The sequence below is a fragment of the Gorilla gorilla genome, chromosome 20 (assembly GCF_029281585.2).
Source record: "Gorilla gorilla gorilla isolate KB3781 chromosome 20, NHGRI_mGorGor1-v2.1_pri, whole genome shotgun sequence".
Classification (NCBI taxonomy): Eukaryota; Metazoa; Chordata; class Mammalia; order Primates; family Hominidae; genus Gorilla; species Gorilla gorilla.
This window is the reverse complement of record NC_073244.2, coordinates 64,585,634-64,833,854: the sequence shown is the minus strand read 5'-3', so window position 1 is coordinate 64,833,854 and position 248,221 is coordinate 64,585,634. Positions and strand designations below refer to the sequence as shown.

The window sequence follows — 248,221 nt, the reverse complement described above, 5'->3', positions numbered from 1 at the left end:
CTTCATCTCCTGCCTGTGTCCTCCTCGCTCCCTCTGCTCCAGCCATGCAGCCTTCTTTCCTTTTTCTGGGACTGAGGTTGCTCCTGTCTCAGGGCCTTCACCTGGGCTGTCCCTCTACCTAGGACTCTCTGGCCCCTCAGCTGCAAGTGACAAGCAGCGTTTCTTCCCTACGTCTTTGTTCTGGCATCACTTTTTTCTATGGAAACTTTTGTGATCACCCACAGTCCTCCATTTGACATGACAGCCCCACCTTCACCCCCACCTCTGATCCATGTTGCCTGTTCTGTGTGATTCTTTTTGCTCCTTTGCTGTTCACTGGATCCTGGTGGGAACAAGTCCCCAAGTGGAGAGCAGAGCCAGAAGGTGGGGCTGTGCTGGGCTGGCACCCACTGAGTGGAGCTCAACCCTGACTTCACATTAGGGTTCTTAGGCATTTTGCAAATACATCTTTTATTCTGTTTTATCAGAGATTGCTATTATCATAGATTTAAACCCACCCTCAGTAATATTTACTATGGCACTGGTGATCCTTATCTGTGTCCAGCATTGAACATCAAGGCAGTTTCCTCTGTGTTGAGAGCTGAGATCAGCCTGTGATCCACAGGGAGGTGAGGGGGCTGTGCTCTGCATGGGTTTGGTTAGGGCCAGATCTGTGCCCTGAAGGTCTGTGTCCTGCTGCAGCTTGTGTGTGGACTTTTCCAGGAGGGGAGAAAGATCTGAAAATGGGTCAAAATTACCCTTGTAGGTCTTCCTGTGGCACCTTCTTACCTCCACATAATCTCTGGTGTAGTGGGCAGCAGAGGGCTGTCTTTCTCCCAGGTGAGATCTCCCATGTGTGTGTTTTGCCACAGAAAAGGAGGGAATGATTTCTAAACATTAAATCTCTGATTTTTTTCACATACAGGATTGATTTCCAGAGACTTATGTTACTTGAGGAAGACACCAAGAAGAGCAAAGAAAAGGAGCCAGGGATGGCTCTTCCTCAGGTGAAGTGATATTTCTCATTGGATTCTTCTGTCTCTTTCCTTTCTGAAATGCCAGGTATTGTAGTAGCCAGTCTCCTGTGAGTCTGAAGCATCCTGCCTCACACGTTTGCTCACACTCACCCATGCCTTTTCTCAGTCCTTGTCATCTTCACTTAAATTCCATCTCCTATAACCTAGTGATATGAGCTTGGGAAGAGGCTCCACTGGGCATGGTCCTGGGAAGGGCTCACACCAGGCATGGATGGAAATGGGGTGTGGGCCCCATGGTGTCAGTGATGTTGGGCAGCAGGGTTTGTTCAAGGGCCACATCTGGATGGACGTTTAGCTCTTTGTGGACCAGATCAGAGAAACTGTGTATGAAAGTCATACGTTGTGGGGGAATAAAAGAGAGATCAGACTGTTACTGTGTCTATGTAGAAAAGGAAGACATAAGAAACTCCATTTTGATCTGTACTAAGAAAAATTGTTCTGCTTTGAGATGCTGTTAATCTGTAACCTTAGCCCCAACCCTGTGCTCACAGAAACATGTGCTGTGTTGAATCAAGATTTAATGGATCTCGGGCTGTGCAGGATGTGCTTTGTTTAAAAAGTTCTTGCAGGCAGTATGCTTTGTGAAAGGCATCGCCATTCTCCATTCTTGATTAACAGGGACACAAATGCACCGCAGAAAGCTGCAGGGACCTCTGCCCAAGAAAGCCTGGGTATTGTCCAGGTTTCCCCCCATGGAGACAGCCTGAGATATGGCCTCAGGAAGGGAAACTCCTTACAGTCCCTCAGCCCAACAAGGGTCTGTGCTGAGGATTAGCGAAAGAGAAAGGCCTCTTTGCAGTTGAGATAAGAAGAAGGCATCTGTCTCCTGCTCCTCCCTGGGAATGGAATGTCTTGGTGTAAAACCCAATTGTACATTCTATTTACTGAGATAGGAGAAAACCGCCCTATGGCTGGAGGTGAGACATGCTGACAGCAATACTGCTCTTTACTGCACTGAGATGTTTGTGTAAAGTCAAACATAAACCTGGCCTACATGCACATCCTGGCACAGCACATTTCCTTAAACTTATTTATGACACAGAGTCCTTTGCTCACGTGTTTTCCTGCTGACCCTCTCCTCACCATCACCCTATAGTCCTGCCACATTCCCCTCACCAAGATAGTAGAGACAGTGATCAATAAATACTGAGGGAGGCTGGGCACGGTGGCTCACGCCTGTAATCCCAGCAATTTGGGAGGCCGAGGCAGGCAGATCACGAGGTCAGGAGATTGAGACCATCCTGGTTAACACGGTGAAACCCCGTCTCTACTAAAAATAGAAAAAATTAGCCGGGCCCGGTGGTGGGCACCTGTAGTTCCAGCTACTTGGGAGGCTGAGGCAGGAGAGTGGCGTGAACCCCTGAGGCGGAGGTTTCAGCGAGCCGAAACCATGCCACTGCACTCCACCTGAGTGGCAGAGCAAAACTCTGTCTCAAATAAATAAATAAATAAATAAATAAATAAATACTGAGGGAACTCAGAGGTCGATGCCGGTGCAGGTCCTCACTTGCTGAGCGCCGCTCCCCTGGACCCACTTTTCTCCCTCTATACTTTGTCCCTGTGTCTTATTTCTTTTCTCAGTCTCTTATCTCCACCTTCTGAGGAATACCCACAGGTGTGGAGGGGCAGGCCCCCTTCAGTACATTAATATACACTGGTATCTGGTAAATTCTGGACAAGGAAACAAACTATGGGAGATATTTTGTGTCTGCTTTTGTAATGGATTTGAAGCTACACTAGTGAGTCAATATGTCTATGACTCCAAACTTTCTTTTTTAAGAAAGAGGGTGTCACTTTGGGGCCCTTTCTGGAGTGCAATGGAACAATTCTAGTTTACAGCAGCCTCAAATTCGTGGGCTCCAGTGATACCCACATTAGCCTCTCAAGGAGCCAGGATGACAGGCAGGTGCTACCACACCTGGCTAATCCTAATTTCAGAGAAGGTGAGAATGGGAACTATATACAGAATGAGGAAGGGAAGCAGTAATGAAGACAAAGGGGCACCCTGGATGCAGATGAGCGGTGAGTTGATTGGATGTGATGATGAAGTGATGACGTGTTGCTTCCTCTCTTTGTAACATAATTAATTTAAATCCCTCTGGTCCATAATATTCTCTGCAGATGTTGAAGGATGGGCTGGATTGACTTGGAACCTTGGTTTAGCAGAGCCCATGTGTTCATGAGAAAAGCATTTGCTCAGATCTCATTGCTACAGCTGCCTCTTTTTCGGTGTTTTAAGCACCTAGAGATATGTGTGCACAATTTTTCAGTGTTTTAAACACCTGCAGCTATGTGTTCACAATGTGTACATTTTGAACATATTTCTGTGATTTTCTGGGAGTGAGTAACTACATGTTTGGGATTGATGCCATCAGAACCGTAGACCTGGAAAGAAGTTTCTTTTGCTCAGGAATATACAAGATGGTTTTGGAATTTTTTTTTTTCCCGAAGTGGAGTGTCACTCTGTCACTTAGGGTGGAATGCAGTGGTAAAGTCTTGGATCACTGTAACCTCTGTGTCCCAGGCTCAAGTGATCTTATTGCATCAGCCTCCCAAGTAGCTAGGACCATAGATGTGTGCCAGGATGCCTGGCTAATTTTTTGTATTTTTGGTAGAGATGGGGTTTCACCATGTTGGAGAGAGAGTGGGAGAAAATGTCACTCTGTGGCTTAGTTTTGGAGTACAATGGCACAATTTAGAGTTTACAGCAGCCTGAAACTCCTGGGCTCAGTTAATCCCCACTTTAGCCTCCCAAAGAGCTTGAATGATAGGCATGTGTCACCACAAGCGGCTAATTGTTTTATTTATTTATTTATTTTGAGATGGAGTCTCGCTCTATTGCCCAAGCTGGAGTGCAGTGACAGGCTGTCAGCTGACTGCAACATCTGCTTCCTGGGTTCAAACAATTCTCCTGCCTCAGCCTCCCGAGTAGCTGGGATTACAGGCATGTGCCACCATGCCTGGCTAATTTTTTTGTATTCTTAGTAGAGATGGGATTTCACCATATTGGTCAGGCTGGTCGGGAACTCCTGACCTTGTGTTTTTTCACCTCAGCCTCCCAAAGTGCTGGGATTACAGGCCTGAGCCACCGTGCCCGGCCAATCTCTGCATTTTTAATGACTTGGAATGGAATGGAAAGTGAAGATACACATCAGTGGTGTAGAATGCTTTATCACATCATTGATTGTATTTTATTTTTTTTAGTTGAGTCTCCCTCTGTTGCCCAGGCTGGAGTACAGTAGTGAGATTTAGGCTCACTGTAGCCTCTGCCTCCTGGATTACAGTGATTCTTTTGCCTGAGCACCTCGAGTAGCTGGGACTAGAGGTGTGCACCACCACACGTGTAATGGCATGATGTGATGTGTGTGCATAAATACATGGATGGATAAACCTATGGTTTATGTAGAAAACACAACATTTGCCATAAGTTTTATTTTTTATAATAATTGTAATGATTTTTTTTTTTTTTTTTTGAGACGGAGTCTGGCTCTGTTGCCCAGGCTGGAGTGTAGTGGCCCGATCTTGGCTCACTGCAAGCTCCGCCTCCAGGTTCACACCATTCTCCTGCCTCAGCCTCCTGAGTAGCTGTGACTACAGGTGCCTGCCACCATGCCCAGCTAATTTTTGTATTTTTAGTAGAGACGAGGTTTCACCGTGTTAGCCAGGATGGTCTTGATCTCCTGACCTCGTGATCCATCCACCTCGGCCTCACAAAGTGCTGGGTTTACAGGTGTGAGCCACCGCACCTGGCTATTTTAAGTATTTTTCATTGTCATCAACTATCACAATAATGAGTTCATAGTAAGAAGGGCCTGGGCATGGTGGCTGACGCCTGTAATCCCAGCACTTTGGGAGGCTGAGGCAGGTTCTCAGGAGTTCAAGACCAGCCTGATCAAAATGGTGAAACCCTGTCTCTACTAAAATTACAAAATTTAGGATGGGCGCTGTGGCTGACGCCTGTAATCCCAGCACTTTGGGAGGCTGAGGCGGGTGGATCACGAGGTCAGGAGATCGAGACCATCCTGGCTAACACGGTGAAACCCCATCTCTAATGAAATACAAAAAACATTAGCCAGACGTGGTGGCGGGTGCCTGTAGTCCCAGCTACTCGGGAGGCTGAGGCAGGAGAATGGCGTGAAACCATTAGGCGGAAGTTGCAGTGTGCCGAGATCGCACCATTGCATTCCAGCCTGGGCGAGAGAGGAAGACTCTGTCTCAATAAATACATAAATAAATAAATAGAAAATTTAGCCAGGCCCGGTTGCAGGCACCTGTTATCCCAGCTACTCAGGAGGCTGAGGCAAGAGAATTGCTTGAACCTGGGTGGCAGGGGTTGCAGTGAGCCAAGATCACACCACTACACTCCAGCCTGGGCAAAAGAGTGACACTCCATCTCAAAAAAAGAAAAAAAACCTGTCATTATTATTATTATTGTTATTACAGGCATGAGCCACTGCGCTCAGTCTGTCTCTGTTTTCACAAACACATCTCTACCTACTCAGCCAGGGAATTCTTCACATCCATAGTCTCCTTCGTTGCTGCACTCCTCAGAGACTTTACTCATTTTTGTGTGTGTGTGTATGAAATTCTGGAATCTATACACGGCATATTGTTGTGTATACGCTTAAAACTAGGTATCAGAGGCCATTTAATTTAAGAGATGTAAGACTGCTTTCACCTTAGGTCACCATACTGCTGCTTTTTTGGATCCCATTCATTCTTGTTCCTTGCCCATATTGTAATTTGCATATTTAACCTTGGGTCAATATTTTACCATTTGCTAAATTAGTTCCACTTTCCTCCGAGCTCAAGATTTGGTCTATCCTAGTGGAATTATATTCCCACAGACATGCATGCACGAAGTTCACTCCTACGTGTCCATTACTTCCTGCCCTCCACCCTTGCCCTTCCTTTCCTGGCCTTGCCTCACATAATACATTGATCTGGATGCAAATACCAGCCTAATGACTTTGTAAAAGTGAACACCCCAATTTCCCCGTGAGCCCCTCCCCTCCAACACTACTCTCACTGAGTAAGTCAAGACCTTATTCATCCACTGGCCAAAATTATAGGAGGCTGCCTAAATCAGTGTGTGCAGGGCATGATGACTCAGCACATGATCCATGAGGGATGGCTTTAGAACCACTGTCAGCAGCGCAGCTCAGCCCTTGTGTCCCAGCTCAGCCCTTTTATCCCCCTTGTAGTATTTCATTCTGTTCTCCTTGTATTTTTTGTGACTGGTTGTTTTCTGTACTTTCTTGGTGGACTATTTTGCTTAGAAACATGTCGTGGGATCCTTCAGGCCAAGAATCAAGTTTGTCCCTCACTTACTGTATGTGCAAATTGGAGTCATGTACATGAACACTGGGGGCCTGCTGTACTTATTTGAGAACTTATTTGAGAAATAATGTTAATTTGCCTCCAGATTTTTTTTTTTTTTTTTGACAGAGTTTCGCTCTTCTTGCCCAGGCTGGACTACAATGGCGCAATCTGAGATCACCACAACCTTCGCCCCACGGGTTCAAGCTATTCTCCTGCCTGAGGCTCCCAAGTAGCTGGGATTACAGGCATGTACCACCACACCCAGCTAATTTTGTATTTGAAGTAGAGATGGGGTTTTTCCATGTCAGTCAGACTGCTCTCGAACTCCCGACCTCAGGTGATCCACCCACCGCGGTCTTCCAAAGTGTTGGGATTACAAGCGTGAGCCACCGCGCCTGGATGCCTGCAGGTTTTTAAACAAGTTAGTGCTATTAGATGGCTTCACACATTGCAACTTTTATACTAAAGGCTGTAAACTGCCTTTGTGTAATAAGAGTTGTCAGCCTTCAGTGATGTTGATGATGACATGCTCCTTTTCCTGTCTCCGTCATTTCACTGTCCTGTCAGAAACTGCGTAGACTGGCTGGCCACGGTGGCTCACACCTCTAATCCCAGCACTTTGGGAGGCTGAGGTGGGTAGTTCGCTTGAGGTGAGGAGTTTGAGACCAGTCAGTCCAACATGCTGAACCCTTGAATCTACTGAACAAAAAAAATGGCCAGGTGCGGTGGCTCAAGCCTGTAATCCCAGTACTTTGGGCGGCCGAGACGGGCAGATCACCTGAGGTCAGGAGTTCGAGACCAGCCTGGCCAACATGGTAAAACCTCATCTCTACTACAAATACAAAAATTAGCTGGGTGTGGTGGCACATGCCTGAAATCCCAGCTACAAGGGAGGCTGAGACAGCAGAATCACTTGAACCGAGGAGGCGGATGTTTCTGTGAGCCAAGATCAGGCCACTGCACTCTAGCAGGGGCAACAAGAGTGAAACTCTTTCTCAAAAATAAATAAAGAAAAAAAATAAATAAAAGCACTGGTCCTATTCATGAGTAGTCAACACCCATGAGCAAATTATCTCAAATGCCACATCTGCAGGAACATCCTGTTGGAGAATAAGAAATCCAAACATGGGCTGGGCACGGTGGCTCATGCCTGTAATCCCAGCACTTTGGGAGGCCAAGGCAAGTGGATCATGAGGTCAGGAGTTCAAGACCAGCCTGGCCAACATGGTGAAACCCCGTCTATACTAAAAATACAAATATTAGCCGGGCGTGGTGGCACGTACCGGTAATCCCAGCTACTTGGGAGGCTGAGGCAGGAGAATCGCTTGAACCCAGGAGGCAGAGGTGGCAGTGAGCCGAGACCATGCCACTGCACTCCAGCCTGGCAGCAGAGTGAGACTCCGTCTCAATAAATAAATAAATAAATAAATAAATAAATAAATAAAATAAATCCGAACATGGCTTTTGCCAATATGAACATCCAGACCAGGGAGCCTGCATCTTTTTTTATGTTTTTATTGTACGATTTGTTTTATACTATGTTTTCTCTGATCCCAGTTTATCAATTTTCCCAGTACACATTCTATGTTTTATATCTTACGCATAGTGAACTAGATAACTAAGGGCAATATGTGTATATAGAATTGCTGTATTGCCTGGCTGTTATTTAACTGTAGTCGTGACATCATAATTCAGCCATCTGACACTGTTAGTCATTTCTTTTCTTTTCTTTTTTTTTGTATGTTTTGTGAGACAGGTGTCTCAACCTGTCAACAGGCTGGAACTTACTAGCACATTGCAACCTCTGCTTCATGGGTTCAAATGATTCTCTAGCCTTGGCCAACTGAGTAGCTGCGTTACAGGTATGTGCCATCATGCTTGGCTAATGGTTATATTTTTAGTAGAGACGGAGTTTCTCCATATTGGCCAGGCTGGTCTCAAACTCCTAGCCTCAAGTGATCCTCCCTCCTTGGCCTCCCAAAGTACTGGGATTACATGCGTGAGCCAAAGAGCTCGACATGATAAATGTTTTATTCTGGTATTTTATCCTGCAAGTGTTAAAATATTCCACATTTTCAAGGTAGGAAACAAGATAGTTTGCTGTTTTTCATCCTCTTTGGAGCATTTTCTGAATGAAGATGTGAGAGTCCTTCCCAGTTTTTCACCGTTACCAAGAATGCCACCCTGGCTGCCTCTGAGTGTGTTGACTTCACTACATGTATGTGGAGGGTTCCTGCAGGAGGGGTTTCACAGTTCTGACCTCAGGTGATCTGCCCACCTCGGCCTCCCAGATTGCTGGGATTACAGGCATGAGTCACTGCACCCAGCGCATGAGTTACTACATCCAGTCTTATGATTTTATATATATATATGTATAATCATATATATGTATAATATATAAATATATGTATAATCATATATAAATATATATGTATAATCATATATATGTATAATAATATATATGTATAGTCATACATATAAATATATATGTATAGTCATACATATAAATATATATGTATAGTCATACATAAATATATATGTATAGTCATACATAAATATATATGTATAGTCATACATAAATATATATGTATAGTCATACATAAATATATATGTATAGTCATACATAAATATATATGTATAGTCATACATAAATATATATGTATAGTCATACATAAATATATATGTATAGTCATACATAAATATATATGTATAGTCATACATAAATATATATGTATAGTCATACATAAATATATATGTATAGTCATACATAAATATATATGTATAATCATACATAAATATATATGTATAATCATATATATATTTATATATAAATAAATAAATATATATATATATATATAAAAAGCCTGGACCCTGCACAGAACGCTTTATACAGGGCCGTGATGTGGGAGAACTACAGGAACCTGGAGTCTGAGGGTGAGGAAAATGTCCCTCCAGACATTTTATATATATATATATATATATATATATATATATATTTGAAATGGGGTACCGTTCTTCTCACCCAGTCTGGAGTCCAGTAGCACGATCTCAGCTTGCTGCAACCTCTGCCTTCTGGGTTCAAGCGATTCTCCTGCCTCAGGCTCCCCAGTAGCTGGGATACAGGTGCCCACGACCACACCCAGCTCATTTTTGTATTTTTAGTAGAGACGTTGTTTCATCACTTTGACCAGGCTGGTCTCGAACTCCTGACCTCAGGTGATCTGCCCACCTCGGCCTCCCAAAGTGCAGGGATTGCAGGCATGAGCCACTGTGCCCCACCTTTTTAAAAATTTTATTTTTTATTTTTGAGAAGGAGTCTCGCTCTGTCACCCAGGCTGGCGTGCAGTGGCCCGATCTCGGCTCACTGCAAGCTCTGCCTCCCGGGTTCACGCCATTCTTCTGCCTCGGCCTCCCGAGTAGCTGGGACTACAGGTGCCTGCCACCACGCCTGGCTAATTTTTTGTACTTTTAGTAGAGACGGGATTTCACTGTGTTAGCCAGGATGGTCTCGATCTCCTGACCTCGTGATCTGCCTGCCTCGGCCTCCCAAAGTGCTGAGATTGAAAGCGTGAGCCTCCGCACCTGGCCAATTTTTATTTTTATTTTACTGAGATGGAGTAGTTGCTCCAGCTATAGTGCACTGATGTTATCTTGGCTCACTGCATCCTCTGCCTCCTGGGAGAAGAGGGGTTTTCACCATGTTGTTCAGGCTGATCTCAAACTCTTGACCTTGTGATCTGCCTCCCTCCACTTCTCAACGTGCTGGGATTACACGCTCGAGCCACTATGGCTGGCCCTGACTTTCTTTTCTTTAAGCCGCTGGACTTTGTCATCTCTGAGACTGCACTTGTATTTTAGCTCATCCAGATAATGAATATCATGTGTTAGGCTGAACATAATATCTAACGTATTTATAGAGAAAACACTATATTTAGTTTTTATTTGTAAATTTTTTACTTAGGGGATCTTGAAATCTCTCATGGAAAAGTACAATAAAATGCAACAATAGAGAAAAAATGTTCAAAAATACCTTAATAAGGGTTTGTCAGAACATATTTTTTGGCCCAATCGATACTTAATTTCTCATTTCTCATTTCATGTGAAGGTGATAACTCCTCCATAATGTTTTATTTAAACGTGTTTCTCATTTTAGGGATGCTTGACTTTCAGAGACGTGGCTATAGAGTTCTCTTTGTTGGAGTGGAAAAGCCTGGACCCTGCACAGAACGCTTTATACAGGGCTGTGATGTGGGAGAACTACAGGAACCTGGAGTCTGTGGGTGAGGAAAATGTCCCTCCAGACATGAGGAATCTGTCCTTGTGTATCTTGGCTTTTCCTGGTTTTGTATTCTCTTTTGTGATTTTGCCCCATACGTGCTTTTGATGTACACAGCTGGGATTCCAGGCACGTGCCACCACGCCCGGCATGTTATTTTGTATCTTTAGTGGAGATAGGGTTTTGCCATGTTGGCCAGGCTCATCTCGAACTCCTGACCTCCATACCCACCCGCCTCGGCCTCTAAAGTGCTGGGAATTACAGGCTTGAGCCACCGCACCTGGCATTGTTCATTTTTAACAAGAAAAGCTTTGTTCAGTTTGTTGTGGGATCAACCCTGTAACAGTTACAGTTGTCATCATTCTTATTGAGGGAGCTTGTGAGGTTGAATGAAATTCCCATATTTTAGTTCTTTTTTTTTTTTTTTTTTTTGAGATGGAGTCTTGCTCTGTAGCCCAGGCTGGAGTGCAGTGGCACGAACTCGGCTCACTGCAACCTCTGCCTCCCGGGTCCCAGTTCAAGCAATTCTCCTGCCTCAGTCTCCTGAGTAGCTGGGATTGCAGGCACATGCCACCATGCCCAGCTCATTTTTGTATTTTTAGTAGAGACAGGTTTTCACCATGTTGGCCAGAATGGTCTTGAACTCCTGACCTCGTGGATCCACCCGCCTTGGACTTCCAAAGTGCTGGGATTACAGGTGTGAACCACCGTGCCCGGCCTTCCCATATTTTAGTTCTACTGTCATTTGTTTAAGACACAGTGGCTTTCAACTTGTTCATTTCTATGTGTTATATATTTCATAGAAATACATATACTTCTATGTATTATATATTCATTTTTTTGCAGTAAGGAGTTCAAGACCAGTCTGGCCAGCATCGCAAAACCCTGTCTCTACTAAAAATACAAAACTTAGCCAGGCATGGTGGTGTGCACCTGCAGTCCCAGCTACTCGAAAGGTTGAGGCAGGAGAATCGCTTGAGCCCAGGAGGCAGTTTGCAACGAGCCGAGTCACAGTGGCTTTCAACTTGTTCGAGTCTTTTCAGCAGTGCGATCTCAGCTCACTGCAATCTCTGCCTTGGGTTCAAGCAATTCCCCTGCCTCGGGGTCCAGAACAGCTGAGACTACAGGCGGAATCCACCATACCCGGCTAATTTTTTGTAATTTTGTTCACAAGGCAATTCATACTGGAGAGAAACCTTACAAATGTAAAGAATGTGGCAACGTTTTCAGTTGCAGATCACACCTTGCAATGCATAGGAGAATTCACACTGGAGAAGCCATACAAATGTAAGGTTTGTGAAAAGGTTTTTGGGCTCAATTCACTCCTTGCAGAACATACTGAAATTCACACTGGAGAGAAACCTTACAAGTGTAATGAGTGTGGCAAAGCCTTTAGGGTGAGGGCATCGCCTATTCACCATCAAGCAATCCATGGTATAGTGAAAGCTCACAGATGTAATGACTGCCACAAAGTCTCCAGTAAAACTACAATGCTTGCAAATCATTGGAGAACCTATAATGAAGAGAGATCTTACAAGTGTGATAAATGTGGCCAATTTTATAGTCATCATTTATACCTTGCAATTCATCAGTGAACTCATACTGGAGAGAAACCTGTGACAAAGTTTTCAGTCGCAAATCACAGCTTGAAAGACATAGGTGAATTCATACTGGAGAGAAACCATACAAATGTAAGCTTTGTGACAAGGATTTTGGGTGTGATTCACACCTTGCAGGACATACTAGAATTCACCCTGGAGAGAAACCTTACAAGTGTAATGAGTGTGGCAAAGCCCTTAGTGGGCAATCACCACTTACTCACCATCAGGCAATCCATGGTGTAGGGAAAGTTTACTAATGCAATGATTGTCACAGTGCCTTCGGTAAAGGTAGAACTGTTGCAAATCATTGGAGAATCCGTAATGAAGAGAGATCTTACAAGTGTAATAAATGTGGCAAAGTTTTCAGACATTGTTCATAACTTGCAGTTCATCAGCGAACTCAAACTGGAGAGAAACCTTACAAATGTCATGATTGAGGCAAGGTCTTCAGTCAAGCTTCATCCTATGCAAAACATAGGAGAATTCATACAGGAGAGAAACCTCACAAGTGTGATAATTATGGCAAAGCCTTTACTTCACGTTCACAAGTCATTAGGCATCAGAGAATCCATACTGGACAGAAATCTTACAAATGTCATAAGTGTGACAAGGTTTCAGTCTGAGGTCACTCCTTGCAGAACATCAGAAAATTCATTTTTGAGATAATTGATGCACATGCAATGAGTATAGCAAACCATCAAGCATTAATTGTCATTAGAGTCAATTCAGCATTGACTTGAGTTTGAGTTGATTTAACATTGAGTTCAAGCATTAATTGATGTTAAAGTGTTTATGTTAAGAGGATTGGGCCAGGCATGGTGGCTCATGCCTGTAATCCCAGCACTTTGGGAGGCCAAGGCAGTTAGATCCCTTGAGGTCAGGAGTTTGAGATCAGCCTGGCCAACAGACGTGTGCCACTTTTCGCAGCCAGTTTTTTGTTTCTTTAACACAATCTGATAGGGATTTTTATGGGTACCGTGTTGAATCTAAATCACATTGGGTTATATAATCATTTAGCAATATTAATTTTTCCAAAACATCAATATGGGTTCTATCTCTATTTATATATGTTTTTAATCATTTTGATCAGTGTTTGTGGATTTCAAGGTACAAACATCTCACCTCTTTACATTTATTCCTTAGTATTTCTTACTTAAATTTCTCTAGCAAATGGAACTGTTTTCTTAATTTTCTTTTAAAATTGTTTATTTTTAATGTATGGAAATTCAACTAATTTTTGCTGCTGATATTGTATTCTGCAAATCCACTGAATGTGTTTATTAGTTCCAGTAGTATTTTGGTTGACTCTTTGGATTTTTTCCACAGAAGATCATGTCATCTACAAACAAATACAATTTTTTTTCTTTCTTTCTGATTTGGATGAGTTTTCATTTTTGTTTTGTTTGTTTGTTTGTTTGTTTTTGACAGAATCTCACTCTGTCGCCCAGACTAAAGTGCAGTGACATGTCAGTGCATTACAAAAGAGTGGTGTCTCCATAATTATGCTTAGAAATCTGTGGTGCATGAGTGGAAAAACTGTTGAACAGGATCCTAGGAGAACTAGAATGACAAAGTTTTAGCCTACTAAAACTAGCAAGACGTAGTCCTTACTGCTCACGCATGAGTCATGATCTTAAGATGTTTACAGTTAAGGAAAGCAGCTTAATAGTACCTGCAAGAACAAACTCCTACAGAAAAACAATGTCCAGATGACTCAATATCCCATGACAGTCTATGCTTCTAAAATAATTACAGTCATGCTTTCAAGTACTTGCACACTAAAATACCAAGAATAGCTTTCTTTTCTTTTCTTTTCTTTTTTTTGGATGCCGTTTCACTCTTGTCATCCAGGCTGGAGTGCAATGGCACAATCTTGGCTCACTGCAACCCCCGCCTCCCAAGTTCAAGCGATTCTACTTCCTCAGCATCCTGAGTAGCTAGGATTACAGATATGTGCCCCCAGGCCTGGCTAATTGTTGCATTTTCAGTAAAGACTGGCTTTCACCATGTTGTCCAGACTGGTCTGGAACTCCTTACCTCAGGTGATCCCCCTGGTACAGCCTTTCAAATTGCTAGTATTGCAGGAGTGAGCCACCGGGACCGCCTAAGGATAGCTTTAAATCAACAAAATAATAAGTTTTGTTAGAGTGTCAGCAGACCGGCAGGTAGACATATCTTAGTTTTTACCTAGGCGCCTATGTAAGAAAAACAGGCTGGGTGCAGTGGCTCATGCCTGTAATCCCAGCACTTTGGGAGGCCGAGGCGGGAGCATCACGAGGTCAGGAGATCGAGACCATCCTGGCTAACACGGTGAGACCCCGTCTCTACTAAAAATACCAAAAATTAGCTGGGCGTGGTGGCGGGTGCCTGTAGTCCCAGCTACTCTGGAGGCTGAGACAGGAGAATGGCGTGAACCCAGGAGGCGGAGCTTGCAGTGAGCGGATATTGCGCCACTGCATTCCAGCCTGGGTGACAGAGCGATACGCCGTCTCAAAAAAAAAAAAGAAAGAAAAACTTAAAGAGGAGGAATTTCCTTTGTTTCTGAGGATACCCTACTTTGTAACTGGTAGCGTGTAGTGCAATAAAATGTAGTTTCCTAATATCAATTTAAAAAAAAAACAGTTTACCTGTAAGTAGGAAGACTACCCAGCCCCAGAGATAAGACCTTTTGGCATCATTGTCCCTTCTTACGGAGTGATAATGTAACCTTCGTTGAAGTGTATCAATCCATAACCAATCAAGTTGCTGCAGCCTATGCACTGGTCTTGAATGGAAAATGTGTTGATTCTGCTAAAGCTTCTCTGTTTTTCCTTGTGTGTGAAACCTTAACATCTCTACATGGGAACACGGGCCCCCTTCATTTGGAGTTGACGTTTCCAGGTGGCTATCCTCAAGCTTTGTGTTCCAATAAACTCTATAATTAATCATGTATTCTGGATTTTATTATTTACTGCTGACGTCAGTTTCTGTCGGATTGTAGGAGCCTCAATAGAGAGGGCACCTGTCGCCATGTTGTAAAACTCACACTTGTCAAAAAGACGTGGGTTAATGTATTTCCCCTCCTTCTGCATGAAGCTCGTTAGCTGACACAGATGGTCACCTCCATTACCAAGTAGAGCCAGGATGAACTATGTGCGACCAAAGACTTGTCAAGTCCTCTTCCCTGAGGACTGATTAGTGTTTATCTTGAAAACATGTACTTAATGGGTTGTATAGAACAGTGAAGTTTCTTTCTCTCTTTTCAACCTCTCAGCTCTTTGCCTCTATTTCCCAACACATTCTGGTCTAAGGCTTATTTACTAATAAAATGGTTTTTATTTCTTCCTGTTTTGTCATGAAGATGATTTCTCATTTTGGGGAAGATGTTTTAGTTTTCAATTGTATTTTCTCAACATTTAAAAAGCAAAGTAAAGAGTATTTCTTGGGCCAGGCACAGCGGCTTATGCCTGTAATCCCAGAACTTCGGGAGGCCGAGGCAGGCGGATCACTTGAAGTCAGGAGTTCGAGACCAGCCTGTCCAACATGATGAAACCCCGTCTCTACCCAAAATACAAAAATTAGCCGGGCATGGTGGCGTGTGCCTGTAATGCCAGCTACTCCAGAGGCTGAGGCAGAAGAATCGCTTCAACCCAGAAGGCAGAGGCTGCAGTGAGCCGAGATGTCACCATTGTACTCCAGCCTGGGCGACAGAGAAATACTCAGTCTCAAAAAAAAAAAAAAAGAAAGAAAAGAAAGAAAGAAGAAAAGAAAAGAAAAAATGTAAATAAAAAGGAGAAAGTAACAGATCTCTTTTACAAATGTGCTGGGACAACTAACTGGATATCCATATGGAGAAGAGTAATGTGGTATCCCTATCTCACACAAGCAAATTTAGTTTGTGTATTTATTTTTAGAGACGGAGTCTGGCTCTGTCGCCCAGGCTGGAGTGCAGTGGCTCAGTCTCAGCCCACTGCAAGCTCCACCTCCCATGTTCACCGCATTCTCCTGCCTCAGCCTCCTGAGTAGCTGGGACTACAGGCGCCCGCCACGACGCCCGGCTAATTTTTGTATTTTTAGTAGAGACGGGGTTTCATCGTGTAAGCCAGGATGGTCGCCATCTCCTGACCTCGTGATCCGCCCGCCTCAGCCTCCCAAAGTGCTGGGACTACAGGCGTGAGTCACCGTGCCCGGCCTGATAAAAATTTTATTTTAAAAATTAAAAAAAAAAAGAGAGACTGCGGGAGGGAATGTTACATTGTCGCGCAGGCTGTCCTGGACCCCCAGGCTGAGCGATCCTCCCGCCGCTGCTTCCTGAGTAGCTGGGACCTGAGGCTCCCGTGCCCGCATCCCTGCTGTGTTTAAGCAGCAGGTGGTGACCTCACTCCTCCCTGGCCTGAGCACTCCGTCCCGCATCCCAGGCTGTGGCCCTAGGGATGTCTCTGAAGCTGAGCACTGGGTGGACTCTCCCTCCCGAGTGAATGGAGAATAGAAAGGGAGAAGATTTCTGTTCTGTCCTGTGGGCCATCAGCATGAAATCCTACGTTCCGCCCAGAAAGGGCTTTGCATTTTACATTCTAGTTTGCATCCTCCTTCCAGACTATTCCAGGGCTTCTGAATTATCCGTCTGCCTTCCTGGCTGCTCTCGCCGCCAAAACCCGGAGAACAGGGGTTGGGAGGAGGCTGAGACTCACAGGTCCCGCTCCGGCCCCGCCCTCTGCGGGTTCTAAAGGGCAAGGTCTCGCCGCTGCGCGCCCCGCCCACACCTCACCCAGGCCCCGCTCACCTCCTCGTTGGCTCCACCCAGGCCTGGTTTCTGTCCTGCGCGTGCAGATTCGCGCAGACCAGGAAGCGGATCCCGTGGAATGACGGTCACACCGGGGCGGTGAGTTTTGCTCTGTGTTGTATTAAGTCTGCGCTTCCCAGGTCCCCGGCACTTCTGTACATGGGATGTGGGGTCCCCATAGACCTGGAAGTTCTCGCCTTTCTTCCTTCACTTAGAGCAAATGGAGATGTTCTACTGGGAGTCCGGAAGCCCCTTCTTTTTAGGTTTAAAGTCGCCCTGAGGCTAGTCCCGTCCCCGGTCTTTCTGCCATAGGGCAATGTATACGTTTCCTATCGCGTAGTTTTCCTGCTCAAAACCGTTTTTTGACTCCTTCCGCACGGCTCTTTTTAAAGTCCTCACCCGAGATGTGTATTCCCACCCTGTGCGCCTCCCAGCCTTACTCTCCTGGGTTCCTGGAGCACAGCGCGGCGACCCCAGTCCCGGGAAGGCTGCGTTCTCTGTCTGGTCCTGGGATCCTGCGGATCCCACCCTTGTCCGAAGGCGTCGTCGCCCCCCACCTCCCTCCTCCTCTTGCTGGGCCCTGCTGCTCCCCAGGTCTCCCCTCCGCAGTCACCGCGTCCCCTGAGCCCGCGTTGGAGAGGTGCCTGGGGCTTGTCCTGTGACACGGGGTGTTCTTGTCTGCCCAGCTCCAGCACTTGGAAAATGCGCTTCTCCGAGATGCAGGAGTCTTACTCCAAACCCTCGTGTGATCGTGTGGGCCAAAGGGATCAGGAGACAGAGAGAGGGACTGAGAGAGCAGTGGAAAACCTGAGACAGAGAAAAGAAGAATGAGAAAGACCCATAACAGATGGCAAAGTAGAGGATGGTGAGGGATTTGCCAAGAGACAGCAAAAGTGATAAAAGATAAGAAAGCAGGTGGAGAAAAGCAACTGGAGAAATGTAGAGAAAAGCTAGATGTACAGAGAGATGAAGGACAGACAGCAAGGTAGGGAGAGGGGCAGAAATGTGGAGGCTCATCAGAGTGAGGGAGAGGAGGAGGGATTTGGAGCCAGGGCAGACAGAGCAGAGTGGTGCTGGTGGCAAGGAGAACAGAGGGAGAACCACAGCAGGGAGGACACCTGGGGGTCTGGGGTGCCAGATTGGGTCCAGGGGGTTATAACAGAGAAGAGAGAATTTAACAGGGAGAGCAGAGGAGGCGCATAGATGGGAGAAGAGGCCGAAATCTATGGAGATTGAGGACAATCTAAAGATTGGGGAGAAGGAGCAACAAGAGGTTAAATAAGTTGCAAGGATGGAGCCCAGCTAATTTTTGTATTTCTAGTAGAGATAGGGTTTCACCATGTTGGCCAGGTTGGTCTCAAACTCCTGACCTCAGGTAATCCACCCACCTCCACCTCCCAAAGTGCTGGAATTACAGGTGTGAACCACCGCAGCTGTCCACCCATGTATTCTTGATTGAAAAAATTTGCTTATGTCTTAGTTCTACAGCTGACCCTGTTTCCCTGTTTTCAAGGTCAAGAGCTGTGTGTTTACACTTCTGCATTTTATAAATGTTACTGGGATTTTCTTGTAAGGAAGAATTCAATGTTGGGAGTCAATTTCATCAGAACCTTTCAAAAGAATTTTCTTTAACCCAGGCATGTGAAAAATGCTTCTCTAATTTTAAGAATGGGATGATAAGACCAACCCATCTCATTAGCCCTTCCAGGCCCCCATGTAAGAATTCAGGTACACCTTCTCACTCATCTCAGACCTTCTCAGGGTAACTTCGTGAAAATGTTTCCCACTGTGCGCCCCAGTGAACCTCCCTGCATCTTTGCGACGAAGGGCTAGACCAGAAAAGCTCAACCTGAGTGATCCTGACCCCTGAAATGATTGGCAAAATAGAGGCGGTGTCTGGGTGTGGCTTTTTTTCTGGGAGAGGGGAGTGCCCAGTTGTAATTAGAATTTTCAGTGGAATGCAGTACCCCAAAAATGAAAAAAAAAAGCAGAAGAATGGAAGAAACAGAGCGGTAGACTCAGAAACAGAGAGGATCTTCAGAGGCCTTTGTCTGTATTAGAATATCACAGCTACATCTAAAGCAGGTCATATCGGTGCCTGACAGGGAACCCTCCACCTGCTTCCCGTGTTCCCCAGGACAAAAGCCCAACTCTTCACTTTGGCTCCACAGCCCTGTGTTCAGGGTCCCTGCCAGTGTCCAGCCTCCTCCTGGGAGCTTACCCTCATCTGACTCCCTCTGCCACAGTCACATTTGCTTTTCTCTTTTTTCAAACATCAAAATCCTTCCTGTCTCAGGTTGTTGTCCCTGCTCTTATTCAATGTTTCTAAATGAAGATGGCACTGTCCCTTTCTCCTTCAGGTCTAGGCTCAGAGCTGTCTCCCATGCCCTCCCACTCCCATCTGAAGTTCCCTCTGCCCATCAGTGTCTATCACATTACTCAAGTCTTCTTATCTCTGTGTCAATCCCATCAGAAATGCACTTTTTTTTTTTTTAAAACAGACTCTCACTCTGTCCTCCGGGCTGTGAGTGCAGTCTTGTGATCTTGGCTCACTGTAACCTGTATCTCCTGGGTTCAAGCAATTCTTGTGCCTCAGCCTCCCAAGTAGCTAAGATTACAGGTGTGTGCCACCACAGCCTGCTAATTTTGTATTTGTATTTGTATTTTATTTTATTTTTGAGTCTTACTCTGTCACCTAGGCAGGAGTGCAGTGGCGCGATCTCGGGTCGCGCAGGTTCAAGCAGTTCTCCTACCTCAGCCTCCCGAGTAGCTGGGATTAGAGATACCCACCAAGCTCGGCTACTTTTTGTATTTTTAGTAGAGACAGGGTGTCACCATATTGGCCAGGCTGCTCTTGAACTCCTGACCTCAAGTAATCCACCCACCTTGGCCTTTCAGAGTGCTAGTATTACAGGCATGAGCCACCGTGCCCGGCCCAATTTTTGTATTTTTAGTAGAGACAGGGTTTCACCATGTTGGCCAGGCTAGTCTCAAACTTCTGAGCTCAAGTGATCCTTCCACATCAGCTTCCTAAGTAGCTGGGACCACAGACACACAGATGTGTACCACCATACCTGGCTAAGTTTTTGTATTTTTGGTAGAGATTTCCTGAAGGGGAGCTCATCCCAGCCCAGCTCCCCACTGCTGCAGCGTGTGTGTGGGCTTCTCCAGGAGGAGAGTGGGAGTTTTCCTGTAGGAATTTTTTGTTCATTGTGCAGTGGGCAGCAGAGGGGACCGTATTTCCCAGGGTGAGATCTCCTATGTTTGTGTCATTGTGTTAAGGGAGGGGGTGTGTTGATTCTGAGTGATAAACAACATATTTTTAACATTCAGGATTGACTTCTAAAGACTGTTGGTATGTGAGGAAGAAACCCGGAAGAGGAAGAGGAAAGCAAAGGAGTCAGGGATGGCTCTTCCTCAGGTGAGATGATATCCTCGGTGGATTGTTCTGTCTCCTTCCTTTCAGATACCCTGGGCCTTGGAGTTGGGAATGTCTGAGTCTGAATGACCTGCCTGACATGTTTGCTCACCCTCACTTATGCCTTCCTTCAGTCTCTCTCATCTCACTTAGACTCTGTCTCTCGTGACCCAGTGACATGAACTTGGGAAGAGGCTGCACTGGGCAGGTCCTGGGAAGGGCTCACACCCAGACATGGATGGAGACGGGGTGAGGGTCCCGTGGTGTCAGTGCTGTTGGGCAGCAGGGATTGTTCAGGGGCCACATCTGGATGCACTGTCAGCTCACTGTGGACCAGGATTAGAGCAGCTGCCAATGTGAGTCACGTATTAATATGCACGAAGTACGTGGTAAATTCTAGAAAAGGAGACCAATAAGGGAAAATCTTTTCTCCCTGATTTTATACCACATTTTTAGGTAATGGAGTGAGTTACTGTGTTTCTGACTCCAAAAATCTTACTAATTAGAATAGAAAGTTCATACATAGACATGAATAATTCATGAATGATTCCTTCATTATTATTATTTTTTGATATGGAGTTTCGCTCTGTTACCCAGGCTGGAGTGCAATGGCGTGATCTCAACTCACCGCAACCTCCGCCTCCTGGGTTCAAGCGATTCTCCTGCCTCAGCCTCCTGAGTAGCTGGGATTACAGATATGCGCCACCACGCCCAGCTAATTTTGTATTTTTAGTAGAGACGGGGTTTCTCCATGTTGGTCAGACTGGTCTCAAACTCCAGACCTCACGTGATTTGCCCACCTTGGCCTCCTAAAGTGCTAGGATTACAAGCATCAGTCACCGTGCCTGGCCTATTCCTTCATTATTTTAAGAATATGAAATCAACGTAAATAATAGCAGGAGATTCATTCAACCATTCTTAGCACATTGAGCTCATGGAGACAGTGGTGTTACTGTGGAGAGGCTTGTGAAACAAGTGTTTTTGGTAAAAATGGTTACAATTTTTCTCAAATATGGGAGCAGTACTTCTTTTTTATCCTAGAGGAGAAAGCCGTATTCTCATTCCACCTATTATTATTATTATTATTATTATTATTATTATTTGAAACGGAGTCTTGCTTTGTTGCCCAGGCTGCAGTGCCGTGGCATGATCTCAACTTACTGCAACCTCTGTCTCCCAGGTTGAAGTGATTCTCCTGCCTCAGCCCACCTAGTAGCTGGGATTATAGGTGCGCGCCACCACGCCCAGCTAATTTTTTTGTATTTTTAGTAGAAACAGCGTTTCAGCATGCTGGCCAGGCTGGCCTCGAACTCCTAACCTCAGGTGGTCTGCCCGCCTCGGCCCCCCAGTGTGTTGGGATTACAGGCGCAAGCCACCATGCCCAGCCCCACCAGTTATTATTAAATATAAATGGTTATATTTCACCATCACATGATGTACATATTTGTTTTGTGGTAAAACTCCAAGCAAAGCTGCAGCTTAGACCCTTGGCCATAAGGCATGTCCTTTCCCTGTCACATCCTCCACCCTCCTTCCAGCCTCACTGGGGAGCCGCTACTGTCAGTTCTGTGTTAGCTGTCAGAGCAAGTCTCGTACACGTGTATTTCTGCATCGTTATGAGACTTAAAAAAAAATTCTGAGCTGGGCGCAGTGGCTCACACCTGTAATCCCAGCACTTTGGGAGGCTGAGGCGGGTGGATCACAAGGTCAGGAGATCAAGATCATCCTGGCTAACATGGTGAAACCCTGTCTCTATTAAAAAATACAAAAAATTAGCTGGGTGTGGTGGTGGGCAACTGTAGTCCCAGCTACTTGGGAGGCTGAGGCAGGAGAATGACTTGAACCTCGGAGGCAGAGCTTGCGGTGAGCTGAGATCGCACCACTGCACTCCAGCCTGGGCAACAGAGGAAGACTCCATCTAAAAAAAAAAAAAAAATTCCATTGTAAATTAAAAAAAATTTTATATATTTTTTTACTTTACTTTTGGGGCTACGTGTGAAGGCTTGTTACAGAGGTAAACTCACATCATTGGAGTTTGTTGTACCAATTATTTCATCACTCCGGTATCAAGCCCAGTACCCAATAGTTATTTTTATTTTATTTGCTTTATTTATTTTTTTTGAGACAGAGTCTCACTCTGTCACCCAGGCTAGAGTGCAGTGGTGTGATCTCGGCTCACTGCAACATCCACCTCTTGGGTTCAAGTATTTCTCTGCCTCAGCCTCCTGAATAGCTGGGATTGCAGGCACCTGCCACCATGCCCAGCTAATTTTTTTTGTATTTTTACTAGAGACGGTGTTTCACCATCTTGGCCAGGTTGGTATTGAATGCCTGACCCCGTGATCCACCTGCCTCAACCTCCAAAAGTGTTGAGATTACAGGCGTGAGCCACCATGCCTGGCTGTTATTTTTTTAAAAATTTATTTTTTTGAGACTGAGTTTTGCTCTTGTTGCCCAGGTTGGAGTATAATGGCATGATCTTGGCTCACTGAAACCTCTGCCTCCTGGGTTCAAGCGAGTCTCCTGCCTCAGCCTCTCAAGTAGCTGGGATTACAGGTGCCAGCCACCATGCCTGGCTAATTTTTGTATTTTTAGTAAAGACAGAGTTTCACCATGTTGGCCAGGCTGGTGTTGAATTCCTGTCCTCAGGTGATCCACCTGCCTCAGCCTCCCAAAGTGCTGAGATTACAGGTGTGAGCCACTGTGCCCGGGCCCGATATTTTTTCTGCTCCTCTCTTTCCTCCCACTGCCAAAGTATCCTTTTCACCAAGGCGAGATTCCTTTTCAGTTAAACAAATCTTGCTACTTTTATGTTTTTAAAACCTTTATATATAAATATATATATACATACATACATACACACACATCTATACATATACAGACATATATACAAACACATATATTTTGAAAATCTGGGGAAAATGACAACCCTTTTTCTTAACATCTAATTTCTTGTGAGTCCGTGTAGGTTTTATTATTTTTTGGGCATATATATACAAAATAGATTTTTGTACTTTGAGTAATTCTGTTTTCATATATTTTATTTCATTTTGAGAGAAGGTCTCACTCTGTTGCCCAGGCTAGAGTGCAGTGGCGTGATCTTAGCTCACTGCAACCTCCACCCTCAGGCTCAAGCCATCCTGACCTCTGCCTCTGAGGTAGCAGGGACCACAGGTGGGTGCCACCATGCCTGGTTAATTTTAATTTTTATTTTTTGAGCGAAATCTTGCTCTGCAGCCCAGGCTGGAGTTCAGTGGTGTTCTCGGCTCAGTGCAACCTCTGCCTTCCCAGTCCAAGCGGTTTTCCTGCCTCAGTCTCCGTAGTAGCTGGGAATACAGACGAGTGCCACCACACCTGAATAATTTTTTGGTATTTTCAGTAGCGACAGAGTTTCACCTTTTTAGCCAAGATGGTTTCCATTTCCTAACCTCGTGATATGCCCACCTCAGCCTCCTAAAGTGTTGAAATTACAGGCGTGAGCCACCTCGCCCAGCTTTTTTGTTTGTTTCTTTTTGAGACAAATTCTCGGTTGCCCAGGCTGGAGTGCAGTGGCACGATCTCAGATCACTGCAACCTCTGCCTCCCAAGTTCCAGTGATTCTCCTGTTTTAGCCTTTCAGGTAGCTGGGATTATAGTCATGTGCCGTCACCCGCGGCTAATTTTTTTTGTATTTTTAGAAGAGACAGTGTTTCACCATTTTGGCCATGCTGGTCTTGAACTCCCGACCTCAGGTGATCTGTCTGCTTCAGTGGCACAGAATTCTGGGATTACAGACATGAGTCACCATACCCAGCCCCACCAATTATTATTAAATATATATTGTTATATTTATCATCACATGATGTGTGTGTGTGTATATATATATATTTATTTATTTATTTATTATTATTTTTATTTTCGAGACGGAATCTCGCTCTGTCGCCCAGGCTGGAGTGCAGTGGCACGATCTCGGCTCACTGCAAGCTCCACCTCCCGAGTTCACGCCATTCTTCTGCTTCAGCCTCCTGAGTAGCTGGGACTACAGGCTCCCGCCACCACACCGGGCTAATTTTTTTTATTTTTAGTAGAAATGGGGTTTCACCGTGTTAGCCAGGATGGTCTCGATCTCCTGACCTCGTGATCCGCCCGCCTCGGCCTCCCACAGTGCTGGGATTACAGGTGTGAGCCACTGTGCCCGGCCCATAATAGTTATTTTTTCTGCTCCTCACCTTCCTCCCACTCTCCACCCTCAAGTAGACGCCAGTGTCTGTTGTTTTCTTCTTTGTGTCCCAGTAAATATTTTACTTTGATATTTGATTTTGCTAATTGTAAATTTACATGTTGTCATGTTAGTAAACATGGCTAGCTTGCTTTTTGACATCTGCATTGGAAATTGGCTGAATGACAACATGTGAGTCCTTTGCGATTTTTCCCTGTATAAAGAGTGCCATAGTGGCTGCCTCTGTGCACATCCGCATTACTACAGATATCTGAAGATTCCTCCAGGTCAGGCAGTTGAAAGGGTGATTACTGCTTCTAGGATGGGGCATTTCCATTTTCTTAGATCTGACAAGATTTCCCCTGCCCGCAACTGCCAAAGTATCCTTTTCCAGCAAGATGAGATTCCTCTTTCGTTAAACAAAACTTGCTACTTTTTATATTTTTAAAAACTTTATATATGTACATACACATCCCCACACACATGCACACACATATACATATAAATACATATATACACATATGTATATATTTTGAAAATCTGGGACAAATGACAACCCTTTGTATTCACATCTAGTGTTTTGTGAGTCTCTGTAGGTTTTATTATTTTGTGAACATATATATACACGATTGATTTTTGTACTTTGAGTAATATTGTTTTCATTTATTTTATTTTATTTTGAGACGGGGTCTCGCTTTGTTGCCCAGGCTTGAGTGCCCTGGCGGGATCGCAGCTCACTGCAACCTCCACCCTCAGGGTCAAGCCATCCTACTTCTTTACCCTTCCGAGTAGCTGGGACCACAGGTGCTTGCCATCACACCTGGCTAATTTTTTTTTTTTTTTTTGAGACGGAGTTTCTGTTGCCCAGGCTGGAGTGCAGTGATGCGATCTGGGATCACTGCAACCTGTGCCTCCCAGGATCAAGTGATTCTCCTGCCTCAGCTTCCTGCGTAGCTGGGATTACAGATGTGTGTCACTGTGCCCAGCCTGTCTTTTACTGTGGACGTTGTCATCTTTTAAGATGTCAGTTGTGCTCTTTCTCATCTAGATAATGAATGTCACTTGCTGTGTCTATAAAAGTTTCAAACATTTTTATAACAGGAATCCAACACTGATTTTTTATTTGTTTATTTCTGTTATTTTTCACAAACATAAGAAATTTATACTGAGAGTATGTCTTGATAATACTCAAAAAGTGTAATAAAACACATCTGGGGAGACATCATGTAGTGAGAAATCCCTTATTTGGATTTGTCAGAACATTCTCTACAGTTAAATCCATGCTTTCCCCTCTCTCCTCCTCTCATTTTCTGTAAAGATAAGAACTCCTCCCATAACCATTTGCTTAAAATGTGTTTTCATTTCAGGGTCTATTGACATTCAGGGATGTGGCTATAGAATTCTCTCAGGAGGAGTGGAAATGCCTGGACCCTGCTCAGAGGACTTTATACAGGGACGTGATGCTGGAGAATTATAGGAACCTCATCTCCCTGGGTGAGGATAACTTCCCTCCTGGGGATGTGCCCATGTGTATTTTTGCATTTTCTCTTATTGTCTCTTAGGAGCCCCATTGTTCCTTGACTAAAATGGAAGCCGTATTGATTTTGAAATGAAAAGCTTCATGATGTAGCATCTGGACTTTCACTGTCCCCTTTGTTTAGATGTTCTGCGTTCTTCATGATAGCTCAGTGGGGGTTCCAGAAGTAAAGTAGGCATAAAACCTTATGGCAGCCTGGTCGTGGTGGCTCACTCCTGTCATCCCAGTACCTTGGGAGGCCAAAGCGTGTGGATCACTATGGGTGAGGAGTTCGAGACCAGCATGGTCAACATGGAGAAACCCCTTCTCTACTAAAAATACAAAAATTAGCTGGGCGTGGTAGCACATAGGTGTAATCCCAGCTCCTAGAGAGGCTGAGTGAAGAGAATCACTTGAACCCAGGAGCCCAAGGTTGCAGTGAGTGGAGAACACACCGCTGCACTCCAGCCTGGGTGACAGAGCAAGACTCTATCTCAAAAAACAAAAACAAAACCTTATGGCACACGTTAAAGATATCCAGTTTCCTGTTCGCTTCTCCTATGCTTTTGACTCGGTATTCTTGGAAGAGAGCTCGATGTCCACATATTACATATTACAATGGTCCCTCAGCATTCAGAAGGAGGCAGTAGGTGGAGCAATTTGTGAACTGTTTTCCTAGATCCTTTGGTAATGTCTTCTTTCCTACTGAAACCTAGGGCTGGGACTCTATGAAAGCTCCAGCACTTTATGGTCCTTGCTTTTTATAAGCAGGAGTCTCTTTATGACCTGTTATCTCCATATTGGAGCAAAGGAAAAGCCCTGGACTGTGGAGAGTGAAGTGAAAATAGCAAAAAAAATCCAGATGGGTGGGAATGTATTACAGGTGTAAATGCAGGTAAGAGCTCAGATGGGCAGAGTGGAAGTTCCACCTTCAAATAGTGTGCGAGGAAACTCTGCAAGTGGGAGAATTCTGTGGGAAAAGGAAAGTTTAATTTTTCACATCTCTGAATGGACATCTTTCTGAAGGGGGCCAGCCCCTCCACACCTGTGGGTATTTCTCGTCAGGTGGGATGAGAGACTCAGAAAAGAAATAAGACACAGAGACAAAGTATAGAGAAAGAACAGTGGACCCATGGGGCTAGCACACTCAGCATGCAAGGACCTGCATCGGCGCCAGTCTCTTGAGTTCCCTCAGTATTTATTGATCATTATTTTTACTGTCTTAGCGAGGGGAGTGTAGCAGGGCAACAGGTGGGGAGAAGGTCAGCAGGGAAACATGTGAGCAAAGGAATTTGTATCATGAATAAGTTCAAGGAAAGGTACTGTGGGCTAGATTTATGTTTCTCTTCACACAAACATCTCAGTGTAGAAAAGACAACAGAGCAGTATTGCTGCCAGCATATCTCACCTCCAGCCATGGGGTGTTTTCCTCCTATCTCAGAATAGAATGAATGGTCGGCTTTACACCGAGGCATTCCATTCCCAGGGACGAGCAGGAGACAGAAGCCTTCCTTTTATCTCAACTGCAAAGAGGCCTCCCTCTTTCACTACTCCTCCTCAGCACAGGCTCTTTACAGGTGTCAGGCTGGGGGATATAAGGTCTTTCCTTTTCCACGAGGCCATATCTCAGGCTGTCTCAGTGGGGGGAAACTTGGACAATACCCAGGCTTTCTAGGGCAGAGGTCCCTGCAGCTTTCTGCAGTGCATTGTGTCCCTGGTTAACTGAGAATGGAGAATGGTGATGACTTTTACCAAGCATACTGCCTGCAAACATATTGTTAACACGGCACATCCTGCACAGCCCTAAATCCATTAAATCTTGATTCAATACAGCTCATGTTTCTGTGAGCACAGGGTTGGGGCTAAAGTTACAGATTAACAGCATCTCAAAGCAGAACAATTTTTCTTAATATAGATCAAAATGGAGTTTCTTATGTCTTCCTTTTCTACATAGACACAGTAACAGTCTGATCTCTCTTTTCCCCACAGTTTCTTTGCACCTACTTATCTCTCTGCTCTTACTTTCTTTTCTTTCTTTCTTTCTTTTTTTTATGACAGAGTCTCACTCTGTCACCCAGGCTACAGTGCAGTGATATGATCTTGGCTAACTGCAGCCTCCGCCTCCTGGGCTCAAAGGATTCTTGTTCCCCAGATTCCTGAGTAGCTGGAACTGCAGGCGCACACCACCATGCCCAGCTAATTTTTGTGTTTTTAGTAGAGGGGGGTTTCACCATGTTGGTCAGGCTGGTCTCAAACTCCTCATCTCAAGTGATCCACCTGCCTCGGATTCCCAAAGTGCTGAGATTACAGATGTAAGCTGCCATGCCTAACCATTGTTACTATTTTAAATAGTTTGGTCTTTTAGTTCTTTGTAAACATATAAGTGGTTTAAGCATGATTCCAGTGTGAATATAACAACGTTAGTGTCCATTCCTTTCAGTACGTAGAAGTGAAGTGTGTTGTACAGATATTTGGGCAGAGGTTATTGTTGCAGGTATGTTAAACATCTTAAACTTATAGCATAATAACGAAACTTAAAATTTCCATAACCTGAACGTGTGCAGTGGCTGACACCTGTAATCCCAGCACTTTCGGAGGCCGAGTTGAGCAGATCACCTGAGGTCAGGAGTTCAAAACCAGCCTGGCTAACATGTGAAAACTTCAACTCTACTAAAATACAAAAATTAGCCAGGTGCGGTGGTGGGTGGCTGTAATCCCAGCTACTCAGGAGGCTGAGGCAGGATAGTCACTTGAATCCGGGAGGCGGAGGTTGTGGTGAGCTGATAACACACCATCACACTCCAGGCTGGGAGACAGAAAAAAAAAAAATCCATAACCTGCGAAAACTACTTCTTCTCCACTAGAATTTTTTTATTTATGTCAGAATTATTTCTGTGTATTTTGCATTTCCGTTAACATATATATACAGTGTTTTTCATGCCTTTTATTTTAAATAATATGAAAAGAGTTTAGTTATGAAGAAAAGGTATACGTATGCCAGTTTTTGTATCTGTCCTTTTATTAATTAATTACTTTATGTATTTATGATTTAGAGTTTTGTTCTTGTCACCCAGGCTGAAGTACAATGCTGCGATCTCAGCTCACTCCAAACTCTCCCTCTCGGGTACAACCGATTCTCCTGCCTCAGCCTCCCGAGTAGCTGGGATTACAGGCATGTGCCACCACACCCATCTAATTTTGTGTTTTAGTAGAGACAGGGTTTCTCCTTGTTGGCCAGGCTGATCTCGAACTCCCAACCTCAGGTTATCTGCCTGACTCATCCTCCCAAAGTGCTGGGATTACAGGAATGAACGACCACACCTAGACTGTTTTTTTATTTACCTTTACTGGAGAACTTTATTAATTTATTTAGTTAGTTAGTTTTTTGAGACGGAGTCTCACTCTCTTGCCCAGGCTGGAGTGCAGTGGTGTGATCTCAGCTCACTGTAACCTCCACCTTCTGAGTTCAAGCAATTCTCCTTCCTCAGCCTCTCCAGTAGCTGCGACTACAGGCGTGCACCACTATACCCAGCTAATTTTTGTATTTTTAGTAGAGATGGGGTTTCACCGTGTTGGTTTGCCAGGATGGTCTCGATCTCCTGGCCTGGGGATCCGCCCGCCTCAGCCTGCCAAAGTGCTGGGTTTACAGGCGTGAGCCACCACACCCTGTCTGGAGAACTTTATATAGGCTTGTGGGCTGGAGTTACTCTTTAGCCTTCTTTCATTTCTTTTTTTTTTTTTCTCTGAGACAGAGTTTTGGTCTGTCACCCCGGCTAAAGTACAGTGGTGTCATCTCGGCTCACTGCAACCTCTACTTCCCAGGTTCAAGCAATTCTCCTGCCTCAGCCTTCCAAGTACCTGCGACTACAGGTGAGTGCCAACACGCCAGGCTAATTTTTTGTATGTTTTTAGTAGAGACGGAGTTTCAGCTTGTTAGCCAGGATGGTCTCAATCTCCTGACCTGGTGATCCTCCCGCCTCAGCCTCTCAAAATGCTGGGATTACTGGCATGAGCCACCACACTTTGCCTGTCTCAAGGTTTTTAAAACATGTTAGTGCTAGTAGATGGCTTCAAATATTGCAAGTTTTACAGTACAGACTCTTAACTTCCTTTGTTTAATAAGATTTGTCAGCCTTCAGTGATGTTGATGATGAGATGCTCCTGTTCCTGTCTCTGTCATTTCACTGTCCTGTTAGAAATAGCTTAGACTGGCCGGCCGCGGTGGCTCACCCCTCTAATCCCAGCACTTTGGGAGGCTGCAACAGGTTGATCACTTGAGTTCAGGAGTTCGAGACAAGCGTGGCCAACATGGTGAAACCCCGTCTCTACTAAAAATGCAAAAATTAGCTGTGCCTGGTGGCGTGCACCTGTAATCCCAGCTACTTGGGAGGTTGAAGCAGGAGAATCACTTGAACCCTGGAGGTGGAGGTTGCAGTGAGCCAAGATCATGCCACTGCACTCCAGACTTGGCAACAGAGTGAGACCCTGGGCTGAGGAGGGAGAATCACTTGAGGTAGGAGAATCATGCCACTACACTGCATCCTGGGTGATAGAGCGTGACTCCATCTCAAAAACAAACAAAAAAGGAAGTAGCTTAAACTGGCAGGCTTAAGAGACAGAAATTTATTTCTTACGAATTTGGGAAGTGGGAAATCCAAGAGCAAGGTGCCAGCCAAATTGATTCCTGGTGAGAGCATTCTTCATGGTTTAGCCCAGCCACCTTCCTGCTGTGTCCTAATATGGTGGAAAGAGGAACAGGCAATGACCTCTTTAATGTCCCTTTATAAATGCACTAGTCCTATTCACGAGTAGTCAACACCCATGACTATATTCTCTCAAAGTCTGCATCTGCAGGAACATCCTCTTAGAGAATACCACATCTACCAAAGCTTATTTGAGAAGTAGTTATTTATCTTATTTTATTTTTTTGAGACAAAGTCTCATCCTGTCACTGAGGCTGGAGTGCAGTGGCATGATCTCGTCTCACTGCAACCTCCGCCTCCTGGGTTCAAATGTTTCCTGCCTCAGATTCCCAAGTAGCTGGGATTACAGGCGTCTTCCTCCATGCCTGGCTGATTTTTTTGTAGTTTTAGTAGAGATGGTGTGTCGCCATGTTGTCCAGGCTGGTCTTCAACTCCTGACTTCATGATTCACCCACCTCAGCCTACCAAAATGCTGGGATTACAGACACGTGCCCCTGCACCCGGCCGCTAGTCAATTCTTGTTCCTGATAAAGCTGTGTATTTTCTTGACCTCATATGTCAGAAGGTAGTCATCTTAACATGTATTTCAGTTCTTATACTGTGTGCTGGTGGTAAGTACAAGTTTTGGCTTTTTTCTTAAGAGGGAATTGTTTAGAATTCTTCAGTCTGTATAAATCTACTTATTATTTTCTTGCTTGTTTTATCATGGGTTGCAATATTTGATTAATTGATTTTTATGAATTTATATATGAGTTTTCGGTATGTGGTATGCAATATAACGGACACACTCCCCCCATTAATGTCAGAAAGTGCCACAGGGTGCAGTGGCTCACACCTGTAATCCCAGGACTTTTGGAGGCCAAGACATGTGGATCACCTGAGGTCAGGAGTTCGAGACCAGCCTGGCCAACATGGTGAAACCTGATTTCTACTAAAAATACAAAAATTAGCTGGGCATGGTGGCACATGCCTGTAATCCCAGGTGCTCAGGACCTAAGGCAAGAGACTAGCATGAACCCAGGAGGTGGAGGTTGCAGTGAGCCAAGATCGTGCCATCGCATTCCAGCCTGGGTGACAGAGCGAGACTCTATCTCAAAAAAACAAAAATACAAAAAATTTTTTAAAAAGTCACAACATAACTGTTCCACATGGATATAGGTAATTTTGTAACAGTTATTCAGAAAAATATGGTATTAACATTTTCTTTTTTTTTTTTTTTTTTTTGAGACAGAGTCTCACTCTGTTGTCCAGGGTGGAGTAAAGTGACACAATCTCAACTTACCACAATCTTTGCCTCCCGAGTTCAAGCGATTATCATACCTCAGCCTCCCAAGTAGCTGGGATTACAGGTGCCTGTGACCATACCAGCTACTTTTTGTGTCTTTAGTAGAGATGGGGTTTCACCACATTGGCCAGGCTGGTTGAACTCCTGACCTGAGGTGATCCACCTTCCTCGGCCTCCGGAGTTACTGGGATTAGAGTCACAAGCCACCATGCCATGCCTTTTTTTTTTTTTTTTTTTTTTTTTTTGAGATGGAGTCTCATTTTGCACCAAGGCTGGAGTGGAGTAGTGCAATCTTAGCTAACTGCAACCTTTGCCTTTTAGCTTAATGCAATACTTGTGACTCAGCCTCGGGAGTAGCTGGGAGAGCTGGGAGTACAGGTGCTGGCCACCACACCTGGCTAATTTTTGTAATCTTCTGTTATCTTGTCAGTGCTGTGATTGTTTGACAATAGAGAATTTCCACTAATTTTGGTTATTCTTACAAAAGCTTGTTGTGGGTTATTTACCAATATAGTACATTGTGTGGTTCTTTAGCATTTATTTGTATATCCTAAATACGCTGTAAATATGGAGAATATATATTTTTCTCTGATGTGACAGTGATATGTATTTTGCAGTGTGACACACTTTAGGGTCACAGTGGAAAAACACTCCTTTCTTTAGACTCACACGTGTTTGTGCCCTGTCAGTGTTTTGTCATGATATTGGGAATAGGCTTCCATAGAAATGATTTGAAGCACATGTAATCGCCCTTTATTTATTAAAGAATCTTACTCCTTTTGTGTTCCTAAACTTTGAAGCTCATGTTTGGGAAGTTGAAAATAAGTATTGTTTTTTCTGTGATATTTACACATTTCAGTATTATATACCATCTGTACTTAATTGGAAACCTATTGGTGTTTAAATTTTGTAGATATCTCTTCCAAATGCATGTTGAAGACGTTGTCATCAACAGGGCAAGACAATACAGAAGTGTTCCACACAGGGACATTGCACAGACAAGCAAGTCATCACACTGGAGAATTTTGTTTCCATGAAATTGAGAAAGACATTCGTGGCTTCGAGTTTCAGTGGAAAGAAGATGAAACAAATGGCTATGCGGCACCCATGACAGAAATCAAAGAGTTGGCTGGTAGTACAGGCCAACATGAACAAAGGCATGCCGGAAACAAGCCTATTGAAGATCAGCTTGGATCAAGCTTTCATTCGCATCTGCCTGAACTGCACATATTTCAGTCTGAGGGGAAAATTGGTAATGAAGTTGAGAAGTCTATCAACAACGCTTCCTCAGTTTCAACATCCCAAAGAATTTGTTGTAGGCCCAAAACCCATATTTCTAATAAGTATGGAAATAATTCCCTCCATTCTTCATTACTCACACAAAAATGGGAAGTACACATGAGAGAAAAATCTTTTGAATGTATACAGAGCTTCAAATCCTTTAATTGCAGCTCACTCTTAAAAAAACATCAGATAATTCACTTAGAAGAGAAACAATATAAATGTGATGTATGTGGCAAGGTCTTTAATCAGAAGCGATACCTTGCATGCCATCGTAGATGTCACACTGGTGAGAAACCTTACAAGTGTAATGAGTGTGGCAAGACCTTTGGTCACAATTCATCCCTCTTCATTCACAAAGCGCTTCATACTGGAGAGAAACCTTATGAATGTGAAGAATGTGACAAAGTTTTCAGTCGCAAATCACATCTTGAAAGACATAAGAGGATTCATACTGGAGAGAAACCATACAAATGTAAGGTTTGTGATGAGGCTTTCACATGTAATTCATATCTGGCAAAACATACTATACTTCACACTGGAGAGAAACCTTACACATGTAATGAATGTGGCAAGGTTTTTAATCGACTATCAACCCTTGCACGCCATCGTAGACTTCATACTGGAGAGAAACCTTACAAATGTGAAGAGTGTGACAAAGTTTTCAGTCGCAAATCACACCTTGAAAGACATAGGAGGATTCATAGTGGAGAGAAACCTTACAAATGTGAAGAATGTTGCAAAGTTTTCAGTCGCAAATCAAACCTGGAAAGACACAGGAGGATTCATACTGGAGAGAAACCGTACAAATGTAAGGTTTGTGACAAGGCTTTCCAGAGGGATTCACACCTGGCACAACATCAGAGAGTTCATACTGGAGAGAAACCTTACAAGTGTAATGAGTGTGGCAAGACCTTCCGTCAGACATCATCGCTTATAATCCATCGTAGGCTTCATACTGGAGAGAAACCTTACAAGTGTAATGAGTGTGGCAAGACCTTCAGTCAGATGTCATCCCTTGTATACCATCATAGGCTTCATAGTGGAGAGAAACCTTAATAGTGTAATGAGTGTGGCAAGACCTTCCATCACAATTCAACACTGTAAGTCATAAGGCAATTCATACTGGAGAGAAACCTTATAAGCATAATGAATGTGGCAAGGTTTTTAATCAAAAAGCAACCCTTGCACATCACCATAGACTTCATACTGGAGACAAACCTTACAAATGGGAGGAATGTGACAAAAGTTTTCAGTCGTAAATCAAACCTTAAAACACATAAGAAAATTCACATTGAAGAGAAACCATACAGAGGTAAGGTTTGTGACAAGGTTTTTGCATATAATGCATATCTGGCAAAACATACTAGAATTCACACTGGAGAGAAACTCATTATAAGTGTAATGAGTGTGGCAAGATCTTTGGTCAAAATTCACACCTTGTAATTCATAGTGGAGAGAAACCTTACAAGCGTAACGAATGTGACATGGTTTTTAATCAACAGTCACACCTTGCAAGTCATCATAGACTTCATACTGCATAGAAATCTTACAAACGTGAACAATGTGACAAAGTTTTCATTCACAAATCCAGCTTCAAATACATAGGAGAATTCATACTGGAGAAAAGCCATACAAATGTAAGGTTTGTGACAAGGCTTTCGGGAATGATTCACACGTGGCACACCATACTAGAATTCACACTGGAGAGAAACCTTACAAGTGCAATGAGTGTGGCAAAGCCTTTAGTGGGCAGTCACCACTTATTCACCATCAAGCAATCCATGGTATAGGGAAACTTGACTAATGTAATGATTGTCACAAGGTTTTCAGTAATGCTACAATCATTGCACATCATTGGAGAATCCACAGTGAAGAGAGATCTTACAAGTGTAATAAATGTGACAGATTTTTCAGACATCGTTCATGTCTTGCATTTCACTGGTGAACTCATGCTGGAGAGAAACCTTATAAATGTCATGACTGAGGCAAGGTCTTCAGTCAAGCTTCATCCTATGCAAAACATAGGAGAATTCATACAGGAGAGAAACCTCACAAGTGTGATGATGGTGGCAAAGTGTTTACTTCACATTCACACCTCATTAGACATCAGAGAATCCATGCTGGACAGAAATCTTACAAATGTCATCAGTGTGGAAGGGTCTTCAGTCCAAGGTCACTCCTTGCAGACCATCAGACAATTCCTTTTGGAGACAGTTGTTTCAAATGCAGTGAGTATAGCAAACCATCAAGCATTAATTGACATTAGAGTCAAATCAGCCTTGACCTGAGTTTGTTGATTGAACATTGATTTCAAGCATTAATTGCCATTAAACTGTTTATGTTAAGAGGATTGCACTGGGGGCCATGGCTCATGCCTGTAATTCCAGCACTTTGAGAGGCAAAGACAGGTAGGTCACTAGAGCTCACGAGTCTGAGAACAGCCTAGCCAACAGATGGGAGCCACTTTTCCCAGCCTTTATTTTCTTTTTCTTTTTTTTTTTTTTTTTTTGAGATGGAGTCTTGCTCTGTCGCCCAGGTTGGAGTGCAGTGGCACGATCTCGGCTCACTGCAACCTCCTCCTCCCAGGTTCAAGCAATTCTCCTGCCTCAGTCTCCCAAGTAGCTGACACTACAGTTGTGTGCGACCACACCTGGGTAATTTTTTGTGTTTTTAGTAGAGACTGGGTTTCACCATGTTAGCCAGAATGGTCTCTATCTTCTGACTTTATGATCCACCCGACTCCACCTCCCAAAGTGCTGAGATTACAGGAGTGAGCCACTGTGCCTGGCCTGTTTTTTGTTTCTTTAACAAAAAGTTATAGGGACTTCTATGAGTATTGTACCGAATCTAAATCACAATTGGGTATATAATCATTGAGCGATATTCATTTGTTCCAATCAGTATGGGATTTATATCTATTTATACATGTTTTTAATCATTTTGATCAATGTTTATAGATTTCAAGGTACAAACCTCACTTTTCATGTTTATTCCTAAATATTTCTTACTTTAAGTTCTTTAGCAAATGGAATTGGTTTTTAATTTTCTTTTAAAATTATTTATTGTTAATGTATGGAAATTCAACTAATTTTTGGTGTTGTTATTCTATTCTGCAAATAAACTGAATGTGTGTATTAGTTCCAGTTGCATTTTGGCTGACTCTTTGTGATTTTCTTCACAGAAGGTCATGTCATCTACAAACAAATAAAATTTGACTCCTTTCTTTCTGATTTGGATGAGTTTGATTTCTTTTGCTATTTCATTGTTCTGGCTGGGACAGCCAGTATTGATTGAATAGAACGGGTGAGAGCATTCTTGCATCATGTGAGATCCTACAGGAAAAGCATTCCATTTTCCCTGATTGGTTATTTCTGCTGTGGTCATTTCATGGATGGTCTTTGTATTGCTGAGGTAAATTTTCTTCTGTATCTATTTTGTTTGGGATTTCTTTTTTTTTTTTTTTTTTTTTTTTTTTTTTGAGACGGAGTCTTGCTTTGTCGCCCAGGCTGGAGTGCAGTGGCGCGATCTCGGCTCACTGCAAGGTCCACCTCCCGGGTTCACGCCATTCTCCTGCCTCAGCCTCCCGAGTAGCTGGGACTACAGGCGCCCACTACCACGCCCGGCTAATTTTTTGTATTTTTAGTAGAGATGGGGTTTCACCATGTTAGCCAGGATGGTCTCGATCTCCTGACCTCGTGATCCGCCCGCCTCGGCCTCCCAAAGTGCTGGGATTACAGGCGTGAGCCACCGCGCCCGGCTTTGTTTGGGATTTCTATGATGACTGGATGTTGAATTTTGTGAAATGCTTTTTCTCCATGTATTGAGATGATGTGGTTTTCATCTTTCATTCTGTTCAAGTGGTAAATCACATTGATTTGCTTGACTATGTTGAACCATCCTTGCATCCCAGAAATAAGTGGCACTTGCATATCTACAATCCTTTTAATATCCTCTTGAGTACAGTTTGCTAGTACAAGGGGTCTTCAAGAAGTTCATGAAAAAAATACATATTATGTGAAAATTGCGCATGATGTCACATTTTATGCACCAAAATAAACTGGCACAAATCTGTGACATGTCTGAACAGGGTCTAGTTTGAGGCACTCAAAAGGGGAAGACATGAGTTTGAAAAAAGAATCAAAGCAATGTAAATTTTGCTAAAATTAAACAAGAAGAAACATCAAATTTACGATGAGAGCAGATGCAGTGGCTTAGGCCTGTAATCCAAGCACTTTCAGAGGCCGAGACAGGTGGGTCACGTGAGCCCTGGTATTCAAGACCAGAAACCCCCTTCTCTACAAAAAATACATAAATTAGCTAGGCATGGTGGCACATGCCTGCTGGTTCAGCTTCTGTGGAGTCTGCAGTGGGAGGATGGCTTGAGCCTGGGAGTTTGAGGCTGTAGGGAGCCGTGATCATGCCACTGTACTCCAGCATGGGTGACAGAGACAGATAGTGTCTCAAAAAATGAATATGGTGAAATTTGGGTAGAGGAACAATGAAATCATTAATGCTTTATGAAAAGGTTATGGGGACGATGCCCCAAAGAAATCACTGTTTTGTAAATGCATAAGTCATTTTAAGTTGGGACAAGACAATGTTGACTAAAATGTAGAAATTAGCTTGGTGTGGTGAATGCCTGTAACACAGCTACTCGGGAGGCTGGTAGAAGAATGGCTTTCATTTCAGAAGCAGAGGTTGCAGTGAGCCGAGATCACACAACTGCAGTCCAGCTGGGCCACAGCAAGACTCCGTCTCAAATAAAATAAAAAAAATAAAAATAATAAAATAAAAATAAAATACCGCTTCTCAAAAAAGCTTTGATATAATCTTATGAGGTAATATCATTGTTTTGCAACTATAATATGTGTTCAAAATATTCTTCTATGACCCCACATTTCATTAGATATATTTTTTAACCATTTTAAAACTGTTTTTCTCTGAAATTTATTGTGTTCAGTTTACATTGAGGACTGCATGCTTTCTAGTCTGTATCATACATTGGAAACATTTTCTGGTACCTGATAAATGATTTTAGATTGTTTCTATATGTACTTGATAAAGATATCAAGGAACTTTTTCTTTATGCTAACATTAAAATTTAGTTGAAGTAGCCTATTATTCCATTTTCTTTCTTTATGTCACCTGATAAAATGGTGAGCTGTGAGCTGCTAAGTAAACATTCCCCTCAAGTTCCTCTGATCCATAATATTTTTTGCATATGTTCAAGGGTGGGCAGAATTGACTTGGAACCTTGTTCCAGCAAAGCCTGTGTGTTCATGAAGAAAACATTTGTTCAGATCTCATTTGTAACGCTGCTTCTCTTTCAGTGTTTTAAACACCTATAGCTAGGGGTTCACAATTGTGTTTATTTTGAAGGTATTACTATCATTTTTCTCAGAAAATAATTACATGTTTAGGATTCATGCCATCAGGACCTTAGACATTGAAAGAGACATTTCATTTGCTCAGGTGTATAAAATTGTCCTGGAATGTTTTTTTTCTTTCTTTTTTTGAGACAGAGTGTCACTCAGTCACCCATACTTGCATGCAGTGACACGATCTTGGCTTACTGCAACCTCTGCCTCCCAGGCCCAAATATCCACCCCAGTCAGTTCTTAAATGGCTGAGACCACAGATGCACATCACCACGCCTGGCTAATTTTTTGTACTTTTGGTGAAGTATCTCCTGCTCGAAACAACAGTGACTCAACCTGTAATGTACAGGTGAGGAATAAGACCAGAAAAGCTCAGTCAGAGTGAGTCTGACCCCTGAAATACTTTGTCAAATAGTTCGTGGCATTTCCTTTAGGAGAGGGTGATGCTCAGGTGTAATTTGAATTTTTAATAGATTCCTGTCCTACAAAAATGTAAAAAACAAAAATACCGGAATGGAAAAAACAAGAGATTAGACTCAAATCGTCTTGAACCTATTCTTGTCTCTGTCCACCCCCACTGCTTTTCCTTATCTCATCTCACAGCTTTAACCCACCTACCCATGTCCCCTGCAGGCCTCTCCACTGAGCTCTACAATCCTGTGTCCAGCTGTCTCCTCAGCTCTCTGCTGGGACATCAAACAGGCATCTCCACCTTCATGTGTCCAAAAGTGACTTCCTAAACCCCCAAACACATTCCCTTGCAGCCTGCACATCTCAGATGAGGGTGACTGTGTACGTCCGGAAACTTAGCCGAACTTGACAGCATGTATTTTAAATATGGGAAATAAATTACATTATTTGTAAGTGTTGTAATTTGTAATGTAAAGAGAAATTTGCATGTATACATGAAAGGACTGAGAAGATACATCACTTCTGAAATTCTTTTTTTGTGTGTGTGTTGGAGTTTGGCTCTTCTCGCCCAGGCTGTAGTGCAGGGCTTTATCTCTGTGGGCGGAGGATCACCCAGCTGCTGAGGCAAGAGACTGAAGGCACAAACTGTTTCAGTATAATAGAGAAAATAGTTAGAATAAGAATAGTCATAATACAAATTAGATATAGAGATGATCATGGACAATTATCAATCATTATTATAAACATTAATCATTAGCTTTTAATATTACTCTTTGTTGCATTACTAATATAACCTAGGAATAACCGGCAGGTATAGGGTCAGGTGCTGAAGGGACATGGTGAGAAGCGACCTAGAAGGCAAGAGGTGAGCCCTCTGTCACACGCGCATCAGGGCCGCTTGAGGGCTCCTTGGTCAAGCGGTAACGCCAGTGTCTGGGAAGGCACCCGTTACTTAGCAGACCGCGAAAGGGAGTCTCCTTTCCTTGGAGGAGTCAGGGAACACTCTGCTCCACCAGCTTCTTGTGGAAGGCTGGATAGTATCCAGGCCTGCCCAGTCATCCGGAGGCCTAAACCCCTCCCTGTGGTGCTGTGCTTCAGTGCTCACGCTCCTTGTCCACTTTCATGCTCCTCCCGTACTCCTGGTTCCTCTTTGAAGTTCATAGTAGATAGTGGTAGAAGAAATAGTGAAAGTCTTAAAGTCTTTGATCTTTCTTATAAGTGCATAGAAGAAAATGCTGATGTATGCTGCCTTCTCTCTCTGCTTCGGCTACCTAAGAGGGAAGGGCCACCTGTCCTGTGATCACATGATTTGCTTCACTTTGTCAATCACTTAGAAGAGTCATCCTTACCCTGCCCCCTTGTCTTGTATGCAATAAATATCGGCGCTCCCAGCCATTCGGGGCCACTGCTGGTCTCCACATCTTGATGGTAGTGGTCCCCCGGGCCCAGCTGTTTTCTCTTTATCTCTTTGTCTTCTGTCTTTATTTATTACAATCTCTTGTCTCTGCACATGGGGAGAACACCCACTAAGCCCCAAAGGGCTGGACCCTATAGATCTCAATTCACTGCAACCTCCTTCTCCCAGGTTCAAGCAGGGAGGTGACTTCCAGGTCACAGATAAATGAGGCACAGATGGTTGCAATCTTTTGAGTTTTTTTTTTTTTTGAGATGAAGTCTCGTTTTGTCGCCCAGGCTGGAGTGCAGTGGCACAATCTCAGCTCACTGCATCAGCCTCCCACAGTGCTGGGATTACAGGCATGAGCCACCATGCTGGGCCCTTCTTTTGAGTTTCTGATTAGCCTTTCGGAGGAGGCACTCAGATGTGCATCTATATCAGGGAGCAGAGGGGTGACTTTGAATAGAAGGGGAGTTTGGTTCCCTAAGCAGTTCCCAGCTTGACTTTTCCCTTTTGCTTAATGATTTAGGGGCTCACAGATTTATTTCCTTTCACACAGCCCAACCCTTACCCCACCTCTGGTCCACGTTGCCTGTTCTGTGTGATTATTTTTGCGCCTTTGCCATCCACTGTCTGGATCCTGGTGAGAACAAGGCCCCAAGGGGAGGGCAGAGCCAGAACGTGGGGCTGTGCTGGGCTCGCCCCCTCTGAGTGGAGCTCAACCCTGGCTTCACATTAGAGGCATTTTGCAAATAGAGCTTTTGTGCCGCTTTAGCAGGGATTCTTATTCTGACGGGATGGAACCCACCCTCAGTAATACCTGCAGTGGCGCAGGTGCTTGTCATCTGTGTGCAGCATTGAGCATCGAAGCTCTGAGTCCTCCATTTCTGAGGGCTGAGCTCAGCCTGTGATCCACAGAGAGGTGAGGGGCTGTCCTCTGGATGGGGATTGATCAGGGATGGGTCTGTGCGCTGAAGGGGAGATTAGTCCAGCCCAGCTCCCCACTGCTGCCTCTTGGGGGAGGCTTCTCCAGGAGGGGGGCGAGATCTGAAGACCAGGGTCAAACATACACTTACTTGTAGGTCTTCCTGTGGGACTTTCTTATCTCTGCATGATCTCTGGGGCAGTGGGCAGCAGAGGACCATCTTTCTAGAGGGTGACGTCTCCCTTGTTTGTGTGTTTTTGTCACAGGAAGGGAGTGAGTCATTTCTACATGAAGTTTCATATTTTTTTCACATACAGGATTGATTTCTAAAGACTCATGTTACATGAGGAAGCAGCTCAGAAGAGGAAAGGAAAGGAGCCAGGCATGGCTCTTCCTCAGGTGAAGTGATATTCCTCTGTGGATTAATCTGTGTCTTTCCTTTCTGAAACACCAGGTATTTAGTAGCCAGTCATTTCTGAGTCTGAAGCATTTTGCCTGACACGTTCGCTCGCACTCACCCATGCCTGCCCTCAGTTCCTCTCACCTACTCTGAGATTCCATCTCCTGTGACCCAGTGACATGAACTTGAGAAGAGGCTCCACTGGGCATGGTCCTGGGAAGGGCTCATACCTAGACATGGATGGACACGGGGTGTGGGCCCCATGCTGTCAGTGCTGCTGGGCAGCCTGCATTGTTCAGGGGCCACATCTGGATGTCAGCTCTTCATGGACCAGATCAGAGAAACTACATATGAAATACATACATTAATGTGCACAGATATCTGGTAAATTCTGGAAACGGAGACCAATAAGGGGAGACATTTTGTATCCGATTTCTTAATGCATTTGAAGGCACACTAGTAGATAGGATGTTGGTCTGGGTGTGGTGGCTCACGCCTGTAATCCCAGCACTTTGGGAGCCCAGGCAGGTGGATCACTTGAGGTCAGGAGTTTGAGACCAGCCTGGCCCATGTGGTAAAACCTCATCTCTAATAAAAATACAAAAATTAGCTGGAAGTCATGGCTCATGCCTGTAATCTCAGCCACTCAGGAGGCTGAGGCAGGAGAATCACTTGAATCTGGGAGGTGGAGGTTACAGTAAGCCGAGATTGTGCCACTGCACTCCAGCCTAGGCAACAGGGCAAGACTCCATCTCAAAAGAAAAAAAAGGAGAGAGAGAGAGAAAATGTCGCTCTGTAGTTTAGTTCTGGAGTACAATGGCACAATTTAGAGTTTACAGCAGCCTGAAACTCCTTGGCTCAGGTAATCCCCACTTCAGCCTCCCAAAGAGCTTGAATGATAGGCATGTGTCACCACAAGCGGCTAATTGTTTTATTTATTTATTTATTTTGAGATGGAGTCTCGCTCTGTTGCTCAAGCTGGAGTGCAGTGATGGGATCTTAGCTGACTGCAACATCTGCCTCCCGGGTTCAAGTAATTCTCCTGCCTCAGCCTCCCGAGTGGCTGGGATTACAGGCACGTGCCACCATGCCTGACTAATTTTTTTGTATTCTTAGTAGAGATGGCATTTCACCATATTGGTCAGGCTGGTCGGGAACTCCTGACCTTGTGTTTTTTCACCTTAGCCTCCCAAAGTGCTGGGATTACAAGCCTGAGCCACCGTGCCCGGCCAGTCTCTGCAGTTTTAATGACTCAGAATGGAATGGAAAGTGAAGATACACATCAGTGGTACAGGACGCTTTATCACATCGTTGATTTTACTTATTTTTTTGTTAGTTCAGTTTCAATCTGTCACTCAGGCTGGAGTGCAGTAGTGAGATATTTTCTCACTGTAGCCTCCGCTTCCTGGATTACAGCGATTCTTTTGCCTGAGCCTCTGGAGTAGCTGGGAGTAGAGGTGTGCATCACCATGCGTGTAACACTGTGATGTGATGTGTGTGCATGAATACGTGGATGGGTAAGCCCATGGTTTATGTAGAAAACACAACATTTGCATTAAGTTTTATTTTTTATAATAATTGTAATGATTTTAAGATTTTTCATTGTTGTCAACTATCACAATAATGAGTTAATAGTAAGAAGGGGCTGGGCATGGTGGCTTATGCCTGTAATCCCAGCACTTGGGGAGGCCGAGTCAGGTGCTCAGGAGTTCAAGACCAGCCTGACCAAAATGGTGAAACCCTGTATCTACTAAAAATACAAAATTTAGGATGGGTGCAGTGGCACACGCCTGTAATCCCAGCACTTTGGGAGGCCGAGGTGGGCAGATCATGAGGTCAGGAGATCGAGACCATCCTGGCTAACATGGTGAAACCCCATCTCTAATAAAAATACAAAAAAAAATTAGCTGGGCGTGGTGGCGGGCACCTGTAGTCCCAGCTACTTGGGAGGCTGAGGCAGGAGAGTGGCGTGAATCTGGGAGGTGGAGCTTGCAGTGAGCCGAGATCGCACCACTGCACTCCAGCCTGGGAGACAGACCAAGACTCTGTCTCAAAAAATAAATAAATAAATAAATAAATACAAACTTTTAGCCAGGCCTGGTGGCAGGCGCCTGTTATCCCAGCTACTCGGGAGGCTGAGGCAAGAGAATTGCTTGAACCTGGGTGGCAGGGGTTGCAGTGAGCCGAGATCACACCACTGCACTCCAGCCTGAGCAATAGAGTGACACTCCATCTCAAAAAAAGAGAAAACAGAAAAAGCCTGTCATTATTATTATGATTGTTATTACAGGCATGAGCCACTGCGCTCAGTCTGTCTCTGTTTCCACAGACACGTCTCTACCTACTCAGCCAGGGAATTCTTCACATCCATGGTCTCCTTCGTTGCTGCACTCCTCGTAGACTTTACTCATTTTTTGTGTGTGTATGAAATTCTGGAATCTATACAAGGCATATTGTTGAGTATATGCTTGAAACTAGGTATCAGAGGCCATTTAATTTAAGAGACGTAAAACTGCTTTCACCTCAGGTCACCATACTGCTGCTTTTTTGGATCTCGTTCATTCTTGTCCCTTGCCTGTATTGTAATTTGCATATTTAAGCTTGGGTCAATATTTTACCATTTGCTAAATTAGTTCCACTTTCCTCCAAGCTCAAGATTTGGTCTATCCTAGTGGAATTATATTCCCACAGACGTGCATATACAAAGTTCACTCCTACATGTCCGTTACTTCCTGCCCTCCACCCTTGCCCTTCCTTTCCTGGCCTTGCCTCACATATTACATTGATCTGGATGCAAATACCAGCCTAATGACTTTCTAAAAGTGAACACCCCAATTTCCCCATGAGCCCCTCCCCTCCAACACTACTCTCACTGAGTAAGTCAAGACCTTATTCATCCACTGGACAAAATTTTAGGAGGCTGCTTAAATCATTGTGTGCAGGGCATGATGACTCAGCACATGATCCATGAGGGATGGCTTTAGAACCACTGTCAGCAGCACAGCTCAGCCCTTGTGTCCCAGCTCAGCCCTTGTATCCCCCTTGTAATATTTCATTCTGTTCTCCTTGCAGCATTTTTTGTGACTGGTTGTTTTCTGTACTTTCTTGGTGGACTATTGTGCTTAGAAACATGTCGTGGGATCCTTCAGGCCCAGGATCAAGTTTGTCCCTCACTTACTGTATGTGCAAATTGGAGTCATGTACATGAACACTGGGGGCCTGCTGTACTTATATGAGAACTTATTTGAGAAATAATGTTAATTTTTCTCCAGATTTTTTGTTTGTTTGTTTTTTGAGATGGAGTTTCGCTCTTGTTGCCCAGGCTGGACTGCAGTGGTGCAATCTCAGCTCACTGCAGCCTCCACCCGCAGGTTCAAGCTATTCTCCTGCCTGAGGCTCCAAAGTAGCTGGGATTACAGGCATGTGCCAACACACCCAGCTAATTTTGTATTTGAAGTAGAGATGGGGTTTTTCCATGTCAGTCAGACTGCTCTTGAACTCCCAACTTCAGGTGATCCACCTGCCTAGGTCTTCCAAAGTGTTGGGATTACAAGCGTGAGCCACCGCGCCTGGATGCCTGCAGGTTTTTAAACAAGTTAGTGCTATTAGATGGCCTCACACATTGCAGCTTTTATATGACAGGCTGTAAACTGCCTTTGTGTAATAAGAGTTGTCAGCCTTCAGCGATGTTGATGATGACATGCTCCTTTTCCTGTCTCCGTCATTTCACTGTCCTGTCAGAAACAGCGTAGACTGGCTGGCCACGGTGGCTCACACCTCTAATCCCAGCACTTTGGGAGGCTGAGGTGGGTAGATCGCTTGAGGTGAGGAGTTTGAGACCAGTCAGTCCAACATGGTGAATCCTCGAATCTACTGAACACAAAAAAATGGATGGCTGGGTGTGGTGGCTCAAGCCTGTAATCCCAGTACTTTGAGCGGCCGAGACGGGCAGATCACCTCAGGTCAGGAGTTCGAGACCAGCCTGGCCAACATGGTAAAACCCCATCTCTACTACAAATACAAAAATTAGCTGGGTGTGGTGGCACATGCCTGAAATCCCAGCTACACAGGAGGCTGAGACAGGAGACTCACTTGAACCCAGGAGGCAGAGGTTTCAGTGAGCCAAGATCAGGCCATTGCACTCTAGCCTGGGCAATAAGAGTGAAACTCTTTCTCAAAAATAAAGAAAAAAATAGGGGGGAGGGGGGAGGGATAGCATTGAGAGATATACCTAATGCTAGATGACGAGTTAGTGGGTGCCGCGCACCAGCATGGCACATGTATACATATGTAACTAACCTGCACATTGTGCACATGTACCCTAAAACTTAAAGTATAATAAAATAAAATAAAAGAAAAAAGAAAAAAATAAAAATAAGGCTGAGCGAGGTGGCTCACGCCTGTGATCCCAGCATTTTGGGAGGCCGAGGCGGGTGGATCACAAGGTCAGGAGATGAAGACCATCCTGGCTGGCATGGTGAAACCCCATCTCTACTAAAAATACAGAAACAAAATTAGCCAGGCATGGTGAAACCCCATCTCTACTAAAAATACAGAAACAAAATTAGCCAGGCGTGGTGGCAGGCGCCTGTGTTCCCAGCTACTCGGGAGGCTGAGGCAGGAGAATGGTGTGAACCTGGGAGGTGGAGCTTGCATTCAGCCGAGATCCTGCCACAACACTCCAGCCTGGGTGACAGGGGGAGACCCCGTCTCAAAAAAATAAATAAATAAATAAAAATAAAAATAAAGGCACTGGTCTTATTCATGAGTAGTCAACACCCATGATCAAATTATCTGAAAGGCCCCATCTGCAGGAACATCCTATTGGAGAATAAGAACTCTGAACATGGCTTTTGGCCAAAATGAACATCCAGACCAGGGAGCCTGCATCATTTTTTAAATGTTTTTATTGTACAATTTGTTTTATACAATGTTTTCTCTGATCCCAGTTTATCAATTTTCCCAGTACACATTCTATGTTTTATATCTTATGCATGGTGAACTAGATATCTAAGGGAAATGCGTATATATAGAATTGCTGTATGGCCTGGCTGTTATTTAACTGTAGTTGTGATATCATAATTGAGCCCTCTGACACTGTTAGTCATTTCTTCTTTTCTTTTTTGAGAGAAAGTCTCTCCCTGTTACCCAGGCTGGAGTGCAATTGCATGATCTCGGCTCAGCGCAACTTCTGCCTCCCGGGTTCAAATGGCACTCCACTTGTTAATGTCAAAAAGTGCCACCGGGTGCAGTGCCTCATGCCTGTAATCCTAGGACTTTGGGGGGTTGAGGTGGGTGGATCACTTGAGGTCAGGAGTTCGAGACCAGCCTGGCCTACATGGTGAAACCTTATCTCTACTAAAAATGCAATAATTAGCCATGCATGGTGGAGCATGCCTGTAATCCCAGCTACTCAGGAGGCTGAGGCAGGAGAATTGCTGGAACTCAGGAGGCGGAGGTTGCATTTTGGTGAGATCGCGCCATTTTACTCCAGCCTGGGTGACAGAGCAAGACTTTGTCTCAAAAAAATAAAAATACATAAAATCAAAAAAAATCACAAAGTGCCTGTTTTGCATGGATATACTTGATATTCCTTTGTGGATTATCCTGTCTCCTTTCTTTCTGAAAAGCCAGGTATTACAGTAGCCGGTCTTTTCTGAGTCTGAAGCATCCTGCCTGACATGTTTGTTCGCACTCACCCATGCCTTCTGTCAGTCCCTCTCATCTTCGCTTAAATTCCATCTTCTAGGCCGGGCGCCGGGGCTCACGCCTGTTATCCCAGCACTTTGGGAGGCTGAGGCGGGTGGATCATGAGGTCAGGAGATGGAGACCATCCTGGCTAACATGGTGAAACCCTGTCTCTACTAAAAATACAAAAAAATTAGCCGGGCGTGGTGGCAGGTGCCTGTAGTCCCAGCTACTCGGGAGGCTGAGGCAGAAGAATGGCATGAACCCGGGAGGCGGAACTTGCAGTGAGCAGACACCGCAAGACTCCATCTCAAAAAAAAAAAAAAAATCCCTCTTCTATAACTCAGTGACATGAATTTCCATAGAGGCTGCACTGGGCATGGTCCTGGGAAGGGCTCACACCAGACATGGATGGAGATGGGGTAAGGGTCCCATGGTGTCAGTGCTGCTGGGCAGCTGGGATTGTTCAGGCACCACATTTGGATGCACGTTTAGCTCTTTGTGGACTGGATCCCAGAAACTACATATGAAAGTCATACATTAATGTGCACTGATATCTTGTACATTCTGGAAAGGAGACCAATAAAGGGAGATATTTTGTTTCTGATTTTGTAATGCATTTGAAGTCAATTTTTTTTTTTTTTTTAAAGACAGGGTTTTGCTCTGTGGCCCAGTCTGGGGTGCAATGGTACAATTCTAGTTTATAGCAGCCTCAAACTCCTGGTCTCAAGTGATCCACACATTACCCTCCCAAGGAGCTAGGATGACAGGCATGTGTCACCATATCTGGCTAAGTCTTTCATTTTTTATTATGTGGCTATGGGGTCTTGCTATTTTGTCCAGGCAGGAGTACGGTGGTATAGTCAAAGCTCACTATAGCTTTGAGCTCCTGGCCTCAAGTGATCTTCCCATTTCAGCCTCCCATTTCAGCCTCCCAAATTGCTGAGATAACAGATATGAGACAGCCAGTCCTGGCTGGACTCTGCACTTTTTTTTCTTTTTTAGGTGGGTGAGAATGGAGTCTTGCTCTGTCACCAGGCTGGATTGCAGTGGCACAATATCTGTCGGCTCACTATACCCTCCACCTCCTGGGTTCAAGCAATTCTCCTGGCTCAGCCTCCCAAGTAGCTGGGACTACAGGTGCGCACCACCAGGCCCAGCTGAGTTTTTGTTTGTTTGTTTATTTGTTTGTTTTTTGAGATGGAGTCTCATTCTGTCACCCAGGCTGGAGTGCATTGGCACGGTCTCGGCTCACTGCAACTTCTGCCTCCCGGGTTCAAGCAATTCTCCTACCTCATCCTTCTGAGTAGCTGGGACTACAGGCATGCACCATCACACCCAGCTAATATTTGTATTTTTAGTAAAGATGGGGTTTTGCCTTGTTGGCCAGGCTGCTTTCAAAATCCTGACCTCATGATCTTTCCACCTCATCCTCCCAAAGTGCTGGGATTACAGGTGTGAGCCAGCCCACCCAGAGCTAAGTTTTGTACTTTTAGTAGAAACACGGTTTCACCACATTGGTCAGGCTGGTCTCAGACCTCTGAACTCAGGTGATCCACCCGCCTTGGACTCCCAAAATGCTGGGTTTACAAGCATTTGCCACAATTCCCAGTTTTGACTCTGCACTTTTAATGACTTAGAATGGAATGGAAAGTGGAGGTAACATCAGTGGTAGAGGATAATTTGTTCTATTATTGCTTTTAAAACAGGAAATCGGCCTCCCAAAGTGCTAGGATTACAGGCGTTGAGCAACCACTCCCGGACAAAGAAAGTTCACTTAGGCATCCCCTTTCCTGTCCAGCCTTCCACCAGTTCCCTTGGCTCAATGGGGAATCACTGCTGAGAGTACTGTGGCAAGTCAGCGTAAGTCCTACAGAAATGTATTCAGACACCATTATGAGATTTTAGATAAAATTCTTGGATGAATGTGCCTGTCACCCAGACTGGAGTGCAGTGGTGCAATCTTGCCTCACTGCAGACTCTTTCCTCCAGGTTCAAGTGATTCTTGTGCCTCAGCCTCCTGAATACCTGAGACTAAAGGTGTGTGCCGCTATGCCTGGATAAGTTTTTTGTATTTTTAGTAGAGATGGAGTTTCACCATGTTGGCCAGGGTGGTCTGGCACTCCTGGCCTCTAGTGATCCATCCTCCTCAGCCTCCCAAAGTGCTGGGATTACAGGCATGAGCCACTGTGCCCGGCCAAATGATTTTTTTGTTGTTGTTTTGTTTTTTGTTTTGTATGTTTTGTGAGACAGGTGTCTGACCCTGTCAACAGGCTGGAACTTACTAGCACATTGCAACCTCTGCTTCATGGGTTCAAATGATTCTCTAGCCTCGGCCAACTGAGTAGCTGCATTACAGGTATGTGCCATCATGCTTGGCTAATGGTTATATTTTTAGTAGAGACGGAGTTTCTCCATATTGGCCAGGCTGGTCTTAGACTCCTGGCCTCAAGTGATCCTCCCTCCTCGGCCTCCCAAGTACTGGGATTACATGCGTGAGCCACTGAGCTCAACATGATAAATGTTTTGTTCTGGTATTTTATCCTGCAAGTGTTAAAATATTCCACGTTTTCAAGGTAGGAAACAAGATAGCTTACTGTTTTTCATCCTCCTTGGAGCATTTTCTGAATGAAGACACATGAGTCCTTCCCAGTTTTTCACTGTTACCAAGAATGCCACACTGGCTGCCTGTGAGTGTGCTGACTTTGCTACATGTATCTGGAGGGTTCCTGCAGGAGGGGCTATTGAGAAACTGACTGCTTCTTCTAGGACGTGGCATTTCCTCATTTCTTAGATCTGGGAAGATTCCATCCCCACCCCCAGGTGTAAAAGCGCCCTCTCTGAGAACATGAGAGAGCACCATGTGCCCTGCAGCCTCTGCATTTCAGGCTCAAGCGATCCTCCCATCTCAGCCTCCCAAGTAGCTGGGACTACAGGTGTGCACCACCATGTCCAGCTAATTTTTGTATTTTTGGTAGAAACATGGTTTCAACATGTTGCCCAGGCTTATTTTGAATTTTTAGTCCCGTTATTTCTAAGTCTCTGTTTTATAAATTTGTGTATAATTTCTTGGGATCATCCATGTTATCTCTTTGTATATCTGGTTATGTTCTGTTGGAACTTCAGCAGTTCAGAAATCAGCCAGCTTTCACGGTTTTTGGTGTCTGACTTCAGTGAGGAAGAACACTCTCCAATCAGACTGGCTAGAGATTCCTGAGACCTCTCCAGATTTTTCTTTATTTTCGTCTTTAAAGTTAGTTATTTCTTTTTTTGAGATGGAGTCTCTCTATGTCACCCAGGCTGGAGTGCAGTGGCACAATCTCAGCTCACCGCAACCTCTGCCTCCCAGGTTCAATTGATTCTTCTGTCTCAGCCTCTTGAGTATCCGGGACTACAGGTGAGCACCACCACACCTCGCTAATTTTTGTATCTTTAGTAGAGATGGGGTTTTACCATGTTGGCCAGGCTGGTTTCACAGTCCTGACCTCAGGTGATCAGCCCACCTCGGCCACCCAAAGTGCCGGGATTGCAGGCATGAGCCACCGCGACCAGTCATGGATAGCTTTAAATCAACAAAGTAATAAGTTGTGTTAGACTGTCAGCCAACCGGCAGGTAGACATATCTTTGTTTTTACCTGGATGCCTATGTAAGAAAAACTTAAAGAGGAGGCATTCCCTTTGTTTTTGAGGACACCCTACTGTGTAACTGGTAGTGTGTTTTTTTTTTTGCTTTTTGTTTTGTTTTGTTTTATTTTATTTTGTTTTGAGACAGAGTCTCGCTCAGGCATGAGCCACTGCGCCGGCCATATTTATTATTATTATTAATATTATTTATTTTTTGTTTTTGAGATGGAGTTTCACTCTTGTTGCTTGGGCTGGAGTGCAATGGCGTGATCTTGGCTCACCACAACCTCCATGTCTCCTGGGCTCAAGCGATTCTCCTCCCTGAGCCTCCCGAGTAGCTGGGAATAGAGGCGCATGCCAACAGGCCAGGCTAATTTTTGTATTTATGGGAGAGATGGGGTTTCTCCATATTGGTCAGGCCGGTCTCCAACTTCCGACCTGAGGCCATCTGTCCTCCTCGGCCTTCCAAAACGCTGGGATTACAGGCTTGAGCCACCGCGCCTGGCCTGAAGTGGTATCTTTTAGAAAGTAACTAAACCTTTTTTCAGTTTAATGACCCAAGGATGTATTTCTGAAGGTCTTGAGAGCGATCCTTGTAAGGCAAACTACAAGGGAGATAGTACCTGTATCTCAGTAGGAAGTTAAATAATTCAAACATCAGATATTTCAAATTTAAAGCTACGGACATTTAAATAATTCTGAGCCTTGAGAGGAACATGGTCACGCAACCTGAGTCCAGTGGTGTGCAGGCGCAAGTTCTAAGAGTTTTACTGGCCAGGTGCGGTGGCTCACGCCTGTAGTCTCAGCACTTTGGGAGGCTAAGGTGGGTGGAACACTTGAGGTCAGGAATTAGAAACCAGCCTGGGCAACATGGTGAAACCCCGTCTCTACTGAAAATACAAAAGCATTAGCCAGGCATGGTGGCGTGTGTCTGTAATCCCAGCTACTCAGGAGGCTGAGGCAGGAGAACTGCTTGAACCCGGGAGATGGAGGTCACAGTGAGCCAAGATTGCACCACTGCACTCCAGCCTGGGCAACAGAGCAAGACTGCATACCAAAAAACAAACAAAAAAAAACACAAAACAAAAAAAAAAGTGCGATAAAATTTAGTTTCCTAATATAAATTTAAAAAAAAAAGTTTACCTGTAAATAATTAGGAAGACTAACCTGTTGGCATCATTGTCCCTTCTTACGGAGTGATAAAGTAACCTTCCTTGAAGTGTATCACTCCATCACCAATCAACTTGCTGCAGCCTATGCACTGGTCTTGAATGGAAAATGTGATTCTGCTAAAGCTTCTCTGTCTTTCCCTGTGTGTGAAACCTTAACGTCTCTACTTGGGAACACGGGCCCCCTTCATTTGGAGTTGACGTTTCCAGGTGGCTATCCTCAAGCTTTGCGTTCCAATAAACTCTATAATTAATTATGTATTCTCAATTTTATTATTTACTGTTGACATCAGTTTCTGTCGGACTGTAGGAGCCTCACTAGAGAGGGCACCTGCCGCCATGTTGTAAAACTCACACTTGTCAAAAAGACGTGGGTTAAAGTAATTCCCCTCTCTCTGCATGAAGCTAACTAGCTGACACAGATGGTCACCTCCATTACCAAATACAGCCAGGATGAACTATGTGCGACCAAAGCTGTTGTCAACTAATCTTACCTGAGGACTGATTAGTGTTTATCTTGAAAACATGTACTTAACGGGTTGCATAGAACAATGAAGTTTCTTTCACTCTTTTCAACCTCTTAGCTGTTTGCCTCTATTTCCCAACACATTCTGGTCTAAGGCTTATTTATTAATAAAATGGTTCTTATTTCTTCCTGTTTTGTCATGAAGATGATTTCTCATTTTGGGGAAGATTTTTTAGTTTTCAGTTGTATTTTCTCAACATTTAAAAAGCAAAGTAAAGAGTATTTCCTGGGCCAGGCACAGTGGCTCACGCCTGTAATCCCAGCACTTTGGGAGGCCAAGGCAGGCGGATCACTTGAAGTCAGGAGTTCGAGACCAGCCTGTCCAACATGGCGAAATCCTGTCTCTACACAAAATACAAAAATTAGCCGGGCATGGTGGCGTGTGCCTGTAATGCCAGCTACTCCGGAGGCTGAGGCAGAAGAATCGCTTCAACCCAGGAGGCAGAGGCTGCAGTGAGTCAAGATCTCGCCACTGCACTCCAGCCTGGGCAACAGAGAAATAGCCTCAAACAAAAAAAAAAAAAAAAAAAGGGAAAAAGAAAAGAAAAGAAAAAATGTAAATAAAAAGGAGAAAGTAACAGATCTCTTTTACAAATGTGCTGGGACAACTAACTGGATATCCACATGGAAAAGAGTAATGTTGTATCCCTGTCTCGCACAAGCAAATTTTTTTTTTTTTTTTTTTTTTTTTTTTAGAGACGGAGTCTGGCTCTGTTGCCCAGGTTGGAGTGCAGTAGCTCGATCTCGGCCCACTGCAAGCTGTATCTCCCGGGTTCAAAAGCCTGAGAACATGGCCTGGGAGGAGGCTGAGACTCACAGGTCCCGCTCCGGCCCCGCCCTCTGCGGGTTCTAAAGGGCAAGGTCTCGCCGCTGCGCGCCCCGCCCACACCTCACCCAGGCCCCGCTCACCTCCTCGTTGGCTCCACCCAGGCCTGGTTTCTGTCCTGCGCGCGCAGATTCGCGCAGACCAGGAAGCGGATCCCGTGGAATGACGGTCACGCCGCGGCGGGCGGTGAGTTTTGCTCTGTGTGGTGTTAAGTCTGCGCTTCCCAGGTCCCCAGCACTTCTGTACATGGGATGTGGGGTCCCCATAGACCTGGAAGTTCTCCGCTTTCTTCCTTCACTCAGAGCAAATGGAGATGTTCTACTGGGAGTCCGGAAGCCCCTTCTTTTTAGGTTTAAAGTCGCCCTGAGGCTGGTCCCGTCCTCGGTCTTTCTGCTACAGGGCAATGTATACACTTCCTATCTCGTAGTTTGCCTGCTCAAAACCTTTTTTTGACTCCTTCCGCACTGCTCTTTCTAAAGTCCTCACCCTAGAGGTGTATCTCCACCCTGTGCGCCTCCCAGCCTCATCCTCCTGGGTTCCTGGAGCACAGCGCCGCGACCCCAGTCACAGGGAGGTCGCGTTCTGTGGTCCTGGGATCCTGCGGATCCCACCCTTGTCCGAAGGCGGCGTCGCTCCCCACCTCCCTCCTCCTCTTGCTGGGCCCTGCTGCTCCCCAGATCTCCCCTCCGCAGTCACCGCTTCCCCTGAGCCTGCATTGGAGAGGTGCCCGGGGCCTGTCCTGTGACGCGGGGTGTTCTTGCCCGCCCATCTCCAGCTCTGGGAAAATGTGCTTCTCCGAGATGCAGGAGTCTTACTCCAAACCCTCGTGTGATCGTGTGGGCCAAAGGGATCAGGAGACAGAGAGAGGGACTGAGAGAGCAGTGGAAAACCTGAGACAGAGAAAAGAAGAATGAGAAAGACCCATAACAGATGGCAAAGTAGAGGATGGTGAGGGATTTGCCAAGAGACAGCAAAAGTGATAAAAGATAAGAAAGCAGGTGGAGAAAAGCAACTGGAGAAATGTAGAGAAAAGCTAGATGTACAGAGAGATGAAGGACAGACAGCAAGGTAGGGAGAGGGGCAGAAATGTGGAGGCTCATCAGAGTGAGGGAGAGGAGGAGGGATTTAGAGCCAGGGCAGACAGAGCAGAGTGGTGCTGGTGGCAAGGAGAACAGAGGGAGAAGCACAGCAGGGAGGACACCTGGGGGTCTGGGGTGCCAGATTGGGTCCAGGGGGTTATAACAGAGAAGAGAGAATTTAACAGAGCAGAGGAGGCGCATAGATGGGAGAAGAGGCCGAAATCTATGGAGATTGAGGACGATCTAAAGATTGGGGAGAAGGAGCAACAAGAGGTTAAATAAATTGCAAGGATGGAGCCCAGCTAATTTTTGTATTTTTAGTAGAGATAGGGTTTCACCATGTTGGCCAGGTTGGTCTCAAACTCCTGACCTCAGGTAATCCACCCACCTCCACCTCCCAAAGTGCTGGAATTACAGGTGTGAACCACCGCAGCTGTCCACCCATGTATTCTTGATTGAAAAAATTTGCTTATGTCTTAGTTCTACAGCTGACCCTGTTTCCCTGTTTTCAAGGTCAAGAGCTGTGTGTTTACACTTCTGCATTTTATAAATGTTACTGGGATTTTCTTGTAAGGAAGAATTCAATGTTGGGAGTCAATTTCATCAGAACCTTTCAAAAGAATTTTCTTTAACCCAGGCATGTGAAAGATGCTTCTCTAATTTTAAGGATGGGATGATAAGACCAACCCATCCCATTAGCCCTGCAGGCCCCCATGTAAGAATTCAGGCACACTTTCTCACTCATCTCAGACCTTCTCAGGGTAACTTGGTGAAAATGTTTCCAGCTCTGAGCCCCAGTGAGCCTCCCTGCAACTTGAAGATGAGGGGCTAGACCAGAAAAGCTCAACCTGAGTGATCCTGACCCCTGAAATGATTGGCAAAATAGAGGCGGTGTCTGGGTGTGGCTTTTTTTCTGGGAGAGGGGAGTGCCCAGTTGTAATTAGAATTTTCAGTGGGATGCAGTACCCCAAAAATGAAAAAAAAAAGCAGAAGAATGGAAGAAACAGAGCGGTAGACTCAGAAACAGAGAGGATCTTCAGAGGCCTTTGTCTGTATTAGAATATCACAGCTACATCTAAAGCAGGTCATATCGGTGCCTGACAGGGAACCCTCCACCTGCTTCCCGTGTTCCCCAGGACAAAAGCCCAACTCTTCACTTTGGCTCCACAGCCCTGTGTTCAGGGTCCCTGCCAGTGTCCAGCCTCCTCCTGGGAGCTTACCCTCATCTGACTCCCTCTGCCACAGTCACATTTGCTTTTCTCTTTTTTCAAACATCAAAATCCTTCCTGTCTCAGGTTGTTGTCCCTGCTCTTATTCAATGTTTCTAAATGAAGATGGCACTGTCCCTTTCTCCTTCAGGTCTAGGCTCAGAGCTGTCTCCCATGCCCTCCCACCCCCATCTGAAGTTCCGTCTGCCCATCAGTGTCTATCACATTACTCAAGTCTTCTTATCTCTGTGTCAATCCCATCAGAAATGCACTTTTCCCCCCCCCCAAACAGACTCTCATTCTGTCCTCCAGGCTATGAGTGCAGTCCTGTGACCTTCGCTCACTGCAACCTGTATCTCCTGGGTTCAAGCAATTCTTGTGCCTCAGCCTCCCAAGTAGCTAAGATTACAGGTGTGTGCCACCACAGCCTGCTAATTTTGTATTTGTATTTGTATTTTATTTTATTTTTGAGTCTTACTCTGTCACCCAGGCAGGAGTGCAGTGGCGTGATCTTGGGTCACTGCAACCTCCACCTTCCAGGTTCAAGCAATTCTACCTCAGCCTCCTGAGTAGCTGGGATTACAGATGCCCATCAAGCCCGGCTACTTTTTGTATTTTTAGTAGAGACAGGGTGTCACCATATTGGCCAGGCTGCTCTTGAACTCCTGACCTCAAGTAATCCACCCACCTCGGCCTTTCAGAGTGTTGGTATTACAGGCATGAGCCACTGAGCCTAGCCCAATTTTTGTATTTTTAGTAGAGAGAGGGTTTCTCCATGTTGGCTAGGCTGGTCTCGAACTTCTGAGCTCAAGTGATCCTTCCACCTCAGCTTCCTAAGTAGCTGGGACCACAGACACACAGATGCGTACCACCATATCTGGCTAAGTTTTTGTATTTATGGTAGAGATCTCCTCAAGGAGAGCTCATCCCAGCCCAGCTCCCCACTGCTGCAGTGTGTGTGTGGGCTCCTCCAGGAGGAGAGTGGTAGTTTTCCTGTAGGAATTTTTTGTTCGTGGTGCGGTAGGCAGCATAGGGGACCATATTTCCTCAAGGTGAAGTCTCCTTTGTATGTGTTGTTGTGTTACAGGGAGGGGATGTGTTGATTCTGAGCAATAAACAACATATTTTTAACATTCAGGATTGACTTCTAAAGACTCTTGGAACGTGAGGAAGAAACCCAGAAGAGGAAGAGGAAAGCAAAGGAGTCAGGGATGGCTCTTCCTCAGGTGAGATGATATTCTCGGTAGATTGTTCTGTCTCCTTCCTTTCAGAAACGCTGGGCCTTGGAGTTGGGAGTCTTCTCTGAGTCTGAAGTGTCCTGCCTGATATGTTTACTCACACTCACCCATGCCTTCCGTCAGTTCATCTCATCTCGCTTAGATTCCGTCTCTTGTGACCCAGTGACATGAACTTGGGAAGAGGCTACACTGGGCATGGTCCTGGGAAGGGCTCACACCCAGACATGGATGGAGATGGGGTGAGGGTCCCGTGGTGTCAATGCTGTTGGGCAGCAGGGTTTGTTCAGGGGCCACATCTGGATGCACTGTCAGCTCTGTGTGGGAGCAGCTGCCAATGGGAGTCATGTATTCATGTGCACAAAGTACATGGCAAATTCTAGAAAAGGAGACCAATAAGGGAAAATCTTTTCTCCCTGATTTTATACCACATTTTTAGGTAATTGAGTGAGTTACTGTGTTTCTGACTCCAAAAATCTTACTAATTAGAATGGAAAGTTCATACATAGATGAATAATACATTAATGATTCCTTCATTATTATTATTTTTTTTGAAGCGGAGTTTCACTCTTGTTACCCAGGCTGGAGTGCAATGGCGTGATCTCAGCTCACCGCAACCTCCGCCTCCTGGGTTCAAGCGATTCTCCTGCCTCAGCCTCCCGAGTAGCTGGCATTACAAGCATGCGCCACCATGCTCAGCTAATTTTGTATTTTTAATAGAGACGAGGTTTCTCCATGTTGATCAGGCTGGTCTCAAACTCCCGACCTCAGGCGATCCGCCTACTTTGGCTTCCTAAAGTGCTGGGATTACAAGCGTGAGCCACCGCGCCTGGCTCGCCTGGCTATTTGTTCTGTATTTTTAGTAGAAACAGCGTTTCAGCATGCTGGCCAGGCTGGCCTCGAACTCCTAACCTCAGGTGGTCTGCCCGCCTCGGCCCCCCAGTGTGTTGGGATTACAGGCGCAAGCCACCATGCCCAGCCCCACCAATTATTATTAAATATAAATGGTTATATTTCACCATCACATGATGTACATATTTTGTGGTAAAACTCCAAGCAAAGCTGCAGCTTAGACCCTTGGCCATAAGGCATCTCCTTTCCCTGTCACATCCTCCACCCTCCTTCCAGCCTCACTGGGGAGCTGCTACTATCAGTTCTGTGTTAGCTGTCAGAGCAAGTCTCGTACACGTGTATTTCTGCATCGTTATGAGACTTTAAAAAAAAATCTGTTGTAAATTAAAGAAAAATTTTTATGTTTTTTTTTTTTTTTTTTTACTTTACGTTTGGGGCTACATGTGAAGATTTTTTACAGAGGTAAACTCATGTCATTGGAGTTTGTTGTACCAATTATTTCATCACACCAGTATCAAGGCCAGTACACAATAGTTATTTTATTTTATTTTTTTTGAGATGGAGCCTCACTCTGTCACCCAGGCTGGAGTGCAGTGGTGCAATCTCGGCTCACTGCAACCTCCACCTCCTGGGTTCACACCATTCTCCTGCCTCAGCCTCCCGAGTAGCCGGGACTACAGGCACCCGCCACCACGCCCAGCTAATTTTTTTGTATTTTTAGTAGAGTGGAGTTTCACTGTGTTAGCCAGGATGGTCTCGATCTCCTGACCTCGTGATTCACCTGCCTCGGCCTCCCAAAGTGCTGGGATTACAGGCGTGAGCCACCGCACCCAGACATTTTTTTTTTAATTTTTTTTTTGGAGACTGAGTTATGATCTTGTTGCCCAGACTGGAGTATTATGGCATGATCTCGGCTCACTGCAACCTCCGCCTCCCGGGTTCAAGTGTGTCTCCTGCCTCAGACTCTCGAGTAGCTGGGACTACAGGTGCTTGCCACTATACCTGGCTAATTTTTGTATTTTTAATAGAGACAAGAGTTTCACCATGTTGGCCTGGCTGATGTTGAACTCCTGTCTTCAGGTGATCCACCAGCCTCAGCCTCCCAAAGTGCTGAGATTACAGGTGTGAGCCACTGTGCCCAGGCCCAATAGTTATTTTTTCTGTTCCTCTCCTTCCTCCCACTGCCGAAGTATCCTTTCCACCAAGGCGAGATTCGTCTTCAGTTAAACAAATCTTGCTACTTTTTATATTTTAAAAAACTTTATATATATAAATATATATATACACATACATACACACATATCTATACATAGACATATATACACACGTATACTTTGAAAGTCTGGGGAAAATGACAACTTTGTTATTAACATCTAATTTCTTGTGAGTCTTTGAAGGTTTTATTATTTTTTGGGCATATATATGAAAAAAACATTTTCGTACTTTGAGTAATTCTGTTTTCATATATTTATTTTATTTTGAGACAAGGTCTGGCTCTGTTGCCCAGGCTGGAGCGCAGTGGCGTGATCTTAGCTCACTGCAACCTCCACCCTCAGGCTCAAGCCATCCCCCGGCCTCTGCCTGTCAGGTAGCTGGGACCACAGATGTGTACCACCATGCCTGGTTAATTATTTTTTTTTTTTTTGAGACAGAATCTTGCTCTGCAGCCCAGGCTGTAGTGCAGTGGTGTGATCTTGGCTCACTGCAGCCTCTGCCTTCCCGGTTTAAGCGATTCTCCTGCCTCAGGCTCCTGAGTAGCTGGGAATACAAGCGAGTGCCACCATGCCCAGATAATTTTTTGGTATTTTCAGTAGCGATGGGGTTTCACCTTTTTAGCCAGGATGGTTTCCATTTCCTAACCTCGTGATCTGCCCACCTCAGCCTCCCAAAGTTTTGAAATCACAGGCGTGAGCCACCTCGCCCAGCTTTTTTTTTCTTTTTGAGACAAAGTCTCGGTTGCCCAGGCTGGAATGCAGTGGTGTGGTCTCGGATCACTGCAGCCTCTGCCTCCCAGGTTCAAGTGATTCTCCTGTTTTAGCCTCCCAGGTAGCTGGGATTATAGTCACGTGCCATCACCCGTGGCTAATTATTTTTGTATTTTTAGGAGAGACGGTGTTTCACCATTTTGGCCATGCTGGTCTTGAACTCCTGACCTCAGGTGATCTGCCTGCTTCAGCCTCACAGAATGCTGGGATTACAGACACGAGCCATCATGCCCAGCCCCACCAATTGTTATTAAATATATATTGTTATATTTAAACATCACACGATGTGTATGTTTGTTTAGTGGTAACGCTCCAAGCAAAGCTGCAGCTTAGGCCCTTGTCCATAAAGCATCTCCTTTCCCTGTCACGTCCTCCACCCTCCTTCCAGCCTCCTTGGGGAGCCGCTACTGTCAGTTCTGTGCCAGGTGTCAGAACAAGTCTTGTACACGTGTATTTCTGCATCGTTATGAGGCTTTAGAAGAAATTCTGTAGTAACTTAAAAAGATGTTTTTCTTCTTTTTTAAAGTCCAAACAATTTTTATTTTCAAAAACAACTTTATTCATGACACATATTAAAAAAATTCCTACCCCTGGAAATGAGCTTAAAAAAATAAACAAAGTCCATCTCCCACCTCCCTGTTCCCACTTCCTCCTATTCCCTCCAAATAAAAGGGAAAAAAGGCAAAGGAAAACAAAACAAAACAAAAAACTGAAAAACACAAACACCCCTAAACCCCCCAAAACAAGGTAGTGCATTTCCCCATGGGGAAGGGGAATTTACAGTGGAGCTGCTGGGAGCGGAACGGAGATCTTCTGGCTGCAGAAACCTGCAAACAAAGACACTCAACACAGAAAAAGAAACACAAAAGGAAACAAAATAGACCACCAGGCAATCTGGAGAGGCAGGGAGCCGGAGAAGAGGGGTGGGGTGGGTGGTAGACCTGGAGGGACAGGAGCAGGCAGGAGGGGACTGTGAAAGGCGAGGAGAAGACAGAGGGAAGGTAACAAGCAGAACTGTTTGGTGTCCTTCCAGAGCCCCGGGTAAAAAAAAAAAACCTACCATCCACGCCCACCTACCCTTGAGCAGCCCCTACGGGGGCGAAGTGGGGCAGGGAAACATGGGGAGCAGCTTGCACTGTTGAGACGTGTCCATGGCGAATCCCCAGAGTGAATAAGCCGCCCCCTGCTCCACTCCCTGGGCCTTCCCCTGCTCCCCAAAACAGGTCCCTCCTCAGCAGTTTGTTATGGGATTCTCTGTCTTTCCACAGTATATCTTTTTTAAAATAAATATATATATATTTTTTTCCATCAAGGTCATCTTCTGTTTTTGTTTTTTTTTTATTCTTTTTTTTCCCCCTTCTTTCCTCTTTTTTTCCTCTCTCTCCTAATACACATTTTTTTTTTTTTAGTAAGGGGAATACCGTGATGTCGCTCTAGCCCGGCCCCTGTAGACGCGACCCCAGGGCCTGCTGTTAAAACCACTGTAGAATGGAGAGCGGGAACTGCTGTCGTTGGTGGTCGGGGCGCGGTAGCGGGCTCGTGGAAGACCCCGGTCTGTTGTGCTGATGCCTGGTCTGTTGGTTCGTTTTGGGATCATCTTGATTTGCCTTCCTCTAAATAGGGACTCATCCAAGGCCAGGGAAGTCCTCATTGACTCTTTGAGAACTCTATATATGCAAACCCTTTGGAATGGCCACTAAATTTGTCACAGAGTATGGTAACATGGTTGACTGAACCACAGCCATGAAAGTGAGCTTCCAGCTCTTCTGCTGTTGCACCGCAGTCCACATTGCCAGCATTGATGGAACGGGCATCAGCCTCCATCTTCTCCTCAATGGACGTGATCACTGGGCCAGCATTGCCTGGAGGTAGACTCATATTCATCTGCTTCTCTACGTCGTTCTGTAGCTCCTTTAGCTTCTCAGCTTCTTCCTCCACCTCCCTGACTCCAGCTTTGATAGCTTCCAGCACCGGGTCCTCAATGGCACCGCCCCCCGGGTCACCCTCGACCAGTCCCGGCTCCTCCCCCTCCTCTTGGCTGCCGGTGGCTCCTGAACGAGGCCCAGGTCCTGGAGCTCCCAGGCATGGGGGCGCGGGGCTGGAGCGGCTCCTCATCCGTCTCCGGCTCCAACAGCAGCTCCTCAGGCTCCAGTTCCTCAGATTCCAGGCCGTTCCCATCGTCCTCTGCGCCCCTCGGTGCAACCTCCCCGGCCTCCCCACCGGCCCCGGGCACAAGATGGCGCCGCCGCCCCGGCCCGGAGCCCGGAGCCCGGACCGCCCGCAGGCCCAGTGCTACTGCCACCACTGCTCAGACTGGGCTCCTTTTTTTCGCTCTGTCGCCCAGGCTGCAGTGAAGTGGCATGATCTCAGCTCACTGCAACCTCCTCCTCCCGGGTTAAAGCATTTTGCTGCCTCAGCCTCTCGAGTAGCTGAGATTACAGGCAGCCAACACCACGTCTGGCTATTTTTGTATTTTTGGTAGAGAGGGGCTTTCATTATCTTGGCCATGCTGGTCTTGAACTCTTGACCTGGTTATTCACCCGCCTTGACCTCTTAAAGTGCTGGGATTACAGGCGTGAGCCACCGCGCCAGGCCCATAATAGTTATTTTTTCTGCTCTTCTCCTTCCTCCCACCCTCCACCCTCAAGTAGACGCCAGTGTCTATTGTTTTCTTCTTTGTGTTCCAGTAAATATTTTAGTTTGATATTTCATCCTGCTAGTAGTGAATTTACATGTTGTCATGTTAGTAAACATGGCTAGCTTGCTTTTTGACATCTGCATTGGAAATTGGCTGAATGACAACACGTGTGTCCTTTGCAATTTTTCCCTGTATAAAGAGTGCCATAGTGGCTGCCTCTGTGCACATCCGCATTACTACAGATATCTGAAGATTCCTCCAGGTCAGGCAGTTGAAAGGGTGATTGTTTCTTCTAGGATGGGGCATTTCCATTTTCTTAGATCTGACAAGATTCCCCCTGCACCCAACTGCCCAAGTGTCCTTTTCCAGCAAGATGAGATTCCTCTTTCGTTAAACAAAACTTGCTACTTTTTATATTTTTAAAAACTTCATATATGTACATACATATCCCCACACACATGCACACACATATACATACAGATGCATATATACACACATATGTATATATTTTGAAAATCTTTTATATTTTGAAAATCTGGGACAAATGACAACCCTTTGTATTCACATCTAGTGTTTTGTGAGTCTCTAGGTTTTATTATTTTGTGAAAATATAGAAACACAATTGATTTTTGTACTTTGAGTAATTTTGTTTTCATGTATTTTATTTTATTTTGAGATGGGGTCTCGGTTTGTTGCCCAGGCTTGAGTACCCTCGTGGGATCACAGCTCACTGCAACCTCCACCCTCAGGGTCAAGCCATCCTCCCTCCTTAGCCTTCCAAGTAGCTGGGACCACAGGTGCCTGCCACCAGGTCCAGCTAATGTTTTGTGTTTTTTTTTTATTATTTTTTTTTTTTTTTGAGATGGAGTTTCTGTTGACCAGGCTGGAGTGCAGTGACGCAATCTGGGATCACTGCAACCTCTGCCTCCCAGGATCAAGCAATTCTGCCTCAGCCTCCTGCATAGCTGGGATTACAGACATGTGTCACTGTGCCCAGCCTGTCTCTTACTGTGGACGTTGTCATCTTTTAAGACATCAGTCATGCTCTCTCTCATCTAGATAATGAATGTCACTTGCTGTGTCTATAAAAGTTTCAAACATTTTTATAACAGGAACCCTACACTGATTTTTTATTTGTTTATTTCTTGAATTTTTCACAAACTTAAGAATTTCATACTGAAAGTGTGTCTTGATCTCTTCAAAAAGTATAATAAAAACATCATGTGGTGAAAAATCCCTCACTCGGATTTGTGAGAACACTCACTACAACTAAATCCATGCTTTCCCCTCTCTTGTCATTTTCTGTAAAGATAAGAACTCCTCCCATAACCATTTGCTTAAAATGTGTTTTCATTTCAGGGTCTATTGACATTCAGTGACGTGGCCATAGAATTCTCTCAGGAGGAGTGGAAATGCCTGGACCCTGCTCAGAGGACTCTATACAGGGATGTGATGTTGGAGAATTATAGGAACCTGGTCTCCCTGGGTGAGGATAACTTCCCTCCTGGGGATGTGCCCTCGTGTATCTTTGTATTTTCCCTTGTTGCCTCTTGGGAGCCACATCCTTACTTGACTAAAATGGAAGCCGTACTGATTTTGAAATGAAAAGCTTCATGATGCAGCATCTGGACTTTCACTGTCCCATTGTTTAGAGGTTCTGCATTCTTCATGATAGCTCAGTGGAGCTTCCAGAAGTAAAGTAGGCATAAAACCTTATGGCAGCCTGGTCGTGGTGGCTCACGCCTGTTATCCCAGCACCTTGGGAGGCCAAGGCGTGTGGATCACTATGGGTGAGGAGTTCAAAACCAGCATGGCCAACATGGAGAAACCCTGTCCGTACTAAAAATACAAAAATTAGCCAGGTGTGGTGGTGCATATGTGTAATCCCAGCTCCTAGAGAGGCTGAGGAAAGAGAATTACTTGAACCCAGGAGGCCAAGGTTTGCAGTGAGCTGAGAACACACCACTGCACACAGAGCAAGACTCTGTCTCAAAAAACAAAGACAAAAACAAACCTTATGGCAGACTTTAAAGATATCCAGTTCCCTGTTTCCTTCTCCTGTGCTTTCGATTCTGTAGTTCTTGGAAGAGAGCTCAATGTCCACATACTACATATTACAGTGCTCCCCAAGCATTCAGAATGAGGCAGTCAGTGGAGGAATTCGAGAAATATTGTCCTAGATTCATCTGTAATGTCTTCTTTCCTACAGAAACATAGGGCTGGGAGTCTAGAAAAGCTCCAGCATGTGATGGTCCTTTCTTTTTATAAGCAGGAGTCTCTTTCTGACCTGCTGTCTCCATGTTGGAGCAAGGGAAAGAGCCCTGGACTGTGGAGAGTGAAGTGAAAATAGCAAAAAAATCCGGATGGGTGGGAGTGTATTATAGGTGTAAACGCAGGTAAGAGCTCAGATGGGCAGAGTGGAAGCTCCACCTTCAAATAGTGTGTGGGGAAACTCTCTGCAAGTGGGAGAATTCTGTGGCAAAAGAAAAGTTTCAATCCTCACATCTCTGAAAGGACATCTTTTTTTGCCCCTGCTTATCTCTCTGCTCTTTCTTTCTATTCTTTCTTTCTCTCTTTTTTTATGGCAGAGTCTCACTCTGTTGCCCAGGCTGCAGTGCACTGGTACGATCTTGGCTAACTGCAGCCTCTGCCTCCTGGGCTCAAAGGATTCTTGTGCCCCAGATTCCTGAGTAGCTGGAACTGCAGGCGCACACCACCATGCCCAGCTAATTTTTGTGTTTTTAGTAGAGATGGTGTTTCACCATGTTGGCCAGGCTGGTTTCAAACTTCTGATCTCAAGTGATCCACCTGCCTCAGATTCCCAAAACACTGGGACTGCAGGCATGAGCTGCCATGCCTAACCGTTGTTATTATTTTAAATAGTTTTGTCTTGTAGTTCTTTAGATATTTGGGTAGAGGTTATTGTTGCAGGTATGTTAAACATATTAAAGTTATAGCATAATAAAGAAACTTAAAATTACCATAACCTGGACGTGTGCAGTGGCTGACACCTGTAATCCCAGCACTTTGGGAGGCTGAGGTGGGCAGATCACCTGAAGTCAGGAGTTCAAAACAGCCTGGCTAACATGTTGAAACTTCGTCTCTACTAAAATTACAAAAATTAGCCAGGTGCGGTGGTGGGTGGCTGTAATCCAAGCTACTCAGGAGGCTGAGGCAGGATAGCCACTTGAATCTGGAAGGCAGAGGTTGCAGTGAGCCGAGATCGCACCATTGCACTCCAGCATGGGAGACAGAGTGAAACTCTGTTTCAAAAGAAGAAAAATAAAATACCATAACCTGCAAAAATGACTTCTTCTCCACTAGAACATTTTTTTATTTATGTCGGAATTATTTCTGTGTATGTTGCATTTTTGTTAACATATATGTACAGTATTTTTCATGCCTTTTATTTTAAATAATATGAAAAAAAGTTTAGTTATGAAGAAAAGGTATACATATGCCAGTTTCTGTATCTGTCCTTTTGTTAATTAATTACTTTATGTATTTATGAGACAGAGTTTTGCTCTTGTCACCCAGGCTGAAGTACAATGCTGCGATTTCAGCTCACTGCAACCTCTGCCTCTCGGGTACAACCGACTCTCCTGCCTCAGGCCCCTGAGAAGCTGGGATTACAGATATGTGCCACCACACCCATCTAATTTTGTATTTTTAGTAGAGACTGTTTCTTTTTGTTGGCCAGGCTGGACTCGAACTCCCAACCTCAGGTGATCTGCCTGGCTCGTCCTCCCAAAGTGTTGGGATTACAGGCATGAACCACCATGCCTGGCCTATCTGTTTTTTTATGTACCTTTACTGGAGAACTTTATTTATTTATTTATTTATTTATTTATTTTTATTATTATTATTTTTGAGATGGAGTCTCATTCTGTCACCCAGGCTGGAGTGCAGTGGTGTGATCTCTGCTCACTGCAACCTCCACCTTCTGGGTTCAAGCAGTTCTCCTTCCTCAGCCTCCCGAGTAGCTGCAACTACAAGTGTGCACCACTACACCCAGCTAAGTTTTGTATTTTTAGTAGAGATGGGGTTCCACCATGTTGGTTGGCCAGGATGGTCTCGATCTCCTGACCTGGTGATCTGCCAGCCTCAGCCTCCCAAAGTGCTGGGGATTACTGGTGTGAACCACCACACCCTGTCTGGAGAACTTTATATAGGCTTGTGGGCTGGAGTTACTCTTTAGCCTTCTTTCATTTTTTTTTTTTTTTTCTTTGAGACAGAGTTTCGGTCTGTCACCCAGGCTAAAGTGCAGTGGTGTCACCTCAGCTCACTGCAACCTCCACTTCCCAGGTTCAAGCAATTCTCCTGCCTCAGCCTTCCAAGTAGCTGGGACTACAGGTGAGTGTCAACACCGCAGGCTAATTCTTTGTATTTTTTTTAGTAGAGACAGAATTTCAGCTTGTTAGCCAGGATGGTCTCAATCTCCTGACCTCGTGATCCTCCCATCTCAGCCTCCCAAAATGCTGGGATTACTGGCATACGCCACCGCACCTGGCCTGTCTCAAGTTTTTTAAAACATGTTAGTGCTAGTAGATGGCTTCAAGTATTGCAAGTTTTACAGTACAGACTCTTAACTTCCTTTGTTTAATAAGATTTGTCAGCCCTTGGTGATGTTGATGATGAGATGCTCTTTCTCCTGTCTCTGTCATTTCACTGTCCTGTTAGAAATAGCTTAGACTGGCCAGCTGCGGTGTCTCACTTTTCTAATCCCAGCAATTTCAGAGACCAAGGTGGGTAGATCGCTTGAGGTTAGGAGTTTGAGACCAGTCTGGCCAACATGGTGAAACCTCGAATGTACTAAATGCCAAAAATAGGCCAGGTGCAGTGGCTCACACCTGTAATCCTGGCACTTTGGGAGGCTGTGATGGGTTGATCACTTGAGGTCAGGAGTTTGAGACAAGCCTGGCCAATATGGTGAAACCCCGTCTCTACTAAAAATGCAAAAATTAGCTGTGTATGGTGGTGTGCGCCTGTAATCCCAGATACTTGGGAGGTTGAGGCAGGAGAATCACTGGAACCCAGGAGGTGGAGGTTGCAGTGCGCCAAGATCACGCTACTCTACTCCAGACCGGGAGACAGAGTAAGACTGGGCTGAGGAGGGAGAATCACTTGAGGTAGGAGAATCATGCCACTACACTCCAGCATGGGTGATAGAGCGCGACTCCATCTCAAAAACAAACAAAAAAGGAAATAGCTTAAACTGGGAGGCTTAAGACAAAGACATTGATTTCTCATGAGTTTGGAAAGTGGGAAATCGAAGAGCAAGGTGCCAGCCAAATTGGTTCCTGGTGACAGCCTTCTTCATGGTTTAGCCCAGCCATCTTCCTGCTGTGTCCTAATACAGTGGAAAGAGGAACAGGCAACATGCTCTTTAGTGTCTCTATAAATGCACTAGTCCTATCCATGAGTAGTTGACACCCATGACTAAATTCTCTCAAGGTCTGCATCTGCAGGAACATCCTATTAGAGAATACCACATCTACCAAAGCTTATTTGAGAAGTAGTTATTTATCTTATTTTTTTGAGATGGAATCTCATCCTGTTGCCCAGGCTGGAACGCAGTGGCATGATCTCAGCTCACTGCAACCTTCACCTCCTGGGTTCAAATGTTTTCTGCCTCAGACTACCAAGTACCTGGGATTACAGGCACCCTCCACCACACCTAGCGAATTTTTTTGTATTTTTAGTAAAGATGGGGTTTCACCATATTGTCCAGGCTGGTCTCGAACGCCTGATTTACCTGCCTCAGCCTACCAAAGTGCTGGGATTACAGGCATGTGCCACTGTGCCTGGCTGTTAGTCAATTCTCATTCTTTATAATGCTGTATACTTTCTTGACCTCATATATCAGAAGGTAGTGATCTTAACATCTATTTCAGTTCTTATGTTGTGTGCTGGTGGTAAGTACAAGTTTTGGCTTTTTTCTTAAGAGGGAATTGTTTAGAATTCTTCAGTCTGTATAAATCTACTTGTTATTTTCTTGCTTGTTTTATCATGGGTTGCAATATTTGATTAATTGATTTTTATGACTTTATATGTGAGTTTTCGGTATGTGGTATGCAATATAACTGACACTCCCCTAGATAATGTCACAAAGTGCCACAGGGTGCAGTGGCTCATGCCTGTAATCCCAGGTCTTGGGAGGCTGAGATGTGTGGATCACCTGAGGTCAGGAGTTCGAGACCAGCCTGGCCAACAGGTTTCACCAAACCCCATCTCTACTAAAAATACAAAAATTAGCCGGGCACAGTGGCATGTGCCTGCAGACCCAGGTGCTCAGAACCTAAGGAAGAGACTCACATGAACCCCAAGGCAGAGGTTGCATTGAGCCAAGATTGCACTCCAGCCTGAGTGACAGAGTGAGACTGTATCTCAAAAAAATAAAAATACATAAAATGTTTTTAAAAAGTCAGCTGGGTGTGGTGGCTCATGCCTGTAATCCCAGCACTTTGGGAGGCTGAGACAGGGGGATCACAAGGTCAGGAGATCGAGACCATCCTGGCTAACACAGTGAAACCCTGTCTCTACTAAAAATACAAAAAAGTTAGCTGGACATGGTGGTGTGTGCCTGTAGTCCAAGCTGCTGGGGAAGCTGAGGCAGGAGAATGGCGTGAACCCAGGAGGTGGAGCTTGCAGTGAGCCGAGATCATGCCACTGCACTCCAGCCTGGGCGACAGAGCGAGATTTCGTCGCCAAAAAAAAAAAAAAAAAAGTCACAATGTGCCTGTTGCACATGGATATAGGTAATTTTGTAACAGTTATTCAGAAAAATATGGTATTAACATTTTCTTTTTTTTTGAGATGGAGTCTCACTCTGTCATCCAGGGTGGAGTGCAGTGGTGCAATCTCAACTCACCACAATCTTTGCCTCCCAAGTTCAAGCGATTATCCTGCCTCAGCCTCCCAAGTAGCTGGGATTACAGGCACCTGTGACCATGCCGGCTACTTTTTGTATTTTCAGTACAGATGGGGTTTTGCCACACTGGCCAGGCTGGTCAAACTCCTGACGTGAGGTGATCTGCCTACCTTGCCCTCTAGAAGTACTGGGATTACAGGCATGAGCCACCATGCCCTGCCTTTTTTTTTTTTTTTTTTTTTTTGAGATGGAGGCTCATTTTGTCACCTGGGCTGGAGTGCAGTGGTGTAATATTGGCTTACAGCAACCTTTGCCTTTGGCTTAACGCAATTCTTGTGACACAGCCTTCAGAGTAGCTGTGAGTACAGGCACGGGCCACCATACCTGGCTAATTTTTATAATCTTTTGTTATCTTGTCGGTGCTATGATTGTTTGACAATACAGAATTTCCATTGATTTTGGTTATCCTTACAACAGCTTGTTGTGGATTATTTACCAATATAGTATATTGTGTGGTTCTTTAGCATTTATTTGTATACACTAAATATGCTGTAAATATGAAGAATATATATTTTTCTTTTTTTGATGTGATAGTGATGTGTTTTTTGCAAAGTGTGATACACTTTAGGGTCACAGTGGAAAAACACTCCTTACTTTAGGCTCACACATGTTTGTGCCCTGTCAGTGTTTTGTCATGATATACGAAATAGACTTTCATGGAATTGATTTGAAAGACATATAATCGCCCTTTATTTATTAAAGAATCTTACTCCTTTTGTGTTCCTAAACTTTGAAGATCATGTTTGGGAAGTTTAAAATAAATATTGTTTTTTGTGTCATATTTACACGTTTCAGTATTATACACCATCTGTACTTAATTGGAAACCTATTGGTGTTTATATTTTGTAGATATCTCTTCCAAATGCATGATGAAGACATTCTTCTCAACAGGGCAAGGCAATACAGAAGTGTTCCACACAGGGACATTGCAAAGACAAGCAAGTCATCACATTGGAGATTTTTGCTTCCAGAAAATTGAGAAAGACATTCATGGCTTCCAGTTTCAGTGGAAAGAAGATGAAACAAATGGCCATGCAGCACCCATGACAGAAATCAAAGAGTTGACTGGTAGTACAGACCGACATGATCAAAGGCATGCTGGAAACAAGCGTATTAAAGATCAGCTTGGATCAAGCTTTCATTCGCATCTGCCTGAACTCCACATATTTCAGCCTGAAGGGAAAATTGGTAATCAAGTTGAGAAGTCTATCAACAGTGCTTCCTCAGTTTCAGCATCCCAAAGAATTTGTTGTAGGCCCAAAACCCATATTTCTAATAAGTATGGAAATAATTCCCTGCATTCTTCATTACTCACACAAAAACGGAATGTACACATGAGAGAAAAATCTTTCCAATGTATTGAGAGTGGCAAATCCTTTAATTGTAGCTCACTTTTAAAAAAACATCAGATAACCCACTTAGAAGAGAAACAATGTAAATGTGATGTATATGGCAAGGTATTTAATCAGAAGCGATACCTTGCATGCCATCGTAGATCTCACATTGATGAGAAACCTTACAAGTGTAATGAGTGTGGCAAGATCTTTGGTCACAATACATCCCTCTTCCTTCACAAGGCGCTTCATACTGCAGACAAACCTTATGAATGTGAAGAATGTGACAAAGTTTTCAGTCGCAAATCACACGTTGAAACACATAAGATAATTTATACTGGAGGGAAACCATACAAATGTAAGGTTTGTGACAAAGCTTTCACATGTAATTCATACCTAGCAAAACATACTATAATTCACACTGGAGAGAAACCTTACAAGTGTAATGAATGTGGCAAGGTTTTTAATCGACTGTCAACCCTTGCACGCCATTGTAGGCTTCATACTGGAGAGAAACCTTATGAATGTGAAGAATGTGAAAAAGTTTTCAGTCGCAAATCACATCTTGAAAGACATAAGAGGATTCATACTGGAGAGAAACCATACAAATGTAAGGTTTGTGACAAGGCTTTTGCATATAATTCATACCTGGCAAAACATAGTATAATTCACACTGGAGAGAAACCTTACAAGTGTAATGAGTGTGGCAAGGTTTTTAATCAACAATCAACTCTTGCACGCCATCATAGACTTCATACTGCAGAGAAACCGTACAAATGTGAAGAATGTGACAAAGTTTTCAGGTGCAAATCACACCTTGAAAGACATAGGAGGATTCATACTGGAGAGAAACCATACAAATGTAAGGTTTGTGACAAGGCTTTCCGGAGTGATTCATGCCTTACAGAACATCAGAGAGTTCATACTGGAGAGAAACCATACATGTGTAATGAATGTGGCAAGGTTTTTAGTACAAAAGCAAACCTTGCGTGTCATCATAAACTTCATACTGCAGAGAAACCGTACAAATGTGAAGAATGTGAGAAAGTTTTCAGTCGCAAATCACACATGGAAAGACATAGGAGGATTCATACTGGAGAGAAACCGTACAAATGTAAGGTTTGTGACAAGGCTTTTCGGAGGGATTCACACCTGGCACAACATCAGAGAGTTCATACTGGAGAGAAACCTTACAAGTGTAATGAGTGTGGCAAGACCTTCCGTCAGACATCATCGCTTATAATCCATCGTAGGCTTCACACTGGAGAGAAACCTTACAAGTGTAATGAGTGTGGCAAGACCTTCAGTCAGATGTCATCCCTCGTATACCATCATAGGCTTCATAGTGGAGAGAAACCTTACAAGTGTAATGAATGTGGCAAGGTTTTTAATCAACAAGCACACCTTGCACAGCATCAGAGAGTTCATACTGGAGAGAAACCTTACAAGTGTAATGAGTGTGGCAAGACCTTCAGTCAGATGTCAAACCTTGTATACCATCATAGACTTCATAGTGGAGAGAAACCTTAAAAGTGTAATGAGTGTGGCAACACCTTCCATCACAATTCAACCCTTGTAAGTCATAGAATTCATACTGCAGAGAAACTTTACAAATAGGAAGAATGTGACAAAGTTTTTGGTTGCAAATCAAACCTTGAAACACATAAGAAAATGCATACTGAAGAGAAACCACACAGATATAAGGTTTATGACAAGATTTTTGAATATAATTCATACCTGGCAAAACATATTAGAATTCAAACTGGAGAGAAACCTTACAAATGTGATGAGTGTGGCAACACCTTTGGTCAAAATTCACACCTTGTAATTCAAAAGGCAATTCGTACTGGAGAGAAACCTTACAAGTGTAATGAATGTGGCATAGTTTTTAATCAACAGTCACACCTTGCAAGTCATCATAGTCTTCATACTGCAGAGAAATCTTACAAATGTGAAGACTGTGACAAAGTTGTCAGTCACAAATCACAGCTTGAAAGACTGGAGAATTCGTACTGGAGAAAAACCATACAAACGTAAGGTTTGTAACAAGGCTTTTGGGAGTGATTCACATGTGGCACACCATACTAGAATTCACACTGGAGAGAAACCTTACAAGTGCAATGAGTGTGGCAAAGTCTTTAGTGGGCAGTCACCACTTATTCACTATCAAGCAATCCATAGTATAGGGAAACTTGACTAATGTAATGGTTGTCACAAAGTTTTCAGTAATGCTACAACCATTGCAAATCATTGGAGAATCCATAATGAGAGATCTTACAAATGTAATAAATGTGACAAATTTTTCAGATATCGTTCATATATTGCTATTCATCATCAAACTCATGCTGGAGAGAAACCTTATAAATGTCATGATTGTGGCAAGGTCTTCAGTCAAGTTTCATCCTATGCAAAACATAGGAGGATTCATACAGGAGAGAAACTCACAAGTGTGATGATTGTGGCAAAGCCTTTGCTTCATATTCACACCTCAGTAGACATCAGAGAATCCATGCTGGACAGAAATCTTGCAAATGTCATCAGTGTGGTAAGGTCTTCAGTCTGAGATCACTCCTTGCAGACCATCAGACAATTCCTTTTGGAGACAGTTGTTTCAAATGCCATTAGTATAGCAAGCCATCAAGCATTAATTGACATTACAGTCAAATGAGCACTGACCTGAGTTTGAGTTGACTTAACATTGAGTTTAAGCATTAATTGACATTAAACTGTTTATGTTAAGAGGACTGGGCTGGGCACTGTGGCTCACGCCTGTAATGCCAGCACTTTGAGAGGCCAAGACTGGTAGGTCACTGGAGGTTAAGAGTTTGAGAACAGCCTGGCCAACAGACGGGAGCCACTTTTCCCAGCCTGTGTTTTCATTTCTATTCTTTCTTTCTTTTTTCTTTTTTTTTGTTTTGGTTTTTGAGATGGAGTCTCTTGCTCTGTCATCCAGGTTGGAGTGCAGTGGCATGATCTCGGCTCACTACAACCTCCGCCTCCCAGGTTCAAGCGATCCTCCTGCCTCAGTCTCCCGAGTAGCTGGGACTACAGGTGCGTGCACCACACCTGGATAATTTTTTGTATTTTTAGTAGAGACTGGGTTTCACCGTGTTAGCCTGGATGGTCTCGATTTTCTGATCTTATGATTCACCCACCTCCACCTCCCGAAGTGCTGAGATTATGGGTGTGAGCCACCGCGACTGGCCTGTTTTTTGTTTCTTTAACAAAAAGTTATGGGGATTTCTATGAGTATTGTGTTGAATCTAAATCACATTTGGTTATATAATCGAGCAATACTAATTTTTCCAATCAATATGGATTGTATGTGTATTTATATGTTTTTAATCATTTTGATCAATGTTTGTAGATTTCAAGGTACAAACTTCTCACCTTTATATGTTTATTCCTAAATATTTCTTACTTTAAGCTCTTTAGCAAGTGGAAGTGGTTTTTAATTTTATTTTAAAATTATTTAATGTTAATGTATGGAAATTCAACTAATTTTTGGTGCTATTATTCTATTCTGCAAATACACTGAATATGTTTATTAGTTCCAGTTGTATTTTGGTTGACTGTGATTTTCTTCACAGATCATGTAATCTACAAACAAATAAAATTTGACTTCTTTCTTTCTGATTTGGATGAGTTCGATTTCTTTTGCTATTTCATTTTTCTGGCTGGGACAGCCAGCATTGATTGAATAGAAAGGGTGAGAGCATTCTTGCATCATGTGAGATCCTACAGGAAAAGCATTCCATTTTCCCTGATTGTTTATTTCCACTGTGGTCGTTTCACATTGTCTTTGTATTGTTGAGGTAAATTTCCTTCTCTAACTATTTTGGGTAGGATTTCCATGATGATGTTGAATTTTGTGAAATGCTTTTTCTACATGTATTGAGATGATGTGGTTTTCATCTTTCATTATGTTCAAGTGGTATATCACATTGATTTGCTTGAATATGTTGAACCATCCTTGCATCCCAGAAATAAGTGGCACTTGCATATCTACAATCCTTTTTATATCCTCTTGAATACAGTTTGCTAGTACAAGGGGTCTTCACGAAGTTCATGAAAAAATACATATTATGAGAAAATTGTGCATTATGTCACATTTTTTGCACCAAAATAAAATGGTACAAATCTGTTATGTCTGAACAGGGTCTAGTTTGAGGCACTAAGAAGGGTAAAATCAGTTTGAAAAGAGACTCAATCAAAGCAATGTAAATTCTGCTAAAATCGAAACAAGAAGAAATACCAAATTTACAATGAGACCAGATGCAGTGGCTCAGGCCTGTAATACCAGCACTTTCAGAGGTTGAGACAGCTGGGTCATGTGAGCCCCGGTATTCAAGACCAGCCTGGACAGAATGGTGAAACCCCTGTCTCCCTGTCTCTACAAAAAATACAAAAATTAGCTGGGCATGGTGGCACATGTCTGCTGGTTCAGCTTCTGTGGAGTCTGCAGTGGGAGGATGGCTTGAGCCTGGGAGGTAGATAGAGGCTGCAGGGAGCCGTGATCATGCCACTGTACTCCACTGTCCAAGACGTAAGTGACTATTCCTCCTCCCGCTCTCACATATAAATTGTGCATTTAGTGAAAGGCTGATCAAAGACTCAAAGAATGTGATCATTTGTTATCTACCTGTGACCCGGAAGCCCCCCAGTTCCAGTTATTCCACCTTTCCAGACCGGACCAATGTATATGTTTTATGTATTGATTGCTGTCTCGTATCCATAAAATGTGTAAAAGTAAACTGCAGCCTCAACACCTTGGGCACACGTCGTCAGGACCTCCTGAGGTTCGTGTTAATTGGCCTTAGATTCCCCCTGTCCCCAGACCCAGGACGTATGTGTTTCCTCTTTCGTCATTTTTATTGGAGATGGGTCTCATTCTGTTGCCCAGGCATGAAAGCAGTGACAGCATCAGAGCTCACTGCAGCTTCAACCTCCTGGGTTCAAGGGATCCTCCCACTTCAGCCTCCAAAGTCGCTGGGACCACAGCCGTGCGCCGTTGCACCAGGCAAATTTTTGTGTTCCTAGTAGAGATGGGCTTTCATCATGTTGCCCAAGCTGGTCTCGAACTCCAGGGCTGAGGCGATCCAGCTGCATCGGCCTCCCAAAGTGCTGGGATTACAGTCATGAGCCACCAAGCCCGGCTTGTTTCTTAATTAAAAAAAAAAAAAGCCAGGTGCTGTGGCTCACACCTGTAATCCCAGCACTTTGGGAGGCCACGACAGGCGGATCACCAGAGGTAAGGTATTTGAGAACAGCATGGCTAACATGGTGAATCCTCGTCTTGACTAAAATATAGAAATTAGCTTGGTTTGGTGGCAAGTGCCTGTAATCCCAGCTACTCAGGAGGCTGAGGCAGGAGGATCGCTTGAATCCAGGAGGTGGACATTGCAATGAGCTGAGATGGCGCACCTACACTCCAGCTGGGCTACAGAGTGAGACTCCATCTCAACAAAATAAAATTAAAATAAAATAAATAACCGCTTCTCAAATAAGCTTTGGTATAATCTTACGAAGTCACATCATTGTTTTCCAACTATGATATGTATTGAAAAATTTCTTCTTTGACCCCACATTTTATTATATATATATATTTTTAACCACTGTAAATTGTTTTTCTCTGAAATTTATTGTGTTTAGTTTACATTGAGGACTGCATACTTTCTAGTATATATATAGAAATATTGGAAACATTTTCTGGTACCTGATAAATGATTTTAGTTTGTTTCAATATGTACTTGATAAAGATATCAAGGAACTTTTTCTTTATGCTAACATCAAAATTTAGTTTACGTAGCCTATTATTCCATTTTCTTTATGTCATCTGACTAAATAGTGAGCTGTGAGCTTTTAAGTAAATGTTCCCTTCAAGTTCCTCTGGTCCAAAATATCCTTTGCAGATGTTGAAGGATGGGCTGGATTGACCTGGAACCTTGTTCCAGCAAAGCCCATATGTTCATGAAGAAAACATTTGCTCAGATCTCATTTGTACCGCTGCTTCTTTTTCAATGTTTTAACCACTTACACCTATGTGTTCAAAATTGTGTTTATTTTGAATGTATTACAATCATTTTTCTCAGAAAATAATTATGTTTAGGATTCATGCCATCAAAACCTTAGACATTGAAAGAGACATTTCATTTGCTCAGGTATATAGAATGGTCCTGAAACTTTTTTCTTCCTTTTTTGAGACAAGAGTGTCACTCTGTCACCCATACTTGAGTGCAGGGACACGATCTTGGCTCACTGCAACCTCCATCTCCCAGGCCCAATGATCCACCCCAGTCCGCCTCCCAAATAGCTGAGACCACAGATGCACACCACCAGACTGGCTAATTTTTTATACTTTTGGTAGAGACGCGGTTTCACCACGTCTCCCAGGTTGGTTTCAAATTCCTGGGCTCAATGGTCTACCCACTTCAGCCTCCCAAAGTGCTGGGATTACAGGGTGAGCCGCCATGCCCAGCCCATCCTGGAATTTTCTAGAGAAGGAAGACCAACACAGCCTATTGGCGCTTCCAGACCATCACGTGGGAATCAGCCACACCTCCTTCCGACTCAACTTGGAGCTTCTCAGGATGACTTGGTGAAGTGTCTCCTGCTCGTAACAACAGTGACTCAACCAGTAATGTACAGGTGAGGAATAAGACCAGAAAAGCTCAGTCAGAATGACACTGACCCCTGAAATACTTTGCCAAATAAGTGTGTGGCTTTTCCTGTAGGAGAGGGTGATGCTCAGGTGTGATTTGAATTTTAAATGGATTCCTGTCCTTGAAAAATGTAAAAAAACCCACAAATACCGGAATGGAAAAACAAGGGATTAGACTCAAATCGTCTTGAACCTATTTTTGTCTCTGTCCACACCCACTGCTTTTCCTTATCTCATCTCACAGCTTTAACCCACCTACCCATGTCCCCTGCAGGCCTCTCCACTGAGCTCTACAATCCTGTGTCCAGTTGTCTCCTCAGCTCTCTGCTGGGACATCAAACAGGCATCTCCACCTTCACGTGTCCATAAGTGACTTCCTAAACCCCCAAACACATTCCCTTACAGTTCTACATGTCTCAGATGAGGGTGACAGTGTATTTCTGGAAGCTTAGCCAAACTTGACAGCATGTATTTGAAATATGGGAGATAAATTACTTTATTTGTAAATGTTGTAATTTATAATATAAAGAGAAAGTTGCATGTATACATGAAATGACTGAGAAGATACATCACTTTTGTGTGTGTGTGTGTGTGTGTGTGTGTGTGTGTGTGTGTGTGTGTGGCAGAGTTTGGCTCTTCTCACCCAGGCTGGAGTTCAGTGGCTCAATCTTGATTCACTGCAACCTCCTTCTTCCGGGTTCAAGCGATGCTCCTGCCTCTGCCCCCCGAGTAGCTGGGATCACAGTGGACTTTCAAAATGCTTTTGGGTTGTGGGAGAAAAATGTTTGAAGTCCTTAACCCTATGGATCTCTGTCCCCAGGACCTGTCTGACCTCATCTCCTACCTGTGCCCTTCTCTCTCCCACTGCTCCAGCCACTCGGGCTGCTTTCCTTTGTTGGGAGGGTGATGTTGCTCCTGTCCCAGGGCCTTCACTTGAGCTGTCCCTCTGCCTAGGACTCTCTAGCCCCTCAGCTGCAAGTGATAAGCAGCCTTTCTGTCCCATGTGACATTGCAGCTTTGAACTCAGAAAATCTCAGACAGATCTCAGTTAATTTAGAAAGTGTATTTTGTGAAGGTTGAGGACGCATCTGTGACACAGCCTCTGGAAGTCCTGATGACATGTGCCCAAGGTGGATGGGGCACAGCTTAATTTTATACATTACATGGAGACGTGAGACATCAATCAGTATACATAAGAAGTATGTTTTGAGGTAATAGTTCAAAATGCAATGAGTATAGCAAACCATCAAGGCATACATTACAGTCAAATCAGCATTGACCTGAGGATGAGTTGATTTAACATTGAGTTTGAGCATTAATTGACATTAAAGTGTTTAAGAGGATTGGGCCGGGCCAGGTGCAGTGGCTCACGCCTATAATCCCAGCACTTTGGGAGGCCGAGGTGGGTGGATCACGAGGTCAGGAGATTGAGACCATCCTGGCAAACATGGTGAAACCCTGTCTGTACTAACAATACGAAAAAAAAATTAGTTGGGCATGGTGGTGGGCACCTGTAGTCCCAGCTACTCGGGGAGGCTGAGGCAGGAGAATGGCATGAAGCTGGGAGGCGGAGCTTGCAGTGAGCCGAGATCGTAACACTGCACTCCAGCCTGGGCAACAGTGCGAAACTCCGTCTCAAAAATAAAATAAATAAATAAATAAATAAAAAGAGGATTGAGCCGGGCATGGTGGCTCACATACATTGGTTTGTTCTGGAAAGGCGGGACAACTTTAAACAAAGCCAGAAAGACTTGAAGCAGTGAGGGTGCTACCAGGTCACAGATAAATGAGGCACAAATGGTTGCAATCTTTTGAGTTTCTTTTTTGTATTTTTTGAGATGAAGTCTCATTTTGTCGCCCAGGCTGGAGTGCAGGGGCACGATCTCAGCTCACTGCATCAGCCTCCCACAGTGCTGGGATTACAGGCACGAGCCACTGTGCTGGGTCCTTCTTTTGAGTTTCTGATTAGTCTTTCGGAGGAGGCACTCAGACATGCATCTATGTCAGGGAGCAGAGTGGTGACTTTGAATAGAAGGGGAGTCTGGTTCCCTAAGCAGTTCCCAGCTTGACTTTTCCTTTTTGCTTAGTGATTTGGGGCTCGAAGATTTATTTCCTTTCACACAGCCCAACGCTCACCCTACCTCTGGTCCACGTTGCCTGTTCTGTGTGATTATTTTTGCGCCTTTGCCATCCACTGTCTGGATCCTGGTGAGAACAAGGCCCCAAGGGGAGGGCAGAGCCAGAACGTGGGGCTGTGCTGGGCTCGCCCCCTCTGAGTGGAGCTCAACCCTGGCTTCACATTAGAGTCTAGAGGCATTTTGCAAATAGAGCTTTTGTGCCACTTTAGCAGGGATTCTTATTCTGACGGGATGGAACCCACCCTCAGTAATACCTGCAGTGGCGCAGGTGCTTGTCATCTGTGTGCAGCGTTGAGCATCTTTGTCCTGCATTTCTGAGGGCTGAGCTCAGCCTGTGATCCACAGAGAGGTGAGGGGCTGTCCTCTGGATGGGGATTGATCAGGGATGGGTCTGTGCCCTGAAGGGGAGATCAGTCCAGCCCAGCTCCCCACTGCTGCCTCATGGGGGAGGCTTCTCCAGGAGGGGGGCGAGATCTGAAGACCAGGGTCAAACATACACTTGTAGGTCTTCCTGTGGGACTTTCTTATGTCTGCATGATCTCTGGTGCAGTGGGCAGCAGAGGACCATCTTTCCAGAGGGTGACGTCTCCCTTGTTTGTGTGTTTTTGTCACAGGAAGGGAGTGAGTCATTTCTGACATGAAGTTTCATATCTTTTTCACGTACAGGATTGATTCCTAAAGACTCATGTTGCATGAGGAAGCCGCTCAGAAGAGGAAAGGAAAGGAGCCAGGGCTGGCTCTTCCTCAGGTGAAGTGATATTCCTCTTTGGATTAATCTGTCTCATTTCTGAAATGCTAGGTATTGTAGCAGCGAGTCTTTTCTGAGTCTGAAGCATCTTGTCTGACACATTCACTCACACTCACCCATGCCTGCCCTCAGTTCCTCTCAGCTGCTCTGAGATTCCATCTCCTGTGAGCCAGTGATGTGAACTTGGGAAGAGGCTCCACTGGGCATGGTCCTGGGAAGGGCTCACACCCAGACATGGATGGACATGGGGTGTGGGCCCCATGGTGTCAGTGCTGCTGGGCAGCCTGCATTGTTCAGAGGCCATGTCTGGATGTCAGCTCTTTGTGGATGAGATCAGAGAAACCACATATGAAACATATACTTTAATATGCACAGATATCTGGTAAATTCTGGAAAAGGAGACCTATAAGGGGAGATAGTTTGTATCTGATTTGGTAGTGCATTTGAAGTCACACTAGTAGATCAGCATGTCTCTGACTTCAAACTTTTTTTTTTTAAGAGACAGCATGTTGGTCTGGGCGTGGTGGCTCACACTTGTAATCCCAGCATTTTGGGAGTCCAAGGTGGGTGGATCACTTGAGGCCAGGGGTTTGAGACCAGCCTGGCCCACATGGTGAAACCTCATCTCTACTAAAAATATGAGTTGGGGGTGATGGTGCATGCCTGTAATCTCAGCTACTCAGGAGGCTGAGGCAGGAGAGTCACTTGAATCCGGGAAGTCGAGGTTACAGTAAGCCGAGATTGTGCCACTGCACTCCAGCCTGGGCAACAGAGCAAGACTCCATCTCAAAAAAAAAGGAGAGAGAGAGAGAATGTTGCTCTGTGGCTTAGTTTTAGAGTACAAAGGCACAATTTAGAGTTTACAGCAGCCTGAAACTCCTAGTTTCAAGTAATTCCGACTTTAGACTCCCAAAGAGCTTGAACGATAGGCATGGGTCACTACATGTGGGTAATTGTTTTATTTATTTATTTTGAAATGGAGTCTCACTCTGTTGCCCAAGCTGAAGTGCAGTGATGCAATCTCAACTCACTGCAACCTCTGCCTCCTGGGTTCAAGCGATTCTTCTGCCTCAGCCATCCAAGTAGCTGGGACTAAAGGTGTGCAGCACCACACCTGCAAAATTTTTGTATTTTTAGTAGAGACAGGGTTTCACCATGTTGGCCAGGCTGTTCTCAAACTCCTGACCTCATGATCTGCCCTTCTTGGCCTCCTAAAGTGCTGGAATTAAAGGTGTGGGCCACGTGTATGTCAGGCCTCTGAGCCCAAGCCAAGCCATCGCATCCCCTGTGACTTGCAGGTATACGCCCGGATGGCCTGAAGTAACTGAAGAATCACAAAAGAAGCGAATGTGCCCTGCCCCACCTTAACTGATGACATTCCACCACAAAAGAAGTGTAAATGGCCGGTCCTTGCCTTAAGTGATGACATTACCTTGTGAAATTCCTTCTCCTGGCTCATCCTGGCTCAAAAAGCTCCCCCACTGAGCACCTTGTGACCCCCACTCCTGCCCACCAGAGAACAAACCCCCTTTGACTGTAGTTTTCCTTTACCTACCCAAATCTTATAAAATGGCCCCACCCCTATCTCCCTTCACTGACTCTCTTTTTGGACTCAGCCCGCCTGCACCCAGGTGAAATAAACAGCCATGTTGCTCACACAAACCTGTTTGGTGGTCTCTTTACACGAATGCGCATTAAAGTGTACGGCCGTATTTTTCATATTTTATTTTATTTTGTTGTCCAGGCTGGAGTACAGTGCTGCAATCATACCTCACCATAGCCTTGATCTCCTGGCCTCAAGGGATCCTCCCATGTTGGCCTCCCAAATTGCTGGCATTCCAGGTGTGAGACAGCCTCCCTGGCTGGACTCTGCACTTTTTTGTGATAGAGTCTCGCTCCATCGCCCAGGATGGATTGCATTGGTGAAGAGGTGGGTTGCCCCTGCACACCTGTGGGCATTTCTCATCAGGTGGAACGAGAGACTTTGAAAAGAAAGAGACACAGAGACAAAGTATAGAAGAGAAAGTTACATGTATACATAAAATGAGTGAGAAAATACATTTCCAAAATTCTTTTGAGTTGAGATGTGAGAGAAAAATGTTTCAAGACCTCATCCCTAGATATCTGAGTCCCAGGAGCTCTGTGACATCAACTCCTGCCTGTGTCCTCCTCCCTACCTCTACTGTAGCCATGCAGGCTTCTTTTCTTTTTCTGGGACTCAGGTTGCTCCTTTCTCAGGGCCTTCACCTGGGCTGTCCCTCTGCCTAGGACTCTCTGGCCACTCAGCTGCAAGTGACAAGCAGCCTTTCTTCCCTAAGTCTTTGTTCTGACATCACTTTTCCTATGAAAACTTTCGTGTTCTCCCACAGCCCCCCATTTGACATGACAGCCCCACCTTCACCCCCACCTCTGGTCCATGTTGCCTGTTCTGTGTGATCCTTTTTGCTCCTTCGCTGTTCACTGGATCCTGGTGGGAACAAGTCCCCAAGCGGAGAGCAGAGCCAGAAGGTGGGGCTCTGCTGGCCTGGCGCCCTGAGTGGAGCTCAAACTTGGCTTCACATTAGGGTTTTCAGGCATTTTGCAAATATAGCTTCTATGCTGTTTTATCAGAGATTGCTATTATCACGGTATGGGACCCACCCTCAATAATACCTACAATGGTGCAGGTGATTCTCATCTGTCTCCAGCAGTGAGCATCAAGGCAGTTTCCTCCATGTTGAGAGCTGAGATCAGCCTGTGATCCACAGGGAGGTGAGGGGGCTGTGCTCTGCATGGGGTTTGGTTAGGGCCAGATCTGTGCCCTGAAGATCTGTGTCCTGCTGCAGCGTGTGTGTGGACTTTTCCAGGAGGGAGCAAGACCTCAAAACAGGTCAAAATTGCCCTTGTAGGTCTTCCTGTGGCACCTTCTTATCTCCGCTTAATCTCTGGTGCAGTGGGCAGCAGAGAACCATCTTTCTCCCTGGTGAGGTCTCCCCTGTGTGTGTGTTTTGTCACAGGAAAGGAGGGAGTGATTTCTAAAAATTAAATCTCGTATTTTTTTTTACATACAGGATTGATTTTCCAAAGACTCATGTTACGTGAGGAAGACACCAAGAAGAGCAAAGAAAAGGAGCCAGGGATGGCTCTTCCTCAGGTGGAGTAATATTCCTCGGTGGATTCTTCTGTCTCTTTCCTTTCTGAAATGCCAGGTATTTTAGTAGCCAGTCTCCTGTGAGTCTGAAGCATCCTGCCTCACACGTTTGCTCACACTCACCCATGCCTTTTCTCAGTCCTTGTCATCTTCACTTAAATTCCATCTTCTATAACCTAGTGATATGAGCTTGGGAAGAGGCTCCACTGGGCATGGTCCTGGGAAGGGCTCACACCAGAGATGGATGGAGATGGGGTGTGGACCCCAAGGTGTCAGTGATGCTGGGCAGCAGGGATTGTTCAGGGGCCACATCTGGATGCACATTTAGCTCTTTGTGGATCAGATCAGAGAATCTATATATGAAAGTCATACATTAATGTATGCACTAGTATCTGTGTACTGGTATCTGGTAAATTCTGGAAAAGGAGACAAACTAGGGGAGATATTTCTTTTTCTTTTTCTTTTTTTTTTGAGACGTAGCCTCGCTCTGTCGCCCAGGCTGGAGTGCAGCGGCACGATCTTGGCTCACTGCACGCTCCGCCTCCTGGGTTCACTCCATTCTCCTGTCTCAGCCTCCCTAGTAGCTGGGATTACAGGCACCCACCACCACGCTTGGCTAATTTTTTTGTATTTTTTAGTAGAGATGGGGTTTCACTGTGTTAGCCAGGATGGTCTCGATCTCCTGACCTCATGATCTGCCCGCCTCAGCCTCCCAAAGTGCTGAGATTACAGGTGTAAGCCAGCGCGCCCGGTCTTGTTTTTGTTTGGGTTAGGCGGGCTCCGGTAGTTCCAGTTACTCCAAAGGCTGAGGCAGGAGAAGGGCGTGAACCCAGGAGGCTGAGCTTGCAGTGAGCCAAAATTGTGCCACTGCACTCCAGCCTGGGCGACACAGCGAGACTCCGTCTCAAAAAAAAAAAAAAAAAAAAAAAAAAGGAAAAAGAGCGAGAGAGAGATCAGGAAGAGGACCCTGCAGTTAGGGGGTGTTACTTTGTCGCCCAGGATGGCCTGGACCCCCAGGTTCAGGGATTCTCCCGCCGCTGCTTCCTGAGTAGCTGGGACCTCAGGCTTCCGCCCCGTGCCCGCATTCCTGCTGTGTTTAAGCAGCAGGTGGTGACCTCACTCCTCCCTGGCCTGAGCACTCAGTCCCGCATCCCAGGCGGAGGCCCTAGGGAACTCTTTGAAGCTGAGCACGGGGTGGACTCTCCCTCCTGAGTGAATGGAGAATAGAAAGGGGGAGGATTTCTATTCTGTTCTGTGGGCCGTCAGCATGAAATCGTATGTTCCGCCCTGGCAGGGCTTTGCATTTCACATTCTAGTTTGCATCCCCTTCCAGACAATTCCAAGGCTTTTCAATCATGCCTCAGCCTTCCTCGCCGCTGTCGCCTCCAAAAACTCGAAAAACAGAGGCGCTGAGTGCGAGGCGGAGAAGCACAGGTCCCGCCCCGGCCCCGCCCTCTGCCGGTTCTAAAGGGCAAGGTCTCTCCGCCTTGCGCCCCGCCTCTACCCCACCCAAGTCCAGCCAACCTGCCCGGGCCTGCCTTCTGTCCTGCGCGCACAAACCCGGAAGCGGATTGCGTGGAGTTAAGGTCCTACCACGGCGCGTGAGTTTCGCTCTGCCTTGTATTAAGTCTGCACTTCCCAGGTCCCCGGCGCTTCTGCCCCTGGGACGTGGGATCCCCACGGACCTGGAAATTCTCGCCTGTCTTCCTTCACCCAGAGCAAATTGAGACGTCCTGGTAAGAGTCCGGAAGTTGCTTCCTTTTGGGTTTGAAGTCGCTCGGAGGCTGGTCCAGTCCCCGGTCTTTCTGCTATAGGGCAGATACACTTCTTATCGCGTTATTTTTCCTGCTCAAAACATTTTTCTGACTATTCCCGCCCCGTGCTTTTTAAAGTCCTCACCCGCGAGGTGGATTCCCGCCCTGGGCGCCTCCCAGCCTCGCCCCAGTTGGCACCTGGAGCGCAGCGCCCCGGCCCCAGCCCCGGGGAGGCTGCGTCCTTTGCCTGGTCCTGAGATCCTGCAGGTCCCACCTTTGTCTTAGGGTGCCGTCGCCCACCACGTCCCTCCTGGTGCCGGGCCCTGCTGCTCCCCAAGTCTTCGCTTCCCCTGAGCCAGCGTTGGGGGGGTCGCAGGGGCTTGTCCTATGATACCAGGTGTTCTTTCCTGTCCAGCTCCACCCCCTGGAAAATGCGCTTCTACGGGATGCAGGCGTCTTACTCCAAACCCGCCTGGGCCAAAGGGATCAGGAGATAGAGAGAGGGACTGAGAGAGCAGTAGAAAAGCAGAGACAGAGAAAAGAAGAATGAGAAAGGCCCATAACAGACGGCAAAGTAGAGGATGGGTTAGGGATTTGCCAAGAGACAGCAAAAGTGAAAGAAAAAAAACTAAGAAAGCAGGAGGAGAAAAGCAACTGGAGAAATGTAGAGAAAAGCTAGATGTACAGAGAGATGAAGGACAGCAAGATAGGGAGGGGGGCAGCAAAGAGGGAGGCTCACCAGAGTGAGGGAGAGGAGGAGGGATTTGGAGCCAGGGCAGACAGAGCAGAGTGGCGCTGGTGGCAAGAACAGAGGGAGAAGCACAGCAGGGAGGACACCTGGGGATCTGGGGTGCTGGAGACTGGGGACAGAGGGGTGTAACAGGGAAGAGAGAATTTAATAGGGAGAGCAGAGGAGACGGAGAGATAAGGGGCTGTAATATATAGACATTGAGGACGATTGAAAGATTGGGGAGAAGGAACAACAAGAGGTTAAATAAGGACCGGGCGCTGTGGGTCATGCCTGTAATCCCAGCATTTTGGGAGGCCGAGGCGGGCGGATCACTTGAGGTCCGGAGTTCGAGACCAGCCTGATCAACAGGGAGAAACCCCGTCTCTATTAAAAATATAAAATTAGCTGGGAGCGGTTGCACATGCCTGTAATCCCAGCTACTAGGGAGGCTGAGGCAGGAGAATCCTTTGAACCTGGGAGGCGGAGGTTGCGGTGAGAGCCAAGATCGTACCGGTGCACTCCAGCCTGCGCAACAAGAGCAAAACTCCGTCTCAAAAAAAAAAAAAAAAGAGGTTAAATAAGTTGTGAGGATGGAGCAGAAGAGGTGGAAGAGGAGTAATAGAGGGAAGAAGGGGATAAACAGCAGGAGAGGAGAGGGGCACAAAATGAGGAGCAGAATCCCAGGGAAAAAGACAAGAAAACAAGAGCTAGAGAGAGAAGGGGAGAATGAGAGATATGTACAGATTTAGCGAGGGAAGCACAGTAATGAAGACAGAGGGGCTGGGCGCAGTGGCTCATGCCTGTAATCCCAGCACTTTAGGAGACTGAGGCAGAGGGATTGCTTGAGTCCAGGAGTTCAAGACCAGCCTGGGCAAAATAATGAGGCCACCCATCTCTGTCAAAAAAAGAAAAAAAAAATTTAACCGGGTGTGATAGTGTGCACATGTAGTTTCAGCTTCTCTAGGCCGAAGCGGGAGGATCACTTGAGCCCAGGAGGTCCAGGCTGCTGTGAGCAGAGATCATGCCACTGTACTCCAGCCTGGTCAAAAGAGCAAGACCCTGTCTCAAAAGAAAAAAAGGGTGGGGGACTTTGGGTATAGATAAGTGGGTGAGTTCATTGGATATGATTAGTTGTGACTTGTTGACTTCTGTGTATATCATCTAATACCTTGTTTAAATTATACAGATGAGATTTAGAATTTTAAAACTCCTGTCTATGAGACGTGTACATTCTATAAATCTTGGTGTCAGAGGTTAGCTTCCACTTTGAATCCCAGTTGTTCAGTTGTGAGTCAGTCTCTTCCCTTTTCCCAGGGTGGGGTAGGAAGTGGGACAGTGATGTGGGGAAAAAAAAATCACTTTCTCTTATTACATAATACTTTTAATTTATTAATTAGTTTATATTTTGAGACAGGGTCTGGCTCTGTCACCCAGGCTGGATTACAATAGCGTTATCTACTCTAACTGCAGCCTCCACCTCCTAGGCTCAAGCGATCCTCCTCCCTCAGTCTCTCCAGTAGCTGAGACCACAGGTGTGAGACACCAAGCCCAGCTAGTTGTTTTTTTCTTTGTTTGTTTGTTTTTTTGTAGAAACAGGGTTTCAGTATGTTTCCCAGGCTGGTCTCAAGATCCTGGGCTCAAAGTTTCCTCCTGTCTTGGCCTTGCAAAGTACTGGGATTACAGGGATGAGCCGCCACGCCGGGCCTACATACTAATTATTATTTTTTTTTTTTTTTTGAGGTGGAGTTTTGCTCTTTTTGCACAAGCTGGAGTGCACTGGCACGATCTTGGCTAATGACTATCTCTGCCTTTAGGGTTGAAGCGATTCTCTTGTGATACTTCCCCTGAGTAGCTAGGATTACTGGCATGTGCCACCACACCCTGCTAATTTTGGATTAGGAGGCTGAGGCAGAAGAATCACTTGAACCCGGGAGGCAGAGGTTGTGGTGAGCTGAGATCGCACCATTGTACTTCAGCGTGGGCAACAAGAGCGAAACTCCGTCTAAAAAAACAAACAAACAAACAAAAAACAAAAAAGAATGGAGCAAAACAGGAGAGGGGCATAAAATGAGCAGAAGTCCAGGGGGAAATGCAGAAAAGAAACAGATGGAGAGAGAAGGTGAGAAAGGGCTATGTATAGAATGACGAAGGGAGGCCGGGTGCAGTGGCTCACGCTTGTAATCCCAGCATTTTGGGAGGCCGAGGCAGGCGGATCACTAGGTCAGGAGATTGAGACCGTCCTGGCTAACACGGTGAAACCCTGTCTCTACTAAAAAAACTAAAAATTAGCTGGGCTTGGTGGCGGGCGCCTGTAGTCCCGGCTGCTCCGGAGGCTGAGGCAGGACAATGACATGAACCCGGGAGGCGGAGCTTGCAGTGAGCCGAGATCCTGCCACTGCACTCCAGCCTGGGCGACAGAGCAAGACTCGGTCTCAAAACAAACAAAAAAAGGAATGATGGAGGGGAACAGTAATGAAGACGAAGGGAGACCCTGAGTGCAGATGAGCGGTGGGTTGATTGGATGTGATGATGAAGTGATGACATGTTGCTTTCTCTGTTTATAATGTAACAAATTTAAAATTAGTTTAAATTATACAGATGAGAATGAGAGTTGCCAAACTCCTGTGTCTAAGTGTGGTGCATTTTATAATTATGGCCTCAGAGGCCAGCTTCCCTCTGCAACCCCTCTTCAGCCAGAGGACAGTGACTTGACTCATTCCTTGTGGATCACCCTCTTCCCTTTTCATGGCTGGGGTCGGGAGTGGGGGAGAGAAGTAGGGTAAGAAGTGACTGAGTCTCTGTTACTATATGGAACGTGATAAAAGGAATATTAAAAGTGCTTTTGTTCTCTTTTTGTAATTTTTTTTTCTAGTTCCTCTCTTCATTAGTTTATTTGTTTTTTTGTGTGATTATTTATTTATTTATTTTTTATTTTTGAGATGGAGTCTTTCTCTGTCACTCAGGCTGGAGTGCAGTGGAGCGATCTTTACTCACTGCAACCTCCGACTCTCGGGTTCAAGCAATGCTCTGCCTCAGCCTCCCGAGCAGCTGGGATTACAGCCAGCCGCCACCACACCTGTTGATTTTTGTATTTTTTGGTAGAGACAGGGTTTCACCATCTTGGCCAGGCTGGTCTTGAATTCATGACCTCGTAATCCACCCGCCTCGGCCTCCCAAAGTGTTGGGATTACAGGCGTGAGCCATCACACTGGGCCTCATTAGTTGTTTTTTATTTTTTAATTTTACTTTAAATTTACTTATTTTTGCTGTTGTCGGTTTTTTTTTTTTTTTTTTGGATGCAGTTTTGCTCTTGTTGCCCAGGCTGAAGTGCAATGGCGTGATCTTGGCTCACCACAAACTTCGCCTCTGGGGTTCAAGTGATTCTCCTGCCTCAGCCTCCTGAGTAGTTATGATTACAGGCACGCACCACCATGGCCGGCTAATTTTGTATTTTCAGTAGAAACGGGGTTTCTCCATCTTGGTCAGGCTGGTCTTGAACTCCTGACCTCAGGTGATCCTCCCGCCTCAGCTTCCCAAGGTGCTGGGATTACAGGCATGAGCCGCTGCGTCCGGCCTTTAATTTTTATTTTTTTGAGATACTCTTACTGCTGTCCAGTCTGGAGTGCAGTGGCAGGATCACAGCTCAGTGCAGCGGCAACCTCCTGGGCTGAAGTGATTTTCCCACCTCAGCCTCCGGAGTAGCTGGGACCACAGGCACGCCCCACCAGGCCTGCCTAATGTTTAGATATATATATATTTATTTATTTATTGAGATTCTCATTGTCACCCAGGCTGGAGTGCAGTGGCACGATCTCGTCTCACTGCATCCCCCACCTCCTGGGGTCAAGCGATTCTCCTGCCTCAGCCTCCTGAGTAGCTGGGGTTACAGGTGTGCACCACTATGCCCTGCTAATTTTTGTATTTTTAGTAGAGACATGGTTTCTCCATGTTGGCCAGGCTGGTCTCGAACTCCTAACATTGTGGTCTTCCTGCCCCCGGCCTCCCAAAGTGCTGGGATTATAGGCGTGAGTCACCATGCCTGGCCTTATTGTTTTCAAAGTATGATATATTTTCAAATATTTCTCCTTTGACCCAAGATTTCATTACACCTATATTTTTTCACCATTTTAAAATTGTTTCTCTATGAAATTGTGTTCAGTTTACATTGAGGCCTCTGTGCTTTCTAGTCTTTATCATATATCGAAAACATTTTCTACTACGTCGTATATGACTTTAGGTTGTTTCAGTGTGTACTTGATAATGATATCAAGGACCTTTTTTCTTTATCCTAACATGAAAATTTAGTTGAAGTAGCCTATTCCATTTTCTTTTCTTATGTCATCTGAAAAAATGGTGATCTGTGAGCTTCTAAGTAAGTGTCCCCTCAAGTCCCTCTGGTCCATAATATTCTCTGCAGATGTTGAAGGATGGGCTGGATTGACTTGGAACCTTGGGTTAGCAGAGCCCATGTGTTCATGAGAAAAGCATTTGCTCGGATCTCATTTCTACAGCTGCCTCTTTTTCAGTGTTTTAAACACCTATTGCTATGTGTGCACAGTTGTGTATATTTTGAACATTTTTCTGGGAGTGAGTAATTCTGTGTTTGGGATTGATGCCATCAAAACCTTACAACCTGAATGATGTTTCCTTTGCTCAGGTACATAAAGGACAGTCCTGAAATTTTTTGTTTGTTTGTTTGTTTTTCTTTGAGATGGAGTCTCACTCTGTCGCCCAGGCTGGAGTGCAGTGGCATGATCTCAGCTCACTGCAACCGCCGCCTCGTGGGTTCAAGCAATTATTTTGCATCAGCCTCCTGAGTAGCAGGGACTACAGGCATACACCGCTACGCCTGGCTAATTTGTGTATTTTTAGTAGAGACAGGATGTCGCCATATTGGCCAGGATGGTCTCGAGCTCCTGGCCTTGTGATCCACCCACTTCGGCCTCCCAAAGTGTTGGGATTACAGGTGTGAGCCACCTTGCCTGACCGCTGTTTTTTTTTTTAAGATAGAGTGTCACCCTATCACCTAGGCTGGAATGCAGTGGAACAATCTTGGATCACTGCAACCTCTGCCTCCCAGGCTCAAGTGATCTTGCGTCAGCCTCCCAGGTAGCTGGGACCACAGATGCATGCCGTGATGCCTGGCTAATTTTTTGTGTTTTTGGTAGAGATAGGGTTTATATGTTGCCCATGTTGGTCTCAAACTTCTCGGCTCCAGTGATCGGCCTGCCTCAACTACCCAAAGTGCTGGGATTACAAGGGTGAGTCACCAATCCTGGCTGGTCTTGGAATTTTCTAGAGGAGGAAGACCAAGGCAGCCTATTGGGCCTTCCAGGCCATCACATGGGAATCAGCCACACGTCCTTCCTCCTCACCTCAGAGCATCTCAGGATAACTTGGTGAAATGTCTCCCACTGTGAGCCTCAGTGAGCCCACCTGTAACATAGAGGTGAGGAATAAGATCGGAAAAGCTCAGTCAGTGGCACTGACCCCTGAAATGACTGACAACATACAGTGTGTGGCTTTTCTTCTGGGAGAGGGTAGTGCTCAGTTTTAACTCGAATTTTAAATGAATTCCAGTTCTCCAAATATTAAAAAAAAAAAAAAAAAAGCACAAGATGAGCAAAAACAGGGGATTAGACTCAAGTCACCTTGAACCTTATCATCTCACAGCTTTCACCCACCTACACGACTCCATGTCCCCTGCAGGCCTCGCCCCTGAGCTCTACAATCCTGTGTCCAGTTGTCTCCTCAGCTCTCTCCTGGGACATCAAACAGGCATCCGCACCTTCAGGTGTCCATAAGTGACTTCCTAAATCCCTAAACACATTCTCTTGCAGTCTGCACATCTCAGATGAGAGTGACTGTGTACTTCCGGAAACTTAGCCAAACTTGACAGCATGTATTTTAAATTTGGGAAATAAATTACTTTATTTGTAAGTGTTGTAATTTATAATATAAAGAGAAACTTACACGTATACATGAAAAGAGTGAGAAGATACATCACTTCCAATTTTTGTTTGCTTGTTTGTTTTTTCGAGAGGAATTTTCACTCTTGTGGCCCAGGCTGGAGTGCAATGCCATGATATTAGCTCACTGCAACCTCTGACTCCTGGGATCAAGGGATTCTCCTTCCTCACACTCCCGAGTAGCTGGGATCACAGTCGACTTTCAAAATGCTTTAAGGTTGTGGGAGAAACATGTTTGAAGACCATGTTCCTGTGGGTCTGTGCCCCCGGGACCTCTCTGACCTCATCTCCTACCTGTGCCCTCCTCTCTTCCACTGCTCCAGCCATGCGGGCCGCTTTCCTTTTCCTGGGGCTGAGGTTGCTCCTGTCTCAGCGCCTTCACTTGAGCTGTCCCTCTCTGTAGGATGCTCTTCCCCTCAGCTGCAAGTGACAAGCAGGCTTTCTTTCCTAGGTCCTTGTTCTGATATCATCTTCTCCGGGTTTCCTTTGTGATCTCCCGCAGCCCCCATTTGACACTGCGGCTGTGAAACCAGAAAATCTTACAGAGATCTCAGTTAATTTAGAAAGTTTATTTTGCCCAGGGTGGTCGGCGCAGAGTTTAATTTTATACATTTTATGGAGACATGAGACATCAATCAATATATGTAAGAAGTACATTGGTTTGGTCTGGGAAGATGGGAGAACTTTAAACAAAGGCAGGAAGACTTGAAGCACGGAGCGGGCTTCCAGGTCACAGAGAAATGTGGCACAAATGGTTGCAATCTTTTGAGTTTCCTTTTTTTTGAGATGAAGTCTCCTTTTGTCACCCAGGCTGGAGTGCAGTGGCACAGTCTTGGCTAACCGCAACCTCTGCCTCCTGGGTTCAAGTGATTCTCCTGCCTCAGCTTCCCAAGTAGATGCCCGGATCAGTTTTGTGTTTTTAGTAGAGATGTGGTTTCACCATGTTGGCTGGCTGGTGTCCACCTCTTGACCCCAACTGATCTGCCTGCCTCGGCCTCCCACAGTGCTGGGATTACAGTCCTGAGCCACTGTGCTGGGTCCTTCTTTTGAGTTTCTGATTAGCCTTTCAAAGGAGGCACTCAGATAGGCATCTATGTCAGGGAGCAGAGGGGTGACTTTGAATAGAAGGGGATTCTGGCTCCCTAAGCAGTTCCCAGCTTGACTTTTCCCTTTTGCTTAGTGATTTGGGGCCCCAAATTCATTTTCCTTACACACAGCCCAACCTTCACCCCACACCTGGTCCATATTGACTGTTCTGTGTGATTATTTTTGTGCCTTTGTCATCCACTGTCTGGATCCTGGTGAGAACAAGGCCCCAAGGGGAGGGCAGAGCCAGAACATGGGGCTGTGCTGGGCTCACCCCCTCTGAGTGGAGCTCAACCCCTGCTTCACATTAGAGTCTAGAGGCATTTTGCAAATAGAGCTTTTGTGCCACTTTAGCAGGGATTCTTATTCTGATGGGATGGAACCCACCCTCAGTAATACCTGCAGTGGCGCAGGTGCTTGTCATCTGTGTGCAGCATTGAGCATGGAAGCTCTGAGTCCTCCATTTCTGATGGCTGAGCTCAGCCTGTGATCCACAGAGAGGTGAGGGGCTGTCCTCTGGATGGGGATTGATCAGGGATGGGTCTGTGCCCTGAAGGGGAGATCAGTCCAGCCCAGCTCCCCACTGCTGCCTCGTGTGTGGCGGCTTCTCCAGGAGAGGGGTGAGATCTGAAGACCGTGGTCAAACACACTTATAGGTCTTCCTGTGGGACTTTCTTATCTCTGCATGATCTCTGGTGCAGTGGGCAGTGGGGGACTTCTTTCTACAAGGTGACATCTCCCGGTTCATGTGGTTTTGTCACAGGAAGGGAGTGAGTCATTTCTAACATGAAGTCTTATTTTTTTCACGTACAGGATTGATTCTAAAGACTCATGTTACATGAGGAAGCAACTCAGAAGAGGAAAGGAAAGGAGCCAGGCATGGCTCTTCCTCAGGTGAAGTGATATTCCTCTGTGGATTAATCTGTGTCTTTCGTTTCTGAAATGCCAGGTATTGTAGCAGCCAGTCTTTTCTGAGTCTGAAGCATTTTGCCTGACACGTTCACTCACACTCAGCCATGCCTGCCCTCAGTTCCTCTCAGCTGCTCTGAGATTCCATCTCCTGTGACCCAGTGACGTGAACTTGGGAAGAAGCTCCTCTGGGCATGATCCTGGGAAGGGCTCACACCCAGACATGGATAAACATGGGGTGTGGGCCCATTGATGTCAGTGCTGCTGGGCAGGCTGGATTGTTCAGGGGCCACATCTGGATGTCAGCTCTTTTTGGACCAGATCAGAGAAACTACATATGAAATACACATGTTAGTGTACACAGATATCTAGTAAATTCTGGAAAAGGAGACTAATAAGGGGAGGTATTTTGTATCTGATTTGGTAATGCAATTGAAGCCACACTAGTAGATCCAGATGTCTGTGATGCCAAACTTTTTTTTTTTTTTAAGAGACAGGATGTTGGTCCAGGTGCTCAAACCTGTAATACCAGCAATTTGCGAGGCCGAGGCAGGAAGACTACTTGAGGTCAAGAGTTCGAGACCAGCCTGGCCAACATGGTGAAACCCCACCTCTACTAAAAGTACAGAAATTAGCTTGGGGTGGTGGTGCATGCCTGTAATCTCATCTACTCAGGAGGCTGAGGCAGGAGAATCACTTAAACCCAGGACATGGAGGTTACTGTATGCCGAAATTGTGCCACTGCACTCCAGCCTGGGAGACAGAGTGAGACTCTGTCTCAAAAGAAAAGAGAGAGAGAGAAGGTGTCGCTCTGTGGCTTAGTTCTGGAGTACAATGGTATAATTCAGAGTTTACAGCAGCCTCAAACTCCTGGGCTCAACTAATCCCTGCTTTAGCCTCCCAAAGAGCCTGAATGATAGGCACGGGTCACCGTATGTATGTATATATGTATCTATCTGTCTATTTATTTACTTATTTTAAGATGGAGTCTCGCTCAGTCCCCAAATGTGGAGTGCAATGGAATGAGCTCGGCTCACTGCAACCTCCCTCTCCCAGTTTCAAGCAATTCTTCTGCCTCAGCCTCCTGAGTTGCTGGGACTACAGGACGCACCACCACACCCAGCTAATTTTTGTATTTTTAGTTGAGATGGGGTTTCACCATGTTGGTTAGGCTGGTCTCGAACTCCTGACCTCATGGTCTGCCTGTCTTGGACTCCCAAAGTGCTGGGATTAAAGGTGTGCACCACTGTGTCCAGCCTTATTTTTTATATTGTATTTTTATTTTGTTGTCCAGGCTGGAGTGCAGTGGTGCAATCATAGCTCACTATAGCCTTGATATCCTGGCCTCCAGTGATCCTCCCACCTTGGCCTCCCAAAGTGCTGGCATTCCAGATGGGAGACAGCCAGCCCAGCTGGACTCTGCACTTTTTAGAGATGGAGTCTCGCTCCGTTGCCCAGGTTGGATTGCAGTGGTGGGATCTCAGCTCCCTGCCCCTCTGCCTTCTGGCTTCAAGCAATTCTTTTGCCTCAGCCTCCCGAGTATCTGGGATTACAGGCATTCGCTGTCACGCCTGTTTAATTTTTTGTATTTTTAGTAGAGATGGGGTTTCACCATATTGGTCAGGCTGGTCGAACTCCTGACCTTGTGATTCATCCACCTCAGCCTCCCAAAGTGCTGGGATTACAGGCCTGAGCCACCACGCTTAGCCAAACTCTGCACTTTTAATGACTTGGGATGGAGTGGAAAGTGGAGATAGGCATCAGTGGTACAGGATGCTTTCTTACATCATTGATTTTACTTTATTTTTTAATTTGTTTTGAGTTGAGTCTGTCTTGTCCAGGCAGGAGTGCAGTGGTGCGATTTTGTTTTACTGTAGCCTCTGACTCCCGGATTACAGTGATTCTGTTGCCTCGGCCTCTCCAGTAGCTGGGATTAGAGGTGGGCCACCACGCGTGTAACGGCATGATGTGATGTGTGTGCATGAATACGTGGGTGGATAAGCCCATGGTTTATGTAGAAAACACAACATTTGCAATAAGTTATTTTTTATAATAATTGTAATTATTTTAAGTATTTTTCATTTGCAATAAGTTTTATTTTTTATAATTATTGTAATGATTTTAACTATTTTTCATTTGGAATGCTGAGGCAGGTAGATCACGATGTCAGGAGTTCAAGACCAGCCTGGCTAAGATGGTGAAACCCTGTCTCTGCTAAATATACAAAAATTAGATGGATGCAGTGGCACGTCCCTCAAATCCCAGCTCCTGGGGAGGCTGAGGCAAGAGAATTGCTTGAACCTGGGTGACCGAGGTTGCAGTGAGCTGAGATTGTGCCACTGCACTCCAGCCTGTGCAATAGAGTGAGACTCCATCTCAAAAAAAAAAAAAAGTTAGAAGTATTGGGAAGGATTATATGTATGCCTGTGTGTGTCCATTCAGCGACCTTGTAGGATGCTCCATGTTCTTACCCTTGGACCTTTATCACATTCTCTGCGCTAGATAAACCCGTGTCAGTTTAGTTTAAAGCTGTATCTGTTACTTCAGCATTTATATTCAAATGTGAATCCCAGACATCTGGATTCAGTGCTTGTGTTGACATTTTTTAGGTATTTGATTTGTGGCAAGTTTCCTAGAGTGTGTGATGCACTTGTCTCCAAGTACAGATCTTTCTTCATGGGACAGTATGTTATTTTATGGCATAAGACATGGGAAGCACTTAGAACAGTGTATAGCACATGGGAAGCATTCAAAAATGTTAGTCATGGCTATTGCTGTGATCATGACAGTTTTTGGTTTTTGGTTTTTTTTGGAGACAGAGTATTGCTCTGTCACCCAGGCTGAAGTGCAGTGGCATGATACTGGCACACTGCATCCTCCACCTCCCGGTTTCAAGCAATTCTCCAGCCTCAGCCTCCCAAGTATTGGGGATTACAGGCACCCATCACCACACCCAGCTAATTTTTGTATTTTTAGTAGAGAAGGGGTTTCAGCATGTTCCCAAGCTGGTCTCGAACTCCTGACCTCGTGATCCACCTGCCTCGACCTCTCAAAATGCTGGAATTACAGGCATGAGCCACTGTGCCTGAGCAATCATGACAGTTTTTAGATTCAGACTTTTCATTCAAAGCCGTTGGATTTTGTCCTCTCTGAAACACCACTTGTATCTTAGCTCATCTAGAGACTTAATATCACCTGGTATGTTGAACATAATATCTGACATGTCTGTAGAAAAAACCCTGTGTTTGTTTGTTTGTTTGTTTTTGAGATGGAGTCTTGCTCTGTTGCCAGGCTAAAGTGCAGTGGTGTGATCTTGGCTCACTGCAAGCTCCACCTCTCGGATTCATGCGATCCTCCTGCCTCAGCGTCTTGAGTAGCTGGGAGTACAGGCCTGCACCATGACACCCAGCTAATTTTTGTATTTTTAGTAGAGACGTGGTTTTGCCATGTTGACCAGGATGGTCTCAATCTCTTGACCACATTATCTGCCTGCCTTGGTCTCCCAAAGTGCTGGGATTACAGGTGACAGTCACTGCCCGGCATTGCTTTTTTTGTTTTGTTTTGTTTTGTTTTTTGAGATGGAGTGTCAGTCTGTTGCCCAGGATGGAGTGCAGTGGTGCCGTCTTGGCTCACTGTAGCCTCCATCTCCCAGGTTCAAGTGATTCTCCTGCCTCAGCCTCCTGTGTAGCTGGGATTACAGGTGCCTGCCACCATGCCCGACAAATTTTTATATTTTTAGTAGAGACAGGTTTTCACCATGTTGGCCAGGCTGATCTCGAACTCTTGACATCAAATAATCTGCCCGCCTTGGCCTCCTGAAGTGTTAGGATTACAGGTGTGAACCACCATGCCTGGCCCTGTGTTTCCTTTTTATTTTTATACTTTTTATGTTGTCTATGAAATTGAGACTTCCATAGTGACTTATGGCATCTTAAAATCTTTCAAAGAAAAGTACAATACAATGCAACTATAGGGAAAAAATATTCAAAATACCTTAACATTTTGTCAGAACACAGTCTTTGATCAAATACTTATTTTCTCTTTTCTCATTTCCTGTGAAGGTGATAACTCAATCCTCCATAATGTTTTGTTGAAATGTGTGTTTCATTTTAGGGACGCTTGACTTTCAGGGATGTGGCTATAGAATTCTCATTGGCAGAGTGGAAATGCCTGAACCCTGCGCAGAGGGCTTTGTACAGGGAAGTGATGTTGGAGAACTACAGGAACCTGGAGGCTGTGGGTGAGGAAAATGTCCCTGCAGACATGAGGAGTCTGCTCTTGTCTATCTTGGCTCTTCCTGGTTTTGTGTTCTCTTTTGTGATTTTGCCCCATACGTGGTTTTTTTGTTTTTTTTTTTGGTTGTTTTTTTGTTTTGTTTTTTTGTTTGAGATGGATCTTCGCTCTTGTTGCCCAGGCTGGAGAGCAATGGTATGATCTTGGCTCACCATAACCTCTGCCTCCCAGGTTCAAGCAATTCTCCTGCCTCAGCCTCCTGGGTAGCTGGGATTACAGGCATGTGCCACCACACCCAGCTAATTTTGTATTTTCAGTAGAGATGGGGTTTCTCTATGTTGGTCAGACTCGTCTCTCACTCCTCACCTTACGTGATCCACCCACCTCGGCCTCCCAAATTGCTGGGATTACAGGCATGAGCCACCATGCCCAGCTCATTCTGGTTTTTGAGGAGCATCACAGAAGCATCTCTCACTGGCACTGTGACAATGTTCATCCCATAAACTAATGATCCTCTTCTCTAAGCAGCAGTCAGAGGTGTTGAAATTCCTCCCAGTGAGGATGTCATTCGGGCTCACAGCCTCATATGTATGAGGCTCTTGACTGAACTCTTGTTCATTTCACATTTTTCACACCAATATGTGTCATTGTTCATTTTTAACAGGAAAACTTAATGTTCAGTTTGTTGTAGGATCAACCCTGTAAGAGATATGGTTTTCATCAAAATTATTGAGGGAGCTTGTGAGGTTGAATGAGGTTTCCATTGTTTAGTTCTACTGTCATTTCCTTAAGACAGAGTGGCTTTCAACTTGTTCGTTCCTACGTTCTGTTTTTTGTTTGTTTGTTTGTTTGTTTGTGTGTTTATTTTGAGTCAGAGTCTCACTCTGTTGCCCAGGCTTGAGTGCAGTGGCGTGATCTTGGCTCACTGCAACCTCCACCTTTTGGGTTCAAGTGACTCTCCTGCCTCAGCCTCTTGAGTGGCTGGGATTACAGGCATGTGTCACCACACCTGAGTAATTTTTGGTAGTTCTATTACAGAAGGTGGTTTTGCCATGTTGGCCAGGCTGATTTTGATAGCCTGGCCTGATGTGATTCAGTTGTCTTGGATTCCCAAAGTGCTGGGATTACAGGCATGAGCCACAGCCCCTGGACCCATCCAAGTTTGTTTTTAAGGCTGAATAATATTCCATTGTATGTGTATACCACATTTTGTTCATACATTTATCTGTTGATGGACATCTGGGTTGGTTTCTTCTCTTTACTGTTGTAAATAATACTGCCAGGCTGGGTGCAGTGGCACACGCCTGTAATCCCAGCACTTTGGAAGGCTGAGGTGGGTGAATCACCTGAGGTCAGGAGTTCAAGACCAGCCTGGCCAACATGGTGAAACCACATCTCTATTAAAGTTATAGTTTCTTCTTTTTTTTTTAAGATGGAGTATTGCTCTGTCACCCAGGCTGGAGTGCAGTGGTGCAATCTCAGCTCACTGCAACCTCCACCTCCCAGGTTCAAGCAATCTCCTACCTCAGCCTTCTGAGTAGCTGGGATTACAGACATGCACCACCATGCCGGGCTAATATTTTATATTTTTTCAGTAGAGACAGTGTTTCACCATGCTGGCCTGGCTGGTCTCGAACTCCTGACCTTGTGATCCACCCATCCATCCTCCTAATGAGCTGAGATTACAGACGTGAGCCACTGCACTCAGCCTGGCTCTGTTTTCACAAACACATCTCTACCTACTCAGCCAGGGCATCCTTCTTCACCCCCATGGTCTCCTACATTGCTCTACTGTACTCTTCATAGGGTTTACTTATTTTTTTGTGTGTACACATTTCTGGAATCTACACAGGGGATTATTGTTGAGTATATGCTTGAAACTAGAAATCAGAGGCATTTAATTTAAGAGATGTAAAATTGCTTTCACCTCAGGCCACCATACTGCTGCTTTTTTGGATCTCTTTCATTCTTGTCCCTTGCCCATATTGTAATTTGAATATTTAACCTTGGGTCAATATTTTACCATTTGCTAAATTAGTTCCACTTTCTTCCAAGCTCAAGATTTGGTCTATCCTAGTGGAATTATATTCCCACAGACATGCATGCACAAAATTCACTCCTACATGCCCATTACTTCCTGCTCTCCACCCTTGCCCTTCCTTTCCTGGCCTTGCCTCACATGATGCATTGATCTGCATGCAAATACCAGCCTATTGACTTTGTAATAGTGAACACCTCAATTTCCCCATGAGCCCCTCCCCTCCAACACTACTCTCACTGAGTAAGTCAAGACCTTATTCATCCACTGGACAAAATTACTGGAGGCTGCCTAAGTCAGTGTGTGTAGGGCATGATGACTCAGCACATGATCCATGAGGGATGGCTTTAGAACCACTGTCAGCAGCGCAGCTCAGCCGTTGTGTCCCAGCTCAGCCCTTGTATCCCCCTTGATGTACTTCTTTCTGTTCTCCTTGTATTTTCTGTGTCTGGTCATTTCCTGTCCTGCCTGGGCTGACTATTGTGCCTAAGAACATGTCGTGGGATCCTTCATGCCCAGGATCAAGTCTTGTCCCTCACTTACCGTACGTGCAAACCGGGGTCATGTCCATGAACACCGCGGGCCTGCTTTTGTTATTTGAGAAATAATGTTAATTTGCCTCCAGGGTTGGTTTTTGGTTTTTGTTTGTTTGTTTTTTGAGATGGAGTTTTGCTCCTGTTGCCCAGGCTTAAGTGCAGTGGCACAATCTCAGTTCACCACAACCTCCACCTCCCGGGTTCAAGGGATTCTCCTTCTGCAGCCTCCCAAGTAGCTGGGATTACAGGCATGCACCACCACGCCTGGCTAATTTTGTATTTTTAGTAGAGATGGGGTTTCACCATGTTGGCCAGGCTGGTCTCGAACTCCTGACCTCAAGTGATGTACCTGCCTGAGCCTCCCAAAGAGCTGGGATTATAGGCCTGAGCCACTGTGTCTGGCCTTTTTTTTTTTTTTAATGGAGTTTCTCTCTTCTTGCCCAGGCTGGAGTACATTGGTTCAATCTCAGCTTACCGCAACCTCCACTTCCTGGGTTCAAGTGATTGTCCAGCCTCAGGGTCCCAAGTAGCTGGGATTATGCCTGGTGCAAGTCTGGCTAATTTTTGTAATTTTAGTAGACATGGGGTTTCTCCATATTGGTCAGGCTGGTCTCGAACTCCCAACCTCAGGTGATTCGTCCACCTGCTTTTTAAAACAAGTGAATACTATTAGATGGCTTCATATAAGTTTTATAGTACACACTCAACTTCCTTTGTTTAATAAGATTTGTCAGCCTTCAGTGATGTTGATGATGAGATGCCTCTTTTCCTATCTCACTCTTTTCACTGTTCTGTCAGAAATAGCTTAGACTGGCCAGCTTCAGTGGCTTAGGCCTCTAATTCCAGCACTTTGAAAGGCTGAGGTGGGTAGATGGCTTGAGGTCAGGAGTTTGAGGCCAGTCAGGCAAACATAATGAAACCTTGAATCTACTAAATTAAAAAAAATTGGACAAGCGTGATGGCTCACGCCTATAATCCCAAAAATTTGGGAGGCAAAGACGGGTGGATCACCTGAGGTCAGAATTTCAAGACCAGCCTGGCCAACATGGTGAAACCCCGTCTCTGGTAAAAATACAAAAGTTAGCTGGGTGTGTTGGTATGCACCTGTAATCCCAGCTTCTTGTGAGGCTGAGACCTATAGGAGAATCATTTGAACCTGGGAGATGGATGTTGCAGTGAGCCATGATTGCGCCACTGCACTCCAGCCCGGGTGACAGAGTGAGACTCTGTTTCCAAAAAAAAAATTAGCCAGGCATGGTGGCATGTATCTGTAGTCCCAGCTACTCAAGAGGCTGAGGCATGAGAATCTCTTTAGGTAGGAGAATCATGCCACTGCACTCCAGCCTGGGTGATGAAGCATGACTCGGTCTCAAAAACAGACAAAAAAAAGAAATAGCTGAAACTTGAAAGCTTAAGACATAGAAATGTATTTCTCATGAATCTGGAAAATGGGAAATCCAAGAACAAGATGTCAGCTAGATTGGCTCCTGGTGAGAGCCTTCTTCGTGGTTTAGCCCAGCCACCTTCCTGCAGTGTCCTGACATGGGGGAAAGAGGAGCAGGCAACCAGCTCTTTACTGTCTCTTTTTATAAAAGCAGTAGTCCTGGCCGGTCGTGGTGGCTTATGCCTGTAATCCCAGCAGTTTGGGAGGCTAAGACGGCCAAATCACATGAGGTCGGGAGATTGAAACGAGCCTGACCAACATGGAGAGACCACGTCTCTACTAAAAATACAAAATTAGCCAGGCATGATTGCACATGCCTGTAATCCCAGCTACTCGGGTGGCTGAGGCAGGAGAATCGCTTGAACCTGGGAGGTAGAGACTGTGGTGAACCTAGATCACGCTATTGCACTCCAGCCTGGGCAACAAGAGTGAAACTCTGTCTCAAAAGTAGATAAAGAAAGAAAAAATACAATTAAAAGCCCTAGTCCTATTCACAATTAGTCAACACCCATGACCAAATTCTCTAAAAGGCCCCATCAGCAGGAACATCCTATTAGAGAATAAGAAATCTGATAATGACTTTTAGCCAAGGTGAACATTCGGGCCAGGGAACATACATCATATTTTTTGTTCTTATTGTGCAATTTGTTTTATACAATATTTTCTCTGATCTCAGTTTATAAATTTTCCCAGTACACATTCTATGTTTTATATCTTACGCATAGTGAACTAGATAACTATGGGGAATGCACAAATGTAAAATTGCTGTATTGCCTGGCTGTTACATAAGTGTAGTTGTGACATCATAATTGCACTTTTCTACACTATTAGTCAATTATTTATTTATTTATTTGAGATGGAGTCTTGCCCTGTCACCCAGGCTGGTGTGCAATGGTACAATCTCGGCTCACTATAACCTTTGCCTCCTGGGTTCAAATGATTCTTTTGCTTCAGCCTCCAGAGTAGCTGAGATTACAGGCGTCTGCCACCACACCCAGCTGTTTTTTTTGTATTCTTAGTAGAGATGGGGTTTCCCCATGTTGGCCAGGCTGTTCTCGAACTCCTGACCTCGTGCTCCACATGTCTCCACCTCCCAAAGTACTGGGATTACAGGTGTCAGCCACCGTTACCAGCCATTAGTCAATTCTTATTTCTTAAAATGCTGTGTATTTTCTTGACCTCATACATGAGAAGGTTGTGATCTTAACATGTATTTCAGTTCTTATATTGTGTGCTGGTGGTTAAGTAGATGTTGTGGCTTTTTTCTTAAGAGGGAATTGTTTAGAATTCTGCAGGCTGTATAAATGTACTTATTTGCTTGCTGGTTTTATCATGGGTTACAATATTTTATTAATTAATTTTTATAATTTTGCATATGGCTTTTTGGTATGTGGTATGCAATATAACTGACACACTCCATTCATTAATGTCACAAAGTGCTACCAGGTACAGTGGCTCACACCTGTAATCCCAGAACTTTGGGAGGCTGAGGCGGGAAGATTACTTGAGGTCAGGAGTTTGAGACCAGCCTGGTCAACCTGGTGAAACCCCATCTCTGTAGGGACCAGCCCCACAGGGTCAGTGGGTTTTGCTCTCTGTATGCGGAGACGAGAGACTGTAGAAATAAATACACAAGACAAAGAGATAAAAGAAAAGACAGCTGGGCCCGGGGGACCACTGCCAGCAAGATGCAGAGATGGGTAGTGGCCCTGAATGCCAGGCTGCGCTGATATTTATTGGATACAAGACAAAGGGGCAGGGTAAGGAGTGTGAGCCATCTCCAATGATAGGTAAGGTCACGTGGGTCACCTGTCCACTAGACAGGGGGCCCTTCCCTTCCTGGCAGCTGAGGCAGAGAGAGGGAGAGAGAGAGATAGCTTGCGCCATTTTTTCTGCATATCAGACGCTTTTAGTACTTTCACTTATTTTGCTACTGTTATCTAGAAGGCAGAGCCAGGTGTACAGGACGGAACATGAAGGTGGACTAGGAGCGTGACCACTGAAGCACAGCATCACAGGGAGACGGTTAGGCCTCCGGATAACTGCAGGTGGGTCTGACTGATGTCAGGCCCTCCACAAGAGGTGGTGGAGGAGAGTGTTCTCTAAACTCCCCCCAGGGAAAGGGAGACTCCCTTTCCCGGTCTGCTAAGTAGCGGGTGTTGTTCCTTGGCACTGATGCTACCGCTAGACCATGGTCCGCTTGGCAACGGGCATCTTCCCAGACGCTGGCATCACTGCCAGACCAAGGAGTCCTCTGGTGGCCCTGTCTGGGCATAACAGAAGGCTCGCACTCTTGTCTTCTGGTCACTTCTCACTGTGTCCCCTCAGCTCCTATCTCTGTATGGCCTGGCTTTTCTTAGGTTATGATTATAGAGCAAGGATTATTATAATATTGGAATAAAGAGTAATTGCTACCAACTAATGATTAATGACATTCATATATAATCATGTCTATGATCTAGATCTAGTATAACTCTTGTTATTTTATATATTTTATTATACTGGAACAGCTCGTGCCCTCGAACTCTTGCCTTGGCACCTAGGTGGCTTGCTGCCCACACATCTCTACTAAAAACACAAAAATTACCCAGGCATAGTGGTGCATGCCTGTAACCCCAGGTACCCAGGAGGCTGAGGCAGGAGGATCACTTCAACCCAGGAGGCAGAGGTTGCAGTGAGCTGAGATCATGCCATGGCACTCCAAGCTGGAGTGCAAGACTCCATCTCAAAAAAATAAAAATACAAAAATTTTTTGAAAAGTCATTAAGTGCCTGTCCTGTGTGGATATAGGTAATTTTATGACATTTATTCAGAAAAATATTGTATTAACATTTTTTTTCCTTTTTTTTTTTTGAGGTGGAGTTTCACTTTGTCACCCAGGCTGGAGTGCAGTGGTGCAATCTTGCCTCACCGCAACCTCTGCCTCCCAGGTTCAGGTGATTCTTATGCCTCAGCCTCCCAAGTTGCTGTGACTATCAGGCACGGGCCAGCACACCTGGTTAATTTTTGTAATCTTCTCTTCTCGGTGCTATAGTTGTTTGACAATACAGAATTTCCATTGATTTTGGTTATCCTTACATGAGTTTGTGGATTATTTACCAATATAGTATATTGTGTGGGTTTCTTTGTGTTTTTTTTTTTTAGCATTTGTACACAGTAAATATGGTTTAAATATGAAGAATATATATTTTTCTCTTCATCGATGTGACAGCGATATGTTTTTTGCAAATTGTGATACACTTTAGGGTCACAGTGGAAAAATACTCCTTACTTTAGGCTTACACGTTTGTGCCCTGTCAGTGTTTTGTGATGACATAGGAAATAGACTTTCATAGAATTGATTTGAAGGACGTGAAATTGCCCCTTGTTTATTAAAGAATCTTACTCCTTTTGTGTTCCTAAACTTTGAAGATGATGTTTGGGAAGTTCAAAATAAGTATGGTTTTTTGTGTCATATTTACACACTTCAGTATGATTTACCATCTGTACTTAATTGGAAACCTATTGTTGTTTATATTTTGTAGATATCTCTTCCAAACGCATGATGAAGGAAGTCTTGTCAACAGGGCAAGGCAATACAGAAGTGATCCACACAGGGACATTGCAAAGACATCAAAGTTATCACATTGGAGATTTTTGCTTCCAGGAAATTCAGAAGGAAATTCATGATATTGAGTTTCAGTGTCAAGAAGATGAAAGAAATGGCCATGAAGCACCCATGACAAAAATAAAAAAGTTGACTGGTAGCACAGACCAACATGATCACAGGCATGCTGGAAACAAGCGTATTAAAGATCAGCTTGGATCAAGCTTTTACTCACATCTGCCTGAACTCCGTATAATTCAGATCAAAGGTAAAATTGGTAATCAATTTGAGAAGTCTACCAATGATGCTCCCTCGGTTTCAACATCCCAAAGAATTTCTCGCAGGCCCCAAATCCATATTTCTAATAACTATGGGAATAATTCCCCGAATTCTTCATTACTCCCACAAAAACAGGAAGTACACATGAGAGAAAAATCTTTCCAATGTAATGAGAGTGGCAAAGCCTTTAATTGTAGCTCACGCTTAAGGAAACACCAGATACCCCATTTAGGAGACAAACAATATAAATGTGATGTATGTGGCAAGCTCTTTAATCACAAGCAATACCTTACATGCCATCGTAGATGTCACACTGGAGAGAAACCTTACAAGTGTAATGAGTGTGGAAAGTCCTTCAGTCAGGTATCATCCCTTACATGCCATCGTAGACTTCACACTGGAGTAAAATCTCACAAGTGTAATGAGTGTGGCAAGATCTTTGGTCAAAATTCAGCCCTTGTAATTCATAAGGCAATTCATACTGGAGAAAAACCTTACAAGTGTAATGAATGTGACAAGGCTTTTAATCAGCAATCAAACCTTGCACGTCATCATAGAATTCATACTGGAGAGAAACCTTACAAATGTGAAGAATGTGACAAAGTTTTCAGTCGGAAATCAACCCTTGAGTCACATAAGAGAATTCATACTGGAGAGAAACCATACAGATGTAAGGTTTGTGACACAGCTTTCACGTGGAATTCTCAGCTGGCAAGACATAAAAGAATTCACACTGGAGAGAAAACTTACAAGTGTAATGAGTGTGGCAAGACCTTCAGTCACAAGTCATCCCTTGTATGCCATCATAGGCTTCATGGTGGAGAGAAATCTTACAAATGTAAGGTTTGTGACAAGGCTTTCGCGTGGAATTCACACCTGGTAAGACATACTAGAATTCATAGTGGAGGAAAACCTTACAAGTGTAATGAATGTGGGAAGACCTTTGGTCAAAATTCAGATCTTTTAATTCATAAGTCAATTCATACTGGAGAGCAACCTTACAAATATGAAGAATGTGAAAAGGTTTTCAGTTGTGAATCCAGCCTTGAGACACATAAGATAATTCACACCGGAGAGAAACCATACAAATGTAAGGTTTGTGACAAGGCTTTCGCGTGTCATTCCTATCTGGCAAAACATACTAGAATTCATAGTGGAGAGAAACCTTACAAGTGTAATGAGTGCAGCAAGACCTTCCGTCTGAGGTCATACCTTGCAAGCCATCGCAGAGTTCATAGTGGTGAGAAACCTTACAAGTGTAATGAGTGCAGCAAGACCTTCAGTCAGAGGTCATACCTTCATTGCCATCGTAGACTTCATAGTGGTGAGAAACCTTACAAGTGTAATGAGTGTGGCAAGACCTTCAGTCACAAGCCATCCCTTGTATACCATCGTAGACTTCATACTGGAGAGAAATCTTACAAATGTACGGTTTGTGACAAGGCTTTCGTGCGTAATTCATACCTGGCAAGACATACCAGAATTCACACTGCAGAGAAACCTTACAAGTGTAATGAATGTGGGAAGGCTTTTAATCAACAATCACACCTTTCACTTCATCATAGAATTCATGCTGGAGAGAAACTTTACAAATGTGAAACATGTGACAAAGTTTTCAGTCGCAAATCACACCTTAAAAGACATAGGAGAATTCATCCTGGAAAGAAACCATACAAATGTAAGGTTTGTGACAAGACTTTTGGGAGTGATTCACACCTGAAACAACATACTGGAATTCACACTGGAGAGAAACCTTACAAGTGTAATGAGTGTGGCAAAGCCTTTAGCAAGCAGTCAACACTTATTCACCATCAGGCAGTTCATGGTGTAGGGAAACTTGACTAATGTAATGATTGTCACAAGTCTTCAGTAACGCTACAACCATTGCAAATCATTGGAGACTCTATAATGAATAAAGATCTAACAAGTGTAATATATGTGGCAAATTTTTCAGACATCATTCATACATTGCAGTTCATTGACACACTCATACTGGAGAGAAACGTTACAAATGTCATGACTGAGGCAAGGTCTTCAGTCAAGCTTCATCCTATGCAAAACATAGGAGAATTCATGCAGGAGAGAAACCTCACAAGTGTGATGATTGTGGCAAAGACTTTACTTCATGTTCACACCTCATTAGACATCAGAGAATCCATACTGGACAGAAATCTTACAAATGTCGGAAGTGTGGCAAGGTCTTTAGTCTGAGGTCACTCCTTGCAGAACATCAGAAAATTCATTTTTGAGATAACTGTTCCCAATGCAGTGAGTATAGCAAACCATCAAGCATTAATTGACACTGGAGTCAATCCAGCATTGACTTGAGTTTGTGTTGACTTAACATTGAATTCAACCCTTAATTGACATTCAAGTGTTTATGTTAAGAGGATTGTGCCAGGTGTGGTTTCTCACACCTGTAATCCCAGCACGGTGGGAGGCCAAGGCACATAGGTCACTTGAGGTCAGAAGATTGAAACCAGCATGGCCAACAGATGTCAGCCACTTTTCCCAGCCTGTTTTTTGATTCTTATTTTCTATTTTTCTTTTTTGAGATAGTACTTTTTAAAGAGATAGTACTTTTTTGATATAGTACTTTATAAAAGGGAGATCAGGCCAGGCACGGAGGCTCATGTAAGTAATCCCAGCACTTTGGGAGGCCGAGACGGGCCCATGACAAGGTCAGGAGATGGAGACCGTCCTGGCTAACACGGTGAAACCCCATCTCTACTAAAAATACAAAATATTAGCCAGGCGTGGTGGCAGGTGCCTGTAGTCCTAGCTGCTTGGGAGGCTGAGGCAGGAGAATGGTGTGAATCCTGGAGACGCAGCTTGCAGGGAGCCAACATCGTGCCACTGCACTCCAGCCTGGGCGACAGGGTCTGTCTCAAAAAAAAAAAAAAAGGATATCAAAGCTGGATGGTGGCTCATCCCTGCAATCACAACACTTTGGTAGACTGATGTGAGTGGATCACCTAAGGTCAGAAGTTCAAGAGCACCCTGGCTAACATGGTGAAACCCCATCTCTACTAAAAATACAAAAGTTAGCCGGGGGTGGTGGTGTGCACCTTTAGTTCCAGCTACTTGAGAGGCTGAGGCACAAGAGTCGCTTAAACCTGGGAGGTGGAGGTTGCCGTGAGGCAAAATTGTGCACAGCCCTCAGCCTGGGCAGTAGAGTCAGTCTCCATCTCAGAAAAACCAGCAAACAAAAAATATAAAAAAAAAAAACATTAAAAATGCTTTTGTTCTCATTGTTCAATAGACTTCCTTTTTTTTCCTTTCTGATTCCTCTTCATTTCTCTTTTTTTTTTGCAGTTTGAGTTTGAGATAAATCTTAGTTTTAAAAATTTTATTTCTTTCATAGTATATAATCACATCTGAAAGATGCCTTTGCAGCATCGTATAATCAGCTCACATCATTCATTTCTGTACTTGTATATTTTCCTGTTATTTTCCAGTTGACCCCAGAATTCATTAGATTAAAAAAAATATACAATTTCAAAATAGTTGCTGTTTGAAATTAGTTGCATCCAGTTCAGATCGAAGTCTGCATGCTTTCTAGTCTTTGTTATTAATTGGAAGCGTTTCATACCCAATGCTTAAGTTTGATTGTTTCAGTGTGTACTTGGTATAGATGTCAGTGACCTTTTAACTAAACATCAAAATGTAGTTTAACCAGTTAGTCTGTTTTTCAGTTTTCTTTCCTTATGTCATTTGTTAAAATCTTGAGCTGGGAGCTATTTATTGTGTGTTTCCCTCAAGGCCCTCTGGTCCATTCTGGAAAAATGTTGAAACATGGGCTGGAGTGGCATGGAGCGCTGCTCCAAAAGCACCCATGTATTCTTTTTCTTTTTCCCGAAATGGAGTCTCACTCTGTCACCTTGGATGGAGTGCAGTGGTGCGATCTCAGCTTACTGCAACTTCTGCATCCCGGGATCAAGTGATTCTCCTGCCTCAGTCTCCTGAGTAGCTAGAATTACAGGCACCCACCAACATGCCTGGCTAATTTTTGTATTTTTAGTAGAGACAGGGTTTCACCATGTTTGTCAGGCTGGTCTCTAACTCTTGACCTTGTGATCTGCCCGACTCAGCCTCCCAATGTGCTACCCTGCCTGGCCTCTGTTTTTTTTTTTTTTTTTTTCTTTTTCTTTTTTTTTTTTTGAGATGGAGTTTTGCTCTTGTTGCTCAGGCTGGACTGCAATGGTGTGCGATCTCGTGTCACTACAGCGTCTGCCTCCCGGGTTCAAGCGATTCTCCTGCCTCAGCATACCAAGTAAGTAGTTGGGATTACAGGTGCCCTCCACCACTCCTGGCTAATTTTTTGCATTTTTAGTAGAGACAGGGTTTCATCATGTTGGCCAGGCTGGTCTCGAACTCCTGACTTCAGGTGATCTGCCCACCTCGACCTCCCAAAAGTGCTAGGATTACAGGCGTGAGCCATTGTGCCTGACCACTCATGTATTCTTGATCGAAACAGTTTGCTTATTTCTTAGTTCTACAGTTGACCTTTCCCTGTTTTCAAGGTCAATAGCTGTGTGTTCACACTTCTGCATTTTATAAATGTTCCTGTGATTTTCCCGTAAGGAAGAATTAACTGTCAGGAATCAATGGCATCACAACCTTGCAAAAGAAGTTTCTTTAGCCCAGGTTTGTGAAAGAGGCTTCTCTAATTTTCCAGGATAAGGATGATAAGACCAACCCTTCCTATTAGCCCCTCCAGGCCCCCATGTAAGAATTCAGGCAAACCTTCTCACTCCTCTCAGACATTCTTAGGGTAACTTGGTGAAAATGTCTTGTGATCTGAGCCTCAGTGAGCCTCCCTGCAACTTGGCGATGAGGGGCTAGACCAGAAAAGCTCAACCCGAGTGACCCTGGCCCCTGAAATGATTTGCAAAATGGAATGCGTGTCTGGGTGTGGCTTTTTTTTTTTTTGAGGAATGCCCAGTTGTGATTAGAATTTTCAATGGGATGCAGTGCCCTCAAAATGAAAAACAAAAGCAGAAGAATGGAAGAAACAGAGGTGTAGACTCAGACACAGAGACCATCTTCGGGGCCTTTCTCTGGATGAGGACATCACAGCCAAATCTAAAGCAGGTCATGTCAATCCCTGGCAGGGAACCCTCCACCAGCTTCCTGTGTTCCCCAGGACAAAAGCCCAACTCCTCACTGTGGCTCCACAGCCCTGTGCCCAGGGCCCCTGCCAGTGTCCAGCCTCCTCCTGGGAGCTTGCCCTCATCTCATGAATCCCTCTGCCCCAGTCACATTTGCTTTTCTCTTTTCCCAAACATCAAAACCCTTCCTGTCATTGTCCCTGCTCTTACCCTATGTACGCTGTCCATTTCTCCTCCTTCAGATCTAGGCTCAGAGCTGTCTCCCATGCCCTCCCACCCCCGTCTGAAGTTCCCTCTGCCCGTCAGTCTGTATCATGTTACTCAGGTTTTATTATCTCTGCATCAATCACATCAGAAATGCGGTTTTTTTTTGTTTTTTTTTTTCTGAGACTGAGTCACTCTATCATCCAGGCTGTGAGTGCAGTCTCGTGATCTTGGATCACTGCAACCTCTGTCTCCTAGGTTCAAGCAATTCTTGTGCCTCAGCCTCCCAAGTAGCTGAGATTACAGGTGTCTGCCACCACATCTGGCTAATTTTTGTATTTTTACTTTTATTTTCTTTTATTTTTGAGTCTTAGTCTGTCACCAAGACTGGACTGTAGTGGTGAAATCTCAGCTCACTGCAACCTCCACCTCCCGGGTTCAAGCGATTCTCCTACCTCTGTCTCCCAAGTAGTGAGGATTACAGACACTTACCAAGCCCGGCTACTTTTTGTGTATTTAGTAGAGACAGGGTTTCACCATGTTGGCCAGGCTGGTCTCGATCTCCTGACCTCAAGTAATCAGCACACCTCGGCCTTCCAGAGTGCTAGGATTACCGGATGACCCACCACGCCCGGCCCATTTTTGTATTTTTAGTAGATACAGGGTTTCACCATGTTGGCCAGGCTGGTCTCAAACTCCTCAGGTCAAGTGATCCTCCCACCTCAGCCTTCTAAGTAGCTGCGACCACAGACACACAGACGTGCACCACCATACCTGGCTAAGTTTTGTATTTTTGGTAGAGATGGGGTTTCACCATGTTGCCCAGGCTGGTCTCAAACTCCTGAGCTCAAGCGATCTACCCGCCTTGGCCTCCTAGAGTGCTGGGATGACAGGCATGAGCCACCGCACCCAGCCTCTGCGTGGGGTTTGGTCAGGGCTGGGTCTGTGCCCTGAAGGGGAGTTCATTCCAGCCCAGCTCTCCACTGCTGCAGCTTGTGTGTGGACTCCTCCAGAAGGGAAGCGGGAGTTTCCTTGTACGAGTTTATCGTCCATGGTGAGGAGGGCAGCGGGGGGACTGTATTTGCTCAGGGTGAGGTCTCCTTTGTGTCCGAGCTCTGAGCCCAAGCTAAGCCATCATATCCCCTGTGACCTGCACGTATATATCCAGATGGCCTGAAGCAACTGAAGATCCACAAAAGAAGTGAAAATGGCCTTAACTGATGACATTCCACCATTGTGATTTGTTTCTGCCCCACCCTGACTGATCAAAGTACTTTGTAATCTCCCTCACTCTTAAAAAGGTTCTTTGTAATTTCCCCCACCCTTCAGAAGGTTCTTTGTAATTCTCCCCACCCTTGAGAATGTACTTTGTGAGATCCACACCCTGCCCGCAAAACATTGCTCCTAACTCCACTGCCTATCCCAAAACCTATGAGAACTAATGATAGTCCCACCACACTTTGCTGACTCTCTTTCCAGACTCAGCCCGGCTGCACCCAGGTGAAATAAACAGCCTCATTATTTACACAAAGCGTGTTTGGTGGTCTCTTCACACGGACATGCATTACACTTTGTATGTGTGATTGTGTTACAGGGAGGGGATGTGTTGATTCTGAGCAATAAATAACATTTTTAACATTCAGGATTGACTTCTAAAGACTTTTGTTACGTGAGGAAGAAACCTGGAAGAGGAAGAGGAAAGCAAAGGAGTCAGGGATGGCTCTTCCTCAGGTGAGATGATATTCTCGGTGGATTGTTCTGTCTCCTTCCTTTGAGAAATGCTGGGCCTTGGAGTTGGGAATCTTCTCTGAGTCTGAAGCATCCTTCCTGACAGGTTTGCTCACACTCACCCATGCCTTCCCTCAGTCCCTCTCATCTCGCCTAGATTTTATCTTTCATGATCCAGTGACATGAACATGGGAGAGGCTGCACTGGGCATGGTCCTGGGAAGGGCTCACACCCAGACATGGATGGAGATGGGATGAGGGTCCTGTGGTGTCAGTGCTGTTGGGCAGCAGGGATTGTTCAGGGGCCACATCTGGACGCTCTGTCAGCTCTCCGTGGACCAGGATTAGAGCAGCTGCCAATGGAAGTCACGTATTAATGTGCACAAAGTACGTCTAAATTCTAGAAAAGGAAACCAATAAGAAAAAATCTTTTTTCCCTGATTTTTTACTACATTTTTAGGTAATTAAGTGAGTTACTGTGTTTCTGACTCCAAAAATTGTACTAATTAGAATGGAAAGTTCATACACAGACATGAATGATAGAAGGTGTGTTATTCCATCATTAATTTAAGAATAGGAAATCAACCTGAACAATAGCAGGAGATTCATTCAACCATTCTTAGCACATTAAGCTCATGGAGACTGTGGGGTTACTGTGGAGAGGCTTGTGAAACAGGTGTTTTCGGTAAAAATGGTTACAATTTATTTTTTGAGATGGAGTCAGCCTCTGTCACCCAGGCTGGAGTGCAGTGGCATGATCTCAGTTTACTGCAACCTGCGCCTCCCGGGTTCAAGTGATTCTCCTGCCTCAGCCTCCCAAGTAGCTGGGGTTACAGGTATGTGCCTCCAGGCCCAGTTAATTTTTTGTATTTTTAGTAGAGGTGGGGTTTCATCATGTTGGCCAGGGTGGCCTCAAACTCCTGACCTCAGGTTATCCACCCACCTCAGCCTCCCAGAGTGCTGGGATTACAGGCACAAGCCACTGTGCTCAGCCCCACCAATTATTATTAAATATATATTTTGATATTTAAACATCACATGATGGATATATTTGTTTTCTAGTAAAACCCCGAGCAAAGCTGCAGACCCTTTGCCGCAAAGCATCTCCTTTCCCTGTCACGTCCTCCACCCTCCTTCCAACCTCACTGGGGAGCCGCTACTGGCAATTCTGTGTTAGGTGTCAAAGCAAGTCTCATACTCGTGTATTTCTGCATCATTATGAGACTTTAAAAATAATTCTGTAGTAAATTTAAAAAAAAATGTTTTATATTTATGTTTTTACTTTAGGATTTGGGCTACACATGAAGGTTTGTTACATAGGTAAACTCATGTCATTGAGGTTTGTTGTACAGATTATTCTATCACTCCAGTATCAAGCCCAGTACCAAATAGTTTTTTTTTCTTTTTTCTTTTTTTGACACTAAGTTTTGCACTTGTTTATTCAGGCTCAAGTATGATGGCATGATCTCGGCTCACTGCAACCTCAGCCTCCTGGGTTCAAGCAAGTCTCCTGCCTCAGCCTCCCGAGTAGCTGGCATTACAAACACATGCCACCACCACACCTGGCTAATTTTTGTATTTTTAGTAGAGGCAGGGTTTCACCATGTTGGCCAGGCTGATGTTTAACTCCTTATGTCAGATGATCGAAGCCTCTCAGCCTCTCAAAGTGCTGGGATTACAGGTGTAAGCCACTGTGCCCAGCCCCTAATAGCTATTTTTTCTCGTCTTCTCTCCTTCCTCCCACTCTCTACCCTCAAGTAGACCCCAGCGTCTCTTGTTTTCTTCTTTGTGTTTTAGTAAATATTTTACTTTGATATTTGATCCTGCTAGTTGCAAAAATTTACATGTTGTGAAGTTAGTAAACATGGCTAGCTTGCTCTTTGACATCTGCTTTGGAAATTGGCTGAATGACAACATGTGGGTCCTTTGTGATTTTTCCTTGTATAAGGAGTGCCATAGTGGCTGCCTCTGCACATGCCTGCATTCCTACAGATATCTGAAGCTTCCTCCAGGTCAGGCAGTTGAAAGGGTGATTGCTTCTTCTAGCATGGGGCATTTCCTGTTTTCTTAGATCTGACAAGATTCCCCCCTACCCCAACTGCCAAAGTGTCATTTTCTAGCAAGATGAGATTCCTCTTCAGTTAAACAAATCTTGCTACTTTTTATATTTTTAAAATCTTTATATATATATATATATATACACACACATATACACATGCACATACATATACATGCATATTTACACACATATATGTATATATTTTGAAAATCTGCTGGGTGTGGTGGCTCATGTCTGTAATCCTATCACTTTGGGAGGCCGAGGTGGGTGGATCACCTGAGGTCAGGAGTTCACAACAAGCCTGGCCAACATGGTGAAACCCCATCTTTACTAAAAATACAAAAGTTAGCCGGGCATGGTGGGGGGCACCGGTAATCCCAGCTACTCTGTGGCTGAGGCAGGAGAACCACTTGAACCCAGAAGGCAGAGGTTGCAGTGAGCCAAGATTGCATTACTGCACTGCAGCCTGGGCGACAGAACGAGGCCCTGTCTAAAAAAAAAAAAAGAAAGAAAAGAAAATCTGGGGAAAATGACAACTTTTTTTGTTAACATCTAGTTTCTTGTGAGTCTGTGTAGGTTTTATTATTTTGCGGACCTATATAAACAAAATGGATTTTCGTACTTTGAGTTATTCTGTTTTCATATATTTGATTTTATTTTGAGAGAAGGTCTCGCTCTGCCACTTAGGCTGGAGCGCAGTGGCATGATCTTAGCTCACTGCAACCTCCTTCAGGCTCAAGCCATCCCCCAGCCTCAGCCTCCCAAGTAGCTGGGACCACAGGTGCGTTCCACCATGGCCGGTTAATTTTTTTTTTTTTTGAGATGGAGTCTTGCTCTGTAGCCAGGCTGGAGTGCAGTGGCGTGATCTCGACTCACTGCAACCTCTGCCTCCCAGGTTCAAGCAATTCTCCTACCTCAGGCTCCCAAGTATGTGAGACTACAGTTGAGTGCCACCACGCCCGGATAATTTTTTGGTATTTTCAGTAGAGACGGAATTTCACCTTGTTAGCCAGGACGGTCTGGATTTCCTAACCTCGTGATCCACCTGCCTTGGCCTTTCAGAGTGCTGGGATTCCAGGCTGGTCTTGAACTCCTGTCCTCAGGTGATCTGCCTGCCTCAGCCTCATAGAGTGCTGAGATTACAGGCATGAGCCACAGTGCTCAGCCCCACCAATTATTATTAAATATATATTGTGATATTTAAACATCACATGATGTATATATTCGTTTTGTGGTAACGCTCCAAGCAAAGCTGCAGCTTAGGCCCTTGTCCATAAAGCATCTCCTTTCCCTGTCACATCCTCCACCCTCCTTCCAGCCTCCCTGGGGAGCCACTACTGTCAGTTCTGTGCCAGGTGTCAGAACAAGTCTTGTACACGTGTATTTCTGCATCGTTATGAGACTTTGGGAAATATTCTGCAGTAAATTTCACTCCCGTCTGTGAGAAGAGACCACCAAACAGGCTTTGTGTGATCAACAAGGCTGTTTATTTCACCTGGGTGCAGGCAGGCTGAGTCCAAAAACAGAATCAGCAAAGAGTGATAGGGGTGGGGCTGTTTTATAGGATTTGGGTACATAAAGGAAAATTACAGTCAAAGGGGGGTGTTCTCTTGAGGGCAGGGCCGGGGGTCACAAGGTGCTCAGTGGGGGAGCTTTTGAGCCAGGCTGAGCCAGGAGAAGGAATTTCACAAAGTAATGTCATCAGTTAAGGCAGGAACAGGCCATTTTCACTCCTTTTGTGATTCTTCAGTTACTTCAGACCATCTGGATGTGTACCTGCATGTCACAGGCGATATGATGGCTTAACTTGGGCTCAGAGGCCTGACATTCCTGTCTTCTTATATTAAATAATAAAACAAAATAGTGTTGAAGTCTTGGGGCGGCGAAAATTTTTGGGGGTGGTATGGAGAGAGAATGGGTGATGTTTCTCAGGGCTGCTTCGAGAGGGATTAGGGGTGGCGTGGGAACCTAGAGTGGGAGAGACTAAGCTGAAGGAAGATTTTGTGGTAAGGGGTGATATTGTGGGGTTGGTAGAAGAAACATTTGTCATTTAGAATTATTGGTGATGGCCTGGATATGGTTTTGTATGAACTGAAAAACTAAACAGAATAAGAGAAGGAGAAAAACAGGTATTAAAAGACTAAGAATTGGGAGGACCCAGGACATCCAATTAGAGAGTGCCTAAGGAGGTTTAGCATAGCCTTGCCGGCAAAGATTATTTATTTACTTTAAGAGTTAAGAGTGGTGGTTTGGGGATAGCACCAGGAGATACCAGCTGTGATGGCTTGGAGAAACAGTGTAAACTGGCAGTGTAAAGAAGAGCAGGGCATTTATGAGTAGTTGAGAAGGGTGAATAGGAGTATGACTAGACAGAAGATAGGGATGACAAGTTTTTTAGGGCACATTCCAAGTTGCTCTGGTGTCTGGAATGATACTGGGGCCTAATAAAAAGGAGCATTCACACAGGAGTTCAAATGGGCTGTACCCCGTAGCATTTCAAGGACAGGCCCTAATTCTGAGGCGGGCAAGTGGTAAAAGTATTGTCCAGTCCTTTTTAAGTTGGTGGCTGAGCTTGGTAAGGTGTGTTTTTAAAAGACCATTAGTCCATTCTGCCTTTTCTGAAGATTGAGGACGGTAAAGAGTATGAAGGTTCCTCTGAATACCAAGAGCCTGAGAAACTGCTTGGGTGATTTGCCTAATAAAGGCTGGTCCGTTATCAGACTGTATAGAGGTGGGAAGGCCAACTTGTTGGGAGCAAGCCCCCCAAAAACAAAATCTCTGCAGCACTGTAACATGTTCATAATGGTCCTAACGCCCATGCTGGAAGGTTGAGGGTTTACGGGAATGAGGGCAAGGAACACCTGGCCAGCCCAGGGTGGAAAACCACTTAAAGCCATTCTTAAGCCACAAACAATAGCATGAGAGATCTGTGCCTTAAGGACATGCTCCTGCTGCAGTTAAGTAGCCCAACCTATTCCCTTAATTTGGCCCATCCCTTCGTTTCCCATAAGGAATACTTTTAGTTAATTTAATATCTATAGAAAGAATGCTAATGACTGGTTTGCTGTTAATAAATGCGTGGGTAAATCTCTGTTCAGGGCTCTCAGCTCTGAAGGCTGTGAGACCCCTGATTTCCTACTTCACACCTCTATATTTCTGTGTGTGTGTCTTTCATTCCTGTAGCACCACTGGGTTAGGGTCTCCCTGACTGAGCTGGTCTCGGCAAGGGGCGTAACTTTGTGGGGGCTCGAATCCAGGTTGAAGGGTCACCGGAGTGACAGTTGGAATGGAAAACTAGCTGGAGGACACCCAAGTACTCTTAAAGCAATCCCTGTGGTGAGTAACAAGAGGAGCTCGGAAGCCTCAGGGTAACAGTGGGACAGGTGTGGGGTCTGGTTCGTTCCACCTTGGAACTTATTCACAGTTATGATGAGGAGGAAGTGACAGAAGAGGTTACAGAGCAGGTGTATTTGCCAGCTAAAGCTAAAGCGGCAAAAGAGGAAGAGGTTTGTCCCTACCCTTCTGCAGCCCCCCATTATTATTTTGAAGAAAATGACCTTCCAGATCTTTCTTTTCTGGAGAACACTGGGTGAAAAGGAGTTGCCCCAGTGACTGTTTGAGCAGTGCCTCAAGCAATTGCTCTTAGTTCTATTCAGGCAGGAATTCAGCAAGCTAGAAGAGAGGGTGATTTAGAGACTTGGCAGTTCCCTGTTAGAATACACCACCCAGATCAACAGGGAAATATTACAGCTACATTTGAGCCTTTTCTTTTTAACTTACTCAAAGAATTTAAACAAGTTATACATCAGTATGGACCAGGTTCTCCTTCTGTAATGGGACTGTTAAAGAATGTTGCTGTTTCCAGTCGGATGATTCCTACTGACTGGGACTGTCTTACTTGAGCTTATCTAACTCCTGCTCAGTTCTTACAATTTAAAACTTGGTGGGCAGATGAAGCTTCCATTCAGGCTGCTCCCAATACCCAGGCCCAACCTCAAATTAATATAACTGCAGACCAACTTTTGGGGGTTGGTGGCTGGGCTGGCTTAGGTGCACAAGTGGTCATGCAGGATGATGCCACAGAACAGCTTAGAGGAGTGTGCATTAGAGCTGGGGAAAAAATCACTTCATGTGGAGAACAATACCCTTCCTTTAGTGCTATGAAACAGGGACCAAGAGAAGCATACGTTGATTTTGTAGCTTGGTTACAGAAGTCTCTTAAAAAGATGATTGCAGATTCAGCTGCTCAGGATATAGTGTTGCAGTTATTAGGTTTTGACAATGCTTTTTTTTTTTTCTTTTTTTGAGATGGAGTCTCACTCTGTAATCCCAATTGCCACGCTGCTCTGTGACCTATTAGAAGGAAAGCACATTTAGTTAATTATATCAAGGCCTGTGATGGTATCGGAGGTAATCTGCATAAAGCTGCCTTGTTGCCACAGGCAATGGCAGGACTGAGAGTGGACAAAGGAAATACTCCATTTCCTGGCGCTTGTTTTAACTGTGGGAAGCATGGTCATACTAAAAACGAATGTAGAAAAAATCAGCGAATCAGGCCACCAGATAGGGGAAAAAAGAAAACTGCTGATCCTGAAATATGTCCAAAATGTAAAAAAGGAAAACATTGGGCTAATCAGTGTCCCTCTAAGTTTGATAAAGATGGGAATATGATTTCGGGAAATGCCATGAGGGGCCTGTCCTGGGCCCCATTCTAAACTGGGGCATTTCCAGCTCAGACCATTCCCTCACCCCTGTACAACGTCTGTCCCCCGCCATAGCCGGTAGTGCCACAGTAGATTTATGCTGCATAAAAGCTGTGAGACTTCTACCTGGGGAACCCCCGCAAAAGGTCCCAACAGGAGTCTGTGGACCCTTGCCAGCGGGTACATTCGGATTACTTTTAGGAAAGTCTAGTTTAGGTTTAAAAGGGGTACAAATACATACAGGAGTCATTGATTCAGATTACAATGGGGAAATTCAAATTGTTATACCTACTTATGTCTCCTGGAAAGCAGAGCCAGGAGAGTGCATAGCACAGCTCCTGATTGTGCCATATGTGGAAATGGGAAAAAGTGAAATTAAACAAACAGGAGGATTTGGAAGCACAAATAAACAAGGCAAAGCAGCTTATTGGGTCAATCAAATTACTGATAAATGTCCTACCTGTGAAATAGCTATTCAGGGAAAGAAATGTAAAGGTTTGGTAGATACAGGAGCGGACATTTCAATCATTTCTCTACAGCACTGGCCGTCCACGTGGCCAATTCAACCCACTCAATTTAACATAGTTGGAGTTGGCGAAGCCCCTGAAGTATATCAGAGTAGTTCTGTTTTGCATTGTGAAGGGCCCGATGGACAACCCGAGACTATTCAACCAATTATAACTTCTGTATGTATAAATTTATGGGGAAGAGATTTATTACAACAATGCAGAGCCCAAGTTCTAATTCCAGAACAATTATATAGCCCTCAAAGTCAACATATGATGCATGAAATGGGGTATGTCCCTGGTATGGGACTAGAAAAAAATTTGCAAGGTTTAAAAAGTTCCCGCCAAAGATTAGGATACCATTTTTGATGGCGGCCATTGTTAAGCCTCCAGAACCTATACCTTTAAAATGGTTCACAGATAAGCCAATTTGGATAGAACAATGGCCACTAAGTAAAGAGAAACTGGAGGCTTTAGAGAAATTAGTTACTGAACAGGTAGAAAATGGGCATATTGCTCCAACAGTTTCCCCTTGGAATTCTCCAGTTTTCATAATTAACAAAAAATCAGGTAAATGGAGAATGTTAACTGACTTAAGAGCTATCAATTCAACTATATAACCTATGGGAGCATTACAGCAAGGATTGCTTTCTCCTACTAAAATTCCAAAAATTGGCCTTTAATAGTCATAGATTTAAAAGACTGTTTCTTTACTAGCCCCTTTGCTGAACAAGACTGAACGGTTTGCATTTACAATTCCTGCAGTAAACAACCTGCAGCCTGCTAAGCATTTTCATTGTTTCACAGATGTGTCTAGTAATGGTAAAGCTTTTTAGTTTGGCTCAAAAATAAAGTTTTCAGACACCCTATACTTCAGCTCAAAAAGCTGAGTAGCTGTAATTGAGTTATTGACTGCTTTTGATATGCCTGTTAATGTGATTTCTGATTCATCATACGTGGTTCATTCCACACAGTTAATTGAAAATGCTCAATTACAATTTCATACAGATGAACAACTGATGACTTTATTTACCCAGTTGCAAATAGCAGTTAGAAGTAGAATGCACCATTTTTGCCTCACTCACATTTGGGCTCATACACCTCTTCTAGGACCTTTGACTGAAGGGAATCAAGTGGCTGATCGCTTAGTTGCTAATGCAATACCTAATGCTAGACACTTTCACCATTTAACCCATGTTAATGCCTCTGGTCTCAAATGCAGATACAGCATTACCTGGAAATAAGCTAAAAATATTATCCAGTGATGCCCAACTTGCCAAATGGTACATTCCTTATCTTTTACAGGAGGAGTTAATCTTCAAGGATTGGAACCGAACTCTCTTTGGCAAATGGATGTCATACATGTTCCCTCGTTTGGGAGACTAGCTTATATACATGTATGTGTGGACACCTTTTCTCACTTTGTCTGGGCTACATGCCAAACAGGAGAGTCTTCTGCCTATGTTAAATGTCATCTTTTGCAGTGTTTTGTGGTGATGGGCATTCCAGCTTCTATTAAAACAATAATGCCCCAGGCTATCCTAGCCAAGCTCTAGCTACATTTTTCTCTATGAGGAATATTAAACACATTACAGGTATCCCATACAATTCTCAAGGACAAGCCATAGTGGAAAGAATGAATCTCTCCCTAAAACAGCAGTTGCAAAAGCAGAAAGGGGGAGACAGAGAATATGGAACACCACAGAAGCAACTGAATCTGGCATTATTAACTTTAAATTTTTTGAGCCTGCCCAAAGGCCAGATGTTATCAGCAGCTGAACAGCATCTACAGAAACCAGCTGCAAAGACAGAAGCAGAACAATGATTTGGCAGAGAGATCCAATAACAAAAATTTGGGAAATAGGTAAAATAATAACTTGGGGTAGAGGTTATGCTTGTGTTTCTCCAGGCCAAAATCAACAGTCAGTTTGGATACCATCAAGACACCTGAAATCTTGTCATGGGCCAGATGCCAAGGAAGAGATTCCGGGAGGATCCTGAGGACCCCCCGGTTGCAGCCATGTCAAGGCTGGTGCTGAGGAGGACCCCAACTGTCACGAGCAACACCCATCGAATACAGCCACCCTCCTGGAGACAGATCAAGAAGCTGTCACAGATCCAGGAAGAAAACCTGAGGAAAGCAGGACAACCACTCACAATGAATAATTTAATGGTAGCTGTGATGGCAGTGATCACCATTTCTGTGAGTATTCCTTCAACAAAGGCTGACACAGAGAACAATTGTACTTATTAGGCATATTTATCAATCTTAGCTGGTAATAATGCCTGGATGTAAATCACTGTATGACACAGTTACACATGCTTTCTGATCTCAGTATTTACCATAATAAATCTGCTCCTATAATTGATGCATACAACCCTCAAAAACCTATTTGTAAACAGGATTGGACCCAGTTAGAAAAAATGAACGTATTTGTTTAGCAAGATTGCATTGCAGAACAGGCAGAGGTGCCGCACAATGATTCCTATGGAATCATTATTGACTGGTCCCCTAAGGGATATTTAGCTTGAATTGCACCTCTCAGTCTATGTGTTACGGTCACACTATGTTCAGCAGATCTGAACAAAATGGTCAGATGGTAGAAAAGATAAGAAGTGTGGGGAAAAGAAGGAGAGATCAGACTGTTACTGTGTCTATGTAGAAAGAAGTAGACATAAGAGACTCCATTTTGTTCTGTACTAATAGAAATTCTTCTGTCTTGAGATGCTGTGAATCTGTAACCCTAGCTCCAACCCTGTGCTTGCAGAGACATGTGCTGTGTCAACTCAAGGTTTAATGGATTTAGGGCTGTGCAGGATGTGCTTTGTTTAAAAAGTGCTTAAAGGCAGTATGCTTGGTAAAAGTCATCCCCATTCTCTAATCTCAACTACCCAAGGACACAATACACTGCGGAAGGCCGCAGGGACCTCTGCCTCAGAAAACCAGGTATTGTCCAAGGTTTCTCCCCATGTGATAGCCTGAGATATTGTCTCGTGGGAAGCGAAAGACCTGACTGTCCCCCAGCCTGACTCCCATAAATGGTCTGTGTTGAAGAGGATTAATAAAAGAGGAAGGCCTCTGCAGTTAAGATAAGAGGAAGGCATCTGTCTCCTGCTCCTCCCTAAAAATAAAATGTCTTGGTGTAAAACCCGATTGTATATTCTGTTTACTGAGATAAGAGAAAACCACCTTAGGGCTAGAGGTAAAACATGCTGGCAGCAATACTACCGTTTAATGCACTGAAATGTTTGTGTATGTACACATCAAAACACAGCACCTTTCCTTAAACTTATTCACAACACAGAGATCTTTGTTCACATGTTTTCCTGCTGACCCTCTCCCCACTATTACCCTATTGTCCTGCCACATCTCCCTCTCTGGGATGGTAGAGATAATGATCAATAGATAGTGAGGAAACTCAGAGACCAGTGCCGGTGCGGGACCTCCATATGCTGAGCCCCAGTCCTCTGGGCCCACTGTTCTTTCTCTATACTTTGTCTCTGTGTCTTATTTCTTTTCTCAGTCTCTCATCCCACCTGACAAAAAAGACTCACAGGTGTAGAGGGGCTGGCCACCTTCACCTGGTGTCTAATGTGGGGCTTTTCTCTAGGGTAAACGTATGCTTGAGCATGGTCATTGAGGACAAGTCAACGAGAGATTCCCAAGTACTTCTACGGTCAGCCTTGCGGTAAGCTCGTGGGCTCGAAAAAAGCCAGGGTAACAATGGGACAAGCTAAAAGTAAATATGCCTCTTATCTCAGCTTTATTAAAATTCTTTGAAGAAAAGGGGGAGTTAGAGTCTCTACAGAAAATCTAATCAAGCTATTTCAAACAATAGAACAATTCTGCCCATGGTTTCCAGAACAGGGAACTTTAGATCTAAAAGATTGGGAAAAAATTGGCAAAGAATTAAAACAGGTAAGTAGGGAGGGTAAAATCATCCCACTTATGGTATGGAATGATTGGGCCATTATTAAAGCAGCTTTAAAACCGTTTCAAACAGGAGAAGACAGCGTTTCAGTTTCTGATAGCCCTAAAAGCTATGTAATGGATTGTGAAGAAGAGACAGACAGAATCCCAGAAAGGAACGGAAAGTTCACATTGTAAATATGTAGCAGAGTCTGTAATGCGTCGGTCAAAGCAAAATGTTGACTACAATCAATTACAGGAGGTAATATATTCTGAAACATTGAAGTTAAAAGAAAAAGGTCCAGAACCATCGGGGCCATAGGGGCTAAAACCACGATGGCCACCTCCTCCTCAGCCGAGTGAGTGCTGGGGGAGGGAGCCTGAAACTAGGCTCACTGCAGCTTGGCTCGCTGTGCCCATTATTGCCCAACTTACAGTTCACTATGGTGAAGGAGCAATTCAGACTCGCCTTGCAGCATCCTGTCTGGGTCAAACAGTGGCCGCTCCCTAAGGAAAATTTGGGGGCGCTACATAAAATAGTTAAAAAACTACTTAAAAAGGGACACGTTTCACCCACTTTCTCTCCTTAGAATTCTCCTGTGTTTGTAATTCAGAAAAAATCTGGCAGATGGTGTATGTTAACTGACTTAAGAGCCGTAAATGCCATAATTCAACCCATGGGGCCTCTCCAACCCGGGTTGCCCTCTCTGGCCATGATCCCAAAAGACTGGCCTTTAATTATAATTGATCTAAAGGATTTTTTTTTTACCATTCTTCTGGTGGAGAAAGATTTTGAAAAATTTGCCTTTACTATACCAGCCATAAATAATAAGGAACCAGCCACCAGGTTTCAGTGGAAAGTGTTACCTCAGGGAATGCTTAATAGTCCAACTATTTGTCAGACTTTTGTAGGTCAAGCTCTTCAACCAGTTAGAGATAAGTTTTCAGACTGTTATATCATTCATTATGTTGATGATATTTTGTGTCCTGCAGAAACAAGAGACAAATTAACTGACTGTTACACATTTCTGCAAGCAGAGGTTGCCAATGTAAGACTGGCAATAGCGTCTGATAAGATTCAAACCTCTACTTCTTTTCATTATTTAGAGATGCAGATAGAAAATAGAAAGATTAAGCCACAAAAAATAGAAATAAGAAAAGACACATTAAAAACATTAAATGACTTTCAAAACTTGCTAGGAGATATTAATTACATTCAGCCAACTCTAGGCATTCCTACTTATGCCATGTCAAATTTGTTCTCTATCTTAAGAGGAGACCCAGACTTAAATAGTAAAAGAATATTAACCCCAGAGGCAACAAAAAAAATTAAGTTAGTAAAAAAAAAATTCAGTCAGCACAAATAAATAGAATAGGTCCCTTAGCCCCACTCCAACTTTTGATTTTTGCTACTGCACATTCTCTGACAGACATCATTGTTCAAAATACTGATCTTGTGGAGTGGTCATTCCTTCCTCACAGTACAATTAAGACTTTTACATTGTACTTGGATCAAATAGCTACATTAATTGGTCAGGCAAGATTACAAATAATAAAATTGTGTGGAAATGACCCAGACAAAATAGTTGTTCCTTTAAACAAGGAACAGGTTAGACAAGCCCTTATCAATTCTGGTGCATGGCAGATTGGTCTTACTAATTTTGTGGGAATTATTGATAATCATTACCCAAAAACAAAAATCTTCCAGTTTTTCAAATTGACTACTTGGATTTTACCTAAAATTACCAGACATAAACCTTTAGAAAATGCTCTGACAGTGTTTACTGATGGTTCCAGCAATAGAAAAGCAGCTTTCACAGGGCCAAAACAGCGAGTCATCAAAACTCAATATCAATCAGCTCAAAGAGCAGAGTTGGTTGCAGTCATTACAGTATTATAAGACTTTGATCAACCTATTAATATTGTATCAGATTCTGCATATGTAGTGCAGGCTACAAAGGATGTTGAAATAGCTCTAATTAAATATAGCATAGATGATCAGTTAAACGAGCTGTTCAGTTTATTACAACAAACTGAAAAAAAATTTTCCCATTTTATATTACTCATATTTTAGCACACACTAATTTACCAGGGCCTTTAGCTAAAGCAAATAAACAAGCTGACTTACTGGTACCATCTGCATTCATAAAAGCACAAGAACTTCATGCTTTGACTCATGTAAATGCAGCAGGATTAAAAAACAAACGATGTCACATGGAAACAGGCAAAAGATATTGTACAACATTGCACCCAGTGTCAAGTCCTACACCTGCCCACTCAAGAGGCAGGAGTTAATCCCAGAGGTCTATGTCCTAATGCATTATGGCAAATGGATGTCACACATGTACCTTCATTTAAAAGATTATGATGTGTCCGTGTAACAGTTGGTACTTATTCACATTTCATATGGGCAACTTGCCAGACAGGAGAAAGTACTTCCCATGTTAAAAAACATTTATTATCTTGTTTTGTTGTCATGGGAGTTCCAAAAAAAATTAAAACTGACAATGGGCCTGGATACTATAGTAAAGCTTTCCAAAAATTCTGAAATCAGTAGAAAATTACACACACAACAGGAATTCCCTATAATTCCCAAGGACAGGCCATAGTTAAAAAAACTAATAGAACACTCAAAACTCAATTAGTTAAAGAGAAGGGGGAGACAGTAAGGAGTGTACCACTCCTCAGATGCAACTTAATCTAGCACTCTATACTTTAAATATTTTAAACATTTATAGAAATCAGACTACTACCTCTGCAAAACAACATCTTACTGGTAAAAAGAACAGCCCACATGAAGGAAAACTGATTTGATAAAAAGACAACAAAAATAAGACATGAGAAATAGGGAAGGTGGTAACATGGGGGAGAGGTTTTGCTTGGGTTTCACCAGGAGAAAATCAGCTTCTTGTTTAGATACCCACTAGACATTTAAAGTTCTACAATAAACCCATTAGAGATGTAAAGAAAAAAGAAAAGCGCTTCCACAGAGACGGAAACACCGCAATCGAGCACCATTGACCCACAAGATAAACAAAATGGTGATGTCAAAAAAACAGATAAAGTTGCCATCCACCACGAAGGCGGAGCCGCCAACTTGGGCACAACTTAAAAGCTCACACAGTTAGCTTAAAAAAGCCTAGAGAACACAAAGGTGACACAAACTCCAGAGAACATGCTGCTTGCAGCTTTGATGATTGTATCAGCAGTGGTAAGTCTCCCCAAGCCTGCAGGAGCAGCTGCAACTAATTATACCTACTGGGCCTATGTGCCTTTCCCACCCTTAATTCGGGCAGCCTCATGGATGGATAATCCTATTGAAGTATATGTTAATAATAGTGTATGGGTACCTGGCCCCACAGATGATCGTTGCCCTGCCAAACCTGAGGAAGAAGGAATGATGATAAATATTTCCACTGGGTATCGTTATCCTCCTATTTGCCTCAGGAGAGCACCAGGATGTTTAATGCCTGCAGTCAAAAATTGGTTGGTAGAAGTACCTACTGTCAGTCCCATCAGTAGATTCACTTATCACGCGGTAAGTGGAATGTCACTCAGGCCACAGGTAAATTATTTACAGGACTTTTCTTATCAAAGATCATTAAAATTTAGGCCTAAAGGAAAGCCTTACCCCCAAAAAATCCCAAAGGATCAAAAGACACAAAAGTTTTAGTTTGGGAAGAATGTGTGGCCAATAGTGCGGTGATATTACAAAATGATAAATTTGGAACTATTATAGGTTGGGCACCTCGAGGTCAATTCTACTACAATTGCACAGGACAAACTCAGTCGTGTCCAAGTGCAGAAGTGAGTCCAGCTGTTAACAGTGACTTAACAAAAAGTTTAGACAAACATAAGCACAAAAAATTGCAGTCTTTCTACCCTTGGGAATGGGGAGAAAAAAAAATCTCTACTCCAAGAACAAAGATAATAAGTTCTGTTTCTGGTCCTGAACATCCAAAATTATAGAGGCTTACTGTGGCCTCATACCGCATTAAAATTTGGTCTGGAAATCAAGCTATAGAAACAAGAGATCGTAAGCCATTTTATACTGTCGACCTAAATTCCAGTCTAACAGTTCCTTTGCAAAGTTGTGGAAAGCCCCTTATATGCTAGTTGTAGGAAATATAGTTATTAAACCAGACTCCCATGTTGCCCATGTTGGTCTCTAACTTCTGGGCTCAAATGACCTGCCTGCCTCAACTTCCCAAAATGCTGGGATTACCCAGCTGGGCCACGACTCCCGTCTGATCTTGCAATTTTCCAGAGGAGGAAGACCAAGGCAGCCTATTGGCCCTCCCAGGCCATCTCGTGGGAATCAGCCACATCTCTTTTCTACTCACCTCAGAGCTTCTCAGGATAACTTGGTGAAATGTCTCCCGTTGTGAGCCTCAGTGAGCCCCCACTTAACATAGAGGTGAGGAATAAGATCGGAAAAGCTCAGTCACAGTGACAGTGACCCCTGAAATGACTGGCAAAGTACAGTGTGTGGCTTTTCTTCTCGAGAGGTTAGTGCTCAGTTTGTTTGTTTGTTTGTTTGTTTTTGAGACTGAGTCTCGCCCTGTGGCCCAGGCTGGAGTGCAGTGGTGCGATCTCGGCTCACTGCAACCTCCACCTCCCGGGTTCAAGTGATTTTCCTGCCTCAGCCTCTCAAATAGCTGGGATCAGAGTTGGCTTTCAATATTCTTTTGGGTTGTGGGAGAAAAATGTTTGAAGACCTTGTCCCTATGGATCTGTGCCCCCAGGACCTCTCTGACCTCATCTACCTGTGCCCTCCTTTCTTCCACTGCTCCAGCCCACACGGGCCACTCTCCCCTTCCTGGGGCTGAGATTGCTCCTGTCTCAGGGCCTTCGCTTGAGCTGTCCCTCTGCCTAGGACTCTCTGTCCCCTCAGCTGCAAGTGACAAGCATCATTTCTTCCCTAGGCGTTTGTTCTGGTATCACCTTCTGTATGGAAACCTTTGTGATCTCACGCAGATCCGCATGTGACACTGCAGCTGTGAGCCCAGGACTTCTCAGACAGATCTCAGTTAATTTAGAAAGTTTATTTCACCAAGGTTGAGGACGCACCCGTGGCACAGCCTCAGGAATTCCTGATGACATGTGCCCAAGGTGGACAGGGCACAGCTTAATTTTCTACACTTTAGGGAGACATCAGTCAATATAGTAACAAGTACGTTGGTTTGGTCTGGAAAGGCAGGACAACTTTAAACAAAGCCAGGGAGACTTGAACTTGAAGCAGGGAGGGGGCTTCCAGGTCACAGATAAGTGAGGCACAAATGGTTGCGATCTTTTGAGGTTCTTTTTTTCTGAGATGAAGTCTTGCTATGTGGCCCAGGCTGGAGTGCAATGGCAGGATCTTGGCTCACTCCAACCTCTGCCTCCTGCATTCAAGTGATTCTCCTGCCTCAGCTTCCCAAGTAGCTGGGACTACAGGTGCATGCCACCACGCTCAGATAACTTTGGTATTTTTAGTAGAGATGTTGTTTCACCATGTTGGCCGGGCTAGTCTTGAACCCTTCACCCCAAGTGATCTGCCTGCCTTGGCCTCCCAAAGTGCTGGGATTACAGTCCTGAGACACTGTGCCGGGTCCTTCTTTTGAGTTTCTGATTAGCGTTGCCAAAGGAGGCACTCAGATATGCATGTATGTCAGGGAGCAGAGCGGTGACTTTGAATAGAAGGCGAGTCTGGTTTTCTAAGCAGTACCTAGCTTGACTTTTCCCTTTTACTTAGTGATTTGGGGTCCCCAAATTTATTTTCCTTTCACACAGCCCAACCCTCACACCACCTCTGGTCTATCTTGCCTGTTCTGTGTGATTACTTTTGTGCCTTTGTCATCCACTGTCTGGATCCTAGTGAGCACAAGGCCCCAAGGGGAGGGCGGAGCAAGAACTTGGGGCTGTGCTGGGCTCACCCCGTCTGAGTGGAGCTCAACCCTGCCTTCACATTAGAGTGCAGAGCATTTTGCAAATAGAGCTTTTGTGCTGCTTTAGCAGGGATTCTTATTCTGACGGGATGGAACCCACCCTCAGTAATACCTGCAGTGGCGCAGGTGCTTGTCATCTGTGTGCAGCATTGAGCATCGAAGCTCTGAGTCCTCCATTTCTGAGGGCTGAGCTCAGCCTGTGATCCACAGAGAGGTGAGGGGCTGTCCTCCAGATGGGGATTGATGAGGGATGAGGGACGAGTCTGTGCCCTGAGGGGAGATCAATCCAGCCCAGCACCCCCCCCCCCCCCCGTTACCTTGTCTGTGGGTGTTTTCTAGGAGGGGAGTGAGATCTGAAGACCTGGGTCAAATATACACTTGTAGGTCTTCCTGTGGGACTTTCTTATCTCTGCATGATCTCTGGTGCAGTGGGAAGCAGAGGACCATCTTTCTACGGATGAGATCTCTCCTGTCTGTGGGTTTTTGCCCCAGGAAGGGAATGAGTCATTGCTAACATGGAGTCTCATATTTTTTTTTATGGGGAGAAGAAAGAGAGATCAGATTGTTACTGTGTCTATATAGAAAAGGAAGACATAAGAAACTCCATTTTGATCTGTACGAAGCAAAACTGTTCTGCTTTGAGATACTATAAATCTGTAACTTTAGCCCCAACCCTGTGCTCACGGAAACATGTGCTGTATTGAATCAAGGTTTAATGGATTTAGGGCTGTGCATGGTGTGCCTTGTTAACAATATTTTTGCATGCAGTATGCTTTGTAAAAGTCATGCCATTCTCCATTCTCTATTAACCAGGGACACAATGCACTGCGGAAAGCCACAGGGACCTCTGCCCAAGTAAGCCTGGGTATTGTCCAAGGTTTCCACCCACTGAGACAGACTGAGATATAGTCTTGTGGGAAAGGAAAGACCTTACACCCCCCAGCCCAACACCAGTGAAGGGTCTGTGCTGAGGAGGAGTAGTGAAAGAGGGAGGCCTCTTTGCAGTTGAGATAAGAGGAAGGCATCTATCTCCTGCTCATCCTGGGAATGGAATGTCTAGGTGTAAAGCTGACCATTCTTTGTATTCTGAGATAGGAGAAAACTGCCCTGTGGCTGGAGGTGAGATATGCTGGCAGCAATACTGCTTTGTGACTCTTTGCTACACTGAAATGTTTGTGTAAAGTGAAACATAAATCTGGCCTACGTGCATATCCAGTGAAGGGCGCCAGCCCCTCCACACCTGTGAGTATTTCTCATCAGGTGGGACGAGAGACAGAGAAAAGAAATCAGACACAGAGACAAAGTATAGAGAAAGTACAGTGGGCCCAGGGGACCAGCGCTCAGCATACGGAGGACCCGCACAGTCTCTGAGTTTCCTCAGTGTTTATTGATCATTATTTTTACTATCTTAGTGAGGGGAGTGTAGCAGGGCAACAGGTGGGGAGAAGGTCAGCAGGGAAACATGTGAGCAAAGGAATCTGTATCATGAATAAGTTCGAGGAAAGGAACTGTGCCCCGATGTTCACATAGGCTAGATTTATGTTTCTCTTCATCCAAACATCTCCGTGTAGGAAAGAGTAACAGAGCAGTATTGCTGCCCGCATATCTCACCCCTGCCCACAGGGTGGTTTTCTCCTATCTCAGAATAGAACTAATGGGAATGGTCGGCTTTATACTGAGACATTCCATTCCCAGGGATGAGCAGGAGACAGAAGCCTTCCTCTTATCTCAACTGCAAAGAGGCCTTCCTCTTTCACTACTCCTCCTCAGCACAGACCCTTTATGGGTGTTGGGCTGGCGGATGGTAAGGTCTTTCCTATCCCATGAGGCCGTATCTCAGGCTGTCTCAGTGGGTGGAAACCTTGGACAAAACCCAGGGTTTCTTGGGCAGAGGTCCCTGCGGCTTTCCACAGTGCATTTTCTCCCTGGTTAATTGAGAATGGCGAATGGCGATGACTTTTACCAAGCATACTACCTGCAAACATGGTTAACAAGGCATATCCTGGCTGGGCATGGTGGCTCACGCCTGTAATCCCAGCACTTTGGGAGGCCGAGGCGGGTGGATCACAAGGTCAGGAGTTCGAGACCAGCCTGACCAACATGTTGAAAACCCATCTCTACTAAAAATACAAAAATTAACCGGGCGTAGTGGCCGGTGCCTGTAATCCCGGCTACTCGGGAGGCTGAGGCAGGAGAATCGCTTGACCCAGGTGGCAGAGGTTGCAGTGAGCCGAGATCATGCCACTGCACTGCAGCCAGCACGACAAAATGAGACTCCACCTCCGAAAAACAAAACAAATCAAGGCACATCCTGCACAGCCCTAAATCCATTAAACCTTGATTCAATACAGCACATGTTTCTGTGAGCACAGGGTTGGAGCTAAAGTTACAGGTTAACAGCATCTCAAAGCAGAAACAATTTTTCTTAGTACAGATCAAAATCGAGTTCTCTTTTCTACATAGACACAGTATCAATCTGATCTCTCTTTCTTTTCCCTACAATCCAGGCACAGTACATTTCCTTAAGCTTATTCATGATACAGATTCCTTTGCTCACGTTTCCCTGCTGACCTTCTCCCCACCATCACCCTGTTGCCCTGCCGCACTCCCCTTGCCAAGACAGTAAAAATAGTCATCAATAAATACTGAGGGAACTCAGAGACCAGCGCCGGTGCGAGTCTTCGCATGCTGAGTGTGCCTGTCCTTTGGGCCCACTGTTCTTTCTCTATACTTTGTCTTTGTGTCTTATTTGTTTTCTCAGTCTCTCGTCTCCACCTGACGAGAAATATCCACAGGTGTGGAGTGGCAGGCCCCTTTCATTTTTCACATTCAGGATCGATTATTCTAAAGACTAATGTTACATGAGGAAGCAGCTCAGAAGAGGAAAGGAAAGGAGCCAGGGCTGGCTCTTCCTCAAGTGAAGTGATACTCCTCGGTGGATTAATCTGTCTCTTTCCTTTCTGAAATGCCAGGTATTGTAGTAGCCAGTCTTTTCTGAGTCTGAAGCGTCCTGCCTGACAGGCTCACTCGCACTCACCCATGCCTTTTCTCAGTTCCTCTCATCTGCTCTGAGATTCCATCTCCTGTGACCCAGTGACAAGAGCTTCTTAAGAAGCTCCACTGGGCATGGTCCTGGGAGGGGCTCACACCCAGACATGGATGGACACGGGGTGTGGGCACCATGGTGTCAGTGCTGCTGGGCAGCCTGGATGGTTCAGGGGCCACATCTGGATGTCAGCTCTTTGTGGACCAGATCAGAGAAACAACATGTGAAATATATATGTTAATGTGCACAGATAACCGGTAAATTCTGAAAAAGAGACCAATAAGGGGAGATATTTTGTATCTGATTTAGTAATGCATTTGAAGCCACAATTTGGGGGCGGGGCCTGGTTAGAAGGTGGGGGCGGGGCCCGGGGTGAGTCAAGAGGGAGGAGGCTGCCTGGAGGCCAGGCTGGACAGCGGGTCGGTGCTGGGGGGCCAGAGGTTTATCCTGGTCTTGGGGGCGGGGCCTGAAATGGGGTGTTGTTCTTAAGGGCGGGGCCTGGCAGCGATGCGTCGGGGCTCTTTCCTCAGCTGGGTCCATGATGTGGCCTGCTGTCATCCTCTTGATCTCCAGCACTCGATCCCCCGGGTTCTGATTGGTGGATTGTTTCTGATGTGCCGTCATATTACCCCTAATATCACAGGGAGGCTTCCTGCCCGTTTTAAGTTAACATTTCAAACAATCGAAGGTAAAACATTTGGTAGTGGGCCATTTTGTACTGAATGCTGAATCGTTTTTTCTCCGAAGTTGAAAATGGTTTTAAGGCAAAGTGCCTTTTTTGAGCAGGTGGAGTCGCGCGTCCTGCAGGCGGGGCAAGCTCCCCTCAGGCTGGGACAGGATGGAGTACAGGGGCAGGTACCTCGGTAAAGGGGTGGAGTGGGGCGCTGCTTACAAAGGGGACTGACAATTAGAATGGCTTAGTAAACTAAGCAAGGTCCTGGGTTGTTTGAGCGGATAATGAAAGTAGAAAGGTGACATATAAAACTGCCTATTATACACAGGAGGTGGAGGAAAATTTCTTATTTCATGGAAATAAAGCCAGAACTCCGAGCGGTGGGTCACACCTGTCATCCCAGCACTTTCAGAGGCCAAGGCCGGAGGATTGCTTGAGCCCAGGAGTGTGTGATCAGCCTGAGCAACATAGTGAGACCTCGTCTCTACTAAAAATAAAAAAGCTCAGCCAGGTGTGGTGGTGCACACCTATGTTCTCAGCGGCTTCGGGCACTGAGATTGAAACATCACTTGAGCCAGGGAGTTGGACCCTGCACTGATCCCTGATCTCACTAGCACACTCTAACCTGGATGACAGAGCTGGACCCTGTCTCAAACAAACAAGCAAATAAGTGAGAGGCATAATTCCTCCTTCAAAAATAAAGTAAGAGATTTTCTTTCCTGTAGTCTCTTTTCTTAGGACATTTATTTAGAAAATGTGTAAATGAATTTTCTCTGTCTTCTGAAACAGTGTTTTTTTTGAGATGGAGTTTCGCTCTTGTAGCCCACGCTGGAGTGGAATGGCGTGATCTTCACTCGCTGCATCCTCCGTCTCCCAGGTTCAAGAGATTCTCCTGCCTCAGACTCCCGAGTAGCTGGGATTGCAGGCATGTGCCACCACGCCCAGTTAATTTCATATTTTTAGTACAGAAGGGTTTTTTCCATGTTGGTCAGGCTGGCCCCAAACTACGACCTCAGGCGATCCGCCCGCCTCTGCCTACTAAAGTGCTGGGATTACAGGCGTGAGCCACCGCGCTCGGACAGAAATGGAATTTTTTTAGAAACTAACTAAACCGTTTTTTAGCTTAATGACCCAGGAATGTATTTCCGAAGGACTTGGGAGCTCTCTCTGAAAGGCAAACACTTGTGTCTCAGTAGGAAATTAAGTAATTCAAATATCAAGTGACTCCAATTTAAAGCTAGGGACTTTTAAATAATTCTGAGCCTTGAGAGGAATGTGGTCATGCAACCTGAGTTCAGAGGAATGCAGGCGCAACTTCTAGGAGTTTTTCTGTAAATAATTTGGAAAACTGGCCGTGAACAGTGGGTCATGCCTGTCATCCCAGCACTTTGGGAGACTGATTCTGGCAGATCACGAGGTCAAGAGATAGAGATTATACTGGCCAACATGGTGAAATCCCGGCCCTAAAAAAATACAAAAATTAGCTGGGCATGTTGGTGCTTGCCTGTAGTACCATCTATTTGGGAGGCTGAGCCACGAGAATTACTTTAACCAGGGAGTCGGAGGTTGCAGTGAGCCGAGATTTCACCACTGCACTCCAGCCTGGCGACAGAGCGAGACTCCATCTCAAAATAACTAAATAAATAACAATAACAATAAAAAAATTAGGAAGACTACAGAGCCCCAGTGATAAGACCTCCTCAGAGTATTGTCCCTTCTTATGTAATGATAAAGTAACTTTCCTTGAAGAGTATGAATCCATCACCAGTCAAATTGCTGCAGCCTATGCACTGGTCTTGAATGGAAAACGTGGTGATTCTGCTAAAGCTTCTCTGTCTTTCCCTGTGTGTGAAACCTTAACGTCTCTACTTGGGAACGCTGATCCCATTTATATGGAGTTGATGTTTCCAGGTGGCTTTCTTCAAGCTCTGTGTTCACATTAACTCTGTACTTAATCATATACTTTAAATTTTATTATTTACTGCTGACATCAGTTTCTGTCGTATGGTAGGAGCCTCACCAGAGAGGGCACCTGTCGCCATGTTGTAAAACTCACACTTGCCAAAAAGACATGGGTTACGGTTTCTTCCCCTCCCTCAGGATGACGCTAGTTAGCTGACACAGATGGTCACCTCCATTACCAAGTAGAGCCAGGATGAACTATGTGTGACCAAGGGCTTTTCAAGTCCTCTTCCTTGAGGACTGATTAGTGTTTATCTTGAAAATATGTCCTTAATGGGTTGCATAGAACAGTGAAGTTTCTTTCTCTCTTTTCAATCTTTTAGCTGTTTGCCTCTATTTCCCATCGCATTCTGGTCTAAGGTTTATTTATTAATAAAATGGTTTTTATTTCTTTCTCTGTTATCGTCGTGGAGATGATTTCTCATTTGGGAGAAGACTTTTTAGTTTTCAATTATATTTTGTCAACATTTAAAAAGCGAAGCAAAGAATATTTCTGCGGCATGGCACGGTGGCTCACGCCTGTAATCTCAGCAGTTTGGGAGGCGGAGGCGGGTGGATCACGAGGTCTAGAGATCGAGACCATCCTGGCCAACATGGTGAAACCCCGTCTCTATTAAAAAAAATACAAAAAAAAACCCCCAAAAAATTAGCCAGGCTTGGTAGCGGGAGCCTGTGGTCCCAGCTACTCGGGAGGCTGAGGCAGGAGAATGGCGTGAACCCGGGAGGCGGAGCTTGCAGTGAGTCGAGATCGCGCCACTGCACTCCAGCCTGGGCGACAGAGTGAGACTCCGTCTCAAAAAAAAAAAAAAAAAAAGAATATTTCTGTCCAGGCGCGGTGGCTCATGCCTGTAATCCCAGCACTTTGGGAGGCCAACGCGGGGGGATCACAAGGTCAGGAGAGAGACCGTCCTGGCTAACTCGATGAAATCGCATCTCTACTAAAAATACAAAAAATTAGCCAGGCATGTTGGCTCACGCCATAACCCCAGCACTTTAGGAGGCTGAGGCAGGCAAATAACTTGGAGTGAGGAGTCCGATACCGGCCTGGTCAACATGGTCAACCCCATCTCTACCAAAAATACAAAAATTAGCCTGGCGTGGTGGCGCACGCCTGTAATGCCAGCTGCTCCCAAGGCTGAGGCAGGAGAATCGCTTGAACCCAGGAGGCAGAGGATGCATTTAGTCGAGATCTCGCCACTGCACTCCAGCCTGGGCAACAGAGAAATACTCTGTCTCAATAATAATAATAATAATAATAATAATACAAGAAAGTAATAGATCTCTTCCATAAATGTGCTAGGACAACTATCTGGATATCCACATGGAAAAGAATAATGTTGGATCCCTATGTCACACAATCAAAAATTTTATTTGCGAAAGTTTTTTTTTTTTAAAAACAGAGAGAGACAAGGAAGGGAGACCGCAGCAGTGGGTGTTATTTTGTCGCTCAGGCTGGCTTGGAACCCGAGGCTCAGCGATTCTCCTGCCGCTGCTTCCTGAGTAGCTGGGACCTCAGGCCCCCGCCCCCGCGCCTCTGCTGTCTTTAAGCAGCAGGTGGTGACCTCACTCCTTCTCGGCCTGAGCACTCCGTCCGGCATTCCAGGTGGTGGCTTTAGGGAAGTCTCTGAAGCTGAGCACAGGGTGGAGTCTCCTTCCCGAGTGAATGGACAATGGAAAGGGAGAGGATATCTAGTCTGTTCTGTGGGCCCTCAGCATGACATGGTACATACCGCCCAGGCAGGGCTTTGCATTTCACATTCTAGTTTGTATCCCTGTTCCAGACAATTACAGTGTAGCAGGACGAGCCGCAAACACAACCTCTCAGACACCGAGTTGCAGAAGGAAGGGCTTTATTCAGCTGGGAGCACTGGCAAGCTACTGCCTTAAAATCCAAGCTCCCCGAGTGCACAATTTCTGTCCCTTTTAAGGGCTCACAGCACTAAAGATTTCAGATGAAAGGATAGTGACTGATTTGAGCAAGCAAGGGATACGTGACAGGGGCTGCATGCACCGGTGGTCAGGGAGAAAGAGAACAGGGCAGGGAGTTTCACAATGTTCTTCTATACAATGTCTGGAATCTATGCCTAACATCAGCTTCTAAATCATAAGTTGATTTTTAACTACTGGGTTTAGGCCAGGCGGATCCAGGCCTGGTTTCGGGCCTGGCGCGGGGCTGCCTGTCTTTGGTTTTACGTCCTGTTGTTTTTACTGACTATAAAACAATATAAAACAATGTCAGAGGGTCTCTCTCTTCTCTCAGCAGGGCTTTTGTATCATGCCTCAGACTTCCTGGCGCTCTCGCCTCCAAAACCTGAAAACAGAGACGCTGGGAGCTAGGCTGAGAGACGCGCAGATCCCGCCCCGGCCCTGCCCTCTGCCGGTTCTAAAAGACAAGGTCTCTCCGCCTCGCGCCCCGCCCCTACCTCGCCCAGGCCCCGCCTACCTCCCACTTCCCGCCCAGGCCTGGCTTTTGTCCTGCGCGCGCAGATTAACGCAAACCCGGAAGCGGATCGGGTGGAGTGTAGGTCATATCGCCGCGGTGAGTTTTGCTCTGTGTTGTGTTAAGTCTGCGCTAACCAGGTTCCCAGGGCTTCTGTCCCTGGGACGTGGGGTCCCCACAGACCTGGAAATTCTCCGGCGTCTTTCTTTGCCCAGAGCAAATTGAGACATCCCCGTGAGAGCCCGAGGGTCGCTTCCTTTTGGGTTTAAAGTCGTCCTGAGGCTGGTCTCGTCCCTGGTCTTTCTGCTATAGGTCAATGTATACACTTTCTATTGCGTAGTTTTCCTGCTGAAAACCTTGTTCTGACTCCTCCCGCCCCGCGCTTTTTAAAGTCTTCACCCGCGATGTGGATTCTTGCCCAGGGCGCCTCCCAGCCTCCCGCTCCTCGGCCCCGGGAGCGCCGCGCCGCAGCCCCAGTCCCGGGGAGGCCGAGTCCTCTGCCAGGTCCTGGGATCCTGCAGACCCCATCCTGGTCCTAAGGCGCCGTCGTGCTCCCCACCCTCGCACCTCCCTCCTCATGCCGGGGCCTGCTGCTCCCCAGGTCTCCCCTCCGCAGTCACTGCTTTCATTGAACCTGCACTGGGGAGGTCCCAGGGGCCTGTCCTGTGGCACGGGGTGTTCTTGCCTGCGGAGCTCCAGGCCTGGAAAATGCGCTCCTCTGGGATGCAGGCGTCTTACTCCAAACGGTGTTGCGATTGTGTGGGCCAAAGGAATCAGGAGACAGAGAGCAGTAGAAAACCTGAGGCAGAGAAAAGAAGAATAAGAAAGGCCCATAACAGATGGCAAAATAGAGGATTGGTGACGGATATGCCAAGAGATGGCAGAAGTGAAAAAAAAAAAAAACAACCTAAGAAAGCAGGAGAAAAGCAACTGGAGAAATGTAGAGAAAGGCTAGATGTACAGAGATGAAGGATCACAAGGTAGGGGGAGTGGCAGCAAAGAGGGAGGCTCATCAGAGTGAGGGAGAGGAGGAGAGATTTGGAGCCAGGGCAGACAGAGCAGAGTGGTGCTTGTGTCAAGGAGAACAGAGGGAGAACCACAGCAGGGAGGACACCTGGGGATCTGGGGTGACACAGAGTGGGGACAGGGGAGAATACTGGGGAAGAGGGAGTTTAACAGGGAGAGCAGAGGAGGCGCAGAGATGGGAGAAGAGGCAGAAATAGATGGAGATTGAGGACGATTGAAAGATTGGGGAGAAGGAGCAACAAGAGGTTAAATAAGGTTTGGGGAAGAAAAGAGAGATCAGACTGTTACTGTGTCTATGTAGAAAGAAGTAGACATAAGAAACCCTATTTTGGTCTGTACTAAGAGAAATTAGTCTGCTTTGAGATGCTGTTAATCTGTAACCCTAGCCCCAACCCTGTGCTCACAGAAACATGTGCTGTGTTGACCCAAGGTTTAATGGATTTAGGGGTGTGCAGGCTGTGCTTTGTTAAAATGTGTTTGCAGGCAGTATGCTTGGTAAAAGTCATCGCCATTCTCCAGTCTCGAGTACCCGGGGACAAAATACACTGTGGAAGGCCGCAGGGACCTCTGCCCTAGAAAGCCTGGGTATTGTCCAAGGTTTCTCTCCACTGAGACAGCCTGAGATATGGCCTCATGGGAAGGGAAAGACCTGACCGTCCCCCAGCCAGACACCCATAAAGGGTCTGTGCTGAGGAGGATTAGTGAAAGAGATAGCCCTCTTTGCAGTTGAGATAAGAGGAAGGCCTCTTTCTCCTGCTCATCCCTGGGAATGGAATGTCTTGGTGTAAAACCCAATCGTACATTCTGTTTACAGAGATAGGAGAAAACTGCCTTACGGCTGTAGGTGAGACATGCTGGTGGCAATACTGCTGTTTACTGCACTGAGATGTTTGTGTAAAGTCAAACATAAATCTACCCTACATGCACATCGAGGTACAGCATCTTTCCTTAAACTTATTTATGACACAGAGAGCTTTGCTTACATGATTTCCTGCTGACCCTCTCCCCACCATTACCCTACAGTCCTTCCACATCCCCCTCTCCGAGATGGTAGAGATAGTGATCAATAAATACTGAGGGAACTCAGAGACCTGGGCTGGCGCGGATCCTCCGTATGCTGAGTGCTGGTCCTCTGGGCCCACTGTTCTTTCTCTATACTTTGTCTCTCTGTCTTATTTCTTTTCTCAGTCTCTCATCCCACCTGATGAGAAATACCCACAGGTGTGGAGGGGCTGGCCCCCTTCAATAAGGACCAGACTCTGTGGCTCATGCCTATAATCCCAGCACTTTGGGAGGCTGAGGTGGGCGGATCACCTGAGGTCCAGAGTTTGAGACCAGCCTGACCAACATGGAGAAACCCCGTCTCTACTAAAAATACAAAATTAGTCAGGTACGGTTGCACATGCCTGTAATGCCAGCTACTAGGAAGTCTGAGGAAGGAGAATCGCTTGAACCTGGGAGGCGGAGGTTGCAGTGAGCCAAGATCGCACCATTGCACTCCAGCCTGGGCAACAAGATGGAAACTCCGTCTCAAAAAAAAAAAAAAAAAGGTTAAATAAGTTGTGAGGATGGAGCAGAAGAGGTGGAAGAGAAGGAATAGAGGGAAGAAGGGGATAAACAGCAGAAGAGGAGAGGGGCACAAAATGAGGAGCACAATCCCAGGGAAAAAGACAAGAAAACAAGAGCTAGAGAGAGAAGGGGAGAATGAGAGATATGCACAGAATTAGGGAGGGAAGCACAGTAATGAAGAAAGAGGGGCTGGGCGCAGTGGCTCGTGCCTGTAATCCCAGCACTTTAGGAGACTGGGGCAGAGGGATTGCTTGAGTCCAGGAGTTCAAGACCAGCCTGGGCAAAATAGTCATTGCCCCCATCTCTGTCAAAAAAAAAAAAAAACGAAAGCAAAAACCAGGCATGATAATCTGCACCTGTAATTTCAGCTACTCTGTAGGCAGAGGCTGGAGGATCACTGGAGCCCAGAAGGTCCAGGCTGCTGTGAGCAGAGATCATGCCACCGTACTCCAGCCTGGTCAAAAGAGTAAGACCCGGTCTTAAAAGAAAAAAAGGGTGGGGGACTTTGGATACAGATGAGTGTGTGAGTTCATTGGATATGATTAGTTGTGACATGTTGACTTCTGTGTATATAATCTAATAACTTGTTTAAATTATACAGATGAGTTTGAGAATTTTAAAAGTCCTATCTGAGTCATGTACATTCTATAAATCTTGGTGTCAGAAGTTAGCTTCCACTTGGAATCCCTATTCAGCCCGAGGGCAGTGACATTCAATTGTGAGTCACTCTCTTCCCTTTTCCCAGGGTGGGGTAGGAAGTGGGGCAGTGATGTGGGGAAAAAGAAAAAAACAACTTTCTGTTATTACATAATACTTTTAATTAATTAATTAATTAATATTTTGAGACAGGGTCTGGCCCTATCGCCCAGGCTGGAGTACAATGGCGTTATCTACTCTAACTGCAGCCTTGACCTCTTAGGCTCAAGTGATCCTCCTCCCTCAGTCTCCAGAGTAGCTGAGACCACAGCTGTGAGACACCAAGCCCGGCTAGTTATTTATTTATTTTTTAATTTATTTTTTTTTTTTTTTTGTAGAAACAGTTTCAGTATGTTTCCCAGGCTGGACTGAAAATCCTGGGCTCAAAAGTTCCTCCTGTCTTGGCCTTGCAATGTACTGGGATTATATGGATGAGCCACCGCACCTGGCCTACATACTAATTATTATTATTATTTTGAGGTGGAGTTTTGCTCTTGTTGCCCAGGCTGGAGTGCAATGGCATGATCTTGGCTAATGAGTATCTCTGCCTTTAGGGTTGAAGTGGTTCTCCTGTGATACTCCCCCTGAGTAGTTGGGATTACAGGCATGGGCCACCATGCCCTGCTAATTTTGGATTAGGAGGCCAAGGCAGAAGAGTCACTTGAACCCAGGAGGTAGAGGTTGTGGTGAGCTGAGATCGCACCATTGCACTTCAGCGTGGGCAACAAGAGCGAAACTCCGTCTCAAAAAACAAAAAAAAGCTCTCCCTCTCCCTCTCTCTCTCCCTCTCCCTTTCCCTCTCCCTCTCCCTCTCCCTCTGCCTCTGCCTCTGCCTCTCCCTCTTCCCTCCCTCTCTCCCTCTCCCCTCTCACTTTCCACAGTCTCCCTCTGTTGCTGAGGCTGGACTGTACTGCCATGATCTCGGCTTGCTGCAACCTCCCTGCCTGATTCTGCTGCCTCAACCTGCCGAGTGCCTGGGATTGCAGGCATGCACTGCCACGCCTGAATAGTTTTTGTATTTTTGGTGGAGACGGGGTTTCATTGGCTGGGCTGGTCTCCAACTCCTGACCTCGAGTGATCTGCCCGCCTTGGCCTCCCAAGGTACCAGGATTGCAGACGGAGTCTCGCTCACTCAGTGCTCAATGTTGCCCAGGCTGGAGTGCAGTGGTGTGATCTTGGCTCGCTACAACCTCCACCTCCCAGCCACCTGCCTTGGCCTCCCAAAGTGCTGAGATTATAGCCTCTTCCCGGCCACCACCCCATCTAGGAAGTGAGGAGTGTCTCTGCCTGGCCACCCATTGTCTGGGATGTGAGGAGCCCCTCTGCCCGGCTGCCCAGTCTGGGAAGTGAGGAGCACCTCTTCCCGGCCGCCATCCCATCTAGGAAGTGAGGAGCATCTCTGCCTGGCTGCCCATCGTCTGGGATGTGGGGAGCACCTCTGCCTGGCCGCCCCATCTGGTATGTGAGGAGCGCCTCTGCCCGGCCGCCCTATCTGGGAAGTGAGGAGCACCTCTGCCCAGCTGCCCCGTCTGGGATGTGAGGAGTGCCTCTGCCCGGCCGCCCCGTCTGGGAGGTGAGGAGCATCTCTGCCCAGCCGCCACCCCATCTAGGAAGTGAGGAGTGCCTCTGCCCGGCCGCCACCCCGTTTGGGAAGTGAGGAGCACCTCTGCCCAGCCACCACCCTGTCTGGGATGTGAGGAGAGTCTCTTCCTGGCCACCCCGTCTAGGAAGAGAGGAGCCCCTCTGCTCGGCTGTCCTGTCTGGGAAGTGAGGAGCGCCTCTGCCTGGCTGCCCCGTCTGGGAAGTGAGGAGCACCGCTGCCCGGCCACCCCGTCTGGGAGGTGAGGAGTGCCTCTGCCCGGCTGCCCTGTCTGGGATGTGAGGAGTGCCTCTGCCTGACTGCGACCCCATCTGGGAGGTGAGGAACGCCTCTTCCTGGCCACCCCATCTGAGAAGTGAGGAGCATCTCTGCCCGGCCGCCCCATCTGGGAAGTGAGGAGCACCTCTGCCCGGCCGCCACCCTGTTGGGGAAGTGGGGAGCACCTCTGCCTGGCCACCCCGCCTGGGATGTGAGGAGTGCCTCTGCCCGGCCGCCCCATCTGGGAGGTGGGGAGTGCCTCTGCCCAGCAGTTGCCCCATCTGGGATGTGAGGAGCGCCTCTGCCCGGCCGCCCCATCTGGGAAGTGAGGAGCGCCTCTGCCCAGCCACCCCGTCTGGGAAGTGAGGAGCGCCTCTGCCCGGCCGCCCCGTCTGGGAGGTGGGGAGCACCTCTGCCCGGCCGCCCCGTCAGGGAGGTGGGGGTCGCCTCTGCCCGGCCGCTGTGCAATCTTCCAAGTGTGAAGTGACAGCCTTTCTGCAGGTGTACCCAACAGCTTATTGAGAACTGGCCATGATGACAATGGCAGTTTTGTCTAAAAGAAAAGGGGGAAATGTGGAGAAAAGCAAGAGAGATCAGATTGTTACTGTGTCTGTGTAGAAAGAAGTAGACATAGGAGACTGTATTTTGTTCTGTACTAAGAAAAATTCTTCTGCCTTGAGATGCTGTTAATGTGTAACCCTACCCCCAACCCGGTGCTCTCTGAAACATGTGCTGTGTCAACTCAGGGTTAAATGGATTAAGGGCGGTGCAAGATGTGCTTTGTTAAACAGATGCTTGAAGGCAGCATGCTCCTTAAGAGTCATCACCACTCCCTAATCTCAAGTACCCAGGGACACAAACACTGCGGAAGGCCGCAGGGTCCTCTGCCTAGGAAAACCAGAGACCCTTGTTCACATGTTTATCTGCTGACCTTCCCTCCACTATTGTCCTATGACCCTGCCACATCCCCCTCTCCGAGAAACACCCAAGAATGATCAATAAATACTAAAAAACAAAACAAAACAAAACAAAAAAGAATGAAGCAAAACAGGAGAGGGGCATAATCTGAGCAGAAGTCCAGGGGGAAATGCAGAAAAGAAACAGACGGAGAGAGAAGGTGAGAAAGAGCTACGTATAGAATGATGGAGGGAAGCAGTAATGAAGATGAAGGGGGACCCTGGGTGCAGATGAGCGGTGAGCTGATTGGATGCGATGATGAAGTGATGACATGTTGCTTTCTCTGTTTATAAGGTAACAAATTTAAAATTAGTTTAAATTATACAGATGAGAATGAGAGTTGCCAAACTCCTGTGTCTAACTGTGGTGCATTTTACAATTACGGCGTCAGAGGCAGCTTCCCTCTGCAACCCCTCTTCAGCCAGAGGACAGTGACTTGACTCGTTAGTTGTGGATCACCCTCTTCTCTTTTCATGGATGGGGTGGGGAGTGGGGGAGAGAAGTAGGGTAAGAAGTGACTGAGTCTCTGTTACTACATGGAATGTGATGAAAGGAATATTAAAAGTGCTTTTGTTCTCTTTTTGTAATTGGTTTCCTTTTTTCTAGTTCCTCTTCATTTCATTCGTGTGGTTGGTTTTTTTGTGTGTTTTTATTTTTTTTTTTCTTTTTGAGATGGAGTCTTTCTCTGTCACGCAGGCTGGAGTGCACTGGAGTGATCTTGACTCACTGCAACCTCCGCCTCCCGGGTTCAAGCAATGCTCTGCCTCAGCCTCCCAAGCAGCTGGGATTACAGGCAGCTGCCACCACACCTGTCTGACTTTTTATTTTTAGCAGAGACAGGGGTTCACCATCTTGGCCAGACTGGTCTTGAACTCATGACCCCGTGATCCATCCGCCTTGGCCTCCCAAAGTGCTGGGATTACAGGTGTGAGCCACCATGCTTTGCCTCATTAGTTGCTTTTCATTTTTTAAGTTTACTTTTAATTTACTTATTTTTGTTGTTGTCGGGTTTTTTGTGTTTTTTTGTTTGTTTGTTTTTTGACTGAGTTTTGCTCTTGTTGCCCAGGCTGTAGTGCAATGGCATGATCTTGGTTCACTGCAAAGTTCAACTCTGGAGTTCAAGTGATTCTCCTGCCTCAGCCTCCTGAGTAGTTATGATTATAGGCACGCACCACCATGGCCGGCTAATTTTGTATTTTTAGTAGGGATGGGGTTTCTCCATCTTGTTAAGGCTGGTCTTGAATTCCTGACCTCAGGTGATCCTCCCTCCTCAGCCTCCCAAGGTGCTGGGGTTACAGGCATGAGCAGCTGCCGGGTCTTTAATTTCTGTTTTTTTGAGACACTCTTAATGTTTCCCAGGCTGGAATGCAGTGGCAGGATCACAGCTCAGTGCAGCGGCAACCTCCTGGGCTCAAGTGATTTTCCCACCTCAGCCTCTGGAGTCCCTGGGACCACAGGCACACCCCACCAGGCCTGGCTAATGTTTAGATATATATTTTTATTTATTGAGACTCTGTCACCCAGGCTGGTGTGCAGTGGCATGATCTCGTCTCACTGCAACCTTCATCTCCTGGGGTTAAGGGATTCTCCTGCCTCAGCCTCCAGAGTAGCTGGGGCGACAGGTGTGCACAACCATTTCCTGCTAATTTTTGTATTTTTAGTAGAGACATGGTTTCTCCATGTTGGCCAGGCTGGTCTTGAACTCCTAACCTTGTGATCATGCCCTGGCCTCCCAAAGTGCTGGGATTATAGGCGTGAGTCACCATGCCTGGCCTTATTGTTTTCAAAGTATGATATATTTTCAAATATTTCTCCTTTGACCCAAGATTTCATTAGGTCTATATTTTTTAACCATTTTAAAATTGTTTCTCTATGAAATTGTGTTCAGTTTACATTGAGGCCTCTCTGCTTTCTAGTCTTTATCATATATCGAAAACATTTTCTACTACGTGATACATAATTTTAGGTTGCTTCAGTGTGTACTTGATAAAGATATCAAGGACCTTTGTTCCTTACCCTAACATGAAAATTTAGTTGAAGTAGCCTATTCCATTTTCTTTCCTCATATCATCTGAAAAAATGGTGATCTGTGAGCTTCTAAGTAAGTGTCCCCCTCAAGTCCCTCTGGTCCATAATATTCTCTACAGATGTTGAAGGATGGGCTGGATTGACTTGGAACCTTGGTTTAGCAGAGCCCATGTGTTCATGAGAAAAGCATTTGCTCAGATCCCATTTCTACAGCTGCCTCTTTTTCAGTGTTTTAAACACCTATTGCTGTGTGTGCACAGTTGTGTATATTTTGAACATTTTTCTCCTCATCTCCTACTTGTGCCCTCCTCTCTTCCACTGTTCCAGCCACACGGGCTGCTTTCCTATTCCTGGGGCTGAGGTTGGTCCTGTCTCAGGGCCTTCACTTGAGCTGTCCCTCTGCCTAGGACTCTCTTCCCCTCAGCTGCAACTGACAAGCAGCCTTTCTTTTCTAGGTCCTTGTTCTGGTATCATCTTCTCCGGGTTTTCTTTGTGATCTCCCATTTGACATTGCCACTGTAAAACCAGAAAATCTCACACAGATCTGAGTTAATTTAGAAATTTATTTTGCCCAAGATATTCGGGGCAGAGCTTAATTTTATACATTTTATGGAGACATGAGACATCAATCAACATATGTAAGAAGTACATTGGTTTGGTCTGGGAAAGTGGGACAACTTTAAACAAAGGCAGGAAGACTTGAAGCAGGGAAGGGGCTTTTAGTTCACAGAGAACTGAGGCACAAATGGTTGCAATCTTTTGAGTTTCCTTTTTTTTTTTTGAGATGAAGTCTCGTTTTGTCCCCCAGGCTGGAGTGCAGTGGCACAATCTCGGCTCACTGCAACCTCTGCCTCCTGGGTTCAAGTGATTCTCCTGCCTCAGCTTCCCAAGTAGATGCCCAGATCAGTTTTGTATTTTTAGTAGAGATGTGGTTTCACCATGTTGCCTGGGCTAGTCCCTACCTCTTCACCCCAAGTGGTCTGCCTGCCTTGGCCTCCCACAGTGCTGGGATTACAGTCCTGAGCCACTGTGCTGGGTCCTTCTATTGAGTTTCTAATTAGTCTTTTGAAGGAGGCACTCAGATATGCATCTGTGTCAGGGAGCAGAGGGATGACTTTGAATAGAAGGGGAGTCTGGTTCCCCTGCAGTTCCCAGCTTGACTTTTCCCTTTTGCTTAGTGATTTGGGGCCCCAAGATTTATTTTCCTTACACACAGCCCAACCCTCACCCTACCCCTTCTCCACATTGCCTATTCTGTGTGATTACTTTTGTGCCTTGGTCATCTACTGTCTGGATCCTGGTGAGAACAAGGCCCCAAGGGGAGGGCAGAGCCAGAACGTGGGGCTGTGCTGGGCTCGCCCCCTCTGAGTGGAGCTCAGCCCTGGCTTCACATTAGAGTCTAGAGCATTTTGCAAATAGAGCTTTTGTGCCGCTTTAGCAGGGATTCTTATTCTGATGGGATGGAACCCACCCTCAGTAATACCTGCAGTGGCGCAGGTGCTTGTCATCTGTGTGCAGCATTGAGCATGGAAGCTCTGAGTCCTCCATTTCTGAGGGCTGAGCTCAGCCTGTGATCCACAGAGAGGTGAGGGGCTGTCCTCTGGATGGGGATTGATGAAGGATGAGTCTGTGCCCTGAAGGGGAGATCAGTCCAGCCCAGCTCCCCACTGCTGCCTCATGTGTGGTGGTTTCTCCAGGAGAGGGGTGAGATCTGAAGACTGGGGTCAAATATACACTTGTAGGTCTTCCTGTGGGACTTTCTTATGTCTGCATGATCTCTGGTGCAGTGGGTGGTGGGGGACTTCTTTCTACAGGGTGACATCTCCCGTGTTCGTGTGTTTTTGTCACAGGAAGGGAGTGAGTCATTTCTAACATGAAGTCTCATTTTTTTTCACATACAGGATTGATTCTAAAGACTCATGTTACATGAGGAAGCAGCTCAGAAGAGGAAAGGAAAGGAGCCAGGCATGGCTCTTCCTCAGGTGAAGTGATATTCCTCTGTGGATTAATCTGTCTCTTTCCTTTCTGAAATGCCAGGTATTGTAGCAGCCAGTCTTTTCTGAGTCTGAAGCATTTTGCCTGACACGTTCACTCACACTCACCCATGCCTGCCCTCAGTTCCTCTCAGCTGCTCTGAGATTCCATCTCCTGTGACCCAGTGACATGAACTTGGGAAGAGGCTCCCCTGGGCATGATCCTGGGAAGGGCTCACACCCTGACATGGATAAATATGGGGTGTGAGCCCGTTGATGTCAGTGCTGCTGGGCAGCCTGGGATGTTCACGGGCCACATCTGGATGTCAGCTCAGAGAAACTACATATGAAATACATATGTTAATGTGCACAGATGTGTGGTTAATTCTGGAAAAGGAGACTAATAAGGAGAGATATTTTGTATCTGGCATGATATCAGCTCACTGCAACCTCTGCCTCCTGGTTTCAAGCAATTCTCCAGCCTCAGCCTCCTGAGTATTGGGGATTACAGGCACCTACCACCACGCCCAGCTAATTTTTGTATTTTTAGTAGAGAAGGGGTTTCAGCATGTTCCCAGGCTGGTGTCGAACTCCTGACCTTGTGATCCGCCCACCTCAGCCTCCCAAAGTGCTGGGATTACAGGCATGAGCCACTGTGCCAGTTTTTAGATTTGGACTTTTCTTTGAAAGCCATTGGACTTTGTCCTGTCTGAAGCACCACTTGTATCTTAGCTCATCTAGAGACTTAATATCACCCAGTATGTTGAACATAATATCTGGCATGTCTATAGAGAAAACCCTGTATTTGCTTTTTTGTGTGTGTGAGATGGAGTCTTGCTCTGTTGCCAGGCTAAAGTGCAGTGGCGCGATCTTGGCTGACTGCAACCTCCGCCTTCTGGATTCAAGTGATCCTCCTGCCTCAGCCTCTTGAGTACCTGGGAGTACAGGCCTGCACCACAACACCCAGCTAATATTTGTATTTTTAGTAGAGACGTGGTTTCACCATGTTAGCCAGGATGGTCTCGATCTCTTGACAACATTATCTGCCCGTCTTGGTCTCCCAAAGTGCTGGGATTACAGGCGAGAGCCACCGTCCGGGATTGCGTTTTTTTTTTTTTGAGATGGAGTGTCAGTCTGTTGCCCAGGATGGTGTGCAGTGGTGCAGTCTTGGCTCACTGCAGCCTCCATCTCCCGGGTTCAGGTGATTCTCCTGCCTCAGCCTCCTGAGTAGCTGGGATTACAGGTGCCTGCCACCATGCCCAGCTGATTTCTATATTTTTAGTAGAGACAGGTTTTCACCATGTTGGCCAGGCTGGTCTCGAACTCTTGACCGCAAATAATCTGCCTGCCTTGGCCTCCTGAAGTGTTGGGATTACAAGCATGAACAGCCATGCCTGGCCTTGTGTTTCCTTTTTATTTTTATAGTTTTTATATTGTCCATAAAATCGAGATTTCCGTAGTGACTTATGGGATCTTAAAGTCTTTCAAAGAAAAGTACAATAAAACGCAACTATAGGGAAAAAATATTCAAAAATACCTTAACATCCTTTTGTCAGAACATAATCTTTGATCAAAGAAATACTTATTTTCTCATTTCTCATTTCCTGTGAAGGTGATAACTCACTACTCCATAATGTTTTGTTGAAATGTGTGTTTCATTTTAGGGACGCTTGACTTTCAGGGATGTGGCTATAGAATTCTCATTGGCAGAGTGGAAATTCCTGAACCCTGCACAGAGGGCTTTGTACAGGGAAGTGATGTTGGAGAACTACAGGAACCTGGAGTCTGTGGGTGAGGAAAATGATGTCCCTCAGACATGAGGAGTCTGCTCTTGTCTATCTTGGCTCTTCCTGGCTTTGTATCCTCTTTTGTGATTTTGCCCCATACATGGGTTTTGCTTTTTGTTTTTTTGTTTTTTTGTTTTTGAGATGGTGTTTCGCTCCTATTGCCCAGGCTGGAGTGCAATGGTATGATCTTGGCTCACCATAACCTCCGCCCCTCAGGATCAAGCCATTCTCCTGCCTCAGCCTCCTGAGTAGCAGTTATTATAGGCATGCGAGACCAAACCCAGCTAATTTTGTATTTTTTGTAGAGATGAGGTTTCTCCATGTTGATCAGGCTCATCTCTAACTCCCGACCTCAGGTGATCCACCCACCTCGGCCTCCCAAAGTGCTGGGATTACAGGCTTGAGCCACCATGCCCAGCTCATTCTGGTTTTTGAGGAGCATCACAGAAGCGTCTCTCCCTGGCACTGTGACAATGTTCATCCCATAAACTAATGATCATCTTCTCTAAGCAGCAGTCAGTGGTGTTGAAATTCCTCCTAGCGAGGACACCATTCAGGCTCACAGCCTCATATGTATGAGGCTCTTGACTGAACTCTTGTTCATTTCAGATTTTTCACACCAATGTGTGTCATTGTTCATTTTTAACAAGAGAACCTATGTTCAGTTTGTTGTGGGATCAACCCTATAACAGATATGATTTTCTTCAATCTTATTGAGGAAGCTTTTGAGGTTGAATGTGGTTTCCATTGTTTAGTTCTACTGTCATTTCCTTAAGACACAGTGTCTTTCAACTTGTTCATTTCTATGTTGTTGTTTTTTTGTTTGTTTGTTTTGAGTCAGAGTCTCACTCTGTTGCCCAGGCTTGAGTGCAGTGGCATGATCTTGGCTCACTGCAACCTCCACCTTTTGGGTTCAAGTGACTCTCCTGCCTCAGCCTCTTGAGTGGCTGGGATTACAGGCATGTGTCACCACACCCGACTAATTTTTGGTAGTTCTATTACAGATGGCGGTTTTGCCATGTTGGCCAGGCTGATTTTGATAGCCTGGCCTGACGTGATTCAGTTGCCTTGGATTCCCAAAGTGCTGGGATTACAGGCATGAGCCACAGCCCCTGGCTCCATCCAAGTTTGTTTTTAAGGCTGAATAATATTCCTCTGTATGTGTGTACCACGTGTTGTTGATATATTTATCTGTCGATGGACATCTGGGTTGGTTTCTTCTCTTTACTATTATAAATAATGTCAGCTGGGTGAAGTCACACATGCCAGTAATCCCAGCACTTTGGAAGTGGGTGGGTGAATCACCTGAGGTCAGGAATTCGAGACCAGCCTAGACAATGTGGCAAAACCATATGTCTATTAAAGGTACAGTTTCTTTCTTTCTTTTTTTTTTTTTAGATGGAGTATTGCTCTGTCACCCATGCTGGAGTGCAGTGGTGCAATCTCAGCTCACTGCAACCTCTGCCTCCTGGGTTCAAGCAATCTGCTACCTCAGCCTCCTAAGTAGCTGGGATTATAGATGTGCACCACCATGCCCAGCCAATTTTTTTTTTTTTTTTTTTTTTTTTTTAGTAGAGACAGTGTTTCACCATGCATGCTGGCCAGGCTGGTCTTGAACTCCTGACAACATGATCCACCCACCCGTCCTCCTAATGAGCTGGGATTACAGAAGTAAGCCACTGCACTCAGCCTGGCTCTGTTTTCACAAACACGTCTGTACCTACTCAGCCAGGGGATCCTTGTTCACCCCCATGGTCTCCTACATTGCTCTACTGTACTCTTCATAGAGTTTAGTTGTTTTTTTGTGTGTGTGTTTGTATGCATTTCTGGAATCTACACAGAGGATTTTGTTGAGTACATGCCTGAAACTGGAAGTCAGAGGCATTCAATTTAAGAGATGTAAAACTGCTTTCACCTCAGGTCACCGTACTGCTGCGTTGTTGGATCTCTTTCATTCTTGTCCCTTGCCCATATTGTAATTTGCATATTTAAACTTGGGTCAGTATTTTACCATTTGCTAAATTAGTTCCACTTTCCTCTAAGCTCAAGATTTGGTCTATCTTGGTGGAATTATATTCCCACAGATGTGCATGCACAAAGTTCACTCCTACATGTCCATTACTTCCTGCCGTCCACACTTGCCCTTCCTTTCCTGGCCTTGCCTCACATGATACATTGATCTGGATGCAAATACTGTTTCTTTCTAGCCTATTGATTTCACAATGCTGAACACCCTAATTTCCCCGTGAGCCCCTCCCCTCCAACACCACTCTCCCTGAGTAAGTCAAGACCTTATTCATCCACTGGACAAAATTATAGGAGGCTGCCTAAATCAACATGTGCAGGGCATGATGACTCAGCACATGATCCATGAGGGATGGCTTTAGAACCACTGTCAGCAGCACAGCTCAGTCCTTGTGTCCTAGCTCAGCCCTTGTATCCCCCTTGATGTACTTCTTTCTGTTCTCCTTGTATTTTCTGGTCTGGTCATTTTCTGTACTGCCTGGGCTGACTATTGTGCCTAAGAACATGTCGTGGGATCCTTCATGCCCAGGATCAAGTCTTGTCCCTCACTTACCGTACGTGCAAACTGGGGTCATGTACATGAACACTGTGGGCCTGCTGTCATTATTTGAGAAATAATGTTAATTTGCCTCCAGGGTTGGTTTTGTTTTTTGTTTTTTGTTTTGTTTTGTTTTGTTTGAGAAAGAGTTTTGCTTCTGTTTCCCAGGCTGAAGTGCAATGGCACAATCTCAGTTCACTGCAACCTCCACCTCCCGGATTCAAACGATTCTCCTGCCTCAGCCTCCTGAGAAGCTGGGATTACAGGCATGTGCCACCACGCCTGGCTAATTTTGTATTTTTAGTAGAGATGGGGGTTTCACCATGTTGGCCAGGCTGGTCTCAAACTCCTGACCTCAAGTGATCTACCTGCCTCAGCCTCCGAAAGTACTGGGATTACAGGCATGAGCCACTGTGCCTGGCCTTTTTTTTTTTTTTAAATGGAGTTTCCCTCTTGTTGCCCAGGGTGGAGTGCAGTGGTGCAGTCTCGGCTCACTGCAACCTCCACTTCTTGGGTTCAAGTGATTGTCCTGCCTCAGGGTCCCAAGTAGCTGGGATTATGCCTGGCACGAGCCTGGCTAATTTCCGTATTTTTAGCAGAGATGGAGTTTCTACTAGTGATTCATCCACCTGGTTTTTAAAACAAATGAATACTATTAGATGGCTTCATATAAGTTTTATAGTACACACTCAACTTCCTTTGTTTAATAAGATTTGTCAGCCCTCAGTAATCTTGAGGATGAGATGCCCCCTTTCCTGTCTCACTCTTTTCACTGTTCTGTTAGAAATAGCTTAGACTGGCCAGCCCCAGTGGCTTTCGCCTCTAATTCCAGCACTTTGAAAGGATGAGGTGGGTAGATGGCTTGAGGTCAGGAGTTTGAGACCAGTCAGGCAAACATAATGAAAACTTGACCCTACTAAATTAAAAAAAATTGGATGGGCATGATGGCTTACACCTATTATCCCAATATTTTGGGAGGCTGAGACGGCTGGATCACTTGAGGTCAGAAGTTCTAGACCAGCCTGGCCAACATGGTGAAACCGCATCTCTAGTAAAAATACAAAAGTTAGCTGGGTGTGTTTGTATGAACCTGTAATCCCAGCTTCTCGTGAGGCTGAGACATGAGAATCACTTGAACCTTGAAGTTGGATGTTGCAGTGAGCCATGATTGCACCACTTACTCCATCCCGGGTGACAGAGTTAGATTCTGTTTCCCAAAAAAAAAAAAAAAAAAAAAATTAGCCAGGCATGGTGGCATGCGTCTGTACTCCCTGCTACTCAAGAGGATGAGGCACGAGACTCTCTTTAGGTAGGAGAATCATGCCACTGCACTCCAGCCTGGGTGATGAAGCATGACTCGGTCTCAAAAACAGACAAAAGAAGAAATAGCTGAAACTGGAAAGCTTAAGACATAGAAGTTTATTTCTCATGAATCTGGAAAGTGGGAAATCCAAGAACAAGATGTCAGCTAGATTGGCTCCTGGTGAGAGCCTTCTTCATGGTTTAGCCCAGCCACCTTCCTGCCATGTCCTGACGTGGTGTAAAGAGGAGCAGACAATCAGCTCTTTACTGTCTCTTTTTATAAAAGCACTTGTCTTTGCCGGGCGTGGTGGCTCACGCCTGCAATCCCAGCACTTTGGGAGGCTGAGACGGCCAAATCACATGAGGCCGGGAGTTTGAGACCAGCCTGACCGACATGGAGAAACCACATCTCTACTAAAACTACAAAATTAGCTGGGAGTGGTGGCACATGCCTGTAATCCCAGCTACTCGGGTGGCTGAGGCAGGAGAATCACTTGAACCTGCGAGGCAGTGGTTGTGGTGATCCTAAATCACGCTATTGCACTCCAGCCTGGGCAACAAGAGCGAAATTCTGTCTCAAAAATAAATAAAGAGGCCGGGCGTGGTGGCTCACGCCTGTAATCCCAGCACTTTCGGAGGCGAGGAGGGCGGATCATGAGGTCAAAAGATTGAGACCATCCTGGCCAACATGGTGAAACCCCTTCTCTACTAAAAATATAAAAATTATCTGGGCATGGTGGTGCATGCCTGTAGTCCTAGCTACTCTGAAGGCTGAGGCAGGAGAATCGCTTGAACCCGGGAGGCAGAGGTTGCAGTGAGCCAAGATTGCACCACCGCACTCCAGCCTGGGCTACGCAGTGATACTCCCTCTCAAAAAAAAAATAAATAAAAGTAAATAGTAAAGAGAGAAAAAAAGAAAGAAAAAATACAATTAAAAGCCCTAGTGCTATTCATAATTAGTCAACACCCATGACAAAACTCTCTAAAAGACCCCAACTGCAGGAACATCCTTTTGGAGAATAAGAAATCTGATAGTGGCTTTTAGCCAATACGAACATTCGGGCCAGGGAACATACATCATATTTTTTGTTCTTATTGTGCAATTTGTTTTATGCAATGTTTTCTCTGATCTCAGTTAATAAATTTTCCCAGTACACATTCTATGTTTTATATTTTATGCATCGTGAACTATATAACTATGGGGAATGCATATATATAAAATTGCTGTATTGCCTGGCTGTTACATAAGTGTAGTTGTGACATCATAATTACACTTTTCTACACTATTAGTCAATTCTTTCTTCCTTTGTTTATTTTTTTTTTGAGACGGAGTCTTGCCCTGTCACCCAGGCTGGAGTGCAATGGTGCGATCTCAGCTCACTGCAACCTCCACCTCCTGAGTTCAAACGATTCTTTTGCCTCAGCCTCCAAAGTAGCTGAGATTATAGGCATCCTCCACCAGGCCCAGCTGATTTTTTTGTATTCTTCGTAGGGTGGGGTTTCCCCATGTTGGTCAGGCTGTTCTCAAACTCCTGACCTCATGATCCACATGTCTTGGCCTGCCAAAGTACTGGGATTACAGGTGTGAGCCACCATGCCCAGCCATTAGCCAATTCTTATTTCTTAAGATGCTTTGTATTTTCTTTATTTTATTTCATTTTTGAGACAGAGTCTCGCTCTGTCACCCAGGCTGGAGTGCAGTGGCGCGATCTGGGCTCACTGCAATCTCCATCTTCCAGGTTCATGCCATTCTCCTGCCTCAGCTTCCAGAGTAGCTTGGACTACAGGCACCAGCCATCATGCCCGGCTAATGTTTTTGTATTTTTTTAGTAGAGATGGGGTTTCACCGTGTTAGCCAGGATGGTCTCAATCTCATGACCTCGTGATCCATCTGACTCGGCCTCCCAAAGTGGTGGGATTACAGGCTTGAGCCAACGCGCCTGGCCTAATGCTGTGTATTTTCTTGGCCTCACATATCAGAAGGTAGTGATCTTAACATGTATTTCAGTTCTTATATTGTGTGCTGGTGGTTGAGTAGAAGTTGTGGCTTTTTTCTTAAGAGGGAGTTGTTTAGAATTCTGCAGGCTGTATAAATGTACTTATTTGCTTGCTGGTTTTATCTTGGGTTACAATATTTTATTAATTAATTTTTATAACTTTGCATATGGCTTTTTGGTATGTGGTATGCAATATAACTGACATACACTACTCGTTAATGTCACAAAGTGCCACCAGGTGCAGTGGCTCACACCTGTAATCCCAGAACTTTGGGAGGCCGAGGCGGGTGGATTACTTGAGGTCAGGAGTTTGAGACCAGCCTGGCCAACATGGTCCCCATCTTTACTAAAAACACAAAAATTAGCCAGGCATAGTGGTGCATGCCTGTAATCCCAGGTACTCAGGGGGCTGAGGCAGGAGAATCACTTCAACCCAGGAGGCAGAGGCTGCAGTGAGCTGAGATGGCACCATGGCACTCCAAGCTGGAGTGCGAGACTCCATCTCAAAAAAATAAAAATACAAAAAATTTTTGAAAAGTCACAAAGTGCCTGTTCTTATAGGTAATTTTATGACATTTATTCAGAAAAATATTCTATTAACTTTTTTTTTTTTTTTTTTTAGGTAGAGTCTCACTTTGTCACCCAGGCTGGAGTGCAGTGGTGTGATCCTGGCTCACTGCAACCTCTACCTCCCAGGTTTAAGTGATTCTTGTGCTTCAGCCTCCCGAATAGCTGTGACTACAGGCATGGGCCACCACACCTGGCTAATTTTTGTAATCTTTTCTTATCTTCTCAGTGCTATAATTGTTTGACAATACAGAATTTCCATTGCTTTTGGTTATCCTTACATGAGCTTGTTGTGGATTATTTACCAATATATTATGTTGTGTGGGGAGTTTTTTTATTTTTTAGCATTTATTTGTATAGAGTAAATATGCTTAAATATGAAGAGTATATATTTTTCTCTTCACTGATGTGACGGTGATATGCTTTTTGCAAATTGTGATACAGTTCAGGGTCACAGTGGAAAAATACTCCTTACTTTAGGCTTACACATGTTTGTGCCCTGTCAGTGTTTTGTCATGACATAGGAAATAGGCTTTCATAGAATTGTCTTGAAGGACATGTAATCGCCCTTTATTTACTAAAGAATATTGCTCCTTTCGTTTTCCTAAACTTTGAAGATGATGTTTGGGAAGTTCAAAATAAGTATCATTTTCTGTGCATATTTACGCACTTCAGTGTGATTTACCATCTGTACTTAATTGGAAACGTATTGGTGTTTATATTTTGTAGATATCTCTTCCAAACGCATGATGAAGGAAGTCTTGTCAACAGGGCAAGGCAATAGAGAAGTGATCCACACAGGGACATTGCAAAGACATGAAAGTCATCACATTGGAGATTTTTGCTTCCAGGAAATTAAGAAAGAAATTCATGACATTGAGTTTCAGTGTCAAGAAGATGAAAGAAATGGCCTTGAAGCACCCATGACAAAAATAAAAAAGTTGACTGGTAGCACAGACCAACATGATCACAGGCATGCTGGAAACAAGCCTATTAAAGATCAGCTTGGATCAAGCTTTTACTCACATCTGCCTGAACTCCACATATTTCAGATCAAAGGTGAAATTGGTAATCAACTTGAGAAGTCTACCATTGATGCTCCCTCAGTTTCAACATCCCAAAGAATTTCTTGTAGGCCCCAAACCCAGATTTCTAATAACTATGGGAATAATCCCCTGAATTCTTCATTACTCCCACAAAAACAGGAAGTACACGTGAGAGAAAAATCTTTCCAATGTAATGAGCGTGGCAAAGCCTTTAATTTTAGCTCACTCTTAAGGAAACACCAGATAATCCATTTAGGAGACAAACAATATAAATGTGATGTATGTGGCAAGCTCTTTAATCACAAGCAATACCTTGCATGCCATGATAGATGTCACACTGGTGAGAAACCTTACAAGTGTAAAGAGTGTGGCAAGACCTTCAGTCAGGAGTCATCCCTTACATGCCATCATAGACTTCACACTGGAGTAAAACGTTACAGTTGTAATGAGTGTGGCAAGATCTTTGGTCAAAATTCAGCCCTTCTAATTGATAAGGCAATTGATACTGGAGAAAATCCTTACAAGTGTAATGAATGTGACAAGGCTTTTAATCAACAATCACAACTTTCACATCATAGAATTCATACTGGAGAGAAACCTTACAAATGTGAAGAATGTGACAAAGTTTTCAGTCGGAAATCAACCCTTGAGACACATAAGAGAATTCATACTGGAGAGAAACCATACAGATGTAAGGTTTGTGACACAGCTTTCACGTGGCATTCACAGCTGGCTCGACATAGAAGAATTCATACTGGAAAGAAAACTTACAAGTGTAATGAGTGTGGCAAGACCTTCAGTCACAAGTCATCCCTTGTATGCCATCATAGACTTCATGGTGGAGAGAAATCTTACAAATGTAAGGTTTGTGACAAGGCTTTCGTGTGGAGTTCACAACTGGCAAAACATACTAGAATTGACTGTGGAGAAAAACCTTACAAGTGTAATGAATGTGGGAAGACCTTTTGTCAAAATTCAGATCTTTTAATTCATAAGTCAATTCATACTGGAGAGCAACCTTACAAATGTGATGAATGTGAAAAGGTTTTCAGTCGTAAATCAAGCCTTGAGACACATAAGATAAGTCATACTGGAGAGAAACCATATAAATGTAAGGTTTGTGACAAGGCTTTTGCGTGTCATTCCTATCTGGCAAAACATACTAGAATTCATAGTGGAGAGAAACCTTACAAGTGTAATGAGTGCAGCAAGACCTTCAGTCACAGGTCATACCTTGTATGCCATCATAGAGTTCATAGTGGTGAGAAACCTTACAAGTGTAATGAGTGCAGCAAGACCTTCAGTCGCAGGTCATCCCTTCATTGCCATCGTAGACTTCATAGTGGCGAGAAACCTTACAAGTGTAATGAGTGTGGCAATACCTTCCGTCACTGCTCATCCCTTATATACCATCGTAGACTTCATACTGGAGAGAAATCTTACAAATGTACAGTTTGTGACAAGGCTTTCGTGCGTAATTCACTCCTGTCAAGACATACCAGAATTCACACTGCAGAGAAACCTTACAAGTGTAATGAATGTGGGAAGGCTTTTAATCAACAATCACACCTTTCACGTCATCATAGAATTCATACTGGAGAGAAACCTTAGAAATGTGAAGCATGTGACAAAGTTTCCAGTTGGAAATCACACCATAAAGACATAGGAGAATTTATACTGGAGAGAAAGCTTACAAATGTAAGGTTTCTGACAAGACTTGGGAGTGATTCACACCTGGAACAACATACTGGAATTCACACTGGAGAGAAACCTTACAAGTGTAATGAGTGTGGCAAAGCCTTTAGCAAGCAGTCAACACTTATTCACCATCAGGCAGTTCATGGTGTAGGGAAACTTGACTAATGTAATGATTGTCACAAGTCTTCAGTAACGCTACAACCATTGCAAATCATTGGAGAATCCATAATGAAGAGAGATCTTACAAGTGTAATAAATGTGGCAAATTTTTCAGAGATCGTTCACATATTGCAGGTCATCGGTGAACTCATACTGGAGAGAAACCTTACAAATGTCATGATTGAGGCAAGGTCTTCAGTCAAGCTTCATCCTATGCAAAACATAGGAGAATTTATACAGGAGAGAAACCTCACAAGTGTGACGATTGTGGCAAAGCCTTTGCTTCACGTTCACACATTAGACATCAGAGAATCTATACTGGACAGAAATCTTACAAATGTCATCAGTGTGGCAAGGTCTTCAGTCCAAGATCACTCCATCCAGAACATCAGAAAATTCATTTTTGAGATAACTGTTCCCAATGAAATGAGTATAGCAAACCATCAAGCATTAATTGACATTGGAGTCAATTCAGCATTGACTTGAGTTTGTGTTGACTTAACATTGAGTTCAAGCCTTTATTGACATTGAAGTGTTTATGTTAAGAGGATGGGGCCAGGTGCAGTGGCTCACACCTGTAATCCCAGCACATTGGGAGGCCAAGGCACATAGGTCACTTGAGGTCAGGAGTTTGAAACCAGCATGGCCAACAGATGTGAGCCACTTTTCTCAGCCTGTTTTTTGTTTCTTATTTTCTATTATTTTTTTTGAGCCAGTACTTTTTAAAGAGATAGTACTTTTTTCAGTTAGTACTTTTTAAAAGGGATATATCATAGTAATTTTTAAAAGGGATATGAGGCCAGGCACGGAGGCTCATGCCTGTAATCCCAGCACTTTGGGAGGCCGAGGCAGGCAGATCACGGGGTCAGGAGATGGAGACTTTCCTGGCTAACAGGGTGAATCCCCGTCTGTACTAAAAATACAAAAAATTAGCTGGGCATGGTGGCTGGTGCCTGTAGTCCCAGCTACTCCAGATGCTGAGGCAGGAGAATGGCATGAACCTGGGAGGCGGAGCTTGCAGGGAGTCGAGATTGCATCACTGCGCTCCAGCCTGGGTGACAGAGTGAGAGTTTGTCTCAAAAAAAAAAAAAAAAAAAAAGGATATCAAAGCCTCAGTACGTGGTGGCTCATCCCTGCAATCAGAGTACTTTGGTAGACCCATGTGAACTGGTCACCTAAGGTCACAATTTCAAAAGCACCCTAACATGGTGAAACCCCATCTCTACTAAAAATACAAAAGTTAGCCGGGGGTGTTGTTGTGCACCTTTAGTTCCAGCTACTTGGGAGGCTGAGGCATGAGGATTGCTTAAACCTGGGAGGTAGAAGTTGCAGTGAACCAAAATTGTGCCACTATGCTGCAGCCTGGATGGCAGAGTGAGTCTCCATCTCAAACAAACAAACAAAAAATAACAAAAAAAGGCCTCAAAAATGTTTTTCTTCTCGTATAATAGACTTCCTTTTTTTTTCTTTCTGGTTCCTCTTCATTTCTCTCTTTATTTTTTATTTACTTATTTATTTATTTTGCAGTTTGAGTTTGAGATAAATCTTAGTTATAAAAGTTTTATTTCTTAATACATAATGACTTCTGAAAGATGCCTTTGCAGCATCCTATAATCAGCTCACATCATTCATTTCTGTACTTGTATATTTTCCAGTTATTTTCCGGTTGACCCCAGAATTCATTAGATTTTTTTAAAAAACGATTTCAAAATAGTTGCTGTTTTAAATTAGTTGCATCCGGTTCATATCAATGTCTGCATGCTTTCTAGTCTTTGTTATTTATTGAAAACCTTTGGTACCTAAACTTAAGTTTAATTGTTTCAGTGTGTACTTAGTAAAGATGTCAGTGGCCTTTTAACTAAACATCAAAATGTACTTTAACCAATTAGTCTGTTTTTCAGTTTCCTTTCCATGTGTCCTTTGTTAAAATCTTGATCTGGGAGCTATTTATTGCGTGTTTCCCTCAAGGCCCTCTGGCCCATTCTGGAAAAATGTGGAAACATGGGCTGGATTGGCATAGAACGCTCCTCCAAAAGCACCCGTGTATTCTTTTCTTTTCTTTTCTTTTCTTTTCTTTTTTTTTTTTTTTTTTTGAAATGGAGTCTTGCTCTGTCGCCTTGGATGGAGGGCAGTGGTGCAATCTCAGCTCACTGCAACCTCTGCCTCCCGGGATCAAGTGATTCTCCTGCCTCAGTCTCCTGAGTAGCTGGAATTACAGGCACCCACCAGCATGCCTGGCTAATTTTTGTACTTCTAGTAGAGACGGGGTTTCATCACGTTTGTCAGGCTGGTCTCAAATCCTGACCTTGTGATCCACCCGACTTGGCCTCCCAATGTGATGAGATTACAGGTGTGAGCCACCGCTGCCAGCCTCGGTTTTTTGTTTTTGTTTTTGTTTTTGTTTTTGTTTTTGTTTTGAGATGGAGTTTTGCTCTTGTTGCTCAGGCTGGAGTGCAATGGTGCGATCTGGTGTCACTACAATGTCTGCCTCCTGGGTTCAAGTGATTCTCCTGCCTCAGCCTACCGAGTAGTTGGGATTATGGGTGCCCTCCACCACTCCTGGATAGGTTTTTGCATTGTCAGTAGAGACAGGCTTTCACCATGTTGGTCAGGCTGGTCTCGAACTCCTGACTTCTGGTGATCTGCCCACCTCGACCTCCCAAAGTGCTGGGATTACAGGCGTGAGCCACCGTGCCTGACCACTCATGTATTCTTGATTGAAACAATTTGCTTATGTCTTAGTTCTACACCTGACCTTCTTTCCCTGTTTCCAAGGTCAATAGCTGTGTGTTCACAACTCTGCATTTTATAAATGTTACTGTGATTTTCTTGTAAGGAAGAACAAACTGTCAGGAGTCAATGGCCTCAGAACCTTGCAAAAGAAGTTTGTTTCTTTTTTTCTTTTCTTTTTTTTTTTTTTTTTTTTTTGGAGACGGAGTTTCGCTCTTGTCCCCCAGGCTTGAGTGCAGTGGCATGATCTCGGCTCACTGCAACCTCTGTCTCCCGGGTTCAAGTGATTCTCATGCCTTAGCCTCCCAAGTACCTGGGATTAGAGGCATGCGCTACCACTCCCAGCTAATTTTGTATTTTTAGTAGAGACGGGGTTTCTCCATGTTGGTCAGGCTGGCTTCAAACTCCTGACCTCAGGTGATCCACCCGCCTCAGCCTCCCAAAGTGCTAGGATTACAGGCTTGAGCCACGTGCCCGGCAAAAGAAGTTTCTTTAGCTCAGTTTTGTGAAAGAGCCTTCTCTAATTTTCCAGGATGGGGGTGATAAGATCAACCCTTCCCATTAGCCCCTTCAGGACCCCATGTAAGACTTTAGACACCTTCTCACTCATCTCAGACCTTCTCAGGGCAACTTGGTGAAAATATCTTCCAATCTGAGCCCCAGTGAGCCTCCTTGGAACTTGGCGATGAGGGGCTACACCAGAAAAGCTCAACCCTAGTGACTTTGACCCCTGAAATGATTGACAAAATGGAGTGCGTGTCTGGGTGTGGCTTTTTTTAAATTTTTTTGAGGAGAGGAGTGCCCAGTTGTGATTAGAATTTTCAATGGGATGCAGTGCCCTAAAAATGAAAAAAAGCAGAAGAATAGAAGAAACAGAGGTAGACTCAGACACAGAGACCATCTTTGGGGCCTTTCTCTGTATGAGGACATCACAGCCAAATCTAAAGCAGGTCATGTCAGTCCCTGACAGAACCCTCCACTGGCTTCCCGTGTTCCCCAGGACAAAAGCCCCACTCCTCACTGTGGCTCCACAGCCCTGTGTCCAGGGCCCCTGCCAGTGTCCAGCCTCCTCCTGGCAGCTTGCCCTCATCTCATGACTCTCTCCGCCCTAGTCATATTTGCTTTTCTCTTTTCCCAAACATCAAAACCCTTCCTGTCTCAGGTCGTCATCCCTGGTTTTACCCTATGTACCCTGTCACTTTCTCCTCCTTCAGGTCTAGGATCAGAGCTGTCGCCCATGCCCTCCCACCCCTGTCTGTAGTTCCCTTGTCCATCAGTCTGTATCACGTTACTCAGGATTCATTGTCTCTGCATCAATCACATCAGAAATGCTTTTTTTTTTTTTTTTTGAGACAGTCACTCTATCTTTCAGCCTATGAGTGCAGCCTCTTGATCTTGGCTCACTGCAACCTCTGTCTGCTGGGTTCAAGCAATTCTTGTGCCTCAGCCTCCCAAGTAGCTGAGATTACAGGTGTCTGCCACCACACCTGGCTAATTTTTGTATTTTAACTTCCATTTTATATTATTTTTGAGTCTGTCTGTCACCAAGACTGGAGTGTAGTGGCGCCATTTTGGCTCACTGCGACCTCCATCTCCCGGGTTCAAGCAATTCTCCTACCTCAGTCTCCCGAATAGCGGAGATTACAGATGCTTACCAAGCCCGGCTACTTTTTGTGTATTTAGTAGAGACAGTGTTTCACCATGTTGGCCAGGCTGGTCTCGATCTGACCTCAAGTAATCAGCACACCTCGGCCTTCCAGAGTGCTAGTATTACAGGATGACCCACCACGCCCGGCCCATTTTTGTATTTTTAGTAGATACAGGGTTTCACCTTGTTGGCCAGGCTGGTCTCAAACTCCTCAGGTCAAGTGATCCTCCCACCTCAGCCTCCTAAGTATCTGTGACCACAGACGCACAGACATGCACCATCATACCTGGCTAAGTTTTGTATTTTTGGTAGAGATGGGGTTTCACCATGTTGCCCAGGCTGTTCTCAAACTCCTGAGTTCAAGCGATCTACCTGCCATAGCTTCCTAGAGTGCTGGGATGACAGGCATGAGCCACCGCACCCAGCCTCTGCGTGGGGTTTGGTCAGGGCTGGGTCTGTGCCCTGAAGGGGAACTCATTCCAGCCCAGCTCCCCACTGCTGCAGCTTGTGTGTGGACTCCTCCAGAAGGGGAGTGGGAGGTTCCCTGTAGGAGTTTATCGTCCATGGTGAGGAGGGCAGCAGGGGGTACTGTATTTTCTCAGGGTGAGGTCTTTAGTTAGGCCTCTGAGCCCAAGCTAAGCCATCATATCCCCTGTGACCTGCACGTATACATCCAGATAGCCTGAAGCAACTGTGAAAATATCTTTAACTGATGACATTCCAATATTGTGATTTGTTTCTGCCCTACCCTGACTGATCAATGTGATTTGCAATCTCCCCCACCCTTAAGAAGGCTGTGTAATTCTCCCCACCCTTGAGAATGTACTTTGTGAGATCCACCCCCTGCCCACAAAACATTGCTCCTAACTCCACCGCCTATCCCAAAACCTGTAAGAACTAATGATAATCCCACCACACTTTGCTGACTCTCTTTTCACACTCAGCCCGGCTGCTCCCAGGTGAAATAAACAGCCTCGTTGCTCACACAAAGCATGTTTGGTGGCCTCTTCCCACAGACGCGCGTGACACTTCGCATGTGTGGTTGTGTTCCAGGGAGGGGATGTGTTGATTCTGAGCAACAAACAACATATTTTTAACATTCAGGATTGACTTCTAAAGACTCTTGGTACATGAGGAAGAAACCCGGAAGAGGAAGAGGAAAGCAAAGGAGTCAGGGATGGCTCTTCCTCAGGTGAGATGATATTCTCGGTGGATTGTTCTGTCTCCTTCCTTTCAGAAACCCTGGGCCTTGGAGTTGGGAATCTTCTCTGAGTCTGAAGCTTCCTGCCTGATACGTTTACTCACACTCACCCATGCCTTCCCTCAGTCCCTTTCATCTCGCTTAGATTCCATCTCTGGTGACCGAGTGACATGAAGTTGGAAAGAGGCTGCACTGGGCATGGGCCTGGGAAGGGCTCACACCCAGACATGGATGGAGACAGGGTGAGGGTCCCGTGGTGTCAGTGCTGTTGGGCAGCAGGGATTGTTCAGGGGCCACATGTGGATGCTCTGTCAGCTCTCTGTGGAGCAGGATTAGAGCAGCTGCCAATGGAAGTCACGTATTAATGTGCACAAAGCACGTGGTAAATTCTAGAAAAGGAAATCAATAAGTGAAAATCTTTTCTCCCTGCTTTCATGTGGGGAAAAGAAAGAGAGATCAGATTGTTACTGTGTCTGTGTAGAAAGAAGTAGACATAGGAGACTCCATTTTGTTCTGTACTAAGACAAATTCTTCTGCCTTGAGATGCTGTTAATCTATAACCTTACCCCCAACCCCATGCTCTCTGAAACATGTGCTGTGCCCACTCAGGGTTAAATGGATTAAGGGCGGTGCAAGATGTGCTTTGTTAAACAGATGCTTGAACGCAGCATGCTCCTTAAGAGTTATCACCACTCCCTAATCTCAAGTACCCAGGGACACAAACACTGCGGAAGGCCACAGGGACCTCTGCCTTGGAAAGCCAGGTATTGTCCAAGGTTTCTCCCCATGTGATAGTCTGAAATATGGCCTCGTGGGAAGGGAAAGACCTGACCGTCCCCCAGCCCAACACCCGTAAAGGGTCTGTGCTGAGGAGGATTAGTATAAGAGGAAGGAATGCCTCTTTGCAGCGGAGGCAAGAGGAAGGCATCCATCTCCTGCCTGTCCCTGGGCAATGGAATGTCTTGGTATAAAACCCGATTGTATGTTCCATCTACTGAGATCAGGGAAAACCGCCTTAGGGCTGGAGGTGGGACATGCGGGCAGCAATACTGCTCTGTAAGGCATTGAGATGTTTATGTGTATGCATATCTAAAGCACAGCACTTGATTCTTTACCTTGTCTATGATGCAGAGACCTTTGTTCACGTGTTTACCTGCTGACCTTCTCTCCACTATTATCCTATGACCCTGCCACATCCCCCTCTCTGAGAAACACCCAAAAATGATCAATAAATATGAAGGGAACTCAGAGGCTGGCGGGATCCTCCATATGCTGAACGCTGGTCCCCTGGGCCCCCTTATTTCTTTCTCTATACTTTGTCTCTGTGTCTTTCTTTTCCAAGTCTCTCGTTCCACCTAACGAGAAACACCCACAGGTGTGGAGGGGCAACCCACCCCTTCACTTTCATACTACATTTTTAGGTAATTGAGTGAGTTATTGTGTTTCTGGCTCCAAAAATTGAACTAATTAGAGTGGAAAGTTCATACACAGACATGAATGATAGAAGGTGTTTTATTCCATCATTATTTTAAGAATAGGAAATCAACCTGAATAATAGCAGGAGATTCATTAAACCACTCTTAGCACATTAAGCTCATGGAGACTGTGGGGTTACTGTGGAGAGGCTTGTGAAACAGGTGTTTTTGGTAAAAATGGTTACAATTTATTTTTTGAGATGGAGTCAGCCTCTGCCACCCAAGCTGGAGTGCAGTGACATGATCTCAGTTTACTGCAACCTCCGTCTCCTGGGTTCAAGTGATTCTCCTGCCTCAGCCTCCCAAGTGGCTGGGGTTATAGGCGTGTGCCACCACACCCGGCTAATTTTTTTGTATTTTTAGTAGAGATGGGGTTTCACCATGTTGGCCAGGGTGGCCTCAAAGTTCTGACCTCAGGTTATCCACCCACCTCAGCCTCCCAGAGTGCTGGGATTACAGGCACGAGCCACCGTGCTCAGCTCTACCAATGTTTATTAAATATATATTTTGATATTTAAACATCACATGATGGATATATTTGTTTTCTAGTAAAACTCCGAGCAAAGTTGCAGACCCTTTGCCACAAAGCATCTCCTTTCCCTGTCACATCCTCCACCCTCCTTCCAACCTCACTGGGGAGCCGCTACTGTCAGTTCTGTGCCAAGTGTCAGAGCAAGTCTTGTACACCTATATTTCTGCATCATTATGAGACTTTAAAAATAATTTCGTAGTAAATTAAAAAAATAAACTGTTTTATAGTTATGTTTTTACTTTAGGATTGGGGCTACATGTGATGGTTTGTTACATAGGCAAACTCATGTCATTGGAGTTTGTTGTACAGATTATTTTATCACACCGGTATCAAGCCCAGTACCCAGTAGCTTTTTTTCTTTTCTTTTTTTTTGACACTGAGTTTTGCTCTTGTTTTTTGAGTCTGGAGTATGATGGCATGATCTCGGCTCACTGCAACCTCTGCCTCCTGGGTTCAAGCAACTCTCCTGCCTCAGCCTCCTGAGTAGCTGGGATTACAAGCACATGCCTCCATGCCTGGTTAATGTTTGTACTTTTAGTAGAGACAGGGTTTCACCATGTTGGCCAGGCTGATCTTGAACTCCTGACCTCAGGTGATCCAACCCCCTTGCCCTAGCAAAGTGCTGGGATTACAGGTGTGAGCCACTGTGCCCAGCCCCGTTAGCTATTTTTTCTGCTCCTCTCCTTCCTCCCCCTCTCCACCCTCACGTATACCCCAGTGTCTATTGTTTTGTGTTTTAGTAAATATTTTACTTTGACATTTCATCCTGCTAGTTGTGAAAATTTACATGTCGTTATGTTAGTAAACATGGCTAGCTTGCTCTTTGACATCTGCATTGGAAATTGGCTGAATGACAGTATGCGGGTCCTTTGCAATTTTTCTCTGTATAAAGAGTGCCATAGTGGCTGCGTCTGAGCATGCCTGCATTCCTACAGATATCTAAAGATTCCTCCATGTCAGGCAGTTGAAAGGGTGATTGCTTCCTCTAGGAGGGGACATTTCCTGTTTTCTTAGATCTGACAAGATTCCTCCCTGCCCCCAACTATCAAAGTGTCCTTTTCCAGCAAGATGAGATTCCTCTTCAGTTAAACAAAACTTGCTACTTTTTATATTTTAAAAATCTTTATATATATATATATACACACACACACACACACACACACACACATACATACACGTAGACATTTACACACATATATGTATATATTTTGAAAATTTGCTGGGTGTGGTGACTCATGTCTGTAATCCTAGCACTTTGGGAAGCTGAGGTGGGTGGATCACCTGAGGTCAGGAGTTCAAGACAAGCCTGGCCAACATGGTGAAACCCCATCTTTACTAAAAATACAAAAGTTATCTGGGCATGGTGGCAGGCACAAGTAATCCCAGCCACTCTGTGGCTGAGGCAGGAGAACCACTTGAACCCAGAAGGCAGAGGTTGCAGTGAACCAAGATTGTATTACTGCACTGCAGCCTGGGCGACAGAACGAGACCCTGTCTAAAAAAAAAAAAAGGAAGAAACAAAATAAGATCTGGGGAAAATGACAACTTTTTTTATTAGCATGTAGTTTCTTGCGAGTCTCTGTTTTATTATTTTGTGGACCTATATCAACAAAATGGATTTTTGTACTTTGAGTTATTCTGTTTTCATATATTTGATTTTATTTTGAGAGAAGGTCTTGCTGTGTCGCTTAGGCTGGAGAGCAATGGCGTGATCTTAGCTCACTGCAACCTCCTTCAGGCTCAAGCCATTTCCCAACCTCAGCCTCCCAGGTAGCTGGGACCACAGGTGAGTTCCACCATGGCCAGTTAATTTTTTTTTTTTTTTTTGAGATGGAGTCTCACTCGGTAGCCAGGCTGGAGTGCTGTGGCGTGATCTCGGCTCACTGCAAACTCTGCCTCCTGGGTTCAAGTGATTCTCCTACCTCAGGCTCCCAAGTATGTGGGACTACACGTGAGTGCCACCACGCCCGAATAATTTTTTGGTATTTTCAGTAGAGATGGAATTTCACCTTGTTAGTCATGATGGTCTGGATTTCATAACCTCGTGATCCGTCCGCCTCAGCGTTTTAAAGTGCTGGGATTACAGGCATGAGCCACCTCTTCTGGTCTTTTTTTTTTTTTTTGAGACAAAATCTCTGTTACCCAGGCTGGAGTTCAGTGGCATGATCTCAGATCACTGCAAACTCTGCCTCCAAGGCAATTCTCCTGTTTTAGCCTCCCAAGAAGTTGGAGATTATAGTCCAGTGCCACCACCCCCAACTAATTTTTTTTGTATTTGTAGTAGAGATGGGGTTTCACCATTTTGGCCCAGCTGGTCTTGAACTCCTGCCCTCAGGTTGTAGCAGGATGAGCCACAGACAAAACTTCTCAGACACCGAGTTGTAGAAGGAAGGGCTTTATTCAGCTGGGAGCATTGGCAAGCTACTGTCTTAAAATCGGAGCTCTCTGAGTGAACAATTTCTGTCCCTTTTAAGGGCTCACAACACTAAAGATTTCACATTAAAGGGTAGTGATTGATTTGAGCAAGCAGGGGGTATGTGACAGGAGGTGCATGCGCTGGTGGTCAGAGTGAAACAGAATAGAACAGGAGGTTTCACAATGTCCTTCCATACAATGTCTGGGATCTATAGATAACATCAGTTGCTAGGTCAGGGGTGGAATTTTAATTACTAGGTTTAGGCCAGGCAGGCAGACGCCTGGTTTCAGGTCTGGTTTTAGGTCTGGTGCCTGGCACCGGGATGCCTGCCTTTGGTTTCACTTCCTTGTTTTTTTCTTAAAACAGGTACTGAGTATAAAACAATATAAAACAATATGAGAGGGTCTCTCTCTTCCCTCATTTCCCCCCTTTGAGAGTCTCACTTTTTATTAGTGGGAATTCTCACTCTTATTTTTGCTACTTATGTCTTTTTGTGCAACAGATTGATAGTGATTCATATAGTACACTTGTGCTGAAGCACTTTGGTTAACTAAAATAGCGATGAAGCTTTTTATCGTTTGAAGAAGTACAGGTAGCAAACAAGAGAGCAGTAGGCAGGTTTCTATTACTATTATAACTCCTATTATAAGAGTTTTAAATCCTCCTAGTGCTGGAAACTACTTTCTAAACATGGCATCAGGGTTGAATCCATGTTACACTTGTACGGGCACATGTGTCAGTTTTGTCTTTTTTTTTTTTTTTTTTTTTTGAGACGAAGTCTTGCTCTGTCGCCCAGGCTGGAGTACAGTGGCGTGATCTCGGCTCACTGCAAGCTCCACCTTCCAGGTTCACACCATTCTCCTGCCTCAGGCTCTGGAGTAGCTGGGACTACAGGCATCCACCACCACACCATGCTAATTTTTTGTGTTTTTAGTAGAGACGGGGATTCACCGTGTTAGCCAGGATGGTCTCGATCTCCTGACCTTGTGATCCACCCACCTCTGTCTCCCAAAGTGCTGGGATTACAGGCTTGAGCCACCATGCCCGGCCAGTTTTGTCATATTTTTAACTATGTCTTTAACTACTTGCCTTTGATTATCTATGTGTAGACAGTAAGTAGTAAGGATAAATTTCTTTTTTTTTTTTTTTTGAGACGGAGTCTTGCTCTGTCGCCCAGGCTGGAGTGCAGTGGCATGATCTCAGCTCACTGCAAGCTCCACCTCCCACGTTCATGCCATTCTCCTGCCTCAGCCTCCTGAGTAGCTGAGACTACAGGTGCCCACCACCATGCCTGGCTAATTTTTTGTTTTTTTGTTTTTTTGTTTTTTTTGTAGTGGGATTACAAGCATAAGCCACCAGGCCTGGCCTATTTTATTATTATTATTATTTTTTTTTTGACACAGTCTTGCTTTGTCGCCCAGGCTGGAGGGCAGTGGGGTGATCTCGGCTCACTGCAACCTGTGCCTCCCATGTTCAAGTGCTTCTCCTGTATCAGCCTCTAGAGTAGCTGGGACTACAGGAGCCCACCACCACACCCTGTTAATCTTTGTATTTTTAGTAGAGACAAGGTTTCACCACATTGGCCAGGTTGGTCTCCAAACTCCTGAGCTCAAGTGATCCACCCATCTCGTCCTCCCAAAGTCCTGGTGTGAGCCACCTCACCCATCCCCTCTTCACTAATTTTTAATTTACATAATGAATTCTGATTTTGAACCCATGTATTGAGTTTTTTCATTTAGTTACTCTATTTTTAGCCCAAGAGTTTCTGTGTAGTTCTTCATAATTTCTGTATGTTGGTTGACCTTTGAATTTTCTTCATGCATTGCTTTTATAGTTTCTTGAAGCTGTCTCTTATTTCAATGCATTTCCAACTTTTTGGTGGATGCGGGTAAGGGGGTCTCACTATGTCCCCCAGGCTGGAGGGAAGTGGTGCGATCTTGAGTCACTTCAACCTCTGCTCTCCAGGGTCAAGTGATCCTCCCACCTCAGCCTGGTGAGTAACTGTGGATGTGTCCTCTCTAGGTTTTTGCTTATCATCTCTGAACTGAAGTTGATATAAGTGTGTGTGGATGTGGTCTGAAGTGTGCAGCAGAGATTAATGGAGAAGCCCAACATGGTGAAACCCAGTCTCTACTAAAAATAGAAAACAATTAGCCAGGCGTGGTCACACTGGCCTGTAATCGCAGCTACCTGGCTGACTGGGGCAGGAGCAGGAGAACTGCTTGAACCCGGGAGGTGGAGGTTGCAGTGAGCCGAGATAGCGCCAGTACACTCCAGCCTGGGTGACAGAGCTAGACGCTGTCTGAAAAAACAACAGCAACAACAAACAAACAACTAAAAAAAAAAAAGGTGGTTCTGTAAATAATTAGGAAGACTAAGCAGCCCCAGAGTTAAGACCTTTCGGCATCATTGTCCCTTCTTATGGAGTGATAAAGTAACCTTCCTTGAAGTGTATCAATCCATCACCAGTCAAGTTGCTGCAGCCTATGCACTGGTCTTGAATGGAAAATGTGATTCTGGTAAAGCTTCTCTGTCTTTTCCTATGGGTGTAAAATCTTAACGTCTCCACCTGAGAACGCTGATCCCATTCATTTGAAGTTGATGTTTCCAGGTGGCTATTTCCAAGCTTTGTGTTCAAACTCTGCACTTAATCATATATTCTAAATTTTATTATTTACCTCTGACATCAGTGTCTGTCGTATTGTAGGAGCCTCACCAGAGAGGGCACCTGTCGCCATGTTGTAAAACTTAAACTTGTCAAAAAGACATGGGTTAGGGTTTTTCCCCCTCCCTCGGGATGAAGCTAATTAGCTGACACAGATGGTCACCTCCATTACCAAGTAAAGCCAGGATGAAGTACGTGTGACCCAAGGGGTTGTCAAGTCCTCTTCCCTGAGGACTGATTAGTGTTTATCTTGAAAACATGTGCTTAATGGGTTGTATAGAACAGTGACGTTTCTTTCTCTTTTCAACCTCATAGCTGTTTGCCTCTATTTCCCATCACATTTGAGTCTAAGGTTCTTTATTAATAAAATGGTTTTTATTTATTTCTCTGTTGTCATGGAGATAATTACCCATTTGGGGAAGTTTTTTTTTGTTTTCAATTATATTTTCTCAACATTTAAATAGTAAAGAGTATTCCTTACGCTATGCAAGGTAGCCCACGCCTGTAATCCCAGCACTTTAGGAGGCCGAGGCAGGTAGATTACTTGAAGTTCGGAGTTTGAGACCAGCCTGGCCAACATGGTGAAAGCCCGCCTCTATCAAAAATACAAAAATTAGCCGGGCATGGTCGCGCGTGCCTCTAATACCAGTAATACTGTAATACTCCGGAGGCTGAGGCAGGAGAATCGCTTCAACCCAGGAGGCAGCGGTCGCAGTGAGCAGAGATCACGCCCCTTCACGCCAGCCTGGGCGACAGAGGGAGACTCCCTCAAAGAAAAAGAAAAGAAAAACGTGAAAAAAAAGTAATAGATTTCTTCCACAAATGTGCTGGGACAACTAACTGGATATCCACACGGAACAGAATAATGTTGGATCCCTATGTCACACCATCAAAAATTTTATTTAAAAAAGTTTAAAAAACGAGAGAGAGAGAGAGACGGAGAGAGAGGGAGACAAGGAAGGTGGCCTTGCGGGAGGGGGTATTACTTTGTCGCCCAGGCTGGCCTGGACCCCAGGGCTCAGCGATCTTCCTGCTCCTACTTCCTGAGTAGCTGGGACCTCAGGCTCCCGCCTTCGCGCCTGCACCCCTGCTGTGTTTAAGCAGCAGGTGGTGACCTCACTCCTCCCTGGCCTGAGCACTCCGTCCCGCACCCCAGGCAGTGGCTTTAGGGAAGTCTCTGAAGCTGAGCACAGGGCGGACCCTCCCTCCCGTGTGAATGGAGAATAGAAAGGGAGAGGATTTCTGTTCTGTTCTGTGGGCCATCAGCATGAAATCCTATGTTCCGCCCAGGCAGGGCTTTGCATTTCACATTCTAGTTTGCATCCCCGTTCCAGAAAATCCCAGGGCTTTTGAATCATGCCTCAGCCTTCCTGGCCACTCTCGCCTCCCAAACCCGAAAAACAGAGGCGCTGGGAGCCAGGATGTGAGACACACAGGTCCCGCCACGGCCCCGCCCTCTGCCGGTTCTAAACCGCAAAGTCTCTCTGCTTCGCGCCCGGCCGCTACCCGGCCCAGGCCCCGCCCACCACCTCGCGGGCCCGCCGAGGCCTGGCTTCTGTCCTGCGCGCGCAGATTCTCGCAAATCTGGAAGCGGATCGCGTGGAGTGACGGTCACACCGCGGCGGTGAGTTTCGCTGTTTTGTATTAAGTCTGCACTTCCCAGGTCCTCAGCGTTTCTGTCCCTGGGACGTAGGGTCCCCACAGATCTGGAAATTCTCTCCCGTCTTCACCCGCAGCAAATAGAGACATCCCCGTGAGAGTCCGGAAGTCCCTTCCTTTTGGGTCTAAAGTCGCCCTGAGGTTGGTCCCATCCCCTGTCTTTCTGCTATAGGGCAATATATACACTTCCTATCGCGTAGTTTTTTTTTTTTTTTTTTTCAAAATCATTTTCAGACTCCTCCTGCCCCGCGCTTTTTAACGTCCTCACCCGCGAAGTGGATTCCCGCCCTGGGCACCTCCCAGCCTTGCCCTTGTCGGCCTCTGAAGCGCAGCGCCGCGGCCCCTGTCCCGGGGAGGCCGTGTCCTCTGCCTTGTCCTGGGATCCTGCAGACCCCACCCTTGTCCTCAGGCGCCGTCGCCCCCCACCTCCGTCCTCGTGCCGGGCCCTGCTGCTCCCCAGGTCTCTCCTCCGCAGTCACCGCTTCTCCTGAGTCCGCGTTGGGGAGGTGCCCGAGGCCTGTCCTGTGACACGGGGTGTTCTTGCCTGCCCAGTTCCAGCCCCTGGAAAATACGCTCCTCCGGGATGCAGGCGTCTTACTCCAAACCCTCCTGTGACTGTGTGGGCCAAAGGGATCAGGAGACGGACAGCAGTAGAAAACCTGAGACAGAGAAAAGAAGAATGAGAAAGAGCCATAACAGATGGCAAAGTAGAGGATGGGTGAGGGATTTGCCAAGAGACAACAAAAGTGAAAGAAAAAAAAAAAGAAAGCAGGAGGAGAAAAGCAACTGGAGAAATGTAGAGAAAAGCTTGATGTACAGAGAGAGGAAGGACAGCAAGGTAGGGAGAGGGGCAGCAAAGAGGGAGGCTCATCAGGGTGAGGGAGAGGAGGAGGGGTTTGGAGCCAGGGCAGGCAGAGCAGAGTGGTGCTGGTGGCAAGGAGAACAGAGGGAGAAGCACAGCAGGGAGGACACCTGGGGATCTGGAGTGCTAGAGAGTGGGGAAGAGGGTATAACAGGGAAGAGAGAATGTAACAGGGAGAGCAGAGGAGGCACTGAGATGGGAGAAGAGGCGGAAATATTTGTGCTAGGGTAAACTGAAGAAAGGAGAGACCAATATGAGAGAAACAGAATTGTTTATTCTAGGTACACACTGGCTCAGTGGATTCATATCCAAAAAGCTGAGCATTGAACAAAGACAGAGCGGGGTCTTTATAAGTGGCCTTACAAAAGCAAAACAAAAGCAGTTAATTATACAGTGACAGGTCATGTAATCTATAGCATAACATATCTTGTGACCTTGCGTAGCCGGTGGCCTTGTAGCTGCATCAAAGGAAAACCAAGAACTGACTAAATACAGACATTTGTAAAACATAATAATGCTTAAGAAGCCTGGAAAAAGAGTAACAGTAAAATAATCTCTCTTTTTTTTTTTTTTTTTTCCTTCAACCTTGCTCTGAAAGGTGGGGGTGTCTGGAGCCCATTCATTTAGACTTGGCTATTCGGACAGCGTTATCCTGTAACCGTTCTTGATGTGAGCTTGACAGGCAGAGGAAAACTTGTTCTTTTCTTTTTATTTTTAAACCTTGCCTTGCCACATTGTGGGCCTTAGCTTTTACTTTTCTTGGAGTGAATAAATGCCGTACTTATTATTTTTAAATTTCTGTCCATATAGAGATAGAGGATGATCAAAAGATTGGGGAGAAGAGCAGCAAGATGTTAAATAAGTTACAAGGATGGAGCAGAAGAGGTGGAAGAGAAGGAATAGAGTGAAGAAGGGGATAAACAGCAGGAGAGGAGAGAGGTACAAAATGAAGAGCAGAACCCCGGGGGAAAATAAAACAAGAGCTAGAGAGAGAAGGGGAGAATGAGAGATACGTACAGAATCAGGGAAGGAAGCAAAGTAATGAAGAAAGAGAGGCTGGGTGCAGTGGTTCATGCCTGTAATCCCAGAACTTTAGAAGACTGAGGCAGGGGGATTGCTTGCGTCCAGGAGTTCTAGACCAGCCTGCACAACATAGTGAGATCCTTATCTCTGCCAAAAAAAAAAAAAAATTAATCGGATATGATGGTGCACACCTGTAATCCCAGCTACTCTGGAGGCCGAGGGAGGAGGATCACTTGAGCTCAGGAGGTCCAGGCTGCAGTGAGCCAAGATCATGCCACTGCACTGCAGCCTGGTCAACAGAGTGAGACTCTGTTTCCAAAGAAAAGAAGGGGCGGGGGGACTTTGGGATCAGATGAGTAGGTGAGTTTATTGGCTATGATTAGTTGTGACATGTTGACTTCTGTGTATATAATCTAATAACTTAAAACTTGATTAAATTATAAAGATGAGATTGAGAATTTTAAAATTCCTGTCTATGAGACATGTACATTCTGTAAATCTTGGCATCAGAGGTTAGCTTCCACTTGGAATCATTATTCAGCCAGAGGGCAGTGACTTATTGAGTTGGAACTTACTCTCTTCCCTTTTCCCAGGGTGGGGTAGGACGTGGGGCAGTGAAGTGCGACAAAAATCACTTTCTGTTATTACACAATACTTTTAATTTAATTAATTAATATTTTGAGACAGGGTCTGGCTCTATCACTCGGGCTGGAGTGCAGTGGCGTGATCTCCTCTAACTGCAGCCTTGGCCCCCTGGGGTCAAGTGATCCTCCTACCTCAGCCTCCTGAGTAGTTGGGACCTCAGGCATGAGCCACCAAGCCCGGCTAGTTATATATCTATATTATATATATATATATAAATTATATATAATATAGATATATATTATATATATATAAATTATATATAATATAGATATATATTATATATATATATAAATTATATATAATATAGATATATAAATTATATATATATAAATTATATATAATATAGATATATAAATTATATATCTATATTATATATAATTTATATATATAATTTATATATCTATATAAATTATAATTTGTATATATAATTTATATATCTATATAAATTATAATTTATATATCTATATAAATTATAATTTATATATCTATATAAATTATAATTTATATATCTATATAAATTATAATTTATATATCTATATAAATTATAATTTATATATCTATATAAATTATAATTTATATATCTATATAAATTATAATTTATATATCTATATAAATTATAATTTATATATATAATTCATATATCTATATAAATTATAATTTGTATATATAATTTATGTATCTACATAAATTATAATATATATATAATTTATATATCTACATAAATTATAATTTATATATCTACATAAATTATAATTTATATATCTACATAAATTATAATTTATATATCTACATAAATTATAATTTATATATAAATTATAATTTATATATATAATTTATATATCTATATAAATTATAATTTATATATATCTGTATAAATTATAATGTATATATATCTATATAAATTATAATTTATATATATAATTTATATATCTATGTAAATTATAATTTATATATATATAATTTATATATCTAGATATATAATTTTAAAATGGGGTTTTAAATTCCCAAGCTGGTCTCAAAATCCTGGGCTCAAAGGATCCTCCTGCTTTGACCTCCCAAAGTACTGGGATTACAGGGTTGAGGCACTGCGCCTGGCCTACATAGTACTTTTTTTTTTTTTTTTTTTGAGATGGAGTTTTACTCTTGTTGCTCAGGCTGGAGGGCAATGTTGCAATCTCAGCTTACGGCAACCTCTGCTTCCTGGGTTCAAGCAATTCTCCTGCCTTAGCCTCCTGAGTAGTTGGGATTACAGGCATGCGCCACCACTCTGGGCCAATTTTGTATTTTTAGTAGAGACAGGGTTTCTCCATGTTAGACAGGCTGTTCTCAAACTCCTGACCTCAGGTGATCTGCTCACCTCGACCTCCCAAAGTGCTGGGATTACAGGTGTGAGCCACTGCACCCAGCCCATAGTACTTTCTAAAATGGACATCAAAGCCAGGTGTGGTATCTCATGCCTGTAATCCCAGCACTTTGGGAGACCAAGGTGAGAGAATCACCTAAGGTCAGGAGTTCAAGAGCAGCCTGGCCAACATGGTGAAGCGCCGTCTCTATGAAAAATACAAGACTTAGCCAGGCATGGTGGCGTGCACCTATAGTTCCAGCTGCCCAGGAGGATGAAGTACAGAATCACTTGAACCTGGGAGGTAGAGGTTGCAGTGAGCTGAAATCATGTCACTGCACTGCAGCCTGGGTGGCATAGCGAGTCTCCATCTCAGAAAAACAAACAAAAATAAAAAATAAAAGGGATATCAAAAGTGCTTTTGTTCTTGTTGTGTAATAGATTTCTTTTTTTTTTTCTTTCTGGTTTCTCATTTATTTATATATATATATGTAATTTTTTTGCAGTTGGAGTTTGAGAAAAATCTTAGTTTTAAGAGTATCTTTTTAAATACATAATCACTTCTGAAAGATGCCTTTGTGGCATCCTATAACCAGCTCACATCATTCCTTTCTGTACATGTATATGTTCCAGTTATGTTCCCGTTGACCTCAGAGTTTGTTAGATTTTTTTTTAAAACAATTTAAAAATAGTTTCAGTTTGAAATTAGTTGCATCCAGTTCAGATCGAGGTCTGCATGCTTTCTAGTTTTTACTATTTATTGGAAACCTTTGGTACCTCATACAGAAGTTTGATTGTTTCAATGTGTACCTGGTAAAGAGGTCAGTGACCTTTTACCTTAACATCAAAATGTAGTTTAACCAGTTAGTCTATTTTTCAGTTTTCTTTCCTTATGTCATTTGTTAAAATGTTGAGCTGAGAGCTATTAAGTGCATGTTTCCCTCAAGGCCCTCTGGTGCGTTTGGACAAATGTTGAAAGATGGGTTGGCTTGGCATGGAATGCTGTTCCAGAAGCACTCCTGTATTTTTTTTTTTTTTTTTTGACAGTTACACTCTTGTTCCCCAGGCTGGAAGTGCAATGGTGTCATCTCAGCTTGCAGAAACATTTGCCTCCAGGATTTAAGTGATTCTCCTGCTTCAGCCTCCTGAGTAGCTGGGATTACAGTTGCCTGCCACCATGCCTGGCTCATTTTTTGTATTTTTAGTAGAGACGAAGTTTCACCATGTTTGCCAGGCTGGTCTCGAGCTCCTGACCTCAGGTGATCCACCCACGTCGACCTCCCAATATGCTGGGATTACAGGCATGAGCCACCGTGCCTGACCACCCATATATTCTTGATTGAAACAATTCGCTTATGTCTTAGTTCTACAGCTGACTTTCTTTCCCTGTTTTCAAGGTCAATAACTGTGTGTTCACACTTCTGCATTTTATGAATGTTACTGTGATTTTTTTTAAGGAAGAATTAAATGTCAGGAATCAGTGGCATCAGAACTTTGTAAAGGAAGTTTCTTTAGCCCAGGTATGTGAAAGATGCTTCTGTAATTTTCAAGGATGGGGTGATAAAGACCAACCCTTCCCGTTAGCCCTTCCAGGCCCCCATGTAGGAATTCAGACACGCCTTCTCACTCATCTCAGATCTTCTCAGGGTAACTTGGTGAAAATGTCCCTGCTCTGAGCCCAGTGAGCATCCCTGAAACTTGGAGATGAGGTGCTAGACCAGAAAAGCTCAACCCGAGTGACCCTGGCCACTGAAATGATTGGCAAAATAGTGTGTGTCTGGGTGTGGCTTTTCTTCTGTGAGAGGGGAGTGCCCAGTTGTAACTAGAATTTTAAATGGGATGCAGTACCCCAAAAATGAAGAAAAGCAGAAGAATGGAAGAAACAGAGTTGTAGACTCAGACACAGAGACCATCTTCGGGGCCTTTCTCTGTATGAGGACATCACAGCCAAATCTAAAGCAGGTCATGTCATTGCCTGGCAGGGAACCCTCCACTGGCTTCCCGTGTTCCCCAGGACAAAAGTCCCACTCCTCACTGTGGCTCCACAGCCCTGTGTCCAGGGCCCCTGCCAGTGTCCAGCCTCCTCCTGGGAGCTTGCCCTCATCTCATGTCTCCCTCTGCCCCAGTCACATTTTTTTTTTCCCAAACACCAAAACCTTTTCTGTCTCAGGTCATTGTCCCTGCTCTTACCCTATGTCCCTAAATGATCACTGCATTGTCCCTTTCTCCTCCTTCAGTTCTAGGCTCAGAGCTGTCTCCCATGCCCTCCCACCCCCATCTGAAGTTCCCTCTGCCCGTCAGTCTCTATCACGTTACTCAGGTTTTATTATCTCTGCATCAATCATATCAGAAGTGCTTTTTCTTTCTTTCTTTCTTTTTTTTTTTAGATAGAGTCTCACTCTATTGTCCAAACTATGAGTGCACTCTTGTGATCTTGGTTCACCGCAATCTTTGTCTCCTAGCTTCAAGTGATTTTTGTGCCTCAGCCTCCCAAGTAGCTGGGATTACAGGTGTGTGCCACCACACCTGGTTAATTTTTGTATTTTTATTTTTATTTTATTATATTTTATTTTTGAGTCTCACTCTGTCACCCAGGCTGGAGTGTAGTGGTGTGATCTCGCCTCACTACAACCTCCACCACCAGAGTTCAAGCAATTCTCCTGCCTCAGCCTCCCGAGTAGCTGGGATTACAGATGCCCACCAAGCCAGGCTACTTTTTATGTTTTTAGTAGAGATGCAGTTTCACAATGTTGGCCAGGCTGGTCTCAAACTCCTAACCTCAAGTGATCCACCAGCCTCAGCCTCCCAGAGTGCTAGGATTACAGGCATGAGCCCTGCACCCAGCTCAATTTTTGTATTTTTAGTAGAGACAGGGTTTCACCATGTTGGCATGGCTAATCTGAAACTCGTGACCTCAGGTGATCCACCTGCCTTGGTCTCCCGGTGTACTGGAATTACAGACGGGAGTCACTGTGCCTGCCCAGAAACACCCTTCTGCATGGATTACTTTGTGTGTTGTGTCTCCCTTACTTGAAGGATGCACAATTACCATCTTGGCCACAGGACAACAGCAGCACCTACTCTGGGGTTGCAGTTTAGATGCTGAGGTGTCCTCAGGGAAGACTGAGGGGCTGGGGCAAATGTGAGGATGTTCCCACATTTCTTCTGGAAATTTCAACTCTAATTGATCTAAACTTCCTGTGGCAATTTGTTGTAGTCAAAATAAGAGGAGAAGGCCTCACTAAGGTCAGAAAAGCCCTACAGACCAGACCCTGTGTCTTCAGCCAGTCCTGAGGCATCTCCGTTTTTGTCATCTGTGTCAACTGCCTCACTCCAGCTCCCAGGTCTTCCATGCTCTGCACATCACCAGGACCCAGTTTGGCCATTATGGGCAGGGACTTTGCCACCAGCAGGTGATGCGCTCAGAGTGAGGGTCCTGGATTCCCTTCAGGAAGGGTGGGGAGAAGGTCAGGGACCTGAGGGACATGAAGGACACATTCCTACACAACTAGTTCTGTTCTGGAGGAGCTGGAGGCTCCGTGACTTCAGGAAAGATTCTTCCAAGGATCAGAGTGCAAACAGCACAGTGAACTGCAGCCCAAGGGCCACCTCCTCCTGCCAGGCCAGTGGCGATGATGCTCTACTGGCTTTTCCTTGCCTGTCACAGCACGTGAGCATACACACACACACACACACACACACACACACACACACAGTCACAGGGCAGCTGAGGAGCTGAGGATCAAGTCAAGATACCATAATGTAAATGTGGGGCTGGGTGTGGTGGCTCACCCCTGTAATCCCAGCACTTTGGGAGGCCAAGGCGGGTGGATCACTTGAAGTCAGGAGTTTGAGAGCAGCCTGGCCAACATGGTGAAACCTCATCTCTACTAAAAATACAAAAATTAGCTGGGTGTGGTGGCACATGCCTATAATCTCAGCTACTCAAAAGGCTGAGGCAGGAGAATCACTTGAACCCGGAAGGTGGAGGTTGCAGTAATCCGAGATGGTGCCACTGTACTCCAGCCTGGGCAACAGAGAGAGACTCCATCTAGAAAAAAAAAGAGAGAGAGAGAGAGAGAAGGTGTCGCTCTGTGGCCCAGGTCTGGAGTACAATGGCAAAATTCTAGTTTACAGCAGCCTTGAACTTCTGGGCTCAAGTGATCCCCACTTTAGCCTCCCAAAGAGCTGGAAGAATAGGCATGTGTCACCATACATAGCTACGTCTTTTCTTTTTCTTTTTCTTGTTTTTTGAGATGGAGTCTCGCTTTGTTGCCTAGGCTGGAGAGCAGTGGTGCAATCTCAGCTCAGTGCAACCTCTGACTCCTGGGTTCAAGCAATTCTGCCTCAGCCTCCTACAGGTATGCACTGCCATGCCTGGGTAATTTTTGTGTTTTTAGTAGAGATGGGGTTTCACCATGTTGGCCAGGCTGGTCTTGAACTCCTGACCTTGTGATCTGCCCACCTCAGCCTCCCAAAGTGTTGGGATTTCAGGCATGAGCCACCACTTCCGGAATTATTTTTTATATTGTATTTTTATTCTGTCCAGGGTGAAGTGCAGTGGTGCAATCATAGCTCACTATAGCCTTGATCTACTGACCTCTAGGGATCCTCCCATCTTGGGAGAATACATGGATGGATAAGTCCATGGTTACGTAGAAAACACATCATTTGCAATAAGTTTTTTTTTTATAATTTTAATAATTTTAAGTATTTTTCATTGTTGTCAACTATCACAATAATGAGTTAATAGTAAAAACAGGCCAGGCACGGTGGCTCATGCCTGTAATCCCAGCACTTTGGGAGGCTGAAGAGGGTGAATCATGAGGTCGGGAATTCAATACCAGCCTGGCCAAGATGGTGAAACCTCGTCTCTACTAAAAATACAAAAATTAGCTGGGTGTGGTGGCAGGTACCTGTAATCCCAGCTACTTGGGAGGCTGAGGCAGGAGAATTGCTTAGACCTGGGCAAACGAGGTTGCAGTGAGCTGAGATTGTGCCACTGCACTTCAGGCTGGTTGACAGAGTGAGACTCTGTCTTAAAAGGAAAAATAGTAAGAAGGATTGTACAGTATTATATTCATGCCCTGTGTGTCCATTCAATGACCTTGTAGGATGCTCCATGTTCTTACCCTTGAACCTATTTCATGTTCTCTCCATTAGATAAACCTGTGTCAGTTTAGTTTTGAAGCTGTATCTGTTACTTAGGTGGTTATATTCAAATCTGAATCCCAGACATCTGGTTTCAGGTGCTTGTGTTGACATTTTTAGGTATTTGATTTGTGGCAAGTTTCCTAGAGTGTGTGTGATGCACTTGTCTCCAAGTACAGACCTTTCTTCATGGGACAGTATGTTATTTCATGGCTTAAGACATGGGAAGCACTTAGAACAGTGTATAGCACATGGGAAGCATTCAAAAATGTTAGTCATGGCTATTGCTGTGATCACGACAGTTTTCAGTTTCGGACTTTACTCTCTTTTCTTTTCTATCAAATTCATTGGACTTTGTCCTCTCTAGACACCACTTGTATTTCAGCTCATCTAGGTAATGAATATCACCTGTTATGTTGAACATACTCTCTGTAGAGAAAACTCTGTGTTTGTTTGCTTTTTTTTTTTTTTTTTTTGAGACAGTCTGTCACCCAGGCTGGAGTGCAGTGGTGTGATCTCAACTCACTGCAGCCTCTGTCTCCTGGGCTCGTGATTCTCCTACCTCAGCTTCCTGTGTAGCTGGGATTACAGGTGCCTGCCACCATGCCTGGCTACTTTTTATATTTTTAGTAGAGAAGAGGTTTTACCATGTTGGCCAGGCTGGTTTCCAACTCTTGACCTCAAATGATCTGCCCGGCTTGGCCTCCCAAAGTGTTTTGATTACAGGCATGAGCCACCACGCCAAGCCCTGTGTTTCCTTTTTATTTGTATATTTTTTACATTGTCCATAAAACCGAGACTTCCACAGTGACTTAAGGGATCTTAAAATCTTTCGTGGAAAAGTACAATAAAACACAACTGTGGAGAAAAAATGTGCAAAAATACCTTAACGTGGGTTTGTCAGAACACAGTCTTTGATCAAACTAGTACTTATTTTCTCTTTTCTCATTTTGTGGGAAGGTGATAACTGACTCCTCCATAATGTTTTGTGGAAATGTGTGTTTCATTTTAGGGACTTTTTACTTTCAGGGATGTGGCTATAGAATTCTCTTTGGAGGAGTGGAAATGCCTGAACCCTGTGCAGAGGGCTTTATACAGGCAAGTGATGTGGGAGAGCTACAGGTACCTAGAGTCTGTGGGTGATGAATATGTCCCTGCAAACATGAGAAATCTGCTCTTGTCTATCTTGGCTCTTCCTGGTTATGTGTTCTCTTTTGTGATTTTGCCCCATGCCTGCTTTCTTGTTTGTTTGTTTTTGAGACAGTTTCCCTCTTGTTGTCCAGGGTGGAGTGCAGTGGTGTGATCTCTTCTTACCACAACCTCTGTCTCCAAGGTTCAAGCAATTCTCCTCCCTCAGCCTCCCAAGTAGCTGGGATTACCAGCATGTGCCACCACGCCTGGCTAATTTTGTATTTTTAGTAGTGACAGGACTTCTCCATGTTGGTCAGTCTGTTCTCGAACCCCAACCTCAGGTGATCCACCCGTCTCAGCCTCTCAAAGTGCTGGGCTTACCGGTGTGAGCCACTGTGCCCAGCCCCCATACATGCTTTTGATGTACGTGTCATTGTTTTCTGCAGTGATGACCCTCTTATCAGTCATGGATAGCTTGTTAGGCACTCCCCTATGGAGTGAGTTTGCATAAAAACAGAAAATTCATGAAGAACACTTTGACTATTATGATTGAACATCATCTGCTCTAGGCAGAGGCGCCCTGGAAACCCTGAGCAGAATTGTCAGCGTGGACCAGGATATGAGATAGAAAGCATCACACTGACTGATAAGTGTTTCCAGCTGTCATGCTTTCTTTTATTTATTTATTTATTTTTTTGAGATACAGTCTCTTTTTGTCACCCATGCTGGAGTGCAGTGGTGCAATCTGTGCTCATTGCAACCTCCACCTTCTGGGTTCAAGCAATTCTCCTGCCTGAGCCTCCCTTGTAGCAGGGATTATAAGCATGCTCCACCACACCTGGCCAGTTTTTGTATTTTTAGTAGAGTCGGAGTTTCACCTTGGTGCCCAAGCTGGTCTTGAACTCCTGACCGCAGGTGATCCACCCACCTTGGCTTCCCAAAGTGCTGGGATTACAGGCATGAGCCACCATGCCTGAGCCATTCTGGTTTTTGAGGAGCATCATAAAAGTTTCTCTCAGTGGCACTGTGGCAATGTTCATCCCATAAACTAATGATCATCTTCTCTAAGCAGCAGTCAGTGGTGTTAAAATTCCTCCTACTGAGGATGTCATTTGGGCTCACAGCCTCATATGAGGCTCTTGATTGAACTGTTGTTCATTTCACATTTTTCATACCAATATGTGTCACTGTTCATTTTTAACAAGAAAACCTTTGTTCAATGTGTTGTAGAATCAACCCTGTAACAGATATGGTTTTCATCAATCTTATTAAGGGAGCTTGTGAGGTTGAATGAAATCCCCATATTTTAGTGTTCATTTCTTTTTTTTTTGAGATGGAGTCTTGCTCTGTCACCCAGGGTGGAGGCAGTTGTGTGATCTCAGCTCACTGCAACCTCTGCCTCCTGGGTTCAAGTGATTCTCCGGCCTCAGCCTCCCGAGTAGCTGGGATTACAGGCATGTACCACCACACTTGGCTTAATTTTTGTATTTTTAGTAGAGACAGGGTTTCACTATGTTGGCCAGGCTGGTCTTGAACTCTTTACCTCAGGTGATACACCCACCTTGGTCTCCCAAAGTACTGGGATTACAGGCGTGAGCCATGCCTGGCCTACAAAGATATTTTTGATGAAACATTTTTGTTGAGCTGGTGTCTCCATGAGGATATGAGGGCCTGGCATTTGCTAGTCTGTCACCTTCACTTTTCATGTCTCATTTATTCCAGAGATTGTGTTTAAAAGTCCAGGGATATGACTTCAAATAATGTAGGAACCAGGAAAAGAGACACCCTTGTTTTTACATAAGAAACAAGATTTACCCTCAAGTTTTTTTTTCTTTTTCCTTTTTTTTTTTTTTTTTTTGAGATGAAGTCTCGCTCTGTCACCCAGGCTGGAGTGCAATGGTGCAATCTCAGCTCACTGCAACCTCTGTCCCCCAGGTTCAAGTGATTCTCCTGCCTCAGCCTCCCAAGTAGCTGGGATTATAGGTGCCTGCCACCATGCCTGGCTAATTTTTATATTTTTAGTAAGACGGGGTTTCACCATCTTGGCCAGTCTGGTCTTGAACTACTGATCTTGTGATCTACCTGCCTTGACCTCCCAAAATGCTAGGATTACAGGCTTGAGCCACCGAGCCTGGCCTTATCCTCTAATTTTCACATGCAAACATTTTAGTTAGCGCATTATTGTTTTTCTTCACTAATTTGACCAATCACATATGTAGGCAACAATCTCCATCTGGGTCTGTTTTGTTTTGTTTTGTTTTTTGAGACAGAGTCTCACTCTGTCACCCAGGTTGTAGTGCAGTGGTGCAATCTCGGCTCACTGCAACCTCCAACTTCCAGGTTCAAGCAGTTCTCCTGCCTCAGCCTCCCAAGCATCTGGGATGATGGGCACGTGCCACCATGCCCAGCTAACGTTTTGTATTTTTTTAGTAGAGATGGGGTTTCAGCATGCTAGTCAGGCTGGTCTTGAACTCCTGACCTCATGATCCACCCACCTCCACTTCCCAAAGTGTTGGGATTACAGGCATGAGCCATCCCCTCTGGCCTGGCTCTTTTTTCACAAACCGATCTCTACCTACTCAGCTAGGGGATCATTCTTCACGCCCGTGGTCTCCCCCATTGCTGTACTCTTCATAGAGTTTACTCATTTTTTCATGTGTATACACAATTCTGCAATCTACAAGGGGGATTTTGTTGAGTATACATTTGACACTGGAAATCAGAGGCCATTTAATTTAAGAGACGTAAAACTGCTTTTACCTCAGACCACCATACTGCTGATTTTTTGGATCTCTTTTTCTTTTTTTCTTTTTGAGACAGAGTCTCACTCTGTCACCCAGGCTGGTGTGAAGTGGCCACATCTCAGCTCACTGCAACCTCCACTGCCAGGGTTCAAGCAATTCTCCTGCCTTAGCCTCCTGAGTAGCTGGGATTACAGGCATGCACCACCTCACCCGGCTAATTTTTGTATTTTTTTTTTTTTTTTTTTTTACTTCTCAATTTGTCTGTCTTTAATATTCAAAAGCAAAATGCCCCTCACCAACTTCCAGCCCAGTCTCACTCATGCTTTGTGGTGTGAACTGCAGGCTGATTTTGATTGTTTTTTGTTTTTTGTTTTTTTTTTATTGTATCTTCTTCCTTTATTTTTTTCTTTTTCTTTTTTTTTTTTTTTTATTGATCATTCTTGGGTGTTTCTCACATAGGGGGATTTGGCAGGGTCATAGGACAACAGTGGAGGGAAGGTCAGCAGATAAACAAGTGAACAAAGGTCTCTGGTTTTCCTAGGCAGAGTGTTTGTGTCCCTGGGTACTTGAGATTAGGGAGTGGTGATGACTCTTAACAAGCATGCTGCCTTCAAGCATCTGTTTAACAAAGCCCATCTTGCACCGCCCTTAATCCATTTAACCCTGAGTGGACACAGCACATGTTTCAGAGAGCACCGGGTTGGGGGTAAGGTCATAGATCAACAGCATCCCAAGGCAGAAGAATTTTTCTTAGTACAGAACAAAATGGAGTCTCCTATGTCTACTTCTTTCTACACAGACACAGTAACAATCTGATTTCTCTATCTTTTCCCCACATTTCCCCCTTTTCTATTGGAGAAAACCACCATCATCATCATGGCCCGTTCTCAATGAGCTGTTGGGTACACCTCCCAGACGGGGTGGCAGCCGGGCAGAGGGGCTCCTTACTTCTCAGAAGGGGTGGCCAGGCAGAGGTGCCCCCCACCTCCCGGACGGGGCGGCGGCCGGACGGAGGCGCCCCCCACCTCCCTCCCAGACAGGGCGGCTGGCCGGGCGGGGGCTGCCCCCCACCTCCCTCCGGGATGGGGCAGCTGGCCGGGCGGGGACTGCCCCCCACCTCCCTCCCGGACTGGGCGGCTAGCCGGGCGGGGGCAGGCTTCTCACATCCCAGACGATGGGCGGCCAGGCAGAGACGCTCCTCACTTCCCAGACGGGGTGGCGGCCGGGCAGAGGTTGCAATGTCGGCACTTTGGGAGGCCAAGGCAGGCGGCTGGGAGGTGGAGGTTGTAGCTAGCCGAGATCAGGCCACTGCACTCCAGCCTGGGCAACATTGAGCACTGAGTGAACGAGACTCCATCTGCAATCCTGGCACCTCGGGAGGCCGAGGCTGGCAGATCACTCGCGGTTAGGAGCTGGAGACCAGCCCGGCCAACACAGCAAAACCCCGTCTCCACCAAAAAAATACGAAAACCAGTCAGGCTTGGCGGCGCACACCTGCAATCGCAGGCACTGGGCAGGCTGAGGCAGGAGAATCAGGCAGGGAGGTTGCAGTGAGCCGAGATGGCAGCAGTACAGTCCAGCTTCGGCTCAGCATCAGAGGGAGACCGTGGAAAGAGAGGGAGAGGGAGACCGTGGGGAGAGGGAGAGGGAGAGGGTGAGCAAGAGCTGTATTGTTAGTAGAGACAGGGTTTCACCATGTTGGTCAGGCTGTCCTGAACTCCTGACCTCATGATCTGCCTGCATCAGCCTCCCAAAGTGGTGGGATTACAAGCATGAGCCACTGCACCTGGCCTGAATGTCGTTCATTCTTGTCCTTTGCCCATATTGTAATTTGTATAGTTAACCTCTGGTCAATATTTTACCATTTGCTAAATTAGTTCCACTTTTGTCCAAGCTCAAGATTTGGTCTATCCTAGTGGAATTATATTCCCACAGACATGCATGCACAAAGTTCACTCCTACGTGTCCATTACTTCCTGCCCTCCACCCTTGCCCTTCCTTTCCTGGCCTTGCCTCACATGGTACATTGATCTGGATGCAAATACTGTTTCTTTTCAGCCTATCAATTTTGTAATGCTGAACACCCCAATTTCCCCATGAGCCCATCCCCTCCAACACCACTCTCACTGAGTAAGTCAAGACCTTATTCATCCACTGGACAAAATTATAGGAGGCTGCCTAAATCAATGTGTGCAGGGCATGATGACTCAGCACATGATCCATGAGGGATAGCTTTAGGACCACTGTCAGCAGCACAGCTCAGCCCTTGTGTCCCAGCTCAGCCCTTGTGTCACCCTTGATATATTTCTTTCTGTTCTTGTATTTTCTGTGACTGGTCATTTCCTGTACTGCCTGGGCATACTATTGTGCTTAAGTACATGTCGTGGGATCCTTCAGGCCTAGGATCAAGTCTTGTCCCTCACTTACCGTACATGCAAATTGGGGTGAAGTACATGAACACTGTGGGCCTGGTGTCCTTATTTGAGAAGTAATGTTAATTTGCCCCCAGGTTTTTAAAACAAGTTAATGCTATTAGATGGCTTCAAGTAATGCAAGCTTTATAGTACAGATTCTGAACTTCCTTTGTTTAATAAGATTTGTCAGCCTTCGGTGACATTGGTGATTAGATGCCCCTTTTCCTGTGTCACTCATTTCACTGTCTTGTCAGAAATAGCTTAGAGTAGCTGGCCGTGGTGGCTCATGCCTGTAATCCCAGCACTTTGGGAGCCCAAGGTGGGTAGATCACTTGATGTCAGAAGTTTTAGACCAGCCTGGCCAACACAGGTTAGCCACTTTTCCCAGCCTGTTTTTTGTTTCTTTGACAAAAACTGATAGGGATTTGTATGCGTGTTGTGTTAAATCTAAATCATGTTGGGTTATATAATCATTTAACGATATTAAGTTTTCCAATCTTATCAATATTGGTTGTATCTCTATGTTTTTAATCATCTTGATCAATGTTCATAGATTTCAAGGTAGAAACTTCTTGCATTTTTACCTTTATTCCTAAGTATATCTTAGTTTAAATTCTCTACAAAATGGAAGTGTTTTCTTAATATCCTTTTAAAATTTTTTATTGTTAATGCATGGAAATTCAACTAATTTTGGTGCTAATATTGTACTCTGCAAATCCACTGAATGTTTATTAGTTCCACTTATATTTTGGTTGAGTCTTTGTGGCTTTCTACACAGAGGATCATGTCATCTACAAACAAAAAATTTTATTTATTTCTTTCTGATTTGGATGAGTTTGATTTCTTTTGCTATTTCATTGCTCTGGTTAGGACAGCCAGTGTTGATTGAATAGAAAGGGTGAGAACATTCTAGCATCATGTGAGATCCTACAGGAAAAGCATTCCATTTTTCCTGATTGGTTATTTCAGCTGTGGTCATTTCATGGATGGTCTTTTATATTGTTGAGGTAAATTTCCTTCTCTATTTTGTTTAGGGTTTCTATGATGACCGGATGTTCCTAAGTCTTCGCACATCAGGGCCACAGCCCCAACCTCACAGGAAACAGGTGATCTTTTGAAAGGCTTAAGGCCCAAGAGTTCATTTGAGGGCTTTTTAACCTGTGGATTTGGTCTAGAGCCATATCAGAGGGTTGTGTCTGTGTGAGTGTGCAAATGTGTGGTGCTTTCCAAGTTCAGTTGACATTTTTTTTTTTTTTTTTTTTTTTTTTTTTTGAGATGGAGTCTCACTCTTTTACCCAGGCTGCAGGACAGTGGCATGATCTCGACTCACTGCAGCCTCCACCTCTCAGCTTCAACCAATTCTCCTGCCTCAGCCTCCCTAGTAGCTGGGATTACAGGCACACACCACCAGGCCCAGTTAATTTTTTGTATTTTTAGTAGAGATGGGGTTTCACCATGTTGACCAGGCTGGTCTTGAACTTTTGACCTGAGGCGATTGGCCCACCTCAGCCTCCCAAAGAGCCACCATGCCTGGCCTAATAATTTTTTATTTATTTATTTTTTTTTTTATTTTTTTTTTTTTTGAGACGGAGTCTCGCTCTGTCACCCAGGCTAGAGTGCAGTTGCGTGATCTCTGTCTCCAGAAAAAACAAAAAACAAAAAGATAATATTTGCATCGTTATTGGCTCATTTTTGAGTACTTGGGAAAACAGCTTTCAAAAGCTTAAGGTTTTTGAATACATGTGACTTTCTATATTTTTTTTCTGATGTTCTGTTTATAGCATTTTGTGTGTGTGTGTGTGATGGAGTTGCACTCTTCTTGTGTACCCTGGAGTTTAGTGGTGCGATCTCAGCTCACTGCAACCTCTGCCTTCTTGGCTCAAGTGATTGTCCTGCCACAGCCTCCTGAATATCTGAGATTACAGGCATGAGCCATCACCCTCGTCTAATTTTGTATTTTTTTAGAGACAGGGTTATACCATGTTGGTCAGGCTGGTCTCGAACTCTTGACCTCAGGGGATCCACCCACCTTGGCTCCCAAAGTGCTGGGATTACAGGCATGAGCCACTGTGCCCAGCCATTTGTTTAGTTTTTTGAGATGGAGTCCAGCTCTTTCGCACAGTCTGGAATGCAGTGGTGCAGTCTCCACTCGCTGCAACCTCTGCTCCCTGGGTTTAAGTGATTCTCATGCCTCAGTCTCCCGAGTAGCTGGGATTACAGGCTCACACCCAGTTTTTTTTGTATTTTTGGTAGAGACGGGGCTTATAGGTTTGAGCCACCACACCTGGCCATCCCCATTTTTATATGTACAATTTAATCATTGACTACAGTCATTCTGTTGTGTTATGAAATAATAGGTCTTATTCTATTTTTTGTACCCATTATCATGTTCTATTTATTAATTATTTCTAATTAAAATAAACTTTTTTGCCATGCACGGTGGCTCATGTCTGTAATCCCAGCACTTTGGAAGGCCAAGGTGGGTGGATCATCTTAGGTCAGGATTTGGAGACCAGCCTGGCCAACACGGTGAAACCCCGTCTCTACTAAAAATACAAAAATTAACCCAGCATGATGGTGAGCAGCAATAATCCCAGCTACTTGGGAGGCTGAGGCAGGAGAATCATTTGAACCCAGGAGGCAGATGTTGCAGTGAGCCGAGACCGTGCCATTGCACCCCAGCCTAGGCAACAAGAACCAAACTCAATCTCAAAAATAAATAAGTAACTTAATTAATTTTTAAAACATAAAGATGAGGTTTTGCTATGTTGCCTAGGCTGGTCTCCAACTGTTGGGCACTAGCCATCCTCCTGCCTCAGCCTCCCATCATGCTCGGATTACAGGCACAAGCCACCATGCCTGATGACATTATGCTTTTTTAAACTTGCTAATATTCTAGATACGCTAATTTCCCTTCTAAACGTAATCATATTTTAGCTAATTACTAGTGTTTGATAGATAAATTCTTCCATAGCTAGGGATGTGGGAGAAAAACATAGTTCATAGTACATGTTAACTTACAGATATTGTCATAAAATTATTACATGCAGAAATGAGGCGATTTACAATTTCATTTTATTTTTATTTTTATTTTTATTTTTTTGAGACAGAATCTCACTCTTTTGCTCAGGCTGGAGAGCTGTGGTGAGATCTTGGCTCACTGCAACCTCTGCCTCCTGGATTCAAGAGATTCTCCTGCATCAATCTCCTGAGTAGCTGAGATTACAGTTTTGTGCCACCTTACCCAGCTAATTGTTGTATTTTTAGTACAGATGGGGTTTCACCATGTTAGCCAGGCTAGTCGCAATCTCCTGACCTCAGGGTCATCCACCTGCCTCGACCTCCCAAAGTGCTGGGATTACAGGTGTGAGTCAATGTGCCCAGCCAATTTTATAACTTAGTTATATTTTTTCAGGGCCCAAGTAAAACAGAATAACTTGACTGCAATGTATTCTTAGTAATATTTCATGATCTTTCTCTATATGAAAATAAATCCTAACATTTAAAGACTGCATATTTTATAGCCTTTGTTATTCCCACCTGATAGAACACTCAGGAGAGAATAACAAAGAAAACACCTAAAATAGATTACAATTGGATGGGTGTGGTGGCTTGCCTGTAACCCCAACACTTTGGGAAGCAAAGGTGGGTTGATCGCTTGAATCCAGGAGTTGAAGGCTAGCCTGAGCATCATAGTGGGACCACCCCTCTACAAAGTACTAAAAAATTAGCCGGGCTTGGTGGTGAGGGCCTGCAGCTCCAGCTAGTTGGGAGGTGTGGCGGGAGGATTGCTTGAGCACCAGAGGTTGAGGGTGCAAGGAGCAGTGTTCCTGCCACTGCATTCCAGCTGGGGTGACAGAACTAGGTCCTGTCTGAAGGAAAAAAAAAAAAGTGCAACTTGAACATAAAAAGTACATTTTCTCATTTTTTCAGAAGGCACATAGAGTGAATTTAATATTACAATACATTTAGAAATTATTGATATTAGCATATTATGTTGTCAACAACGTTTATCATAAAAGTAGTTATATTGCAGGGAAGAACTGTAAAAAAAAAGTATTTGAGAATGAGGTGTAAGCTCTGATTTTTTTATCTTGTCCAAATTCCTATGTAAAGAGTCTAGGGGGTCATGCCTTACAAACTACAAAACATATGACAAAGAAGAAAGTCAAAATATTTGACCTCAAAACATGTTTCTGTGCCATATTTTGAAATGGTCCTTCAAAGGTATCCTTTGTGAGGGGTACATGTGCATCTGCAGAGAATCTCTGTTAACATAGCTAGATCTTTTTCTTCTAGGCCTTACCAATCCTGAAGAGAATAAGTAAAAATCTAACACCTTTTAAAGGTCTGAATAAAAAACATTTATCATCTATTTTCTCTGAAGGCAGCCAGCAGAGGACTTCAAAAGAACCTTGGTCTCCAACATCTTTTATCTTAACTTGAACATTTCCTCTCTATTGATCCCAGGTATTTAGACAAACTCAACCAATTCAAATCAGAAAATGTTTAAATTTACCTGTAGCCTAGAAGCTCCCACTTTGAGTTGTCCCACCTTTCTGAACAAAATTAATGCATCTTTTAAATGTGTTTGATTGATGTCTAATGCCTCCCTAAAATGTCTAAGAAGAAGCTGTTCCCCATCACCTCGGACATATGTTCTCAGGACCTCCTGAGAGTTGTGTCATGGGCCATGATTATTCATATTTAGTGCAGAATAAATATTTTAAAATATTTTACAGAATTTGACTCTTTTCCATGACAAATATAACTCATTTTAAGTGTGTTGTAAATAAAGTTTCGGTGCTGCAAAAGAAATAGCACCAAATATAAAATTTTCCTTTTTTCTTCTCAGGCAATTTACTTATATAGAAGGTTGTGCCCTCACAGAGGGAGCAACGGTGAGTGCATACCTGAACAAGGGAGGGGAAGGGGTTATTTCTGATGCACATGGCCCTTGCTGCTGTGTCATTCCCCTATTGGCGAGGGTTAGACCACACAGGCTAATCTAATTCCGATTGGCTAATTTAAAGAGAGTGACAAGGTGAGTGGTTTGGCAGGAAAAATGTTATGGAATGAGGGTGGAGAATGAGTCAGGGTGGAGCAGGTAATCAGAGTGAGTCAGGGTGGGGCAGGTGATCAGAATGAGTCAAGGCAGAGCAGGTGATTGGAGTGAGTCAGGGTGGAGCAGGTGATCGAAAAAGGTTGCTTTATGAGGAAGTTAAGTTTAAAAGTAGAAGGCAAAGAATTGAACATACTGACTTATTGATTCTTTGAAAAGAAATTTAGAACTCATATCTAACATTCCCTTCTCTTGCATTTTCCTTACAGCTCTTTCTCTTCAAACTTCTTTAACATGTCTTGGCTTAGTCATTCTGTTCGATTTTCCAAAATAAGAAGAAGCTTCTTTGGATAAGGTGGAGGATAGTTAAGGGAGATTTTAGTAACTGCCATTTTTATGAGCCTCTGCACCAACCCACGGATGCATGGTGTGACAGAGCACCCGACAAGAATAAGTACACCCATTACGGCTGTGAGGGAAGTAAGAATTGAGGCTACTATTCTTTTCCATTTACCGAACCACTTTTCTAGCCATCCTGAAAAGGGGTCATTTACCCCTGAGTTGTTCACTAACTTATTGGACAGAGCAGTCAGACCTTGCAATGTCTTTGTTTTAGTTTCAATGGGCGCAGTGTTGTTTGGGATGAAGGTACAACACTGAGTTTTAATTATGATGCAAACTCTTCCTTTCTATGCTAATATCATGTCAAAGGCTATCCCATTTTCCCAAGACATCTGGCTGGTAGCCCCTAATTGCTCAGCTATTCCTTTAACAGCATCTCTAGTGTAGTTAATAGACAGCTGTTGGTTGTCATGGATTAGTTTATCCAATTTACATTTTATTAATTGTCACCCACCAAAACATTGACTCAAATCCTGCAGCTATTTGATTTTGGGCTTTAAATTGATCTAGTATTCCCCATGGGACTCTAATTGTGTCTAAATAGATGTGAGAGTCAAAAGACCCATAAGGGACTTCTTTTGCTTTATGGTGTCTTATTTTTCCTTTCTCTGGTTGATGAAATGCCAGGGTGAAAGGGATAGCCAATTGGACTAAAGCATAAGTGTCACTTCAGTTACTCGGTAAAGTGTCCAGTAAAGGTCCACCATGATACCACTATGCATCTGCTCAGGGATGAATAAAGGGTGACTGATTGGTAAACTTTTGAAAAATTTTAAGCTCTCTGCATCCCTTCAGGTCTCCAAGGAATGTTAAGTTTCCTCGCTGTCATGAGAGACACAAAGTGAACTTAGTGTTGGGAGTCGGAAGCTGGATGGCCCTGGAGGGCTGACCCACAGTGTGTCAAACTTTGGGATATAGCAGACAGAGAGAGCTTGGCACGACTTGTTACCCCAGGATGTAGAATCCTGGAAATGAGCTAGCATCCAGCCCACACCTGATCTACTGGAGGACAGCCCTCGTGGAAAGGGGACAATCTGGGCCTCTGGCCTGCCATGTGCACAAGCATAACAATTGTCTTTGTTCAACATGCAGAGGGAATATTTAATCCATTTTAGCCAGGCATTTACATCTTTATACCCTGTTTCAATAGTTATGGTTTGCCTTAGGTCTCTTATTTCTACTACTGAGAACTTGCTTTTGTCATTTGGCACGAGGCATGTGATAGTTTGATTTCATAGATTTGGGAAAGGGGCAGCTATAGGAGGTGGAGGAGGGAGAAAAAAGCATACCTTAAAGAAGCCTATAGGATCCTTTCCAGTGACTTCTGCTCCTAAACCACAGAAATGCTCTAAAGTCGGGTTAGAGTTGCTAGTGGTAGGAATAGTGATGAATATAAGCACTGGGAAAGGAAAGGAAAGGAAAAGATAGATAGACTAAGCTTTCCTTAGCTTTAATTTGGTAGGGCTTGATCCAGGAACAATGGCCCATGATTCTGATGATAATGGCACCTGCTTGACTCGGGTGTGATGTGTCCCTCCCTTTCTGCTGTATGAACAGCAGTCTCAGTGGTTAGCAGCACAAGATAGGATCCTTCCTAGGCTGGCTCGAGTTTCCATTCTTTCCATCCTTTGATGAGAACGTCATCCCCAGGCCGATGCTGATGTACTGGAAACTCCGAAGCTGGCGCCTGTGCTGAAAGACCTCTTGTTTTAAAGGAAGAGAAGGAGGAGGATAAACCAAGTATATAATTTCTAAGAAATGTATCATTTGTTTTAAATGTGGGGACATCAGCAGTGGACTTTATAATCCTTGGTGCCTTCTTGCTGAGAAATTTTCTTTAGCACCTATTTCTGTTAGTTTTTAGACCAAAGAAAGCCAAATACCATTTTATATTTAACACTTCATGTATGATTTTTATACCAGATAAGCTAAATTTCACCTTTATATTAGTGTTTTATTAATGTTAAACTTAATTTTAATAAAACCTTGTAGACATATTTATCCAATGTTAATGTCTGACCATAAGGTAAGATTTTTAGAGACTCTTTAACCTTTTATAATTTTTGTTAAAGAGCATGTTAGTGCTTTAAGAAAAACCGGTTGTGCTTTTATTTTAATATCCAGTTCACAGAAAAACTGGATATTACCCCTTTAACTTTTGCCAGTATGTTTACACACAGAATTTCCTTTACAATTAACATTTTGAAACTTGCTTAAACCTTTAAAACAAATTTTTTAAATCTTTTAATGTAGGTAAAAATCCACATTCTTCTGCCTCCTTATAATCCTTTTACCAAAAGTATATTTTACTTTCCTTACACATCTTGCACATAAACTGTTTCTTCAATAGTTTTACAATCAGGAGGACTAATTACTTTCAAATTATATGACATTTCTTGCATGAATTCCCTCTTATAACTTTTCTTTTTTCACAACTTTGACAGACAATTCTTCAACATGCCTCAACTTTCTGAATTGTTGCAAACATCCCTTTCTTTAAACCACCAGTTAATTTATTTTAGGACAACGAATTTACCATATAACATTCTTTTTACATAAATTCTCCTTCCTCCTTTTTTTTTTTTTTTTTCAAAGATGATAACCATTCTTTTCCAAAGTGAACTTCCTTCATGTCTGTGAACTAGACTGCCTAAGGTCACAAGATTAGAAGTTAGGATAATACACGTTACAATGTTAACTTTTAGCAAACTTGACTTTTGTTGAAAACATTGTAAGTTTGGGATTTCAATTCTTTGCTATTAATAAGACCTTGTTCAGTCCATATTAACTTAGAATTGGTATAGATGGCCTCCTTCCTGATTCTGTAAGTACTTTAAGGTTTGGCTGAGTGCAAACAGCTTGCACATTTCAGCAGTCCAATTATTAGGCAATTTTCCTAACTCTGCTTCTGCAAGAGTTTCTTTATCACTTATTGAATACCCATTGTGTCTTTTTCCCTCAGTCACCTGGGAGAAACCCTGTATAGTCCTGTCTGGAAGGGAGTTCCTCCTAGGCCTGGTCGGACCTTTGCATGGTAAATAATTAAGATTTAGATCCCCTGTTAGAAAACCTGCTGGGTTAATGGAATTTTCAGTGGTTAATGTTAAATCATCTTTTTCTACCAGAATAGCCTCATACTTGAAGATTCTTGAGTCAGTAAGCTACCATTTTGCCTTTTTTTTTTTTTTTTTTGACTTAGGATAGTTCTTCCTTGATGAGGTGTGCTCACAATGAGGTTTCCTCTAAAAGTTATTTTTCTGTTTCTTCTGTTAGCAAAGCAGTTGCCGCTACAGATTGAATGCATTTGGGCCATCCGCGGGTTACTGGGTTAAGGATTTTTGATAGGTAAGCTACGGGTTGTCAGTGGCCTCAGTGCTTTCAGGATATGCCATTGTTTACACTGACAACAGGGTGGTATTGGAGTGTTATAGGGTCATGGAGAAGACCTTCAATTATCAATTATAGGTTTTAAATTTACCCTGGCTTTTAAAGGAATAGGGTATACTGTTTTCTCTCTACTACTACTCTCTCTCTCTTTTCTGACTCTCTGTCTCTTTCTCCCTCTCTCTTTGACTCCCTTTTTGTCTCTCTGTCTCTTTCTCTCTCTCTCTTTGACTCTCTGTCTCTTTCTTTTTTTTTTTTTTTTTTTGAGATGGAGTCTTGCTCTGTTGCCCAGGCTGGAGTGCAGTGGCGCGATCTTGGCTCACTGCAAGCTCCGCCTCCCGGGTTCACACCATTCTCCCACCTCACCCTTCCAAGTAGCTGGGACTACAGGCACCCGTCACCATGCCCGGCTAATTTTTTTTTTTTGTATTTTTAGTAGAGACGGGGTTTCACTGTGTTAGCCAGGATGGTCTCAATCTCCTGACCTCGTGATCTGCCCACCTCAGCCTCCCAAAGTGTGGGGATTACAGGTGTGAGCCACCGCACATGGCCAAGGCAATTTACTTCTATAGAAGGGTGCGTCCTTATAGATGGAGCAATGGTGAGTGCACACTTGGGCAAGGGACGGGAAGGGGTTCTTACTCCAGGCCCCTGCTGCTGTGTCATTCCCCTATTGGCTAGGATTAGACCGCACAGGCTAAGCTAATTCCGATTGGCTAATTTAAAAATAGTGATGGGGGGAGTGGTTTGGTGGGAAAAATGGTTATGGAATGAGTCAGGTTGGAGAATTACTCAGGGTGGAGCAGGTAATCAGAATGAGTCAGGGTGGAGCAGGTGATTGAAAAAGGTTGCTTTATGAGGAAGTTAAGTTTAAAAGTAGAAGGCAAATTGCACATACTGACATATTGATTCTTTGAAGAGAAATTTGGAACTCATATCTAACAAGTGCAGCATAAAATAACACATGTAAGGAACAACTGGGCAATTTATATGCACTGTTACAAGGTCAGTGCTTTTTTTTTTAATCACTTTTTTTCTTACTGAGACAGAGGGGGGAACTCTGGGGTAGAGGGTCTTACTTTGTCGCCCAGGCTGGCCTGGACTTCCCAGCTCAGCGGTCCTCCTACCCTGCTTCCTGAGTAGCTGGGACTCCTGGCTCCCACCACCCCACCCACATCCCTGCTGTGTTTAAGCAGCAGGTGGTGACCTCACTCCTCCCTGGCCTGAGCCCTCTGCTCCACACCCCAGGCGGTGGCTCTAGGAAAGTCTCTGGAGCTGAGCACAGAGTGGACTCTCCCACCCCAGTGAATGAAGAATAGAAAGGGAGAGGATTTCTAATTGGTTCTGTGGGCCGTCAGCATAAAATTGTACATTTGGCTCAGGCAGGACTTTGCATTTCGCATTCTAGTTTGCATTCCTGCCCTAGACAACTTTGAGGTTTTGGAATTAAATTGCTAAAATTAATTTCAATAGTAAGGAACTTTCCTCGTTCTAATTACCACCCCATGTTCACTTCTCAGGAAGGTACTATTTCCCTGACTCCTGAGCTGTTCCAGCCTCACTGGTGGGTTTCGCCTTCAAAACCTGGAAAACAGAAACACGGAGAGTGAGATAGAGGGAAGCTCAGGCCCTGACCCTTTCATTCCCCTGCGAACCCCTCACAGCCCAGGCCTCTTCCCCCCTCACCCCCCCACACCAGGCCCCTTGTCCTTCATGCCCCACCCTGGCCTCACTCAGGCCCCACCCACTTAATCTGCATCCCTTCATGGCCTTGCTCAGGCCCGGCTCACCTCCTGGGGTTCCACCCCCCAGTCCTGGCTTTTGTCCTGCCCTGATTGGCACAGACCCAGAAGCAGATGGCGTGGACTTAAAAGTTCGTGTTAATTGGCCTTAGATTCCCTGCCCCTAGACCCAGGACCCAGTGGTTCCTTCTTCTTCTTTTTTTAATTGGAGATGGGGTCTCACTTTGACACCCAGGTTGGAGAGCTGTTACAGGATCAGAGCTCACCGCAGCATAAACCTCCTGGGTTCAAGGGATCCTCCCACTTCAGCCTCCAGAGTAGCTGGGACCACAGCTGCATGCCACTGCATAGGGCAAATTTTTGTGTTCCTCATAGAGATGGGCTTTCTCCATGTTGCCCAGGCTGGTCTCGAACTCTAGGGCTTAAGGGATCCAGCCACATCGGCCTCCCAAAGTCTTGGGATTACAGGCATGAGCCACCACACCCAGCTTGTTCTTAATTAAAAAAAAAAAAATAGGCCTGGTGCAGTGGCTCACACCTGTAATCCCAGCAGTTTGGAGGCCAAGGCTGGCGGATCACCTAATTTCAGGAGTTTGAGACCAGCCTGGCCAACATGGTGAATCCTCATCTCTACTGAAATAGTGAAATTAGCTGAGCATGGTGGTGCTTGCCTGTAATTCCAGCTACTGGGGAGACAGGCAGGAGAATCGCTTGAATCCGGGAGGCGGAGGTTGCAGTGAGCCGAGATCACATAACTGCATTCCAGCCGGGCAACAGAGCGAGACTCCGTCTCAATAAAATAAAATAAAGTAAAATAAATAACTGCTTCTCAAATAAGCTTTGGTAGAATCTTACGAAATCACATCATCATTTTCAAACTATTATATGTGCTTTGAATTTTCTTCTTTGACCCCATGTTTCATTAGATGTATATTTTTTAACCATTTTAAAATTGTTTTTCTCTGAAATTTATTGTGTTCAGTTTAGATTGAGCACTGCCTGCTTTCTAGTCTTTATTATGTATTGGAAACATTTTCTGGTACCTGATAAATGATTTTAGGTTGTTTCAATGTATACTCAATAAAGATATCAAGGAAATTTTTTCTTTACACCAACATCAAAATTTAGTTCAAGTAGCCTATTACTCCATTTTCTTTCCTCATGTCATCTGATTAAATGGTGAGCTGTGAGCCTCTAAGTAAACATTTTCCTCAAGTTCCTCTGGTCCATAATATTCTTTGCAGATGTTGAAGGATGGGCTGGATTGACTTAGAACCTTGTTCCAGCAGAGTCCATGTGTTCATGAAGAAAACATTTGCTCAGATCTCATTTCTACCACTGCCTCTCTTTCAGTGTTTTAAACACCTTTAGCTAGGGGTTCACAATTGTGTGTATTTTGAACGTATTTCTGTCATTTTTGTGGGAAAATAATTGCATGTTTAGGATTCATGCCATCAGGACCTTAGACATTGAAAGAGATATTTCTTTTGCTCAGGTATATAAAAGATGGTCCTGGAATTTTTTTTTTCCTTTTTTGAGACAGAGTGTCACTCTGTCAGCCATGCTTCAGTGCAGTGTTACGATCTTGGCTCACTGCAACCTCTGCTTCCCAGGTCCAAGTGATCCTTCCTGGTCAGCCTCCCAAATAGCTGGGACCACAGATGCACATCACCATGCCTGGCTATTTTTTGTACTTTTCATAGAGACGGGATTTCACCGTGTTGCCCAGGTTGGTCTCAAACTCCTGGGCTCATGTGATCTACCCCCGTCAGCCTCTCAAAGTGCTGGGATTACAGGCATGAGTCACCACACCCGGCCCATCCTGCAATTTTCTAGAGAAAAAACCAACGCATTCTGTTGGCCCTTCCAGTCCATCACATAGGAATGAGCCACACCTCCTTCCGACTCAACTCAGAGCTTCTCAGGATAACTTGGTGAAATGTCTCCTACTTTGAACCTCAGTGACCCCCATCTGTAATATACAGGTGAGGAATAAGACAAGAAAAGCTCAGTCAGAGTGACACTGACCCCTGAAATGGTTGGCCAAATAGTTTGTGGCTTTTTCTATATGAGAGGGTAATGCTCAGGTGTAATACGAATTTTAAATAAGTTACTGTTCTCCAAAAATATAAAAAACACAAGTACCAGAATGGAAAAAACAGGTAATTAGAGTCAGATCATCTTGAACCTCTCCTTGTCTCTGTCCACACCCACTGCCCTTCCATATCGTGTCATTTCACAACTTCAACCCACCTACACAACTCCATGTCCCCTGCAGGCCTCTCCCCTGAGCTCTACAATTCTGTGTTCATTTGGCTCCTCAGCTCTCTGCTGGGAGACCAAACAGGCATCTCCACATGCACATTTCCATAGGTGACTTCCTAAACCCCCGAACACATTCCCTTGCAGTCCTACATGTCTCAGATGAGGGTGACAGTGTTCTTCTGGGGACTTAGACAAACTTGACAGCATGTAGTTTTAAAATGAGAAATGAATTCCATTATTTGTAAATGTTGTAATTTATAACGCAAAGAAAAGTTGTGTGTACACATGAAGAGAGTGAGAAAATACATCATTTCCAAAATTCTTTTGAAGTGTGGGAGAAAAATATTTCAAGACCTCATGCCTATGGATCTGTGCTCCCAGGACCCCTCTGACTTCATCTGCCTGTGTCCTCCTCACTCCCTCTGCTCCAGCCATACAGGCCTCTTTCCTTTTTCTGGGACTGAGGTTGTTCCTATCTCAGGGCCTTCTCCTGGGCTGTCCCTCTGCCTAGGACTCTCTGGCCCCTCAGCTGCAAGTGACAAGCAGCCTTTCTTCCCTAAGTCTTTGTTCTGACATCACTTTATCTACAGTAACTTTGTGATCTCCCACAGCCCCCATTTGGCATTGCAGCCCCACCTTCACCCCCACCTCTGGTCCATGTTGCCTGTTCTGTGTGATTCTTTTAGCTCCTTCGCTGTTCACTGGATCCTGGTGGGAACAAGTTCCCAAGGGGAGAGCAGAGCCAGAAGGTGGGGCTGTGCTCAGCTGGTACCCTCTGAGTGGAGCTCAACCCTGACTTTACATTAGGTTTCTCAGGCATTTTGCAAATACATCTTTTATGCTATTCTGTCAAAGATTGCTATTATCATAGGATGGGACACACACTCAATAATACAGTGGCACTGGTGATTCTCATCTGTGTCCAGCATTGAACATCAAGACAGTTTCCCCCATATTGAGAAGTGAGGTCAGTCTGTGATCCACAGGGAGGTGAGGGGGCTGTGCTCTGCATGGGGTTTGGTTAGGGCCAGATCTGTGCCCTGAAGGTCTGTGCTCTGCTTTAGCGTGTGTGTGGACATTTTCAGGAGGGAGCAAAATCTGAAAATGGGTCAAAATTACCCTTGTAGGTCTTCCTGTGGGGCTTTCTTATCTCTGCATGATCTCTGGTGCAGTGGGCAGTAGAGGACAGTCTTTATACCGGGTGAGGTCTCCCCTGTGTGTGTTTTGTCACAGGAAAGGAATGTGTGGTTTCTAAACATTAAATCTCAGCTGGGTCTGGTGGTTTACCCCTGTAATCGTAGCTCTTTGGGAGGCTGAGGTGGGCAGATCTCAAGGTCAGGAGACTGAGACTGTCCTGGCCAACATGATGAAACCCCATGTCTACTAAAAATACAAAAATTAGCTGTGCATCGTGGAGTATGGCTTGAATCCCAGCTACTTGGGACACTGAGGCAGGAGAATTCCTCGAACTGGGGAGGCAGAGGTTGCAGTGAGACGAGATCATGTCACTGAACCCCATCATGGTGACAGAGCTGGACTCCATCTCAAAAAAAAAATTAAATATCATATTTTTTTCTCACACAGAATTAATTTCCAAAGACTCATGTTACATGAGAAAGCTACCAAGAAGACCAAAGAAAAGGAGACAAGGATGGCTCTTCCTCAGGTAAAGTGATATTCCTCAGTGGATTATTCTCTCTCTTTTCTGATATACCAGGTATTGTAGTAGGCAGACTTCCATGAGTCTGAAGCGTCCTGCGTCACAAGTTTGCTCACACTCACCCAAGGCTTTTCTCAGTCCCTGTCATCTTAAATTCTATCTCCCTTTATTGCCCAGGCTGGAGTTCACTGGAGCAATCTGGGATCACTGTAACCTCCACCTCCCAGGGTCAAGAGATTCTCATGCCTCAGCATCCCAAGCAGCTGTGATTACAGGTGTCCACCACCACTCTGGGCTAATTTTGTATTTTTAATAGAGACAGGATTTCACCATGTTGGCCAGGCTGGTCTCAAACCCCTGACTTCACTTAATCTCCTTGACAGTTTTTCACTGTTACTAAGAATAACACACTGGCTGCCTGTGAGCATGGTGACTTCACTGCAGATATCTGGAAGTTTCCTGCAAGTTGGGGTATTGAAAACTGATTGCTTCTTCTTGGATTTGCCATTTCCTCTTTTAGATGTGGGAAGATTCCATCCCCACCCCCAGCTGCAGAGGTGCCCTCTCTGACTAAGACTATGCAAAATTTCCCACTCACTTAAGCAAAGCTTACTACTGTGGTCTTATCACCATAATTCTTACCACCATGGTCTTACCACCACAATTCTCCTGCCTCAGCCTCCTGAGTAGCTGGGATTACAGTCACACACCACCACGCCCTGCTAATTTTTTGTATTTTTAGTAGAGATGGGTTTCACTATGTTGGCCAGACTGATCTCAAACTCCTGACCTCATGATCTGCCCACCTCAGCCTCCCAAGGTTGTGGGATTACAGGCGTGAGTTACCGCCCGCCCAGCCGAGAAATATCTTGATAATATTACAGGAGCTCCCTCTTGGGTGACAGTTAGCTCTTCTTTTGGCTGTTGTTAGGATTCTTTCTCTATCTCTGAATTTTGACAGTTTTATTATGATGTTGTTTGTTATAGGTCTCTTACTTAGATTTATCCATGTTGGATATTCTTAAGGTGTTGAATTTGTTTCTTTTGCATCCTGAAATTAGAAATTTTTGGCCATTATGCCTTCCAACAAGCTTTTCTGTTCCTTTCTTCTTCTCACTCACTTCTGTGACTTCTGGTACTCTTTTTTTTTTTTTTTGAGATGGAGTCTTGCTCTGTTGAGGTATTGCTCCTCACAAGAGAGCATTAGCTGCGGGATCTGCATGTCAACCCTGACCTAAACCACGTATGAATAAAACATACACTGACACACAGATAATTCTGTTTTGCTAGTTCTGCTGTGTTTCCGACCACTAGCCTTAAGCAACTGTCTGAACGTTTTTATATACTGTTTCTGTTGAGCTGACAACTGTTGTCCCGTGATGAAACCTTAGCTTGACTCAACTTCCCCCAGAAGGTGGTAACCTCGAGTGGGCACCAATGACTTACTGATTACTCACTGGCTTGACCACGAAGTCCTTCTTTGCCTTCGTTTTCGGGGGTCGCGTTCCTCACGCTTCCATCGCAGCTTTCCTCAAGAGGGCGGTCCTCACCCTTCCTTCGCAGGTTGCCTCAAGAGAGTCTTGAACTGCGGGGGGTCTGTTTCTTCAGATCCCTGACTTTCCTCACACAGGACATCAACTGAGGTATTGCTCCTCACAAGAGGGCATTAGCTGCAGGGGTCTGCCCATGGACCCTGGCCCAGACGGATGAATGAAACATACACCGACACATAGATATTCTGCTTTGCCAGTCCTGCTGGGTGCCCAATCGCCTGCACACCAAGAGAGGTTTGTCACTGCAGCCGGCCCTGAGCAGCTCACACTCCAGGCATTTATTTAGAATAGAATTAACAACAGAAGTTTGAGTAAACACACTTGAGGATAATTAGCATGGTTAAGAGAGTAGTTTTATGAATGATTAAAGCTCAGGTACTGTGGTCTGAAGTAAATACCATTAAGGGGCAATTTCCCTGGTCAGCCTCCCCCTAGAGGGCCATCTGGCTCAAAGGTTAGTTAATGGAGGTAGGGTAAACAGACTTAACTGGGGAAGCCTCTATTGTCCCTAGTATTTACCCTATGACCTAATGCTCTAAGGTAAGAACCGAGTGCCTTCAGCCTGTTCAATTATTACAAGCTATATAACCTTTCGGCATTCCAAAAGGTTTGTGACTATTCCCTATAACTTTCCCTAATATTTCTCTTTAATATTTCTGCCCCTATCTTGAGTAAATCCCAACACTGTCACCCAGGCTGCAGTGCAGTGGTGCAATCTCGGCTTACTCCAGCCTCTGCCTCTGGATTCAAGTGATTCTCTCACCTCAGCTTCCCAAGTAACTGAGTTTACAGGTGCGCACCACCACACCTGGCTAATTGTTGTATTTTTGGTAGAGATGAAATTTCACCATGTTGGCCAGGCCAGTCATGAACTTCTGACCTCAGGTGATCCCCACACCCTGGCTTCCCAAAGTGCTGGAATTACAGGCGTGAGTGCTGAAATTACAGGCATGAGCCAGAACCTGGCCTGGGACTTTCATAATGTGTAGGATGGTGTCCTTGATGGTGTCCTGTTAGTCTGTTTAGACTCCCTTCATTTTTCTTTATTCTTTGTTGTTGTTTCTTTTCCTATTCACTACTTTTTTTTTTTTTTTTTTTTTGAGATGAAGTTTCACTCTGGTTGCCGAGGGTGGAGTGCAGTGGCATGAACTTGGCTCATTGCAACCTCCGCTTTCATGGTTAAAGCAATTCTCCTGCCTTAGCCTTTCGAATAGCTGGGATTACAGGCATGCACCACCATACCCGGCTAATTTTGTATTTTCAGTAGAGACAGAGTTTCTCTATGTTGATCAGGCTGGTCTTGAGCTACCAACCTCAGGTGATCCCCCCACCTTGGCCTCCCAAAGTGCTGGGATTACAGGCATGAGTCACCATGCCTGGTTTTTTTTTTTTCAGACACAGTTTTTCTCTTGTTGCCCAGGCTGGAGTGCAATGATGCAATCTCAGTTCATTGCAACCTCCACCTCCCAGGTTCAAGCAATTCTCCTGCCTCAGCCTCCTAAGTAACTGAGATTACAAGCATGCACCACCACATCTGGCTAATTTTGTATTTTTAGTAGAGATGGGGTTTCTCTATGTTGGTCAGGCTGGTTGCGAATTCCTGACCTCAGGTGATCCGCCTGCCTTGGCATCCCAAAGTGCTGGGATTACAGGCATGAGCTACTGTGCCTGGCCCATGCCTGGCCTTTTTTAAAAAATTATTTTATTATTTTTTGAGACAGTCTCACTCTGTCACCCAGGCTGGAGTGCAGTGGGGAGCCCACCACTACACCCAGCTAATCTTTGTATTTTCAGTAGAGACAAAGTTTCACCATATTGATGAGGCTGGTCTCCGAACTGCTGACCTCAAGCGATCTACCCACCTCGGCCTCCCAAAGTCCTGATATGAGCTACCTCACCTGTCCCCTCTTCACTAATTTTTAATTTACATAATGAATTCTGATTTTGAACCCATGTATTGACTTTTTCTATTTAGTTACTGTATTTTTAGCCTGAGAGTTTCTGTGTAGTTCTTCATAATTTCTGATGTTGGTTGACCTTCTCATTTTCTTCATGCATTGCATTTATGATTTCTTGAAGGCGTCTCTTAATTCAATGAGCTTCCAACTTTTGGGAGGGTGGGGGTGATAGGGTCTCACTGTGTCCCACAGGCTGGAGTGCAGTGGTGCAATCTTGGATCACTTCAAACTCTGCTCTCCAGGCTCAAGCAATCCTCCCACCTCAGCCTGGTGAGTAGCTGTGGATGTGTCCTCTCTAGGTCTTTGCTTATAATGTCCCGACTGAAGTTAATTGAAGTGTGTGTAGGTGTGATTTGAAATGTGTCCAGGAGAGCATTAATGGAGAAGCCCATGATTTTTTTTGAGACAGAGTCTCCCTCTGTCGATAGGCTGGAATGAAATGGCACTATCTTGGCTCACTGCAACCTCAGCCTCCCGAGTTCAAGTGATTCTTCTGCCTCAGCCTCCTGAGTAGCTGGGGCTACAGGCGCACACCACCATACCAAGCTAATTTTTGTGTTTTTAATAGTGTCAGTGTTTCAGCATGTTGGCCCAGATTGTCTTAATCTCTTGACTTTGTGATCCACATGCCTCAGCCTCCATAAGTGTTGGGATTATAGGTGTGAGCCACCACGCCAAGCCAAGCCCATGGTTTCAGTAGAAAACACATTATTTGCAATATATACATACATACATATATTTTTATTTTGAGAAAGACTTGCTCTGTTGCCCTGGCTGGAGTGCAGTGCTGTCATCTCAGCTTACCACAACCTCTGCCTCCAGAGTTGAAGCAATTCCCCTGCCTCAGCTTCCCAAATAGCTGGGATTACAGGCACATTCCCCCACCATGCCCAGCTAATTTTTCTATTTTTAGTAGATATGGGGTTTCACAATGTTGCCCAGGTTGGTCTCAAACTCCTGACCTTAAGTGATCCACCTACCTTGGTATCCCAAAGTGACAGGATTATAGGTGTGAGCCCCCATGCCTGGCTATATATATATATATATATATATATAGAGAGAGAGAGAGAGAGAGAGAGAGAGAGAGAGGGAGAGAGAGAGAGAGAGAGAGAGAGAGAGACAGAGTCTCACTCTGCAGCCCAAGCTGAAGTGCAGTGGCACAATCTCAGCTCACTGCAACCTTTGCCTCTGGAGCTCAAGCTATACTCCTACCTCAGCCTCCCAAATAGCTGGGACTAGAGGCATGCACAACCACACCCAGTTAATGTTTTTGTGTTTTTAGTAGATGCTTGGTTTCACCATGTTGCCCTGGGTGGTCTCGAACTCCTGAGCTCAGTTGATACACCCACCTCAGCCTCCCAAACTGCTGGCATTTCAGGTGTGAGCCACCATGCCCAGACATATATTTTTTATATTTTCCATAAAACTGAGACTTCCACAGTGACTAGGAGATTTCAAAATCTATCATAGGAAAGTACAATAAAATGCAACTGCACAGAAAGAAATGTTCAAAAATACCTTGACGTGGGTTTGTCAGAACACCGTCTTGGATCAAATCAATATTATTTTCCCTTTTCTCATTTTGTATGAAGGTAATGACTCCTCCCTAATGTTTTGTTGAAATGTGTGTTTAATTTTAGGGATGCTTAACTTTCAGGGATGTGGCTATAGAATTCTCTTTGGAGGAGTGGAAATGCCTGAACCCTGCACAGAGGGCTTTATACAGGGCCGTGATGTTGGAGAACTACAGGAACCTGGAGTCTGTGGGTGAGGAAAATGTCCCTCCTGATGTGAGGAATCTGCCCTTGTCTATCTTGGCTCTTCCTGGTTTTGTATTCTCTTTTGTGATTTTGCCGCATACATGCTTTTGATGTACATGTCATTGTTTTCTGCAGTGATGACCCTCCTGTCTGTCATAGGCAGCTTCTTAGAGACTCTCCTATGGAGTGGTTTTACATAAAAACAGAACATTCATGAACACTTTGACTAATAGAATTGAACATCATCCTGCTCTAGGCAGAGATGCCCCTGGAAGCCCTGAGCAGAATTGTCAGGGTGGCTCAGGAGATGAGATAGAAAGCATGACACTGACTGACAAGTGTTTCCAGCTGTGATTCTGCTTTTGTTTTGTTTACTTTTTTGAGACAGAGTCTCCCTCTCTTGCTCAGGCTGGAGTGCACTGTTGTGATCTCAGCTCATTGCAACCTCCGCCTCCTGCATTCAAGCAGTTCTCATACCTCAGCCTCCCAACCTAATTGGAATTACAGATGCAAGCCATCATACCTTGCTAATTTTTGTATTTTTATTAGAGATGGGGAATCACCATGTTGGTCAGGCTGGTCTCAAACTCCTTGTCTCAAGCAATCTGCCCATCTCAGCCTCTAGCCAAGTGTTGGGATTACAAACCTGAGCCACCACCCTTGGCCTTTTGTTCTCATTTTTAAGGAGCATCACAGAAGCATCTCTCACTGGTACTGTGGCAGTGATCATCACATAAACTAATGATCATGTTCTCTAAACAGCAGTCACTGCTGTAGAAATTCCTCTTAGGGAGGACATCATTCAGGCTGACTGCATCATATATATGAGGCTCTTGACTGAACTCTGTTTGACATGGAATTTTGCTCTTGTTGCCCAGGCTGGAGTGCAATGATGTGATCTCTGTTCACTGCAATCTCTGCCTCCTAGGTTCAAGAAATTCTCCTGCCTCAGCCTCCTGAGTAGCTGGGATTACAGGCATCCACCACCATGCCTGGCTAATTTTTGTATTTTTAATAGAGACAGGGTGTTCTTAAACTTTGAAGATCATATTTGGGAATTTTAAAATAAGTATTGCTTTTTGTGTAATATTAACACATTTCAGTATTAAATATTATTTACCATCTGTACTTAATTGGAAACCTATTGGTCTTTATGTTTTTTAGATAGCTCTTTAAAATCCATGATGGAGTTCTCATCAACAGGACATGGTAATACAGGAGAACTGATCCACACAGGGACATTGCAAAGACATAAAAGTCATCAGATTGGAGATTTTTGCTTCCCAGAAATCAAGAAAGATATTCATGACTTTGAGTTTCAGTGGCAAGAAATTAAAAGAAATGGCCATGAAGCACCCATGACAAAAATCAAAAAGTTGACTGGTAGTACAGACCGACGTGATCAAAGGCATGCTGGGAACAAGCCTATTAAAGATCAGCTTGGATCAAGCTTTTATTCACATCTACCTGAACTGCACGAATTTCAGACTGAAGGGAAAATTGATAATCAAGTGGAGAAGTCTATCAACAATGCTTCCTTCGTTTCAACATCCCAAAGAATTTCTTGTAGGCTCAAAACCCATATTTCTAATAGGTATGGGAAGAACCTTCTCCATTCTTCATTATTCACACAAATCCAGGAAGAACACATGAGAGAAAAACCTTTCCGATGTAATGAGTGTGGCAAAGCCTTTAATTATAGCTCACATTTAAGAAGACATCATGTAACCCATTCAGGAGAGAAACAATACAAATGTGATGTATGTGGCAAAGTGTTTCATCAAAAGCAATACCTTGCATGGCACCATAGAGTTCATACTGGAGAAAAACCTTACAAGTGTAATGAGTGTTCCAAGACCTTCGGTCACAAGTCATCCCTTACACGCCATCATAGACTTCATACTGGAGAAAAACCTTACAAGTGTAATGAGTGTGGTAAGACCTTCAGTCAGACGTCATCCCTTGTAGGGCATCGTAGACGTCATACTGGAGAGAAACCTTACAAATGTGAAGGATGTGACAAAGTTTACAGTTGCAGATCACAACTTGAAACACATAGGCGAATTCATACTGGAGAGAAACCTTACAAATGTAAGGTTTGTGACAAAGCTTTTAGGCATAATTCATGCCTTTCACGCCATAACAGAGTTCATACTGAAGAGAAACCTTACACATGTAATGAATGTGGCAAGGTTTTCCAGCGTGATTCATACCTTGCACAACATCAGAGAGTTCATACTGGAGAGAAACCTTACACATGTAATGAATGTGGTAAGGTTTTTAATCAAAAAGCACACCTTGCATGTCATTATAGGCTTCATACTGGAGAGAAACCTTACAAGTGTAATGAGTGTGGCAAGACCTTCAGTCAGAAGTCATCCCTTGTGGGCCATCGTAGACTTCATACTGGAGAAAAACCTTACAACTGTCATGAGTGTGGCAAGACCTTTGCTCGAAATTCATCCCTTCTAATTCATAAGGCAATTCATACTGGAGAGAAACCTTACAAGTGTAATGAATGTGGCAAGGTTTTTAATCAACAATCAAACCTTGCACAACATCAGAGAGTTCATACTGGAGAGAAACCTTACAAGTGTAATGAGTGTGGCAAGACCTTCAGTCATATGTCATCCTTTGTATACCATTATAGACTTCATAGTGGAGAGAAACCTTACAAGTGCAATGAGTGTGGCAAGACCTTCAGTCATATGGCATCCTTTGTATGCCATCATAGACTTCATACTGGAGAAAATCCTTATAAGTGCAATGAGTGTGGCAAAGCCTTTAGTGGGCAGTCATCACTTATTCATCATCAAGCAATCCATGGTATAGGGAAACTTTACAAATGTAATGATTCTCACAAAGTCCTCAGTAATGCTACAAGCATTGCAAATAATTAGAGAATCCATAATGAAGAGAGATCTTACAAGTGTAGTAAATGTGGCAGATATTTCAGACATTGTTCATAGCTTGCAGTTCATCAGCGAACTCATACTGGAGAGAAACGTTACAAATGTCATGATTGCAGCAAGGTCTTCAGTCAAGCTTCATCTTATGCAAAACACAGGAGAATTCATATGGGAGGGAAACCTCACAACTGTGATAATTGTGGTGAAGTCATTTTTTTTTTCTTTTTTCAGATGAAGTCTTACTCTTTTGTCCAGGCTGGGGTGCAGTGGCATGATCTCGGCTCACTGCAACCTCCACCTCCCAGGTTCATACGATTCTCCTTCCTAGCCTCCTGAGTAGCTGGGACTACAAGCATACTCCACCAAGCTTGGCTATCTTTTATGTTTTTAGTAGAGACAGGGTTTCACCATGTTGGCCTGGTTGCTCTCAACTCTTGATCTTGTGATCCGCCTGCCTCGGCCTCCCAAAATGCTGGTATTACAGGCATGAGCCACCATGCCCAGTGTGGCAATGTCTTTACATTCACACCACATTAGACATCAGGGAATCTATACTGGACAGAAATCTTACAAATGGAATAGGTGTGGCAATGTCTTTAGTCTGAGGTCACTCCTTGCAGAAGAGTAGAAAATTCATTTTTGAGATAATTGTCCCAAATACAATGACTATAGAAAATAACAAACTTTAATTGACATTAGAGTCAATTCAGCATTGACTAGAGTTTGAGTTGACTTAACATTGAGTTCAAGCATTAATTGACATAAAAAGTGTTTACGTTAAGAGGAATGGGCAGGGTACAGTTGCTCACACCTGTAATCCCAGCACTTTGGGAGGCCAAGGCAGGCAGATCACTTGAGGTCAGCAGTTTGAGACCAGCCTGGCCAACAGACCTGAACCAGTTTGCCCAGCCTGTTTTTTCTTTCCTTCTTTCTTTCTTTTCTTTTCTTTTTTTTTTTTTTTTTTGAGACAGAGTCTTTCTCTTGTCACCCAAGCTGGCGTGCAATGGCACAATTTTGGTTCACTGCAACCTCCACCTCCTGCATTCAAGCAATTCTCTTTTCTAAGCCTCCCAAATAGCTGGGATTTCAGATGTGTGCCACCACACCACATAGTCCCTCTCCACAGAGATGGTTCAGAAGGCTGATGGAAAAGCCAGATACTTGTTCTACAGCTTGCCCTGACACTAGTATATCATCCACATACTGGAGCATAGATATACACTTTGGGATGCTCATCTTTTCTAACACCTCCTCAAGAATTTGGCCAAACAAGTTAGGAGAATCTGTAAATCCTTGGGGTAAGACTCTCCAGCAGTATTGTTGTTTTCACCCAGAGTGAGGATATTCCCATTCAAAAGTGAATATATCCTGACTATCTTCAGCTAAAGGACATGCCCAGAAGGCATCTTTCAGGTCTATTTCTGTAAACCACTGATGGTCATATGGAATTTTGCTGAGAATAGTATATGGATTGGGAACAACAGGATGAGTGGTTTGAACAATTTGATTAATGGCTTGAAGATCTTCTACAAGCCAGTATCACCAATCTGACCACTTTACAAGTAATATTGGAGTAGTATAGGGAGACATGCACAGTTCAAGTAACCCATCTCAGATAAGGCTCTCAATTAGAGGTTTTAAACCTAATCAACCTTCTAAGGGAATTGGATATTGGTTTCTTTTCACTGTTTCCCTGGGAGTTTTTAACTTTACGTAACTTGGAGGAACTTGTAGCTTCCTTCAGTTTCCCTCCCTTGACCACTCATTAGCATTGATGTAGCTTTCCTCTGCTGTAGTAAACACGTTTAACGAAGTGAAGAATCCTTCTGGGCTTACATGCAAGCCTATACCTAACTTTACCATTAGGCCACTTCCTAACAAGTTTGTCCCAGCCTTAGGAAGTAGCAAAAATTTAACATTGGTTGATCGGGTTTCAAATCTGACTTCTGTTTTTTCTGAGACTTTGGCTTTAAATCCTTCCCCTTTGACTCCTAAAACTTGAAGTTCGTCTAATAAACAATTTATATTAGAGGGCACAAAACAAACAGAGGAGCGGGAAGCTCCTGAGTCTATTAGAAAAGTAATAAGTTCAGCTGGGTGCCGTGGCTCATGCCTGTAATCCCAGCACTTTGGGAGGCCAAGGTGGGCGGATCACCTGAGGTCGAGAGTTTGAGACCAGCCTGACCCACATGGAGAAACCCCATCTCTACTAAAAATACAAAATTAGCCAGGCTTTGTGGCACATGCCTATAATACTAGCTACTTGGGAAGGCTGAGGCAGGAGAATCACTTGAACCTGGGAGGTGGAGGTTGCAGTGAGCCAAGATCACGCCATTGAACTCCATCCTGGGCAACAAGAACAAAACTCTGTCTCAAAAAAAAAAGAAAGAAAAGTAACAAGCTCATGTTTTGGTCCCACCTTTAAATTTACCACGGGCTCTCAGTGGGACTGGAGATAGAAAAGACAGAGCCCCTGACTTCCTTATTCTTTAAATTCCTTAAGTGGTACTTTTTTTTCTCCTTTCTTCATTCAGGACATTCTCTTTTGAAATGACCTAATTTTCCACACTTGTAACATTTGTCTTGTCCCTCTCCCTTTTCAGTTTTTGGAGTCTTAGGGTACTGGGTTTGCTTTCCCTTTTTACCTGTCTTTGAGTTCTGTGGCCCCCCTGTCTCATATCTTTTGTGAGGCCTGGCAAATGGAGGCTTAAGCTTGGCCTCTGGTGCATTCTGTCAGAAAATTTTTCTTTTTGCTTTGGTTTTTCTTCATCCCTCTTTACATATACTTTTTGAGCTTATTCTAAGAATTCCCGTATAGACTGTGTTTTCCAGTTTTCTAGTTTCTGTAACTTTTTTGCAATGTCTTGCCAGCTATTGGTAACAAAATGTAGCTTTAACATTTCTTGCCTGCGAGGGTCTTCTGGATCCAAATGTGCATATTTTCTCATTTGTTCTCATAGTCTTTTTAGAAAGTTTATAGGGCTTTCATCTTTTTTCTGTTTTATGTAAAATGCTCGGGAAAGATTCTGAGCACAGGGCACTGACTCCAGAATTCCTTTATCATTTCCCTTATATCTTTCATGAATTTTTAGTGGACTGTGTCATTGTCCCATTGAGGATCTTGGGTCGGGAATTTCTGGTCTACAATGGGAACGTTTTGGCTGGATAGGTATTTACGTTCCCAAACTCTCATAGCAGTCCTGCAAATCAACTGCCTTATATATAATACTCCAATATTACCTGTAAAGTTGTCAGATGTGTCATACTGGCTCATACAAGATCTTTTGTATCATTTTATAAAACGATACAAAAGCTGCAAAGCCACCAGCCTGCGTGCTTCCCATGGGGAAGTTGGGACTTCCTGACAACTGCACAAACTCACATGGGGGGATTTCAATATCCCAAAGCACGCAGATTCCTGGTGTGGCTAGACTTGGTGCTGGGGTGCTGCAAAAGCCAGGTTTGAAGCAGAAAGACAAAAAAACCACTCACCTGTGTCAGCCTCGAATGCTGAAGAACAACCATGTGTGGGCCTTCAACCCTGTCTGGGTGGGTTCTGGACAGTGGGTGGGGACCCAGCGGGAGAAGGGAAAGGTCATTGAGGGGGCAGGGCATGAAAACTGTTGCTGGAGCTGGGCAAGAGGGTGGAGGCTGCTTTGGAAGCTGGGCCTGGTTAGAGGGTGGAGGTGGAGGTAGGGCCTGGAGTTTCAAGCTTCAGCCATGCATAGACTAGTCAGCTTCTGGTGTGTGACCAGAACAGGGCTTGTTCCCTCAAGCTTCAGCTGTGCATAGACTGGTCAGACTCCGTAGTGACTAGAGCAGGCAGTATTCTTTAGCAGCAGCTTGATCTCATCTCAGGATCAGCCGAGTTGGATGATCTGGGTCCTGCTGACTTGTCTTGAGCTGCCAGTTTCAGCTGACTGTGGTGGATCTAAGGCACAACACCTGCAACTTTAACGCAGCAGGACTGGACAAGATTACAGTATAGGGCTTATATTGTATGAGTCTTAGAGAAGTTGGGTTCTACATAGCTGGTGGCCTTGTAGCTGTGTCAAAAAAAAGAACTGGCTAAATACAGACATTTGTAAAACATAGTCATGCTTAAGAGACTAGGGAAATGAGTAACAGTAGAAGAATTTGTCTTTCTCTCTCTCTCTCTCTTTTTCCTTCACTTTGTTCTGGAATTTAAAAAGTGTCTAGAGCCCATTCCTTTAGCCTTAGCTTTTTGGACAGCGTTATCTTATAACTTTCCTTGAAATGAGCTGCTAAGCAGAAGAAAACTTGTTTCTTTTTCTTTTTAACCTTTACTACAATTCTGTGGGCCAAAGGGATCAGGAGACAGACATAGAGCAGTAGAAAACCTGAGACAGAGAAAAGAAGAATGAGAAAGACTCATAACACATGGTAGAGGATGGTGAGGGATTTGCCAAGAGATGGCAAAAGTGAAAAAAAAAGATAAGAAAGCAGGAGGAGAAAAGCAACTGGAGAAATGTAGAGAAAAGCTAGATGTACAGAGACATGAAGGACAGCAAGGCAGGAAGAGGTGCAGCAAAGAGGGAGGCTCATCAGAGTGAGAGAGAGGAGGAGGGATTTGCAGCCAGGACAGACAGAGCAGAGTGGTGCTGGTGGCAAGGAGAACAGAGGAAGAACAACAGCAGGGAACACAGCTGGGAATCTAGGGTGCCAGAGAGTGGGTACAGAGGGGTATAACAGGGAAGAGGGACTTTAACAGGGAAAAGAGAGGAGGTGCAGAGATGGGAGAAGACGTGGAAATATATGGAGATTGAGGATGATTGAAAGACTGGGGAGAAGGAGGAACAAGAGGTTATATAAGTTCCAAGGATGAAGCAGAAGAGGTGGAAGAGAAGGAATAGAGGTAAGAAGGGAATAAACAGCAGGAGAAGAGAGGGGTACAGAATGAGATGCAGAATCCCAGGGAAATAGAAAAAAAAGAGCTAGAGAAGGGGAGAATGAGGTATTTACAGAATTAGGGAGGGAAGCACAGCAATGAAGAAAGAGGGGCTGGGCACAGTGACTAATGCCTGTAATCCCAGCACTTTAGGAGACTAAGGCAAGGGGATTGCCTGAGTCCAGGAGTTTGAGACCAGTGTGGGCAACATAGTGAGACCCCCCAATCTCTTCCAAAAAACAAAAATTAACAAGGCATGATGGTGCACACCTGTACTCACAGCTACTCTAGAGGCCAAGGCAGATGAGTGAGTGAGTTCATTGGATATGATTACTTGTGACATCTTCACTTCTGTGTATATAATATAATAAATAACTTATTTAAATTATACAGATGAGACTGAGAATTTTAAAATTCCTATCTATAAGACATGTACATTCTATAAATCTTGGCATCAGAGGTTAGTTTCCACTTGGAATCCCTATTCAGCCACAGGATAGTGATTTATTCACTTGAGAGTCACTCTTTTCCCTTTTTGCAGGGTGGTGTAGGAAGTGGGGCAGTGAAGTGGGAAAAAAATCACTTTCTGTTATTACATAATGTGGGAAATGAGAGGACTGGAGAGATCAATGGGTGAAACATAGGGGTTTTATTAAGGTGCACACCAGCTCAGTGGACTCACATCCAGAAAGCTAAGCCCAGAACAAAGACAGAGCTGGGCTTATATAGGCAAGCTTACAGAAGCAGGACAAAGACAGTAAATCATACAGTGACAGGTTATGTAATCTATACCATAACTGCTGCCTTGGTATAACTTGTGGCCTTGCTTAGCTGTGACCTTGCAGATGCATCAAAAGAAAAACAGGAACTTACAGAGTTTGCTAAATACAGACATGCAGACATTTGCGAAAATAGTAAAAATTAATGATTCTGGGAAAGGAGAGACAGTAAAGGAATTTGTTTTCTTAACCATGTGTAGTTGAGGGGGATGTATCCAGTTTCTTAGACTGGGTCACCACAAACCTTTCTATGGCCTTTCATGTTACTATCCTTGGAGTGAGTTAGCTCAGCAGAGGAAAATTTGCTTTCTTCTTTAATTTCTGCCTCAATAATACTTTTAATTTAATTAACTAATTAATATTTTGAGATAGCATCTGGCTCTATCACCCAGCATGGAGTGCCATGGAGTGATCTCCTCTAACTGTAGCCTTGACCTCCGGGGCTCAAGTGATCCTTGTACCTTGGCCTCCCGAGTAGCTAGGACCACAGGCGTGAGCCACCAATCCCAGCTAGTTTTGTTGTTGTTGTTGTTGTTGTTTGGAGAAACGGGATTTCACTGTTTCCCAGGCTGGTCTCAAATTCCCTGATGCAAAGGATCTTCCTGCCTTGGACCCTCAAAGTACCAGCATTACAGGGATTAGCCACCACACCTGGCCTACATATAATTTTTTAAAGGAATATCAAACCATGGTGGCTCATGCCTGTAATCCCAGCACTTTGGGAACCTGAGATGAGCAGGTCACCTAAGGTCAGGAGTTTAAGACCAGCCTGGCCAACATGGTGAAACCTGGTCTCTACTAAAAATACAAAAATTAGCTGGGCGTGGTGGTATGCACCTGTAGTCACAGCTACTCAAGAGACTGAGGCATGAGAATCACTTGAACCTGGGAAGTAGAGGTTGCAGTGAGCCGAAATCATGCCACTGCCCTGCAGCCTGGGCGGCAGAGCAAGTCTCCATCTCACAAAAACAAGCAAACAAACAAAAAATAAACAAAATCAAAAACAGGGACATGAAAACTGCTTTTGTTCTCTTATGTAATAGATTTACTTTATTTTTTTCTGTTTCCTGTTCATTTTTCTATTTTTCTTTCTTTATCCTTTTTTTGGGTGGGGAGCAGAATCTCACTCAGTCACCCACACTGGAGTGCAGTGGCATGATCTTGGCTCACTGCAACCTCTGTCTCCCGGGTTCAAGTGATTCTTTTGCCTCAGCCTCCTGAGTAGGTGGCACTACAGGTATATGTCAGCACGCCCAGCTAATTTTTGTATTTTTAGTAGAGATGGAGTTTCACCATGTTGGCCAGGCTGACCTTAAACTCCTGACCTTAGGTGATCTGCACATCTTTTCCTCCCAGAGTGCTGGGATTACAGGCGTGAGCATCTGTGCCTGGCCAAGATAAATCTTAGTTTTCAAAATTTCTTTTTTAATACATAATCACTTCTGAAAGATGCCTTTGTTGCATCCTATAATCAGCTCACATCATTTTTTTCTGTACATGTATGTTTTTCAGTTATTTTCCTGTTGACCCCAGAATTTGTTATATTTTTTAAAACAATTTCAAAATAGTTTCTGTTTGTGTCTGGTTCAGATCGAGATGTGCGTGCTTTCTAGTCTTTATTATTTATTGGAAACCTTTGGTACCTAATGCAGAAGTTTGATTGTTTCAGTGTGTACCCAGTAAAGATGTCAGTGACCTTTTACCTTAACATCAAAGTGTAGTTTAACCAGTTAGTCTATTTTTCAGTTTTCTTTCCTTATGTCATTTGTTAAAATCTTGAGCTGTAAGCTATTAAGTGCATGTTTCCCTCAGGCCCTCTGGTCCATTCTGGACAAATGTTGAAAGATGGGCTGGATTGGCACGGAACGCTGTTCCAAAAGCACTCTTTTTTTTTTTTTTGAGATGGAGTTTTGCTCTTGCTGCCCAGACTGGAGTGCAATGGTGAGATCTCAGCTAACCACAACCTCCTCCTCCCGGGTTCAAGCTATTCTCCTGCCTCTGCCTCCCAAGTTGCTGGGACTACAGGTGCCTGTCACTGCACCCAGGTAATTTTTTGTATTTTTAGTAGAAATGGAGTTTCACCATGTTGGCCAGGCTGGTCTCAAACTCCTGACCTCAGGTGATCCACCTACCTCGACCTCCCAAAGAGCTGCAATATCAGGCATGATCCATCGCACCCAGCCACCCATGTATTCTTGATTGAAAACATTTTCTCATGTCTTAGTTCTACAGCTGACCTTCTTTCACTGTTTTCAAGGTCAATAACTGTGTGTTCACACTTCTGCATTTTATAAATGTTACTGTGATTTTCTTGTAATGAAGAATTAAATGTTGGGAGTCAATGGCATCAGAACCTTGCAAAAGAGGTTTTTTTTAGCCCAGGTATGTGGAAGACACTTCTTTAATTTTCAATAACGGGTGTGATAAAGACCAATCCTTCCCATTAGCCCTTCCAGGCCCACATGTAAGAATTCAGACACATCTTTTCACACATCTCAGACCTTCTCAGGGTAACTCGGTGAAAATGTCTTCACTCTGAGCCTCAGTGAGCCTCCCTGCAACTTGCAGATGAGGGGCTACACCGGAAAAGCTCAACCTGAGTGACCCTGGCCCCTGAAATGATTGGCAAAATAGAGTGGGTGTCTGGGTGTGGCTTTTTTTCTGTGAGAGGGGACTGTCCAGTTGTAATTAGAATTTTACATGGGATGCAGTACCCTAAAAATGAAAAAATAAAGCAGAAGAATGGAAGAAACAGAGGTGTAGACTCAGACACAGAGACCATCTTCGGGGCCTTTCTCTGTGTGAGGACATCACAGCGAAATCTAAAGCAGGTCATGTCAGTCCCTGGCAGGGAACCCTCCACCAGCTTCCCATGTTCCCCAGGACAAAAGTCCCACTCCTCACTGTGGCTCCACAGCCCTGTGTCCAGGGCCCCTGCCATTGTCCAGCTTCCTCCTGGGAACTTGCCCTCATCTCATGACTACCTCTGCCCGAGTCACAGTTGCTTTTCTCTTTTCCCAAACATCAAAACCCTTCCTGTCTCAGGTCATTGTCCCTGCTCTTACACTATGTACCTAAATAATGACAGCACTGTCCCTTTCTCCTGCTTCGGGTCTAGGCTCAGAGATGTCTCCCATGCCCTCCCACCCCCATCTGAAGTTTCCTCTGCCTGTCAGTCTCTCATGTTACTCAGGAATTTTTTTTTTTTTTTTTTTTTTTAGACAGAGTTTTGCTCTTGTCACCCAGGCTGGAGTGCAATGGCACAATCTCAGTTCACCACAACCTCCACCTCCCAGGTTCAAGCAATTCTCCTGCCTCAGCCTCCCGAGTAGCTGGGACTACAGGTGCATGCCACAACACCCAGCTATTTTTTTGTATTTTTAGTAAAGATGGGGTTTCACTGTGTTGACCAGGATGGCCTCAATCTCCTGACCTCTTGATCCACCCACCTCAGCCTCCCAATGTGCTAGGATTACAGGAGTGAGCCACCATGCCTGACAGTTGCTCAGGATTTTTATCTCTGCATCACTCACATCGTTAATGCTTTTTTTTTTTTTTTTCTATTTGAGACAGAGTCTGACTCTGTGGTCCAGCCTCTGAGTGCAGTCTCTTTTTCTTGACTCACTGCCACCTCTGTCTCCTGGGTTCAAGCGATTTTTGTGCCTCAGCCTCCCAAGTAGCTAGGATTACAGGTTTCTGCTACAAACCTGGCTAATTTTTGTATTTTTATTTTTAGTTTATTGTATTTTTGAGTCTCACTCTGTCGCCCAGCTGGAGTGCAGTGGCATGATCTCGGCTCACTACAACCTCCACCACCCAAGTTCACTGGAACCTCCACTCCTAGGTTAAAGCGATTCTCCTACCTCAGTCTCCCCAGTAGCTGGGATTACAGATACCCACCAAGCCTGGCTACTTTTTGTATTTTTAGTAGAGACGGGGTTTCACCATGTTGGCCAGGCTGGTCTTGCACTCCTGACCTCAAGTAATCTGCCCATCTCGGCCTTCCAGAGTGCTAGTATTATAGGCATGAGCCATGGTGCCCAGCCCAGTTTTTGTATTTTTAGTAGAGACAGGGTTTCACCATGTTGACCAGGTTGGTCTTGAACTCCTGAGCTCAAGTAATCCTCCCACCTCATCTTCCTAAGTAGCTGGGACCACAGACACACAGACATGCACCACTAACCCAGTTCATGATAGACCCTTGGACTTTACTGTTATGGAAAATGTATATAAAGAAATATCAGCGTGTCAAAGCATTATGTCTGTCACAGGCTGGTGAAAGAAAAATAAAAATTACTAAGCCAAAGAGAAAAGTCAAGCTGGGAACTGTGTCAGACAAACTTGCCTCCCATTTTATTCCTAAACAAGATAGCTACAAGGATTTCTAAAAAGTTACAGAGAGGCTGGGTGCAGTTGATCACCTGAGGTCGGGAGTTCGAGACCAGCCTGACCGACGTGGAGATACCTGGTCTTTACTAAAAATACAAAATTAGCCAGGCGTGGTGGTGCCTGCCTGTAATCCCAGCTACTCAAGAGGCTGAGGCAGGAGAATCGCTTGAACCCAAGAGGCGAAGGTTGCAGTGAGCCGAGATTGGGCCACTGCACTCCAGCTTGGGCAAGAGCAAAACTGTCTCAAAAAAAAAAAAAAAAAAAAGAAAAAGCTACAATACTCCCCTCACAAACTGGAAGCCTCAAGCTCTTCACCCTAAAATAGTTCTGTTGAATTTCACCCTGGCAATGTAAACTGATAGCTTATCTGCACAGGTGTGGGACAGAACCCGTCCCTCTGCACACCTGAGTCAAATGCCTATCTGACTGCTTCCCCTGCCCTATTTATGTAAAAATTCAGAGTCAATGAGCCAGATTAAGGCATAAGTGACTATTCCTCTACTCCCTCTCATATATAAATTGTATATTCAGTGAAAGGCCGATGAGTCACTCAAAGAATGTGATAATTTATTATCTACCTGTGACCCGGAAGTCCCCCAATTCCAGTTTTTCCACCTTTCCCGACCGAATTAATGTACATCTTATATGTATTGATTGATGTCTCATGTCTCTGTAAAATATGTACAACCAAATTGCAGCCTGAAAACCTTGGGCACGTGTCGTCGGGACCTCCTGAGGCTGTCACAGGTGCATTTTTAACCTTGGCCAAGTAGATTTCTAACTTGATTGAGACCTGTTAGATACTTTTGGTTCACAAGCTCATGAACACAGAAAAAAAAGAATAGGAATAGCACAAAATCAGTTCCAAAATGATCGAGATGCCGCCATTGCACTCCAGCCTGGTCAACTAGAGCAAAACTCCATCTCAAGAAACAAAAAAAGAAACTGATAGATCTCTTACACAAATACGCTGGGACAACTAACTGGATATCCACGTGGAAAAGAATAATGTTGGATCCCTATGTAACATCATCAAAAATTTTATTATAAAAAAGAAAAGAGAGAGAGAGAAGAGGAAGGGAGCCCTGCGGGAGGGGGTGTTACTTTGTCGCCCAGGCTGGCCTGAACTCCCAGGCTCGGCGATCCTCCCGCCGCTGCTTCCTGAATAGCTGGGACCTCAGGCTCCTGCTCCCGCTCCCATATCCCAGCTGTGTTTAAGCCGCAGGTGGTGACCTCACCCCTCCTTGGCCTGAGCACTCCATCCTGCATCTCAGGCAGTGGCCTGAGTCTAAAGCTGAGCACAGCGTGGACTCTCTCCCAAGTGAATGGAGAATAGAAAGGGAGAGGATTTCTATTCGGTTCTGTGGGCTGTCAGCATGAAATTGTACCTTCCGCCCAGGCAGGGCTTTGCATTTCACTTTCTAGTTTGCATCCCCGTTCCAGATAATTCCAGGGCTTTTGAATCATGCCTCAGCCTTCCTGGCCGGTCTCGCCTCCAAAACCCGAAAAATGCCTCTGCGCTGGGAACGGTGCTGAGAGACTCACAGGTCCCGCCCTGGCCCCGCCCACTGCTGGTTCTAAAGGGGAAAGTCTCTCGGCTTCCCACCCCGCCCCTACCTCGTCCAGGCCCCGCCCACCTCACGGGCCCTGCCCAGACCTGGCTTCTGTACTGCGCGCGCAGATTCGTGCAAACCCGGAAGCGGATTACGTGGAGTGAAGGTCACGCCGTGGCGGTGAGTTTCGCTCTTCTATTAAGTCTGCGTTTACCAGGTCCCCGGCGCTGCTGTACCTGAGACGTGGGGTCCCCACAGACCTGGAAATTCTCTCCCTTCTTCCTTCACCCAGGACAAATTGAGACGTCCCCATGAGAGTCCAGATATCGCTTCCTTTTGGGTTTAAAGTCGCCCTGAGGCTGGGCTGTCCCCGGTCTTTCTGCTGTAGGGCGGTGTATACACTTCCTGTCACGTAGTTTTCCTGCTCAAAACTGTTTTCTGACTCCTCCCGCCCCTCGCTTTTTAAAGTCCTCACCCGAGAACTGAATTCCCACCCTGGGCGCCTCCCACCCTCGCCTTCGTAGGCCACTGGAGCGCAGCGCCGGGGCCCCAGTCCCAGGGAGGCCGCGTCCTCTGCCTGGTCCTGGAATCCTGCAGACCCCAACCTTGTCTTAAGGCGCCGACTCCCCCCACCTCCCTCCTCGTGGCGGGCCCTGCTGCTCCACAGGTCTCTCCTCCACAGTCACCTCTTCCCCTGAACCCGCGTTGGGGAGGTACCCGGGGCCTGTCCTGTGACACGGGGTGTTCTTCCCTGCCCAGCTCCAGCCCCCGGAAAACGAGCTCCTCCGGGATGCAGGCGTCTTATCCAAACCCTCCTGTGATTGTGTCGGCCAAAGGCATTGGGAGACACAGCAGTAGAAAAGCTGAGACAGAGAAAAGAATGAGAAAGACCCATAACAGAGGGCAAAGTAGAGGATGGGTGATGGATTTGTCAAGAGACAGCAAAAGTGAAAAGAAAAAAAAAGAAAGCAGGAGGAGAAAAGTAACTGGAGAAATGTAGAGAAACCTAGATGTACAGAGATGAAGGACAGCAAGGTAGGGAGAGGGGCAGCAAAGAGGGAGTCTCATCAGGGTGAGGGAGAGGAGGAGGGATTTGGAGCCAGGGCAGCCAGAGCAGAGTGGTGCTGGTGGCAAGGAGAACAGACGGAGAAGCACAGCAGGGAGGACACCTGGGGATTTGTGGTTCCACATAGTGGGGACAGGGGGTATAACAGGGAAGACAGAATTTAACAGGGAGAGCAGAGGAGGCACAGAGATGGGAGAAGAGGCGGAAATATATCAAGATTGAGGACGATAGAACGATTAGGGAGAAGGAACAGCAAGAAGTTAGGTAAGTTGCGAGGATGGAGCAGAAGAGGTGGAAGAGAAGGAATAGAGGGAAGAAGGGGATAAACAGCAGGAGAGAGGGGCACAAAATAAGGAGCAGAATGCCAGGGAAAAAAGAAAACAAGAGCTAGAGAGAGAAGGGGAGAATGAGAGAGATATACAGAATTAGGGAGTGAAGCACAGTAATGAAGAAAGACGGGCTGGGCACAGTGGCTCATGCCTGTAATCCCAGCACTTTAGGAGACTGAGGCAAGAAGATTGCTTGAGTCCAGGAGTTCGAGTCTAGCTTGGGCAACATAGTGAGACCCCCCCTCTCTATCAAAAAAAAAAAAAAAAAAAAAACAACCGGGCATGATAGTATGCACCTGTAGTCCCAGCTACTCTGAAGGCCGAGGCAGGAGGATCACTTGAACCCAGGAGGTCCAGGCTGCAGTGAGCCGAGATCATGTCACTGCACTCCAGCCTGGTCAACAGAGCAAGACCTGTCTCAAAAGAAAAAAAGGGGCGGAGGACTTTGGGTTTAGATGAGTGAGTGAGTTCATTGGATACGATTAGTTGTGACATTTGACTTCTTTGTATATAATCTAGTAACTTAAAACTGCTTAAATTATACAGATGAGATTGAGAATTTTAAGAATCCTATCTATAAGACGTGTACATTCTATGAATCTTGGCCTCACAGGTTAGCTTCCACTTGGAATCCCTATTCAGCCAGAGTGGAGTGACTTATTCACTTGTGAGTCACTCCGTTCCCTTTTCCCAGAGTGGGGTAGGGAGTGGGGCAGTGAAGTGGGAAAAAAATCCCTTTCTGTTAACACATAATTTTAACTTAATTAATTAACTAATATTAAGAGACAGAGTCTGGCCAATTGCTTAGGCTGGAATGCAGTGGCGTGATCTTTAACTGCAGCCTGGTCCTCCTGGGCTCCAGTAATCCTCCTACGTCAGCTTCCTAAGTAGCTGGGACCACAGTGATGAGCCACCAAGAAGCCTGGCTAGTTTTCTTTTTCTTTCTTTTTTTTTTTTTCTTTTGTAGAAACGAGGTTTCATTGTGTTTCCCAGGCTAGTCTCAAAATCCTGGGCTCAAATTATCCTCCTGCCTTGGCCGCCCAGAGTACTGAGATTACAGGAAAGAGCCACCGCACCTGGTCTACATAGTTTTTTTTTTTTTTTTTTTGAGTTGGAATTTCGCTGTTGTTTCCGAGGCTGGAGTGCAGTGGTGTGATTTCGGCTCACCACAATCTCAGCTTCCCAGATTCACGCGATTCTCTTGCTTCAGCCTCCCAAGTAGCTGGGATTACAGATGCCCACCAAGCCCAGCTACTTTTTGTATTTTTAGTAGAGATGGGGTTTCACCATGTAGCCCAGGCTACTCTCGAACTCCTGACGTCAAACAATCCGCCCGCCTAGGCCTTTCAGAGTGCTAGTGTTACAGGCATGAGCCACTGTGGCCAGCCCAATTTTTGTATTTTTAGTAGAGAGAGGGTTTCAACATGTTGGCAGGCTGGTCTCTAACTCCTGAGCTTAAGCGATTCTGTCTCCTCAGCTTCCTAAGTAGCTGGGAACATAGACACACAGACGTGTACCTTCATGCCTGGCTATGTTTTTGTATTTTTGGTAAAGATGGGGTTTCACCATGTTGCCCAGGCTGATCTCAAACCCCTGAGATTAAGCGATCCACCCGCCTCGGCCTCCCAGAGTGCTGGGATGACAGGCATGAGCCACTGCACCCAGTTTCTGCATGGGGTTTGGTCAGGGCTGGGTCTGCCCTGAAGAGGAGCTCATTCCAGCCCAGCTCCCCACTGCTGCAGCGTGTGTGGACTTCTCCAGAAGGGTGCGGGAGTTTTCCTGTAGGAGTTTATTGTCTCTGGTGCAGTGGGCAGCAGAGGGGACCATATTTCCTCAGGGTGAGGTCTCCTTTGTATGTGATGTTGTGTTACAGGAACAGGGTGTATTGATTCTGAGCAATAAATGACATATTTTTAACATTCAGGATTGACTTCTAAGGACTCTTGGTACATGAGGAAGAAACCCGGAAGGGGAAGAGGAAAGCAAAGGCGTCAGGAATGGTTCTTCCTCAGGTGAGATGATATTCTTGGTGCATTGTTCTGTCTCCTTCCTTTCAGAAACCCTGGGCCTTGGAGTTGGGAATCTTCTCTGAGTCTCAAGTGTCCTGCCTGACAGGTTTGCTCACACTCACCGATGCCTTCCCTCAGTCCCTCTCATCTCGCTTAGATTCCATCTCTTGTGACCCAATCACATGAACTTGGAAAGAGGCTGCACTGGGCAGGTCCTGGGAAGGGCTCACACCCAGACATGGATGGAGACGGGGTGAGGGTCCCATGATGTCAGTGCTGTTGGGCAGCAGGGATTGTTCAGGGGCCACATCTTGATGCTCTGTCAACTCTCTGTGGACCAGGATTAGAGCAGCTGCCAATGGAAGTCACGTATTAATGTCCACAAAGTATGTGGTAAATTCTAGAAAAGGAGACAAATAAGGGGAAATCTTTTCTCCCTGATTTTTTACTATATTTTTAGGTAATTTAGTGAGTTACTTTGTTTCTGACTCCAAAAATCTTACTAATTAGAATGGAAAGTTCATACACAGACATGAATGATACAAGGTGTTTTATTCCATCATTATTTTAAGAATAGGAAATCAACCTGAATAATAGCAGGAGATTCTTTAAACCATTCTTAGCACATTAAGCTCATGGAGATTGTGGTGTTAAGAGGCTTCTGAAACAGGTGTTTTTGGTAAAAATAGTTACTATTTTTCTCAACTATGGAGAAGCACTTTTGTATCCTAGAGGATGGAGCCATATTCTCATTCCACCTATTATTATTATTATTATTATTATTATTATTATTATTATTATTATTTTGAGATGGAGTCTTGCTCTGTCACCCAGGCTGGAGTGCAATGGCCTGATCTTGGCCTACTGCAACTTCTGCCTTCTGAGTTCAAGTGATTCTCCTACCTCAGCCTCCCGAGTAGCTGAGATTACAGGTACATGCCACCACACCCAGCTAATCTTTTTGTATTTTTAGTAGACACAGGGTTTCATCATGTTGGCCAGGCTGGTCTCGAAGTCCTGACCTCAGGTGATCCTTCTGCCTCAGCCTCCTGTAGTGCTGTGATTACAGGCATGAGCCACGGTGCCCAGCCCCACCAATTAATAGTGAATATATATTTTTATATTTGAACATCACATGATGTATATATTTGTTATTTATTTATTTATTTTGAGAGAGTTTCACTCTTGTTGCCCAGTCTGGAGTGCAATGGCATGATCTTTGCTCACCGCAACCTCCACCTTTTGGGTTCAAGTGATTCTCCTTCCTCAGCCTACTGAGTAGCTGGTACTCCAGGCATGTGTCACCATGCCCGGCTAATTTTGTATTTTTAGAAGAAATGAGGTTTCTCCATGTTGGCCAGGCTGGTCTCAAACTCCCGACTTCAGGTGATCCGCCTGCCTTGGGCCTCCCAAAGTGCTGGGATTACAGGCATGAGCCACCACACCTGACCAATGAATATATTTGTTTTGTGGTAAAACTCTAAGCAAAGCTGCATCTTAGGCCCTTGGCCATAAAGCATCTCATTTCCCTGTCACATCCTCCACCCTCCTTCCAGCCTCACTGGGGAGCCGCTACTGTCAGTTCTGTGCCAGGTATCAGAGCAAGTCTCGTACACGTGTATTTCTGCATCATTATGAGACTTTAGGAAAAAACGGCAGTAAATTAAAAGAAATTATATTTTTCATGCACGTCCGTGTGAAGAGACTACCAAACAGGCTTTGTGTGAGCAATAAAGCTGTTTATTTCACCTGGGTGCAGGTGGGCTGAGTCTGAAAATAGAGTCAGTGAAGGGAGACGGGGTGGGGCCGTTTTATAGGATTTGGATAGGTAAAGGAAAAAGGGGGGTTGTTCTCTGGTGGGCAGGAGTGGGGGTCACAAGGTGCTCAGTAGGGGAGCTTTTGAGCCAGGCTGAGCCAGGAGAAGGAATTTCATAAGACAATGTCATCAGTTAAGGCAGGAACAGGCCATCTGGATGTGTACATGCAGGTCACAGGGGATATGATGGCTTAGCTTGGGCTCAGAGGCCTGATATTCCTGTCTTCTTATATTAATAAGAAAAATAAAATGAAATAGTGGTAAAGTGTTGGGACGGTGAAAGTTTTTGGGGGTGGTATGGAGAGAGAATGGGTGATGTTTCTCTGGGCTGCTTCGAGAGGGATTAGGGGTGGCGTGGGAACCTAGAGTGGGAGAGACTAAGCTGAAGGAAAATTTTGTGGTAAGGGGTGATACTGTGGGGTTGTTGGAAGAAACATTTGTCATTTAGAATTATTGGTGATGGCCTGGATACAGTTTTGTATGAATTGAAAAACTAAATGGAATAAGAGAAGGAGAAAAACAGGTATTAAAGGACTAAGAACTGGGAGGAACTAGGACATCTAATACTAGAGAGTGCCTAAGGAGGTTCAGCATGCTTTGCCAGTAAAGATTATTTATTTACTTTAAGAGTTAAGAGTGGCGGTTTGCAGACAGCACTAGGAGATATCAGCTGTGCTGGTTTGGAGAAACAGTGTAAACTGGCAGTGTAAAGAAGAGCAGGGCATTTATGAGTAGTTGACAAGGGTGAATAGGAGCATGACTAGCCAGAAGATAGGAGGGATGACAAGTTTTTTGGGGCACAGTCCAAGTTGTTCTGGTGTCTGGAATGAGACTGGGGCCTAATAAAAAGGAGCTCAAATGGGCTGTACCTTGTAGCATTCTGAAGACAGGCCTGAATTCTGAGAAGTGAAAGTGGTAAAAGTATTGTCCAGTCCTTTTTAAGTTGGTGGCTGAGCTTGGTGAGGTGTGTTTTTAAAAGACTTTTAGTCCGTTCTACTTTTCTTGAAGATGGAGGACCATAAGGGATATAAAGGGTTCACTGAATACTAAGCCTGAAAAACTGCTTGGCTGATTTGACTAATAAAGTCTGGTCTGTTATCAGACTGTATAGAGGTGGGAAGGCCAAACTGAGGAATTATGTCTGACAGAAGGGAAGAAATGACGTCAGTGGCCTTCTCAGACCCTGTAGGAAAGGCCTTTACCTATCCAGAGAAAGTGTCTACCTAGACTAAGAGATATTTTAGTTCCTGACTCAGGGCTTATTGAGTAAAGCTAATTTGCCAGTCCTGGGTGGGGGCAAATCCTCGAGCTTGATGTGTAGGGAAGGGAGGGGGCCTGAATAATCCCTGAGAAGTAGTAGAATAGCAGATGGAACACTGAGAAGTTACTTCCTTGAGGATAGCTTTCTACGTTGGAAAGGAAATGAGAGGTTCTAAGAGGCAGGCTAGTAGCTTGTACTATAGCATAGCCTGCCTTTGCTGGTGTGTGGCGATTAGGCCTGGTGGAACCGCCATCAATAAATCAAGTGTGATCAGGTGAAGAACAGGAAAGAAAGAAATATGGGGAAATGGGGTGAATGTCAGATGGATCAGAGAGATACAGTCATGAGGGTCAGGTGTGGTATCCAGAATAATGTGGGAGGCCGGATTGAAGTCCGGGCCAGGAACAATGGTAATTGTGGGACTTAACAGAGTGAGTACAGCTGAAGGAGCCGGGGAGCAGAAAGTATATGCATCAGGTATGAGGAAGAAAATAGATTTTGGAAGTTATGAGAAATGTAGAGAGTAAGTTGAGCATAGTTTGTGATTTTGAGGGCCTCTAAAAGTATTAGGGCGGCAGCAGCTGCTGCACGCAGACATGATGGCCAGCCTAAAACAGTAAGGTCAAGTTGTTTGGACAGAAAGGCTACAGGGTGCTGTTCTGGCTCTTGTGTAAGAATTCTGACCACACTAACTACGCCTAGGAAGGAAAGGAGTTGTTGTTTTGTAAGGGATTGAGGGTTGGGAGATTAATTGGACACGATCAGCAGGGAGAGCACGTGTGTTTTTATGAGAATTATGCTGAGATAGGTAACAGATGAGGATGAAATTTGGGCTTGACTAAAGTAATGGGGTCTGTCTGTGAAGCTTTGCGGCAATACAGCCCAGGTAATTTGCTGAGCCTAATGGGTGTCAGGGTCAGTCTAAGTGAAAGCGAAGAGAGGCTGGGATGAAGGGTGCAAAGGAATAGTAAAGAAAGCATGTTTGAGATCCAGAACAGAATAATGGGTTGTGGAGGGAGGTGTTGAGGATAGGAGAGTATACGGGTTTGGCACCATGGGGTGGATAGGCAAAACAATTTGGTTGACAAGGCGCAGATCCTGAACTAACCTGTAAGTCTTATCTGGTTTTAGGACAGGTAAAATGGCAGAGTTGTAAGGAGAGTTTATAGGCTTTAAAAGGCCATGCTGTAACAGGCGAGTGATAACAGGCTTTAATATTTTTAAACCATGCTGTGGGATGGGATACTGGTGTTGAGCTGGGTAAGGGTGATTAGGTTTTAATGGGATGGTAACGGGCATGTGAGTGGTTGCCAGGGAAGGAGTAGAGATGTCCCATACTTGTGGGTTAAGGTGGGGGGATACAAGAGGAAGACGTGAAGGAAGCTTTGGGTTGGGGAGAAGGGCAGCAGTGAGATGCGACTGTAGTCCAGGAATAGTTGGGGAAACATAATTTGGTTAAAATATCTCGGCCTAACAAGGGAACTGGGCAGGTGGGGATAACTAAAAAAGAGTGCATAAAAGAGTGTTGTCCAAGTTGGCACCAGAGTGGGGGAGTTTTAAGAGGTTTAGAAGCCTGGCTGTCAATACCCACAACAGTTATGGAGGCAAGAGAAACAGGCCCTTGAAAAGAAGGTAATGTGGAGTGGGTAGCCTCCATACTGATTGAGAAGGGGACAGACTGACTTTCCACTGTGAGAGTTACTTAGAGCATCTGTGATGGTCCTGTAGGCTTCCGAGGCAATCAGGCAGTGTCTTCAGCCACTAAGCCAAGAAGATCTGGGAAGGAGTCAGAGAGCCTTGGGCCAGAGTTCCAGGGGCTCTGGGAGTGGTTGAACAGTCCGATTTTAAGTGGGGTCCTACACAGATGGGACATGGCTTAGGAGGAATCCGGGGCTGCAGGCATTCCTTGGCCTGGTGATCAGATTTCTGGCACTTGTAGCAAGCTCCTGGGGGAGGAGGTTCTGGAGGAATGCCTGGCCACTCTGGTTCAGGCGTTTGGACGTTCTTGTGTGCTGGAGATGTGGCTGGGGTTTGTCTCACAGTGGAGGCAAGGAATTGCAACTTTTTTCTATTATTGTACACCTTGAAGGCGAGGTTAATTAAATCCTGTTGTGGGGTTTGAGGGCTGGAGTTTAATTTTTGGAGTTTTATTTAATGTCAGGAGCAGATTGGGTAATAAAATGTATATTGAGAGCAAGACAGCCTTTTGACCTTTTAGGGTCTAGGGCTGTAAAGTGTCTTAGGGTTGCTGCCAAATGAGTCATGAACTGGGCTGGATTTTTATATTTGATGAAAAAGAGCCTAAATGCTATCTGATTTGGGATAAAGAAAAAGGAGCATTAACCTTGACTATGCCTTTAGCTCCAGCCACCTTTTTAAGAGTACATTGCTGGGCAGGTGGGGGAGGGCTAGTCATGGAATGAAACTGTAAGCCAGACCAGGTGTGAGGAGGTGAGGTGATAAAAGGATTATAGGGTGGAGGAGCAGAGGCTGAGGAAGAATTGGGACCTAGCTCAGCCTGGCAAGGAGCAGCCTGGGGAGGAGGGGAGAGTTCAGATGGGTCTGTAGAAAAGGAAGATTAGAAAGACTCAGTGATGCTTGGGGTTGGGACTGAGGGAACAGGTGGGAGGGAAAGAAGGAAGATTTGGGATGAGTTGCACTGGGCACAGAGACTGGGCACAGGGACCGATGTGTAAAACAATGCCTGGACGTCAGGCACCTCAGACCGTTTGCTTATTTTATGACAAGAATTATTTAGATCTTGCAGGATGGAAAAATTGAAAGTGCTGTTTTCTGGCTATTTGGAACTACTGTCGAGTTTGTATTGGGGTCCAGCAGCATTGCAGAAGAAAATAAGATGCTTAGATTTTAGGTCAGGTGAGAGTTGAAGAGGTTTTAAGTTCTTAAGAACACAGGCCAAGGGAGAAGGAGGAGGAATGGAGGGTGGAATATTGCCTATAGTGAAGGAGGCAAGCCCAGAGAAAAGAGAGAGTAGAGACACGGAGGGAAGGGGTTTGGGGGTTCTTACCCTCCAGAAAAGCGGGAAAGGGGTGGGGGCACAGAGATATGAGGTCAGGGCATGGAAATAAGGGATTGGGGCACAGAGATATAAGAGGTTGGGGCACAGAGATATATGAGGTTGGGGCATGGAAATAAGGGATCGGGGTGCAGAGATATAAGGGGTTGGGGTACTTGCTCCTCCCCTAGAAAAGTGGGACTTGCTGCTAAGGGTGAAGGAGAAGGGGTTGGGGTTTCTTGCCCCCCAGAAAGGCAAAGAAGGGGTAGAGACACAGAGAGAAGGTGTTGGGGTACTTACATTTTCCCTAGAAAAGCGGGACTTGCTGCTAAGGGTGAAGGACCAAGGCAGGCGTCCCTGCGTGGTCTGACACCTCTGAAACCTGGGTGAATAATCAGAGAAGCAGCCCTGCAATGATTAAACACCAAGGGAAGGCTGCCTTCCCTAGTCCGTGACCGGCACCTGAGTTTTGGGTCCACGGATAAAATGTGTCTCCTTTGTCTCTACCAGAAAATGAAAGGAATTGAAATTAAAAGAAGGGAGAGATTGAAGTGTGGTGCCAAGATTGAAAGGAGACAGAGGTTGAGGGATAGTGAGGGAGGTTGGAGAAGAGAGTAAAAAGAGGCCACTTACCGGATTTGAAATTCTGTTTCTTGGGCTGGTCAGTCTGAGGACCTGAGGTCGTAGGTGGATCTTCCTCATGGAGCAAAGGGCAGGAGGACAGTGATTGATCTCCCAAGGGAGGTCCCCCAATCTGAGTCATGGCACCAAATTTCATGCATGTCCATGTGAAGAGACCACCAAAAAGGCTTTGTGCGAGCAATAAAACTTTATTTCACCTGGGTGCAGGTGGGCTGAGTCCAAAAAGAGAGCAAAGGGAGATAGGGGTTGGGCCATTTTATAGGATTTGGGTAGCTAAAGGAAAAGGGGGGGTTGTTCTCTGGCAGGCAGGAGTGGGTGTCACAGTGTACTCAGTGGGGGAGCTTTTGAGCCAGGATGAGCCAGGAGAAGGAATTTCACAAGACAATGTCATCAGTTAAGGCAGGAACAGGCCATTTTCACTTCTTTTGTGGTGGAATGTCATCAGTTAAGGAAGGAACTGGCCATCTGGATGTGTACGTGCAGGTCACGGGATATGATGGCTTAGCTTGGGCTCAGAGGCCTGACAATATTCATTTTTTTACTTTAGGTTTGGGGCTACATGTGAAGGTTTGTTACACAGGTAAACTCGTGTCATCGGGGTTTGTTGTACAGAGTAGTTCATCACCTTGACATTAAGCCCAGTACCCAATATTTATTTATTTATTTAGTTGAGACTGAGTTTTGCTCTTCTTGCTGAGGCCGGAGTATACTGGCATGATCTCAGCTCATTGCAATTTCTGCCTCCCAGGTTCAAGGGATTCTCCTGCCTCAGTAGCTGGGATTACAGGTGCCTGCCATCATGCCTGGCTAATTTTTGTATTTTCAGTAGAGACAGGGTTTCACCACGTTGGCCAGGCTGGTCTTGAATTCGTGACCTCAGGTGATCCACCCACCTCGGCCTCCCAAAGTGCTGGAATTACAGGCATGAACCACAACACCTGGCCCCCAACAGTTTTTTTTTTATGCCTCTCCTTTCTCCCACCCTCCACCCTCAACTAGACTGCAGTGTCATGCTCGTCTGTGTGAAGAGACCACCAAATAGGCTTTGTGTGAGCAACAAGGCTGTTTATTTCACCTGGGTGCAGGCAGACTGGGTCTGAAAAAGTCAGCAAAAGGAGATGGGGTGGGGCAGTTTTATAGGCCTGGGGTAAGCAGTGGGTAGTTACAGTTAAAGGTGGTTATCTATTGTCAGCAGAGGAGGGGGTCACAAGGTGCATTGTGGGGAGATCATAAGACTCATTGTCCAGAAGAAGAATTTCTCGAGGTCGATCGATCAGTTGGGACAGGGCAGGAACAAGTCATAATGGAAAGTCATAAGGTTGGTCAATCAGTTAAGACAGGAGCTGGCTGTTTCACTTCTTTTGTACTTTTCGGTTGCCTCAGGCCATCTGGATATATACCTGCAGTCTTGGGCTCAGAGGCCTGACATTTCTGTCTTCTTATATTAATAAGAAAAATAAAATAGTGAAGTATTGGGGTGGCAAAAATTTTGGGGGGTGGTATGGAGAGATAATGGATGATGTTTCTCAGGGTTGCTTCGAGTGAGATTAGGAGCTGCGTGGACACCTTAAGGAAAATTTTATAATGAGTTACAAGGAATAGGGATTTAGGCTGTGGGGTTTTAAAAGTAGCATTTGTCATATAGAATGATTGGTGATGGTCTGAATGTGGTTTTGTATGAATTGAGAAACTAAATGGAAGACACAGGGCCTGAATAAGAGAAGGGGAAAAACAGGTACCAGGGGACTAAGAATAGGGAGTAGCCAAGACACTCAGTTAGAAAGTGTCCAGATGGGTCCTGCGTAATGATTTGCCTGGTTGGCAAATTTCTGGGCTCTATCCTTGAGCTTATGTTGTCATATACCAGGCCAGACTGATTTACGTAAAAACAATACTCTTCATTTAAAAATATACAGAGTCCTCCTTTTTCAGCAGTGAGTAGGTCCAGGCCTCAGCGATTCTGGAGGACAACTGGGGCTAAGAGTTGACTTGGCCTGAAGGACTGATAAAGTTTGTGATATATCTGTAATGCTAGTAGAAATGTCATTTGAAAGGCTATGGAAGGTCGTGACGGAAGTTGAAATGCCTGTATTCCAGCTCCAAGGGCAATAGTGGAAGCAGAAAGTCCTAACCCTACAAGTAGAGGGATTAGAGGAATAACTCTTTTTTGTCTGTTTGGTATCATGAGTGGGATAGGAAGTTGTTCAGTCCCATTTGCAAATTGAATTTTGGGAATAAGAAAAACGAGTGTACATGCATCTGTCCAATTAGCAGGCAGACACATGTAAGCAGAGGAGCCACAGAAGAAGAGGCCTTTTGCAAGGTAAAATTGGAAATGCAAAGTGAAAAGATGAGAAGGAGTACTAAAAGCGGTGTCTTTTACCCAGACTCAGGGATCCAGCTAGGGCGGCAGCCATCAGAGGTTGTAATGGGGACTGATGGGGTAACTGTGTAGAGGGGGAGGTTCAATATTCATGGTGTATGAGAAAGTGTTGAGTGTCTACAAGCAAACTTTCACTGTTATTTATGGGGCTGGATATAAGTAAATAAGAAGAGGGCCTGGGAGGAGAGTCTGAAGAGCAAGGGGAAGGTAGCCAAGGATGGAGTGAAATACAGGGTAAATGTTTTCCTAAGCAATAGTAACTGCTAATGTTTTTAAGTTTGCCAGTATTGATAGATGTCTTGTCTGTAATACGGAGCTGGAAGGCCCTAATTGTTTCAGTGATATGTGTAGTTGGGCTTTGGAGATGAAGAGTGAAGGAGCATTGAGAAGGTGAAAAGTTACCCAGGGGAATTCCAGTGGGTCTTTGTTGAGAGATGCATAATGGAGTGACCACAGAAATAGTAGCTTGTGTTGTGGGGAGTCCAAATATGGGGGGAGTAGACTTGACATAAGGAGAATGTGGCCTTGAGAAGAGTTTTTATTAAGGAGGCATTAATGATGGAGGACACTTGCATAGGGGGGAACCTCTTTCAGCCCATATAACAGCATGGTGGTGCAAGATATGGAAGGTATATTTTGAGTCAGTATAAATATTGATGTGTAGTCCCTTTGCAAGAGTGAGGGCCTGAGTTTAGGCAATGAGTTCTGCTTGCTCAGAGGCAGTGGGAGGGGGGCAGAGTGGTAGTCTCAATGATAGATGTGGAAGATACTATAGCATAGCCTGCCTTTGCTGGTGAGTGGCAATTAGGCCTGGTGGAACTGCCATCAATAAACCAAATGTGATCAGGATGAGGAACATGAAAGGAGGGGGAAATGGAGTGAATGTCAGGGGGATCAGAGAGATACAGTCATGGGGGTCAGGTGTGGTATCTGGAATAATGTGGCAGGCTGGATTGATGTCTGGGCCAGGAACAATGGTAATTGTGGGAGACTCAACAAAGAGTGAGTATAGCTGAAGGAGCCAGGGAGCAGAAAGTATATGCATCAGGTGTGAGGAAGAAAATAGATTTGGGAAGTTATGAGAAATGTAGAGAGTGAGTTGAGCATAGTTTGTGATTTTGAGGGCCTCTAAAAGTATTAGGGTGGTGGCAGCTGCATGGAGACATCATGGCCAGCCTATAACAGTAAGGTCAAGTTGTTTGGACAAAAAGACTACAGGGTGCAGTCTTGGTCCTTGTGTAAGAATTCCGACTGCACAACCCTGCACTTCGGCTGTGTGTAGTGAAAAGGGTTGGGATGAGTCAGGGAGAGCTCATGTGGGAGCAGTCTCTAGACCTGTCTTCAAGGAACGGAAAGAGGAGTGGGGAAAGGATTTAGGATCTGTGCGGTCAGCTAGGTTTCCCTTTGTGAGTTGATACAATGGTTTTGTCAGGACGGCAAAGCCAGGTGTCCAAAGGTGAAAGTATCCAACCATGCCCAGGAAGGAAAGGAGTTGTTGTTTTGTAGAAGGGGTTGGGGTTTGAGAGATCAGCCGGACACAGTTGGCAGGGATAGCATGCATGTTTTCATGAAGAATTATGCCGAGGTAGGTAACGGATGGGGAAGAAATTTGAGCTTTGGTGGGGGATACCTGATATCCTTTGGAGAATAAATGTTGAAGGAGTAGGAGGGTATCCTTTTGCGAAGACTCAAAGTAGGGACTACAGAGTAGAAGGTCATCAATGTATTGAATAAGGTAGGAAGCAGAGGAGTGGAAAGAGAGTAAATCATGAGAAAGCTTGGCTGAAGTAATGAGGGCTATCCCGGAAGCCTTGTGGCAGTACAGCCCAGGTAAGCTGCTGGGACTGATGAGTGTCAGTGTCAGTCCAGGTAAAAGCAAAGAGGGGCTGGGATAAGGGGTGCAGGGGAATAGTGAAAAAAGCATCTTTAAGATCAAGAATGGAATAGTGAGTTGTGGAGGGAGATATTGAGAACAAAAGAGGGTACAGATTGGGCACCACAGGATGGATAGGCAAAACAATTTGGTTTAAAAGGCACAGATCCTGAACCAACCTGTAAGACTTGTCCAGCTTTTGGACACTTAAAATGGGGGAATCATATGGAGTTTTTAGACTTTAGAAGCTCATGCTGTAGCAGGCGAGTGATAACAGGCTTTAATCCCCTTAAAGCCTGTTGTGGGATGGGATACTGGTGTTGAGCAGGGATGGGATACTGGGATACTGGTGTTGAGCAGGGTAAGGGTGATTAGGTATGGGTGTGTGATCAGTTGCCAGGGAGGGAGCAGAGGTGGGTTAAGGTGGGGGATACAAGAGGAAGACGTGAAGGAGGCTTTGGGTTGGGAAGAAGGGCGGCAATGAGATGTGGCTGTAGTCCAGGAATAGTCAGGGAAGCAGGTAATTTGGTTAAAATGTCTCAGCCTAATAAGGGAACTGGGCAGGTGGGGATAACTAAAAAGGAGTGCATAAAAGAATATTGTTCAAGTTGGCACCAAATTGGGAAGTTTTAAGGGGTCCAGGAGCCTGGCCATCAATACCCACAACAGTTATGGAGGCAAGGGAAACAGGCCCTTGAAAAGAAGGTAATGTGGAGTGGGTAGCCCTTGTATCAATTAAACAGGGGATGGACTTACACTCCACTGTAAGAGTTACCCAAAGCTCAGCATCCCTGATGGTCCAGAGGGCTTCCGAGGCAATTGGGCAGTGTCAGTCTTCAGCTGCTAAGCCGAGCAGATCTGGGAAGGAGTCAAAGAGCCATGGGCCAGAGCTTTAGGGGCTCTAGGAGTGGCTGCCAGGTGAGCTGGGCAGTCTGATTTCCATGGGTCCCTGCACAGATGGGACATGGCTTAGGGAGGAATCCCTGGCTGCAGGCATTCCTTGGCCCAGTGGCCAGATTTCTGGCACTTGAAGCAAGATCCCAAGAGAGGAGGTCCTGTAGGAATGCCTGCAAAACACTGCAGCTTAGGCGTTTTGAAGTTCTTGTGTGCTGGAGCTGCGGCTGAGTTTTGTCTCACAGCAGAGGCAAGTAATTGTAACTCAGAAATGCATTGCCATTTGGCTGCCTCCTCTCAATTATTGCACACTTTGAAGATGAGGTTGATTAATTCCTGTTGTGGGGTTTGAGGACTGGATTCCAATTTTTGAAGCTTTTTTCTAATGTCAGGAGCTGACTGGTTGATAAAATGCATATTGAGAATGAGACAGCCTTCTGACCCTTCAGGGTCTAGGGCTGTAAAGTGTCTCAGAGTTGCTGCCAGATGAACCATGAACTGGGCTGGGTTTTCATCTTTACCTTGGGTTGTTTAAGTTTGTCATAATTAACAGCTTTGTAAGCTGCCTTTTTAAGCACTTCAACTAGGCAGGAAATCATAATCTTGCCAGCTGTACCTGGGGAGGCTGTCTGGTAGTCCCGTTAGGGATCTTCTGGGGGACTACCCAGATGCCTTGTTGAAGGTATGGCTCATGAGGCCTGCAGGTGTCAGTGTGGGACTGGGCTAGGGTATAAACTCTATCCCACTCATCTGGGGAAAGGGTAGAAGTTAGGATGACATTTAAGTCACTCCGGGTTAAGTTGTAGTATTGGGTTAAATACTGGAATTCCTGTATATATTTAGTGGTGTCTCACGAGAAGGGGCCTAAGTGTTGATTAGTTTGGGAAAGGTCTGATAGAGAAAATGGTACATGCACTCTGACGATGCCCTCAGCTCCAAGCACTTCTCAAAGAGGAAATTGTTGGGCAGGTGGGGGAGTATTTGCTGCAGAACGAAATTGTAAGCCGAACTGGGTGTGGGGAGGGGAGGTGACAGCAGGGTTACAGGGTGGGGGAGTGGAGGCTGAGGAAGAATTCGGACTTGATTCAGCCTTCTGAGGAGTGGCCTGGGGAGGGGGAGAGAGGTAAGAGGGGTCTTCAGAAAAGGAGGATTCAGAAGACTCAGCGGCAGTTGGTGTTGGGACTGAAGGGACAGGCAGGAGGGAAAAAAGGATTTGGGACTAGTCACATTGGGAGCAGAAGCTAGGGAGGGAATGAAGTGAAAAAATGCCTGGACATAAGGCACCTCAGACCATTTACCCATCTTATGACAAAAATTATTTAGGTCTTGTAGGATGGAGAAATCAAAAGTGCCATTATCTGGCCATTTAGAGCCATTATCAAGTTTGTATTGGGGCCAAACAGTGTTGCAGGAGAAAATAAGATGCTTAGGTTTTAGATCAGGTGAGAGTTGAAGAGGTTTCAAGTTTTTAAGAACACAGGCTAAGGGGGAAGTAGGAGGAATGGAGGGTGGATGGTTGCCCATAGTAAAAATGTAAGTTTAGAGAAAAGAGGGGTAGAGACACAGAGAGAGTGGGGTGGTACTTGCCACAAAAAGGAAATGGTACTTGCCACCAAGGTGGAGGATCAAGGCAGGTGTCCCTGTGGTGATCGAACAAGTCTGAAATGTGGGTGAATAATCAGACAGGCATCCCTGCAGTGATTAAACACCAAGGGAAGACTGTCTTCCCAAGTCTGTGACCAGCGCTGGAGTTTTGGGTTCATGGATAAAACATGTCTCCTCTGTCTCTACTAGAAAAGGAAAGGAACTGAAATTAAGGGAAGGGAGAGATTGAAAGGTGGTGCTGAAATTGAAAGGAGAAAGAGGATGAGGGATAGTGACAAAGTTGGAGAAGACAGTGAAAAGACCACTTACCCAATTTGAAATTGGTGAGACGTTCCTTGGGCTGGTTGGTCTGAGGACCTGAGGTCATAGCTGGAGCTCCTCATGGAGCTCAGTACAGGGGATCAGTCTCCCAAAGGAGTCCTCCTTTCCCAGATCTCACCAAATGTCACGTACGTCCCTGTGAAGAGACCACCAAACAGGTTTTGTGTGAGCAACAACGCTGTTTATTTTACCTGGGTGCAGGCAGGCTGAGTCCAAAAAAGGAGTCAGCAAAGGGAGATAGGGGAGTGACAGTTTTATAGGACTGGGGTAAGCAGTGGAAAGTTACAATTAAAGGTGGTTATCTATTGTCAGCAGAGGAGGGGGTCACAAAGTGCATGGTGGGGAGGTCATAGGACTCATTGTCCAGAAGAAGTGCATGGTGGGGAGGTCATAGGACTCATTGTCCAGAAGAAGAATGTCATGAGGTTGATCCATCAATCAGTTGGGGCAGGGCAGAAACAAGTCATAATGGAAAGTCATAAGGTTGGTCAATCAGTTAAAACAGAAGCTGGCTGTTTCACTTCTTTTGTGCTTTTCGCTTGCCTCAGGCCATCTGGATGTATACATGCAGACTTGGGCTCAGAGGCCGGATGCCCAGTGTCTGTTGTTTTCTTCTTTGTGTTTACTCTGATATTTGATCCTGCTGGTTGTGAAAATTAACATGTTCTCATATTAGTAAATATGGCTACCTTCCTCTTTGATGCCTGCATTGGAAATTGGCTGAATAACATGTGGGTCCTTTGTGACTTTTCTCTGTATAGAGTGTGCCATAGCCACTGCCTCTGTGCTCACCTGCATTACTAGATATCTGAGGATTCCTCCAGGGAAGGCTGTTGAAAGAGTGATTGCTTCTAGGATGGGTAATCTCCTGTTTTCTTAGAACTGAACAGATTCTCCCCTGCCCTCAACTGCCAAAGTTCCTTTTCCACCAAGATGAGATTCCTCTTCAGTTAAAGGAAACTATACACACACACACATATATACATATACACATACACACATACGTATATATTTTGAAAATCTTTTATATTTTGAAAATCTGGGGAAAATGACAACCCTTTGCATTCAACTCTAGTTTTTTGTGAGTCTGCATAAATTTTATTATTTTGTGGACATATATATATATAATGTATTTTTGTACTTTGAGTAATTTTGTTTTCTTGTATTTTGAGATGGGGCCTCGCTTTGTTGCCCAGGCTGAAGCTCAGTGGTGCAATCGTAGCTCACTGCAACCTGTACCCTCATGGTAAAGACATCCTCCCACCTCAGCCTCCCAAGTAGCTGGAACCACAGATGCCTGCCACCATGCCCAGCTAAATTTTTTTTTCTTTTTTTGAGATGGAGTTTCTGTTGAACAGGCTGGAGTACAGTGGTGTGATCTTGGATTACTGCAACCTCTGCCTCCCGGGATCAAGCAAGTCTCTGGCCTCAGCCTCCCATGTAGCTGGGATTACAGGCATGTGCCATTGAGCCCGGCTGTTTCACTGTGGATGTTGTCATCTTTGAAGGCATCACTCATGCTCTATCTCATCTAGATACTGAGTGTCACTTGGTGTGTCAATAAAAGTTTCTAACTTTTTTTTTTTTTTGAGATGGAGTCTCACTCTGTTGCCCAGGTTGGAGTGCAGTGGCATGATCTTGGCTCACTGCAACCTCTACCTCCCAGGTTCAAGCAATTCTCCTGCCTCAGCCTCCTGAGTAGCTGGGACTACAGGCATCCACCACCACATCCGGCTAATTTTTGTATTTTTAGTACAGACAGAGTTTCACCATATTGTCCAGGCTAGTCTCGAATTCCTGACCTTGTGATCCACCTGACTCAGCCTCCCAAAGTGTTGAGATTACAGGCATGAACCACAGCACCTGGCCAAAAGTTTCTAACATTTCTATAATGGGAACCAGGCATCTATTTATTTGAGTGTTTCTTGTATTCTTCACAAACATAAGAAATTTATACCAAGAGGGTATTATGACCTCTTCAAAAAGTATAATCAAACACCACTGGGAAGACATCATGTGGTGAAAAATCCCTTACTCAGATTTGTCAGAACATTCACTACAATTAAATCCTTGTTGTCACCGCTCTCCTCATTTTCTGTAAAGATAAGAACTCCTCCCATAACCATTTGGTTAAAATGTGTTTTCATTTCAGGGTCTATTGACATTCAGGGATGTGGCCATAGAATTCTCTCAGGAGGAGTGGAAATGCCTGGACCCTGCTCAGAGGACTCTATACGGGGACGTGATGCTGGAGAATTATAGGAACCTGGTCTCCCTGGGTGAGGATAACTTCCCTCCAGAAGTGGGGATGTGCCCTTGTGGATCTTTGTATTTTCTCCAGTTGCCTCCTGGAGCCCCATTCTTGCTTGACTAAAATGGAAGCCATATTGATTTCAAAATGAAAAGCTTCATGATGTAGCATCTGGACTTTCACTGTGCCCTTTTTTAGATGTTCTGCATTCTTCGTGATAGCTCAGTGGGGGTTCCAGAAGTAAAGTAGGCTTAAAACCTTATGGCTGGCAAGGCGTGGTGACTCATGCCTGTAATCCCAGCACTTTGGGAGGCCAAAGCTTGTGGATCACTTCAGGTCAGGAGTTCCATACCAGCCTCACCAACATGGCGAAATGTCATCTCTACTAAACACACAAAAATTGGCTGGGCACAGTGGCTCACGCCTGTAATCCCAGCACTTTGGGAGGCTGATGAGGGTGGATCACAAGGTCAGGAGATCGAGACCATCCTGGTGAACACAGTGAAACCCTGTCTCTACTAAAAATACAAAAAAAAAATTAGCCGGGTGTGGTGGTGGGCACCTGTAGTCCCAGCTACTTGGGAGGCTGAGGCAGGAGAATGGCATGAACCCAGGGGACGGAGCTTGCAGTGAGCCGAGATCGTGCCACTGCACTCTAGCCTGGGAGACAGCCAGGCTCCATCTCAAAAAACACACACACACACACACACACACGAATTATCCAGGCGTGATGGCACATGTCTGTAATCCCAGCTACTAGAAAGGCTAAGGTAAGATTATCACCTGAACCTGGGAGGCAATGGTTGCAGTGAGCCAAGAATGCACGACTGCACTCCAGCCCGGGTAACAGAACAAGATTCTGTCTCAAAAAACAAAAACAAAACAAAACCTCATGGCAGACTTTAAAGATATCCAGTTTCCTGTTTGCTACTCCTGTGCTTTCGATTCAGTAGTTCTGGGAAGAGAGCTCGGTGTCCACATATTACAGTGCTCTTTAAAGATTCAGAAGGAGGCAGTCAGTGGAGGAATTTGTGAAATATTTTCCTAAGTCCATCTGCAATGTCTTCCTACAGAAACATAGGGCTGGGGCTCTAGAAAACTTCCAACATGTCATGTTTCCTACTTTTTATAAGCAGGAGTCTCTTTCTGACCTGTTGGAGCAAGGCAAAGAGCCCTGGACTGTGTAGCATGAAGTGAAAATAAGATGGGTGGGAATATTTTTTTTTTTTTTTTTGAGACAGAGTCTCGCTCTGTCGCCCAGGCTGGAGTGCAGTGACACGATCTCGGTTCACTGTAACCTCCACCTCTGGGGTTCAAGCAATTCTCCTGCCTCAGCCTCCCAAGTAGCTGGGACTGCAGTCACATGCCACCATGCCCAGCTAATTTTTGTATCTTTAGTAGAGACAGGGTTTAATCATGTTGGTCAGGCTGGTCTGGAACTCCTGACCTCAGATGATTCACTCACCGTGGCCTCCCCAGTTGCTGAGATTACAGGCATGAGCCACCGCACCTGGCCCCAACCTGCTTCTTGCTGTGCCTATCATATGTCAGAGTGAGAGGAAGCAAGTACTCTAGTGGTTTTTCTTATACAGGCACTAATCCTGTTCATGAGAGCTTCCTCCTCATGGCCTAATTGTTGCCCAATGTCCCCACTTGCAAAATAACATAATATTGGGGAATAGGATCTTTTGGTCAGTGCAAACATTTAGGCCATGGGTGCCTTCGTTGTGTTGTATACCTTTTTATTTTTCAGTTTGCTCCAAAGAATGTTTTCTCTGACCTTAGTCAATAAATTTCCTAAGTACAAAATTCTTTCAACTATTAGACAGCCATATATTTTCCTTCTATTGCAGTATGCTCAGGCTTCATGTTGGAAAAATTCTCCTTTTTGGGGAGCTAGCCTAAATTTTTGCAATGTAAGTGGTTTGGCCATAGGTTTCTTTATACTAGGCTTTTCTGCAATTAGTTTGAATTATGTGCAGTCACCCTTTCTCTATTAGAAAATATCTGTTCCTTTTGTTTTCCAAAAAGTTAAAAATCATGAATGGGAGTTTTATAACTTTCTTTAACATAAGTATTACTCTTAGTGTACTATTACATATTTCAATAAGAGATATTTATTGACTATCTGTAATTAATTGGAAACTGTGGGTTCCTTATATTTTGCAGGTATTTTTTCTAAATGTGAGATCAAGGAATTACCACCAAAAAAGGAGAGTAATACAGGAGAAATATTCCAGACAGTAATGTTGGAAAGACATGAAAGCCGCGACATACAAGATTTTTGCTTCAGAGAAACCCAGAAAAATGTACATGACTCTCAGTGTCTGTGGAAACATGATGAAAGACATTATAAGCGAGTGTGTGTGACCTATAAGGAAAGTCTCATTGGTAGAAGAGACATGCATGGTAGAAAGGATGATGCACAGAAGCAGCCTGTTAAAAATCAGCTTGGATTAAACCTGCAGTCACACCTACCAGAACTGCAGCTGTTTCAAGCTGAAGGGAAAATATATAAATATGATCACATGGAAAAATCTGTCAACAGTAGTTCCTTAGTTTCCCCACCCCAACGTATTTCTTCTACTGTCAAAACCCACATTTCTCATACATATGAATATAATTTTGTGGATTCATTATTCACACAAAAAGAGAAAGCAAATATTGGCACAGAACACTACAAATGTAATGAGTGTGGCAAGGCCTTTCATCAAGGCTTACATTTTACTATACATCAAATAATCCATACTAAAGAGACGCAATTTAAATGTGATATATGTGGCAAGATCTTCAATAAAAAATCAAACCTTGCAAGTCATCAAAGAATTCATACTGGAGAGAAGCCATATAAATGTAATGAATGTGGCAAGGTCTTCCATAACATGTCACACCTTGCACAGCATCGCAGGATTCATACTGGAGAGAAACCATATAAATGTAATGAATGTGGCAAGGTCTTTAATCAAATTTCACACCTTGCACAACATCAAAGAATTCATACTGGAGAGAAACCTTATAAATGTAATGAATGTGGAAAGGTCTTCCATCAAATTTCACACCTTGCACAACATCGGACAATTCATACTGGAGAAAAACCTTACGAATGTAACAAATGTGGCAAGGTGTTCAGTCGCAATTCCTACCTTGTACAACATCTGATCATTCATACTGGAGAGAAACCTTACAGATGTAACGTATGTGGAAAGGTCTTCCATCATATTTCACACCTTGCACAACATCAGAGAATCCACACTGGAGAGAAACCTTACAAATGTAATGAGTGTGGCAAGGTCTTCAGTCACAAGTCATCCCTAGTAAATCACTGGAGAATTCATACTGGAGAGAAACCTTACAAATGTAACGAATGTGGCAAGGTGTTCAGTCGCAATTCATACCTTGCCCAACATCTGATAATTCATACCAGTGAGAAACCTTATAAGTGTGATGAATGTGACAAAGCATTCAGTCAAAATTCACATCTTGTACAACATCGCAGAATTCATACTGGAGAGAAACCTTACAAATGTGATGAATGTGGCAAAGTCTTCAGTCAAAATTCATACCTTGCATATCACTGGAGAATTCATACTGGAGAAAAACCTTATAGATGTAATGAATGTGGGAAGGTCTTCAGTCTAAACTCATCCCTAGCACATCATCGGAAAATTCACACTGGCGAGAAACCTTACAAATGTAACGAATGTGGCAAAGCTTTTAGTATGCCTTCAAGCCTCACTAATCATCATGCGATCCATACTGGAGAGAAACATTTCAAATGTAATGAATGTGGCAAACTCTTCCGCAACAATTCATATCTTGTACGTCATCAGAGATTTCATGCCAGAAAGATATCTAACAAATGTAATTAATGTGGCAGAGTGTTCAGTTAGCATTAAAGCCTTGTAAGACATACAGTCATTTATACTGGAGAAAAACTTTGCAAGTATAATGAATGTAGCAGAGCCTTTAGTTTTTCTTCAAGGCTTAATAACCGTTAGCTAGACCATAGAGGACAGAAACTTTACTAATGTACTGAATGTGGCAAGGTCTTAAGGTAAAATCTGAGATCAGGATTTTTCAAAGAATTCTTGCTGGTGAGGAACCTAACAAATGTAATGAATGTGGCAAGGTCTTCTGGCACAATTCTCACATTGTACAATATCGCAAAAATTCATACTTGAGAGAAACAAAAACACTGAGAGTGGGAAACCATTATGACTTCAAACATCCCTAAAGAGTATTTATAATAATTATATGTGATAGAGATTTTCCGCAGGCCATAGTCTTACTAGGCATCAAAAACTTTTTTGGTGAAACCACACAAATGTAACGTGCATGCTTAAGCTTTTACCCAGGCATCAAAACCGGAACATCACAGGGTTTATACTGGAGAGTAACTACACAAAGATAATGAATGTAAGAAGTCTTTCAGTGTAATATTCATGATTTTGTCGTGAGAGATCCACTCAATAAAAACCAGGCAAATGTAGTGAATCTGGAAAGGTTACTAATCTAAGATGCATCCTCAGGGTTCATTAAAAATTCATAGTGGAGGGCCGGACCCAGTGACTCATGCCTGTAATCCCAGAACTTTGGGAGACTGAGGCAGGTGGATCATGAGGTCAAGAGATTGAGACCATCCTGGCCAACCAACATGGTGAAATCCCATCTCTACTAAAAATTCAAAAATTAGCTGGGGGTGGTGACACATGCCTGTCGTCCACACTGCCTGGGAGACCCAGGCAGGAGAGTCACTTGAACCTGGCAGGCAGAGGTTGCAGTGAGCCGAGATCACACCACTGCACTCCAGCCTGGTCAACAGAGCAAGATTCTGTCTCAGAAAAAAAAAAAAAAAAAAAAAATTCATAGTGGAGCCCGGGCTTGGTGGCTCACGCCTGTAATCCCAGCACATTGGGAGGCTGAGGCGGGCAGACCATGAGGTCAGGAGTTTGAGACTGGCCTGGCCAACATGGTGAAACCCCGTCTCTACTAAAAATACAAAAATTACCCAGGTGTGGTAGTGCGTGCCTGTAATCCCAGCTACTTGGGAGGCTGAGGCAGGAGAATCACT

At 44.8% G+C, this 248,221-nt stretch overlaps 6 protein-coding genes and 5 pseudogenes across 20 annotated transcripts; 10 read left to right on the top strand and 1 right to left on the bottom strand.

Annotated features, from left to right (window-relative positions):
* The first annotated feature begins 12,277 nt into the window (after positions 1-12,277).
* LOC101123993 (putative zinc finger protein 137) lies at positions 12,278-15,139 on the top strand (annotated as a pseudogene).
* A 1,758-nt stretch (positions 15,140-16,897) lies between these two features.
* On the top strand, positions 16,898-36,611 carry ZNF468 (zinc finger protein 468). 2 transcript variants are annotated; one of them, XM_031004647.3, is made up of 5 exons: positions 16,908-17,076; positions 20,311-20,398; positions 25,961-26,087; positions 29,862-29,979; positions 33,011-36,611. In XM_031004647.3, exons 2-5 carry the CDS (start codon positions 20,384-20,386, stop codon positions 33,132-33,134), a joined length of 384 nt encoding a protein of 127 aa, XP_030860507.1. In that variant the 5' UTR covers positions 16,908-17,076; positions 20,311-20,383; the 3' UTR covers positions 33,135-36,611. The 2 variants fall into 2 exon arrangements, with proteins under 2 accessions (XP_030860506.2, XP_030860507.1); XM_031004646.3 differs by lacking the exon at positions 29,862-29,979 and having other exon boundaries at positions 16,898-17,076.
* On the top strand, positions 34,528-36,611 carry LOC115931557 (putative zinc finger protein 137; annotated as a pseudogene).
* A 17,184-nt stretch (positions 36,612-53,795) lies between these two features.
* On the top strand, positions 53,796-74,622 carry ZNF28 (zinc finger protein 28). Of its 7 annotated transcripts, none has more exons than XM_063701598.1 (5): positions 53,848-53,910; positions 57,150-57,237; positions 64,081-64,207; positions 66,957-67,074; positions 70,544-74,622. In XM_063701598.1, the coding sequence occupies exons 2-5, from the start codon at positions 57,223-57,225 to the stop codon at positions 70,629-70,631; spliced, it is 348 nt and encodes a 115-aa protein (XP_063557668.1). In that variant the 5' UTR covers positions 53,848-53,910; positions 57,150-57,222; the 3' UTR covers positions 70,632-74,622. The 7 variants fall into 7 exon arrangements, with proteins under 7 accessions (XP_055226343.1, XP_063557668.1, XP_055226346.1 ...); XM_055370371.2 differs by having other exon boundaries at positions 70,502-74,622; XM_055370368.1 differs by lacking the exon at positions 66,957-67,074 and having other exon boundaries at positions 53,796-53,910; positions 70,502-74,622.
* Positions 60,591-62,262, bottom strand: LOC101154586 (polyadenylate-binding protein 2-like; annotated as a pseudogene).
* Positions 72,857-74,622, top strand: LOC109024168 (putative zinc finger protein 137; annotated as a pseudogene).
* A 10,506-nt stretch (positions 74,623-85,128) lies between these two features.
* On the top strand, positions 85,129-108,160 carry ZNF600 (zinc finger protein 600). Of its 2 annotated transcripts, none has more exons than XM_031004630.3 (4): positions 85,129-85,399; positions 94,016-94,096; positions 98,225-98,351; positions 105,887-108,160. In XM_031004630.3, the coding sequence occupies exons 2-4, from the start codon at positions 94,034-94,036 to the stop codon at positions 108,070-108,072; spliced, it is 2,376 nt and encodes a 791-aa protein (XP_030860490.2). In that variant the 5' UTR covers positions 85,129-85,399; positions 94,016-94,033; the 3' UTR covers positions 108,073-108,160. The 2 variants fall into 2 exon arrangements, with proteins under 2 accessions (XP_030860490.2, XP_063557666.1); XM_063701596.1 differs by lacking the exon at positions 85,129-85,399 and adding an exon at positions 88,355-88,655.
* Positions 108,161-124,167: 16,007 nt separating this feature from the next.
* LOC134757674 (endogenous retrovirus group K member 19 Env polyprotein-like) lies at positions 124,168-130,724 on the top strand (annotated as a pseudogene).
* Positions 130,725-138,406: 7,682 nt separating this feature from the next.
* On the top strand, positions 138,407-165,089 carry ZNF611 (zinc finger protein 611). Of its 3 annotated transcripts, XM_031004636.3 has the most exons (4): positions 138,407-138,594; positions 148,531-148,611; positions 150,267-150,393; positions 157,548-165,089. In XM_031004636.3, the coding sequence occupies exons 2-4, from the start codon at positions 148,549-148,551 to the stop codon at positions 159,473-159,475; spliced, it is 2,118 nt and encodes a 705-aa protein (XP_030860496.2). In that variant the 5' UTR covers positions 138,407-138,594; positions 148,531-148,548; the 3' UTR covers positions 159,476-165,089. The 3 variants fall into 3 exon arrangements, with proteins under 3 accessions (XP_030860496.2, XP_055226347.1, XP_063557674.1); XM_055370372.2 differs by lacking the exons at positions 138,407-138,594; positions 148,531-148,611 and adding an exon at positions 156,874-156,947 and having other exon boundaries at positions 150,273-150,393; XM_063701604.1 differs by lacking the exons at positions 138,407-138,594; positions 148,531-148,611 and adding an exon at positions 156,874-156,995 and having other exon boundaries at positions 150,273-150,393.
* ZNF83 (zinc finger protein 83) lies at positions 150,309-247,639 on the top strand. 3 transcript variants are annotated; one of them, XM_063701605.1, is made up of 4 exons: positions 150,309-150,393; positions 165,204-165,291; positions 243,052-243,178; positions 245,320-247,639. In XM_063701605.1, exons 2-4 carry the CDS (start codon positions 165,277-165,279, stop codon positions 247,017-247,019), a joined length of 1,842 nt encoding a protein of 613 aa, XP_063557675.1. In that variant the 5' UTR covers positions 150,309-150,393; positions 165,204-165,276; the 3' UTR covers positions 247,020-247,639. The 3 variants fall into 3 exon arrangements, with proteins under 3 accessions (XP_063557675.1, XP_004061391.2, XP_055226360.1); XM_004061343.5 differs by lacking the exons at positions 150,309-150,393; positions 165,204-165,291 and adding exons at positions 222,328-223,864; positions 227,004-227,091; XM_055370385.1 differs by lacking the exons at positions 150,309-150,393; positions 165,204-165,291; positions 243,052-243,178 and adding an exon at positions 227,000-227,091.
* Positions 173,776-220,087, top strand: LOC101130023 (zinc finger protein 816). 3 transcript variants are annotated; one of them, XM_055370362.2, is made up of 7 exons: positions 173,776-174,012; positions 190,394-190,465; positions 194,215-194,260; positions 203,799-203,880; positions 207,578-207,655; positions 209,043-209,152; positions 210,310-220,087. In XM_055370362.2, exons 2-7 carry the CDS (start codon positions 190,412-190,414, stop codon positions 212,043-212,045), a joined length of 2,106 nt encoding a protein of 701 aa, XP_055226337.1. In that variant the 5' UTR covers positions 173,776-174,012; positions 190,394-190,411; the 3' UTR covers positions 212,046-220,087. The 3 variants fall into 3 exon arrangements, with proteins under 3 accessions (XP_055226337.1, XP_055226338.1, XP_063557673.1); XM_063701603.1 differs by lacking the exon at positions 173,776-174,012 and adding an exon at positions 193,747-193,829 and having other exon boundaries at positions 190,393-190,465; positions 209,026-209,152; XM_055370363.2 differs by lacking the exons at positions 190,394-190,465; positions 194,215-194,260; positions 207,578-207,655 and having other exon boundaries at positions 173,777-174,012; positions 209,026-209,152.
* Positions 247,640-248,221: the final 582 nt, after the last annotated feature.

Coding starts and splice junctions, on each gene's coding strand:
- ZNF28 (XM_055370367.2), top strand. CDS start 66,270: ATGCTGCGATTTCAGCTCACTGCAACCTCTGCCTCTCGG. Junction 66,309..66,956: donor CTGCAACCTCTGCCTCTCGG/GTACAACCGACT, acceptor TCTTTGAGACAG/AGTTTCGGTCTGTCACCCAG. Junction 67,075..70,501: donor CCAAGTAGCTGGGACTACAG/GTGAGTGTCAAC, acceptor TATATTTTGTAG/ATATCTCTTCCAAATGCATG.
- ZNF611 (XM_031004636.3), top strand. CDS start 148,549: ATGTTACATGAGGAAGCAGCTCAGAAGAGGAAAGGAAAGGAGCCAGGC. Junction 148,612..150,266: donor CAGGCATGGCTCTTCCTCAG/GTGAAGTGATAT, acceptor GTTTCATTTTAG/GGACGCTTGACTTTCAGGGA. Junction 150,394..157,547: donor CAGGAACCTGGAGTCTGTGG/GTGAGGAAAATG, acceptor TATATTTTGTAG/ATATCTCTTCCAAACGCATG.
- LOC101130023 (XM_055370362.2), top strand. CDS start 190,412: ATGTTCCTAAGTCTTCGCACATCAGGGCCACAGCCCCAACCTCACAGG. Junction 190,466..194,214: donor CCCAACCTCACAGGAAACAG/GTGATCTTTTGA, acceptor TTTTCTTCTCAG/GCAATTTACTTATATAGAAG. Junction 194,261..203,798: donor CCCTCACAGAGGGAGCAACG/GTGAGTGCATAC, acceptor TTTCTCACACAG/AATTAATTTCCAAAGACTCA.
- ZNF83 (XM_063701605.1), top strand. Junction 243,179..245,319: donor TAGGAACCTGGTCTCCCTGG/GTGAGGATAACT, acceptor TATATTTTGCAG/GTATTTTTTCTAAATGTGAG.
- ZNF468 (XM_031004646.3), top strand. Junction 26,088..33,010: donor TAGGAACCTCATCTCCCTGG/GTGAGGATAACT, acceptor TAAATTTTGTAG/ATATCTCTTCCAAATGCATG.
- ZNF600 (XM_031004630.3), top strand. CDS start 94,034: ATGTTACATGAGGAAGCAACTCAGAAGAGGAAAGGAAAGGAGCCAGGC. Junction 94,097..98,224: donor CAGGCATGGCTCTTCCTCAG/GTGAAGTGATAT, acceptor GTTTCATTTTAG/GGACGCTTGACTTTCAGGGA. Junction 98,352..105,886: donor CAGGAACCTGGAGGCTGTGG/GTGAGGAAAATG, acceptor TATATTTTGTAG/ATATCTCTTCCAAACGCATG.